General features: G+C 45.6%; 4 protein-coding genes across 9 annotated transcripts in view; 1 reads left to right on the forward strand and 3 right to left on the reverse strand.

The window, feature by feature from the left end:
- The window catches only part of INSIG2 (insulin induced gene 2), a 17,949-nt gene extending 5,494 nt beyond the window's left edge, over positions 1–12,455 (reverse strand). The window contains exons 1-4 of one of the 4 annotated variants that reach the window (XM_006137624.3): positions 12,120–12,455; positions 7,702–7,850; positions 4,547–4,872; positions 1,371–1,495 (exon numbers count right to left, since the gene is read on the reverse strand). In XM_006137624.3, coding sequence (XP_006137686.1) covers positions 1,371–1,495; positions 4,547–4,790 — 369 coding nt within the window. In that variant the 5' untranslated portion in view covers positions 4,791–4,872; positions 7,702–7,850; positions 12,120–12,455. Of the gene's footprint in view, positions 1–1,370; positions 1,496–3,220; positions 4,472–4,546; positions 4,873–5,239; positions 5,328–7,701; positions 7,851–12,119 lie in introns of those variants that run through there. The other 3 variants (XM_006137623.4, XM_075933240.2, XM_075933241.2) reach the window with 3 other exon arrangements.
- A 58,217-nt stretch (positions 12,456–70,672) lies between these two features.
- On the forward strand, positions 70,673–178,166 carry CCDC93 (CCC complex scaffolding subunit CCDC93). 2 transcript variants are annotated; one of them, XM_075933242.2, is made up of 24 exons: positions 70,673–70,831; positions 73,094–73,207; positions 78,211–78,305; positions 79,894–80,005; positions 86,860–86,958; positions 88,473–88,529; positions 96,941–97,041; positions 98,207–98,224; positions 110,543–110,582; positions 113,618–113,710; positions 115,672–115,722; positions 117,124–117,210; positions 134,685–134,801; positions 142,463–142,525; positions 149,094–149,167; positions 150,202–150,283; positions 151,888–151,959; positions 152,736–152,807; positions 153,109–153,217; positions 155,313–155,395; positions 162,021–162,058; positions 163,909–163,993; positions 173,723–173,836; positions 177,077–178,166. In XM_075933242.2, the coding sequence occupies exons 1-24, from the start codon at positions 70,790–70,792 to the stop codon at positions 177,128–177,130; spliced, it is 1,872 nt and encodes a 623-aa protein (XP_075789357.1). In that variant the 5' UTR covers positions 70,673–70,789; the 3' UTR covers positions 177,131–178,166. The 2 variants fall into 2 exon arrangements, with proteins under 2 accessions (XP_075789357.1, XP_075789359.1); XM_075933244.2 differs by lacking the exon at positions 98,207–98,224.
- A 9,843-nt stretch (positions 178,167–188,009) lies between these two features.
- Positions 188,010–204,028, reverse strand: LOC112543804 (5-hydroxytryptamine receptor 5A-like). The gene is made up of 2 exons (XM_075933245.2): positions 202,185–204,028; positions 188,010–190,946 (listed from the first exon to the last, which is right to left on the reverse strand). Exons 1-2 carry the CDS (start codon positions 202,953–202,955, stop codon positions 190,614–190,616), a joined length of 1,104 nt encoding a protein of 367 aa, XP_075789360.2. The 5' UTR covers positions 202,956–204,028; the 3' UTR covers positions 188,010–190,613.
- Positions 204,029–227,054: 23,026 nt separating this feature from the next.
- DDX18 (DEAD-box helicase 18) lies at positions 227,055–245,008 on the reverse strand. Of its 2 annotated transcripts, none has more exons than XM_075933249.2 (14): positions 244,851–245,008; positions 243,351–243,539; positions 242,399–242,563; positions 241,868–242,003; positions 241,076–241,176; positions 240,787–240,986; positions 240,572–240,686; positions 238,300–238,439; positions 237,486–237,647; positions 234,644–234,796; positions 233,270–233,383; positions 230,531–230,587; positions 228,260–228,437; positions 227,055–227,627 (listed from the first exon to the last, which is right to left on the reverse strand). In XM_075933249.2, the coding sequence occupies exons 1-14, from the start codon at positions 244,960–244,962 to the stop codon at positions 227,482–227,484; spliced, it is 1,968 nt and encodes a 655-aa protein (XP_075789364.1). In that variant the 5' UTR covers positions 244,963–245,008; the 3' UTR covers positions 227,055–227,481. The 2 variants fall into 2 exon arrangements, with proteins under 2 accessions (XP_075789364.1, XP_075789365.1); XM_075933250.2 differs by having other exon boundaries at positions 243,351–243,536; positions 244,851–245,007.
- Positions 245,009–288,358: the final 43,350 nt, after the last annotated feature.

Below are 288,358 nucleotides of genomic sequence, written 5' to 3' on the forward strand. Positions count from 1 at the left end.
CTGCCGTGTCTAGTGTAGATCTAGTCTAAGACCCTAATTCTGCTATTAGAATATGATATGAACTGAAGCTCCTGCTTTTCAGGAAGCCACCTAGAACAAAATAGTGTTCTATTTATATCATCTATAGACGATACTGACCATGCTGAATGGCTGATTGTGAACTGCAGAGGTGTTTGCTGAGAGTAATCAGACTGGTGGGAAGTTTGCCACTCACATTTTCAAGAAACTTGTTTGAATTTCTGCCCTTTATCTAAATGTGCCCACTGTCAGGGGATGCTCAGGAGTTGAAGGCAAATATATATGGAGAGATACCATCTCATAGAACTGGAAGGGACCTTGAGAGCTCATCCAGTCCAGTCCTCTGCCCTCACCACAGGACCAAGTACCATCCCTGACGGATTTGCCCCAGATCCCTAAATGGCCCCCTCAAGGATTGAACTCAAAACCCTGGGTGTAGCAGGCCAATGCTCAAACCACTGAGCTCTCCCTCCCAATATGAGACCATACTGATTCTTCTTTGACTATAGGAATACCAAATCCTGCAAGGGGGAGATTAACCAGACCCTAGATTTGATGTCTCCAACATTAATGGGCACACAGGTAAGACTGCAGGAAAGAACAACATGCATCCAAAGTTCAGGCCACTTGAATGGGAATACAGCCCATTTTCCATGGCTTTCTTTGTATCTCATTTCATCCATTGTCCCTCTTCTGGTTCTCCTTCAGCTGCAAAGGAGACACCCTACACCACATGGCCAGAGAGTTTGCATCACACCACCAGCAATTCTCTGCAGGTAACAGTCTGGTACCTGTTGCTACAGATGAAAGAATGAGCCTTCTATGATGTTGAATTCTCCTTTTCAATACCCATATTTGAGTCTGGGTTTGGTAGACAATTGTTTTAACTTAGACAGAAGGAGACTGTGACACAAAACACAACTGCTCACATGGTTGCCAGTGAAACATCACAGCCCATTTTAAAGCTATGTTTTTGTCTAATGTCACAGCTCCTTCCTCTAGGGCTGGTGCTAGTCTAGTGTAAAGGTGTACATGATTTTTTGAGAATTTAGCAGGAAAACGATGTACTGCCCATCATACCACATTGACTCACTCACTTCTCTCCTTTCTTTATATTCTAAGGCAAGTCACTTAGCTTATTTGTATTTCAGTCCCGTCTGTAAAATACGGATAACAACACTTATTCACTTTCATACAATGCTTTGAGATCCAGATAGCAAATGCCAAGTATTTTTTCCTACCAATTTTTCCCATGCTTAGCAAAGTGCACACTCTTCATTGATGATGATGCACATGTGACATTTGCTCTCCTAATTTGTTCCTGCAAACTTCATTACCACACAGAAGGATACAGCGCTAGCATGATTTATACCCACAAAGACTGCTACACAACGCATTACACTGGACCATTCTCTCTTAAATTTATGTGGCTCTCCCAGATGTCTGTCCATGCAGGGATACAATAACCCAATCACAGCTGTGGAAACATGAAAGAAAAATTAACAATTAAAAGCATCTGCAATATTTAGCTGCACAAGAGACAGTCTAGACCCAGACGGTTTTGAAATAATAAAAATTATATTTTTTAAACTGTTAATATCTGAAAATAAAAACAAAAAAATAAGGCATAAGTTATTATTAAAAATTTGCCTTAAAATTCAATGAAAACAGCTATTTGTTTGTAATTTAAAATTTCCCCTATAGCATCTTCAGCTAGCGCTGCGCTTGTGCATAATACCAGGAAGAGGTAAAAATAAATTAAAAGTGGCATTTTCTAAACCTTGTCAATATTTTCTTTTAAACACTCACTATACTCTAGTTCCATGTGTAAAGACAATTGCCACCCCAGCTGAGACACATCAGTGAAAATGCTGTTTAGTGTTACATTGTTTTAATACGTAAGAAGCAGGGTTCAGGAGTTGCTTTGATTTTTAACACCTTATGGTCTGGAGGTATGTTGGATGCATCTCACAGGAGATGTTTTCTATCTGCCAGACAGGAACTGGGTTAAAAAAATAAGGGTTTAAAAAATAAACGAAAAATCACCATTGAAGCAGCATCAGCAATTGCCACATGACCAACATTCTAGCTGAGTGTGTGGAGCCCAATCGATAGCAAACCATGACAGATGAAAAAATGCCTGCAAATAGCACGGATGGATGGCAATGAAAGATCTCTCTTCATTTGTGTCTTTAGGAGTAAATTATGTCTACTGCCTGTCATTCAAAGAATTACAAATATTGTGGTTTTGCATATCTGTTCACTGGGGATGATGGAATGGGAGAGGACATACCCCAAAGACATATTCATGACAATTATGTTTTGTATGTATGGGTAGCAGAACACCATGTAAATTATCCAAGCAGTTGAGTAGGTTGCAATCTTTGTTCCCTCAGGTAGCATTTGAGTACCAGACAACAGTTAGAGAGGAAGAATTGTGAAATTTCTTACAGAGAGCCACTGTAGCATTTATGGCCAGAGGAAACTGACTAAGTAGCAAGAACACGCAATCTTGTAGTCAATTTCAACATAGAAGCTCAGCTTTTCACCTCAAGACTGTGACAAAGCTTGAAGCTTAGAATTTCCTAGTAAACAGTTTGTACATATGTAATGTTCTTAATTGCATGCTAGGAGGCTGCCACTGGTACAAGTGGGACATTGTCATTTCAACCCCCAGAACAAATCCTTTACATAGAAACAACCCTAGTAGACTGTGCACTGAAAACAGTGTAGGAGTATGTTGTGTAACTGTATGAGAATAATAGGCATATTGCTGATCCTCTAAATCTTTTCAGAGTCTCTTTCTCCTCTCCTCTTGGAGGCCTCATGGACACAATATGTCCATCTTACTAACAGAATTATACAGAACTACCTCCCTGTATTCTCTTTTAAAAAACAAACACGTCATTCTTACCGTAAAAAAATACTTAATAGATATGTTTTGGTAGCAAGCCCTGCTACAAATAAGAAAGAAAAAATCCTACGAGATGGTCAAATCAAACTGCTCATCAGTAAATCAAACCCCTCATGAGTTCTATGTCAAGACAACCAATTTAATCATAAAAAATATATGCAGTAAATACAAGGTACCATAGGAGCAAGGTTAGAGAATAAGAGCTATGTTAGACAGGCAACTTATATTCAACAAGTAAGTAACTGTGACCAAAATATTCCAAGTTCAAACAGAATAAAACTGACATACTGAGACAGCTACTTGGACATTTTCCTCTCAAATCAGGCTTCTGTATATCTGTAGTGAAATGATTTGACATCATACCAAAATAAAGTAATTAGATAAAAGACTAGGCTTAAACATTACCTTTAGCAAAATTCTGATGCCAGAGTTGCCCAACAGACCAAAGGTAAGTTTACTAATTTGCATTACACTTGAACCTCTTTTATCTGGCAACCTTGGGAAATTGGATTTTTCTGCACCATGAGTGTTTGCCATAATGAAAGGCACTGGGGGTGGGGCTGTGGGGTCTGGAAGAGGGAGGGTGCAGGAGCATGTTGGGAGTGGCGGGTGGGATTTCAGAGGGATTCTAGACCAGCAATCCACTGCACCACTGTTCCCCAATCCAGGAAGTGACGGGGAGAGGTAGCATGCAGAGTTGATTCCTCGTCTTCTGCCAGGGTCCGAATCACGGAAACCCAAATTATGGACGATCAAGAATACTATTCTCCAAATAAGCAAATCAAGTTCAAGGAAAATGTTGTCTTTAAATTAAAACATCCACTTTTAATAGAATTCCCCCACCCAGCTGCTCAGAATAATCCACTGGTAACATGTAATATGACCCATAGGAGAGGTCTTACACTGTGCTCTGAAGCCCAAACTCTGTCAGACTTTTAAGGGGATCAGATTTCAGAGGACATTTATTGCTAACACTGTCCCACCCACAAGAGGAAAGGAGCGCCTTGTGCCTATGTCTCCTGATGTTATTGAGGGACAACTGGGTTCCAGACCACGTGGAGCTTTACAGAGCTAAACCTGCACTGTGACCTGCACTCAGAAGCAAACAGAGAGCTGGGGGAAAAAATGGCATATTCTCATTACATCTTACACCAGAAAAGGCAAAGCTACTCCATGCTGCAAAATCTGAGATTTCCAGATTCTTTTCCAGAGTTGCCCACAAAGGGCATGTCTGTAATCTAGCCTCAAGGTTACAATCATATGAATTTATATGGCTTGCCAAACTCTGGTTTCCTAATCCCGAAGGCAGAACATAATCTTCTGACTCAGGAATCAGCACAGCAGGCCTCAAACTAGATAGTAGCTAGTTCTGCCTCGGTGCAGGGGATTGGACTAGACCTACCGAGGTCCTTTCCAGTCCTATATTGCTACAATTCTATGATTCACACTACAATATCTGGTCTTTCAGGAGTAGGGAAGGAGGAAAGAGATAGATGGGAAAGGTAGCAGAATTTGATCCAAAATCTTCCACATTTTTCTATTAATGAAGGATTTTTAATTTCCCACTCCCCACCCTGCTTCACAAAACAGACAGATGGCACCTTCTGACATTACCTGAAGCTGTACCACAGCAAGGCGGTACCCACCAAGCCGAAGAGAAGATGCTTGTGATCACATCAGGCGGAAAGAGAGTGACATTCCTCTGAATCTGTAGCAAGTTTAATACTAACGCAAGAAACACACCAATAAAAAATAGCACGATTCCACGAATCACCAAGTTCATGCCATGACTGGTTACAGATGAAATGTATGGACCACACTTTTTTGGTATAGTTGATGCTGAATTGCTTTCTGCCATGATGTGTTAGGCGAGATCCACCAGTGTGATTGGAGAAGATTCACTTGCAGTCAGTATTTTAATTTAGGACGTATCCCAAATCCTGTGAAAATAACAGACAAGGCTGAAAAAATGCATTTTAAAAGAAAGTGTACGTTAATCTGTAAAAAAATAAATAAATAGTCAAACTTTCTGAATTTGCAGAAAATATAATTTACCTTATGAAAAAGCCAAACTCTGAAGAACTATGGGTAGTAATTCCATGCTTTAATAATAAGAATATAGCAGTAGGAATATATATTATCGACCAGCTGATCAGGACAGTGATAATGACTATGAAATGCTAAGGGAAATTAGAGAGGCTATCCAAAAAATCCCTCAATAACAAAGGGGGATTTCAACTATCCCCATACTGACTGGTACCCGTCACCTCAGGACTAGACAGATACAGAGATAAAATTTCTTGATACCTTAAATGACTGCTTCTTGGAGCAGCTAGTTCGGGAACACACAAGTGGAGAGGCAATTCTTGATTTTGTCCTAACTGGATCATAGGATCTGGTCCAAGAAGTAAATATAATTGAACTGCTTGGAAACAGTGACCATAATGTAATAAAAGTTAACATCCCTATGGTGGGAAAAACACCTCAGAAACCCAACACTGTGGCATTTAATTTCAGAAAGGGGGACTACACAAAAATGAGGTTAGATAAACAGAAATTAAAAGGTACAGTGACAAAAATGAAACCCCTGCAAGCTGCATGGAAACTTTTCAAAGACACCATAATAGAGGCCCAAATTAAATGTATACCCCAAATTAAAAAACACAGTAAGGGAACCAAAAAAGTGCAACTTTGACTTAACCACCTAGTAAAAGAAGCAGTGAGAGATAAAAAGGCATTGTTTAAAAAGTGGAAGTTAAATCCTAATGAGGAAAATAGAAAGGAGCATAAACCCAGTCAAATAAGTGTAAAAATATAATTTAAAAAGCCAAAACAGAGTTTGAAGAACAGCTAGCCAAACACTCAAAAATAGCAAAATGTTATGTAAGTACCTCAAAAGCAGGAAGCCTTTGAGGCCCCTGGATGATTGAGATGCTAAAGGAGCACTCAAAAGACAATATAAAGCCATTGCAGAGAAACTAAATGAATTCTTTGCTTCAGTCTTCATAGCTGAGGATGTTCGGGAGCTTCCCAAACCTGAGCCATTCTTTTCAGGTGACAAATGTGAAGAATTGTCCCAGATTGAGGTGTCACTAGAGGAGGTTTCGCAACAAATTGATAAACTTAACAATAAACAAGTTGCTGGGACCAGATGGCATTCACCCAAAAGTTTTGAAAGAACTCAAACATGAAATTGCAGAACTATTAACTGCGCTTTGTAGCCTATCCTTTAAATCAGCTTCTGTACCTAATAGCTAGAAGGTAGTTAATGTGATGTCAATATTTAAAAAGGGCTCTAGAGGTGATCCTAACAATTACAGACTGGTAAGTCTAACATCAGTACCAGGCAAATTATTTGAAACTATAGTGAAGAATAAAACTGTCAGACACATAGATGAACATAATCTGTTGGGGAAAAGTCAATATGGTTTCTGTAAAGGGAAAGCATGCCTTATTAATCTGCTAGCATCCTTTAAGGGGGGTCAAACAAACATGTGAACAAGGGGGATCCAGTGGATATAGTGCACTTAGATTTCCAGAAAGCCTTTGACAAGATCCCTCATCAAAGGGGCTTACATAAAGTAAGCTGTCATGGGATAAGAGGGAAGGTCTTTTCATGGACTGATAACTGGTTAAAAGACAGGAAACAACGAGTAGGAATAAATGATCAGTTTTCAGAATGGAGAGAGGTAACAAGTGGTGTACCCCAAGGATCTGTCCTGGGACCAATACTATTCAACTTATTTATAAATGATCTGGAGAAAGGGGTAAGCAGTGAGGTGGCAAAATTTGCAGATGATACTAAAGTGCTTAAGATAGTTAAGAACAAAGCAGACTGTGAAGAGCTTCAAAAAGTTCTCACCAAACTAAGTGGGCAACAAAATGGCAAATTAAATTTAATGCTGATAAATGTAAAATAATTCACATTGGAAAAAATAATCCCAACTATACACACAATAGGATGGGGACTAATTTACCTTTAACTACTCAAGAGAGATCTTGGAGTCATTGTGGATAGTTCTCTGAAAACATCTATTCAATGAGCAGCGGCAGTCAAAAAAGCAAACAGAATGTTACGAATCATTTAAAAAGGGACAGACAATAAGACACAGAATATCTTACTGGCATTGGAAAAGGCTCCGAAAAGGGCAACAAAAATGATTAGGGATTTGAAACGGGTCCCATATGAAGACAGATTAAAAAAACTAGGACTTTTCAGTTTAGAAAAAAAGGAGACTAAGGGGGGAGTGAACATGATAGAGGTAGGGATGTTAAATTTCGTTTAATCAACTAGTCACTGGATTTTGCATATTTTCCATCAACTAGTCGATTAGTTGATACGCAGGGGAGCTGCAGTGGGGTTAGCTTTCGACCCCGGGAGCTAACCCCACTGTGGCTCTGCCTTTTAAATGTATTAAGAGCCTGCTGGCTCTTAATACATTTAAATGGCTGATGTACAGCAGGGGGACCCTGCATGACCTGGGACAGCTGATTCCATGCTGGGTCCCCGTTCACCCTGTGCACCAGCCTCTTAAATGTATTATGAGCCAGAGGCTGAAGCGCAGCAGGGGGGACCCGGTGCGAGCCAGGCCAGCTGATTCCCGGCTCACGCCAGGTCCCCCCCGCTGCCCACATCAGAGTTATCACAGACTCTATTCATGGAGGTTAGGTAAATCAATGGCTATTAGCCAGGATGGGTAGGAATGGCGTCCCTAGCTTCTGTTTGCCAGTGGTGGAAGAGGATGACAGGAGAGGGATCACATGTTTACCTTTTCTGTTCATTCCCTCTGAGGCATCCGCAATTGGCCACTGTTGGGAAGACAGGATACTGGACTAGATGGACCTTTGGTCTGACTCAGTATGGGCCTTCTTATATCCTTAACTTGCTCTATCTGCAACAGAGCTTTTGCAGGTCTGTCTGCAATAATGCATTAAACAAATAAACATGCTGAAAAAAATAAAGTTATGGCAACAGATTTACATTCTTGGGAAGTGGGGGAGGGGGAAAACAAACACAAGAAAAAGTGGGATGGCATGGTTTAGGGTGATGTGAGACCATATGGAGCAAGAATAGAGTCTGTGATGACTCTCATGTAGAAGACAACAATCAAGTGGTGCCAGGGTGTAGGTGTCTCAAAAGAGAATAAGACATCTAGTTTCAAGGCAGCTGTGGAGTTACTCACTTCTTTGATCTTCTAAAGAAGCCAGTAAATAAGTCACAATGTGCAAAAGGAAAATGAAATTTGAGAAAAATTTCGTAGGGTAGAGTCAGCAACCTTTATAATAACTAAGAGGAGAAGTGAATATTTGAAAGCTAGAAGGGCACATAACCACATTACACAGAAATTCTCACGAAGCAACAGAGATGTCATTAAACTTGTAACAGCATGTTATGAAAAATGATTCTCGGCTTCAAAACAAAAAGAGCAAAAAGGGAGAGAAATTCCACCTTCCCATCAGGCTCAGAGGACTGCATACATTCCTAGCTCTATACAAACTCTAAATATGAATGGCAGAATTCTTTCCCAACCATATTTTAAAAACTTTCAATCAAAACTATTGGTTTACATGGAGTCAGCATCATACTCATGTAGGACATGGACAGCGTAGCCACTTTGGCACTCTAAAGAAAACAAACACTGTTTTTAAATTTGAAACTGCCAACTGGTGGCAGCTTTTGATATCTGGCACATGGCCACACGGAAAAAGAGAGAAGTAAAAGACTCCTTGTTTCCCCATTCCATTCCTTGATCAGTGGACACATAAGATGTGGTCTAATAGTGCACAGTCACAAAGGCAAGGTGGAGGAGCACAATGTCTGGCAGGGCAGAGAAGAAATTTTGGAGGAACTACAAGCAGCAGAGATATGAAATCTGAGGCTATCTATATTAATACAGGTCAAGCCACAACAAACAATTCCAGAAAGAATCTAATGCACACCATGCTCTCTTCAATGCTGTTGTATACACTACAGCTACACAGAAATCCATACGTTTTGAGAGGGTTACCAGAGAGCCCATATAAAAAAGTATTGCCCTATCCATATAGTACTACTTCCTTGTGGATTTCTTGTGAGGATCAATTTACTCATGTGGACATTCAGAACTTATGGCTATGCTCATGAGTAATTAAGTGAGTAGGCCCAGGTTGTGAGCTTGCAATGCTACCATTAGTGTGGATACAGAGGGTCTACTTTTCTGTCCTCCTGCCTCTTGCATAGACATTTATGCCAGTGATAAAATTACAGCCCTACCAGAGCTGATTCAGCTCTGGTATGAAGATACAGATGATAAATCTCCATTATATCTGTAGTTATCTAGAATGGAGCAGCAATATGATTTAAAATGGCTCAAAGCTTAAATGACTGAGAGACTTCCTTTAAAAATATGAATGTGGCAGTTTCTCTCTGCTGCCACTGCAGTGTCGTGTCACTCTTGCCCCTAAAGAGGAGGAAAGAGGAGAGGAGAGCAAGGTTAATGAGCACACAAAATAAGAGACAGCGAAAGCAGCAGATATCAGAGGGGTAGCCGTGTTAGTCTGAATCTGCATCTGACATGCATCTGACGAAGTGGGTCTTTGCCCACTAAAGCTTATGCTCCTACAATTCAGTTAGTCTATAAGGTGCCACAGGACTCCTCGTCGTGAAAGCAGCAGGTAAGCTGTATCAGATCTGATGAGGGAGATAAGCCATGGACTTCATCACAACCACAGAAATGGCAAATCAGAATATGTCATGGCTTAAATAAGCAAAATAAAAAGCATGATATTGAAGATGAGTGTGTGTCTGTGAGGAGGGGTGGGAGGGACAGCGTGAGCCACTACGTGGATAAGCCACAGGACATCTGGCTTCAACTCTTGGCTCTGCCATTAGCAGGTGAGGTGATTTTGGGCAAGTCACTTCATCTCCCTGAACCTTGATTTCCTTTTCTGTAAAATAGGGCTAGCTAATGATACTGATCTCTTTTGGAAAGTGTTTTGAGACAAAGACTGCGCAAAAAATGTTTGGTATTAGTATGATTAGAGAAAACATACTGGCAGTGGTATGGTTGGAGCTTCATGATGCTAATGTACACAATACTAAAAGAATTCAGCAGACAATGATTTATGAAACAATTGGCAATATTTATCAAGCAATCACTGGCCTTGCCCATGCTAGTAAATTACTTGTTTTACAGCAACAGTGGAGTTGCAGTGGTACAAACTCTGCTGTGGACAAACATTTGTACCACAGAGTCACCTTGACCACTCAGAATAAGGAATGGAATTCACTAGCACACGGGCACCCATGCAGGGTATGAAGATGTTTATAGCAACCAGTGCTTTGTTTTCAAATAGTGACATGGTGTGTCAGTTAAGAGTACCACAGTGGACTCCTGGGTTCTACTCCTGGCTCTGCCATTGATTTGCTGAGAGATTTTAAGGGTAATCAACATACCTCTGCTCCTCAGTTTTCCCACCTACAAATAAGGGACAACTAACCAATATGTATAAAACACAGAGATCCTCCTGTAGACAATGCTGCTTTTGTAATATATTATAAATGTGCCACGGGTACTAATAGTGAAGATTACAATTTCTGAGGAAAGTTGCAGCCAACTCCTTAATGCGGGAAGCATGTGTGCATATATACATACACATTAATTAAAATCAGTTGTATTTTATCCCTTACTTCCCTCCCTGCATGACCAATGCCATCACAATTTACAATTTGACCGTACACTGCTGTGCCGTCATCTCTTGAAAATATATTCAAAGATGGAACAACACAGGAGAGCTACAGAGCTGGTAGCTCTTCGCATGACTGATTCAGCTCCAATTTATCCTTTCCGTGGGACACCGCTTCAACCCAAACTTTTCAGTGAGGGCAGGCTGTGCCACATGACAGCTTTAGGATTCATACTCAATAATCATCATCTGCGATTTTTTTCCTGTCACTGCAACATCTCTAATAGGAAAAGCACCCTGCAACTGCTCCAAAGTTTACCACCTTAACCACCACAGATTTCACTGTCCTGCCCTTACTGGCCTGGCAAGTCTAAGTTGTTTGGAAGGCGACTCTGTGAATCATTATGGATTAATTTGAAAGCTCTCTTTTTTGTAAGTCACTCATGTTCAGTACAGGCAACAGCAATGCAAGTTTCCTCAGGACAGCCTGCTAACATGGCTCTCTGGCACACATTCAGAGATAAGGGAGCAGCTAGATGCTGAGGTATAAGCGTGGGAAGTATGGGTGCGGGGGATGTTGCAGCACCCAGCTTCCCCATGCCTGGGGGCTGGCTCCACTGTCTGCTCCTCCAGCCCTAGGTCCTGGCCTCCAGGAGATATCACCATACTCACGTGCTTTGCTGGCCCTCTGGGATCCTGCTGCCATGGGCTCCGCAAGCCCCCAGGGTCCCACCAGCCCCCGCAAGCCCAGGGTCCCGCAGTCAGCCCAGGGTTCTGCAGCTGCCCTCAGCTGTGGCCCCAGCCTGGGGCAGTGAGGTTGCCAGCTCTCCAGAACAGAACGGACCAGATGCCATTTGCAGCAATGCAGTCCAGTCTCTCCACTCCAGGAGAGTTGGCAACTCCATCTCAACAGGTCTAAAAGGCGGAGAGGAGAGGGCAGCTCAGCACCCCCACCCCGAAAATAGCTGTGTGCCACTGTGCCGAGGTGAATTCAGGCCTTCACGAGCCTGCCAAACATCTGCTCCCAGTGGTGGCTTTTTCCAGAGAGACGCCTGCTGCCCGAGGGCCACCCAACTCATTGCACGTTTGCCACCCGTCCGCTCTCCAGGCCGCAAGGCTGGAGCTCGGAGCAGTCTGAAGCGGGGCATCACGGAAGCCGCTTTCTGCCCTCGGACAGAATTCCTGCTGCAGCCCACGAAGGGCTGGTGGGCCCCGGGGGGCAGCGTCTGACCCTTCCCCAGGCCCGCATGTGGACGTGGCACCCGCTGCCACACGGGACAGAGCCGACTCCTGCCGGGGGGAGTTCGCTCCATGGGATCCCAAAGCTGGGGGGTGCCCCACTGAACGCGGCGCTGGAAGGCACCCCCTCCCGGGCAGGGGGCTTAGCAGCGAGACATGACCAGCCTGGGAGGGGGCGGCTCGGTCCCATCCCCCTGCTGCCCACCGGCACAGCCCCCATCCCGCTCCCCAGCTCTGCCCTTGCCACTCCCCCTGCCCGGCCCCGCCACGGCCCCGGACTCACTCTGCCTCCGCCATCTTCGCCCGCCCCTGCCAGTCTCCGCCTTGCGCAGCCTCCCCGGCGCTCAGCTGGGCTGCGGCGAGCAGCTGACTCGGGGCACCAGCGATTCCGCGGGGCCCGCTCGGCTGCCGCTGAGCTCGGGGCAGCGGGGCTTCCGCGGGGGGGGGGGGGCGTGCAAAGCGCGGCCCCCAGCTGCGCTTCCCCTGGGGTAACGGAGCAGTGTCCGTGGGGGTTGGTCCAAGGGCGGCTGGTGGGGCCAGGGCAGAAGGAGAGAGCGAGGCTCCTGGTAAAAATGCAAAAAGAAAGTGGAGCCTGCAATGTACAGAGAGGTCGGACTTGTCCCCCCGCCCCCCCCCCTCAAGCAGCGGCTGAAAGAAAGAGGCGACGAGGAAAGCGATGCTGAGACAAATGCAAAAAGAAAGAGACGTGCAAAGAATAAAATAAACAGTGCTAAGGGGGAGCGGGAAGCAAGCCAAAAAAGAGGGGAGAACAGTGGGGAAGAAAATCCGGCAGTAAAATGAGACGGGGAAGAATTATTCATCATCATGTCAAATCTTTTTAAAAGTCTGGAAAAAAAAACGAGTGAGGAAGAATGGAAATAAGAAATAATTTGTATCCATGTAAATAAAAAACAGCTGATCCTGACCCTTCAAGCTGCTCTGCAAGTGCTTATCTTTACTCCAATTAATTTATTTTAAACCCACCCTCAGTGACTTCAGTGCAACTGGATTTAAAAGCATGCAGTGTTTTATGCTTGAAAAAGGAACTTCAGTTGCAATCTCTGAATTCTTTTTTCTCCGTTGTATTGCTTTCAATAAAATGCTTCTTTCCTTGTCACTTTCATCTGCATTTTTTTAATTGTGAATTTGTTTGTACATTGACTTCAGTGGGATTATTCCAGATAGGGTTGCCAGATGTCCAGTTTTGAACTGGACGATCCAGTATTTGAGTTTTCTGTTCCAGAAACATATTGAGAAATTATATATATGAGAAAATATAAATGTCCAGTATTTTCGAAATAAGATGTAATGTAGATTGTGATGTAATGTCAAGTGTATTTGATATATTTGTTGAAACCATCTGGCAACCCTAATTCCAGAGTAACAATAAAGATGTGGGTAAGCATTTGCAGGATTGGGACCTATGAAATGGAAAAAAAATGGGGACTGGGAATAAATACTGAAAAAATGAAAACAAGAATCCATACAAAATGGAATAATACTTAAAATGCTGAAAATGTGAAAATGGGAAGAGTATTACAAATGCAAACATACTATAGACTTCTAAAAATGCAGTTAAAAGTGTATAGCAAATAAATATAGGGGAAAATATACAAAAAAGTAAAATTCAATTAATGGACCTGATGGAGTTTCTTTTTAAAATATTGGCCTTTGTTGTTAATCCAGTTCATTCCTAAAGTAGTAGGAAGTGCCAGACTGAGGCACTCTAAAATGTCTTTGCTTTCAGCTTTGTTATTTTGTGCTCAATAAATTTCACTAACAGGAATAAATCATTTGAGGTTAATTTTAAAGAGGGCTTAAAATTGTTGGCCTGAATTGGGCCCTTCTTTTACAAAGATTTGTTCACATACTTAATGTTGTTTAACAGTGTTGTGTTCACTGATTAGAGCAAAATGAACAGAGAATACTAATCCAGGAATCCCATTTTTATCACTAATTTGTAGACTTCCTTAGGGTGAAATCACAGTGTGACACACACAACTTCTGGTAAACTAACTTGATTAACATCTTGCAGGAAGAACAAGAAATGAGAACATACTGGGGCTTGTTATTTATATGGCAGATGTATACAGCATTGCTCAGGTTCTTAACTGTAGTAATGTTTTTTTAATTAAAAGGAAAATGTGCATTTATGTAAATGATGAGGCTCAGGACGGGGTGGAGGGTGCAGGATCAGGGCAGGAGATGGGTGGCTTAGGGCAGTGAGTGAGGGGGGCAGAGGTCAGAGCAGGGGGTGGAAGGTGTGGGGGAACTTAGAGCAGGGGTGGAAGTAGAAGTGTCAGGGCAGAGGTTGGGGGCTCATGGCAGGGGATGCAGGAGTCAGGATGGGGCTAGGAGGGGCTTACGGCAGGGCATGGTGGTACTGGAGTCATGGCAGGACATGGGGCACAGGGCAAGGGGGTGCATTGAGTCAAGGCAGGGGGTAGAGAGCTCAGGACGGGATTGGATGCGTGGGGAGCTCAGGACAGAATGGGGATGTAGAGTGAGTGAAAGCTGTGGGAGGGAAAGTTGTGTGTTCAGGGCAGTGTAGCTGTTCCTCCAATCAGCCCCTTCCCTTTCCATAATATGGAAAACAATCCCATTCAAGGCACATCCTATTTTCCTAGCACAACTAAATCCTGACCTTGCTTAAAGCAGGAAAAGAGGAAGCTGCATTCCAAATTTGGTGGCCCTAGGCCTAGCTCTTATAGGTTAGGATGCATTCTTGAACAAATGGACTTGCAAACAGATATGTGGACTCACAGATAGACAGATGTACAAATTCTCTAAAATATATCTATACACATACATAGGGCACTGTTTTTTTAAAAGATTTGTCTTCTACTCTGTGTTCAAGGGGGTAAGGTACTCAATACTGCCTGATTCATTTTAACCCAAATGTTCCTTTAAGTGAAACACCTTTAGGTTGTGTCTAGACTGGCCAGTTTTTCCGGAAAATCAGTCGCTTTTCTGGAAAAACTTGCCAGCTGTCTACACTGGCCGCTTGAATTTCCGCAAGAACACTGACTTCCTACTGTCTGAAATCAGTGCTTCTTGCGGAAATACTATGCTGCTCCCGTTCAGGCAAAAGTCCTTTTGCACAAAGCTTTTGTGCAAAAGGGCCAGTGTAGACAGCTCAGATTTGTTTTGCGCAAAAAATTCCCGATTGCGAAAATGACGTACGGGGCTTTTTTGCAGAAAAGCGCGTCTAGATTGGCATGGACGCGTTTCCGCAAAAAGTGCTTTTGTGGAAAAGTGTCCATGCCAATCTAGACGCTCTTTTCCGCAAACGCTTTTAACGGAAAACTTTTCCGTTAAAAGCATTTGCGGAAAATCATGCCAGTCTAGACGTAGCCTTAGTGTTTCTTGCAAATGCAGACATGCGCCCCAACTGAAAAATTCTCCATCATCCCTATTTGCTTAGCTACCACATCTAATGTCTTAATATCTGTAACTATTATTATGGGGCAATTTGAAACAGAATCTGGATTTCTCCTCCCTGAATCAGGATCTGCACTGTCACCTGTATCTGAATTTATAGTGTCCAGGCTTTGACTTCCCAATGTAAGGTCTGGGGTTCTTGTACCCAAATCAGCATTTTCCTCATCAGAGCTATCAGAACTTTCCCCTGAATATAATTCTAGTTGATCAAGATAACTGTAAAACCTCTGCATCCTATACAGGTACTCCAGGTGATACTAGCATATCATAGAATCATAGGACTGGAAGGGACCTCGAGAGGTCATCGAGTCCAGCCCCCCGCCCTCAAGGCAGGACCAAGCTCTGTCTACACCTGACAGATGTCTATCTAACCTGTTCTTAAATATCTCCAGAGAGGGAGATTCCACCACCTCCCTTGGCAATTTATTCCAATATTTGACCACCCTGACAGTTAGGAATTTTTTCCTAATGTCCAATCTAAACCTCCCTTGCTGCACTTTAAGCCCATTACTCCTTGTTCTGTCCTCAGAAACCAAGAGGAACATATTTTCTCCTTCCTCCTTGTGACACCCTTTTAGATATTTGAAAACCGCTATCATGTCCCCCCTTAATCTTCTTTTTTCCAAACTAAACAAGGCCAGTTCATGAAGCCTGGCTTCATAGGTCATGTTCTCTAGACCTTTAATCATTCTTGTCGCTCTTCTCTGTACCCTTTCCAATTTCTCCACATCTTTCTTGAAATGTGGCGCCCAGAACTGGACACAGTACTCCAGCTGAGGCCTAACTAGTGCAGAGTAGAGCGGCAGAATGACTTCACGAGTTTTGCTTACAACACACCTGTTGATACAACCTAGAATCATATTTGCTTTTTTTGCAGCAGCATCACACTGTTGACTCATATTCAACTTGTGGTCCACTATGACCCCTAGATCCCTTTCCGCCATGCTCCTTCCTAGACAGTCGCTTCCCATCTTGTATGTATGGAACTGATTGTTCCTTCCTAAGTGGAGCACTTTGCATTTCTCTTTATTAAACTTCATCCTGTTTACCTCTGACCATTTCTCTAACTTGCTAAGGTCATTTTGAATTATATCCCTATCCTCCAAAGAAGTTGCAACCCCACCCAGTTTGGTATCATCTGCAAACTTAATAAGCGTACTCTCTATCCCAATATCTACGTCATTGATGAAGATATTGAACAGTACGGGTCCCAAAACAGACCCTTGAGGAACTCCACTTGTTATCCCTTTCCAGCAGGATTTAGCACCGTTAACAACAACTCTCTGACTATGGTTATCCAGCCAATTATGCACCCACCTTATCGTGGCCCTATCTAAGTTATATTTGCCTAGTTTATCAATAAGAATATCATGCGAGACCGTATCAAATTTCTTACTAAAGTCTAGGTATATGACATCCACCGCTTCTCCCTTATCCACAAGGCTCGTTATCCTATCAAAGAAAGCTATCAGATTAGTTTGGCATGACTTGTTCTTCACAAACCCATGCTGGCTATTCCCTATCACTTTATTACCTTCCAAGTGTTTGCATATGATTTCCTTAATTACCTGCTCCATTATCTTCCCTGGGACAGACATTAAACTGACCGGTCTGTAGTTTCCTGGGTTGTTCTTATTCCCCTTTTTATAGATGGGCACAATATACTAGGGAGTGAAGAAGATACACAAAGTCTAGGGACCTAGGTAATGTTGATGATTGCTCAAATGCCACTATGTGCCTGCTCAAAGGTGCTGGATCTCCTGATCTAAATGATGCTAATGTCACATTAAGTTGGAGAAGCAGGAATGTCATATCTTGGCTGTTGTCTCGTTGTGGTGTAACCTTGCTTAGAAAACAAGCTTAAGCTCTTATTACCGAACTAAAATAAGCCCTTGGCATCCCTTCCTACATGGCTTAGGTGCTTGGGCCAGCCTTCTATGTCCAAAATTATCTTTCTCATCTATAAAAATGTTAGGGTGCACTTACTTTATAGGCTGCATACATATGTCATGTTTATACATACTGATAGCATGAACATACATATTAATTACATTAGATCATTCTCACAAAATTTTTATTTTTGTACTCCCAGTTATTTTGGTTCTTTTCCTATGGTGTACCTATTAAGTTTGAGGGCCCACTTAAGTCTCCTATGCCATTAAAGGTTGATTTATGTTATCGCTGTCTCTCTAGTGACAGGTCCCAGACATATGTAAGCCAACCTTGCTATCTGGGTGGAAGGTCCTTGACATATATGTACTAAATTTACCTTGTAGATCCCTTGCATTATAGTCAAACTCTTTTACTATAAACCTAGTATAATAAAAGCCACCCCTTAGCAACCCTGGCTCTATGGCAGAAAGTCATACCAATAGCAATCCTGATTCTACGATGGAGAGCCCTCCTTATAGCAACCCTAACCCTGGCTCATTTAGTGTCCTTCCTATATCAACACTAAACCTAGGCTGGGGAGTCCTGCCAATAGCAATTTTAACCCTAAAATGGGGAGCCCTGCCCATTTCAACCCTGACACTGGCTCCTAGTTCCCTCCCGGTAGCAACCCAAACCCTAAGCCTGAGTGTCACACCCTATGGTTAGGAACCCTAGAATCATAGAATCCTAGGTCTGGAAGAGACCTCAGGAGGTCATCAAGTCCAGCCCCCTGCCCAAAGCAGGACCAATTCTAACAAAATCATCCCAGCCAGGACTTTGTCAAGCCGAGACTTAAAAATCGCTAGGAATGGAGATTCCTCCCCCTCCCTAGGTAACCCATTCCAGTGCGTCACCACCCCCCTAGTGAAATAGTTTTTCCTAATATCCAACCTAGACCTCCCCCACTGTAACTTGAGACCATAACCCTAGCACTAGGCTGGAGAGCTATTCTAGTAGGAGCCCTAACCCTGGCTCTTAGTGATAGCTCCATAGCAACCTTAACCCTGGCTCCTAATTCCCCTCCAATAGGAACCCTAACTCTAGGATGGGGAGCCCTGCCCATAGCATCTGTAAATCTAGGATGGGGAGCTCTGTAAATTGCAACCCTGACCCTGGCTCCTAATGCCCTTTCTACAGCAATCAAAACCTTGGTTCTGAGTGCCCTCCCCTTGGCAACTCTGAGCCTGTGACAGAGAGTAACACCCATAGGAAAGCTAACATTGCCTCCAAGTACGCTGCTCCTAAGAACCCTAACCCTCCCTCTAAGAGCCCTCCCCATAGCATCCCTAGCCCTAGGACAGAGAGCCATCCCCATAGCAATTCTTAGTCTACAATAGGGAGTCCTGCCCATAGCAACCCTGACCCTGTCTCCTAGTGCCCTCTCCATAGCAACCTTAATCCTAGATGCTAATGCCCTCCATGTAGTAACCCTTAGGGAGCCTTCCTCCCTGAACCTTTAGCATTGTCACCAAGTCCCGGACCCTTAGGAACCCTGATCCTAGAGTAGGAGCTCTCCTCTAGTGTTTCCTTGTTCTCAGGTGACAAGGGAGGCCACCCCATTTCACTGTGTTAGGCAGCAACACTCGGGCGTGGGTCCCGCTGATGGGGCTGAGCAGTAAGTAGTCTTTAGCCTGGAATTTCTTGGCTAGGTCTACCACCAATCAAGAGTCTCCTCTGTGGCAAGACATAATTAATGAATAGGCCTTCTGGTCTCAGGGGCAATAGCTGCCATCCCAGAGCTGAGATTGGAGGCAGGGAAACCTGAGCCCACCCTACTCCAGCCCAGGGCCCTAACAGTGGCAAAGGTGAATAGTTTCACCACTGGGTCAGTGGGGATCCCGCCTGAAACATGCTGTCCTCTGTTCTGGCAACGCAACCAGACTAAACTCTGGTTTCCCAGGGCTGTGTCCTATCACAGTCTGTGTGGGGAGCTGCATATTCCAAAGGTCCTCCCCTAGGGCAGTGAGTTATCCCCAAAGCAAATCAGGCCCTAGAGCCTGGAGCCACTCCAATAGGAAACCTTGCTCTAGGGCCCCATAGCAACCCTGGCCTTATGGCCAAGAGCTGTACAAACAGGAAACCTTGTCCTAGGGCCAGGTGCCCTACCCCTAGCCACATTCGCCCCAGCCAGGGTGAATAAGTATAGGTGAGCATAGGTCAGGGTGAACCTACCCATACTCACCCTGATCTCCGGGACAAGGACCCCCACCCCTAAGCATCATGACCCTAGCTCCAAGTCCAAGTGAACCCAACCACAAGAGCCCTATCCCTAGCTCTAAGTGCCTTCTCCATAACTTCCCTCATGATAGGGCAGGGAGTTCTATTGTAGAGGGGACAGGGTCAGGGTCCCTGACTCCCTAAGTTGATGTCCTTTGGGGAGACTCTCTGGGTATGTCTAGACTACATGGCTCCATCGACGGAGCTACTATATGGAAGACAGGGATTGGCTTCTGTTCTTCCCTTTCCTTTGCAAGCAAGCAAGGTCTGGTTGAAACAAGGCCCCTTTTCTCAGGCAGCCCCTATATTTTCAGTCTAAGAATTTAGTCTCTCATAGACTATATATTGTCTATTCATGGGATGTACGTTATACTCCTCTTCCTGGGGCATTTTCCTTTACTGTTGGTCATGGTTGCTTCAGGATTGGTACATCTAATGGCTGTCTCATGCTCAACTGGACTGACAACCATTTCTGAGCAGAGCAACCTTCTTCCTATCCTCATTCTTTCCTTAGAAGTTCCCCTTTTAAGCACCTCCACTCTCCAGCCTCAATAAGTCTTTGCAGATGCATCTTATTAGTATGGTACAGACCCAGAGGAGCTCATTGGTCTCCTCCATATCAGGGCATGCCCCCCTATTCCTAGTTCCAAGAACCCTCTCTATAGCGACTCTAATCCTGAGGCTGGGAGCCTTTACCCATAGGAACCCTAACCCTTGTCCCAAGTACTCTACGCATAGGAACCCTATGCCTAGCTCCAAACAACCTTACCATAGGACTGACAGGAAGATATAGCCATAAGATCCTTTCCCACAATGCCCAGTACCTTTCTCATAGAAACTTTTTCCCAGGGCGAGGCTCCTTCTTTGCACTGCAGGAGTGCTGACCCCTGCAATTTCCACTCGACTGCATAATTTATGGTAATGGGGGACTATGTTCACACTTTCCCTCGGGGAAAAAATGTATCCTACCTATAGCTACACAAACTGTAGTTTCAAGTACCCTATCCTAATGTACCCAACCCCTCCAGTGGGATGCTCTATCTTTAGAAAACTTAATCCGCTTCAAGTACCCTACCCATAGGAACCCTAATCCTAGGGCAAGGAACCCTATTCATAGGAATCCCATCCCTAGTTTGGGATTCTCTCTTCATAAAAACCCTAAACCTGTAGCCTACCCATAGTAACCCTAATCCTAATTTCAAGTACCCTATTTTTACAAACCATATTCCTAGTTCTATGTATCCTGCCGATAGGAACCCTAACCCTCTTGTGGTTAGAAATAGTTTGTTCTATGTGCCTTGAAAGCAATATGCATGAAGAAGTGGAGGACAATGAATTAATGGATGAGAGGCAGACAGGAAGAGACTCAATAAACTGCATTGATTGATAGATCACAATGTGGCCATGCGTAATATAAACGGCCAAGTTACTGCTGGACCTCTGTGTGTGTGTGTGTGTGTGTGTGTGTGTGTGTGTGTGTGTGTGTCCAGCAGTAACTTGGCCGTTCATATCGCACATGGCCACATATTGTGTGTGTGTATGTTAGTTAGGAAAAGAATGCTCTTTTGCTTGTGCTCAGCCCAGCGTTCTTGGGGAGAGCAGAATTGCTTCCTAGTAATGCTCCCATGTACTAACTGAATGGGGTGGGGAGTAGAATGAAGGTATAATACTGTCTCCTTTCTACAGTTGTGTGTTGGTAGGGACGAGTGTACAATGCACCTTTTGTAAGCATTCAGATACCAAGCAGAATTTTCCCTAGGGTCTCGCTCTCCATTGCAGCTCTGATATATCCCCTCTAGCCTGCCTCTGGCTGTCAAATCTAGAATCAAGTTCAAAGGATTTGGTAATCAAACTATTGGTGAGGCAGAAACGGCTCCTGGGGGTACCAGATGGAGAATGCAGGAGATTGAGCTTTAATGGCAAAGACAGACATTGGGAAGGAAATGAAATGAAATGAGCTGAATTTAAACAGATTATAGCAAACACCTAAATCAAAATTCAGAGAAAGCCTTTTAAAAGTTAGAGGAACTGCTACAGGAGAAGCTAACAAAAATCCAAGGCAAAGCAAATTTAAAGAAACAGACATCAGGTGCGGTCTGTATGTGTGACTGTCATCATGGCCTACGCTGGGGGTTGGATCATGGACTTCTAGAAGTAAGAGTGCACGTTGCTGTGACTTGGGACTGTGATAGGAATTACACCCTCTTTGGATTGGTTAAAGAGGGGAAAACACTCCCTCTGGCTAGTGGAGACTATTCTCAGAAGGAAACCCCTCCTACTGTTACCTGTATTTTTCAATGGGCTACAAATATTCAGACCAAGGTCTCTGTAAACTGCTTCTTCTCAGATATGAGGCCAAATTTGCTTTTACTTATATACCTGCAGATGCATGGAAATTAATAGGGTTCCACAAGTGTAACTTAGATCAGAATTTGGCCCAATGAGTCTATAGTATGTGAAATAATATATACAGAGAGCAGGGAAGCCAACAGACTTGCTGGGCCCCTGGGCCAGGTGGGGAGCAGGAGGGCAGGCTCCGTGGTCCCAGAAGAGACAGGGCTTCCGGTGAAATGGGTAGGGCTGGGGCAAACAGCCCTCACCAGCACCCAGACCAGAGCGTGCTGCACTACACACACATCCCTCAGCTGCCTGCTAGGCCTCATCACCATCCAGAGCATGCCATCCTGGGCTCTGACGGCGATTTAAAGCATCCGGGGCTCAGACCACTGCCACAGTAGTGGCAACGGAGGCCAGGAGCCCCGGGCCCTTTTGAATTGCCAGGCCCCAGAACAGTTGCCCCCCTTTGCCCTTCTACCACCACACCACCATTGACGGGCCTGACAGAGAAAGACAGAGTTCATATTCCCTGCCCCAGGATGTCCTGCAAGAAGCCTATCACATAGATAATGTTGGAGTCTGACTAAGAGCCAGTAATAAGCAGTGCCTGCCTCTTCTTTATTGCAAAATTCAGACTGCTGCATCATCTCTAATAATAAAAAAGGTCTTTAATTTATAAACCTTATATAGCAAAATAATGTCCACAAAATATCATACAAATGTCCTTGAAAGCTTTCTTGAAAATTCTCCATCCATACAGAAGATTTCTGGAAGGTCTTCAGATATGTGGGAAGGTAGAATTAAGCACATTTTCCACAGATTTCCTTTATTCTGGCAGCAAAGGCTACCTCTTCAAAAAAAGGAGGCAGAAGAGCCTTCTCGTTAGTGTGCAGTTGGACTGCTGCAAAGATCAGAATTGCTGGTGTGTTTTGCAACATATAGGATGCTTGTTATGCACAAAGGAGCAGCACACTATGTACGTTTCCGATATCTTGGCAAAGAGTACAACCTGCTATAGATAAGTTGTATAAAATTGGCTTTTCAACAAGGTTGGCATTTTAGAGACTGAAGCATAACAAAGTAGTAGCAGTGTTAAATTATCAGCTTGCATCTGTTCTTACACGTGAAAAGGGCTAGCACTTACCTCACGGTATGGACAGAATATAAAATACAAGGGATGATATCAGTAGCAGTTTTTGTTTGCTTTATTTGTTTATTTTACTGCTTGCAGAAGGTGCTGGAGCATCAGCTCTAGAGACTAAAGTCCTTTATTTATCGACTGAACAGGTGCTGCGTGGACAGTCGCAGGACAGGTTTCTCCACAGCAGCCTGCCAACATGTCTCGGCAATGATGTAGTCTGCATACACATTCAGTTCTTGGCATCCCTGCAGAGTTGGCTACCTAGGGAGTGGTATGGTGCCAACGGCGCTGGTGGTTTCTGTGATATGGACACCTGCCCACTCGGAACATGACCAAGACAACCTCATTACATCATACACAAAACAGCCACACACACCCATCCAATTGTAGGATTTAGGTTTTAAATAATACCACTGAAATTAGGATTTTGATCACTCCCAAATTAGGCAAAGTTCAAAAGACCTAGAAGTGAAAGCTCTCCTATTTGTATTATTAATTCCATGGGACATCCAGATTCCAAAAGGAGTTAAAACAAAACTAAAATATGGGAAATCAATGCTGGGACACAGAACTTCAGCAGGATATTTTTAAAAGATGGTTTATGTGAATTTAAATGTGCTAAAACAATGAAGGAAAAGGTCGCCAAAAGGAAATGTATAGACATAAAGTAATGAATTGCCTAATTCATTATGTGTGTGTCATTTGACAATAAATACAATGGAAATCAAAACAAAATCAAGATGAATGAATATGCAGATGGGAAGAAAGAAGCACAGGTAAACCTAAGCAAAATGACTGGAAGGACTTGAAAATTAAATAAAGGATGACAACAAATAAAACTGCAACAGTGGGAAATGGAAAAAATCTTCCACGAGAGGTTAAAATGTTGTATGGACCCAATAAAAATATCTAGAGTATCCATGAAATACGAGATCAAAGATAGAGATGATTTCCCCATCCAATGTGGACAAATATTGTTAGGAACATTCAGCTCTGGGATAAAAATGCACAGCTCCAGTGACTCAGTACAGGTCAAACCTCCCTGGTCCGGCACCCCCGGGACCTGGGCAGTTCCAGATGAGGGAATTTCTGGACCAAGGAAAGTACCCTGCCACCGGCCCCCTCACCCTTCTTCAATGCTGGTTCCTTCGGCCCCGCTACTGGCCAGGTGACAAGGCTGCCCTGGCCCCATTGCCAGAGCCCCAGCCTATGTGCTGGCACAGAGGCCGCATCCCTGGCCCCACTGCCATAGCACCAGCCCTGCAGCTTGGCAGCATGTGGCCCTGACTGAGTGGCCCTGGTTCAAGCTCTGCTGCCACAGCCCCTGACAGGTTTTTCCTGCTGTGCTGCTGCGGGCCGGCCTTATCGCCAGTCAGGCTGCTGTTGCTCTGCCTCTGCTGCCAGGCGATCACACAGCCCTGATCGGGTGGCCGCAGCACAGCCTCCCTGCCGGACCTATCCATGGGCTGCCCCGGCAACTGCTGGGTTGCCAGGCTGTCTCTATCCTACTACTTATAGCCACTCTACCAATGCTGGGCTGCTGAAGCTCTGGCCCCGCTACCACCAACATCGCCATGCGTGGGGTTCCCTCCTGCCCCGGGGCTCTCTGGTTCAGGAACATCCGCGGTCCTGCTGGACCATGGGTGTTGCCACATGAGATAGTCCTAGTGGCAGTAGTGTGGCCATAAGTAGTGAGACAGAGGCAGCCTGGCAACCCAGCTGGTGCCGGGCAACCTGTGTGTAGGTCCAGCAGCAGCGTTGTGCTGCAGCAGCTCGGACAGGACTATGTGATGGCCTGGCAGTGGGGGCAGAGCTGCAGCAGTCTGGTTAGTGATAAGGCCAGGCCATGGCAACCCAAAAGGGAAAATCTGTCAGGGGCTGTGGCAGAAGAGCCGGGGCTGCAGCAACCCAGCTGGGGCCACAGCAGGCTGACAGTCAATCAGGGCTGCATGCTGGCTGGCAGTGGGGTTGGTGCTGCCATGGCAACCTGGCTTGGACCAGCCGGCAGCGAGGTCGAAGAAGCTGGCAGTGAGGAGGGGTGGCAGGCTCAAGGGGCCAGTATCTGGAGACCTTCTCTGATCTGGCAAATTCCCTCAACTTGGACCTTCCAGGTCCTGAGGGTGCTGGACCAGGGAGCTCCAACCTGTACTCAATGGAATTCAAATTGGGTATGGTCAGGGAGTTTTATGGCATTTTGTTGCTTCCTGCTGAAAACTGAAACTTGTAGTAATTTAGTGGTTCCCAAACATTTTAAGATGACCCACTCTAGTAGTCAGAAGTGGTGTCCTGACAGGTCTCTTGCTCTGTCCAATGATGACAACCATTCGGCTGTGTACATGTGTACTCCTCTTGTGTGTTGTGCTGACTTTCCACAAATAGTCCACACAGCAAACTCTGACGGTACGTCTAAACTACATGGCTCCGTCGACGGAGCCATGTAGATTTGTTGTTTTGGCAAAGGCAAATGAAGCCATGATTTAAATGATCACGGCTTCATTTAAATTTATGGCTGCCGCGCTGAGCCGACAAACAGCTGATCAGCTGTTTGTCTGCTCAGCGCGCTAGTCTGGACACTCCCCTGCCGACATCAAAGCCCTTTGTCGGCAGCCCCGGTAAACCTCATCCCACGAGGAATAATGGGGCTGCCGACAAAGGGCTTTGATGTCGGCAGGCGAGCGTCCAAACTAGCGCACTGAGTGGACAAACAGCTGATCAGCTGTTTGTCGGCTCAGCGCGGCAGCCATGTAAATTTAAATGAAGCCGCGATTATTTAAATCGCGGCTTCATTTGCCTTTGTCTATGTATCTAATCTACATGCCTCTGACGACAGAGGCATGTAGTCTAGACACAGCCTGAGAGAGGCTCTAAAACGACAAAATTAGATAAGGATTGAAGGTACCAGGCCGGAGTTTATTGTCAAAAGAAGTATAGTAGTTGTCAGTACACTCTACCGAAGCACTAGACATATTTAGCTCCTGACTGTGGAACAGCTCAGTCAGTCAGAGGGCTCACTGTCCCCTAGGCTAGACAAAGACAACCCCTTCAAGAAACAACTTTATAAAACAGGAACAAACAAATTACACATAACTTCTGCCACGCCAGGTTGCCATCCACTGTCATTACCTAAATACCACCCATCACCTTGCACCTGGTGATTCTTTTAGAACATCTCTATTCATCATGCTGTCATTTTAGACCCTGTCCTGAACCTGGGACAGTACGTCTGTTATCTGTGGGGAGTATATGGGTACCACGGTGCTTCTTAACAAGATGTTGTTGCCATACCTCTGGAATGTGCTTTCAACCTGTGCCTACTACCAATTAGTGTTTTACACCTGTGCAAAGTACCAGTTAGTGTTTTGCACCCTCAGCCCTGTTTGTGCCAAGTTCTGTGAGCAGGGACCTGCCTCTTCCTCACAGCTCAATTTTGTTTTATATTAGCAAAATCTTGACCATTGTTTGGTAGGCCTCCGGCCTCACATCAGGCCTGTGATACATGGCCTTATATTTCAGACCCTCATCGTACTACACCCACCAACTGCATTTTGTCTTTTTTCCCCAGCCCCTCCCTTACTAATACATATGCCTTGGCATCACAATTCTAATCCTAGCATGATGCAGAGGGGAAGCTCCAAAGGCGGGGTTTGGAGAAGAGAAATCCTACCCCACACTAATCACTTAGTGGTTTATTAGAAAACAAAATCCCAACTATACATACTAAATGATGTGATTTAAATTAGCAGTTACCATTCAAGAAATAGTTGTTCCCAGAAAGTAGTTGTCAATGGTTCACAGTCATGCTCAAAGGGCATAAATTGGGTCCCATAGGAATCAGTTTTGCATTTTGTTCTCTTCGATATCTTCATCAATGATTTAGATAATCGCATAGAGAATACACTTATAAAGTTTGTGGATGGTACCAAGCTGGGAGGGGTTGCAAGTGCTTTGGAGGATAGGGTCATAATTCAATGATCTGGACAAACTGAAGAATAGTCTGAGTTAAACAGGATGAAATTCAATAAGGACAAATGCAAAGTACTCCACAATTTCACACATACAAAATGGAAAGTGACTGACTAGAAAATGAGTACTGCAGAAAGGGAGCTGGAGGTCACAGTGGAGCACAAGTTCAATGTGAGTCAACAGTGTGACACTGTTGCAAAAACAGGCAAACATCCGTCTGGGATACATTAGCAGGAGTATCGTAAGCAAAACATGAGAAGTAATTTCTCTCTACTTTGCTCTGGTAAGGCCTCAGCAGGAGTAGTGTGTCCAGTTCTAGGTGCCATATTTTAGGAAAGATGTGGACAAATTGGAGAAAGTCCAAAAGGCAGCAACAAAAATGATTAAAGGTATAGAAAACATGACCCGTGAGGAAAGAGTGAACAAATTGGGTTTGCTTAGTCTGGAAAAGAGAAGAATGAGAGGGTACAAGATAACCGTTTTCAAGTACATAAAAAGCTGTTATATGGAGGAGGGAAAATAATTGTTCTTCTTAATTTCTGATGATAGGAGAAGCAATGGGCTTAAATTGCAGCAAGGGAGGATTAGGTTGGAAATTAGGAAAAACTTTCTAATTGTCAGGATGGTTAAACATTAGAATAAATTGCCTCAGGAGGTTGTGGAATCTCCATCACCAGAGATTTTTTAAGAGCAGGTTGAACAAACACCTGTTAGGAATGGACTACAAATAATACTTAGTCCTGTCTTAATTTCAGGAGATTAGATTTCTCATGGTCTCTTCAGGATAAATAATGCATAGTTATTTCAAAACAGCATGTCTACACTGCAGGGAAGCCTCAAAATTAGTCCAAGACAGGTTTCCCTAATGTAGACACGCTATCTCGATTTAGAGCCTCAGGAGGCACTGGGGAAGAATAACTTAGAATGACCCTGATGAGGGGCTATTTTGAAATAGCAGCAGTGCAGTCTTTACACATGCCTTATTTCAAAATAGCTATTTCAGAATAGGTGTTATTCCCCATAGAATGAGGTTTACAGATTTTGGAATAAGCCGTCTGTTATTTTGAAATTACAGTAAAACTCCGGTGGTCCGGCATCCAGTGGTCCGGTACGCCTGATTGTCCGGCACCAACTGCAACCCGGAAGTGCTCCGGCAGCTGCTTCAAGTTGTTAGAGTAATTGATTAACTGCGGCTGGATCCACAGCCGACACGCAGTTAATGTAACTTTCCTCTCTACTGCCGGGAGGGGGGGGCCAGGAGAAGGTAGGGGTCGGTGGGAGAGGGGGAGGGGGAGCAGGAGGGGGTGAGGGTGTGCCAAAGCAGCCGCATTCAGGATGTTCTGGTCAGTTACAGTCACGCTGGCTGGATCCACAGCCAACACGCAGTTAATGTAATTTTCCTCTCTACTGCTGGGAGGGGGGGCAGGGGAAGGTAGGGGTTGGTGGGAGACCCCTGTCCCTCTCCCTCCCCCTCTCCCACCGACCCCTACCTTCCCCTGCTCCCCTCCTCCCGGCAGTAGAGAGGAAAATTACATTAACTGCGTGTCGGCTGTGGATCCAGCCGGAGTGACTGTAACTGACCAGAACGTCCTGAATGCGGCTGCTTTGGCACACCCTCACCCCCTCCTCTTCCCTCTCCCCCTCTCCCACCGACCCCTACCTTCCCCTGCCCCCCCCCTCCCGGCAGTAGAGAGGAAAATTACATTAACTGCATGTCGGCTGTGGATCCAGCCGGAGTGACTGTAACTGACCAGAACGTCCTGAATGCGGCTGCCTGCCTGTCACCGCCTCTCCTCTTCCACGCGCAGGCTCTGCCTCCCTGCAGCAGGAGGGAGGGTTTGGCACACCCTCGCCCCCTCCTCCGCTTCTCCTTCGACGAGACCCGCCCCTGCCAGAGTACCTCCTGATAGTCCGGCATTTCTGATAATCCGGCACCACCTGGGTCCCAAGGGTGCCGGATTATCTACTGTATTTTGAAATAACGGAATGGCTGTGTAGACACTCGCATTTTTATTTCAAAATAACACTAGTTTTCTCAAAATAACGGAGCAGTGTAGATGCACCTTTCCAGTCCTATGAGTCTATGATTCTCTGTTGGAGTCACTGTAGATAGTTTTCTGAAAACGTCTGCTCAGTGTGCAGCAACAATCAATGCTATTCAGAATGGGATAGATAATAAGAAAGAAAATATCATAACATCTCTCTATAAATCAATGTTAACCCCACACCTTGGGTATTTCCTGCAATTCTGCTTGCCCCATTTAAAAAAGATAAAGTAGAATTGGAAACAGTGCAGAGTAGGGCAACACTAATTATTAAGTGTATGGAACAGCTTCTATATGAGGAGAAATTAAAAAGACTGTGACTGTTCAGATTGGAAAAGAGGCAACTGAGATGGGGGGAGATATGATAGAAGTCTGTACAATCATGAATGGCATGAAAAAAGTGAATAAGGAAGTGTTATTTTGTTCTTCACACAACACAAGAATCAGGGATCACCCAATGAAATTGATAGGCAGCAGGTTTAAAACAAAGAAAAGGAAGTACTTTTTCATTCAATGAACAGTTCATCTGTGGAACTATTTGCCAGGAGCGGTTGTGAAGGCCAAAAACTACAATGGGGTTCCAAAAAGAATTAGATAAGTTCAAAAAGGATAGATCCATTAATGGCTATTGATGCTTAGGGTATCCCTAGTCTCGTCTACCAGAAAATGGGAGTAGACACAGAGAGATGGATCCCTCTGTGATTGCCTGTTCTGTTCATTTACACTGAAGCACCAGGCAATGGCCACTGTCGGAAGAAAAGATACTGACCTAGATGAACCATTGGTTTGACCCTCGGTATGTCATTACGATGTTCTTATTTCCCTAGCTATTTACTCCTCACTTACACTAGCATAATATTTACCCATGATTATTACTTTTTTTAAAGTAAAATGTGTACCTATGACAGATTCACTTCATTGTAGAATTTGCTTCTTCAAAGCAGAGACAGGCTGTAGCTTTCTGTGTTCTGATTTAGCTCTATCATGTTTGAAGTGGGTCTGATTTAACAAAGTCAGAACACAGAAAGCTGTGGGCCACCTTACTGTGAATGGGTTATGAGAACAGTTTATTCTTGAGAGCCTTGGCCACATATCTTCTAGTGCTTCATTGGTTTTCCATTTTGTGCAATGGTTCCACTGTATCCATTTCAGTGTATTTATAGTGATGAGCAAGGTGTAAAACCAAATATAGGTAACATTAGAGTCTTATGACATCTCACTATAAACCGGTGGAGTAAGTCAGCTAGTCTTAGTAACAAAAGACATATCTTACACTAATGGTGAAATTTCCCTTAGTGCTAAAGGTCAGCCCAAGGTACATATAACATTTATATCCTCATTTGACTTACCAGTGTATAGGCCTTATACAGATACTCTGTATAGAAGTGAACTTATCTCCGAGGGTACGTCTACACTACAGCGCTAATTTGAACTAACTTAGTTCGAATTAGTTAATTCGAAGTAAGCTAATTCGAACTAACGCGTCTAGAACTAAAAACTAGTTCGAATTAGCTTTTTGCTAATTCGAACTAGCATGTCCACATTAAGTGGACCCTGAACCGGGCTTAAGGATGGCCGGAAGCAGTGCCGGCAGGGCATCAGAGGAGGACTTAGGGCGTGGAGATGCTGTCTCAGGCTAGCCGAGGGCTGTGCTTAAAGGGTCCTGACCCCCACCCCGGACAGACAGTTCTCAGGGGTGCCCCGCTTGAAAACCAGTCCTGGCTTGGAGTGCCCGGAGTGCCCACACTGGGCACATCACACCACTCGGCCATCAGACCGGCTGCACTTGCCGCAGGCTGCCATCTGGGGAGAGGGGGCAATCGGGGGGCTGCAGGAGAGCTTCCACCCCCAGAAGCCCGCAGAGCCAGCCCAGTCCTCCCCATCAGGGGCTCGTACCCCATTCCTCCCTCACCTCCTTCCACTTACCCTTCCCTAGCCCCTTTTCTTGATGTACAAAATAAAGGACAATTGTGTTCAAAAATGGAATCTGTCTTTATTGAACAAAACTGGGGGAGACTGGGAAAAGGAGGTGGGAGAGGGGAAGAGAGAGGCTGGGAGTGGGGAGGGCAACTACAATGATCAGAGGTTGGGAACAGGTCTCATATGAAGAGCGGCTAAAGAGACTGGGACTTCTCAGCTTAGAAAAGAGGAGACGGAGGAGGGACAGGATAGAGGTCTCTAAAAGCAGGAGTTGGGTGGAGAGGGTGCATACAGAAAAGTTCTTCATTAGTTCCCATAAAGAAGGACTAGAGGACACCAAAGGAAAGGAATGGGTAGCAGGCTTCAAACTAGTAACAGAAAGTTGTTCTTCACAAAGTAAAGAGTCAACCTGTGGAACTCCTTGCTGCAGGAGGCTGTGAAGGCTAGAACTAGAACAGAGTTTAAAGGGAAGTGAGATCAAGTCATGGAGGTTGGGTCCATGGAGTGGTATTAGCCAGGGGGTAGGAGTGGTGTCCCTGCCCAAGGCTTGTGGAAGGCTGGAGAGGGATGGCATGAGACAAATGGCTTGGTCACTGTCTTCGGTCCATCCCCTCCAGGGTCCCTAGGGTTGGCCACTGTTGGCAGACAGGCTACTGGGCTAGATGGACCTTTGGTCTGACCCAGGACAGCCATTGTAAGCTCATGGCTCAGGGTCGGGGGTCTCACTGGACCCCCTTGATTTTCATGCACACCTGCTCCTGGGTGGCCAGGCTGGCAGCTCTCCTACCCAAGCCGGCCACTTTCCTGTGCCTAGTGCGGAGATCGTGGACAAGGTCCACAATGTCCGCACTACCCCAGGCGGGTGCCCGCCTCTTGCGGTCCCGGGCAAGCTCCCGGGAGCCGCCAGCCTGGTCCTGGGAAGAGGGGGAGGGCTGGGGGGCATCGGGTGGCTGGCTCGATCCGTGCCAGGTGCAGGGTCTGCTGGCTGGGTGCTGGCAGGCTTGCACCTGGCACGAGCACCGTAGCCAGCCCGTGCCCCTTTAAGGGGTCCGGGGCCGGGAGGGGGGCATAGAGTTTCCCTGGTGTTGGCCAGAGTGGCCACCAGGGAAACCTGGGGAGGGCTAGCCTCCCACTAGTTCGAATTAAGGGTCTACACAGCCCTTAATTCGAACTAGCTAGTTCGAACTAGGCTTAATCCTCGTAAAATGAGGTTTACCTAGTTCGAACTAAGCGCTCCGCTAGTTCGAATTAAATTCGAACTAGCGGAGCACTAGTGTAGCGCCTATTAAAGTTAGTTCGAACTAACGTCCGTTAGTTCGAACTAACTTTGTAGTGTAGACATACCCCAAGTGAGCAGGACTCATTAACAAAAAATTTTAAAAAAAAATCAGACAGAAGGAAAACCAGCGTGGGCTGCAACCCACTCGGTAACAATTCTGCAGCCTCAAAGATCTCTGTCTACCAGGTAGCTGAGTTTTTTAGATTCCTTCCCAGTGTCTGATTGGAACTTCAGTCACCAGCGCGGACCAGTACAGGTGACTGATGAGCAGGAAATTAACTCCTTGCTTGCTTTCCAGCAAGCAAGGGTTCTTCAGCCTATAACAGTGATGATGTGTATTCATTTTCTCAAGGCCTTGAGAGATCTTATTTCTAGAACAATAGGAAATGTGTACAGTCATGTATTTGTTTGTACTGGCCTCTCTTCAAGAAATAGGATATATTTGTTTGACCTCTTGAGAACTCGGCCACAAGGATTTTGGGATTAGAAAGAAAGGGAAATCTACCATAGACTGGAACAAATCCTTTACGTGTTAATCCTTTACATTTTAAATGGTGCCTTATGTACAGCTTTGCAAACCACAGTTCTTCTGTTCAGACAGGTGATGTGTGGGTTTTTCAGGGCAGAGATCAGCACAATGGAGATCTCTAATTGCTACTATTAATTCACCAGATTGTGAATCCTTCGTCACTTTAGTGAGCAGTTACTTACATGAGTAGTCTCACTAAAGCCATTGCTCACCAACAGAAGTCAGGGGCTCACCATCTGGCTTATTAATGTATTAATTATTATTATTATTATCCTGGTGTATTTAGTTTTGGTAATACTTGTAATGAGCCCAGATATTATGATGACAGGTGTGGTATAAAATACAGATATATTAGATTTGAAAATTAATAGTATAAGAAAGTTTAATTGTTTTGAGGAATTCAGACAGTGCATACTTTGAATGATCCACCTCTTCATCCCTTAAAACTGCATATGCCATAGGGATGTAACAGTGTAGACGATTAACTGATTAATCAATAAGCAAAAGCTTATAGGTTAATGCTATAGACTACATGCTTTTCTCTTCCCCTCCCCCACAACCAGTAAATTTTTTAGCAGGCTGGCCAGCAACCCGGCTCATTCTGGCCCACTGTAACTCTTCATTTAAAGTGTATTAAGAACCGGGTAGGTGGAAAGCCCAGAACTGCCCCCCTTTTCCCTCCTCCCCCAAGACAGGCTGCTGCCACCCTGCACTGCTGCCTTTTTATCAGAGGCAGCAGCACAGCGTGACAAGCAACCAGTCAGCAAGAGGAGCTGGTTTTTAAACTGGCTCCTTTGGCAGACTAGTACCCCATGCTGCTGCCGACCCCACCCCCAGGGACTATAGAATAGTTGACTAATGGATAAGAATTCATGTGGTTACTCGACTATTCAATTAACTGATATTTAACATCCCTAATATGCCATTTACAATCTCTCTTGGTCAAGTGGTTTCATTTATTGTGTGTGCAACTAAATGTTAAAAGTGACATCATCCAGCACTGCTCCATCACTAGTTGAGAACCAAGGCAGAAAGACAGATGAGACTTGCCTTTGTGACATTCGCATCTCCAGATATGTATGAATGGGTAGAACTAACCTTTTGTAATACCCATAGTTTTCTGTAGTTCTAATTTTTATTGCGCCTGCTGCTTGAAAGATAAGACTTATTCACAGAATTCACACTCCAGTGGCTTGATAAATATATAACAGGCTGAAAAGGTGTTTCTTGGTGCAGTGCCTCTTATTCATCAGGTCTCAGTTTTCTTTGCATTTGATTCTGAGGTTTTTCATTATTATTAGTATTATTATTTGACATTTTTGTCTGACTACTTTGATCCTTCCCCTACAAATATCCACAAAGAAAAATAGTGTTGGGACAAGTAAAATTAAATGTGGCATGACAAAAAATATGTTTATGTACTTTTATTATATTATCTCTTATTCCCTATCTGACAAATGAGGAGGAGAGACTACTGTAAAGTGATATTCTATACCAAGCACAATGCTTATCAGTTATTTTCTTTTGACCTTCTGCCTTAGAAAATTAATTCACTCGAGCTGTTCACACATAGAACATTAGGGAAAAAATAATGTTAGCACTAGTGAATATAATCTCTGCTGGAAAGCTGGGCAATTATTCAAAGGTCTAATCTCATCTCTTCTTTCATTTTTATATGGCAAGCCTACATTTAAAAGCACTAGATATACTGAGCTACTGCTTTGCACCTTCAAACCACAGTAAATAAATGATGCTAAGTGCCACCAAGAGTGAAAGAGCTTATAATGAGAAGTGTGAGTAGACATGTGCGCCATTCATCATTCTGTTCAGTCCTATATTGGGGCTCTTTTTATCAGCAGTATTCGTAGCAATGTCATCACCTCTGGTATAAATCTTCTGTCAGTGTCTGTCGTCCTGATGCCCTATTAAATACATGCTCTCACATAATCACTGAATGACCTTTGGATGTCTTTCATTAACCTCTGACCTGAACCCTGCTGGCATCTTGTTGGTAGGTAAATCTGTAACATGACATTTGCTTATGGATCTACATTTATGCTTTCTTAATATTTAGGCCTTTCAGATTTTTTGTTCTGAAACTTATATAGCTGGGAGCCAGAGATAATAGTGGGTGTTTTTTTCTTGGACCTAAAGCCTTGAAACAAAATATGTTCAGTTACAACATGACGTAAGTGTCCACTAATAGCTTTTCTGACAATTTCTTCTGGTGGTTACTGAGTCCTATTAGCCCTATTAATTGTAAATTGAAGCAAGGTTTTAATCTCACAAATAATATGCTCTTTTCTGACAAAAGTTCGTTCTCTTTCAAAAAAATTTTTCTTGCTGTGTTCCGCTAATGAGACTCGGAACTGATTAATTAGAACTAAATTATGCAGCTTTGACACGGCTCAGCCTAAAAGTTCTGGCTTTGGAGAAGATGCTTTTTGTATAGTTCAGTGATTTTACAGTGGAAAAGTTTTGATCTACTAACCTCAGCATGGACTTGTAGCCAAGAACTCCTGAGTGCTCATCGTGACTGCCACTATTTTGTTACAAAGCCTTCAAAAAGTTGTTGGCTTTTTCCGTATCTTAGTTCCCCATCAATAAAATGGGTAAACCAGTTACATTCTAAACTAACTACATAAACATTGAGTCTACATACTCAGACCTCTGGCCTGACCTTGTCACAGGCTGGTCTACACTGGGTACTTACTTCACCATAGCTATGTCTCTCATGGGTATGGAAAATTCACAGCCCTGAGAGATGTTGCAATGTGGACCTAACCCCCGGCACAGAGAGCACTAAACTGAAAGAATTCTTCTGTTGAGCTACTTACTGCCTCACAGAGAGGCTGGTTCTCTGTGTCAATGGGAGAACTCCTCCTGTCAGCCTAGGTAGTGTCTACACAAAAGTGCCACGGTGCCATGGTTCAGGTGTAGACATACCTTACGCCCAGGTCCTCAAAAGGCATTTAAGTGTCTCAATTGAGTTCAAGTTAGATGCCCAAATACCTGTGAAGATGTAGGTCTAAGTTCCTGGCAGTTACATCTCTGTGAACCCTTTGAACAATGGCCCCACTACCAGCTTGCCTCCTGCACATAGGCTGTGAGTTAGATGGGCCCGTGGGTGCCTGTACTCCACCAATATCCAGGCACACGGGTCTGGCTCCACTAATGTTTGGGCTTATATTTTCAGAGCCATCTCATCCACAGGGTGGACAGGCCAGGGCACCTAAACCAGGCCCTGCACTTTAGGCAGAGCTGGACTGAGGCATGGGCGAGCCGGGCAGCTGCCTGGGGTGCCAACTGATGGGGGGGCACCTGATGACAGCTGTAAGGGGTGCACGGCGGGGCCCTGCATGCTGGCTGGGCCAGGCTGGGCAGCGCATACGCCGTGTGCCCCGAGGGACGGGCCCTAGGCTGCGCGCCAGCAGTCGTGGCTGGCCCGTGCATGTGCCGTGTGCCCCGGGGGCAGGCCCACGCACCCCACGGGTGGGCCTGCGCATGTGCCGTGCACCCAGGCGGCGCCACGCACCCAGGCTCAGGGTGCCAAAAGGGCTCGGGCTGGCCCTGACTTTAGGGGCCCCCTTGCTGGCACTAGCCCCCTTGCCAACTCCCTAGGCTGGTCAGGATCCCATGTCCCCTGAACTGTGTGGCCCCCACAAAGCATGGGACCTAGAGCCGTTTCCCTTGTCCATCTTATGTTTGGACCGCTTTCTGGGCATCACCTAAAATTATACAGACCTGGCTCCAATGCTCCTGCAGCAGTGGATGTGAGTGACTATATTGTAATTATCCTGCTACTGTCCAGAGGCAGGATAATTATGGCTCTATGTGGCTGTAGGTGACTTTGGCACTGTCTAGTGTTGACTCAGGGTGCATCTACACTGCAGCGTTTTTCCAGAAAAATGGCCATTTTTCTGGAAAAACAATATTCAATACACTGCCATTGAGTTCTTTCAACATAAAGTCGAAAGAAGTGAGGGGTTTGTCCAGTGGCGGAAAACCTCATTCTACGAGGAAGAAGCCTTTTTTTCGAAAAAGCTTTTTTGGAAAAAGGCATGTGTGGATGCAGAAGAGGGAGTTCTTTGAAAAGAAGAGGCCTCCAGGAAATAACACAGGTGCCCTGGTGGCCACTCCGTCCAGACTAATCACAACTTAAATGTGGGATAGCGTCCAATCAATGTGGACGCTATCTTTCGAAAAAGCACATCGCTTTTTCGTCGCGCTTTTGCTGTGTGGATGCTTTTTTTTTAATAAACATTTCTGGAAGATCTCTTCCAGAAAAGCACCTTCTGAAAGAAGCTTGCAGTCTAGACGTAGCCTCAGAGTGCTATTGGGTGAACATGTTTTGCTGTACTTTCTCTGTGGGGACATGGAAGAGAGGGACTTGCCATTGCAGCAGAAACACTGGGAATAGAAGACATGGAATATGAGGAAAGTGAGAGAGAAGGCATGTGTGGGGAATGGGAACTTTGCTTGAGGGCCCATTCACAAGACATTTTGCTCTTGAATGTTGATTAAACAAAACAAGGGCACACAACTGGCCAGAGCAAATCCACTTAAAAATCTGAATGAATAGTCTTAGACAGTCTTTTGTATTTTCTGCGGAGGATATAAGGCTGTGATTCATCTTTGGAGCAACAAAATCAGAAGACTACCAATACTCCAAGATTATAGTCATCTCTCTCCCCATCCCAGCTTTAAAAGGCACCTCTCACCATGAGAGCCAAGCAAATTTTGATGGAAGCTAGTTATTTATTAAATATTAGTTTACTGCCAGCAATGTGCCCAGAACTATATAGTGCATAGAAAATGAGAGACCGTTTATGAGGATTTTACAGTCTAGATGGTTAAAGGGACATACCAATATTATTTTTGTATTTTCCTCTCAGTTTCCATTACATCCCTAAAATGCAAATAATTTATGTTGTTTGTTTTATGTTTTAGGGAGAGGATCTATGCGCACAGGTAGAAGGTACATCTCACTCATAACCAAGCATCATCAAGATGCTGAAAGAATCAGAGGCTGGGGTGGGTAAAGATGATTGATGATGTTTTTTCTCACTTTATTGTATCGGGATGCATCTACATAGCACCATTATTTCGGAATAACTAACATTATTCGGAATAACAATGTGAGCGTCTACACAGCAATTCTCTTATTTCAAAATAATATCGAAATAACCGGAGGCTTATTCCAACTTCTGTAAACCTCAGTCCATGAGGAATAACTCCTCTTCGGAAATCGCTATTTTGAAATAGCTGCAGTGTGGACTTTCCATGGCTGCTATTTCCAAATAGCTCCTCCCAAGGGTCATTCTAAGTAATTTCTCTCCAGTGCTTCCTGGGGCTCTAAACTGGCATAGCACATCCACATTAAGGGAGTCTGCCATGGACTAATTTTGAGGCTTCCCTGTAGTATGGACGCTCTATTTCGAAATAAGCTATTTCAGAATAACTATTCATGAATAGCTTATTTCAAAATAAGCATGCAGTGTAGATGTACCTTCAGTGACTAGTATTACATGAGTAATAGTCCTAAACATTAGAGGATAATGGGTTCTCCTTTGCCTGGCCATGCCACAAGCCCCAGACACTGTTGTGGCTTTTTTTTCTTTCTCTTCTCTGTGTAGTCATCATTTCTACATTCTTTCTCCTTTCCACCTGGGCTTGGACATATTTCATGTCACACAGGATTAGTCTAGTTGTAATCTTTTACACATAATAAAATGTCTAAAACAAATTGTTTTGATACCTACAGCAATTAATAAATTATGGTTGGAAACAGAATAGAGTTTTGTCAGCAGACTGACAGCAGCAAAACCCCTAGTTCCCTAACAATGAGCTAAAGGAAAAACTCTGATAATGCTCTGTTAGGGTGCATCTACACAGCAGTATTATTTTGGAATAATGGCCGTTATTCCGAAATAACAATGCGAGCATCTACATAGCAATTCTGTTATTTCAAAATACATTTGAAATAATGGACAGCTCTTTCTGACTTCTGTTAATCTCATTCCATGAGGAATACGCCTATTCTGAAATAGCTATTTTGGAATAGCTGTAGTGTGGATGTTCCACCGCTGCTATTTTGAAAAAGCTCCTCCCCAAAGCCATTCAAAGTTATTACTCTCCAGTGCCTCCTGGGACCATACAGTGATGTAGCACATCCACATTAGGGAAACCTGCCTTGGACTACTTTTGAGGCTTCCCTGTACTGTATATGTTCTATTTCAAAATAAGCTATTTTGGAGAATTTCTTCCAGAATACCTTATGTTGAAATAAGAGCGCAGTGTAGATGTACCCTTATGCAAGAACCTCTTAAAGTCGACTGGCAAGGGAATGAAGAGGGATTAAAGAAATTTCCTGAGTCTGGCACTATGTTGAGGTACTTGCCTGCACTGGCTCTGAGGGTTAAAACCAGCCTAGGCAGGCTAGCAGCAGACAGCCAAAGGAGTGGCTTCATGGGAAACAGCCAATTATGACAGTGGCTGCAGCCAATAAGGGCAGTGGCTGAACCAGCCCATCAGGGCCCAGCAGGCCAATATAAAAGGAAGCTGCAGACCAGAGCAAGGAGGTCTGTTGTAGTGAGAGCTGGGGAAAAAGTCTGGCTTCTTGGAGGGCTACTGAGAGAGAAACCTCTAGGGAAAGGCAGGTGTTAGCAGGGACCTGGGGACAGCTCCTGATGAACTTATAGGCTCAAGACCCTGGGAAAGGGAAAAGGCGTTGAAGCCAGAGGAAGGAGCAGAAGGAATTAGGGCCACGGGAAAGTGACCCTGGAAGAGAGACAGGCATCAGGAAATTTGCAGGATCCCTGGGCTGGGGCCCAAAATCCTGGGTAGGCCTTTTGGCTCTGCCCCACGCCTCCCGCCAGCTACTGAAGGAGCTCTGGACTGCCAAATATCTGTAAGAAGTGGCTGGACCCTTCCCCCCTGAAAGGGGGAAACCAAACAGTGACAGAGCTGGAGGGCAGGGATGGGAGAGATACCACTACCCCATGACGCTCCCGCTGGGACTCAGCTAATTCCTACTAGAGGGAACTTCAGATGAGCTACTTTTTTAGACAAGAAAGTAAATCATTAGTTAAATTTAGACTCTAAAAAACCTCCAGTGTTTTCAACCAAGCCAAGACAGGACTGCTTTTCCATGAAGCAAAGCCACAGTCCTCCCTGAATGGTGGCAGGATATTGTTTTTAGCTCCCAAATATAGTGGACGTTTGGGCCAGACAGGGTTCCAACCAGCCCCTGCCTTTTCTTTGTTTTTTCCACCCCCTGAAGTTTTCGCAATCCTTCATTTTCATTCACTAGGCAAAGGAGAGCCCATTAACCTCTAATGTTTAAGGACCATTACTCCTGTAATACCACTCACTGATACTAACCGCTGCCATGTTACATTTCCCAAGGGGTGCTCAAAGCTGTGTAGCATCCTCATATCCTCAAAGTGGCAGTTTTCCCCTAAATGAGGCTTGTCTTTGGAGCTAATCGCAGCTGCAGATAGGAGGCCACATCCTGCTCACAGATAGATGGATACTGCTCACACTGACATCAGAGGCAGGTGGTATAAGTACCTCAATGTAGACAGAACTTGAAAAAAGGAGCTGACCCAATCCCACACTTCTTATTCATTCAGATATTCCACTTCCTGAGTAAAGGAGATCAAGATTGAGCCATCTTTTAATTATTAATATTGTATTTGCACTGTGTTACTGGTGTGCTGGACATACATATAAATCAGATGTAGACATGTACTGCAATTGAGATTACTGTCTGGCTAGACAATGCAGAGACATAAGAAAGGTCAGGAAGTCAGAAGAGCTGTGTGATTGGGGAAGTTTAGGGTACATCTTTGTAGTCCCATGCATTTAATTTGGATTTAAATATACATCTGGTAGATTTTCATGTATCTAATTTGTGCATCCCCATTGGAGAGCCTAGGTATGTACTTGGGTACCTAGCCTGAGTCAACACCTGTGCTGTGATGGCTACACTATATATATATATATATATATATATACTGGTTCACATGGAGGTAGCACATGTAGGTTTACCAAAGCTCTCAGCTGCAGTCAGGATGTACCTGGAGTGGAGCAGAAAGGCTTTTATTGAAGTGTATTTTAAGGAGGAATTTGAAAGGTGGGTTCATGGAAGAGAAAGCTGGCCCCTTTGAGATCCATGGAGACATCATGGACTTTAATGAGCTTTTGCTCAGACTTTAAGGAACAGAACGTGTCCCAGAAGTAGGGGGTATCTGAGAATAAAGCCTGGAGAGAAGAGCAGCAGAAAAACACAAATGGGTGGTTAGTAATGAGATCCACAGTGGGCACTTGAGGACATTAATGGAAAGAAATAATTCATGTTTCCATACATGACCATTAGTTTTCTGCAAATGTCCTTTGAAATGTAAAAAGCAACTTTTTTTCACCCTCCCAAATCATCTTGGAAACCCTCCTTTTAGCAATCAAATATTGCCAGGTGGCCAAAGTGGCTGAGAAAGATGTTGTCAAAATTATTTTGGGGACACTAACTCGAGAGCTACCCAAGAAACATTGTAGCTTTTCTAGGAGAGGCATTGCTAGCCTCAGTGGGGAGTGATGGATAATTTATAGGTTAGATTTTTTTCTTTTTATATGAATAGCCTTTTTCCTCATTTATAGTTAATTATGTTAAGCATGCACTGGGCGTAAGGGAGGAAAGTCTTTCAAAGATGATCTAAATGATTAGTAATTTGAATGAAGCAAAAGAAAACTCTAAAAGATGTAGCTCTGTCATATATTAAATGTGCTTGTGTCACGGGAAATGTCATTCACCACTGGATTGATACCTCCCACCGGTCACTCTGGGAATTAGCTCGAGGCCAACCCCCCGTCCGCAGTTTACAAACCATCACTCAGTCTCTGCATTTGCCTGCCTCTTTAGGAACTGCATCTCCCTCTTTATGACAGAGTCCTTAGACTGTATCATCATCTGTGTTCTCTCCTTCCAGAGGTTAGCCTCTCAGTCCAATAATCCTGCCACTTCCCCAATGGCCAGGAAGCCCTGTATCTGTGCATTACTCTGGTTCCAACCCAGAGCTCCTACTGACTGTAAGAGCTAGGATCACCAAATTTGGTTTGCAGCTTCCTCTTATCATAACTTAAAGCAAAGTAAGGGTTTGGGTGTGCTGGGAAAATGGTATATACGTGGAATGCGATTGTTTTACATCAAACAGAAAGAGAAGGGTCTTCTGGCAGTGACAATAATGCTGTCAAATGAACAAAGGGGCGGCCGCACTGGGAACATAGTGACTGGGTGGGGGTGGGGCTCTGGCTGTTACTGTCCACTATACCCAGCAGCCCCTGCCACCCAGCCAGCCCTGGGGATCTCCCAACCTAGCAGTGCTGCCTTGGCCAGCCCTGGGAAACCACTGCCCAGACAGCACAGACCCCGCTGTCTCAGCTTGCCCCAGACAGGGGCGGCCCTAGACTAGCTGCCAGCAACTGGTGCCCTAGGCGAACCATGCAATCAGCGCCCCCCCCCCCCAACCCCAAGGGCAGATATCGACTGAGGGTTTTCGATCTGTGCTGGGAAGAGGGGGGCTGGGGATGGAGTTCTGTGGCTGGGGGTTGGGGGCCGAGGGGCTGGGGATGGAGTTCGGTGGCTGGTGGCTGCATCCTCCAATATTGTGCTCTGACTCCTGAATTTCCCAACCCCTGCCCTGACTCCTGCCCTGTCACATGCCCAGCCCTCTGCCCTGAAGGACCCGAGCAACACTAGGTAAACCTTTTAGTACCTCATAACTCAGCCAAAGAGATAGTTTCAAAGAGTAGTTAAAGAGAAAAAATGGTGGGTCCAATGGAAACTGTGTACAGCAAGCTTGGAAAAATAGGTTGTGATGTAGAAGCCTGACTGTAGGACCAGAAGTTAGGAATTGTGTTCTAATTCTGGATGTTTCCTAACTTCATTTATGGCTTTTGACAAATCATTTAATTTTCTGTCTCAGCCTCATTATCAGTAGACTAGGGATGCTAATACTAGAGCTGTGAAGTTTAATGTTTGACAAGAACTTTGACAAAGAAGGCTGCTATGAATTTAGCAAAGTTGAATGTGACACACTGCCCATCTGGAAGCTATAGCCAGGGGGTGCCTTTAGTAAAACGACAGCACAGAACTTTTCTCTCTCAGCTTGGATAGTGCTTTCACCCATGCCAAACTCAAAAAGTAACAGCAAAACTTTTTTAAGTACATCAGAGCAGAAAGCCTGAAGAAACAACCAGTGGGGCCATTGGACAATCGAGATGCTAAAGTAGCACACAAGGATGATAAGATAATTGGAGAAACTAAATGAATTCTTGAATCAGCTTTTACAGCTGAGAATGTTTGGGAGATCCCCAAACCTGAGTCATTCTTTTTAGGTGACACATCTGAGGAATTGCCCCAGATGGAAGAGTCATTAGAGGATGTTTTGGAACAAACTGATAAACTAAACAATAAATGTGCTGGTAAGAGAAAGAGGTGAACAGAAGTGGCCTCCTTCATTGGTAAAAACAATCTTTTGGTATAGGAGGAAGAGAGTTGTGTGCTCAGTCTCTCTCTCCCTCATCCGCGCACTTGTCCATGGCTTATGGCTCCCTTTCCAAGCTGGTGGATGGGACATCTCTCTTTGGCACACTCAGCCATCTTGGTTTCCCTGGCTTTCATTTAACTGGGGAACCGCCACCCACCTGCCACCCAGACTTGGAATGTCTCATGAATCCATGTCTCCAGCACCCAGAGTGGCTAGGCTGCTGAAAGTGTGAGGCTGGAGTCTGGCCAGTGACTGGAATTACAAGGCTACCACCCAGGGCCGCTCCTCATGGTACCATTCCCCAAATGGCTCTTGCAGGTCTAGTGGAATCCATGCCAAAGGATGCTCCCAAACTTGTCCCATAGTGATGTTTTTCTGTGGAAATAATAACTTCACACCAAAAGGGTGCCAGTGTATTAAAAAAGGAAGAGGGAAAGCATTTTTCATGGTGAACACTTGCTGTCAATATAGATAATGAGTTACTTGCAGCTAGCTCCTTTCATTCCTGGGACTAAACGGCCCGTGGACATTTGTGAAAAGCAGATATTATTCAGCTATTTGTGAACAGCTTGCAGACACTGGTAGTGCAGGGTCATTGCATCTCTAATTTTTTTTCCTTTGGGCAGCTGGCCTAGCAGCATAGCAGCTGATCCTCTTTTTTAAAAATATAATTTTAATTGAATGCGCTGCTAGAGATGCCTTAAATTGACTCTTTTTGTTTAAATTTCCTAGGGGAGTTTGCCCCAAGACCTCTATTCTAGTGATAACTTATTCTGGCCGGTGAAGCCAGAGTATATTTATTGTATATCTCTTTGCTTCTTCTCTGGCTTCTGCTACTATGAACCCTGTGGTTGCTCATGACTAGAAAATTACTCAAGTGTGAACTGTTTCACTGTCTGTCACTTTCCTCATTAGGCTAGTGAGAAAATGTATCTATGACTCTGTCACAGTCCTCATTAGGATCGCAGCATATTGGGCTCATTTTTTCTTTTAAAGAGGGCTGCAGGAAAATGGTTATTTAGTGGAGGCACCTCAGTAATAACTGTAAATAGCAAAGCCGGGCTCAGCTTATTCCCCTATGAAATAATTGTGGAGCTTGCACTGTCTGACTAATGGAATTGTCACTGTTAGAGGGTTTGCAGGAGGATGTGTAATCTCATTTCTTATTCAGAGAGGATGTAGAGGTAGATGCTTGAGATAATAAGTATTAACTATGCAATGGGGTGGTAGAAACAAGACTGGAGCAGTCCCCCCCCCCCCCATTTGGCATCTGCTTCTCCTTCTTGCACATACGAGAATAAAGAGGGTTGGCTCGAGATGATACTGCTGCCAGACATCCCACTGGATTTCTGCTGGAAAATGTGAGGTGATGAATTAGCACATGCCTTCTCTCTGACTAATGTTCCTTACATGCTTTGGCTCACTAGTCCTTCAAAATAAAGGTAAGCTTGCACTTTCCACATTGGGGAAACCTGAGCTGAAATGGGACCACTGACTCCTACATGCTTTAGAAAGGCATTGAATTATTGCTGGATCTGAATTTCCTTATTTAAAAGGATCAATGGTGAGTCCTTGTCTACAGTGGGGCATACTAGCCTTCAGAGTAGTTACACCAACTCATCTCTACCTATGCAGACCACTAAGGTGTGCATGCTGCACTGGTGTAAACTGAGACTTGTGCCATCTAAGATGCAAATGTTAGACTGGTGCACCACCACTGTGCTGGTTGTTTGCACTAGTGCAACCATACTGGTGGCTAAAACCACCAGTGCAAACAAGGCATAATTTACCAAGTTCCTGGCTGTGGTTAGGATTAATAAGTAAAGATTTTGTAAAGCGCTTAGCATATAAAGAGTGTTAAACTGCCATTAGAAAGCTTGTTTACCAGGGAGGCTGTTTGTGCGATTTCCTTTTGATGTTCTATTTATGATTTCTCACATTTTCTCATTTTTTATTCATGGGGACAAAAAACTGTAATCTAGCTTGCATGATGACACATGCAGGCTCGATACACTGAATACTGATAGAAACATATAGGGCAATTTCTAGGTGCCACATCAGACTTGCAGTGTTTATGCCAGTTTTGTTTTGCCACATAAACATTCTTTCGTTAGCATTTGGGTAGCACACTGAGGATACATCTGTTGTGAACATAATCAGCCATAATTATGTCCCATGAGGGCAGGGGACTGGACTCGATGACCTCTCGAGGTCCCTTCCAGTCCTAGTATTCTAAGATTCTATGATTCTATAATGTATGTCCCCTAGGAATAATATTTTGATAAATCTTGTGGCCTCTTTCCTTATTTAAGGTTAATTTTAGACTCAAAATTAAATTGGATATCAAGTACCAGACTTGCTCTCCATATAGTCTAAAGCTCTATACATATGATTCTTCTAATTATCCGCATTTACAAATTCAAAGCCCTGAAATTGCTGAAAATTTGGACAAAATTAGATGATCCTATTTCCTTCCTGATTTGAGTTTAACTCCCTTTGTGATTTGAAGGTCAAAATAAATAAAACAGTGGGATGAGATGGCTCAAGGTACTATTACGTAGAAATTGAATATTTACCTCCTAGACTCGTGATTCAAACATCAAATTGGTAAGTGGTTGATTTGTATTGGTAGCCCAGTTGAAATGAGTTTCAGTCAGATCGGAGGCAATGGATATCCACATTACAAAAAAACACCACCATTTGAAGAACTGGTGATATCAGAAGAAGCCATTCACTGAATAGGTAGGGAATACAAACTACCTTCTTCACTAGACTATGTCCCAGTTAGGGAATGTTGGTGAATACGCAGGCTTGCATTGCCACTGCCTGCTCGGTTCCTGTAATGTGAATAGAGGAGGTGACTTGTCTCCATCTGTTTTCACTAACACTAAATTCACTGAAGACTGGACTAAGAACCCACATTGGTGTGCTGATTCTCACAAAAGAAGTCCTATTGTTCACCAATGCGAGTAAGAGGTGCACAATGTGGCGGAGGTTGAGTTGCTTGAAATCAAATGTTAGCAATTACTTTTCCTAGAAGTATAATTCTGCTTCAGACACCCAAACCTTCAAGGAAAATAATTCACTTATAAGAGTACTATCCCTCAACAGTCAAACACTTGCTAATCATTCTTTGTAAATGCCTATGTACAGGGATTGGGTCTTTTCCATGTTGACTGCAAGTGAGGGGATTTTGAGAGTCTCTATAAGCAATCAGCATGAAAAGATCCTGAAAAGAGTCCAGAGGGTGGCAGCATTAATACAAAAAGTGAAAATCTTCAAAATGCTTGGAAGGTTACATACTTTTTCTTTATTCTCCTAAACATACGCAGTGGTAGTTTATAGAAAACAAAAAACAAAAAAACCAACCAACCAACCAACAAAACCCCAAAGGCTGAATCGCTTTTCCTTAAAGACTTAGGGTACGTCTACACTACAGCGCTAGTTCGAACTAACTTAGTTCGAATTAGTTAATTCGAACTAAGCTAGTTCGAACTAACGCATCTAGAACTAAAAACTAGTTCGAACTAGCGTTTTGCTAGTTCGAACTAGTAAGTCCACATTGAGTGGACTCTGAACAGGGCTTAAGGATGGCCGGAAGCAGTGCCGGCAGGGCATAAAAGGAGGACTTAGAGCATGGAGATACTGTCTCAGGCTAGCCGAGGGCTGCGCTTAAAGGGTCCCGACCCCCACCCCGGACACACAGTTCTAAGGGGTGCCCCGCTTGCAAAGAAGTTCTGGCTTGGAGTGCCCTGAGTGCCCACACTGGGCACATCACACCACTCGGCCATCAGCCCGGCTGCACTTGCCGCAGGCTGCCATCTGGGGAGAGGGAGTAATTGGGGGGCTGCAGGAGAGCTTCCACCCCCAGAAGCCCGCAGAGCCAGCCCAGTCCTCCCCATCGGGGGCTCGTACCCCATTCCTCCCTCACCTCCTTCCACTTGCCCTTCCCTAGCCCCCCTTCTTATTGATGTACAAAATAAAGATAACGTTTCTTCCAACATTGACTCTGTCTTTATTGAAAAAAACTGGGGGAGACTGGGAAAAGGAGGTGGGAGAGGGGAAGAGAAAGGCTGGGAGAGGGGAGGGCAACTAACATGATCAGGGGTTGGGAACAGGTCCCAGATGAAGAGAGGCTACAGAGACTGGGACTGTTCAGCTTAGAAAAGAGGAGACGGAGGGGGGACAGGATAGAAGTCTGTAAAAGCAGGGGTTGGGTGGAGAGGGTGCATTCAGAAAAGTTCTTCCTGAGATCCCATAAAGAAGGACTAGAGGACACCAAAGGAAAGGAATGGGTAGCAGGCTTGAAACTAGTAAGAGAAAGTTGTTGTTCTTGACAAAGCAAATAGTTAACCTGTGGAACTCCTTGCTGCAGGAGGCTGTGAAGGCTACAACTAGAACAGAGTTTAAAGGGAAGTGAGATCAAGTCATGGAGGTTGGGTCCATGGAGTCCTATTAGCCAGAGGGTAGGAGTGGTGTCCCTGCCCAAAGTTTGTGGAAGGCTGGAGAGGGATGGCACGAGACAAATGGCTTGGTCACTGTCTTCGGTCCATCCCCTCCAGGGTCCCTAGGGTTGGCCGCTGTGGGCAGACAGGCTACTGGGCTAGATGGACCTTTGGTCTGACCCAGGACGGCCATTGTAAGCTCAGGGCTCAGTGTCGGGGGTCTCAGTGGACCCCCTTGATTTTCATGCACACCTGGTCCTGGGTGGCCAGGCTGGCAGCTCTCCTGCCCTAGACGGCCACTTTCCTGTGCCTAGTGCGGAGATCGTGGACAAGGTCCACGATGTCCGCACTAGCCCAGGAAGGTGCCCGCCTCTTGCGGTCCAGGGCAAGCTCCCGGGAGCCGCCAGCCTGGTCCCGGCAAGAGGGGGTGGGCTGGGGGGCATCGGGTGGGTGGCTCTGTGCCGTGCCAGGTGCAGGGTCTGCTAGCTGGGTGCTGGCAGGCTTGCACCTGGCACGGGCACCGTAGCCAGCCCGTGCCCCTTTAAGGGGTCCGGGGCCGGGAGGGGGGCATAGAGTTTCCCTGGTGTTGGCCAGAGTGGCCACCAGGGAAACCTGGGGAGGGCTAGCCTCCCACTAGTTCGAACTAAAGGGCTACACAGCCCTTAGTTCGAACTAGCTAGTTCGAACTAGGCGTTAGTCCTCGTAAAATGAGGTTTACCTAGTTCGAACTAAGCGCTCCGCTAGTTCGATTCAAATTCGAACTAGCGGAGCGCTAGTGTAGCGCATAGGAAAGTTAGTTCGAACTAACGTCCGTTAGTTCGAACTAACTTTCTAGTGTAGACATACCCTTATACAGGTTAATTTTGACCATTATGTAATTAAAAGCAACCTTGACATATAATGGAACTAAATCAAATGTTTTCTGTCTCACGAGTGATGCCTCTTGAGCTAATTTTTCTGTAGAGCAACATTCTCACAAAGATACTCGTTACCTCTGGACTCTGCATATGGACCATTTAAAGAACCATACCAATCCCTTGTTTTTATTATTTTTTAATTACAGCCAGAAGGATATAGTACAGCCAACGGTAGACGATGTGGCTTGTGAGTGTCCTTAAGCAATCGAAAGCCTTCAGTAATCAAAAAAAGTAAATACATGACAATATACCATGAAGACATTATGCATAAAATGTCTTGAACTAGGGTCCCACTAATATGTATAACCTGCTTTATAGAACCATATCTTAAGTAGATTAAGTGGTTAATTGTTATTGATTAGCTCTGCCCACTGTTCCAATATCAGACATTATTGATATAATTTCCATATCCTTCATTAAGCATGAATCTGTTTTCATGGGAACGCATTTTTAAATATGAAGTGTTATTTGAATATTATTGGTTTCACTGGTTCTTCAGGCACTTAGCAGTGTGGTTGCCCAGTCTGTCATAGTTAATCAACTCTCATCTCTTAACACTGGCTGCAGTTATCAATGAGGTGAGGATTAATATTCTGGGCGAAACAGATGATAAATCATTTGTATATAATTAGTGTACAGCAAGGTTACAGCTGACATGAATTTTTATCTTAATTATGAGAGAAATTTGTTCCATTAATTTAATTTAGTTTGCATGAGTGGCTAGACACCTAACAAAGTTAATCTTACACCTGTCATTACAACATTAAGGAGAGTCTCATTTTCAAGCGGTAGAAACAGATATTCTAAGTATATAAGGATAATATTGCTCATTCTGATTCAAAAGTAGATGACTGTAGACAGAAGATGTAGAGTCTGCTCTTTTTAAAGGCATCCCAAAGGATTCATGTGAGAATATAGAGGAGATTCAAATCATGTTGCTAGTGTGTTCAACATTACTTCTATTATTCCTTCTAAACTAGGCACAAAGCACTTACACACAAAAGGAGAGGGATTTTTGTTTTTAAATTACCTATAAACAGATAAACTGGAGGATATCTGACAGTGAAATACCATTTGTATGACATGATATGTAAACTGATATTTGTATTAATGCCAATGGATGAAGAAATATATACTGCTTAGTCTCCAGACTTCATATTTATCTGGAAAAGAATAATTCATAACTTGATCTACTGGTAAATGGCAATTATGCAGGCATTCCTGAGATTTCAGCACACTGAATAAGTCTAATTCCTGTACTAATTTTCCAAGCAACTATTAAGTCTGATACATGGTTGATCAGTAAGGTGGGGCTATTTGGGTAGCAGAATATGGTATTAGTTATTTATTTTGCTAATAATTAACCAAGAATATAAACAAAAACCCTAGTTGTGTCATCCCTTATAAAAATGTTTATCTTTATAGAATTGTAGAGTATAGATATTTTATCCTGGCTATATGACTTTGCAAAATAGAAAACCCAATATCTGGGGGGGGGGGGGGGTTATACCAGCAAGATGAGACTGAATGCAGCAGATGCACAAATGTAACTGAAAATGGCATTCTGCACTAGCATAAGTACAAAGTACTTATTTGTAATACAAGCTACAGTCTCCTTCACATTTTCAGTACAAAAATAACCCTTGAACAGAAACATTAATTGAACAGTAACTCAGATTAATGTTTTGTAATATTAGTTCACAATTACTAGTCCCAGATAGGGTCAAGAAGTATATAGTTGAATATTCACAAAGAAATGACTGATTTAAAAACAAAGAGCTCTAATGGAATTCAATAGTGCTTTTCAGTCATTCTACTTGGCATCTCTATTACCTGAAATGATTCACAGTCCATTATGGGAGCTTCCATGCTAATAGAATGTCTATCTTCTGTAATACAGACACATCAGGGCACTAACTGAGAATCTGTCACAATGAATTTCATCTAGATTTCACTTCATCTCTTCATGGACTGTAAAATTTGCTCTTGTACAATGCCTAAATTTACTGTGGGTAATTGAGAGAGATCTATAGATGCAGCACTAGGTATAAAGCAGTTTTCCAAAGATCTATTGTAAATTGTGTAGATTTGGTTCAGTTGGGAAAAGATTATGAAGTGCTGAACATCAGTCTTTGCTAATTAAATGTTTTGGAGAGCTCTGAAAATATTTTGAATGGGTCGTGGTGGATAGAAAGTGAAAATGTATCTTCCATAGCTGAAAAGGCAATGCAGTTTTCTTAAATTTAGCAAAGTTTAAGGGGCCAACAAATGAGTTTGAACACAGGCATTATTTTTTGTAAGACTTGTGGATGATATCAAAGCAGACATATGATTTCTTTTATCTGCCTTGCGTTTACATAGTGCAATGTGGGCTATCACCCACAAAATCTGGCCTCATGTAGTTCTCTGGGAAATTTTTCATCAGAATTGTAGGTATCTCAATTTTGCTTATGCAGTTGAGATTATTACCCCTAACTAAAGATGCTGCTATTAAGTTATATGCATGGATTATTGATAAAGAATTAAAATAATATTTAATGTATGGCTCATTTTTTTCCCAATGAATACTTAACAAGCTGCTCATAAAGTATATATACTGACCATTTTCAAACCATTTTTTTTACTTGTTCCCATCAAAAACTAAACCAAATTATTGGCTGCCCTTAACAATCATAGACTTTAATATTTGTTAGCCAATTAGAATTGTGATATATTCTATAGCTTTTTTCCTGAGCCACAAACTGAATAATAGCATCATGCTTCAGTGCAAGTGAAGTGATCTCAGCCTTTACATTAGGAGAAAATCAGAATGGTATGACTGCAGTTCATTACTGAAATAGGTAACTGATGAACTGAAAAGACAAAGGGCATTGTTAAATGAAATGTCATTATTAGAGCTGCTCATGTTTAACAAATGTACTGCAAGTTAATTCAGTGGTGTTTTCTGCAAAATTCTCTGCAGAATGTTCACCATCCATTATTTTTTACATTCTTTGCATGCCTGACACAGTTTTTAATTCCTTTAAGGAAAGTGTCAACTAAATGCTAGCTAAAGACCAAACTAAACCACAGCAAGGAATATCAAATCTAGTCAAACACAAGGTTTTAATTCCTGTGCTAATAGTACCTTCATTCCATAGGCCCCAAAACATGTCGGGTGTTTTGCAGTATTTATTTAAGGATTCAATAAACAGAACTCTTGAGGCCCAAGCTCATCTGAACAAAAAGAGAGCATTACCACCAACTATTGTGGGAGCAGGATCCAGTCTTATGCTGAAGTTCAGTAGTCTATTCCTGTTCAGCAAAGCACTTAAACAAGGTGCTCAGCCTTCGGCACATATGTAAGTGCTTTGCCGAACTGGGGCCTTAAAGTCTAAGTATACACTTTCAACTTTATATTTGGGAGCGTACAAATGTGATATTTTGATGTTCAAGAAAAATTCTATCACACCTTCAGCATCTGTAGGAAACCGTTTACATTGCTCTGAGGGTGATAAAAATAATTTATGGACCTCCATATTTTTCGCAATAAGAAATGAACTCAGCTTTTGGCAATCTCAGGTAGTTAGTGAAGCTTTTCTGCTACATTTATGGATTTACTTGAGTTACATATTCTTTGACCTGGATTTTAGATTTATTGCAAGATACAAAAGTCACAGTAAATAACCTAAAATGCAACTGATGCTCTGTATATTTTGTGCATGGGCTGATTGACAGATTAAGAAGAGCTGCTCCTTCACAAGTGACTGAAACTGGATGTGCTTCTTGTTATAAATATGTCTAGCAGCATGTCATACACATTTTAAAGCAAAGATTCTAATATTACAGCAAGATTAAAAATATATTCAAAACATGATATGTATAGATACGAACGTGACGAGAATATGTGATTATGCATGCCAGGATAAGGGAAAGTGATGCTGAAGCTCTTGCAAATATTCCCATTGGCCTGGGACTTCACTCAGGGGTAAGGCTGCAGAATCCACCCTCTCCCCGCAGGCTTCAGGGAATAAACTGATCCACAGAAGGTTCAAGAAGGATTTTTTTTCTATTCACTCTAGGCATTTATATTATTTTCATCACCATGCTATCCGAGGCCAGGCCTACATTATTAGGAAACATTGAATCAAGTTATGTTGACTCCAGCTGCATAATTAACGTAACTAGAGTTGTGTATCTTGATCTGAGTTTTCCTGCCATCCCCACAGTGGGAAAGCTGATGGTAGCAAATGCTGCCAAAGGCTTCCCTTACTCCCCGGAGAAGCAGGATTACTGGACTCCAATGGAGGTGCCCTCTGAGTTTGATTTAGCGAGTCTTAACCTGACTTGCTAAATTGAACTCCAGAAGATGGATCATTGCAGTATGATCTTCCACTTAGTGAAGTCATGACCTGATCATAGCCCAATGAAATCAATGTGAGTCTTTTCATTGACTCCAACTGGCTTTGGAAACAGGTCCTCAGTGTCTGATCTCCATAGTATCTAAGTCTCTCAGCTTCAATACTGCATAATTAGCTAGGTGAATTAGGGGGCTAGGATAGTGTTTACTTTCCTCTTAATTATTAAGTCCTAGCCATGAATATGCATAGGATGCTGATCTTGATGGGCCAGTGTTCTGACCTGAAATGGTGTTTTATACATATTACTATGCTGAAAGCCTGCTTGATTGCATTTGTATGTATGTATGTACCAATATGTAACTAACATACTTAGGAAATCAAGCAGGCTTTCAGCATAGTGATCAATCAAACAAATTACATTAAAGGAAAGACTGTCTGACTTTCAGTTTTCCCTTCACCCTGATCTTCATCTCAGGCAAGGAATATCAAAGGTGAAGCTAAATTTTTTGTGACATTTCAATCTTTTTTCCCTTGGAAGTTTGAAAAGAATTCCCATCAGATGTAATGAAGTAAAATGACTTTCCATTAAGCAATACTTGCTGATAGAGTTTTACCCATGAATGCTCATGATATATTTGTTAGTTTCTGAGCCCTGGTCTATACTAGGGAGTTATTTTGAAATAACTCCCCTTATTTCAAAATAATAAGCAGAGCATCTACACTACCAAGCCTGTTATTTTGAAATAACAGCCTGGTTATTTCAAAATCTTTACTTCTGCTTTCCTCGGGGAATTCTGTATTTCAAAATAGTTATTCCGAGAGTTATTTAGAATTTAGTTATTTCAAAATAATTTCCTAAGGTGCCACAGGACTGCTCATTTTTATAGTTACAGACTAACACAGCTGCCTCACCAAGATGTAACACGTGCCAAGTTCACCCCAGTGATACACTAAACACACACTCTTTACTTTGTGAACATGCATCAAGATCTACTCAGGGTAGACAGCAGTGTAGCTTAGCAGAATTTTTTTTTCATCCATTTGCTTAACTTCAGCGCCATCTGTTGTTAACACAGAGAAATGATTCCACAGAATCCTAGGAGGGAAAAAACCATGGTGTTCACAAGATATTACAGAATTATTTTTAAGCTTCTCATATTTCATTGTCATTATAAGTGATGGGCTGGAATCTCTCTCTCCATATGCATTTGTCCCAAGGTGCACTGTGCAACTGTTACCATTATTAGATATTTTTAAAGTAGCTTCAGAAACACTAAGAAATTTGTCCAAGCTCTCATTGAAATCAATGGCAAAACGCCCATTGATTTCCATGGCAGGAAGACTGGGTCCTTAATAGAGATTACTGCCTTATTACATGCAGTCCTGTGCCTGTTAACTCTTAAATAAATAAATTTATTTATTTTTAACTGAATCACATCCTCACCAGTCCAGCAGTGATGCCTGCCTTAATAACCTCACTGTTCCCTTTACCCACTCCTTCTCTGTGTTTTCTCTCATGGTTCCTCTATAGATGGAATATCTAAGCCTGCTAGCTGAACTACTCCCATTGCATTTTTCTAACCTCTCCTAAAACTCCTCTTCTTCCTTCACACATAGAAGAATTGAAAAAGAAAAGACAGAGTTGGGAGGGGCAGAGAAGGAAAGTAACTGAGGGTTAAAGAAAGTAACAGGAACCATGCAGATATGCACACACCTTCTGGTGTAAACATGTGATCTCATGTCTAATCCTTGTTCCTTCTCTCCTCATCCCTTGAGCTCATGCTTAACTTTAAGCATGTTTTTACATTCCAGTGAAATCAAGGAGACTTATGCAGGTGCTTAAAGTTATGCACCTACTAAAATACTGTTTGGAATTTGTTCCCTTAGATCATTTGTTCCTGGTTCTTGCTTGCTGATTTTGATTGTACATTCTGCTGTAGAGAAAACAGTTTGCTCTCTGTGTTGCGGTAGCACATAGACTCTCTAGTCATGGACCTGGTTGTGCTAAGCACTGTACAATCACAGAAAAATAGCAACAAATAAAAGGAGCTGACAGCCTAAGTCAGACCATGTGTCTATTGTTGATTGTTACTTGGTTTTTTCCAAGGCAATTTTTGTTGTCTTCAAAAATAAAAAAGTATATTACGTTAATTGCTTGAGACAAGTAGAAGGATATGCAATAAGGAGAGCAGCTTGTGTTAAACGAGAAACCTTGCTGTATCTAAATAGAAACTCAATCTACTTTGCAACCAAGAGTATGAAAGAGGTTTTAATGATTAAAAATATTCTCTCACCTTCAGGTTAAGTTAGAGACCGGAAAGAGGACCGGTTTTGTTCAACATGTTTATTAATGACCTAGATGAGGGGATGGATTGCACCCTCAGCAAGTTTGCAGATGACACTAAACTAGGGGGAGAAGTAGATATGCTGGAGGGCAGGGATAGGGTCCAGAGTGACCTGGACAGATTAGAGGATTGGGCCAAAAGAAATCTGATTAGCTTCAACAAGGACAAGTGGCTAAGTAGCATTTCTGCAGAAAAAAACCTGAGGATTACAATGGATGAGAAGCTGGATATGAGTCAACAGCATGCTCTTATATCCAAGAGGACTAATGGCATATTAGGGTGCATTAGGAGGAGCATTGCCAGCAGATCCAGAGAAGTGATTATTCCCCTTTATTTGGCCATATCTGGAGTATTGTGTCCAGTTCTGGGCCCCCCACTATAGAAAAGATGTGGACGCATTGGAGAGGGCCAGTGGAGGGTGACCAAAATGATTCGGGGGCTGGAGCACATGACCTATGAGGAGAGATTGAAGGATTTAGGTTTGTTTAGTCTTCAGAAGAGAAGGGAGGTTCCAAAGAGGATGGAGAAAGGCTGTTCACAGTAGTGACGGATGGCAGAACAAGGAGCAATGGTCTCAAGTTACAGTGGGGGAAAGTCTAGGTTGAATATTAGGAAAAACTATTTCACTAGGAGAATGGTGAAGCACTGGACCAGGTTACATAAAGAGGTGGTGGAATCACCTAGAGGTTTTTAAGTCTCAGCTTGACAAAGCCCTGGCTGGGTTGATTTAGTTTCAATTGGTCCTGCCTTGGACAGGGGGCTGGACTTGATGACCTCCTGAAGTCTCTTCCAATTCTATGAGTCTATGATTAAGGGCCTGATCCAAAGCCCACTGAACTCAATAGAACTGTTTCCATTGAATTCATCAGGCTTTGGATCAAGCCCAAAGAACGATTATTAATGTGCTAGTTAAGATAATGCTGTAAAACTAGCCAAATTCCAAGGTTGGGGGATCAACCTAAGAGCCTGCAAAGTACTGGATGTTTCTCCCTCTGCATTAAATAATATCATTGCACATTTAGAGTCATTATGGATATTTTAATCTTCCTCTGAAGCACTGAGTGTGGGATGCTACCAGAAGCAAATTACTAGACTAAATGAATCAAACTGAGCTCATGGTAATACCTACTATCTGCTTAGTTTTCAGAATCTTAAATTTCCAGTAAAGATTAATAGCCAATAACATTACAAAAAAGCAAGATACACTCTATCCTGCCTCATGTATCAGCAACGAAATTACCAGCTCACTACTGATCTCAGAATCTTTATCACCACTGATGGGGAGCGATGAGCTAGGAGGAGGAAAGAACATAACTAGATTTTCAGATACTATGTTTTGTCACAGTGCCGCTAGAAAAAATTGTTTTACATGGTAAATGGAGAAATATGTATATGGAGGTCAGTAAAGACACATAAATATGGAGCATTAATATGTCATTTTCCCCTAGTAGAGTGACCTTATAAGAGTCAGCAGCCATTTATGGGAAATTACAATATGATTTTGGTTCCACCTTTGCCCTGAATTGTGTTCCGATTGGCTAGTTTCAAGGGTTTTTTAGAGATCATATTCCGATTTGGATCATGATACAGGTCATTTAGGGAATGTCTACACTGCACACTTATTTTGAAATGGTGCATTTACACAGCACATGCCTGTCGCAATAGTGCTGAGTTATTTTGAAATAGAGCATCCGCACTCATTGGACGCTGAATCGCATTTAAGGCCACCTGGAAGCACTTCAGGCCGAGCATCAGGAGAGCATCCTCTCCTCTCTCCAGGCACCGCTCATGCAGCACAATCCCGTCCGCCCTCTTCTGCACACCATGCACCACTGCTTCTGGCGATGGGACACCAGTTCCAACTGACAGGACCAGATCATCATGGAGTGGTGGGACAAGCAGCAGTGGCTCCAGAAGTTCTGCATGAAGAAAGCCACCTTCCTGGAGCTCTGGGAGTGGCTTGCCCCGTCCTCCAGAAGTGTGTCGCTATCGCCCTCTGGAAGCTCATCACGCTGGACAGTTACTGTTCCATGGGGAACCTGTTGGGCATGGGGACATTGACCATCGAGGCCATGGTTATGCAGGTATGATTCTCTGGTGCTATTGTCCCAGAGGGTGGTGAACTGCTAGAATGGGGTACCCTATGGAAGGGGAGGTGAAAGCCCCTGCTCTGGAAGGTTTTTCAGCCCTGCCTTCACAAAGCCCTGCCAGGGGCTGGGGTAAATAGGGGTTACTGGTGTGTGGAGGGAAGGGGATTGGGCTCGGGGGCTCTCCTGAGGGCTCTCGGAGGGCTCTGACAGCCCTGTGATTCTCTGTCTCCTTCTATAGGTGGTGAGGGCCATCAACACTGTCTTGCTGTGCAGGGTCATCAACCTGGACAACGTGGACACCATTGTTGCCGGCTCTGCTGCCATAGACTTCCCCAATTATCCCCATCTGGGCACCCAATCACCAGGCATCTGAATACATCAACCACAAGTGGTACTTCTCAATGGTCCTGCAGGCCATCACAGACCACTGTGGCCAGTTCATGGACATCAATGTCAGGTGGTCAGGGAAGGAGCATGATGCCTGCATATTCAGGGACTCAAGCCTGTTCTAGAAGCTGCACACCGGCACGTCTTTCCCCAAACACACCTCCAGGATCAGGGACGTGAAAATGCTGATGTACATCGTAGGGGACACAGCCTACCCTTTGCTCCCCTGGCTAATGAAGTCCTACATTGGACACCTTGAACAAAGCAAGGAACACTTCAATGGCAGGGCCCGCATTGTGGTAGAGGGCACCTTTGGTCATCTGAAAGGGAGGTTCTGTTGTCTCCTCACCCGGCTAGACCTCGGTGACCGGAATGTCCCCCAAGTGGTGGCTACATGCTGTGTCAACCACAACCTTTGTGAACATGAGAGGGAGATGTTCCTGCACGGTGGGGAGTGGATGGCCAAGCAGCTTGCCAGGGCCTTTGAGCAGCTGTGCACAGCTGCCATCCGGCAGACCCTGAGGGAGTTTCAGCTAGGGCCAGCTAAGGGACTCTCCCCTGAGACTCCCCACAAGGGGTCTCTGCTTTGCCCCTCCCTGCCTTTCCTCTCTCATCCCTTCCTTCCCTCTTCCCCTCTTCTCTCCACCTTCCCTGAAGACACAATAAACCCCACATTTTGTTTTGAAAGAATAAACTGGTTTTGTTTAATTGGGGTAAATGTAACTAGGGAGGGACAGGGGAAAAATCCTGGGGAGGAGGAGGGAGGAAGAGAGGCTCAGGGATGTGGCTGGGACTGACGCCTGCGTTGGGTGGTTCTGCTGCCTCTTGTACAGGCCCCTTAGTGGTCACAGGGGAGGCTAGTGGGAGAAGGCAGGGGAGCAGGAGCTGGAGCAGGAGTAGCAGCAGAAGCAGTCACCAGCTGGTTGAGGGTGGCAGTGAAAGCTGCACACATGGTCTGGCTCTGCTGTAGCAGTTCCTGCCAGGTGTTTCAGTGCAGGACCAGAGCTGCCTCCAGTCTGCAGTCCTGCCGGTCCAAGAAGTGCTGCAGGGCACGCAGGCAGGCGATGTACTCCTGCTTCAGGTCTTCCTGGGCTCGCCTTTACCTGCAGGTCATACTGGGTCAGGAGGATGGCATGGGAGCTGTGGCTCACACCCCACTCGCAGCTGTTCCAGCTGTGGAGGAAAAAAGAGAAGTAATTCCAGGAGACACAGTGCATGAAGCCTGGCCCTCATCTCTGAACCGACACCGAAAGGTCTTGGGTCAGATGAAGAGGATGTGCTTCCAGCAAGGCCACCCGAGGCCTGGACAGCGGGTCCTTTCCTGCAGGGATACAGATGTCCTAGGGGGAGCCTCATTACCCCTATGCCCCGGGGACAAGCCGGCATGGGAACTGCTGGCCAGGCCAGGATATTGCAGATGGGAGGGGGAAGCAACGGGGCAGCTTGGCTTCCCTCCATGCTATGTACACACTGGGTCCAGCAGTGGCAGCATCCTGCACAGAGAGAGCAGTTGTATCTCTGCTCACTGGAGAAGAGGGCGGCACAGAGTTGGGGGGAAGTGTGTGAGTGGCAGATTCCCCTTGCCAATGAGGGTGCTCCTGAGGTCCCCTCCACTTCCTTCCCTTCCTAGCAGGCTCCCCTGGAAGGGGCTCGGTATCCTCCCCTTCACTGTACTGTCCCCAGGAGCGGATGCTGCCCCGAGAGTACGGGCATGCCTGTGAGCTGTGTGTGACACTAGTTTTGTGTGTGTGTGTGTCCATGTCCCCAGCCTCCTTTTAGTAGTGGTTTGTGGGTGTAGGGTGGGTGTCCCACCTCAGTGTCTGGAGTAAGGCAGGTGTCTCCAGACACTGTGAGCCAAGAGCACAAGGGTCCTGTGTTGCAGCCTCCTGGGGCTGTGCGCCCCGGACTTGTGCTCCACGTGCAACCACCCAGGCTGCTGTGCAATCACCAAGCCGAGATGGCCAAGCGAGGAGCATGCAGCAGCCCCTTGCTGCCCACCGCCTCCACCCGTGTGTGTGTAGGGAAATTAATGGCACTCACCTGATGGGCCTTCCTCAACGTCGGAGGAAGCCTTGGAGACATACTGGCTCCAAGAAGAGCATGACCTACTGGCTGGTGGGCATCGAGACTGTGCTGGCCTCGTCCAGCTCCTCCTCCTCTGGACTGGCTCTGCTCCTAGGGAGGGTGACGATGGCCGTCTCCAGCCTAGAGTCCACAACGAGGACTCCAGCCTAGAGTCCACACTGACCCCTCCCTAGGATGCAGTGGAGCTGATCATAAAGTCTACGGTGCTGCCCCAGAGCAGAAACTGCGCTCCCTGGCCTTGGCATAGGCCTGCTTGAGCTACTTAATCTTCATGCGCAGCTGATCCTGAGTGCGCATGTGGCCCTTGTGGCCCAGGCTGTCAGCCATCTGGCCGTAGACATCTGCATTCCTGAACCTGGTACGGAGATCCTGGAGGTTTGCCTCCTCTCTCCAGATCTCAATGAGGTCCAGGATCTCCACACCAGACGAGGAAAGCGAGCTTCTCTTTCTTCTCTGGGCAAGGTTCTGGCTGCCTGCTCAGCTGCAGCTGGGGGGAGGGGCTCGGACAGAGCATAGGGGTCACTCATGACAGCAGGAACAACTGTGATCGCTGTGCTATGTGGCACAGGGCTACCAGGCCTACATTGGAATTCACACCTCCAGATCAGCTCCAGATCAGATCAGCTCCAGATCAGCTGCTAGAAGTGGGCCTCATCCTCCTTGATTGGATCCACCTCGTCATCTCCAGCCTGATCCTGGCCTGCATATTTATTCCTGCCTCTGGAAATTTCCACTACATGCATCTGCCGAAGTGGGTCTTTGCCCACGAAAGCTTATGCTCCTACACTTCAGTTAGTCTATAAGGCTGTGTCCAGACTCCATGCCTCCGTCGACGGAGGCATGTAGATTAGCCAGATCGGAAGAGGGAAATGAAGCCGCGATTAAAATAATCGCGGCTTCATTTAAATTTAAATGGCTGCCCCGATCTGCCGATCAGCTGTTTGTCGGCAGATCGAGAGAGTCTGGACGCGATGCCCCGACAAAGAAGCCTTTCTTCATCGACACAGGTAAACCTGGTTTCACGAGGCTTACCTGTGTCGATGAAGAAAGGCTTCTTTGTCGGGGCATCGCGTCCAGACTCTCCCGATCTGCCGACAAACAGCTGATCGGCAGATCGGGGCAGCCATTTAAATTTAAATGAAGCCGCGATTATTTTAATCGCGGCTTCATTTCCCTCTTCCGATCTGGCTAATCTACATGCCTCCGTCGACGGAGGCATGGAGTCTGGACACAGCCTAAGGTGCCACAGGACTCCTCGTCGCTTTTGCAGATTCAGACTAACACGGCTACCCCTCTGATACAGGCCTACATTGTGTCACAAGCCCTTTCCCCTGTGACTGTGGCTTTAAGGGCTGCAGGGGAAGGGGAACTATAGAGTTCTGATGAACGTGAAAAGAGTGGTCAGCAGGGGAAGCCCTGGAGGCCACATATTTCAAAATAACTCCAGCTGCCCTGTGTACACACACCCTATTTCGAAATAGTTATTTCGAAATAGGCGTTATTCCTCCTAAAAAGAGAGTTACAGAATTTGAAATAAGAAGCCTGTTATTTCAAAATTATTTCAACATAACAGGCTTGCTGCGTAGATTCTCACTTTGTTATTTTGAAATAGTGCTGCTGTGTAGACGTGCCCTCTATGAACAAAATACATAACTTAGATATGTGAAATGAGAAAGAGTAGGCCTAAAGGGGTGAGCATAAATCTTTTCCGTCTATCTCCCCATCCCATCTCTATCTTCTTATTTTTACTTTTTATTTGGTTTACAATCAAATTGTAGCTCCAGCCTGAATTCCTCTGGGACCCTGGGCAAGTCAGTTCATTTCTTCTTTGCCCTTGTGTCTCTTCGGAGTGCAGGTCTGGAAACTCACCTCTTCTGGGGCATCTGCCCAGCATTTATGCAGGCAGTCTACACAGGAGTGACATCCTTAGTGCCAGTCTGGTGACTAATCCCAGAAGTTCTGCCTCTGCTGACAAATTCACGGGTAGCCCCAAAGATTCTGCTTCCCTTTCTGGCAGAACAGTCTTTATGCGTATCTACTTATGCCTGTACTGACTACTTCACTTTGGAGCCTTCTAGTTTTCTTCATTAGCCCAACTGCTGTGGGCAGATGTTATGTTTCTCTCTTGTCAACGGCACAGACTTCTTTCTGAAGAACTGAAATCTTTGACTTCTTGTTCTCAGCACAGCTGTATTAATTTCCCCCCACTACACATCCCTCCATGCCCCCTCAGGCTATCTTTTCGGTTTGCCTTCTCTCCCATATGCCTCCTAAAGTGGTTCCTGAGCTGGATTCTCAGCCCTCCTGACCACTCAATGAAAGCATCAGGTACAGCCTGCTCTGTCCTGCTTCCCAAATGCAAAGTCAGTATTGATGGCCCTGCCCAGGCATTCTCCTACCAGTCCTAGGAGAAGCACATCAGGAAAAGGACAGGCAAACATCAGGGGAGTCTGTCACTGAAACAGAGAGCCCCCCCCCCCCAGTGACAAAATGTGTGCTCAGACCAGTGAGAATATATGCACTGTTTCTTTAAACCGGTTGTAGGAAAGGGGTCAGAAGAAGGACCTAGCCAGATTTGTTACAGAGGAGTAGAGAGAGAGAGTGCAAGAGTGTCTTTACGCTTGATAGAATACTAAGGTGGACAAAAGAATATTTGTCTCACTGTGGAAGGTACAGCCTGCAAATTAACTGGTGCAACTGTATTTTCCTCACTTGAAAAAGATATTCTAGCCAGTTCTGCTCCATGCTGACTGTGCCAAGCTGACAATTTATATATTGCCATTGGAGAACACTGCTTTCATTGCCTATCCCCCGGCCTCCCAAGCAGTCTGCAATCCTTCCTGATGAAAAGCAGTGAAATTCTGCTAAGCATCTCTGCAGGCAGTAGCAGTTGATATGGTTGTTATTTTCTTTTATGGATAATCTGATGAAGAGAAGCAACATATGTACATGGTTGCTGTCAAGCTGTCTGGAGAGGCTCAAGAGTGTGAGTACCTCAGGGCAGACTATTACAAACCAGGGCACAACCCCCAGAGTGGTTGTGAGTTCTATCATTAGATTTCACCTACCTAGCGTGAAGTGTGAATCCTTTAGGCACTATAACAGTCTTAGTATAGAGTCACAGAGAAGTCCCCTTGGATACTCCGGGTTATCTTGCCACCTAGGCGAACTTACCATTGTGACAGATGGTCTCTTATACTAAAAATCATAATATTCAAGTTACTCCTTGCTCCAAAGCCCCAGTCACTCACCCAAGGTCAATTTCCTTTTAGATCCTACACTGAAGACTAGGCTCATAGTCACTGTTACTGTAAATTAAAGAGTTAGTAACTAAGAAAAAGAAATAATTATGTCCAGGGCTAAAGCAAGTAAATATTCACACACAAATGGGTCACAGTCTTAGGTTTCAAAGATAATGGAAGCTTTGTAATGAGAAAGATCTATCTGCTCTTTAGGGCTAAGCCAGGCTAAGCACTGGGGATCTTTTGTTTATGCTTAATAATCCCTGACTCCCTGTGTCTACAGTCCCTGGCTGTATCTACAATGGTGCAATCTTGCGCAAATGTGGCTGCTTTTGCGCAAAAACTTGCTGCCTGTCTACACTGGCCGTGAGTTCTTGCGCAAAAACACTGACATTCTAATGTATGAAATCAGTGCTTCTTGTGCAAGAACTCTGATGCTCCCTGTGGAGAGGCGTGGTGTCGACGCGGCCCTCCCCGAGGACCATGCGGGGTCCTCCACCCGGCCCCTCCGGTTTCCCTCACCCGAGGTCTCATCTTCTTTGTGCTCCCCGATCACCCAGGAGCCCTGCCCCAAGTCTGGCAGGGTCGGTCCGCGCTCAGTCAACTGTGAGTGGCGTCTGCATCGGCTCGGGGAGGTAAGGGGGCTTGGGCCCTCCCTCACTCCGAGCCCCGACCCAGGGCCTTAAGGTCTGGGGGAGATACGCCAATCCCCTCAGTCCTGGTTGGTGAGGGCCGGAACCCCCTAAAAACACCAACCCCCCGGGTTGCAACACCCTGCCATGGGTCATTTCCTAACTCCCTCGCCGTGCCGCCATGACGACTGGGTCCCGAGGGTCTGCGCAGACGGGGTCCGAGGTGCTTCTGTCCGGGCGTCCTCCTTCCGGCTGCACGCCTTCCCTCCCTGTGCTCTGGCGGCGGCGCTTCTTTTAAGCGTCCCGCCGCAATGACGTCCTCCATAGCGGGGTGGGAACTCCCCCTCCGCTGGGGATGGTCGCCCTGCCGGGGCGCCTGCGCGGGTCGGCAGCACGGGGCAGTGTCAGTGCCCCAGCATTCCTGCCCGGCCGTGGAAGCGGCGGCGTGGCCAGGCATAGCTGATCGGGTCCCCCGCTCGGCCCCGCCCGCGGCAGAACAAGCCGCACAGGGCAGGAGCCGGCGCAGAGCCGCTGCTTCTCCCCAGCATGCCGGGAACGGCGCCCGGTTAGTGCGGGGCACGGGGGCTGCCCCGTCACACTCCCACTCAGGAATAAGCCCTCTTACGCAACTGTTCTTGCTCAAGAGGCAGGTGTAGACAGGCAACATGAATTTCTTGCACAAGAAAGTCCTATGGTTAAAATGGCCATCAGAGTTTTCTTGCGCAAGAAAGCGTCTACACTGGCATGGATGCTCTTGCGCAAAAGCACATGCCAGTGTAGACGCTCTCTTCTGGAAGCGTTTTTGCACAAGAACTCTTCCGCAAAAGAGATTTTGCACAAGATCATGCCAGTGTAGACGTAGCCTCATAGTCCAAGCTGATAGGTCAAGTCCCCTTGCACGTCTTCTTTTCAGTGATATGAACAGTGCTTAAGTGACAATGAAAGAGATGCCAGGGCTTAAGCCCTGGCACAAATGTAGCATGATGCATCCCTTTTCCCCATACATCTATCCCTGCCTTTCCTCCATCCCACACACACACTTATACCCACCTGTCTCCCATGGACCTCCCTGACCTACCTCCCATCACAAACACCCACACAAAACATACTCCCACACCCTGCACATGTCCTGGGAGGCTTGTGCCTTAGTTTCCAAATGGGACATGGGGGAGTATTGCTGCCCCTCCCCCCACTCCCATTGTTCTCTCAATGGGGAAGTGTCAATTTTCCATCTTACCCAATCCATCACTTCTGTACAAAAGGACTGTGGTCCTGACCATCTGAACCTGGATTACTCTGCTCTTGACTTGAATCAGGGCACAGAGCCAACTGACATCCCCTGGTGGGGAAAATTACTCCAAACGTCATGCAAGGGGATTCAGGATCAGGCCCAGCTCTCTCCTTCTCCTTGTGAGGGTCCTGACAGGGCAACATCCCACTGCTAGGGACTGCAGCAGCCAGGATCATAGGCAGCATGGGGGTCAGTGCCCTCTGGCCAAAGTGCAGAACTGCCTCCCTTCCTGGTCAACTTGCGTCCCGCCTGCTCCAATTGTTCCAGGTGCCTGCTCTGCCTCCACTGGCAGGGCCTTGCCAACATTTGTCAGGGCTGCCTCTCCACGCTTCCTCCTGCCCTGGTGCCCAGCTCCCCCTGCCATGCACTGTGCCCCAATTGGATGATCATTTCCCCAGTTCCTGATGCCTCATCTCTTTCCTCTCTGCCAACTCTGGGGAATCTCTGCCTCTCCTGGGCCTCTCAAAGTGCTGTGCCCGCCTCACAGGAGCCCCACCCCCTCAGAAAGCTGGAAGGGGACACTGGTGGAAGTGCTGCTAGGGGCTGTTGTTACCAGCCCTAAAAGAATTGCCTCCTAGGACATGGGTTCTCAGCTTCCTCCAACTTAGCTGCAGTGACACTTGCTGGGCATCAGGAAGGTTCAGTGTGCTACTGGCCTGGTGCTGGGACTTTTGGGCAAAGTGGCTGCTGCCCCAGTGCAGAAAGGGTACTCTGTGGCTAGCAAGATAGTAAAATTGGAGGGATTGCAAGCGGGGATAGGGTTATAATTCAACATGATCTGGGCAAATTGGAGAAATGGTCTGAGGTAAATACGGTGAAGTTCAATAAGGACAAATGCAAAGTACTCCACTTAGGGAGGAACAATCAGTTTCACACATACAAAACGGGAAGTGTCTCTGTAGGAAAGAATACTGCAGAAAAGGATCTAGGGTAATTTTTTTGTTTTGGTAAATATGTAACCACTGAAATTTTCAGCAGTTACATGTTTACACCTGGGGAGAGGCTCTCACAGAGCAGCCTGCCATGCTACTGCCTCTGATACATACGGGGAGCGCTCACTGGCTCCTCCCTACTCCCTCTGATACATTTAACCATGTACATGATCACATTCCTATTCTAGGGGTCCACAAACTAAATATGAGTCAACAATGTGACACTGTTTCAAAAAAAGGAAACATCATTCTGGGATGCATTAACAGGAGTTTTGTGAGTGAGACAAGAGAAGTTATTCTGCACAGATTAAGCCTCAACTGGAGTATTGTGTCCAGTTCTGGGCACCACATTTCAGGAAAGATGTGGAGAAATTGGAGAAGGTCTAAAGAAGAGCAATGAAAACGATTAAAGGTCTAGAAAACATGACCTATGAGGGAAGACTGAAAGAATTGGCTTTGTTTAGTCTGGAAAAGAGAAGACTGAGAGAGGACAAGATTAACAGCTTTCAAGTACCTAAAAGGATATTACGAAGAGAAGAGAGAGAAATTATTCTCCTCAACCTCTGATGACAGGACAAGAAGCAATGGGTTTAAATTGCAACGAGGTTGGAAAAATTTCTTGTCAGGGTGGTTAAGCACTGGAACAGATTGTCTAGGGCGGTTGTGGAATCTCCATCACTGGAGATATTTAAGAGCAGGTTAGACAGACACCTGTCAGGGATGATCTGGATGATGCTTGATCCCGCCACAAGGGCAGGCAACTGGACTTGATGACTTCTTGAGGTCCCTTCCTGTTCTAAGTGTTCTATAATTCTATGAATCTCCTGCTGTCCATTCTGGGACCTGTAACCAATGCAGTAAACCTAGAGGCACCATGGCGCAGCACAAACTGAACACTGCCCAGAGGTGTTGGACCTATATCCTGCTGAGCCCAGAGATGCCAGTGCTCAGCACTGGCAAGCCCAAGTATAGATTAACCACTGGATGTGAAGGGAGAAATCAACAAAATCTTTTGTCTTCTGATGTTACATAATGGTTTCTCTGGAGTCTATGGACTTACTTTTGTTGGGTAAGTGGTAACTCCTCCTATGATAAACTAGCATTCCACACTTGGTAATGCTTTTCTCCTGTCTGTGGGAGTTCACCATTTCAAAGCAAACACTTCTACAATCATAAAGAAAATACTTAAATATTACTTTGTAACATAGGATGTAGATATTATCAGTGATATAACTGCATGAAACAACTTACAAACATTTCATAAAGTCTAAAAATCTCTATTAACCTAATACATACTTTGACAGTATTAACATACATGTGAGCCAGACTGGTTTCCAGTAGGGATGTTAGATAGTGTGTAATTGAATAGTCATATAACCACATCAAATTTTAGCAGTTACATGACTATTTGATAGTTCCTGGAGGTGGGGCTGGCAGCCAATGTGCTCCTGAACCCACTCCCAGGGAGCCCCCTGCTACCCCGTGCTGCTGTGGCAGCAGTGAGGGGTAGCAGGCAGGAGCCGGTCTGTGAGGGGAGCCAGTTTAAAAACAAGCTCCCTGTGCAGACCAGCTCCTACCTGCTGCTGTCTCTCGTACAGAGGCAGAAGCATGGGGTGGCAGCAGCCCCTGTCCACAAGGGGCCCACGCTCCCTGAGGTCAGAGGCTGCTCCACAGCAGCAGCCCATCTGTGGTAGGGTCTGAGCTCCCCACAGACAGAGGCTGCTCCATGGCAGCCTCTCTTCCCCCTCCCTCCACTGCTGCTCTGGTAGAAGCAGCAGTGGTGGGGAGGGGAGGCAGGAGGCTCTGTGGAGTTGGTGCTCGGGGGCACCAGCTTTTAAGCTTGTTCCCCCCAGCATTGACTTCTGCCTGCCCCACCCCTCGCCCACTGCCTCTGTAGGAGGCAGCAAGGGATGGGGGGAGGTGGTTCTGCAGAGCCAGCACAAGCGGACTGCCAACTTAAAATCTGGCTCTCCATGCGTATTGGCTCCTGCCTGCCCCCCTCATCCTCTGTGCTGCTGCCTCTCTAACAGAGGTAGCAGCACAGGGGTGGAGAGCAGATCCGGCACTCATGGGGAGCCAGTTTAAAAGCCAGTTTCCCAATGGTACCAGCTCCCCTCCCACTTGCTGCCTCTGACACAGAGGCAGCAAGGGGGGGAGGGATGCATGTAGTGGACAGGATTAACCAGTAAACCCAGGTTTATTGGTTAATCGTGTAATCATCTACACTTTGACATCTCTAGTTTCCAGCTCTGCATTTGTCAGTATTCAGTTGAATCCTAGGAGCCTTGACATAAGCTGGCACCTGATCTGCCATTGTCACAGTACCCAAAGATTATTTTACTATACTTGTAGTAATTCTATTTCTCATTAGAGCCACAAGTCAACAGGTAATGGAAGTTTAGGTATCCAAAAACATCTCATTAGCTTTGAAAAGCTACAAGGAAGCCACAACACTTGTTCCTGGAGTCATCCAAACATGGCAATTTATGAAGTGACAGACCAGAAAAAATGCTAACAGCCTTAGAGCTAAATCTTTGTACTAATTGGCACTACTTTCAAGATGTGAGGCTGAGTAATTCAGTGTTGCTAACTCTTCTGCTTTTAATCAAGAGTCTTTCAGTATTTGGGCTAGTGCTTAATGTTCCAGCTACTGAAGTCAAGATATCAGATGAGAATCTAAGCTTTCATGAAAAGAAACGTGATCTTCATGATTATGGAGAAAAGCTTGAAACAGTGATCTATTGCACCTTTAATTACCTGCACATCCCATTTGATTGGTCAACTATTTAATTGGTTAACTGGTTAAATCATTTAAACTCTATGGCTGCGTCTAGACTGGCAAGTTTTTCCACAAAAGCAGCTGCTTTTGCGGAAAAACTTGCCAGCTGTCTACACTGGCCACTTGAATTTCTGCAAGAACACTGACTTCCTACTGTCTGAAATCAGTGGTTCTTGCGGAAATGCTATACTGCTCCCGTTCGGGCAAAAGCCCTCTTGCGCAAATGCTTTTGCGCAAAAGGGCCAGTGTAGACAACGCGTTATTGTTTTGCGCAAAAAAGCCCCAATCGCGAAAATGGCGATCGGGGCTTTCTTGCGCAAAACCGTGTCTAGATTGGCACGGACACTTTTCCACAAAAAGCGCTTTTGCGGAAAAGCGTCCGTGCCAATCTAGACACTCTTTTCCACAAATGCTTTTAATGGAAAACTTTTCCGTTAAATGCATTTGCGGAAAATCATGCCAGTCTAGACGTAGCCAATAAGTTCAGTAGGGTTGAAATGTGCTTAAGGCTATGTCTACACTGGTGAGATCTTGCGCCAGAGCTATGCAAATGAGGCTAAGCATGGAATACCATCGCATATCTAATGAGCCATCATTTTTGCGAAAGGGGGTTTTGCACAAGGAGCTGTCTACTCTGCCTCTTCTTGCACAAGAAAAACCCTCATGCGCAATGCTGTTACACTGATTATTTTCAGGAATAACGGCATTGCGCAAGAGGGTTTTTCTTGCACAAGAAGGGGCAGTGTAGACAGCTCCTTCTTGCGCAAAACCCCCTTCCACAAAAATGGCGGCTCATTAGCTATGCAAATGAGGCTTGGCAGTATTCCACGCTTAGCCTCATTTGCATAGCTCTGGCGCAAGATCGCACCAGTGTAGACATAGCCTAAGTGTTGCAGAATAGGGTTGGACTTAAGCCCTGCTGGTAGGGCAACAGACTCTGGCCATGGGGCTTTGGGCTCTAATTCCAAGGTCTGGCTAGCAGCAGGCCATGGGGCTTCAAGCTCTGTCCTCTGACCCTCACCATGGGGCATCAGGTTCTGCCCTCCTCCCCCGCCACGCAGGCTTCCCCTAGCAGTAGCACCCTGTCTGGGGCTTAATTCATTCCCAGATTTGCAGGGCTGAGTAAGTTTGCTGTGAAAATTGATTCCTATATTTAGTAATATCACTTTTCAGACTTTCTAGCTAGCAGTAAGTAAATGGATGTGTTTAAGAACATACTTATTTATTTTTCCTAAAGCTAATAAAGTATTTTAGGAAAAAACATGAGAGCAGCCACTAGTATGAGTTGATGGCCACACTCTGAGGCTACCAAATTATGTTCTGACAACCCCTAATGTAAGGTTTGCTAGCATGATGCTCCTAAGTGTGTATAGAATAGTGATAGAAATGTAGCCGTGTTCGTCTGGTGTAGCTGAAACAAAAAACAGGACTTTAAAGTGCTACATAGTCCTGTTCTAAGTGTGTATGGGGGGGGGGGGGGGTTAGGGCCATGCTTTTGAATGGCTATTAACAAGCCATTACTCGCAATGAATACTATAGTATAGCACTAGCAGCAACTGTGACACCATTAACGGTGCAGGCATCTTTTGCAACAGAGAAAAAAATCGGGATAAAGAATTGGTGACAAAAGATGCATTTGCAAGGCTTATGCACATGCTCAAAGGCTTTAAAACGGCAACGCAGCCCCTCAGCGAAATGCAGCGCGGAGGGATAAGCCAGATTCCCTGCTGACCGGGACCTCATGGCTGCAAAGGGGGCACAGAGGCAGGCAGGTTGTCCTAACCCGCCCTGCCATTAGCCCCGCTGCCAGCGGGAACCCCTCCGCACGCGCTCTGGCTCGGCCAAGGGCAAACCTGGGGACGGTTGCCTCATCCCAGGCGTTAGCCGTCGCGAGCGGTCATATGACTCGCTTGTCAGCCGTCAGCGCCCCCTCTCGCGGCGAGTGGCACGTCCCGAACGTGCTTGCGCGCACGGGGGGCGGGGCAGAACCATTGCGCGAAGGGGTGGGGCGGTAGCGGCCCCATGGCCGTTGGTGGGCAGAGGTAGCTGGGGGGGAGGAGGAGGCGAGTGACAGCGGCGGGCGCGCGGCGCAGGCAGGCAGGCTGGAGACCGGGGCGATGGGCGCCCCCAAGGGACACGGGTACCAGGCTCCGCAGGAGGTACGGCCCCGCCTGCCCCTCCGGGGACACCGAGCTGCCCCCCGCTCCCGCCGCCTCGCCCTCAGCTGCGCGGGGGCTGCGCCGCTTCCTGCGGCTTCCCGGGCTGCGGCGAGAGCCCTGGCTCAGCCCCCCCCCCCCCCCCCCCACTGCGTGCCCGGCAGCGGGGCCCAGCCCGGCGTGGGGGGGTCCTTGCGGGTCAGCCGGCGCGGGGCCTGCCTAGGAGCGCGCCGCGATGGGCCGGTCCCAGCCTCTTGCCTCTCGCCGTCCGAGTGGCTGCGCGGCCTCGCGGCTTCCCCTGCGGGAGAGGCTGGTGACGGGACTTGTGCTTTGGCCTCAGGCCCAGATCCTGGGCAGCTCCCGCGCTGGGCACCTGGGATGTGGCTGCCCCTCCCAGGTGAGAGGGGCTAAGGGCCCGGCCTTGCTGGGTTGCGTTGCCCCTCTGGTCCCTCTCTGTGTAGCGTTGCGCGTATGCAGCCTCGGGTCCCTTCCGTGTCTAAAAGTTTCCATGTAAACCTATTGAGATGCTTCCAGATTGTAAGAAGGTTTCTACCACAGTTAAACAGCTGGGGACACTTGAGTGTCTGTTTTCCTTTATTAATAACTGCAAAGGCTTCCCAGCCTTGCTTCCTTTTTTTCCTACATTGACTTTTGGGTTAGAAAGAGGCAGGATGTTTCTAGCCGATTGTGCAAAAGGCATGGAGACAGGAACTTGTGTAGTCTGGCTCTATAACTGATTCTTCCGTAAGGCATCGGAAAGTCACTGACATTCTCATTTCCTACCCGAAAAGGAGCTTAATGCATAGAACTGACCGGTGTAATACATAGCTACTGTGTGTACAGTGCTTTGGAAATTACAAAAAACCCTCACCAAAACCCTTCATATAAATGCTCAATATTAGTGCTGCTGTTGTCCTACTCTGGGCTGTTGAAAATTGTTTTAAAGGAAACAGTGGAATCCCACAACAATTTATCTGTTACCCTGTTCAACTTGTGAAAATGTTAAATTTCAACACGTGGTATTCTGAGTGTCCGAAAGAAATCTACAAAATCAAGGGAATCCTACCTGAGCTATGGGAAGGGAATAGATGCCCAGATAATTTGGATTTACATTAAAACAGAAGGGATAGGGAGATCAAATAAAAAGCAGGCACAGACATGGAACCTTCCTGAAGGGAGGTTCCAAAGAGGATGGAGAGAGGCTGTTCTCAGTAGTGACACATGGCAGAACAAGGAGAAGTGGTCTTAAGTTGTGGTGGGAGAGGTCCAGGTTGGATATTAGGAAAAACTATTTCACAAGGGCTATGTCTAGACTGCAAGCCTCTTTCGAAAGAGGCTCTTTCGAAAGCATCTTTCGAAAGAGGCTCTTTCGAAAGCATCTTTCGAAAGAGCCTCTTTAGAAAGAGAGCGTCTAGACTGCACGGAGAAATTTCGAAAAAGCGGCTTGCTTTTTCGAAAGAAAGCATCCAGTGAGTCTGGATGCTCTCTTTTGAAGAAGCCCTATTTACATTGAAGAACGCCTTCTTTCGAAAGAGGAACTTTCGAAAGAAGGCGTTCTTCCTCGTAAATTGAGGTTTACCGCCATCGAAAGAAAAGCCGCGTTCTTTTGAATTAATTTCGAAAGAACGCGGCTTGAGTCTGGACACAGGGGAAGTTTTTTCGGGAAAAGGCTACTTTTCCCGAAAAAAACCCTGAGTCTGGACACAGCCTAGGAGGGTGGTGAAGCACTGGAATGGGTTACCTAGGGAAGTAGTGGAGTCTCCATCCCTAGAGGTGTTTAAGTCTCTGCTTGACAGAGTCCTGGCTGGGTTGATTTAGTTGGAATTGATCCTGCCTAGAGCAGGGGGCTGGACTTGATGACCTTCTGAGGTCTCTTCCAGTTCTATGATTCAATAGCTGAACTGTTTGTTTAAAAGATGGAGAAAACACTTCATTTAGAGAAGAGATGCAGATTGATTAAAATAATAGGGCAAGAGCAATTGGGTAATATAGGTTTTCTCAAACAGGACAAAACATTTCATATTAAAGCCATCTAGAAGCACATGAAGTACTTGAATGTTTTTCCGTGTGTGCAATTGGTGTAACTGACATAAAGATGTTATCAGATTGCCATCAGAAGGGAAGTGTGGGAGAGAAACTTTGTGTATTTAATATACATGTGGTCTATTTAAAAAAGAAAATTTATTTTGAGTCCTTATGTTGGGTGGTTGGAGGAGAAGTTTGAACAAAGTATTTTAAAATTAGGGTTAATGTTATGTTTGTTAGGTTGAAACCAGAGAAGATGAAGAACAAAACATCAAATTGGCAGAAATTTTGGAGTTGCTGGTAGCAGCTGGGTATTTCAGAGCAAGAATCAAAGGATTATCACCCTTTGACAAGGTGAGACTATAATCCAGGATTATTAATTAGACATAGTTTACTGCATTTAATAAAAATATTTTTCAAGTTCATCTTAATAGTTCCAGGTGGTAAGAAGGAAGGGAGACGAACAGCAAATAGATACATATATTGTAATATAGTGAAGAAATGAACAAAACTGAGTTCCTATTTCAAGGATATAAGGCCCCCACGTTTTGCAGTTGCTACTCGAGTGGCCTTGTTGACACCTTTGAGACTATTTGCAAGCATAGAGCTAAGCACGTACATCACTGTTTGCAGAATCAAGCCCTAAAATTCTGATGTGAATACTGGTAAATTTAGCTTTATGTATCACTCCTAGTTGCAACTGGAGTTTGATTGCTAAACAGTTAAATCACAATTAACTCCTGTGATTAACTCAAAAAATTAATTGTGATTTAAAAAATTGAGATTCATCACAGTTTTCATTTCACTGTTTAAACAATAGAATACTGATTTATATTTATTATTTATTTGGAGATGTTTTTCTACATTTTCAAATATATTGATTTCAGTTACAATAGAAAATAAAGTGTACATTGCTATTATCTATTATTATTGATTATAAATATTTGCACTAGAAAATGGTAAAAGAAATAGTATTTTTCAATTCATCTAGTGCAATCTTTATCATGAAAGTTACTAGGGTAGGCTTCTATTGTTTTATAGCTGCACTCAGAAACAAAGCAATGTTCCCAAGTCTACAAAGTCCTGTCTCTTGATCTAGCAATTGCTAAGAGAAGCAAGTTAATTTACATTACAAGAGATAATGCTGCCTAGTCCTTATTTATAATGTCAACTGAAAGAAAGACTAGGTAGCTAAGCCTACCTAGGAGCAGGGCTGCCCGCCCCTGCTGGTTCCACTCCAGGGAGGAGACTTTGCTGCCACCTCCTCCCCAGGAGCAGTCAGCAGCTTTTGCTCACCAAGCTTCCTGCTGGCTGAGTTTAACTGATACCATTAACTGATAAACATAAAGCTTGTCTGTTAAACAGATAATTGGTGAAAACTCTAACATCCCTAATATGAATGCCCGTTCTCCCTTTCAGGTGACATTGTAACCAAGAAGCGGGCAGCATTATCTCCTGCAAATGTTTGTCTGAGTGATAGGCTGAATAAAGAAGTAGGACTGTGGGGATTTGCAGGCTCTAAAGCAGGGGTGGGCAACCTTTCTGAAGTGAAGTGGCACCTTAGACTAACAGATTTATTGCAGCATAAGCTTTCGTGGGCAAAGACCCACTTCGTCAGATGCATGTGACGAAGTGAATCTTTGCCCACAAAAGCTTATGCTGCAATAAATCTGTCAGTCTATAAGGTGCCACAGGACTTCTCATTGTTTATGCAGATTCGACTAACACTGCTACCCCTCTGATACTTTCTGAAGCAGTGTGCCAAGATTTAAAACTCCTGCCCTGGGCTGTGCCACTAGAGGGAGGGAGGAGCTGTTTTCAGTGCACACCCCATGGATCACCTTGGTCAATGAAAACCTTTCTGCAGATCAGTAGTTGCTAATGGAAACTCACTGTTGTTTACATAATTACGCCTGAGCCATTTTGCTAGTGCTGCAGGTAGGAAGAATGGTTTAATTTAATTATTAAACAGATTAGAAGTTTTAACTTTCTCATGTTAGTTTATCAAACTTTGTTTTAAATAAAGTAAAATATTAATTTATGTCCAACACAAAAGGTTTCAATGCTTTATTTATGGCAAGAGGCTTTTTTGGGGTCAGGGGCCACAGACCCACAGAAAAATCAGTTGGGGACCACACAAGAGAAGCAAAAAAAGCCTCCTGAAACCCCCAACCGTCACTGATGTTGCCCCCAACTGAGACACCTCACTCTTCTGGCACTCCAGCCCCATGGGGCAAAGGAAAGGGTCAGGGAAGATTGAGATTCAAGGCTTCCTATAGGCCAGATTTACTTTTTGGGGGTTCCACTGTTAGTGGATTTTGTGGATCTCCTTAGGCTCTGGGGTGGGACAGGGCTGCCAGCGAGTGGGATAGGGGTGGGAGGTGAGTTGTAGGAGAGGTTGAGGAGGGCAGGGTCTGGAAGGGAGTTTGACAGCGGAGAGGGTGAGGGTAGGAGGAGGAGTTTGGGGATGGGAGGGGGTTAGGAGAGGAATGCAGAAAAGGTGAGTGGGAGAGAATGCAGCCAAATAGCTAGTTGGGGAGGGAGGCAAAAAAGTGGGAAGTCAAGGAAAGTACAGCTTCTGCAAAGTAAAATTGTATCCCGCCTCGCGTCTTCCCTGTGCTCCAGCCTCGCTCCCTTCAGCCCCATGTTTTCCCCTAACCTGATCCCTTGCATCATTCCATCCCCCTTAGTGTATTCCCTGCCCGCATCCTCCTTCGCTCCCTTCTCCTGCCCTCACATCCCCGTGCTTCCAGTGCACTCACTGGTAGGGCAGCAGCGCTGAGACAAGGAGGGGTGGGGAGAGCAGGAGGGCTGGGGGCTGATTTCCTTCCCTGAGCCAGTCCTTTGCCAGGGCTTGCCCCTCATCTGCAGGCTGTGTGGGGGTGGACAGAGCCTGGGGCTGGTTCCAGCCTGGCCATGCACAGTGGGCTGCTGGGGAAGGGACTCCCTGCCCCCACATACACCCTGTGGGGAGCAGCGCATGCTCCAGTGTGCCACTGTGATGGGCCACCCAGCCCCGCCCCTGCCTGGAGAGGGGGCAGAGCCTGTAGCAGGGCAAGGGTGTTAACCCCTTAGTTCCAGGGAGCTGCATGCCAGGCAGAGCAGGAGCAGCCCCAGGGATGTGGAGCTGAGCATAGGGTCTTGCTCGGCCGCCCGGGACCCTACGCCAAGCAGCGTGCGCCGCTTTCCTGCCCTCCCAGTAGGAAGCTGGACCTAGTGCTCCAGCCTCCGGCTGCGTGGCAATCCTGAGGCTCTCGGGGCTGAGCTCCCGCCCCGCGTGCCATTTATTGCATGCATGCTGTAAGTTGCCGACCCCTGCTCTAAAACTTTACATGGTTTTATTTTGGCATGCAGTTGGTTTTTGTACATAATTCTGCATTTGTAATTTCTTGTTATAGTCTGTGTTCGCACACTTCGTATTTTATGTTGTAATTGAAATCAGTATTTCAGAAATATTCACATTATTTGATTACTTAGTGCGATTAATTGCTAATGTGCAATTAATCACAGTTGATATTTTTAATTGCGTGACAACCCTTATTCTCATTTACATTGTGGTATAACTCTGAAAGATGATTTATGAAAATGAGGCTGTTATACGGACCTTCATCCTCAAAGACAGGAAGTAAATGTGATTTAAGAGGTAGGCTTTGTTGGTTTAACATTTGACTTGATTATAAATCCCTGAATCTTGCTTAAAAAATGCGTACCTTGTAATTATGGCAGAGCCTTTGAAGTTGGGCTCTTTCATTTCTTTCAGTAGCTTGCTTGTACATAGAATAGTCAGGCTGTCCTATAAACCTTTGGCTCATTAAAACTGCAAACTATTATATTTATAGAGCTTTTGGCAGTCACAGCACAAGACTCCAGCAGAAATAGTATCTTGAGACTCTGATCCTATAACTGACTTGCAGAAATGAACACCTCAGTGGTACTCCAACACATTCAGTTGTGGAACCTGGTGTCTTATACTCTGATCATCCCATGGGGTTATTTAGATATGTTTATGGTATAGAATATTTTATAGGCCTTTTTATGAATTGCTTAACAAATAAATGTTATAATAAAAATACCTCCCCTTTCTACCAACTGTTACACTAGATCAGGGATTTTCAAACTGTTTTTTCACAGACAACTTGAAAATTGCTGAGAGTCTCAGCGGATCATTTAATGATCTTCCCAAATGTCTCTTCTAGGGATGTAAAAGGTTAACCTCTAGGGGCTGGAGCAGCTCCCCGCCCCCATATGGGGTAGGGATGTAAGCAACTAGTCGACTTTCCGATAAGCATATTTTGACTAGTGATTCGACTGGTTGCTTGGCTCCCTCCCCTCTGCCCCCGCCCCGAGAGAGGCAGCGGGAGACGGGGGGTGAGAACAGGAGCCAGTGCTGTGGGGAGCCAGCTTAAAAGCTGGTTCTCCCACCTTCTGTGGGCAGCAGGGGAGGCAGAGGCATAGCGGGGACTGGGCACAAGCTGGGAATCAGCTATTCTGGCTTTCACCTGATTCCCCCCCTCCACCCCCACTGTGCTTCAGCCTTTTAAGAGGCACAGAGGGGAACCTGTGCCAATGGCAATTGCTTTGCTTCCCGCTGGCATGGGTTCCTACTGCCTCTCACCCTTTGAAATGTACAGTAACTGCTGTGGCTCTTGTACATTTCCAAGGCAGAAAGGCAGTGGGATAAGGAGCACCTTCTTATCAACTAATCGAGTAGTCGATGGAAATTCCTTTTACTACTCGATTAACTGGTTAATTAGCTGATTAACATCCCTAGGGTAAACTCCAATGAGACTGCTCTGGTGTTTGAAGTTGAGCATATTTAAGGATTATGGTCTAAGATTGCAATGTCTCCAGGTGAGGGTGTATTGCTTCCCATGTTGAGGGCCTTTTGTGTGCTACTTTTAATGCAAATGATGATAATAAAGGATTAACAATGGGAAAACTTGGATTAGGTAAATGAGGACAGATGTTTCAATCCTTGTTTGTTGAATTTTTACATCTCATAATCTCTAAAACAGCTGCTTCATCCTTGTTTAAAATCTTTGATTCTTCATGGTTGACACTGTACTTAGGTATTCATCTACTTGAGTGTTAGAGAATCTACTTGAATGTTAGACAACTCAATCTCAAGAAAACTAGAAAATCAAGTTTAAAAATAATCTGAAACATCACAAATGATGTTCTCTTTTTTCTTCACTATATTCTGATGAAATATCAGATGACATATGAATCATGCTGTATTGTAAGACAAGAAGGAGATTGGCTTCATGTTGCCAAATTGGCTGTATTTCCATACTATTTTTTTAAATTCCCCCTCTTGAACATGAAGTGAAAATAACCATTTTTTCCCTTATTTTTAGGTAGTTGGCGGCATGACCTGGTGCATCACTACTTGCAGCTTTGATATTGATGTTGATTTATTGTTTCAGGAAAATTCTACAATTGGCCAGAAAATGTAAGTTGATAAAGTAGGAATCATGAATTGGTTTTTCATACTGTCAGAAATTTGATACAAATCGCTATTATGTATATACATGTGAAACCTATAGAAGGGATCCATTTTACTAAGAAATGTCCTGTTTTAGGAAGCAACTTCCCAAGGGCTCCCATGTATTTAGTATAATCAGTTCTCTGACCTTTGGAAGATTAACTTGTCTGTTGCTGAAGATAATTTTTACTGTAAATTGCCATTGGTCCTTTTTTGTGGTCTCAAACTTAGAATTGCAATCACTAGTCAATAAAATCCACAGAATGAAATGGTGGTCTAAGTTCTTACAAAAGGGAACTCACTCACAAGTACCCTACACTGGAGGAGGAAGAGAGGATGGAGAGTGTTCACATGATAGGGACCTAAGAAAGGTCTATTGCAGGTATGTTTCAATTGCATTAAAAGCTTATTTTCCCATTTTAAATAAATGGAATATGGTTTCAGCTACAGTGTACCCCAGTTGATTTTAGGTGATGATTATAATCACATTACTTTTTTTTAAAAAGTGTTGTTATTCTCCCCTGTTGCTTTGAGAGAGAGCCACACCACTTGTGGAAATGAGCTATTCACCGAGTGTCTTTAAATACACATAAGAAACAGAAAACTGAGATGAATATATTTTCTTCTTCTCTTGCTATTAAGTATTAGGTGTTGAGTTGTAACTAAACTTTTGTTAAAATAAAATAAAAAAATCTAAGGCAAAAATGTAACCGTGTCTGTAAAATAAAGTCATTCTTGATACTGTTACTTTAATGAAAATTTTTTAGCTTACTGTTTAAAAAAAATAATTCAAAGAAGTTTGTATTTAAACATTCCCCTGGAGTATTTGGAACTCAAAATAAAGTACTGTGCTATTTTACAAGCATCAAGGTGAAACTTCATAGATTGTTTTAAATGTTCTAGTGAAAGCAAATGCAAAAAGTAAACAGTAGAAAATAGTTGTTATAACAGTATTTGGATATTTAAAAACCTAAGATGTAGGGATGTCAATGTGTAGACTACATGATTAACTGAGAAGCCTGAGCTTATTGGTTACTCCTGTTGACTACATGCATTCTTCCCCTTGCTGCCTCTGTATCAAAGGCAACAGAGAGGCAGCAGCACGGAAGGTGAAGGGAGCAGGCAGGAGCTAATATGTGTGGGGAGCCAGCTTTCAAGCCACCTCTCTACATGTCAGCTCCACGGATCTGCACTCCCTCCCTTCCTCCCCTGCTGCCTCCTACAGAGGCAGGGAGGAGCAGGCAGAAGCCAGCAAGCATGGGTGCCAGCTCCACAGTGCCATAATATTTTAAAATGTTATGTTGAATAATGGAAATTAAGAAACAAGCAATAGGCTTATTAATTTTTAAAAAGATATGACTTCACAGATGAGAGTTCTCTTTTCAGCTTGTTATATTCAATTTCAACCACTAGAGGGCACTTTCAAACTGCTGCCTAATTTGGAAATTAATATCCTAGGACCAACATGGTAACAATAATATTGCATGTTTTGAAAATGCCAATCTTTTAAAAAAAATTAAAAATCCTTGTATACACTTTGATTTTTTTAAAATAGTGCCTTAACAGAGAAAATTGTGTCTGTCTTGCCAAAAATGAAGTGCCCTCATCGTTTGGAGCCGCATCAGATCCAGGGATTGGATTTCATTCACATATTTCCTGTTATACAGGTAATAGCTTTGCATCACACTTCTTTTTAAACAAAGCAAATGCCTTAAAACTTAGTTAGGACTGTTAATACCTGTTTCATTTTTGGACTTTAGACCTTTTGCAAGTTTGTTCTGCTTTGGAATGAAATATCAAATTAACTTTAAGAGTAAATATTTTAAAAGACCCAATATCTTTGTACAAAATGGAATTGTAAAGCCATGCTCTGAATCACATGAAGAACAAAGCTATCTTGATTGATTGACTTATATCATTGGGCTATGTTCTGCATGCAGTAGTGCCTGCCAGTTGGGAAAAAAATCTTGCTTTAGTGTGTTTCTTGCTAGTGTTAATCTTGCTAGTGTGTTTTTTGATCATGTGTGGGGTCCTAATGAAGTTAGATGTTTCTTGCAAAGTGAAATAAATATATTAAAGGAAAGTGACTCAAAACAGTGGGTATAAATGGGATTAAAAGATGCTCATAGTTTTTTTTAAGTGAGAATCAGATAGATATAAAGAGAAAGGATGAAAGAATGAAAAGTAGAAGAGAGGAAGAGTCAGATTGCTTCTCCTCAGAAATTCATTAGAGTCAGCAAAGGGAAAATAAGAAACTAGCATCAGCAACAGTGATGCCTCCCTTGGTCAGCAGAGGAATTCAGATAATGTAATAGACTTTTAATGGAAGACTTTAGACTGAGTTTATATTCCATTATATTAAGTGGAAAGGCTATACAGGCAGTCCCCGACTTACGCGGATCCGACTTACGACTTACAAAGCCGCGGAGGGGCTAGGGCTCCGGGGCAGCCCAGGCGCGCCCGGGCTGTCCCACTGCAGGCGTGCTCCAAGGCTTTGCTCCCCGTCTCCCTGGTCTGACCAGCAGACCAGGGAGATGGGGAGCAAAGCTTCGGAGCACGCCAGCAGTGGGACAGCGTGGCGCGCCTGGACTGTCCCGCTGCCCGCGTGCTCTGCGGCTTTGCTCCGTGTCTCCCAGGTCAGCAGACCACGGAGACGGAGCAAAGCCGTGGAGGACTTGGGCGTCCCCACCCCCGTCTTCCTGGTCTGCTGGGGGGGGGGTGTGTGCAGCTAGTGCCCCCCCTCAGCAGACCAGGCTTTTCTTGCCTACCCCTGGGGTAGAGCAGCTGGGGGCTACCGGGTTGGTCCCGCAGTGCTACTCCGGACCAACCCGGCAGCACCCCAGCTGCTCTGCCCCAGGAGTCCTGATTCAGCCGCTGCTGGTCAGTTTCAGCAGTGGCTGAATCATTGACGCCTGAGGCAGAGCAGCTGGGGTGCTGCTGGGTTGCTCCAGTAGCACCGAGGAGCCTCGCTACTGGAGCAACCCAGCAGCACCCCAGCTGCTCTGCCCCAGGCGTCCCCAAGTCAGCCGCTGCTGAAACTGACCAGCAGCTGACTATTGGAAGCCCGAGGCAGAGTTAATCATAGAATCATAGAATAATAGGACTGGAAGGGACCTCGAGAGGTCATCGAGTCCAGCCCCCCGCCCTCAAGGCAGGATCAAGCTCCGTCTACACCATCCCTGCTCTGCCCCAGGCTTCCTGGAATCAGCCGCTGATCAGTTTCAGCAGCCGCTGACTTGGGGACGCCTGGGTTTCTTAAGTTGAATCTGTAGGTAAGTCTGAACTGGCGTCCAGATTCAGCCGCGGTTGAAACTGATCAGTTTCAGCAGCGTCTGATGCCAGTTCTGACTTACCTACAGATTCAACTTCAGAACAAACCTACAGTCCCTATCTTGTACGTAACCCAGGGACTGCCTGTAATAGAGTTGTTTGGGAATTCTGTTGAGTATGGGAATTCAACCCCTGTCGCTGACGTGATTTCTTAATTTCTATACATTTATAAACAGAAGCTCTGTATTTCACCCTTTGAGACCTGCGTTTCCAAAATGTTGAGATGGGCTGTAATCACTGGAAGGATGAGTTCGCAATGGAAATGAGTATCACAACGAGTATCACAGTCCTAAGCAGTGATAAAGCCTCATCTATATTTCCTGTAGAAGGCAGTGTAATTTAGCATTATATGGCTATGAGCTGGTGTTCCTGATCAGTCTCTGATCTAGGGATGTTAAAAGTTGTTTAATAAGGTGATTGTGTAACTACTAAAAATCTTAGCAGTTACAGTTGCTGCGGTCTTATCAATATAAAGCTTAAATAAGTAGCGAAACTGCAGCGACGCCCCCCCTGGACACGGGACAGAGTTTAACCAATAAGTATCAGCCTATTGGTTAATCGATTAAACTCTAACATCCCTAGTTTAATCAAGTTTAAATAAGCTTTCTCATTAAAAAAACACAATTTTTTAAATATCCTATTCGCTGATTTTCAAGCTGGTGCGTAGGCTCAGGAGTCCCTTATGGATTTCTGGATGCTCTAATGTCAGTGTATTTCCATCACACACCACCAGGATGCTGTACCCATTTATCTAACATGGCGATCTATCTGTGCTAGTTTGTGACTTTATCACCAGAAGGCTACTGGTGAGGTCACAAGACCACTATAGTTTCTGGTGTGGCCTGCCACATTAGACCAACTGAAGAGCATATCACTCAGGCCAGGAGTGGACAGTAATTTTTGCAAAAGAGACGCTCCCAGACTTTTGGAAAGTGATCATGGGCTGTGCTTTTCTATCATATTAATGGAAAGGGCAGAAGGTGGGGTTCTGTCCAGGTCAGTGATGTAGGTGGAGGGCAGGGTCTGGAAAAGAGTTTCGATCTAGGAGAGGTTTCTGACTTGGGGCAAAAGGTTAAGGTGTGGAAGGGGGAGCGAGGTGCTTACTATAAGTGGCACCTGACCGATGGTGCAGCAGAGTGCTCAGGCAGATGAGCTTCCCGCATGCCATGGTGGTCCCATGTCACTCAAAACTGCTGGCTGCTGTTGGCAAATATGTCTTTGCAAGCCTCTTGGAGAAGAGGGGGGCAACAGGTCTCTGCATGCTGCCTGCCAGTTTCTAGCCAATGGGAGCTGTGAAGGTGAGTTTGGAGGTGTGGTCGGTGTGTGGAGACCTGTTTTCCCCCTCACCATAGGGGGCTTGCAGAGACATGCATGCTGTGGCACTTCCAGGAACAGCGTGGCTAAGGCTGTGATAGGCAGGCAGACTGCCTGAGTGTCCCTCTGTGCACGGGGCATTTTCCTCCAGTTCTGGCTGTGTCCTAGAGGGTCATGGCGAGCAGGAGGAAAATGTTCAGTGGGTCGGATCCAGCTGGCAGGCTGTGTTTTGCCCATTCTGATCCAGGGACTATATATTCAGTGGTGGTTCCCTATCCAGTTTTCCCAGTCAGTACCCAGGACTTTAACATGGTTCAAAAAAGAACTAGATAAATTAATAGAGGTTAGAGCCATCAATACTTATTAGCCAGGATGGATAGGAATGGTGTCCCTCTGTTTGTCAGGGGCTGGAAATGAATGACAGGATCACTTGAGGATTACCTGTTCTGTTCACTCCCTCTTGGGCATCTGGCATTGGCCACTGTTGGAACACAGGATACTGAGCTAGGTGGACCTTTGGTCTGACCCAGTTTAGCTGTTCTTATGTTCTTAACAGTCTCAAGGGTTTACACTTCACAGGCAGGTATTTCTGCAGCTAGAGTACTATCAATGGAGATCAGTATGAATCTGAGCCTCCCCTTGTTTATGTTAGTGTTTTTTTCAAAGTCTCCCAGTAAAATGCTTCTACTGAAAGGGATCCAGGCAAGAATCTGCCGAGAAGAAAGTGTGCTTTTTTTTTAACATAAGCAAATCTATGCATGCGTAGATGCTACTGTGTTGGGTGCATTAGAAATATGTTGATCGGGGAAAAACAGAACTTTCTCTGTAAAGAGTGATTAAGATTAAAATATTTTAACTCCCCCCACCAATGCTTGGTCAACTTGTTCTCTCCAAATCAATTTAACAGATGTGTGCATATTTAAATGTTGAAAATAAATTTAGTTGGTTCAGAGTTATACTGGCACATTTTCATTAGTGAGCATCTATTGGGGTGAGGGTACATATTTACAGCTTGAGCCCTGGAAAATGGAGGATTTATGGTGGAAAATCAAAAGTTCAGGAATCCCGGTTGTAGTAGTAGCCATATGGTGCAAGAGTTGTTGATCAGCCTGTAGTTAGCAATTGTCAAAGTTTGAGATTTGAGGTTACATCCCTGACCAGCTTGGGTAATAGCCATTGGTGAATTTAGCCTCCATGAACTTACCTAATTATTTTTGGACCCAGTTATGCTTGTTGCCAGGGAATATTGTGAAGGTCAGAAGTTCTATAGGTTGATTGTGTAGTGGGTTAACAAGTACTTCCTTCTGTTATAAACCTGCTGTCAGTTAATTTCATTGGGTGCCTTTTCTTCTTGTATCATATTAACTACTGTCCTGTCTAAGGATGTTAAGAAGCAAGTAATTGTGTTGACTACACAATTAATCTATAAGGGGCCCCATTGTGGCTCTGCATTTTAAATGTAGCAAGAACCGGGCAGCCCTTATTATATTTAAAATGCAGAGGTGCAATGGTCTGGGACTTGGCGTGAGCTGGAACTGAGCAGCCCTGCCACCAGCTCTGCTAGGTTGTACCTAGCAGTCCAGATGAGGTGCACTGGGCAGCCCTCCACAGGGGATCAGGGAGTCCCGGTTAACAGAGTTTCAACCTGTATTTGGATTACTCAAATGAATCAATCCAGGTAAATGTCAGTGATTATTCCTAGTAATTGTGTTAACTTTGTTGTCTCTTTCAGAATCAACTTAGACAATTGGCTTTTCATCTTGGGTAGGCAATGGTTTTTTGATGTGGAACTTGTCATTATTTCAGTAATTATGACTGATCTAAAAAATCCTGTAGAATACATTTACAGTGAGCGTTTTAAAAGTTCTTAATGAAATACGAGACACGAATATATAGCATAAACCATATATAACTACAGGCAGTCCCCGGGTTACGTACAAGATAGGGACTATAGGTTTGTTCTTAAGTTGAATTTGTATGTAAGTCGGAACTGGCTCCAGATTCAGCTGCTGCTGAAACTGATCAGCGGCTGACTACAGGAAGCCCTAGGCAGAGTTGCTCTGCCCCCGGCTTCCTGGAATCAGCCGCTGATCAGTTTCAACAGCGGCTGAATCTGGACTCCTGGGACAGAACAGCTGGGGCGCTGCCGGGTAGGTCCACGCAGGACCAACCCGGCAGCACCCCAGCTGCTCTACCCCAGGCGTCCCGCAACAAAAGCCTGGTCTGCTGGAGGGGGAAGGGGCGCACTAGCTGCGCTCCCTCCCCCCCCAGCAGACCAGGGAGACCCGAGCAAAGCCGCGGAGGTGCAGAGGTCCCACCGCCTCTGCGACTTTGCTCCTGTCTCCCTGCTGTGCTGGGGGAGTCCCCCCCAGCACATCAGGGAGACCCGAGCAAAGCCGCACAGGAGGCGGGACCCCGCTGCCCGTGCGGCTTTGCTCCTTTGCCCCGGAGCAAAGCCGCACAGGGACTCCCCCAGCACAGCAGGGAGACAGGAGCAAAGCCGCAGAGGCGGGGGACCCCGCTGCCTGTGCGGCTTTGCTCCGGGGCAAAGGAGCAAAGCCGCACGGGCAGCGGTGTCCCGCCGCCTGTGCGGCTTTGCTCGGGTCTCCCTGCTGTGCTGGGGAGTCCCCCCCAGCACACCAGGGGGTCCCGGAGCAGCTTTTCTAGCCCCGGAGGACGCGGTGGCAGGACCGGTGCGCTCTGGGCGGTCCCGCCGCCCGCGAGCTCCAGGGCGAGAAAAGCCCCGTTCGTAAGTGCGGATCCGACATAAGTTGGATCCGCGTAAGTCGGGGACTGCCTGTATAACTAGTTCCACAGTGCATTGCCATACAAATAATGTTGCTCAAAAATATGCGGGGTGTGTCAGAAAAATCTAGTAAGACACTTTCTTTGCTTCAAGGAACTTGCACATTACGGTCCTGATTTTTGGATTAGGGCATGAGGCGCATATTCAGGTACAGCTGCACCGACACAGAGATCTGTGAAAGTCAGTTATCCATATGGGTCAAAGCATTAACTCTGTCCACACTCTTTCAGTCATGCTTGTCTCTAGGGAGCCTGTGTTACGGCTATTAATAAATATCTCCAGTGGCTAGAAATGAGATACTAGACGGAGAAGGCTTTGGTTTACAAGTTGAACCTCTCTAGTCTGGCATGCTCAGGACCTGACCGGTGCCGAACCAGAAAATTTGCCGTATCACTTGGCCACACCCTCCAATAAGTGGGAATCTAGATTAACTAAAATTTGCTGAACCAGTGAGGTTCAATCTGTACTACAGAGAATTCTTTCCTAAGTGGGTCTTACACTGCTGTTCAAAGTGTATCCGATCACTGAAGTTGAGATTGGGAAGGAATTTTCTCTGAGACTTTGGAGGACTTTTTGCCTTCCTCTGTAGTGTGAAGCACAGGTCACTTTCCAGTTTGAGCTAGAGTAAATGAGGAATTTTCTGTTTGAAGTGTTTGAATCAAGATTTGAAGACTTTAATAACTCAGGTAGAGGTTATGGGCTTATTACAGTAGTGGGTGGCTGAGGTTCTGTGGCCTGCAATGTTTTGGAGGTCAAATAGGATCATGGTGGTCCCTTGTAGCCTTAAAATTGGCTAGTCTGTGGGAAGTATGAAGGTATGGCTTACAGAGACAGTATGTATGTTACTTTGTTTATGACCTCTCTTGTTGGTTCCGTTGAATTGTTAATATATAATAAAAGTGAGAAAGATGAAGATGATAAAACAGCTAATGCTATTGATCTGTTTATGGAGTAAATCACTGAGCTGTCACACTTCTATTAAAAACTTTAAGTTTTGAAATATTTGCTTCTTTCACATGCAATAACTTTTTTCTAAGTATTTTTGTATTAATAGTATAATTTTCTCTTCAGTGGCTGGTGAAACGTGCAATAGAAACTAGAGAAGAAATGGGAGACTATATCCGCTCCTATTCCATATCTCAGTTTCAGAAAACTCGTAGTCTGCCAGAGGTAAGACCTAGCTAAAACTTTTTATTTCCACTTAAAATGTGGCTGTACATACATGGAGCTGTCCTCTCAGCTGCTGTACGTCCATATAACTGCACTGAAGTTGATAAAACTATGCTAATCTATCCTAGCAGAGCATCTAGCCATGATGTTTAGTGTATAACTGGATTGGTCTAATAATGAGGGTCACTATTAGTAAAGTAAGTGAACACCAAGATTCAAATTGAAGGTCCATCTACGTATATCGGGGGAGATGAATCCTTGCTGACCCCAAATTGTTTATAACTATGATACTGTAAAACATAGATGGTTGGAGCCACCTTTACCTCAATTTCAAACCTGAAAGTGGCAATATGAAACTGTTGTGATTGCAGCAGCTCAGGACAAAATATCTTTGATAATGCTGGTTATGTCAGTCTGGATGTTGAGATGATAAAAGTCCTTTTCTGGACAATCCATTGGGATTAGTTCTCCATACGTGATATCTTCCCAAAGGCTTATAGAAGCAAAACAGTATGAAGTTTACAGTTGCATAGCAGTCAACTTTTGCTTTAACCGTGGAGTACAGTGTGATGGGTTGATTTGAGGTTGTGAAACTTAATCTCTGAATATGTAACTGAAAACTTTATACTCTCTTGCCCTTCTTCCCCCACTTTTCATCTGAACTTGTTTTGAAACTGTTATTCAGTTGCATTGTTTATTGAGGAAGTATGGTACTTCTTTTACCTGCTTATTTTAATTGGTTGCCAGAAATGTTGCCCAGGTTACTGTTAGCACAAATGGTCTATGAAAAGCTAGGAATATTATGTATATATATAGATATATTTAAACCTCTTTTTCCAGTTTGAGTTGTGCAGTTCCTTATATCAGGGTTGGTTTGCTGATGCAGGCTGGCATATGGTTATTTCAAAGGCTGCTAAGGGAGTTAGGTGCATGAATCCCACTGGTGTTCGTTCAGAGTTAGACTCCTAAATCCCATAAATTCCTTTGATAATTCCAGAAGCGTGGTTAAAAAAAATCTAAGCTGCTATAATAGTCTGTTTCTAAGACATCTATGTTCTGCATATAGAACTGAGAGGAAGGATGGCCCAATATCTAGGGTGATATGCTGCAAATGGGGATATTCAGTATGAATTCCCTGCTCTGCTAGGGAGGCCGACTTCCTTTTGACATTGGGAAGTCATTGAGTCTTTCTGTCTCGGTACCCTCGTTTAAATAGAAATAATGCTGGCAATCCTCTATCCCAAACTGAAATCTGAGTAATCATTGCACTGAAACACTTTCTTCTGCAGTAAATCCTGTTAATTTTTATTTTGAGTGCACCAAGAACCCCCAGTCTTGGATAGGGTACTGTACAAACACAGAACAAACTGACTGTTTTTGATGTCAGTGTAGAGTTTGTGTACTGAATAACTGAGCAGCTAATTTAAGAATCAGCTGATAAGTCTGCTTGCTTAATGTTGTACAGGCTTACATTTAATATTTATTTTAAATTGTGTCAATTAATTGTCTTGCAGGATGACGAGTTTATTCAAAGGAAAGAGAAGGCTATGAAAACAGTTACTGATATCTTTGTAAGTACAATATATTGTGCTTTTATGATCAAATTTCAAAATGTCAATGTTTAAAATCCTTTTGTGAATAACGAAATGTGATATTTAATTCTAATTAATACAACTGCTACAGGGTTTTCTCATGAGGAGGTCCCAGTGAGGTACTGCATGTTAGATCTTGTTCTCAGAAAGGGTAATATATGCCATCATGTCACGTTAGAAACCTTTAGCTATATAATAAACCACATCAGTTGCCGCTTCAGGGAGTGTCTCTTTCCATGCCATCAAAAAAAAAAGTCAAAAGATAGCGCATACATAATTAAACCACTTGTGACGTAGTGGGGGTACTTGCTGGTCTGTGGTGACCTCTGCTGTCTGGAGCAAGACCCAGCAGGGAAAACCTCATTATGCAAAGGTAACGCCAAACCTGTTGAACCAGACACCCCCATGGAGAGGAACAAAGGAAGGTGGAATGCTGCTCTGGCTGGGGGGCAGGGCTGGAAGAGTGTGGGTTAGTTGTTGGCTGGGAGCATGGAGGAGACAGCCTAGGGAAAGGGGCTGGAGTTTAGGGGCCCTGTCTCCCCCCATCTCAAGGGGGCCTGAGGCATCCTAGCCCAGCTCTGTGACCAGATTACATCTGTGCTGTGCTGTATCCTGGAGAGGCAATAAACTTCCTCTATTTCACCGGCTGGTGCAGGAGACGGGGGACCCCCAACGCGCCGTCACACTCACTAAAACCCGGAAATTAAATCTATTTAAATGCATTTAAATTTCAAAACTTGTTTTCAATTTTACTGCTTGCTAAAACAGTCAATCAGAATGTATGTACTACTTCTAAGTTATGCCTACTTGGTAATGGTTTTTTTTTCCCTGAGTCATTTAGACTGTTAAGAATTGATAGTCTTTTTTTCTAATTTAAACATACAGCATGTAACCTTTTAAAAGTTAGCAGCAGTTTCTCTAACTATTTTATCAGAAACCATGTTAGTGCAAATAATGTTCTGAATTGTTATGAATTGGATAATGCCACCAAGGATTAGTATGTCAAGTACTCTTTAATTGTCACTCCCTTACCTGAATTAAAATGTCTATATAGCAGTTAGACATCTCTGTCATCTTATTGCTGAACAATTTATCTCTCTAGTCTGATTATTGGTTTACTTTCAGTGACAATAATTTGTTTCACTTGTCCGTGATGCTTTCTGTAAATTCATAGGCCAAAATTAAGTGACTGGTGACCTTTGTGGCCTCAATTTCGTATGTGTCCAAATATAATTTGTGAAGAGGCCTGATCTTCAGAAAGTAGTAAATAGCTACCCTCCGGGGGGGGGGGGGGGAACCCCCCATTAATGTAGGTGGAGCCGGGTACCCAGACATTGTCCCCCAAAATGTAGAACATCTTTCTTTGTATTACTAGCTGTGTTACAGTGACCCTTTGAGTAACCCAACTCCAATAGTCCACAATTCAAGTGAAGTTGAAAATTAACTTAAGGCATACCTACACTAGGAAATTATTTCAAAATAATGGGCTGTGTAGTGGGGATGCTCTGCTCATTATTTCAAAATAATGGGGGGTTATTTTAAAATAACTCCCTAGTGTAGTTAATATTGTATTCTTAGAGTTGTTATGATTCCCCCCACCTTTTAATTGTTGATGGGTTTAAATTTTTTTCTCTTGTTAGTAGTGTAATTAGGATAAGAGTAGTGATGCCACACTCCCCAAGATTTAAGCGGTGCCTGATGGCCATCCCCAATGCATTCGAGTCAGGATCATTCTCCTAAGAGCTGTCACCATTGTAAAAAGCTCTCGTCTAGATCATTGAAAGTGAGGGAGTTGCTGGTGAAACTCCTTACTATGGAGAAGATGGAGAGACCGGCCTTGGAACAAGTATCTCAAACCCCGTATGTGACCGATAGCAGCCTCTGAGTGGGGCTCTTCAGCACCGAGGAATCCTCCAACCAAGGAAATGGCTAAGAGGAAACATGCCTTACCCTTTCCTGATAGACCATTAAAGAGGCTATCCCCTCAGCAGAAGTCTTCCTTGAAGGTATAGGGTTCAAGGGATCCGCAGGCACGAGGGCTGTCTGGTATGGACAAACCCAAAAGGGCAGTGCCCTCTAAAGATTCATGCCTTGTGGTTTCAGCACCAAAGTTGAAGAAGGCCATCCCTGTGCCATCAGTACCAACACAGTTGGTACCCAAGTCATTGCATCAAACCGTGGCTGAGGTCTGACTTTAACTGCTGATACAGACTTTGACAAAGATGGCTCTGACACTGCGTACCAAAGTTTCCCCATTACTGACCATGTCAAAGGCACGGGGCAACTCAGTACTGCAACAAATCCAGTCCTCCACACCACTGATACTGGTCTTTCCTTTGCCAAGGCCTCTCACCACTCATCAGGAGTTGGTGGTTTCTTCAGTACCAGGCACACCATTATTTGGTACCGACACCACCCCAGTGTTACAGGACCCTAGCCGACTGGCTATATCATCAAACTCGGTCCCACCATTTTCTTAATGACAGGAGGATGAAGGAATCTTTCTCCCCATGGCATTCCTCTGCTAAGCTATTCTCTCAGCTGCAGCTACAGCATCAGCAGACCCAACCACAGATGTGGCAAACTTTTTATGGTTCCCTCCTATTCCATTTCCTCAATCATGGTAGGGATGAGATCTGTGGGGCCTCATGAGAGCTCAAGCATCAGCACCACAAGTGACAGTGGTAGCAAGACCTCAGTCAGTGGTTCCTAAACCACCTGCATCCAGGTTTAACACTACACAAAGGGAGATGGAGGAGCTGGAAGAGACACAGAAGGGAGACCCGTTACTTCCATCACACACCTCTTTCTCCCTGGATGAATTGATAATGCTCCCTCCATTGACAACAGGCGACAACTTCAAGTCCTTTCAGGACCTGTACACAATGTTGGCCAACTCCCTCGACATTTCTTTAGTCAAGGTTCCCAAGGTACAACACAAATTAACTGATATTTTGCAGGCATCAGCATCATCGAAAATAGCATTATGAATTAATGATGCCATACTAGACTTTGCAAAGATTTTGTGATAAACAGCAGCCTCAGTTTCCCCAGTCTCAAAAAAGGCAGACAAGAAATACCATGTTCCTGCCAAAGGGGCTGATTTTTTTGTTCACCCACCTGGCACCAAACTCTGGTGATGGACGCAGCCCATACCAGGGGCAAATAGACCCAATATAAATCCACTCCTTACGACAAGGACTGGAAGAGCCTGAACATTTTGGGTAGGAAACATAATCCTCAGCATCCCTCCAGATCAGGGTAGCAAATTATTCATCATTGCTAGCAAATTACACATACTACCACTTTGAAAACATGAAGATGTTTATTGAACACCTCCCAGAGGACCACAAGACTTCCTTCCAGTCCAACATTGATGAAGGGGTCATCGTAGCAAAAATCGCTCGGCAGGCATCGTGGGATGCAGTGGACACTACCTCAAGGTCACTGGCAACATCAGTTGTCATGTGTTAGGCATCCTGGTTGCACCTCTCTGGATTCCCTAGGGAAGTTCAGGACAGTTGAGGACCTACCCTTCAGTGGACAGAAGCTTTTTCTGCCACCACAGGCACTTCTCTGCATTTGCTCAAGGACTCACAAGCCATGCTCAAGACCTTGGGAATATATATCCCTCAACATAAAAAGAAACTGAACTGTCTTTACATACCACAAAGCAGGGCACCATCATTATACTCCTCCAAGAGTAACAGGTACTTCAGATGATGGCAGAGGTTACAAAAGCTCTGCCTCTCATCTTGAGATCTAAATACAATATTTTAATATTTTGGGCATTAAAATAGAGACATCTGGCTGTATTAATTGACATAATTTTTGCAATTTTTTAATGTTAAAGGAGGGAACCTTGTGGTTAGGTAGATGGCAGAGGTTTTGGAATATAGATGCATTGAGAGATGGCTGGTTATACACAATCTCTCTCTTTCTCTATGAATCTTTCTCTGTGAATAAGCCAGTTAAAATCTTTAAAGGACAGTATTACACTTCTGCATCTTGATAACTGCCATGAATTTCAATGCCAACATTCCTCACCAGCCTCGAGAATTATCAATCATGTGTTAGTTGACTTTTAGTCCTTTCCTTTAGGCTTTGTTTCCTGTCCAAAAGGGTTTGAAGAGTAAACTTGCAAAAGGAAAAAGAATGTCCAACATGGGCTTTCTCTCCAGCCACAACTTTTAGGTCTTCTCACCTGAAGTCTCCTTTCTCCAGGGACCACTGCTGGAATCTGTCCCTTCTTCTGCAATCTCTTCTCGTTCCTTTCCTGCAACTCTTGATAGGGAACAGCTTCCTATTCTCAGCTGAACCCAGGTGTCTGGCCTTTAGAGAGGCAGGCTACCTTGTAGCAATGCTTTTGTTTACACCTATTTAACTACTAAATATCTTTTCCTCACTAATTTTTTTGCAAAAAAAATCCCAACAAAAAACAAACAAAAAAAACCCTCTTTTCAGCTAAGAGCAGTCATTGGACAGTAAGCAAAGCCTAGAGGAAAGGACTTAAAGGCTGATTCACGCATGACTGATAATTCTCGAGGCTGGTGTGGAATGTTGGCATCTTACAAGCATCTTAAGCAGACTTGTGTGAAAACCTTTTCCTTCTTCCTTTCTGTCATTAGTCATCATCATCGTGTTGCTTAAGTCATTTAATTGTTTCTCTAATTATTGTAGGCTGAGACTACAATATGGTATTACATTGGAAATTGCTCTGCTACCAGCAATTAGCAGCCATGTACAAGTTGGACCTCCTTGGTCCGGCACCCTCATCATGCCCTGACTGATCTGAAATGAGGGATTTTGCTAGACCAGGAAAGGTGAATTCCTGCCTTCTGCTGATGGACTCCAGGCTCTCCAAGGTCCATCAGCAGACTTGACCGGGCTCCTCTCAGGCCTCCATGTCCCCACCTGGCTCTTCTGCAGGACTCCCCTCCTTTGGCTCTGTGACCCCTGTCAGGCTGTGCTGTTGGGTCTGGCTCCAACCCCAACTGCCAAGCAGGCTCCACACTCCTAACTGGGCTGCGCTGCAGTGTTTGGCCCTAGCCTTGGCCATGGGGTGGGTTCCATGCTCCTGGCTGGACTATATTGTTAGATCCAGTCCCAACCACCAGGTTTCATGTTGCCAGCTCCCTGCCCTGGGCTTGTTCCACTGCCAGCCCCAGCACTTGGCTCCCGGCTCCTCTCCCAGTCAGGGCACTCTGGTCCTGCACCATCTGTGGTCCTCTTACACTAGTAATCTCATAGCTTTCCTGGTCTATGCTAAACTATTTAGGTAAGTTGTAATGGAGCCGCATTCCCAGTGTAGACCAGGCTAAATGAAATGTAGTTTTCCATCTGTTCAACATCACAGAGGTTGAGAGATCTATTGCTGCTTTGTGCTCAAAGTAGGATTAAACAACACAGCTGTTAAAAATACCTGAGCTCTGTCTGCACTACAGCCTCCACTGTTGCTGTCATCAGTGTTCCTGGTAGGTGGTTTATAGAGACAAGGTGGTGAAATTTTGCAGAGCAGATAACTTGAATTTGTAATATAGAAAATGAGCTGAGTAACTTCTCTTGCAGGGAAGTAACCATTCTAAACCTTCATTCCACATAATGAAGTAGTGAGGATAAATCACCTTTGCAGGTCATCCTTGTGTCACTTTGCACTGGAATTTGTAGGAAGAGATAATTTTCTCTAAAAGAGGATCATGTAAATGTGGAAAAAATTATTCTGTCATCTGGATTAATTATTAAAACTGTGGCCTGAGGACCTACCTGCTGTGCTCAAAGGGAATACGAAATGAAATGTATGGTTATGGTCAACATTGAAGGATAGCAAAGAATGAGTAACAGTGACTGTATCTAGAGCTGCTGATCATGAATGGTGCATGTGCTGTGAATTGAGATTTTTCGAAAAGTAGTGTTACATTCTTCCACACACTTATCAGATGCTAAGTCTAACATTTATGATCTATTTGTGCATGCTATAATTGCTGTTATGAATTCCATTCCTTAGCATGTGCCTACACAGGAAGGCACATGATAGGAGACAGCTTTCAAATTCAGCAGGCAAAGACATAATCAGATCCAGTGACTGGAAGCAGAAGCTTTTCTGTAACTTTTGGGGGGCATGAGGGGGACTCTTACCTAGTCAAAAGACTCTGGTAGCTGGAGTTTTAAGAGAAACACCAGAACATTGCAAACCTTGCAATAAAATCAGAAGAGTTGAGAACACTATTCTTGATCTGTTTTTTTCAGTATTTTCACTGCCAGTAGTACTTAGGGATTTTTATTCTTAATGTTTTAGAGACTTTGTATTGAAAAGTATCAGAGGGGTAGCTGTGTTAGTCTGAATCCGCAAAAGCGGCGAGGAGTCCTGTGACACCTTATAGACTAACTGAAGTGTAGGAGCATAAGCTTTTGTGGGCAAAGACCCACTTCGTCAGATGCATGTAGTGGAAATTTCCGGAGGCAGGTATAAATATGCAGGCCAGAATCAGGCTGGAGATGATGAGGTGGATCCAATCAAGGAGGATGAGGCCCACTTCTAGTAGCTGATCTGGAATTCACACCTCCAGGTTACCTGGTTAAACATGCAAATCTCTAGCTTATACCGATTCGCCTTCCCATATGAGAGGGAGAATTGGCTATTTGGGTATAAGGAACCTTCATAATGATATAACAACATCCATGCTAAAGATCGTACAGGTATAACTATATTGGTTTAAAAAATTTTTCCCCCCTCGCCCCCAATAGTTACATTGCCACACATCTTTGTAGATAAGGTCTTGGTGGTGCTGCTTGGTACTATACAACCTCATAGCTGTAAAGACTTTGGGAATGGACGTTGTTAGTAACTCTGAACAAAACATTATAAAGTTTATTTAAAAAGGTTACAACCAAACGTTGACTTAAATAGTTTTGGAACTTTACCATTCAGAAGAAAAATGGTGCTCTTTACCATATTAATTTAAATGAAATGATCACAGAAACAGTTTCCTCACCTTGTCAAGTCTTTTTCTAACTTTCTCTTTTAGTAGTTTAATACGGTATTGAATTTACAGTAGAGTCCCGCTTATCTGACCTTCGCTTATCCAACATTCTGCTTTATCCAACATAGCTGGATAAATCCTGGGATTTGGCGAGAAATCCCCAGCAAGCCTAGAGCAGCGTTAGTATGCGGCCCCTAAGGCCAGCCGCCTCATGCTGCCATGCTGCATGCAGCCTCCCTGGCTGAAGAGGCTCCAACAGCAGCCCCTGAAAGCACGCTGCCACCGGCCACCTGCCACGTGACCCGCCATGTGACCGGGCCTGTTTCCCCTGCCCCAGCCACCCATGTCCCTTGAATTGTAGCTCACGGCGGGCAATTGAGAGTCCATCCTGCAGGTCGGAGCCTCCTGCTGGCACCGCTTGGTCACGGTGCCTGGCCCCTTCCCTCCCTGCAGCCCCCAGGTGCGGGCTGAGAGAATTGCCCCGCTCACTGCCCCGTCACTCTGGGCGCTTCTGCTGCTGCTCCTGCTGCCCTTCTCGGCGGCCTCCAAGCGGAACATCCCCAAAGTGCTGCTGCCCTTCGCCCAGAGCACCAGAATCAACTACAGGTAATCTGTACTCCGTATTATCCTACATTTTCATTAATCCGACCACCTATCAGTCCCGTTTAGTTTGGATAATTGGGACTCTACTGTACTTTTAAAATTTCTCTTGTACTGCTGATTGCATACTTCTGGTTCCAGATGAGGTGTGGGGCTGACTGGTTAGTTCGTAACTTATGTTTATAACTCTAAGGTTTTGATGTCATTATTGGATTTCTCTGCAAATGGTATTTAATTGTATCACACATTCTTTAACTTAGCTACAATATGGCATTGATTAATGTTGGTTGCTAGAATGCTGGGAGTTATTTTCCCTGCATGTTTTTTTCTTAAAATATGTTAGTATGTTTTCCCTTCTTGTATGCCAGGCTAAAGAAGCAATAATTAAGTAGACAGTAATTTCATTTAATTATCCAATTAAGACATAATTCCCAGTCAGTGAAGCTATCTGTTTAATTCTAGGGGGTCTTCATTTAAACCGGCATCCGTTTTGTTGGTTTTGACCATCTTTTCTAATGTGCTTGAAATGGCAAATTGAAGAATTATTCGTTGTGTGAAATATTCATGTATAATATTAGGGGGAAAAAGATGAGCGGGGACAGAAAAATACTACTATAGGAAGCCTTTTAGGTTTAGCTTGTTCAGGGTATACCAGCTTAATTGCAGAAACTGAATTCAAAGCCATATGGAGTAGATGGAGGAGATGGGCTCTAGAGCGCGGGATTTGATTGCTCATTATCCATTTAGAAAGATAACCATTTATTTTAAAGAAGTTCTTGACCATCTTTGAATTCATTGACTGTCTTGCAGGAAGTTTATAAACCCCAGAGGAAATACAAACGTCAGGATGGTGCAGAAGAGCTTCTAGATGAAGAGTCTAAGGTTCATGCCACGCTTTTGGAATATGGCAGGTAAGTGGGTCCTGTTAGTGTTAACTATTTGCTTATCCTGATTTGGTTTAAATGCTTACATTGTATAAGCCCTAACAACCTAGATTTTGTTTGGGAACCTTTTGTTTTCATGCGGACTACTCCGATTTCAATAGGTGTCGTTGGTTTCACATTTTAAGTTTATTTAATCTATAAACACTTTGGGGCAAGAACTGCCTTTGTAATATGTACAGTGCTCAGTGCATAGCACAGTAGATCCCCAAGCAAGGTCTGTTAGTACCACCACTGTATTTAAAAAAAAAAAAAGATTGTTTGTGACTTCTCTCTCCTAGGAGTATAAAATCCCGTGTAAATTAACTGATTAAATAGGGTTAACCGCCGTGCGTGCAAGAGCGAGCACTGGACCAACTCCTTGGCTGGGCAGGGACCCTGTGCCTAGCTGTAGGTGGAGGGTCTAGCAGGGCACGCTACGGACAAGTGACTCCTCTGGCTGGGCAAGGCAGGGCTTGTTGCACTCACTGCAGTGCAGTGGACCTAGCCAGGCTAGAGCAGTGCCTTCTGGCCGAGCCAGTCACCGTTTAAATGGTTACACCAGTAAGCATGCCTGTAAGGCAGTGCTTACTGGTTAAATGGATAACTTTTAAATCCCTATTCTCTGCATCTAAAAAGAATGGTCTAGATTCTTGACATTTCTAACTGGGCTGGGACTTTCAGCCATGATCTTTAACTAAAGTTGCCTTTCAGAAGTGATTTCAAGTGCAATGGGATTATTGTTTTGCTTTGAAATGGTGTGAATATGATTAAAACCTTAGGAGACTGACTTGTGGCTATAAAAAGATGCTGCCTGTTCTATGTGAATAATTGTCCTGATGAAGTGACAAAAATCTAAATATAAATGCATATGAATATCTCTTGACTTCTGTAGTCTTTCCGGTTTTGTCTGAGATAAATTGGGGTGGGAGGGGGCGGGGGAGGAGGAGGACGACAGTATTTGGGAAGAAGGAACTGAAGGTACTAATGAACTTTATCTATTTCCAGCTCCTATTTCTAATATTTTCTTTTTTTCTTAGCTTAGTAATAGTTAAGGCTCTCTAATAATGGCTTTTCCACTGTTATTTCTAAGCTCTTCATCTAGTATTGTTTTCTTTTTTCAAAAAAAATTTTCATTCCTTCTCCCCCACCTTAGATTTACTGACTCTTTACTGTGAGTATTTTCCTTTTTGATCCTTTTGACTTCTATTTTCAGGCAGCAACACTGCCCTGCATTGAAGCATGCTTTATAACATTTCCTCTCATTCTCTGTGTACTGGCAATGGCAGCATGGACTGACTAACATTTTCCTTCTAGCTTGTTGACAATAAAAGTGGGGTAAAATCTTGACTATATTAACCAAACTACAGTATTTGGTTCTACAAGGTAATTTTAATCCAAATGTGAATGAGAAAAGACTCCTTTCACTCACACATGTCCTTGAACATTTGCATAAAATCTAAAGTTCAACAAAGAACATTATTTTTCAAAGGATTTCAGTATAGATACTGTAAATATTAGCTGGTTGATGAAGAAAAATAAGTGCGTTTGCTACTGAGTATAATTAGTTCTGGTATCTCTTGATCTGTTCAGAACACTACTCTAACAGTGCAATCTCTACTGCTTCTAGGAATGAGCTACCTATTGTGTATATAATGGCTAATAATTCCATAATGAAACTAACATTTTCAAAAACTGTGCACTGTAATCTTAAAATGTCACAACTGCAGATTTACCTGACTGCAAATCAGTAAATATTCCTTAGCTACCATGTTGAGAAATTTTGCAATATGCTTTAAAACGAGTCATAAAACTTTCCCTTCACAGACTTGAAATGAATGGGAGTTTGTCCAAAAGCTGCAGCATTTTGCCCATTACTAATTGAAGTATTTCCATGAAATATTTTCTTTTCAAAAAAATGTCATCTTGATTGAGTACAATTGCTGGCTTCTCCCTGAATTTTTTATTCATCTAGAAAACTTTGTCTTCAAATGTATTTTAAAGGGAACGGTTATTTTAGTTTTTGGGGTAGAATTAATTAGTAATTGTTTTAGTTACTTGTGATTTTTAGCCATACCATTTGTAATACATTTGGTTTTTACTTTTATAAAGAAAAAATTAATGTTACAGTTGGAAGTGGCTCCACTGCATTCTGATAAATCTATCTCTGCTTTATTCAATTAACTGTTGTAAAATATTCTTCGCAATGATCTGAGTTAGAATTATTTATTTAGTAAAAGATTTACCTGGCATTGCTCTGGTCATTAACTCAATTTTTGTTTTTTAGAAAATAAAATAAACATGTACATGATTGAAATCATTGCTTTGGTGGGAGGCTGGAGACATGGGGTCCAGTATGCAGGCTGCCCTGGGTGTAGGGAGAGAATTAATCCACTTCCTTCTCACCGCAGCAGCTTGGTGTCAGGTGAGAAGCTCCTCTCCATGGCTGCTGCAGCAGGCACAGGCTGGGGGAAGGGTGCATACTTCCCCCCTTTTCCTCCCCACCAGCTGCGGCAGATCCAGGTTTGGCAGCCCCCTGTGCTCCTCAGGCAGAATGAAGAAAGCAGCAATTTGTGCTCTTGCTCTTTGCTCTCTGATGAAGGGGAACAGCCAGTAATGTTCCCATATGAATGGGAGAAGAGCTTCAGCTTCCCCCTGCCACACCCTCCTTAAAGGATGCCTCTGGGTGGTTATAGGCTTCGAGCTGGGGTAATCCTGGAACCAGGGGAAGGGAGGGAGGACGCTTCCAGGTAGCCCCTTTCACGTGCTTGGTGATTTTGTCTTTTCTTTATGGTTTCTGTATGGTTTTATGCCCCATTTCAGACACATCCCATTTTCTTGGCACAACCAAACCCTTAGAATCATAGAATACTAGAACTGGAAGGGACCTTGAGAGGTCATCAAGTCCAGTCCTATGGCCCTCATGGCAGGACCAAGCACAGTCTAGATCATCTCTCATAGATGTCTGTCTATCTTGCTCTTCAATATTTCTAGAAATGGAGATTCCGCAACCTCCTTAGGCAATTTATTCTAGTGTTTAACCACCCTCATAGTTAGGAAGTTTTACCTAATGTCCAACCTAAACATCCATTGCTGTAATTTAAGCCCATTGCTTCTTGTCCTATCATCAGAGGCCAAGGAGAACAATTTTTCTCCCTCCTCCTTGTGACACCCTTTTAGATACTTGAAAACTGCTATTATGTCCCCTTTGTCTTTTCCTTTCTAAACTAAACACAGCCAATTTCTTTTAGTCTTTCCTCATAGCTCATGTTCTCTAGACCTTTAATCATTCTTGTTGCTCTTTCCTGGACCCTCTCCAATTTCTCCACATCTTCCTTGAAATATGTTGCCTAGAACTGAATACAATGCTCCAATTGAGGCCTAATAAGCGCAGACTAGAGTGGAAGAATGACTTCTGGTGTCTTGCTCTCAACGCTCCTGTTAATGCATCACAGAATCACGTTTGCTTTTTTTGGAACAATGTCACACTGTTGACTCATGATTAACTTGTGGTCCATTATGATCCTTAAATCCCTTTCAGCAGTACTTCTTCCTAAACAATCGCTTTCCATTCTCTGTGTGTGAAACATATTGTTCCTTTCTAAGTCAAGTACTTTGCATTTGTCCATATTAAACTTCATCCTATTTGCCTCAGTCCATTTCTCTAGTTTGTCCAGATCATTTTGAATTATGACCCTATCCTCCAAAGCACTTGCAACCCTTCTCAGCTTGATATCATCTGCAAACTTAATAAGTTTACTCTATATGCTAATATCTAAATTATTGATGAAGATATTGGACAGAACCGGACCCAAAACAGACCTCCGCAGAGCCCCACTTGTTATGCCCTTCCAGCATGATTGTGAACCATTAATAACTACTCTCTGAGAATGGTTATCCAGCCGGTTATGCACCCACCTTATAGTAGCCCCCTCTATGTTGTATTTGCCTATCAAAGAAAGCTATCAGATTGGTTTAACATGATTTGTTCTTTATAAATCCATGCTGGCTGTTACCTATCACCTTATTTTCTTCCAGATATTTGCAGATGAATTCCTTAATTACTTGCTCCATTATCTTTCCTGGAACAGAAGTTAAACTGACTGGCCTGTAGTTTCCTGGGTTGTTCTTATTTCCCTTTTTTATAGATGGGCACTATATTTGCTCTTTTTCCAGTCTTCTGGAATCTCTCCTGTCTTCCATGATTTTTCAAAGATGATAGCTAAAGGCTCAGATGCCTCCTCGAACAATTCCTTGAGTACTCTATGATGCATTTCATCAGGCCCTGATGGCATTCAGACATCTAACTTTTCTAACTCTTTTCCTTACCTTGCTTTAATTTAGAAGAGGAAGCTGTATACCAGATTTGTGGTGCTAGTTCTTACCATTTAGGAGTAGCTCTTGAACGGATGGACAGACAAACTCTTTCAAATTACATAGTAGACTAGAAGACTTACTGGGCATTGCCCGGGTCCTTCAGGGCTGGGAGGCTGGCGATATGTGTGTGGGGAAGGAGGGGGAGAGGAGGTGCAGGAGTCAGGGCAGGCTCTTGTGGATGTGTGGGGAAGTATGGAAGGAGGCTGGGCATATGGAGAGTGCAGGAATCAGGTTGGGTAGTTGAGGAGGAACTCAGGGCAGGGAACTGGGTGTGTGTGGGGAGGATACAAGAGTGAGGGTTAGGAGGGGCAATGGGTAGGGTGTCCCATCTGATGGGACCGTCTCTTTACTCTCCCCAGCCAGAAGGGGCTTGCTTTCTTCTTTTCCCCTTAACCCCACTCCACCTGTCCCCTGCTGGAAGGGGCCTTCTCTCATCCTCTGTCTGGTTCTGCAACCAAAGGTGAGGGGAAATTGAAAGAGAGAGTATGCGCAGATAGTACATTAAGGGGCTCATGTGAACCCTGCTATTGCACACAAAAAGTTCCTTAATTCATGATGATATAGTATTATTTGAAACAGAACTACATGTTTCATGTAGACTACCCCTAAGAATCCATCCTTGCAGACATAGTGATTATAAAGCCCATTTAGCCTTCAACTTAATTCCTTTCACATGCCTGCAGAAACAGATACCTTATCTATATATAGTAATGCCTATGTGGTGTAATATAGCTATAAACACAATATCTGCTGCCATATTCTCACTTGTCTTTTCTTTTGCTTGTCTTTCTGTGATTATAGCTTGTAGGCTAGCCAGAGCCGTAATTCAAAGCCAAGTCAAGTCTATCTGTTGAGTTCTATGGGCTTTGACTCAGGGCTTATATCACACTTATTTACCTATCTTTACATATCACAAATTAACTTGGGGCAAAGGTTCTAATATATCAAATTGTAGTACAGCATGTGCTACGTGGTATGTGCACAATTTTTTATTGGTATAACAGTACTTCTTTAGGAATGTGTTTGATATATTTACTAGCAAATTTACCCAACAGTTAGTGTCATTAAGTTGAGGCTCAGGGCAGGGGGCTGTGGGTGTGGGAGTTGCAAGAGTTAGGGCAGGAGCCTGGGAATCTGGGGGGCTCAGGACAGGGGACTGGGAGGTGTGGGGGGCTCAGGTCATGGGATGGAGGTGGTTGCAGCTGCTCCCCAGGGCCTGCTTGCTTGCTTCTCCCTGAGAGTGGCATCACTCGCCTTCTGGCTTCTCAGCTGGATTGACATGGCCCATCTGCTGGTTTCTCACCGGAGCTCCTCTGGGGTCATTCTGGAGTATAACTGCTCCTGCTAACATACTCTTTCCTTTCCATTTGAGAGAGTCATATTCCACACACATCCAGTTTTTCTGGCACAGCCAAATCCTGACCTTGCTTTCATTTAGAAGAAGAGGAAGTTGTGTACCAAATTTGGTGGTTCTATCTCATACTGTTTAGGAGGAGTTCTTGAACAAATGGACTCATGAATGGACAGACACACAGACTCGCACTCAATCTCTAAAATATATTGTAGATTTCTGCTGAAATAGTTATACTAGTATAACTTGTCTTTGTGTGAATACAGTTAAATATACACCTTTTATAGCTTATTCTCCTTCCCATATAGTTATAGGTATGCCAGTATAAAGTGCTACAGGTTGAACCTCTCTAATTTGGCAGTGTCTGTGATCTGGCATTGTTATGCTTATAAGAGAAACACAGGATCTTTTTCAGGGGAAAAGGCAACACACTGCATTTATTGAGAATACAGCAGAAAAACAGTTAACATATGTTTTATAAAGACAAGCCCACAAACACACAAAGCCTTGTCATTGCTTTAAGTTTCCAGTCGGTTGCTCACATTAACTTACTGGCCAGGCAAGTTAAATGTGAGGGGGAGGAATGGGGGCTTCTCTCATTCTGGACTGACATTCCTATGTTGACAAGACCTGAAGATTCATGCAGGACACGCCATCTTTTATAGGATTTTTCTCCCATTCAGGTCTATGCATTTTGTTTCATCAATTCTTAATCACCATTTTAACATCTGTTCATCTGGAAGTCATTCTTCCTTGCCGTCTGACATCAGTATGTTGGTGCCTCCTTTCCAGTGTTATTTCAAGGCTGTCTTGTTTGTAAAAGGACGCTTGCTTCTTAACACTCCAAGGCTGTCCATATGTCCTCCCTTATCTGCTTTGTATTGGGCCCAATTTATGGTCTCTTGACATCTGAGTCTTCCAGCCCCCTCCCCTCTTCCAGTGCCGGGACTCTGAAACTGTTGGGCCTACAAGTTATCTCTCCACTCACATTCCATTCACTCCTCCTCCCCAGGAACTACATGATCATTTTACACATGGGAAAAGGGATACAAGTGTTTATACAAAGTTATCAGTCTAATTCCCAATACAAAGTTTATATTAACACAAACTTTTAATTCATTTATTATATTTTCTTTATAACACAATCTATATTCTAATTACTCCTAAGACCAACAGTGTGATCCTGCTGAATTACAAGGATCCTTCTGATTTTTCTGTCTTTACATCAGATTAAAAAAAACAAGCCATTTGCCTGATGCATGTTTATTAAGAGTGTAGAAGACTATTCTTTCCCACTGACCAGAGAAGGGTGTCCAACAGAGTTAGTTTAGCATTCATTCTGATACTACCATTAAGCACATTACACAAAACATTATAAAACTCAGTGGTCTACAGCATTAACTGAATGTCCACTTACCAAGGGTATGGCCAAGTTTCCCATGGTTCCATAAAGTTGCAGCCATCAGTCCTGGCTCTCAGTGTTCTGTACTGTTATTTAGCTCTAACTTACTCCTGAATGTCTTTTAACAGTCCATAAGCAGTGGAAGTATTGGTAATGCTGCTAGAGAATATTGACTTCCTGTGGTTCTGCAAATTTTCTAATTTGGCACTAGTCAGGTTCAAGTGTGCTGGGTAGAAAGATTCAACCTGTATTATACTGATAAATGCATCCAGATGAGGAGGATGATACTGCTTTAACTCTGCCAGCATAGTTAAAGTGTGGGAGTTGTTTGTGGTTGCCATAATCAAAAGGCTGAATTTTACCCTGAAAGTACAGAGGCTGAAGGAGACATGTGGGCAGTTAATTGAAATCAGCCTTGGTGTCACTGAGAGCATTTGTTTAAACTTTTACTGCTTGTTCATAACATGTCAGAAACTCCTTCTACAGCAAACATCGCTTTCAACAGACTTTTATCGCCAAGTAAGCTTTCCAGGAATGCCAAGCTTGTCTTTTCATACTTATGTGTGTTGTGGCTTTTTTTTCCCCTTGTGTTGTCTTTCTATTTCTGAGTTTGGTTGATCATTTATGATCTAATAATACTTGGTGGTTCTTTGAGTGTATGTTCATGTGCATTCCAAATCAGGTGTTCATGCACACACACGTATGTTATCCGAAAGATTTTTCCCCTAGCAGCCAGATGTACAGTTAATCTGGGCATCCCCTGGAATTGTGCCTCCTTGGCATGCAATATAGTGCCCAGCTGACTACCCCTCCTCCCTTCAGTTCCCTCTTTCTGCCAGTGATAGTCAGTTGGAACTCCGTGGTGCTCATGCTCACAAGAACCTTTTTTAAATATTTACTTAGTTAATAGTAAAATAGTTGGTAATTCATCGCTAAATAGTTTGTAGTTAGAGTTGTTGTTTTTTGGATAGTCAACTCTTAGTGGGCAGGTTGATTTTTTTTTTCCTCCCACGTGCCTCAGCACAAGAGCATGCCTTGGTCTCTAGGCTTCAAAACATGTGACTCCTGTGGCAGACGTATGCCCAGAAGTGAGACGGTTGAGAGAGGGTTGTGAGAAAGATTACTGTGCAATTTTCAGAACCTTCAGGCCACGGACACTCAAGGATAGAGATCAATACCTGAAGGCACTCCAGCTGTGTCTGGTCTGTGTGCTGGCAGACTTTGCACAGAGAAAGTCTTCTTCAGTGTGTAGTGCCTCTGTGCAGTCAACGCAACCTAAGGCACCATCTAAAGAATTGTGGCATCTGGTGGACTCATCTCGAAACTTCCATCGGTGGCAACATTCACAGTTACCACCACCACAGAAGAAAAAGAGGCCAGACAGAAAGAGATCTTCCATGTTAAAGCCCAAATCCAAGCCAGGAGTGAGACCCCAGTTAGGCCACCAGGTGTCTGCACCAGCACCTGAACTGGGGGCAAGAGCTCAGGGCTTGGACACCTTGACCCCAGCCAGATTTCTGGAACCACCAACACACATTGTCGTGCCATACATGCCTGAGACCTTCCAAGCAGCCCAGGACTTGATGCATAGCTTGTTTCCCTTCTCCTCTCCTGCACCAGCTTCGTCAAGGGTGCCTTCCTGTCACACTGATGACTGACACTGCAACAAGACCTGAGAATTGAATTTTCATGCTTAGAAATTCGACGGCTCCTTGGTCATCCTGTACAGACTCCTTGGAGTCAAAGTTCAACTCGTGCAGATCCTGTCAGAGTTCAACGTCCAGCCGGGATAGACACTGATACCCAGCACCGTTACCTGCACAGTGACACAACTCCTATCCAACGGCCCTTTTGGACTCCCTAGACTTTCCACCAAAGCCCAGGTCAGACCCCAGGCTGGTACTCAAGAGCTTCGGTCATCTTTGTCTCGCCACAGGCACGATCAATCTCAGTGACAGTGCATAAGGTAGAACCTCCAACCCCTTCAGTGCACATAACTGCCTCAACCTTGATGCCATACCAGGCCTGGCACTGCAGATACTTTCAACGGCACTGATACCAGTGATGGCATCAGTACCTGCTTCTTTGGCACTAACGTGAGTCACCAGCCACAGCACTATTGCCACTATTCTGATGGGCCCTATACAGTTTTTAGGACTGTAAAGCCCTTCAACAACTTCTTAGAATGGTGTTTCTTAAAGTGTGATCTGCCATATTTTCAGCATCTATAGAGAAAGGGAAGCTAGTCTCTAGGCCATCCTTGCAGGCTGCTTTAGGCACAGCAGATTCAGCTACAAGGGTCATGGCCATTGGCAGTGCCATGAGAAGGGGGGTCTGGCTACAAGTCTTAGGTCTTTATTATGTGGTCTAGCTCACTATATGGGACTATTCCCTTTGAGACCTCCTTTCTTCCATGCTTGGTCCCAAATTACTTTGGACTGATGGGTAATGTGCATGGCAGAGAAGGGGTTACTGCATCCAGTTTTCCTCCTCCCACCTCCCATTCTCCATCCCTCTTCCTGCTTCTGTATCTGGGAGTATTAGAGGAGGTTCCTCCAGAAAGTTGGGGACAGGGATTTTATTCCCAGTACTTTCTAATTTAAAAAGCCAAAGGCGTGCTTTGACCCATTTTGGGCCTGCAGGAACTCAACAAACTTGTAAAAAAGCTCAAATTCTGTAGAGTCTCCCTGGCATCCATAATTTCTTTCCCGGATCCAAATGGCTGGAACACTGCCCTCGGGTTGAGGGATGCGTATTTCCACATCTTGATTTATCAATCTTGGAAGAAATACCTGAGATCTGTAGTAGACAACAAGCTTTACCAATTTAAAGTGCTCCTCTTTAGCCTCTCCTCTGGTATTTATGAAGTACATGACAGTAGTTGCTGCCTTCCTCCTTGGACACGGACTGCAGGTCTTTCCACACCTGAATGACTGGCTCATCGGAGGTCAGTCCTGATCTCAGAAACCCATGTGACATTGATCAGAACCTCTTGCAATAATGTAGGCCTCTTTTCTCAATGAATCCAAATTCACTCTCCTCCCAGTTCAGAGAATAGTGTTTATTGGAGCAGTTCTTGATTTGACCTATGCAAGAGCCTACCTCCCCATAGAATGGTTTCAGGCCATGGCCTCCATCATTCAGGCTCTCAGAGTTTTCCCCCACAACCACAGCCAGGATCTGCCTCAAACTTTTGGGTCATATGGTCTCATGCACGTACGTGGTGAAATACTTGAGGCAAAGATTCAGACTACTTCAGCTATGGCTAGTGTCAACCTATTGACTGTCTTGCGACAAGCAGGACAATCTAGTAACACTACACCCAAAGGTGTTGGTTTCCCTCCTGTGGTGGCTGCAGCCCTCTCAGACCTTAGTAATGGATGTGTCAGTTTTGAAGTGGGGGGTCCATCTAGGACAGATCAGGACTCAACACCTTTGGTTTCCCACCGATCTCGTTCTTCACATAAATATCAGGGAACTCAGTATTAAGAGCTGGGCAGGCAGGCAGCCCAGCTCAGTTGTGGCTCACGCCGGGTTCAGGAGCTCAGACTCCATCTAGACAGAGACTGAGGCCACCCCACGCTGCTGCCTCTTTTTCAGAAGCAGCAGCACAGGGCAACAGGCAGCCAGTCCGCAAGGGGAGCTGGTTTTTTAAACTGGCTCCTCTGGCAGATCAGCTCCCATCTGGCACCCCACGCTGCTCCCTCAGATATGGTGGCTGTTGGCCCTGCCCCCAGGGACTATAGAATAGTCGAAAAATCTATAAAATATCATGATTTTACTCGACTATTTAACATCCCTACTGTCAAATAGCTATGCACTGGTGTTAACAGACAACATGACAACAGTGTTTTATATCAACAAACAGGGATGTGCATGCTTTTTTCCCCCTGTGTTACAAAGCCCTCAGGCTGTGGGACTTCTGTATAGAGCACTCAATATATCTGCAGAATGCATATCTACCAGGTGCTCAGAATGAATTGGCAGACAATCTCAGCTGCTCCTTCAGATTTCACGAATGGAGTGGTCCCTTCATCCAGAAGAGACTTATTTAATCTTCTAGAGATGGGGACTTCGCCATATAGACCTCTTTGAAACATATAACAAAAAGTGTCACCAGTTCTGTTCATTCCAGAATCTGCTCGGGCTTTTGCGGGGACTCATTCCTTCTCCATTGGAGATAGCTGCTCCAGTATGCTATCCCACTGATACACAGAGGACAGCAAAAATAAGGCAGGACCAAGCACAAGTCATCCTCAAAGCCGCAGCTTATGCTCATCAGCATTGGCACGCTGCTGAATTGCATATATCAGTGGAGGTTCTGATCCTCTTCCAATATTCCCAGGGCTTCTCTCACAGGGCCGTGGCAGTCTACTCCACCCGAACCTGGAGTCCCTCCACCTCACAGCATGTAAACTCCATGGTTAAATCCCTGGAGCTATCCTGGGAGCTATGCTGTTCAAAACAGGTTAGACAAGTCCTCCTGGGCAGCATGAAACCCTCCGCTAGAGTTTCTTACACTGCAAAATGGAAGATATTTTCAGTCTGGTCCAGTCAACATGATTTCTTCCCAATGCATGCCCCCGTTTTTGAACTATCTTTGCCATTTTAAACAGGGGCTGTCAATCTCTTATATCAGAGTGCACTTAGTTGCCATGTTTGCTTTTCATCCAGGATCTCAAGGTTCATCTGTATTCACAAATCTACTGGTTAGCAGTTGCCATATGTCCTTTTCATCCAGGATCTCAAGGTTCTTCAAAGGGGCAGTGCTGCATGGAGCCTGGGGTCAGCTGGGGATTCCAGCTGACCCTGGACTCCGCCTTGCGTTGCCCCTGGAAACACCACTGATCCTAGGAACTCCAGCTGATCCCGGGCTCCTGTAGTGCTGCCCCGTGGAAATACCAGGGCGACCTTTCCAAGGGCAGCGCTTCAAGGAGCCAGGGGTTAGCTTAGGACTACAGCTGATTCTGGGCTTCTGCAGCGCTGCCCCTTTGAAAAACCACTGGAGCGTTTCAAAGGGACAGCACATGTGATTAATTGCATGATTAATCAAGATTAAATTTTGTAATCACTTGACAACCCTAAAAAAATGCAATTCAGGGAAATGCTTAGGCCATGTGCATGAGTCCAATTGACTTTAGTGGAACATGCTTAAGTGCTTTCCCGAATCAGGCATTTATAATTACAGGCAGTCCCCGACTTAGGAACCCCCGCTGCTGCCGCATGAGACCCGGTGCCTGTGGTCTGCTGGGGACGGTCCCCAGCAGACCACAGGCACCCGGACTGAAGCCGCAGCCGCGGGGGGGTCCCGCGCCTCTGAGGCTTTGCCAGCGCAAAGCCTCAGAGGCGCGGGGAACCGCCGCTGCTGCCGCTTTGACTGAAGCGGCAGCAGCGGCGGTTCCCCGCGCCTCTGAGGCTTTGCGCTGGCAAAGCCTCAGAGGCGCGGGACCCCGCTGCCGCTGCGGCTCTGCTCCCCGTGTCCCGGGTCTGCTGGGGGGAGGGGGCGGCAGCTAGTGTGCTCCCCCCCCCCCCCAGCAGACCAGGCTTTTGTTTTGGACTCTGGGGCAGAGCAGCTGGGGCGCTGCCGATTGGTCCTGCAGCGCCCATGGGCACTACTGGACCAACCCGGCAGCACCCCAGCTGCTCTGCCTCAGGTCCTGATTCAGCCGCTGCTGGTCAGTTTCAGCAGCGGCTGAATCAGGACGTCTGGGGCAGAGCAGATGGGGTGCTGCTGGGTTGGTCCAGTAGCACCCCAGCTGCTCTGCCCCAGGCGTCCTGATTTAGCCACCGAAACTGACCAGCGCTGACTACAGGAAGCCCAAGGCAGAGTTGCTCTGCCCCGGGCTTCCTGGAATCAGCTGCTGATCAGTTTCAGCAGCAGCTGACTTGGGGACGCCTGGGGTTCTTAAGTTGATTCTGTATGTAAGTCAGAACTGGCCAGTTCCGACTTACATACAGATTCAACTTAAGAACAAACCTACAGTCCCTATCTTGTACGTAACCCGGGGACTGCCTGTAATTGCTAAGGTTTACTATACTCCACCAGCCCTTTTCCCTAGGTAAGAGTATATTGTTCTCCACATTACAGCATTATAGCATGTTGAGTGCTACTCTGTATAATTACAATAAAAAAGAAAGATTGGTGGGAAAATAAAGTGAATTGTAAACATGCTGTAAAGATCTCTTATTGGAGCATTCAGTAACTATCCCAAAGCTGTCTTTTTGTTGTTGTTGTGTGTTACAGAATTCATCTCTTAGGGCATCTCTTGTATGTATAAAATTAATACAAGTGTATTTATGAAATTGAGAGTGTTGGTTGTTTCAGCAACAAATGTGTCTGATTTTTTTTCTTGTGTGTTTAGGAGGTATGGATTTAGCAGGCAAGCTGGCAAAATGGAGAAGGTAAGAGGTAACATGGATCACTGATAAATTAAGTAACACTGTGATTGAGAGAAGGAATTTTTTTTCTTCTAAAGAAACCTCAACTCTGGAAGATCTTAAAGGAAGGCTTGTGTGTGGTGTTACTTTTTTTAAAATTGCCAAATGAAACTAAAGCTCTGTAGCCCATGAAAGATACAATTGATTTCTGTCTTTTTTATCTTCCTAACTTGAAAACATCCCTTAAAAGGTCATGTGACAATCTCTTTGACAGAAATCTAATAATGGGCTGCTAAAAGTTGATTAGATGAAAATGTTTTCAAGCAATGCCCATGCAAAGGGTAATACACTATGATACAAATGTATTATACTGTGCCATGAACAAAACATTGTAGGATTGCTGATTTGACCATGCTTAGGTTTTGTTTGTTGGGAAATAGTTATCTTACTAGTACTCTTCATATCAATTTTAGGGCTCTCAATTGCACTTAGTTTTAATTGCACTGTTAAACAGTAGAATACTAATTGAAATGTATTAAATATTGTGGATGTTTTACTCCATTTTCAAATACCTCAGCTCCAGTTACAACACAGAATGCAAAGTATACAGTGCTCTCTTTATATTATTAACTTTGACTTACAAATATTTGCACTGTAAAAATGAGTACTTTTCAGTTCACCTCCTACAAGTACTGTAGTGTGATCTCTTTATCATGAAAGTGCAATTTACACGTATAGTTTGTTTGGTTTTTGTTTTGTTATGTAGCTGCACTCTAAAACTTTAAAGCTTGCAAGTCGACTTAGTCGTCCTTCTTGGTCAGCCATTCCCTAAGACAAACAAGTTAGTTTACATTTATGGGAGATAATACTGCCTGCTTACTTACAATGTCACCTGAAAGTGAGAACATGCATTCACATGGCACTTAAGCAGCCATCATTGCAAAGTATTTATGTGACAGACATGCTTTGGCCACCATTCCATAGGACATGCTTCTGTGCCGATGATGCTCATTAGAAAAAAATGTTATTTAAATTTATGACTGAACTCCTTGGGGAGAATTATGTCTCCTCAGCTGTTTTACCTACATTCTGCCAATATTTCATGTTTAATAGCAGTCTTGGTTGATGACACAGAACTTGTATGTTGTTTGTTTTAAGAACACTTTCACTATAGATTTGACAAAATGCAAAGAAGGCACAAATGTGAGATTTCTAAAGACAGCTACAGCACTCAAGCAAGGTTTAAGAATCTGAGAGGGATGGGGTGTGGAACATGCTTTCAGAAGTCTTGAAAGAGCAACATTCCAATGTGGAAACTACAGGACTCAAACCACTGAAAAAGAAATCCCCCTTCTGTGGTGGACTCTAACTCAGTTGATAAAAATGAATATATATCAATCTGCATTGCTTTGAATTATCAACCGAACCTGTCAGCAGCATGGATGCATGTCTTCTGGAATGGTGGTTGAAGCATGAAAAGACACGTGAATCATTAACACATTTTATAAGCCCAATTACAACAGTTCTATCCAAGCCCTTATTCTCATTTATAGATGACATTGTAAGCAAGAAGGGTCTCCTGAAAATGTAAACAAACTTGTTTGTCCTTGTGATTGGCTGTACAAGCAGTAGGACCAAGAGGACTTGTTGGCTATAAAGTCTTACATTGTTTTATTTTTATTTTATTATTCAGTTATTTTTGTACATAATTTTACATTTGTGAATTCCATGTTCATTATAGAGATTGCACTATAGTACCTGTCTGAGGTGAACTGAAAAATACTTTTCTGTTTTTTACAGTGCAGATATTTGTTAAAAAAAAAAAAGTGTGGTACAGATTGTTCTGTGTGTGTGCGCACACACACACGCGCGCGCACACACACACAAAATATAGAAACTATCCAAAAATATTTGTTTGTCAAGGCTGTTACCACTCTGGCACTTCTAGTGCAGAAGGTGGGGACCCGCAAGAAACCACCCAAGTTGGAGAGGGAAAACCCTTTATTTTTGAATCCAGGAAGAAGAGCTTTGGAAAAAGAAGAAAACAAACTGTAATCTCTGATAACTGACCTCTTGGTCTTAGGCATACATACACTTCTTATCTTCCAGGACACATGAATCAGATCATAGTCTTAAAAAAGGTGACAAAACAAAAAGATATACTTGGTAAAGCATACTTGGTTGCTAGGTTATAAAGCAGCTGAGGAAAAAACAGATTAAAGCACAAAGAATTGATTCCTTGGGATTCAGCTTTAGTTACATTGTACGGAGGGAGAAGCACATGAACTCAGCACAGATTAATTTAACCAAACAACAAAACAAAGAAAAGAACCTGATCACGTCTAACTAAAAATATTCCCTGTCTACACACACATCTGTACTTCCAAGGTCCAGTCCTTCTAGGAATGGTATTCCAGCCTGGTTCAATTAATCTTCTCCCTTCCCTTCCTTCCCCCGCCCCCCCCCCCCCCCCCCCCCCGCTCTTGTTTAATAACTTCTACAAAAGAAAAGCAGTGAGAAGATTCCCTTTCAGTTCAAATCTCAACACTTTCTTCCCATTCGTTTTCCTAATAGGGTATATGAAGAACCAGCAGCATGTCCCTTCACAAAGTCCTGTTGACTTTGTTAGCCAATGTATCAGACTATTACCATTTGTTATCTGAATTAAGCCAGTAGAAGAGAGGGGAGTTAAATGTTTGGGCAGAGTAATGTCAAGAAATACAATATGACTTACCTTAACATTCTTCTGAAAGTGGACAGTCTCTCTTATAGGTTTAAATCTAAATATGATATAAACTTTATATTGAAATAGACTTGTAAAAATGCTGCTTTCTCCATATGACTTGCTTTGCCATGCACTGAATAGTTTGGACTCCCATTAAACTTGCTTGCTTGGGCAGTGCCTGAACTTAAACTCTACTATAAAGCAATATACTTCAATTAATTAGATATAACACCTGAGTTACATTTTCCTCCTTGTTTTACTTTCGTATCCCTTGACTGCTGTATTGTATTGTTTGAATGTGTAACTATGTGATGTATCTATTTTCCTAAAATAGGCTGAAGACAAGAAAATGGTACTACCTACAGGACTTGCGGCAGCAGGAAAAGCTGATGCCTATGATGAAGATGACCTTCAAGCTGCTGAAGAGGTGTGCTTCACACGTGCATGAACACACACAGCTTAGATATTAATTGCTTAGGGATAATGTAAAAAGCACAGCATGTTCTGTTCAGATAGAGAAATACAGAATAATAAACAGCTGCACAAAAAGTAAATATTCGCATAGGAGTTTCCATGTAAAAATCTAGGCAACAATTTGTTTTGCTATCACAGGATCCATCCGTACTTAGCACCCGTGTGATGGATTAGGTCACAGAGATCCCCTTGAGACTGTCACTTGATGTGTTGGCTCATTCAAAGGGACATGACACAGCAGCTAGATGCATAGCTCCAATATGAACAGAATCCCAGATACATTCATCTTACTCTGTATAAAGTTTATAGAAAGCAAGTTCATAAATTGTTCGCACCCTTTATCAATGAGATATGTACATCTATTGTCTCTTTCTCTCCCCTTCCCCCGCCCCCCCCCCCCCCCGCGCCCTATCCAGTAACAGTTATTTACACTGGGTTTATTGATAAACAAAAGTGATTTTATTAAGTATAAAAAGTAAGAATAAATGGCTGCAAGTAATAGCAGACAGATCAAAGTTACTAAGTAAAATAAAACACCAGCTAAGCCTAATATTCAAATTTATTACATGCATTTTTTTTGTCCTAACAGTAGTTCTAATAATTTTTTCTCAAAAGCTGGGCTAATTCTTCCCCTGTTCAGCCTTAGATGTTCCCAGCAGGCATCATGGGTAGTAAGCAAAGGGTATCCTGGTGTTTGGCAGCCCCTACTGTTTGGTTTCACACCTTTATATCCCTTTTGCTAAAGGCAAAACTGCTTTTGCATTCAGTTTAAATTTTTCACTCTTTCAGTGGAAAAATACAGCATCCAAAATGGGCTCCAGCATCAGGAGACCTGGCCACATGTCTTGGCAGGACCAATTCTAGTCTAGGGTTACAGGAGAAACAAGACTATTCCTAGATCATGTTCTAGAGTACCAGGCTATTAAGTTCCTTAAGTACTACTAGTAGCTCTCACTTAGCATGTCTAGATTAGTAAACAGATTTATACTAAGGATGTAAAAATTTGTTAAAAATGTAACCATTTAAATGCTAAACATCACGGCAGTTACATGTGCTGCGGGCCCTGCAGTATAAAGCTTAAATAAGCATAAAACTTAAATAAGCTTTCTACTTCAGAGTCCACAGCAAGCCTCTTACCTAGGAATGGTGGGTGGGGGAGAGGGATAGCAGCCTGCTCCTGGTGAGGAGGCTTTGCTGGGGACTCTGCAGCCTACTTCGGTTGCATCAGCGTGTAATCTGCAGCAGGGGAGCTGGGCTGGACCCACCATTGACAGGGGCTGCTCTGTTGGGCCCTGCAGGGCTGAAGCAGCCCCCTACCCAGTGCAGGCAGGAAGCTGCTTCAGTTCCTGCCAGTTAACCAGAACCGATAAGCCTCACACATTAACCATTTACATCCCTGTTTTATACTTCATATATCTAACTTCAAATACAGGAATGATACATGCACACAAATAGAACGTACGCATTCAGCCAATTACAACTTCTCTAACGATATGTTACAAGATGTATTTGCATAAAACCTCTTCCAGATTTGCATGTTCATAAGCACATTTCCATAAAGAATATGGGGTATGATGTCACAACCTGATTCAGTTAAAGCCTTTTCAGGAAAAGAGTAGCTTAGTTGCTTCATCTCCAATTCACAATGAAAAGTGTGAGTACTGAGCACCACATGAACTGAGGCCTTACTATAATGAGAGAATTTTCTGGGTGGAATAATTGTAGTAATTGCCTCACTAACTTTCATAAAAGTTTACTCTTCTGTATTAATGTAGAATGCAAATTGAAGTGATTGGTTGGTGGGGGGGGGAACTCTCTCGAACAAAATTATGCTAAGTATTTAAAGGCCCCTGATGTTAATTGTTTTGTTCACGTATGTTATCTCTTACCTTGCTATAATATATTTTTCATTAGCTTCGCATTAAAACATTGATGACTGGAATGGCTGCAATGGCAACAGAAGAGGTAAGTTATACTTGAAATGATAATTTTCCTTCACATTTATGTGCATTGATATATCTTAACCATCAGAATTCAGATTTATCAGCAGAGAGAATCCTATTGACTTGGTTGGGATTTGGATTGGGCCCAAAGTGCATTGGGACTTTGCCAGTCAGATAAAAGGACTGCAGTTTAGTTACAGAAATTAAAATAGAGTGCTCCAATCCCAGGAGTCTGTTTTGCTGTATAATAAACCAGTTCAACACACTTAACAACACTTAAATTGCTTGTGCTCCTGAATTCCCTCTCTACATCTGCCGTATGCTTTGAAAGCTGTCACTGTTCCTGAAATATGGTTGTCTGCATGAAGAACTGAAATTATACATTAAAAATGGGTACAGGGAAAGATGATTGAGCATGTGACAGCACTTTTCATAAGACTTCTGACTTGAAATTCTTCACCCTAAAATGATGATTATGGCCTTTACATAATTGTTAGTGGTGCTCATTAAGTGGTTGCTACAGAAATAAGTGTTAACAATAACATACTACAGTTGAACTATTGGTGAAATGGCATTTAAACATATGAAACTTTTGTGTAACCTAGACTTTATCACACTTTGACTTTGCAGAGTTAAGGTAGGGCTCTTATGGGATTTTCCTCTTACTTGAAAAATATTGAGTGCATTTTATAGCATTCATCACATCACCTAGGATTTGGTAACCGTCTTATGAATTGTTACTTTGATATAACATCTAAATGTTGCTTGTTTACATTATTATTCTTTCCCTGCAATTCCATAGTGTTTCCTGACACATTAATACACATAGTAAATGTTCTGTGTACTATTAAAATCCTGATATCTTTCCCATTTTCTGGTACCAGGAAGACAGAAATTCATTTGTCAAATGATAGACATGATAAACTTGCCTTGTGATCAGATGCCTCCTAGAATTCTTAATCTTAGGAGAGAGATTTGGCTTCCTTGCACATGTGATTTCAGATGAACACTCTCTCACAAGCCTACGTGGCAATAATTTCACTCAAAAACTGATGGTCCAAATTGATTCTTGTTACAGAATGCTATCACATGCACAATGCAAAAATATGTATTGCTCGTGTTAAAGACTTTGACAGTTGCACACATCTTCAAAAATGACTTTAAATTTAGTTGAATTATTGGCACTGTGAAGGTAATCTTAGTAGTTACTTTTTTAGTGCAGGGTTTGTAAGAGTCTTCATTTGTTTACTGAGTCCTGGGGCTGATGAGCTTACATGCTTTGTTCTTTTATAAGCAGATTTGATTACATTAAAGTAGTATTGTACTTGTATAGTTCTGGGGAAGGTGCTTTACAAACCAGCCCACAGTTTATTAATATAGTTTATCCCAAAGTTTCAATAAATACTTCTTGGTTTAATTGCAGGGCAGGTTAACAGCTAGCACAGTAGGTCAGATTGTTGGACTCCAGTCTGATGAGATCAAGCAGATAGTCTCGGAGTATGCTGAAAAGGTATGTGTATTTCTGGTTACATTTTATCAAATCTGTTTGATTATATAGGCCCTGATATTGCAAACTAATTGCATTGTCTTCTATAAAGCAATAATTATGACAATTCTAAGTACTGAAGACTTGATACATGAAAATATCCCAAAGCAGGAACGCATTTAATCGTGTGCTTAAGTCTTGTTGTAACTTGGATGTCACTGGAATTATATGCTGAATACCTTTACTGAATAGGGATGAGTTTAAGCATGTCCATATGTGCTTTGTTGATTTGGGGCCAGAAACGACACCCTGTTGTGTGACCGAAAACAGAGCCATGGAACAGTCTCTGATCCTGTTCATGCATGCTTACCTGGTTGGCTTTAAGCACATAGGTAGCCCCATAGGCTTCAGTGGAGCTGCTTATGTGAGTAAACATAAGCACAAATGTTTGTGGGACTGTGGCTAGTTTCAGTGGGCCCCCATTACCAGACATATGACTGGCTGCTGATTCAGTAACTAGCCTTGTCAAAATCAAATTCTTGCTGCTTCATTAATCAAGGCAATTAATTTTGTTTAGCTCAATTTATTGTGTTCTACTTGATTGTTTTACAATACTGTAAAAAGAAAATCTGGCTCTTCAGGCAATTAATACGTATAATACATCACTGTCAGATATGAGTTATAGGTCGTTCTTGTGTCCAATAGTCTTCTCATATTTCTTCCTTTTTGCTGACACTTATGAGGTATGGCGCTTTCCCACTTATGAGATAAACCCTATAACTCAGCAGAGGCTATGGCAAATTCTCTGCCTTTCTCTATTATAAAGGATTGGAAGAACAGGAGCCATAGGGTCATATTTCAGTGTTACATTTCTTCTGTTCTGAAAGAAGGCAACAGGACCTTGACTATTACAGTAGAACGATGATTAATAATCTAGAAAATAAGAACAGATACAAGACAGACCAAAATGTATCACATATACTAGAATTTACTAGATATTACAGAACCGGGTCCTTCCTTGTGTGTGAGCTAGAAGAGGAAGTTGAATTGTTAATCTTGATCGTTCTTGCTTTAAGCCCAGAAAGAAACTTTGAGAAATGTTTTTGCCTTTGGCATGTACTAAAGAGATACGTGTTTAATAATCATTCTTCTTCGAGTGAAGTTCCCATGGGTGCTCCACTGTTGGGTGTCCGGCTTGTTTCCGGCGCCACTGATTGGAGACATTTATAGCAGTGTCCAACCGGATTGCACATGCACGAGAGGCTCACCGTGTTCCTGCCTTTGAAGTTAGCACGTGCAGCCTGACTCCTCTCAGTTCTTCTTTGCTACCCTCAGCTATGGCTGGAGCGCCAACCTCTCTCCTCCTTGTTTCACTTCTGTGAAGCAAAAGAAACAAAATTAGATAGATATTGTAAACTTACTTGTTCATGTTAATTTTTTCTTTTGTTAAACAGTAGATAGTTTAAAAAACAAAACAAATACAGCTTACTTCAGCTTGTTTATAGTTAGACGGTTTACCGCCTTTTTAGGAGCTTTTACTAATAAAAAAGAGCCACAGCAGCAAGCAGCATAGTTCTCCACCTGATGAAATGCCCAGTTCCGGCTTCAAAAACTAAATCTCCTGGGGTTCCAAAAATGCTGAGACTCTGTGCTAGCCTCTGATGGCCACAACAAATGCATATGCTGCCTGGGGGTGGATGCATGTTTCACAAAAATGCGTTCATTGTCACAGTCTGACAGCGAGAGCTTACAAGGAGAGAGAGCTTAGAATATGCATGCCATCCTTTGAGAAAGCCCTAGACCCCCATCTGCATAACGGGGGCAATAAAGGCTTGGACGCGATGTCCCCTTGGGAATCTCTCAAGACCCTTACGGCATAAAGCGCATTAAAAAACGAAGCCCTCCCCAGCCTGCTCTCTCCCATCACAAATTAGCAAGGGAAATGAACCAGGCACCTCAGGCATTCAAAAAGCAGGATCCTCCTCACTAACAGGATCAAAAACTCATGCTAAACAGCCTGTGAAGCCAGGTCCTCAGCTACTTAAAAGGGCACTTACTAACTAAGGGTCTTGAATTAACAAAGGCACTGCTAGCACTGGCTCTATCCCCCATCACCCTGTGAGCAAACTCCAACCCTCCTCTCTCAGCGCAGAATGACCCCAGATCTCCCGGGGTTCCAATGACACCAATGCCTCCACCGCTGGCACTGGCAGATTTGGCACCGAGGCATAAACCATTAAGCTGCCACCATTCTCCAATGTGCGGCAAAACACACACACCATCAATGATTGACAGGAGACCAAGAACCAGGTCCCCGAGTAAGTCCTTGGCACAGCATCACTCGCACTCCCCCCATCAATGAGTGGCTCTCTGCCCTCGCTACGCTCACCTACTTTATCGCAACTCAGTGCCTACCGGGGGATATAAGGAGCGTGTTCTCCTCACAACACTCATCCCCAGAGAGAGCACCTGCATCATACAGAGCACACAGTCTATGACAATATCAGTACCTCATCCACTTCCCTCTATGGCACCTTGACCGGCACCACTATCCTCAGCATCATAACCTCTGGTCTCCCTATCATTATTGGGCACCACTGCTAGGTTGGAGTGCCCACTTCCAGCAACAATACGCCCAAGGAAAGTGGTCCAGCAGTGAGTCCAGGCTCCACATCAATCCGCTTGAGCTTTGAGCAGTTCACAATACCTTCAAACACTTCCTTACACACATTCAGGGATCCTCATTGTGTATCCTCACTGACAGTATGACCATGATGTTCTACATCAACCACCAAGGGGGTGCCAGATCTCCTTCCCTATGTGCAGAGGCGATTCGGCTTTGGAATTGGTATATCTGCCACAATATAACCATCATGGCAACTTACGTACCTGGGGACAAGAATACCATAGCTAATACCCTCATCCGCCACTTTGGCACCGAACGCAAATGGGAACTGCACAATCAGGTCACCCACGATCTATTCCAACATTGAGATCAACTGCAAATATACCTCTTTGCAACCAGCCAGAATTCCAAATGACTCCAATACTGTTTGAGAACGGGCATAGGGCACAATTCATTGGAAGACTCAATGCTTTTTCCATGGGATACTCATCTGCTATATGCCTTTCCTCCTATCCCTCTGATCCCCAGAGTTCTCTGTAAGTTACAGACAGATGGGGCCAGTGTAATTCTAATGGCCCCAGCTTGGCCTCGACAGACATGATGGCAATGTCTTTATCAACTGTCTCTATGTCCTCCTTGCCTGCTTCCAACCTGCCCAGACCTCCTCTCCCAGAGCAAGGGAGCGTGATCCTTCATCCTCAGCTGCAAACACTGACTCTGATAGCATACCTATCTGGTTCTCGGGAGCTGAGCAACAGTGCTTGCAACAAGTAAGAACTGTTGTACTGTACAGCAAAAGACAAACTACACGTGTAATACTTACCTGTACAAATGGCAACAATTTTTATGGTGCACCCAGAAGGGAGTCTACCCATCTACAGCTCTGCTCCATTTTATCCTGTAATACATCTTGCAACTGAAACAATAAAATTTGTCTCCTCACTCTAAGTGCACCTAGCTGTGATCACGGCCTTTCACCCACCACGGCCACTCGATTCTCCCTATTTGCCCATCTCATCTGTAAGAGGTTTTGGAAGGGCCTGCAGAACCTTCACCCACCAGGGCCACTCGAACCTTCCACGTGGAATTTAGAGCTGGTTCTCCACTCACTCACAAAACCACCCTTTGAGTTAATGGCAACTTCATCACTTACCTTTCTCACCATGAAAACGGTGTTCCTGTTGGCAATTGCATCTGCAAGGAGGGTTAGTAAATTGGTGGTGGCTCTCATGTCTTCATCTCCATACATGGCCTTTCACAAACATAGTTATCCTGCGACCTGCCCTCCTCCTCCACCCCTCCTTCTAACCCAAAGTTTGTTCTGAATTTTATATCAATGAACCCATAGTCCTTCCCACTTTCTACCCAAAACCGCATCGCTTCAGGGACAAAGCCATATTGAGTACGCTGGAAGTGAGTAGGGCCATTTCTTCTACTTAGGACGCAGTCTTTTCGACTGTCACAGAGACTGCTCATATTTATAGCCAAAAGGTCCAAGGGAAAACCACTTTCTTCTCAGAGCATACCAAAACTGATAACATCCTGTATTACCACCTGATACTCAGTCCAGATTAAAGCACTAGCAATGACTCCCAAAGCTCATTCCCCTGAGGAATGCTGTTGACATTGCCATCGCTCTGGTGGAGTGTCGCTCCATGAAATACATGGTCGTTTAACCACGCATTCATGAAGCACTATGCAATTCCACCATGCTCGATCATGGACACCGCAGTAGCTATGGTGGTACTCTCCATGGCCTGTAACTAGACTAAGCCGACCTACCATCTAACTGGACACTGCTACATAGTCATCAACAGTGGAACACCCACGGGGACATCCCTGGAAGAAGAAAGAGAAGTTACTCTATGCTGTAATGATGGTTCTTCGAGATGTGTGTTCCCGTGGGTGCGCCACTGCCCGCCCGCCCTCCCTGCTTCTTTGGGCACTAACAACTTGCCAGGAGGGCATCAAAGAAAAAACAGAAGAGTAGGATTGAGTGAGCTAACTTCAAAGGTGGGAACACCGCACTCCTCTTGTGCATGCACAGCCCAACTAGACATTGGTGTAAAAGTCTCTGATCTGTGGCACTGGGACGAGCCTGACACCCAACAATGGAGCACCCACATGGACACACTTCCTGAACAACCATAGTTAATGCACAAAGTGAGTAACTTCTCTTTTTAAAAGCCTGAACAAAGTCCTCATAAGCCTCTAGAAGATGGTTCCATCTACAAGACCTCCCTCCTTAATTTTGAATTCCTCATTCTGTTTCAAAGTACACACAGGTTATATACTCTCAATATACTTCACATTCCCAGACATGAAGTTAGACTTAAAATAAGTTTATTTGCTAGGCAGGGCTGCCTTCTTCCATTGCTATAAAATAATGTTTTTGTTTAAGAAGATAAATTATTGGATTCTGCAGTTCTGCACCTCTCCTTTCTATGAAAATGTGAAAGCGTGAGTTTATAACAAGGTTGAGACCCCTTCTAAAATTTTGATAGAACGTTGCTATGAAGCATATGTTTTCCCACCATCCTTTAAATGTGCTGCTTGTATCAAATTAGGTTTGTTTTCACTGTGGAGTCAGAGATTCCTAAATGTGAAAATGCCAAATGGCACCCTGATCTGAGTGCCCACTTCAGTACCCAAAAGTATTGTTTGCATTAGGAAATCTTTGCTCTTTCTTAACAAAGGTGACAGAACTAAAAGAATTGGGTAAGTTAGTGTCAAAACCACCTTTTTAAGAGCAACCCCATATGTATTTTTAATCAGTTTCAGCACTGACTGCTGTCTGCAAAGTGATTCCAAATGAGAGAACTGTTACATCAGAATATTGGTCAAGGATTGCGTGGGTAAAAATGTATCCATGTCTACAATCTTTTACTAAAAGCTAATTTATACCATATAAATTCAGTTGATATAATAAAATAAAACTATTAAAATAGCTCTGTTTGATTAATAACTGTCACTAAAACACTGTCTGGTTTTTGTTTTGGCTTGGGTTTTTTGTGTATTGGAACCTGAAATCTATGACCAAGAAATGTAATGGCTAGCGTTGGCTTCCTGTGTAGGAGAAGTTTTTGAGAGTAAAATTCTTGCAGATTATATCAATCTGTGGTGAAAGTGAGCAACACATCAATGCTATTTTAGAGTTCTTATTGGATCTAGTTGAATGCTTCACTTGATTAAAATAAACTTAAAAAACAATAGTCTGGTAACACTGTAAAGACTAACAAAATATGTAGATGGTATCATGAGCTTTCGTGGGCACAGTCCACGTCTGTGCCCACAGAAGCTCATGATACCATCTACATAGTTTGTTAGTCTTTAAAGTGCTACCAGACTATTTGTTGTTTTTTAAGTTTATCCTGTACATACTAACTTGGCTACCCCCGAATCATTTGATTTAGTTTATTACAAATGGGTTATTTGTCATTTACATAAAGATTTGAACTGGGGAGCAGACAACTCTAGAATTGATAATAGAATAAGAAGTTTTCTACCCGTAGGGCACTGGTTCCAGTTGACGGTGATCAAAAATTGACTTGTTGATTTATGATGACCCAAAAAGTGTGTTAAGTGCTGATTTGAAGATGACCTGTCTGTTATGAAGAAGTTACAATTTAAATATCACTGTCACTGGTGATTCAGAACAACTGCCTTTAAACCATAGGTGGGCAATAATTTTTTGAATGAGGGACACTTCAAAATTTTTTGAAGTGGTTGCGGGCTTCCCCAGAAGGGATAGAGCCTCAGGTAGAAGGGGTGGCCTTTAAATAGTCGGAGTTGAAAGGGCTCATGCCTCCCTTGCAGCTCCCAAGCATCAAGTTAGTGGGGTACGGGAATTGCGAGCCCTTTCAATTCTTACCATTTAAAGGGCTTGCTGCTAGTGTATTTCCTGGGAGTGGGAGACTCTAGAGCCCTTTCGTCTTCCTCTATTTAAAGGGCTCACGCCTTCCCTGAGGCTGTTGCCTGACAGCCATGGGGAAGGCATGAGTTCTTTAAATAGAAGCAATTGAAAGGGCTCATGAATCCCTGGCTCCCAGACAATGCACTAGCATGGGGTCGGGAGCTGCGAGCCCTTTCAATTGCTACTATTTAAAAAGCTTGCATCTGCGGGGTGACTGTCAGGCAGTGTAGCTGCCTGGCAGGCGTGAGCCCTTGAAATAAAAACAATTAAAAGGGCTTGCAGCTCCTGGCGCTCGTAGCCCATTGCCAGGAAACCAGGATTTGCGAGTACTTTTAACTGTTTCTATTTAAAGGACTCTCACCATCCTTGTGCACGTCAGGCAATGCTAGCAGCAGGGCTAGGAGCTACGAGTCCTTTTAACTGCTTCTATTTAAAGGGCTCACAGCTCTGGCGCTGCTAGCACGTTGCCAGGGAACCAGGATATGAGAGCCCTTTCAACTGCTTCTATTTAAAGGGCTCGAGCCTTTCCCGCGGCTTCCAGGCAACGTGTTGCCCAGCAGACCTGGGAAAAGCGTAAGACCTTTAAATAGCAACAGTTAAAAGGGCTTACGTGTCTCTGGCTCCCAGCCAACACACTGGCTTGGAACTGCCATGGCCAAATCTGACCCACTAAGAGGCTTTTGCCCACCCGTGCTTTAATCCCATGATAACAGTCTAGGAAAAACCACAGTAAGTCATCAGACCTCTAGTGTTCTGAGTACACATGGCAATAATTGAAACTGGTCATTTAATCATGCATACCCTGTATTTCCACAATTGCATCAAAAAAGACTGAAGCTTGGACATAAACTTCACAGAAGTATCAAAATCCTTTCTAATTACAGTATAGAGGTTCATGTGTTGAATGCTAGATTGAAATATAAGGAAAACTGTGGAATTCTTATTATATGGGGCACAATTTGCATATTGACTTATTGACAGCTAATTCACCAATGTATCATCATTGATTTTGTTTTCAGTTGTTAGACTGATATAAAACAAAAGTTGCACAGTAGTCAATCAGGCTCACTGTGTTGGGATTTCTGTCTTTTGATATTGATGATGCTGTGTGCATAGTCAATGCGTGTTTGAAATTTAGAACAGTATGAGGGCTGCTCTTTCTTACCATGTTCACTAACACCTTGAAAGTACCAAAAAGGTAGCTGTGGTTATCACAACAAAGGTTGGCAAATTGTAAATCAAATAAGGGCACTGTTTATAGAACGGTATCATGCATTGTTTCTTTTTAGATTGATCCTCAAGTGTATGGCATAGTTCCCACTAATATTGAGATATTATAGTGTGTACCAGTCATTGGGAAAACAGATGCCATTCATTGCTTCAGTTTCCTCCCCTTCTTGATTAGAAATGCATTCCCCAAAGCCCATTCATTTTCCAGATCTGTTAAGAGCAAGATCTTTTGTGCATATATTTTGATTAGACAGAATTGTATATTTTGTACCACTCAGAGTTTTATTTTCTTCTGATAGAAGCCATTCAACTTATTTTTATAATTATACATATTTTAGCAAACCATTTTTTCCACCCACATAGAGTATATCAGAAGTGTTCTCCAACTGTTGGAAAAAAAGAAAAAAAATACCAAACTGCTGCTAAACCTGAATTTTCTACAGAGAAGCAGTGGGTGAATTCTTGACTTTTTTCCCCTCTAAGAAACTGCTCAGTCTAATGATTCAATTTTATTTCTTCTACCCTAGGAGGGTTTCGAATCTAATATAGCTGTATGAAACAGAAAATGCTTCATTATGAAAGAGAGAAATCATTACTTCCATTTCTGTCTTCTTTCCTATACAAAATCCTTCTTTTTCTGAAAAAGGAGACAGATTCATAAAATCCATAGGTAACATATTTTTTACAGATTCTTAGGTTTCAAATTATAGTTGATTCTTTATCATCATTATTATTATATTTTACAAACCTAATGTATTTTTAAATACAGGAGTGGGAGGTGGTGTTCGTGGCTTCAAATAGTGTATTGCAAAATCAGGCCAATCCCAGTAGTTTTATAACAAAAGTATCCATGTTGGTCAAATAGTACAGTCACAAAAGATACAGGAGTGAGAACATTGGTCCTATATCTGCTTGGAGTGGGGCATTCAAGGGATCGTAAAAATGCAGCATCCTTTATATGGCTCAGCTGCCTCTCAGTTCCTTCTTACCACCAGTGAACTGGGGCATGTCAAGGTCCCTGGGCTTCAAACCCTGCAGCTCCTGCCAGTAATCGGTCGACAAGTGTCCCCCTTGTCTCCTGTATTCAGTGCCTAGGGGAAGCCCACCAAGCAGTTAAGTGCAAGATCTGCAAGGCCTTGAAGCCTTGGACCAAAAAAGAGCAGGACTTTTTCCTGAAGCAGCTCCTTACGGAAATTGTCCTGTGACTGCAAAGAACAGGACATGGCACAGAGTGCTTCGGAACATAGCACACCACCTTCAGTCCCTGACAGGCATGGAAGAAGTGCACTCAGCGCTGTTGATCCCAAAGACCCTCATCTGGCACCAGTCTCATTCTCCAGCATGGCCTTCTAAGTGGCCAAGTCCTCTTTGTCAGTGCTAGCAGTGCCTCCAACCCCCAAACCTTCCACATCTGTGGTCCTTGAGGTCTTCGTCTCTGAAGCATGGAGGTGCTGAGCAACTCTTTCATTCCGAGTCCTATAGCCTTGGATTCTCCAAGGACAGAAGCAATGCCGGTTGGTCTGTTTTGTATATTGGACGTGTTCGTGGCTGCTAAGGGTCTTACCAATATGACCCATCTCCTCCTACTGCCTGTCCTCAGAAACTGGTCTCTTGGCCCGAATATATGCTGAACTCATACGTCACACTGCTGTTTGCCAGCTTGTTCAAATTTGTCCTTTTATATCTTCTGTAACAAAAGATTCTTGACTCAAAAACCCACATAACACACATTTCAAAATCTCATAAGGCATGTTGATTACTGTTTTCTTGATTAACTTTTTTGTGGGTATCAAATTTGTAAATATTTTCTGTATATTTAGTTCTTAGAGTATTTGCTAGGGATGTTAGTGTGTAATTGAATAGTCATCTACATGTCAACATCCCTAGTGCTTGCTCATATGCATTCCAAAACTTTTCCCTAGCTGATACTAAGGATTTTAAAGACTAGTCAACCATCCGATAAGCATTTGCTTATTGGATAATTTTTTGACAAGTCGATAGGCACTTCCACCTTCTTCCTTGGAAATGTACAGGATCCTCCAGTGGGGCTCTTGTACATTTCAAAGGAGGAATGCGAAACTCTGTGTACGGCCCGGGGCCAGCAGGAAGTCCTACTGACTTCGGGCTGCAAGCGGGTGCCTTCTTCGAAATGCATAAAAGTCCCCAGCGGAGGCTCTTGTGCATTTCAAAGCCATGGAGCCTGGGGACGCTGGCCCCAGGATCCATGCTACGGTGCATGCTGCTAGGAGCCTGGGGTCAGCTGGGGACTCCACAGTTGATCCCGGGCTCCCTGCAGCATTTCCCGGGAAGCGGGGGGTCCCCAGCTGCCCCCAGGCTCCCCGCAGCTGCCCCTTTGAATTGCTTGGATGCGTGGTTCAGGGAGACAGCTGCCAAACAGCTGATCTACGGATCAGCTGTTCCGCAGCTATCCCTTGGCTGTAGGTGGAGTTCCTGCATTCCTCCTTTGAAATGTACAAGAGCCCCAACAGGGGCTATTGTACATTTCAAAGGAGGAATGCAGAAGTGCCTATCGACTAGTCGATGGAAATTCCATTGACTAGTCAGTTAACTGCATTTTAACATCCTTAGCTGCCACCTGTCTGGTCAGCTATGGAGCCCCATGGGGTGGTGTTGGGGCAACACCCTGTATATGACCCTGCTGCCCTAGCCACCCCTCAGTTTTTTCTTTTTACCTCCAGCAACTGCGGTTGGAACTTTAGCTCTCTTGCATTGCAAGTGTCATTCATCCTTAGCTAGATTGTTCCTTTGTTCAGCAATAGTTTATCATTAGCAAGTTAAGTGTTGTAGCTGTAGGAGTGAAGGGGCTTCCCTTTACCAAGATGTCCCTCCTGGGATTTGGGACCTGCCAATATCCCAGAGATTTAAGCAGTTCAGCTCTTGCCTTAAAGCCTGTGTCAGCAAGTGACCCCCCCACCACACATGCCTTTGGTGCCTGGGGGAATCTCTCATCAAACAGAAGTGCAAGATCTGTAAGGCCTTTATACTTCATACTAGGAAGAAGCAGGACTTTTGTTTAAGGCAGCTCCTTATGGAATCTGCTTTGGCTTCACATCACTCAGACCTGTCACCGAGTGCCTCAGTGTGCAGTCTTCTGCCCCCTCCTCCCATCAGTTAAATGGGTAAACATCGTGTTTAACTGGTTAACCAATTAAACAGGATTTTACATCCCTAACATGCATCTATTGCTTTGTGGGAAAATACAATATTGCTACTGGTTCCATACAGATAAAATTCAGTATTATTAGTTGCTGCTATATTGCCCTTCATCTTGAATTTGACGCATCTACACGCAAAATTGTAAGACGACTTATAGGGTAAATGGATTTAGTTCCTTTGTTTACAAGAAGGCTTCTTTTAATTGCAGTTTTCACTGTGTTTTACATCTGTAAATTATTGTTTTTAACTATGAACTAAAATCAACTTGGAACAGAATGGTAAATAATCCACCAAAAATACTTTGAGTTTGTAGTTTGTCATGCTGGAGAATTAAAAAGGAGGGGATAGGGTATGATATGTAGTTTTCATTTTCTTGCCATTTATTGATCCTGTGCTTCCTATATAACTAAACTAAATGGTAGTATGTGAAGGTTACATGTCATATGGGTGTTCGAGCAAGTTCAGCACACTTTAATTGCCTATTTTAAGAACAAAATTTCTTTTGTGGCAATCTAAAATGAAAGTTAATTACAAACGGTCTTAATTTGTCAACAGGTGCTACTCCTCTGTAGAAAGGACAATTTTCTAATGTCTGTACCATTTAATACTGATATAGAATAGAGTGCCTTAGGTGTTGTTTGAATGCACTAGAAAGCTAGTTTTAAAGTTGTTTTATAAGGTGCTTTTCACATTGCACTTGCCTTCAAGCAATAGCCAAGACACTTATAGATTTTGTTCTGTAACATAATTTATGTCTGTACCACCTGGTCCTCTTTGCAGTGTTTAATGTTGAATATAGGGAATAAAACTGTACTTGGGTACAGGGAGGGGAGAAATGGATTTGATGGCCCATAATAGGTTTCTTTCATCTCTCCAGTATCTGATTACATGACTGAACTATTCACCATCTCTTAGTAATGGTCCTTATAGGTAAGGTTTAACTTTGTTTGTTTGGTAATTCAGCTTTGGGAAATTTGCAGTATTGCCTCTTGTGCTGCACCACCTCTTCTTTTGAGACGGGATCTTCTGCTTCTGGGGTTAATAATCCCCATAATCTTTGACAGTCACTAAATCCATCAAGAGGGGATCCTGGAGGTGAATAACTTGTGGATTGAACTTTCATTGCTGCTCAGTTCTTGATAGTCAAATAACAATGTTTTTAACTTGATTTAGCTTTAGACTTCAGCTGGTATATTATCAGTAAATGCCACAGCATGCAGTATCTTTCCTTAAAAGACTGAATATATTCTCATAATTAATGGAAAGACAATATCCAACAGAACAATGTAGATTGTTCTCTCTGGTAACTGCCAAATGGTCCTTTGTGTTCTGCAGCTGAGCCACTATAATCCCCTTTAGTCAATACTGGTGTTGCTGCTGCAAAATCATTGGTTAAAATGAAGTTCAGTTCAGCTATTTCCATTCAGGTGCACAAAAGCTAAAGTCTAGATTTTCACTGAGTATTATTCGTATATGCATCCTACCTGAAGGCTGCATGAAAATATAACATTGATAGTTTCTAGGTTTATGAATGTTAGAGTCTGTAGAGGAATAAATTAAGGGCTCCATCTAAAATGGTGACAAATTATGGTTATGTAAAATTGATGTCTAGTCTTGCACAAATCAAACACTAACAAGATCTCAAAAGCCTGAATAGGTAAACATACATAAAATACTAAAACTGACAGTTAACAAAGCTCTGTTAGATGTATATTGAACAGGAATATGCCATCAATTGAAACAGACAAGTTCAGGAGCTCAATACATCTGTTTCTTTTAAATCTTAAAACTGGGAATTGGTGTAGCTGATGCTAACAGCAAATTTTTCTGTAATTCTTAAATGAAAAATGTTTTATGAAGTCAGTCTCTGTAAAACAAATCTTATAGAGATTGAACTTCTCTAAACTGGGACTCTGATCTGGCAACATCTGTAGTCTAGTTGCAGGACCATGGATGTTCCTGGACCAGAGAGTCCCAGTGGAGGGCTGGTGGCAGGGAACCCGGGGGGGGGGGGGGATGGGAGCCGAGCCCCACTGGCTGCCGGGAGCCCTGCAGCAGGGAGTCCAGCTAGGCCAGTGACACAGTGGCAGAAGGGGTGGTAGGACTAATGTCGGGGGAGAGCCAGGTCAGTGGCCCAACCAGGGGTGGAGCCGGAAAGTGAGACCAGTAATGACCCTGAAGGTACCAGACCAGGAAGGTCCAACCTGTATAGTCTAGTTGTAAATATCTTATTCAGAATCGTTGTTCATTTTGGAAAATCAAAAAACAAGAGATTATAGGTTTCTCTTGTTTATATTTGGCTTTCAGCATCACAAGATGTAACCTAATCTGAGTTATGCACAAGTTTTATGTAAAACTGTGATAAGCATACCAGTTATAAAGCTGTTTACCATGTTAAATAATGTGTGTCGGTTCATGTTTCCTAACCTGTCTAGGTAGATGAAACTATAGCAAATTTATAACTTCAGAATAGTTTTTAAAGATATAGTTATCTAAATTTATGTTTATTTTTCACACAAGAAACGCCGTCCTGTTCAGCTTGAGACACATTGAGTAGAATAAAACTTGTGTATATATAAATTAAAATTTTAATGATCATTTGTCAGAAGGACATGTCTTGATCAAACAAAGATTACAGATGACCAAGGCTTTAAGCAAGTGCTGTCTGAACAGAGAGGTTGTATTTCTGGTATGTTGTGGGAGAAGCAGCAATATACTTGGTTAAATCCTATTCAGAGAAAAAAGGCCATTAGATAGGCGAAACCAACACTGGGAATATAGAAGGGTGTGTTATCACTCTTGGGATTCAACCCAGATCAGAAAAGGATTATCTGCCCTGCAGTTGTGGGTGTTTTCTATGCTATGCTGCTACAGCAAGCAAATGAACAAACATAAGTGTGTAGGTCCCACTCAGTCTTCCACTGCCTAGATACTTTTTGCAGAGTAAAGCATCTAGCCTCCCAATTCCAAATTCCCCCCAAAAACCATCTGTCAGTTTGACAAATTGTTTAGGTTCCCAGAACTGAGTTACTGTTACATCTCTCATAATCCGTGTGTGTCTGTAATTCGTAGTATAGAATTAATGTATACATTTCACAAGGATATTAATGATCAGGATCTCCAAGGTTTTCCTAAGACTTTGCATGATGCTACACTTTTATAACACAGTAATAGTGCATCGAATCAGTTGATTCAGCTGTATCATATGAGATTCAGACCTCCCTCTTTATAGCTGAGTCCAACTCTATGCCTTTCTGTGTGGATAGCTTTGTTTATCTTCCATTGAAAAACTTTCATTGTCTTTACCTGACAACCAAACTCGTCAGACAAATACACATCCCTTTATCTAAAGCAGACTAGGTTATACATGGCTTGCCAAATGAATTTTAAGAACTAAACTTTAGCAAATATTTATATTTTTGTACATGCTCTATACGGGCACCACACAGTAATATTAATGATCAATGGGCAAGGTCTGGCCAAATTTATGGTCCATATTAGTCAATGTCACAGTTATGGGATTTCAGAAATCATGAATTTCATTATTTCAATTAGTTTAAGTTTGAAATGTCAAGGTATTGTAATTGTAAGAGTCTTGACCCAAAAAGGAGTTGAGAGGTGGGGATTATCATAGGTGTATGTGCAGTACTGCTGCTTTCAGAGTGCCACAACTGCCCTCGGCACCAAGGCGTGATTCAGCACCTCAGCTTCTGTGCCTCCCTCTATGGCACTGGCAACACCTGTTGGGCACTACACTCAGCACAGAGACTCATCCGTGTTTAACTCACCATTTTTACAACCTGAGAGCTCTCCTCCCATGTTAACATCACAGAGATCACTCTCTCAAGAAAAATTTTCGTCTGATTCTGACGATGACTTCTCTAGGGATTTTTCACCATTCTCCTTACACAGCTCAGAATATTTACTCTTCTGGATTTTGGAATATGCCTCCGTATTATGGCAATCCCTGGGCACAGTGGAAATGGCTTGAGTGGGGACTAAAGAAGCCTCTGCTTTTGCTGCAATTCTGCTTTTGAAATGTACAAGCGCTCCAGCAGTGCATTTGTCATGGAGTTACTCTGAAGGCAGCAAACCTCCCTGGGGTAAACAGTGTCATAGCAGTTGCCCTCAGCCGCAACTTCTCCACCGATCACAGGTAGAAACTACACCCAGCTGAGTTGACACAAGTATTCCGCTTTTGGGGTAGTCGGTCAACAGATCTCTTCGCCACCTGGTAGAATGCCAAGTGCCCTCATTTTTGTCCCAGGGCCAATCGGGGACAGGCCTCATTGGAAGGTGCCTTCCTAATCCGATGAGGCCAACTACTCTATTATGCATTCCCTCCAATCCTGCTTATCCCCAGGGTCTTCTGCAAGATCCGACAGGGCTTGAGTTATTCTGAGACCCCCATTGTGGTCAAGGCAAACCTGGTTCCCATATCTCCACTGCATGTTGATAGCGCCACCACTCCAGTTTCCTCACCGCCACGACCTTCTCTCTCAGAACTGAGGCAAGCTGCTCCATTTCAGCCTTGAACCCTTCACCTACTTCCCTGGCTTCTCTCTGGTTTCATGGACCTGAAGTCCCAGTGCTCTAAACAAGTGAGATCTGTCCTCCACAGTGGGAAGGCCATCTACTAGACTGACTTAACCTGCAGAAATGGAAGCGTTTTTCCCTCTAGTGTCAACAAGATTGCTTCATTTCCAATACTATTTCACTTCCCGTTGTCCTGGACTACATGCTACACCAAAAGACCTCTGGGCTATCTCTTTCTTTCCTGAAGGTACACTTGTCACCAATAGACAGGATGTCTGTCTTCTCACATCCCACTACGAGGAGAGTCCTTTGGGGTCTTCTGAATCTCTGTCCTCCACATAGGCCCCCTGTGCCCTCATGGGACTTGAACTTGGTTCTAGGCTGCCTCGTGTGATCTCCATTTGAACCTCCATATGGCCACATTCCTTCTTTCCTTCCTTATCATGAAAGAGTTATTCCTTGTTGCTATCACCTCAGTGAGGAGGGTCAGTGAGGTAGGTGCATTGACTGACTGACTCACCTTACACAGTCTTCTCAAAAGACAGGGTTACCTTCTATCTGCATCCTGCATTTCTACCAAAGATTAGCACCTCATTCCACATCAATGAACCCATAGTGTTTCCCACCTTTTTTTCTGAACCTTCAAGCATCCCCTAAAGGGGCAGTGTTGCACTCCTTAGACATACGGTGCTCATTAGCCTATATAGACAGGACACGTGACTTTCTCTATCACTGAATAACGCGAGGGTATGCCGATTTCAGTCCAGCACATCTCCAAGTAGATATCTTCCTGTATATTGCACTGTTACTCCATCTGGAATAAACCACTCATCTCCACTCCAAATGTGCAGCTGCAACCTCTGTTGCCTTCCTGAACAAAGTACCACTCCCAGGCATTTACCAAGCAGCTACTTGGTCTTCTGACCAAACCTTTGCCAAACAATTATGCATGCCATCATGCCTCAATTGTCAGCTGATACGGCCATGGCTACAGCAGTGCTAGCTTCTGCTATCAAGCAGTGACTCCGAGTCCACCTCCCATACAGAGTACTGCTGTGTAGTCAACAACAGTGGAGCATCCCCCACAGGGAGATCACCTGAAGAAGAAAGGGAAGTTACTTTATGTAGTAATAACTACTTTTTGAGGTGTATGTCCTCATGGGTGCTCCACAACCCTCCCTTCCTCTCCTCTACTCAGAGCCCAGCTTTCTCGGGCATACATGAAGAACTGAAGGGAGGGGGGCATTGGGTCACGTGCGTTAGGCACCAAGGTGCGAATGGCACAAGGTACCTTTCACGCAAGTGTGGCCCAACCAATAACTTCCCAAAAGACTCCGTTCTGCGGCTCCAGGGATCACCTGTCACCAACAGTGGAGTACCCATGGGGGGACACACCTTGAAGCACAGTCGTTACTGCACAGAGTGAGTAACTTCCCCTTTTTTCCCAGTGAGAAATGTTTTAAATTGTTCCCCATTTTTTCCTGCATCTTTTTTTAATCAACTTTAGTTTCAGCTGCAGCACTCTTGAATTGTTGTTAAAAGCAGTTTTACTGCTTTAACAGGATCATCCATTTACTGTACAGGTGCAAAGTGTCTATTTCTCTTGTATTAACCTGTATTATTTTAGAATACCACTATAGAATACTGGAGTGTTTCAGAAAGGCTGTCCAGAGGAGTTCTTCCAACTCTTAAAATATATGCATTCCTAAAAGGAACTCATTCCATGCATCTATCATATAATTCATCTTTACAGTTGCCTCCTGACCTCAGTGGAAGCCACGTGCAATGGTGAAACCAATGTAGTGGGAATAATATCCTATATCTGCCTCCTGTGCGGTTGTTGCACTTTCCAATGAGAGAGCTAGTATTGGTCACTCTTGAAACAGAATATGGGACTAGATGAACTATAATGCCTCTACCCTGCCTAGTCTTGTGTTCCTATGTCCCTGTAAAGCAAATACTGGCTAAGTGCAATTCAACCATGTGTTGATTTTGGTGATTTTTATGTATTTTCAGCAATCTGAGCTTTCCTCTGAGGAGCGTCCAGAAAGAGTTGGAACTGCCCAGCAGCACCGAAGGAAGGTAGCATCTCTAAACAAACAAATCTTGCAGAAGACCAGACTTTTGGAAGAGGTATGCTTTATGGAGGAGGATAAAGAAAAAAAAGTCAGTAAATATGTTTGACCACAGTGCTTTTATTTAGAAAATATTTGAAAACTATACTATCTTGCTTGTGTGACGCTTATGCAATAGAACAGGATATCCTGTGTGTGTGGTGCTGTATGCAAAAGTTCCTTTCATGTCAAAATTGCAAACCTCTAACAAATACTTTATTATTCATTTTTCTCTATCTCTGTTGTTGGAGTATGGCACTGAAATGGTGACAACATGAATGTTCAAATAACAGTTGTAATGCTCATTCAGAGATGTCTGGTGAATGCTGAGCTTCTTGTGTGTCTACTTTTTCAACCCAACATCTATATACTAGCATAGAGGTCATCCAGAGTCTGGCTAAGTAAAATCTCATGGTCGCTTACGGTACGTCTACACAGCAGCATTACACTACGACCTTTTATTTTTAAATGATGTCAAGCTGGAGGACTTCTTACTCCAACTCCTGGTAACCTTCATTTCACCAAGGAGTAAGGGAAGTCAAAGGAAGAGTGTTCTTCCTTCAACTTCCTGCTGTGTAGGCAGGGCCAAAAGTTGAGTTAAGATACTTGGACTTCACCTGTGCAATTAACATAGCAGTTGCATATCTTAACTCAACTTTGTCCTGTAGTGAGTGTAGACATACCCTTACTGTGTATCTTGAAAAAGTGTAGGGGGGTCAGCACTTTTTATGGATAAATTATGATAAATTTATCAGTGGAGCGTAGGCTTTTTAGTATAGCTCAGTTACCTGAATCTAACATTAAACACACACAGTTAGGATTTAGTTACAGAAAGAAACCCATATATACATCATATATATGAATTGACTATTGCATATTAATTAAATGTATCTTAAATTAAATTTAAGTGTATCCTATTCCTCCCTTCTCCAAAAAAATGTTAAGTTGAAGCTTTTTGGCTAACATACAGATTTTTGTTCAGGAAGTTGGGTTATTTTAGTTGGAAAATTTTAATATGACAGCTAATTAAATTGCCAGTAAATATTGGGTTGGATCTCATAATGGAACACACAGAACGGGATTAATTTCTTTTTCTGTCAAAACTAATACAATTCCACATCTTCATTGCCTTCTGGCCTACCTGATCTTTCAGAAACTGTTAGCACTTCTGTAGCTATCCCAGTTTGTTTAAAACTAGCACTGTATCTTCACTATAAAAGGCCTGCAACTTATTTTTATCATACTTCCTGGATATTCTTATGCTTTTGTAACATTTAATGGAGCAAGTGTGTGTGAGGTGAATGGGTTTTTTCTGTGTCTATAATTCATATTGTAGCATGAAAAAACCATTGACTTTGCACTTCACTCTCAAAGTAAGAAAAAAACCCAGAAGAAATGCTTTTAAAGTACCAAGCAAAATATGGGTGCTATATCAATAATAAGTCATATGAGTACAGTATTGCTAACCTCCAGTGCTCAAAACTCGAGTAAAGTCTGAAAAATCATGAAATTGGCTTAAAAATCTTATCTTTTTTTAAAAAAAAAAATTGCCATTGGGATAAACTAATTTCATGTTTTTCTCCAAAATTATGGAGCTAGAAACTTTTATTTTTTTTAAATGAAAACTGAAGTTTTCATGCAATATCTAGATCCCAGTTGGAAATTATGAAACACGCCAAAACCCATGAAACCAACAACACTGTTTGTAATGCATATTAATGATGGGTGGGAGAGTGCTACCCTTTTCTAAATATCCTAGTATTCAGTAACTAAATGGTTAAACCCAAGGTAACAAGGAACCAGGAGAACCAATGGGAAGGAAGTGTTGAAATTTGAATGGAAAGGGAATCTGTCTGCTGCAGTTCTTTTGTGGGAGTTCAAACCAGGAGCTGGGGTGAAGAGGAGAGGGAGATTAAGGGAGATTAATTGAATCAGGCAGGAATAGCCACGTCTAGAAATGGACTGGACCTTGAAGTTATGGATATGTAAGTGATAGAAAATGTTTAATTAGATGTGATCAGGTTATCTTCTTTGTTTTGTAGTTTGGTTAAATTCCTCTGTGCTAAGTCCATGTGTTCCCTCCACTAACTAGAGCTGAATGCCTCCGTGCTTTAATCTGTTTTTCTCAGTTGCTCTAACACCTAGCAACCTAATATATTTTATCAAGTATATCTTTTTGTTTTGTTAATAAAATCACCTTTTAAGACCTGATCTGATTCTTGTGTCCTGGAAGATAATAGAAGGTCTGTCTCTGCATGCCTAAGACTGGAAGGTCAGCTATGAAAGATTAGTTTGTTTGTTTTTCCAAACTCTCTTGTGGTAAAAGAGTTTGGGGTACCCCTTTGGAAGAAGTTCGCAAGTGAATCTTCTGGGATTCGGAAGTTTGGGATTTTTTTCATTTGTGTAGTGGTAGCATACCTCCCAAGGTCACAAAATCTGTGGTAAATGCAAGGTACAGTAAATTTCCGATAATCCGGCACCTTTAGGACCCAGGGGGTGTCGGATTACCAGATATGCCGGAGTACCGGAAGGGGGGCTATGAGTCTGGGGTGGGGGGTGGAGGTCGGCGGGGAACTGCACAGCATGGGAGAGAGCGGCGCTGCGGGACCAACCTGGCAGTACCCCAGCTGCTCTGCCCCTGGCTTCCCCAAGTCAGCCGCTGGTCAGTTTGAGCAGCAGCGGACTTGAGGAAGCCGGGGCAGAACAGCTCCAATTGTCCAACTGTCCGGAGCACTTCCGGGTTCCAGTTGGTGCTGGACTATCAGGAGTGCCGGACCACTGGATGCTGGACAATTGGAGTTTTACTGTATTTTTAAAGCCCCTTGCGGGACCCCACATTCTGCACTCGAAGTGCCAGAGTGGGGGATAGCATTGACAGTATTCTTCAGTGTGCCTTGCAAAAAGCTCTTCATAAAACAAGTAAATAAGTGCCCTTTATTTTGCAGGGCGAGGCAGAAAGAAATGAGGCAGAGAGCAGGCATTGAGAGAATGTCTTCACCAGTATTAGAACTCAATGGATCCTTGCTGTTAATCATATGCTAAAGATATTTGATCATACCTCAGGGTGTGGTGTGCACATGTATGTATTGGCTTGCGGGACACTTGCATGCAAAACAGAGAGTAAGGGGAAGTATGTGAGTGAGGCAAGGAGCACTGCACTTTCAAAGGCAGAGAGAGATCAGAACTCCAAACTCCTGGCCCAGTGGATGAGAAGAGATGTTTTGGTGGAACATCTCAAACTTTTTTGGCTGGGATGGGGCAGAGGAGGCATGTGTTCCATCAGTAAGTTGAAGTTGTCTTGCATCTATTTCTGTTGAGGTTAGCCTGAAACACTGTCAGCAGAGCACACTGCTCTAACCATGCTGCTTCTCTCCCTCTCTCTTTAGCTGAGCAGTGGGAACACTGTCACATGTGCTGGCTTTGTGCCAGCTGAGCACACCTTATGCTGTGTGCTGCTCCAGTGGCACATGGTCTGGAAAGCAGGAGAGTCTGGCTCTGTTTTTTCTCCTCCCTCCTCCTGCCCCCACCCCCCTTTTTTTGTTGTTAAATGGTTAGGTGATAAATCTGCGTCTGACACTTATTTATATGCCAGTAAGCGTGAGCACAATATTCAGAACAATGCTACTGGAACAGATGGTCCATTTCTTGAACAGCACTAAACTCTACTTCAAGCATTGGACCAATGATATAGAAATAGTCCTTTCATCTGTTGCATATTCATTGTGTTGACTTCTCTCCGTTTACTTTTCCGAGCCCCTGTCAGTTCCCCTTGTGTGGAAGACCCATGCAAACAACAGGAAAGAAGAATAACAATTTAAGAAATAAGAAAATGTGCTTGTCAAATGAGTAATGCCACTTTGCAGAACTTTTTATTTCTAATGTTACACTTCTGCATATTCTGGAGCAATAGTTTGTAAGATAGTTTGCTTATAAATCTAAGTATATCCCCTCTTTTAACTTTACTGTAAAGCTCTTCTCTTAAATTTTTTGTTCTCTGACCATAGGAGAATTTTGTTTTTCTTTGGGAGATCCGAGTACCGTATTTTCCGGCGTATAAGGCGACTGGGCATATAAGACGACTCCCTAATTTTCTAGTTAAAAAATAGGTTTTCGTCTTATACTTGCCTTATAAGACTACCCCCCCCTTTAAGAGGCCAACCGGCAGCGCCCCAGCGCCCCTCCGCCTCCCCGGCTTTGCTCCCGATGTCCCTGGTCTGCTGGAGACGGTCCCCAGCAGACATGGGGCACCGGGAGCAAAGCCGCAGCCGTGGCGGGGTCCCGCGCCTCCCCGGCTTTGCCAGAGCAAAGCCTCAGAGGCGCGGGACCCCTCCGCCTCCCCGGCTTTGCTCCTGGTGCCTCTGGTCTGCTGGAGATGGTCCCCAGCAGACCGGGGCACCGGGAGCAAAGCCGCAGCCGTGGCAGGGTCCCGCGCCTCTGAGGCTTTGCCAGAGCAAAGCCTCAGAAGCACGGCACCCCGCCGCCGCTTCGGCTGTGCTCCCAGTGCCTCTGGTCTGCTGGGGACCAACCCCAGCAGACCAGGGACACCGGGAGCAAACCCTCTGAGGACGCCGGCAGCGGGGCAGCGCGGGCTGCCCCGCTGCCGGAGCCCCTCCGCGGCTTTGCTCCGTGTCTTCCTGGTCTGCAGACCAGGGAGACGCGGAGCAGCTTTTCTCGCCCCGGAGGTCATGGGCGGCGGGACCGCAAGGTCCCGCAGTCCGTGTTCTCCGGGGCGAGAAAAGCCCCGTTAGTACCTGGAAGTCGGGGACTGCCTGTATACCCAGCGTATAAGATGACCCCTGATTTTTTGGGGATGTTTTTTAGCATAAAAAGTCGTCTTGTACGCCGGAAAATACGGTAGGGTAATTGGCTAAACTGTTTCTGAAAGCCATCTTTTAGGTTTCATTTCTTGAAGTGTTAGGTCCTAATACTACAATAAGCTCTGTTCATAGTTCGAAAACTGTTTGGTTTAAAAAATAAAAAAAAGAAAGTGTAAATGCGTTTCCTATGTTAATCCTTTGTGAGAACTGGCATATCGGATTAAAGGTTAAATTCTAATTTTTTGAATATTTGTAACTGAATCCTCTGGAACTCCATGAAAAACTTTGGTAATATTATAAATTCTGCATGAAGTCTTGCAAAAATGAGGAATTGAATGAATGGATTGGTTAAAACCACAGTTTTAGCTCATGAACAGAAAAATAAACTCTAGAAGAAGCCAAAAAAAGCAAAATTCTTTAGATTCATCAGTAACTAATCAAGACATTGCTGTAATCTTTTTGTTGCATCATTTGTCCTCTCTTCTTCTAACCACAGTTCTATTTCTTCTATTGCTATTTGTAGTGTTATGTGTAAATATAAACTGTGCGTAATAGGGGCTCAAATACCTTTGAAAAATCTAACTCCCATTTGAAATTAGTGGGAATTGGGCACCTGATTTCCTCTTAAAAAATGGTCCTAAGGGAAAGGGCTTGTTTTATTTTATCTGTAGAGCATTATACATCTGTTATCAAATTTCTTGTTGTAAACTCTGCATGACAAGGTGAGATACTGAAGTTTTCCTTGCTGCTGTCATCTTACGCTTTTGTCATAGGTTTTCCCCAGCACCAACTCCGTGGTGCTACCTGCCCTCCCTGCCCTTGGTTGGTGGGGTGGGGGTAGGAGCGGCTGTTCTGCGGGGGTCCCAGTGGGGGATGTGGGCCACCCTGCAGACAGGCTGCTGCTATGAAGCAGCCCCTGTCCACAGCCAACCCTGGGTGCCCAAACAGGCTGCTAGACCTAACACAAGCCAGGACCGACAGTCTCAACCTGTGCTGGTCCAGGACCACTGCATCTCTGAATTTTTAATGTAGTAAGAGCCATCTAGGTGCCCTCACTGAGGCTCTCTAGAATGGCCCCCTTATTGACTAATCATGTAGTTGACACAAATTGTATTGACTTCATAATTTGCCAAATATTTGCTCTTTAATATCTTTATTATATAGTACAGTAGACTTCTGATAATCGGGCACCTTTGGGCCCTAGGTGGTGCCAGATTATTGGATATGCCGGAGTATCGGGAGGTACTCCAGCGAGGGGGGCTATGACAGGTCTGCTGGGACCCGCACTGCGTCCTGGGGTAGGGAAGGGAACGGCACGGTGAGGGGTCAACCCTCTGCCGTTTTGCAGGAAGGCGGGGCAAGCCCTGTGCTGCTGCCGAAAGTCCCCGGAAGGGGAGCGGGCTCCCCACCCCCCAGACTGCATTAGTTATCACTGAGCAGGGGGATGAGGGGCGATGCTGCGGGACCAACCTGACAGCACCCCAGTTGCTCTGCTCCTCCGCTTCCCCAAGTCCGCCGCTGCCACTGCTGAAACTGATGAGCAGCAGACTTGGGAAAGCAGCGGAGCAGAGCAGCTGGGGTGCTGTTGGGTTGGTCCCGCAGCGTTGCTCCTCACTCCCCTGCTCAGTAATAACTAGTGCAGTCTGGTGGGTGGGGAGCCTTCTCCCTTCCCAGAAACTCGCGGCTGCGCAGGGCTTCCCCCACCTTCCTGCAAAACGGTGGAGGGTTCGCCCCTTGCCGCGCCATTCCCTGCCCACCCCCGGCCGGACACAGTGCGGGTCCGAGCAGCCCCTTCACAGGGGTATAATCCCCTTCCCCTCTTCCCTTTCCCAGCTGCGAGCGCCCATGGGGCTCACAGCAGCTCCAATTGTCCGGCTGGCCCGAGCACTTCCAGGTTCCAGTTGGTGCCGGACTATCGGGAGTGCCGGACCACTGAATGCCAGACAATTGGAGTTTTACTGTATATAGTTTATGCATATTAAGAATAAACTCTACAGCTGCTAATTTTTTTTCCTCCTGACTATTACTTGAAGTGACGACAATTAGAACAATAATGTACCACACGTTGTCTCCCAGGTTTACTAAATTGTCTGAAAGATTAGAGATAGCTTGTTAACATTACAGTTCTAGTTTAGCTATAAAACTTAAGGTAACTGGACTAGATTATTGTTAAAAACCTCTTTGGAGTTATAGACTCATAGACTTTAAGGTCAGAAGGGACCATTATGGTCATCTAGTCTGACCCCCTGCACAGTGCAGGCCACAAAATCTCACCCACCCCTCCTAGAATAATCCTCTTACCTATATCTCAGATATTGAAGCCTTCAAATACTTTGAAGACCCCAAGATGCAGAGAATCCTCTAGCTGTGATCTGTACCCCATGCTACAGAGGAAGGCGAAAAACCTCCAGGGCCTCTGCCAATCTACCCTGGAGGAAAATTCCTTCCTGACCCCAAATATGGCGATCAGGTAAACCCTGAGTATGTGGGCAAGACTCATCAGCCAGATACCCAGAAAGTTCTCTATAGTAAAGTTCCAGAGACGATAAAGATTCCGTCCCACAAGTCACCAGTACATTGACATGTGTTTATTTAAAGCTAATGCATCTGGAGAGTTGATCAGGTTTGACCTATTTGTTGGAATTTTTCAGCTGAAATTCCTGTAACAGAATGTAGACGGAGAATCTGATGCAGAGGAAAACTGATTCTTACAGCTTTTGTATTGTGTAGAAGACAGCTATTGTGAACCTCAGTGTTAATAAATAACTCAGTGGCTCAAATATTGCCATTCTCCATTACAGGTGTAATTAGTGTGAATGTGGAATCAAACTTTTTTTTTTTTTTTTTTTTTTTTTTGTAACAGTTGCAAGCTAAATGTGCTGACCTGCAAGCAGGCTGCAGTGAAGCAAAGAAGACATTAACTGAGGTAATCTTTCTTTGTTTTTCCTCTGTAAAATGTAACATTTGTTCTGCATACCTCTTCAGATGACACATAATGCATATACAGGCAGTCTCCTGGTTACATGGATCCGACTTACATCGGATCCCTACTTACAAACGGGGTGAGGCAACCCCGCACTAGTTGCTTCCTCCCAGCAGACCAGGGAGACACGAAGCTAGCGCCCCCCCCCCTCCGCCCGCCCCCCCTCCCACACACCCCCCCCGCAGCAGACCAGGGAGACGCGGAGCAGCCTTTCTCAGCAGACACCTCAGCTTGAGAATAAAGGACTGAGGGAAGTGAGGTGTGGGAGAATAAAACTGAGCTCTGGAGAAACATTTGGCTAGAGTTTCCCCTACAATATGTACCAGTTCCGACTTACATACAAATTCAACTTAAGAACAAACTTACAGTCCTTGTACGTAACCCGGGGACTGCCTGTATCAGGATTAAAAGAACAAACTTGGAGTGTGTGCGCATGATGGTAGTTGGTAATATCAAACTGATAACACTACTTTTGACATCCTTTGTTTTCTGAAGTTTGACATTTAATATTAGACAGACACACGTTTTATTTCTTTGAAACTGGTATTGACCAGCTAGATTCCTAATTTTTTAATTGCTGTCTAGACAAAATATAAATGTGGAGTGGGATTTTGAAAAGCTTTTAGCATTGACCTAACTCTGCTCCTACTGAGTAGTATTTTGAAAATCAAACCAAAGTCTCCTAATAATATTAATAAAGGGGATTTTTTTTCTGATCATATTTGGGACACCGAGGAGAGTAATTCTGGTGGAGAGTGAAGTGGGAACAGGATCTAAACACATATTGTAATATGGAAACTACTAGAATTGTGGCTTATGAAACAAACTTGTCTTATTCTGTTGAAACTGTCTGTTTAGTTATTTGCTGATGCATTCTGTTGGTAGCCTGCATGGTTTGGGGGAGATAAAGCAGTAAAACACAGTGGATGGTCACAAGTCCAGATGAGATTGGAATATCTCTCGAGTCCTTCAAAATAAACACATACTTTTTAAAAAACCTGAATTTTACTGGACCCTCCGTGTCTCTGGATTAATAATAGAATATACAGAATCTTGGTCATTGGTTTGAATTTTAGCCCATTTTAGTCAAGGCTAAAGAATGTTTCCATCTGATAGCTGTTTGATATCTAATGTGACATGCATTCCAAGTAGGTGGATGTCCACATCCCCGTCTCCAATGATTAATTCAGCAGTAAGATTAAGAATTAAATGGGCAGAGAGAGATTCTGTTAACATCATTCCAGAGCAGCGTTGAGGCATGTTGATGGAGAGGATAACTGGTATTTTTGCTGCTGTGGAAATGTGTTTCTGTATCCAATGCACTGGATTTGGTAGAACTGCTAATACAGTACCATAATGTCTTAACTAGGCACTTAATCCAGTGCTGTTTAATCTAAATACTAGGAAATGAAATTTCATTTTGTCAAAATATGATGTTTTTTTTTAATCCAGAATGTTTTAATGAGGTTTTTGTTGGGCTAGATTTCTTGATTCAAGGGTTCTCTGATCACCTGAGATTTTCACCTCTCAAAGCACACATTTTGACACCATTCCATTTTATGAAAATGTTCAAAAGCTTTCTGTTTCCTTCCCATGTGGAATAAAAACAAATTTTGAAAGCTGCCTCAAAATGGTATTGTCATCTGGATAGTTCTACTAATTACCATGCAGTTTACTGGGCTTGGAATTTTGGGTGGGATCCCTAAAACAAATGTCTTATCTGTTATGTGTGTCCATTTAAAGATCCCATCTTTTTTTGTACAGGTTGAACTTCTGTAGACTGAGACTCTCTAGTCTGGCAGCATCTGTGGCCTGGCAGTACCACGGATGTTCCAGGACCAGAGAGTTCTGTGGAGGGCTGGTGGCTAAGAGCACAACAGGCTGCCAGCAGCAGGGCTGCCCAGTACGGCTGGGAGCCCAGTGCATACCAATAGGGCTGCCCAGCAGAGTCGGGATCCTGGGCTGTCCGGCATTGCAAGCAAGTGGGGGCAGAGATTGTCAGGACAGTGGTCTGGGACAAGGAGGGGAGCCAGTGTTAGGGGGCGACATATGACGTCCCCTAGTCCAGCAAAATCCCTCATCTGTGACTGGTAAGGCTCCGAGGGTGCCAGACCAGAGGGGTCAATCCTGTTTAATAAATGACTGTCCCCACAGCACTGACCATACTTCCCTTCACATATGGGCTGATTGCATTCTATCAGGTAGCAAATATTGTGCCCTTTCAGGACAGAAGATGCTATGCACATGTTAAGTATTCATAATCTCATCTGGAGACTCTTCCCTCCACAGCAGTCAGTATGTCTGTACTGCACTGTGAGCCCAGGTCTGTAGGACTCTGTGAATCAAAACCCTGGTTTGAACATACTGCATTGTAAACTTGGATTTACAATTGCTGGACCAGAGTACCTCAGCCATGCTGACATGTCCATGCTACCCTATGTGGACCTTTTGATTTGGGTCTACAGCTTGTGCTGCATCCACCCTGCAGAATAACTATCTATGCTTGGTCCTCAGTCCAGTGGGAGTTGGGCTCTGACCCACATGATTAGCAAGGGACTAAAAACCTTGGGTCCCTGAGTATTACAGACCTGAGTTTGGTTGATTTGTATGTGGACATAAAGGGGGATTGGCCTCAAACCTGAATTAGAGCCTAGGCTTTCCGTGCAGAGTAGTCATACTAATTTGATGACCTCTTCTGTGAAAGTTAGGGTTACTAATAGGGGGAGAAAAGAGAACTGCATGTTGAACCGGTTTAGTCTGGCATCCATGGGACCTCATCAGTGCCAAACCAGAGAATTTGCCGAACCACAGGAGGTCAGTATTGTCTAGCAGCATTACTTCCACTGCCTTCTGGCTCTTAGAAGACATTTAGAGGTAAATTAGAGCTGAACAACATCACAGAAGACCGACAGCCAGAACTGGTGGCTGTAAAAAAAAGCTTCAATGGACTGTGGGAAACTTGGCGACACCCGTGATAAGTGGACATCCGGCTAACTTAAAATCATGCTATACCATGGATGTTTCCAGACCAAAGTGTGCTAGACTACAGACGTTCAACCTGTAGTGGCAGAAAATCTCTGTAGAGGCTATTAAATCAGAAGACCAAAATTAGTAAAATACAGACTAGTCTATTAGTTCTTTTTAAAGATTAATCTGCAGTGCAATTTCAGAACAGTTGGCATTTGGATCTATAGTGTTGGTTTCATAATCTGGTATAAATTTGCTGTAATATAGAGCTTTTTTATTTGGATTTATATACATCTCAACATCAGGTTACCAGGGAAATGAGCAGAAATGTAATTGTAACACCATATTAAATGTGGAGAGCAAAGAAAGAAAGAAAGTCTGTGATGCCATGGAAACATAGCAAAAATGTGCTTAGATGTTAACTATAAAGTTTTTTAATGGCTTTCCTAACCCTTTATAGATTCTGATTGTAATGTTTGTTTAAAATATTAGGAAACTTAGTTTTATTTTGAAGTCTTGGATCATTGTAATGAACCAGTTGCGGGTCTCTGTTATAATACATGCTTCTTGTGAAACATTCTATACTGCCCATGACTGAAGAATCTAAAGTAATAAGGTTCATTTCCATAGAAGAGATTACAGCTTTAGCTAAGGGTTTGACATATAGGCCACTGACAGAAATGGGTAACTGAACTAGATTTATCACTCCGGTGATTCAGTGTGTCAGTTTGTTTTCCTTCTTTTTTGCCAGTCATGAAGAATAGATTATCTATGTGCATGTATGTCTTTTTGTTTAGCAGTTTGCATGTTTGCAAGTTCAAATTTACAGTATTCAGCTCTTGCTGCAATCATTGGTGACATGCTGGATCTTTAGGCACTAGGGGAATACTATTAAAATAATAATCTCAAGTTTGAGGGGCATTGGAATACTCTCCCTCTAAGTAGTTACCACCACCAAACAGACTCAATACCTCCCTGATAGATATTCACAAACCTTGATATGTATGGATCTTAGTTCCAGGTAGCAGCCTGGGTGCTATAGCACTTCTAGAACCTCAATGAGTAGAAATGGAAAGAACTCACTTAGAGGTATTTGGCCCTTTCAGACATCGATCTGGTGCCAACAGTACAGTCATTCATATCTGAATCTGAGAAGTTGTATTTATTCTCAAAGAAAATCTGAATACTTACTGCAACAGGAAATAACGCCATTGTCTGCCCGTGAAACTGCATCTTAGAATTTTGAGTTGTTTGTGGTTCACCTTTAAGGTTTGTCTCTCTACTCAAGCTGTTCATTGATGAAACTGCACCGCATGTCATGCATGAATCCCTGCTAGTGCCATGGAGATTCCATCCCTAGTTCATCATCTTGATAGGTTTCCTTGGTTTGGGGGCTTTCACCAACTTAGCAGGGGCAAATTAATCTTCGATTATAGTTTGTAAGCCCATCTGTATTGCTGAAAGGTAATATAAATTTAATATTTTCCTCTTAGTTTCTTTTCCCATGAGAAGTAGAACTGTATTGTAAAATTGCATAATAGGGTAAATGTGTCCATAAATCACACATGTAAAATTCATGTTAACAGCAGAAAATTCCTTTGTCTCTCTCATCACTGTACAAGAATATAGCACATTTATTGCTAGATTGCACCACTGAAGAGTAGTCATGGGAGGTGGTACAAGTTGTAGACACTTCTCCAATGAAACCTTTTCTAGGTTAGATGTAAAAGCTGGGACATTTATATCATTAATTTGTCCACTCTAATACCTTCTGATGTTCTAGTCCAGACCAAGCTGTTGTATTTCAGCATGTGCTCAGCTTGGTTGAGGTAAAGCTTTAGCTCCATTCTGATCTTTAAGTTGCTCAGCATAGCTTGTACAAAGGGTTATTCATCCACCTCATTGTTACTAGGGGCTAGTAATTTACCACTGACTTCTATTAGCTACTGTAGTAGTCAGGCATCACTGGTGGTGTCCTGACAGATCTCCTGCTCCTTCAGTTATAACTGTTCTGCTGTTTGAATTCATGTGTTTGCTCCCCCTGTAAAATGTGTTGACTCTACACATTTAGTCAACATAGCAGACTCCAAGAGTACCCCCCAAAGACCACAAAATCAGATAAGGAGTGAAGGCACCAGTCCAGGTTTATTGTAGACGAGGCGTGGTCCAAGCTTCCCTGGACCAAAGGGCCTACAGTTAGGCTAACACATGTATGCCCATTACAATGGATCAGTTCAGTCAGTGTCATGGAATTGACATTGCCCCCTAAGCTAAAGACAGTTCTTTGAGATTCACTTTTATACACAGGTACAAACAAGTTAAACATCATTCCTTATGTATCAGGTTGCCACCTTCTGTTGCTTAGTTACCACCTCTTACCTCGTGCAAGGAAGGTTCAGTTACTATCCATCATGCTATCAGTTTAGACCCAGTCTTGAACCTAGGGTCAATATGCCTTACGTTTGTGGAGAGGAGGTTGGTACTGAGATGTTTCTTAACGAAGTGTTACAACCCCTCTGGAATGTGTTTACAACCTGTGCTTAGTACCTCTTAGGTATGAGTGTTTCTGTAATATCAGCCCTGTTCTTGCATACTTCTGTGAGCAGCGCCTGCCTCTTGCTCACAGCTTCTCTTTGCTTTGTATTAGCGAAGTCTTGACCATTGTGCCAAGGTCTCATGCTGGGCTTATATATATATGGGCTTATGCCTTTGCAACTATAGTAAGATAGGGTCTAAGTACAACTCCTCACACACTAGTGCAACTTATTGAACCATTAAGAAGGGGAACTGTAGCAAAGACTTCCCTCATTGCTGTTTCTCCCTGACCACACCCTGCAGAGACAGATAAGTACGTTAGTAGCTCTGCTTACTGCTGTGTGCCTATACTTAAGGTTCAAGGAGACCATATAGATATGTAAGGCAGATTTTGATTCCTCTGTGTAGTGTATGTAGTCTTAATCACAGTTTTATGCTTACATAGGGGACTGTAAAAGTGCATTGGAAGAAGAAAGAACACAGAAGTCTTGCATCAGTTAGAATATTTCTGTTCTACAACCCTAGCCTGGTTTTAATTTTAAATAAGATTTTTTTAAACCTGATATATTGGACTTTCACATTTCATTCCCAGGCAAGGTTTTTATGACTGAATCATACGGCCTGAAAAAATGAAATATGACAGTTCTGCTTGTATGTAAATAGATTCCTGAATTAAGAAAGACAGGCACATTTGGTACAGTCGTAATATAGAATTAATTTAACCATCTCGCTGTGGAACAGGGATTCTACATGTTGATTTGGGAAGGCAAGGTAGAGGGCAAGTGCAGTGGTCAGTAAATTCATTATGTTTCCAGGACACTCACCTGGTAAGGGAAAGAAATCTTACTTGTTAATGATGGCTAAAAGAGAAAACATTCTAGGGAATTCTTAAAAGCTTTTATTTGAAGTAAACTTACCTCCTTGGCTTCATTATATAGGAAGATAGAGAAACATGAATCATTCTTTATGTGTAAATGTATTTACATGTTTTATTAATTGCATCCCTTAGGTTAAGAGTTACAGTGATAAGTTGGACAAGGAGCTGGCAGCATTAGAAACAGTGGAATCACAAGCAGATTCTAGGTATGTTTATTTATGTGACTTATAATCATTGGACACTGCTGGCTTTGGCAATGTAGCATTCAATACTTTTCTTATTCACCCTAAATGTATAATTAACATATGGCTATGAGGAATCTGTTTTTAGCTTAGTGGACAGCAGTTTTACAGTTAGACAAAAAAGAAAAGCATCTGACTTATTATGTAAGACTTACATTTTCTGTTTTGTTTTGTTCTGCAAAATGCCAACATAGTTAATTGACAATAGCCAATTTTAGAATGTCAAATAAATCTCAAACTTAAATGAATAATGTTGTTCCTAAATGAACAGTCCAATGAGTTGTGTATCTCAAATTGTTAAACTTCCATCTGCTTGATTTATGATACATGCGGCTGGCTTGTTTATTTTATCTTTAATACTCTTTTCCTCTTAATTAATAAATGGCTCATGTTGCTCCTTTTCTCTTGGACAACTTGAAATTCAAGAAGTTTGAAGATGTAGGATAAGTTATCGTTTAGAGTGCTATAAGGAAGAGGAGAGGATTTTTCAAAGTCATCAATTGAAATTAAGACCCCAGCGCCAAATGAAATTCAACAGAGTTTAGGAATGCCTATTTAAGCCTTTAAAATTTCCCCCAATATGAACACAGTCGGTAATAAAAAATGAAATTCTTCCTTTATTGCAGAAGTATAGATGATTACTGCAACCAGAAGGGCCAAGAGTGATTTGACAAGAGGATAAAGCATCCCTATCCCTTTATCTCCCTATTTAGAGCCCGAGTCTTGGGGGAGGGAGGGGAAACCCTATGCTATATACCAAATGGAGCTGCTTCTTATAAATAGAAGACTGGAGGGAAGCATCATGAAAGAATTACAGTCTGTGTACTACCAAGTCTTTGTTTTTCAACATGTCACCATGGTGATATTTGTGTTTATTTAATTTCTCAGTTGCATGGAAACATGTTTAAAATTGACCTTGTTCTAATAGCTTAGTTTTTCTTGTATTTAAATGTAGAAACTGAAAGAGTTAATGTAGTTTGCTGGGTCTTCTAATTTAGCATATTGCAGAACCTCCGAGCACTGGTGGCTATGAATGAAAATCTCAAAAGCCAAGAGCAAGAGTTCAGAGCACACTGTAGGGTAAGTGTGTGTCTCACTCTCTTTCTATCTTGCTACATAAAGATTGATCACAAATTGATAAATGTAAATGCCCACCTCCACTTGCCCTGTAGTCTGTTGATAATGTCAGATCCATTTTGAATAATGTCAACCCAGACCAGCTCTGGGTTAGCCAGTAGTGCTCACATTGGTCTTCCGATATGAATTAATAGATTGATTTTTGTATCCTTGCAAAGGGTATCTAAACTGTGGCAGAGAGAGAGAGTGTATGTGTGTCTATATCTATAGCTAGATGTATAAAAGTTTAGAGTGCATCTGTCTGTGAGTCCATTTTTTCCAAAACTCCTCCTAAATGGTAAGAGGTAGGACCACTAGGTTTTGGTATGCAGCTTCCTCTTATCCTAACTTAAAAAAAGGGCAGGGTTTTGCTGTGCCAGGACAACTGGCAGCCCCAAGAAAGGGACAATTTTCCATTACATGCAAAGGGAAGGGCAGCTTTCGGACGGACGCGATATAAGAGTGGCCACTGGGGACAGCAAGCCCGTAGTGGAGAGCTATATTCAGTGTGACCACTGAGAACAGCCATACCACCAAGGGCTGAGGTTCTGCCATCTTGCCTCCCAGCACACCCATGAGTAGCCCTCCTGCCTCAAACCCCTTCACTCCCTCCTGGTTCTTACCCACAGCGTCCGGAGGTAGGGAAAGAACAGGCTGAGGGTGGACTGGAGGGGTAGGTTGTAGGGGGTGGGGGAAAGAGAACAGGTCTTGGAGAGGACAGCCTGGGGAGAGGTGAGGGCTGGGCCTTAGGAAAGGGAGGAGAACAGGCCCTGGGTGGGATGGGGCGGGGAGGGAAAGAGAGAACAGGTCCTGGAGGGGGGTGGCCTGGGGAGAGGGGAGGGAGAAGAAAAAACACACTTCAGATGGGCTGGGGGGTGGGGGAAAGAGGACAGAACAGATCCCTTGTCCTTACCTCCTACACAAATTTGCCACATCCTCAAGGCCCCCTGCCCTCTGAATGTCCCAGGAAATGCCATGTAAGTCTGCTGGTGTAACCAAGGGTATGTTGGCAGAGGCATGTAAATTAGACATGCCGACATGGTCAGTGAAGCGGTGATTTAAATATCCCCCACTTCGTTAGAATAAAAACGGCCACCGCATTGTGCCGGCTCAGCTGTTTGTCGGCGCAAAGTGGCAGTCAAGACGGGGATCGGTTGGCAAGGAAAGCCTTTGCTGACGGATCCCTTATCCTCGATTTAAGGGATTTCCTTGCTGACCAATCCCCGTCTTGACTGCCGCTTTGCGCCGACAAACAGCTGAGCTGGCACAAAGTGGTGGCCATTTTTATTCTAATGAAGTGGGGGATATTTAAATCACCGCTTCGTTGACTATGTCTGTGTGTCTGATTTACATGCCTCTGTCGGCAGAGGCATGTAGTCTAGACATACCCATAATAAAGAGTATTAGCCTCCTTCACCACATGGCCCAGAATGCCATTTAATGTTACCAATACATGTATATCATACTGTCTGATGCATAAGTTATTAGAGAAATATGGATTTGGGTTTCCTTTGTCTTTTTTTGAGAGAGAGTAAATCTTATGTTTTTTTAAATGTTTGTTTTCAAAGGAAGAGATGGCACGTCTACAACAAAATATTGAGAGTTTGAAAGCTGAAGCAGAGGAAAATGGGGAAGAGAAGGTAAACAACAAATGTATCAAAAGATTTATTTTTAATTAGTACAAGTTGAACCTCTCGGTCCAGCACCATCAGGACCTGACCAGTGGCAAACCAGAGAATTTGTCACAGGAAGTCAGTATTGTCTAGCAGCATTACCAACGCTTCCATTGCTTACTGGGCTCTTAGAAGACATTTAGGGGTAAATTAGAGTTAAATAACAGCACAGAACACTGAGAGCCAGGACTAGTGGCTATAAACAAACTTTATGGGACTATGAGAAACTTAGTCACACTCATAATAAGTGGACATCCGGTTAACTAAAAACATGCCAGACTAGAGAGTTTCAACCTTATAATCATTGGGTAATTTTCTTTCTGTTTACCCGTATGTTGTTTCCCACCTGTCAATTGGAATTGATGCACACATTTACGATTTTTGCCTAACAGATTGACTATCATGCAGGTTCCAAGGTTCAGGAATAGCCTCATTACTCTTGCTCTGCTAATTAGTGAATATTAAAAGCACTGACATTGCCTCTCCCAGGAATTATGTATTTATCTGTATTTATTGAGGTACCTAATGTCCCCAATCAAGTATCAGGCTTTCATTATACTAGATGTGAAAAAGACAGTTCTATCACAAAGACCAAATCTAAAGAAAAAAAATAAGGTGAACAAAATAAAGAATCCAACTTATATATATTTTTAATTACTGATCACAAGCTTCCCTTTTTTTTAGATAATGCTTAAATTCTATTGTTTTGTCTACTAATCAAATTATCTTTGCTCAAATTTTAGGAACCGAGTAAGATTATAGATCAGCAATATAAAACTGAGAAAGATAAGCTTCAAAAGATCAGGCTACTGCTGGTAAGTTCAAAATGATTTTTTTGTTTGTTTTGGCAAACTTGGACAGAATTTTTGAAGTTTTCTTAGTTAAGCACTTAAATGTATGTCTACAAATGTTGAAAAAATTTACAAGCAGGTTCCTTTTATAATTAGTATCGTAAAGTAAATCTTGAGACTTAATTGAACTTAGTGAATATATTAATTCTCCTTTGTGCAGTTATTATTTTATTAGCTTACTTAGCAGGTTATTTCTAAATGTTGCTGCCTTTTATCCATTTAAAATGACAGCTGGGCCTTTTTTTCCTCCCTTTCTTTCATTCAGGCTCGAAGAAATAGAGAGATAGCTATTTTACAACGCAAAATTGATGAGGTACCCAGCAGAGCGGAGTTAACTCAGTATCAGAAGAGATTTATCGAACTCTATGGTCAGGGTATGTATATCAAGCAGGAATGTACTCCAGAAAGCTAACCACTGGAAGGAGAGTAATCATATTATAGGCTTATGGTGCATGACAACAGCACCTGCTAATTCTGCTCTATTTAAGGGTCATTGGATTTTCGCATATTATACTCCCTTTTCAAGGTTTTATGAACTAACTATAAAAATTCCCTTGAGGTTGAAACTTGATACACAAGATCACTGGAGTAATTGTTTTTTTGTTTGCAGTAGGTTCAGTCTTTTGGATCAATGATGAGTGTTTAGAAAGCCCTTTATCCATCATTTACAGGGAAAGAGTACATCAGACTCATGTTTTATTAATCATGGTTAACCTTGATTTACCATTTTTTGTATGGTGTGTCTGTGTGTTTTCTTTAAGTATGTGGTTCTGAATCAAATATTGTCAAGAAATTCGTAGTTAAGTCTGGCTCTTGAACACCTCATATCCTTTTTATTGCTGTAGGTTAGAGGCATTAAAACAATTGTCAGTGTTACAAATGTGCTGTGATAGCTAAGCAGACGTGCAAATCTAGTCTCAACATTTCTTCCCTGTTAATGTGTAACTCAGTAATATGGCCCAAATCTTTAGAAAAGTGTGTGCCCTGATAATGAAATTGGGCCTGCGAATAACTTATATGCTTCTAAATCTGGTCCTGTATTCGTGATATCGGGAAAGGAGGAACACATACTGTGCATCTGTTGGTATGTATATACTATACGCACTCTGTGTATGGTATGTACAGATATGAACAGTGTATAATCAGATGTATGTACAAACAGACTACATAATGTTACATGGACACTATTTTAAAACACCATTAAAGTTGTTTTGCCAAGAACTCAAAAATTAGGAAATGCTGGAATTAAGGTTGCCAATGCACTTTTAATTGGCTCCCTTGAGCATACACATTGTAGTAATATTTAATTAAATGATCACATACTTTTTTTTTGCACCGCAACCCTGCCTCATTCAGTCCACAAAATAGATGATGTTCATTTGGTTAGCAGATACTAAATACTTTTTCTCTTAATTGTTCAGTGTGTGGCCCCAGGACCTTTTTGCTGTACACTAGTCAAACCCTGCTAATAGATAGGCTTTTAATTTCCTCAGGGTCTTTCTATGGTGGTCATCATTGTAGTGTCTAAGAGTTTGATAAATATTCATGAACTTATTTTCACAACATCCCTGTGAAATGAGACAATATTAGTCCCATTTTATGTTTTACAGATGGATGCTGAGGCACAAAGTGATTAAGGTCAAATGTCCACTAATTTTTGTGTGTGTAGTTTGAGAGAGATTCCCTTCTTCCCCCAAAACCTGAAATTTCAGAATGCACATCGTTATATAGTATACAGTATGTCCAAACCTAGACTGGAGCATTATCTTTGTAGATGGAATCTTTGGAGAATTAAACTGTGAAACTTCTTTAGGATCCAAAATAAAGCTCTGTAATTTGAAAGCTTCTCTCTTGCACCAACAGAGGCTGATCCAATAGGGGATATTACCACATGCATCTTATCTCAGTCATTTACTCTGTATATTTTCCCAAGTCAGAAGAGGTGTTCCCCAATTCCTTCATCCTGGTGACAGACACTGTTCTTATTTAAATTAATAAGTTCTTGAATACCATACCTCTCCTTTATGTACTCCTCACTAATTCCCTATATGCACTCTGTGATGAAATCTGTGTACCAGAGTGTGCCTTTCACACCCTAACTTACGGGACATTAACTTCTCCGTGTAGACAAGCTCTTTGACTCCATAGAAAAGCAAACCAGGCCATATGCTGTACACCTACATCACTGGAATTACTTCCAACTCCTCTCATCCCCTTTTTGAGAAGATTATAAAAAAGACTAGTTAGTTCTGCATTCTGATACTCATGAAATCTCCCAATACCACAGAGGATTGTTAGCACTGCATTAAAATATTGAACTGCAGGAAAACTATTTCATTGAGGATTTTTAAATAATTTAATCAAAATAGTTCTGTGTTCTATATTATGTAAACAATACATCTCTTTAAATGTATTGGAGAGGGGAATGTCCCTTATGCTCATTCATGGCTCTATTATTTTTCTTTTCAGTGTCAGCAACTCACAAAGAAACAAAGCAGTTCTTTACCCTCTATAACACATTGGATGATAAGAAGGTATATTTGGAAAAAGAGGTAAGAACATGTTTTTAAATGTTTAGCCCATGAAAGGAAAATAGAATACTGTGGAGTTTCTGTTTAAGACCCTGGACTAGGATTTATCTATCCAAGATATAATTACCTTGAAAGGTCAAAACAGAAGAAATTGACTTGGGTCTAAAACTCTTTTTACTAAAAGGCTTGTCAAAATCTTTGTTTTGTTTTAATGCTGTTGAGGAAGATTTCTGCTTGTGCATTTTGTGTGTATGTGTATATTTTTAACACAAAAGCCAACATCAGAAATAGATATCTAAATTTTTCAATTTAGGCTAAAAAATAAAATTAGGATACTAACACATATAACTTACATTTTGGCTTCACAAAATCAGATTAACCTGAGGATGAACTGTCCAGTGTCTGTTTAGGACCCAGTGCTACAGCCAGCGACTTCACATGCCAAAGTCAAATTCACATAGTTATCAGCAGGGTCAAGTCAATAGCAAAACTCATTGACTTCAGTAGGGCCAGGACATTGCTGTATGCAAAGTTCATTCAGTATCATCAACACTTCCTTGAACTGGCAATCGAGGAAAACTGAACTTTTTTGCAGACTTACTGAACTTCTTTGTTTCACATGTGGGAGAAGCCACCAAAGCCGCCTTCTGATTTTGCTATAATGACCTAAATGAAGTAAGACTACACATTTATCTTTGAGATGGCTGCAGTACTGAAGTATGCCGTGCTCATGATACTATGGAATGTTCTATTGTAATGCAAATGTTGTAGCTTGTGGGTGCTACATTTCAGGTGCTGGTACGCCTTGTGCCTTCTCTCTGAGATTTATATAGCAGTGTCCGCATGGGCCGCACATGCGCGGTGCCTGCGTCTCACACAGACGGTGCCTTAATAGCTCACATGTTCAGCTCATCTCCTTGGTGTTCCTTCTTTTGCCGTCACCTTCCTGACATGGAGCTCAGCAGTGTCATTCAGTTTTTCACTCTTGAATAATTATAGAATCAAGGGCAGTTACAGTTATTTTACTTATCAGTTTGGTTACTGTAGTTAGTTGTAGGCAAAAGTTTTATTTCTTTCCCCTTTCGGGGGAGGGAGGTAATGTCTTCCCTACTGTTTTCCCTGAGTTAGATAGTTTTCATTTATGCATGGCTCCCCAGGTTCTAAGAGGTGCACTTCATGCAGCGATGCCATTCTCATCTCTGACAGACATTTTCAATGTATCTGCTGCTTGGGGGAATTCCTGTGTTCCCCAGAAAAGTGTCCATTGCAGTAAACTCAGTGAGGGCAGAAAAGGACAGGGACCTGAAATCTTAAGCTAATTCCCTTAGAGAAATTGCTCAAGCTGAACTCTGACCCAGGCCTGGAATCCTCTGTGCTACAGAGCCCAACCAGGTCCAAAAAGGATGAAAAAAACCCAACACCCGCTGCTTCACCTCATAGCAATCAGTCTGCCTTGAAATGCTTTGCAAGATGTTTGGTGCCATCTGTGCTGCCTGCAGTGCAGCTTATGTGATGTTTCTAGGCATCTCTGGCACTTATGCTCCAGCTACAACCGGTGCACATAGTTTCAGTACCAAGGCTAATGGCCTGAAGTTGCTTGCCTTTTCGACTGTGGCACTGCCACAACCTCTCTGCCTCTTTAGGTACATCAGCCTCTGCCACATATGGCTGTTATCACAGCCTCAGCACATACTACTCACTTATTGCTTAGTTCATGGCACCACGTCACATCTCCGCTTCCCCACACCATCATGGCAGTTAGTGGGGAAGTACAAATTTGCAGTACAAATTGGCACCGCCTATCTTGGCACCGCAGTTCACCCACAACAGAAATCTGCTTGTCTCGCAAATCCCTGACTTGCTGCTACTCAGCATTGATATTTCACTGGAACAGTCAGCAGCACCCTGACAGTTATCCCGTTCCACCTCACTTTTCAAATAATGAGGAGGAGGATATAGAGAGTAGCGATGTTAACTATTAGGTATTTGTATAAACGTGTAACCGCTGGAAATGTTAGCGGTTATATGTTTATATGAGGGGAGGAGGGACAGGTAGGAGCATAAGCTCGTAGGTTAACCTTCATGGTTGCACGCAAGGCCCTGTCACCCTGCACTTCTGTCTCTGTATCAGAGGGAACAGGCAGGAGCTGATGTTTGTGGGGAGCCGGCTTTTAAGCAGGCTCCCCATGAGCACCGGCTCCTTGGAAGTTGCCTACCTCTGGATAGAGGGGCAGCAATGTAGGTGCGGGGAGACAGGCAGTATGTGTGGGGAGCCAACTTCCACGGAGCTGCATGCTTCTCTCTGCACTGCTTCTTCTGTATCAGGCAGGAGAGGTGCAGGCGGGAGCTGGTGTTCATGAGAAGCCAGTTTTTAAGCCAGCTCCCCCCACATACCAATTCCTATGGAACCACTTGTCCCCCTTTGCTGTTGCTTCTGATACAGAGGCAGCAGTGCAGCAGGGAGAAGTGCAGGTGGCTCTTCCAGAGTTGGTACATATGGGAAGCCTGCTTAAAATTTCAGCAGTTACATGTTTACCAAAAATATCCACATTTTAACATCCCTAATGAAAACCAGCAATGATATATTTCCTGTATTAATAATTATGACATGATCTAGAAATGTTATTTTATGAAGGATATCGACAGTGCATTTATCATTGAGTATTTTCTGTTTTTCTCAAATGTATTCAACATATTATTTACATAAGATCAGCCAGACAAAATGTTCACTGCAGCATAGGTGCAGCTTATTTCTTGGTCTGATAAAATTGTCATTAAGATTTTGTCTTCCTCAAAAGCTTGTAAAACATTATCTCTTGGTGAGATGTGATGCTAAATGTTACTAGATAAAGGATTGAGTCAGCTGTATATATTCATGCTGCTTATAATAATCTGTGTTGTATATATTACATGTGTACTGTATTGGCAAAACATCTGAACATAGTCCCCATGACATGAAAATTATGAGTCTAGTGCTAACGCTTAGTCTGTTTAGGAGAGGGGGAAAAGATAATATTACACCACTATAATGCTGGGCTATAAATATTTATTTAATATGTTCTAGAAAAGTATTACCAAATGTCTTGCCTTTATCTGTTTGTATTATATCAATTTCTTTGTCTGAATGATTGTGTTTTGTGCTATTCTAAATTAACAGACATTTTGCAGATCACGTACTCTTTATTTAGCATGGCATATTGCTCTAATGTCCTCTGTGGATTAGACTTTACCACAGATTTTTGTAACATTTACTGAGGGTACAGGCATACAAACTAATCTATTTTCACTGATTGCTTCTGAAATAGATGTGGCCCTATTAAAGACAGAGGTGGCAGATTCAGACCAGAAATGCTTGATTGTTCATTAAAGTATAGCAAATAGTCTCTTTTCTTTTAAAAAAATTGAAATGAAACCTGGAGTAGTTTTGCCCAAAATAATTCAATACATAATTAAGTACAAACTCTGAGAATTGTTTTACTTTTATCCTAACTATATATTTATGAATGTAATTTTAAAATTAAGCCACAACTTATATCAAGGATTTCTGATGGCTTATGCTTATTTCTAATTATCTCTTCTGAAATAAGAAAAAGTTGATTTTTTTATATCAATGTACAGTGTGGTTTCAGTTTTCTTGTGCTGATTTTAGTTTAAAAATCAGGCTTTAATGAACAGATGTTTTGTGTTGGTATCACGCAAACCAAATGTCTCTTCATCATTTTGGGTCTTGGTTTCCTTAAGATTCTTTGGAAGATATTTCTTGTTACAAAAAAGAAACAAAAAATCTAGAAGTAGTCTGTGTACATTACTATTTTGTAATTAATGTAGAATAATTCATTACTGGGATGGATTTGTGACATCAAAGGTATCTGTGCTCACACAGTTGATTTTTACAAATTTGTATAGCATTAATTTTTAAAATGCTGTAACTGCTGGGAACCCACTTTCAGATTATTACATTTTTCTACTGACTTTAGATGTGAAATGTAACTCTATAGCTCTCTGTTAGGGACACAAAATACTGCTTTTTTATTTGCAAGATTTTTGATAGGGTACATTAATATAAGTTATGTGACCACATGGCCCATCCTTAAGGATGTTTTACTTTAGTAGTATTTGACAGAAGTAAACAGAGATGTTCCAAAGTTAGATACAGTAACTAAAATAGTATACACAATGAAAATGAAGTGGAATTGGTTGAAAAATGTTTTTTCCCTCCTGTTATACATTGGGACAAAAGTGAGACACTTTGAACTTTTTCAACAAAAAATGAAGTAGAGTGAGAAAGGCACATATAGATTCGTTCTCTAGAATAACCATTATTGTAGTTATTAAGGCATTCATGTGGGAGATTTAGGTTCAAGTCCTTGTGCAGCCTGATTCAGACAGTGATATGACCCGGCATCTTCCATATCCAAGGTGAATACCCGAATCATCAGGCAATTTGTGTTTTTTAGGGAGGGTGCCTCTCTTTTGCTTTAATTTTCAATAGGAATTCTATCCTAGACCTGAGAAACTTTTCCCAACAAATAGTTTGTTGAAACTGGCATATTCTTGCAGAAAGTTGGGTGGGAACTTGTTTTTGTGTGCGGTTTTTTTTATTGTTTGTTTTGGTTTTGTGGTGGAGTTTTTGTTTTAATTTGGTGAGAAAATCCATTGGTCAAAACAACAGTTTTAACAAAAAAAGGTCTGATCTATGGCTAGTATTCTTGACCTTTAAATAGTAAGAACAGGATTTCTGCACCCTAATAATACACTTTGGATTCTTCATTTTAAATCTGTTGGGTCTTGATTTGGCAAACTCTTACATGCAGTGTGCTTATCACTGTTCCAATGGGGGTATGTGTATTAGAAAGTGCTAAGTACAGTATTGTTTGCAGAATAGAATTCTTACAGTATAGAGCAGGGCTGCTCAACAGGCGGCCCACAGGCAGCGTGCGGCCTGTTCGTTTGCGTCTCATGGTGCGGTTTGGATTTACGCCAGGATCAACACACGGTTCATGGGTGGGATCCTTTGAATATGGCCTCCACTGGGAACACGCTCCACAACAGCAAGGAATCTCCCAGGGGTGGGGTTCATTGAAAGATAGAAGTGGACAGGCTTGCTAGAACAGACAGGTACAGAGTGTCGGCATTTCTAGCCCCCAGGGAGTAAGTACCGGGAGCACCTGGGCATTGTGGGAAGTGCTGGCTGCTTAGCCATGAGGGCAGAGCCTGAAAGGTGCTGACTGGCTGACACTGGCAACGTTTGGGTCTGGCACAGCAGCCAGGCAGCCCTGCCTCCATCTCGCACGGAGCAACAGACTACCGCGTAGGAACATCATCTCTGCTGGGAATCCAGGATGGGGCTCCTGGTTACCTGTACTTTTTTGCCTCTTGTTTCCAGCCTGACTCGCTCAGCTCCCTGCCGACTGCAGGTTGGAGTACACTGGCTTGGAAACTTTTTTTTTTTTATACAGTAAAATCACTCCAAGAAGCACACAAGCTAAACTCCCAAAACACTGGTATACAATTAAGAAGCATTAAAAATGGAAACATTGTTAAAACTGTGAAGCCAAAACAAAAAAGTAATCAATATAATGGACTTCTGCTGATATGTGTTTTCGTAGTTAAATTCCTGGACTGTTCTTACTCATTAAAAGTGTCATCATATGGGTGGAAATCGGATAAATATCGCATTTTATTAATATCAGCAGAACTGACTTAAATGGGGCTGGCGTGTTGTCATCATACCTTAGTCTTTGTATTCATGCCTGTCAATGTGAAAAGCAATTTGCATATATATTTGCATGCAACCACACTTAAGTTGTGGCCCTCAGCATGAGCTGTGAGTATCATTGTGGCCCCTGAAGCTTCCAAAGTTGAGTAGCCCTGGTATAGAGGATACATTTTGAAACATTCATCTTCAAAAGGCAAACCCAAATACTGGAGAATCTGGAGAATAATTTATTGGAGAGAATAATAAGATTTGCAAGCAAATCTTAATTAGTTTGTTGTATAAAAGAGCTGTTAGGCATAGGCCTGCAAAGGGCTTTTAAATGTGTGTTAATTAAACCAATAATTAGGGAGGATGTTTTTAGAGGTACAAATCACAGGTGCCTAATTCTGAAAGTCAATTTGCCTAAGTGGTGTTTGTGCCAAGTAGTTGCCAGGTCCAAGTTTTTTTTTTTTTCACAAGGAAACTAATTCTTTAATACACACTTTCTCTAAAATAACTAGTAGCCCAATTAAGGCATTCTTGTGGGATATTCAGGTTCAAGTCCTTGCTCTTCCTGATTCAGACCAGTTATATGAACCGGCATCTCCCATATTTATTTGACTGTGCTTAATTTACTACAAAAGACATTTGCTCCATTTCAAGGCCTGCAAGCACAGTTTGGCTTCCATTAGTCAAACAGGATCCTTAACCCTGCCTGTGCTAACCGGAGTGAAAAACAGTAAAATTATTTTTGTTGCTAAAGTAGGCTGATTGTAACTCTCTCAATACATGCAGACAGTATCATGTACTACTCTGAAAAACAAGAAGATCGCATTTTTATGCAGCTGAATTTTTGAGCTGAATCACATTTTAAAGTAACTGCAAATCTATGTTGGTGTTGAAGAGGAGATTATACCTTTTGAGCTATGTGTTTTTTGTCTTCACTAGGTTAACTTGCTGAACTCAATTCATGATAATTTCCAACAGTAAGTAACCTGAGTTACTAGCTTTTGGTATCTACTCATACATGTATAGTTGGTTAGCAAAATTAGGGTAGAAATTATTCAAGAATATTTGCAGAAACTTTTCTGATTCTTCTTTAAATTTTATATGTTCCGAAATTTTGTGGTCAGTTCTGAGTAAGATCCCGGTACATTTTTTGTAATTTTTGCTAGCTGTATGCTATAACTTGGCATACCTGAAGTAATATAATTACTTATGAACATATGGGATCTACGTGTTAGTACTTTGATCTTGCTACTGTATTGTTTTAAATTATGCTAAAATTGCTCTGATTACACTTCTTCGTGCTTCTAACTTACTGGAACATTTAAAAACCTTGTTTGACATATTTGTCAGGTTGGGCTTGTGTTACATGAAAATAACTATGGACTCAACATATTTCTTAACTGACTTAGCTATATGTTTGCATTGGCCTAGAGTTGCTATTACAAACCTCTTTTTAAAAAGTGATGATTGGATCACTGAAGTCTCAATGAAATCTTGGCCACTCACATCCAGGTAGCCAGGGTTTCATCCTTGGTCTTAACAGCCTGTTGAGCCATCTTCCAGTGCGAATTTTTACAGATAATACAGTGTTATCCCGCATGCTTGGGGATTAGGGTGTTCCAGTTACCTAAAAATTCCGGTTATCTGAGGGTCCCTTTTCGGAGCTGTGACTCCCACGCCGCAGGGGCCGCCAGCTTCCCAGCCCAGCTGGCCAGATCATAGCAGCATGCCATGAGGCTGCGTCCAGCCTTGCACTAGCCAGATAAAAGCACCGGGCTGCACCAAGCCTCTAGGAAATTTGCCGTCTTCTAAAGTTTTCCGGATAGTTAAGTTCTGGTTAGTTTATGTTTTACTGTACTTCTATCTTTGTTTAATAAAATGAAGAATGAGGGAGAAATTAGGGTGCTTAGAAATATTTAACTACTATTCTCTTGTTACTAACAGCTTGATATTTTAGTCCATGACCTATTTTGTTAATCACAATGCAGTCATGACTTTTTAAAATTTCCTATGAAAAAGTAAACCTTTATTTTTGTTACCTGTGAACACCTTGAATCAACTGACCATGTGCTTGCCATGACAAGCAACCACCCCAAACTATTACATTTTCACTTAATTGTAATAAACACAGTAAATATATGAGATGAATTCCACTACAATAGAGTACAGAGATCTGCTTTGTTCAGTGATGAGATCTTCTGTGTAGTACACTGTAATCAATGAGAAGTTATACTCTTGACAGTTCACTTGGGCAGTTTATATTTAAAGATAAAGTGGTCATCTACGATTAGTAGTTTTATAGTTAAGAATAGAATGAAATAACATTCATTGTACTTTACACCAAAATAATGTGTTAAAAAAATGCAAATTATAACCACTAAAATAAAACTCTGTTTACAGTTCTGACTGACATTCCAGTCGTGTAATCCATTCCTACTTTCACATAGGGTATTATTTTTAAAACATTTACTTTGAAACCATTTTTTTTGGTCTACTAATAGTTATTATCACATTACAAAACACTAGCAAAGGGAATAATCGTGCACAAAGCAAAGAGATGAACTGGGTGATCTAATAGAGTTTGGGGATATATCACAGTGAGCTATGTCAATTTACAGCATCTGGCCTTTTATCTTGGATTGTCTGCATCTACTTTTTGTGCCTTTATATATACTCTGCAGAAAGAACACCTATACTTTTAAGATCAACCGTATATTGCTTAGATCTATTTTAAGAGTTGTACATGCAGGATAGATAAAAATTCTGGAGGAAACTCCTTTTTTGTCCAGCTCCCTCCCCTCTAAATCGGTATTCATTTTTATTCCAGAGCAATGGCCTCTTCGGGTGCTCGTGAGCAGTTTCTGCGGCAGATGGAGCAGATTGTGGAAGGAATTAAACAGAATAGAATGAAGGTTAGACTGTTCTTTGTAGTTTTCTTTGGCAGAAGCTTAGAATTATTTCAGACAAGCATGGATGGCTTAAAAAAATTGTTTGATGAGGTGCAATTAAACAACTAACAGGTTTCCTCATATCATTTTTTTTTCTGATCCCTAAATAAGAGCCTGTATCTAAAATTGTACTGAATAAACCAGAATGGTGGCTTTTTTACCAGCAGTTCTCTCACCCCAGGACAGATTGCATCACTTAATTTAGATTTTGGTGTTACAATATAGATCAGTCATTGGACTCATAGCCTGATTCAGTACCACTGAAGTTGGATATTTGGTCTTTGGTGTCCACCGTAGTGAAGTCTGCCCCTAAATAAATTGTTGTCATCCACATTTCTCCAGTCCCTTTAAGGTTGTTTGTCAGTGACATCAGCAGCAAAGCTGAAACTGAAGAAATCATAGATAGCCTTGAGCTCTGGATGATGGTCTCAAGTATATTTTGAAGTAGCTTGTTCCTGTGTAAATATAATTATTGCCATTTGGGTGTCTTTTTTTATTTACTTTTTCTTTGCTTTATTCCTTTCACCTAAAAAAATGTATTCCTGATGCCCACAAATCATGTTGTAACAGTTGTTGGTTTTAGCCTAGGTAATGACACTGTCTACCGATTCTAGTGGTTAAACCCACTGAGATTCCCTAGTCTTAAGAACTAAAAATCATGTGTGAAGTTAGGATTGTAATTACATTGTTTTTTATTTGAAATATGATGCATGGTAGAGTATCCAAGACACTCAGGGTATGTATACACTACAGAGGTTTTTTTTTTTGGAAAAACGGACGTTTTTCTGAAAAAAAACTCCAGTTATGTCCACACTGCAATTGCATTCTTCTGAGAAAAAAATTGAAAGAACAGAGGGGTTTTTCTGACATTGGTAAACCTTTTCTAGGAGGAAGAAGTCTTTTCCCAAAAGAGTTCTTTCGGAAAAAGGTGTGTGGGGACAGGGAAGAGGGAGTTCTTTCAAAAGAAGAGGAAAGAGGAAAAAGCACAGGTGCCCTGCTGGCTACTCCCTCCAAAGTAATCACAGCTTAAATGTGATAGTGTCCACACTGAATGGATGCTATCTTTCGAAAAAGCAGATCGCTTTTTCAGTGCGCTTTTGCTGTGTAGATTTTCTCTTTCAGAGGAAGTTTTTCCAGAAGATCTCTTTCAGAAAAGCTTCTTCCGAAAGAAGCCTGCAGTTTAGACATAGCCTAAGACAGGGGTGGACAATTTTTGATAGGGGGGGTCACTCCAAGATTTTGGAAAGTGGTTGAGGACTGCATTCTTCCATTATATTAATGGAGGAAGTGTGGGGTCAGGGATGGAGGTTTGGTGCAGAAGGGAGCTTGGGGTAAGGGATTGGGGTGCAGGAAGGAAAGTGGGATCTGGGAGGGAGTTTGGGTGAAGAGGCGGTTGTGACCCGGGACACTGGACTGGCCAGCTACTCATTATATGATTTAAAGTAAAATAAATTCATAGAAGTGGCTAAGTGGACAAATAAGGGCCTGAAGGTTTCTGACCACTGAGAGCTTTTTGCATATTTGTATACAGGAGGTGGGGGGCAGAGGGTTTGGATACGTGGAGAAGGGGCGAGGAGCTGGAATGGCAGAGGCAGGCTCTAGCCAGGAGACTTACCTGACTGACTCCCGGCCAGCAGCCAAGCACATTTCTCAGGCAGCCAGGGAGCCTGCCAACCTCTGAGTGGTGCTTCATAGATTCCTGTTGTTCAAACAGGCAGCTCCCATTGGCTGGTTTCTAGCCAGAAACCAACCAATGGGATTGTGCTGGATACGGGGATAGTGCCTGAAGTCTTCCGCCCTCCCCCTCCCCCCCCGGGTTCAAAGGTTAAAAACAAAAAAAAAAAACCCAGCAGCTGCTTTTCTGAGTGGGTGGGGTGTAGCAAGCAGGGTGCCTATCTAGGGCTCCCCGCAGTGTCTGTGGGCTGAATCCAGTGGCTTGGCAATTTGGATGCGGCCCATGGGATGTGTTTTGCCCAGGCCTGCACTAAGAGCAAGAGTCACATATTGAGTGTTACAGATTCTCCATGACGTTTTCTTTTTATGAGCTCCATAATCACACAGGAACTTCCAGATATTAATATGATGAAACATATATAGAGAGAGAGAGAGAATATGGATACAATGGAATTTAGTTTAGCATGAAGCTCTTCTGGAAAAATGGAGAAATTATAATTAGCCACTATCCTGGACGAGATAAGTATGTCAGTACTTGAAAATTTGCAGTGAACTGTCTGTCTCCAATTATTCAGGCATTTTGTTTTTAATAGAATGGGCGAATTCTGCATAGCATAAATGGTAGTGTGATTGGATATTTGCTATGGTTTATGTTTTCAGTAGCAAGCCCATTGACATAATTTGATTTTGTGGCACTTCTTGAGATTATGGAAATATTTCAGAGCAGCATATTTTTCACTCATAAAAATGACAATAATTTTGCCTGTTTGTTTTGGAAGGCTGACAAACTCTTTAATGACACACAATTGCTGCAGTGAGAACCCCAGAAAACTCTAAAAATGACAACAATTGTTCAAAGTTGTTGTTCTTACTCCCCCTCTACTACTCCACATTGTTTTTAATAGATGGCAGCTGTGAAAATCAAAGGGCTTTTGTGGGAGAGGGAAAGGTAGCCATATTGATATCTCTTGTACTTCTTCCTCCATCTATTATGAACGATCCCTGGCTTCTAAGACCATGCAAGCCCCTACTGTTTGTTTCCACTTACGGGGAAAAAAAAGTTTGGCCATTTACTTACCCAGAGAAACAGATGTAGACTCAGATGACTGTCACTGGTTGGTGACAATACAAAATTTTCAGCCACTGTGTAAGAGAAGGCTGTGAGGTCTCAGACCTGCTTCATTGAAGGCAGAGGTAGTGTTGCCATTGAAGCCATTGTGAGTAGATAAGGTCCTGAGAGAACTCATTCTCTCTCCTTAGGTTGCCACCTTGACAGCTGCCTCTTAGCCTCATGGAAAATAGCAAACAAATATGGTTTTATGAGACTGTGGCTTAACCTGGAGTCTCTATAACTTGAAGTCTTTAAATCATGATTTGAGGCTTTAGTAACTTAGAGGATTTAGCCCTATTACAGTAGTGGATGATGGTCTGTGTGCAGGAGGGAAGACTAGAGGATAATAGTTCCTTCTGACCTTAGAGTCTGAGTCAGTGAGAACTCATATTGTCAGTAAAGAGACACAAAAATGGCCTGTTGTTCAAGGAGTAGTTTAGAGCTGTGGTTCTCAAATTTTCTGGTCCGCTCAACACATTTCTGTGGACCACCAGCCATAATGACAAAATAATGCAGGAGCAGGCTGAAGGTGGGGATCTAGGCAGGAGGAAGAGTTCAGGAGCGGGAGAGGAGTGAGGCTGTGGAAGGTCTGGGCATGATGGGAAGGGTGCTTACCTGTCTCAGTGTCCCCCTGCCGCTGCTGGATTCCAGCCAGTGGGAGCAGTGGGGGGAAGCGTCCAGGTGAGTGGGGTTACCAGGTAGTTTCAGAAAAAATACCAGACACACTTGATGGGGGGGGGGGGGGGGAGGAAGGACCAGCCGGGAGGGGGCAGGATGGGAAGCATGGTTGGTGGGGGCAGTAGGGCTGGCCGGGAGGGATTGGGGGGGGGGGGGTCAGCCGGCGGGAAACAGGGCTTGTCACGGGAGGATGGGGTGGGGCAGCAGGGCTGGCCGGGGGAGATGGGGAGGAGGAGAACTGGCAGGAAGCAGGGCTGTCTGGGAGGGGGCCGGGGGGAGCGGAGCTGGCTGGGGGGAGAGCAGGAGGGAAACAATCAGCTGGCGGGGAGTGGGACTGACTCGGGCACATGCAGATCCCAGGGCGCTGCCCGTCCTGCACACGGTCCTGACAAAGCATGAGCAAGTCCGGCTACAGCTCCACAACGTGCTTGAACAGCTCTCAGGAGCACGGACAGGGCTTCTCCTCCTCCCTGAGTAGTCACTCCTACATCAGATGCAACCAGTCTCGCCCAGCACCAATCGCGCCCCACCTCCCAGCCACTCCCCCCCGCCCGCGCCAGGCTTCCGTCGGGCGCCCAGCTGGAAAACCAGAAAATACCGGACATTGCACATGTCCAGTATTTTCTCAAATTTTAACTGGACAGAGGGCTCAAAAACCAGACTGTCCGGATGAATACCAGATCCCTGGCAACCCTACTTGAAGTGAGAGGTTTCCTGCACTGCCGTTCCCCCAGCTGGAGAGAGGAGTCGTCACTTCTTCCTCCCACAAGCCGGCTCTGACCTGTGAGGCTCGGGGTCGTCCTCCTCCCACCCCCACACACACAGTGGGAAACCAGTCCTTGTGCTACAACCTTGTGGGGGAGGGGAGCAGGGCAAGACAGTCATAAGAACATAAGAACGGCCGTACTGGGTCAGACCAAAGGTTCATCTAGCCCAGTATCCTGTCTGCCAACAGTAGCCAGCACCAGGTGCCCCAGAGAGGGTGGACTGAAGACAATGATGAAGCGATTTGTCTCCTGTCATCCCTCTCCAGCCTCTGACAAACAGAGGCAAAGAACACCATTTTATCCCCTGGCTAATAGCCTTTTATGGACCTAACCTCAATGAAATTACAGGCAGTCCCCGGGTTACATACAAGATAGGGACTGTAGGTTTGTTCTTAAGTTGAATCTGTATGTAAGTCGGAACTGGGGTCCAGATTCAGCCGCTGCTGAAACTGATCAGTTTCAACAGCGGCTGAATCTGGACGCCAGTTCTGACTTACATACAGATTCAACTTAAGAACCCCAGGCATCCCCAAGTCAGCTGCTGCTGAAACTGATCAGCGGCTGATTCCAGGAAGCCCGGGGCAGGGGCTTCCTGTAGTCAGCCACTGGTCAGTTTCAGCAGCGGCTGACTTGGGGACGCCTGGGGCAGAGCAGCTGGGGTGCTGCTGGGTTGGTCCAGTAGCGCCACCGCTCCTCGACGCTACTGGACCAACCCAGCAGCACCCCAGCTGCTCTGCCCCACGTGTCCTGATTCAGCCGCTGCTGAAACTGATCAGCAGCGGCTGAATCAGGACTCCTGGGGCAGAGCAGCTGGGGTGCTGCCAGGTTGGTCCAGTAGCACCAAGGAACGGTGCTGTGGGACCAACCGGCAGCGCCCCACCTGCTCTACCACAGGCCTGGGGCTTTGCTCCACGTCTCCCTGGTTTGCTGGGGGGGGGGGCCACTAGCTGCGCCCCCCCCCCCCAGAAGACCAGGGACACGGGGAGCAAAGCCGCAGCGGCGGCGGCAGGGTGCAGCGCCTCAGAGGCTTTGCCAGAGCAAAGCCTCAGAGGCGCGGGACCCCTCTGCCTCCCCGGCTTTGCTCCAGGTGTCCCTGGTCTGCTGGAGACGGTCCCCAGCAGACCAGGGGCACCCGGTGCAGCTTTTCTCGCCCTGGAGGTCGAAGTAGCGGGACCGCTGCCCTCTGGGCAGTCCTGCTGTCTGCGAGCTCCGGGGCGAGAGAGCCCCGTTCGTAAGTGCGGATCCGACATAAGTCGGATCCGCGTAACTCGGGGACTGCCTGTATCTATCTTCTCTTTAAACTCTATTATAGTCCTAGCCTTCACAGCCTCCTCTGGCAAGGAGTTCCACAGGTTGACTACACTGTGTGAAGAAGAACTTTCTTTTATTAGTTTTAAACCTGCTACCCATTAATTTAATTTGATGTCGTCTAGTTCTTCTATTTAGGGAACTAATAAATAACTTTTCTTTATCTGCCCTCTCCACACCACTCATGATTTTACATCATATCCCCCCTCAGTCTCCTCTTTTCTAAACTGAAAAGTCCCGGTCGCTTTAACCTCTCCTCATGAGACCCGTTCCAAACCCCTAATCATTTTAGTTGCCCTTTTCTGAACCCTTTCCAAGGTCAAAATATCTTTTCTGAGGTGAGGAGACCACATCTGTACACAGTGTTCAAGATGTGCGTGTACTATAGTTTTATGCAGGAGCAGTAAGATATTCTGGGTCTTATTTTCTATCCCTTTCTTAATAATTGATAGCATCCTATTTGCCTTTTTGACCGCCGCTGCACACTGTGTGGAAGTTTTCAGAGAACTGTCCACAATAACGCCAAGATCTCTTTCCTGATTTGTCGTAGCCAAATTATACCCCGTCATACTGTACGTATAGTTGGGGTTATTTTTCCCCATGTGCATTACTTTACACTTATCCACATTAAATTTCATTTGCCTTTTTGTTGCCCAATCACTCACTTGGTGAGATCTTCTTGGAATCCCTTACAGTCTGCTTCTGTGTTGACTATCCTAAACAGTTTGGTATCATCTGCAAACTTAACCACTTCACTGCTTACCCCTTTCTCCAGATCATTTATGAATAAGTTAAACAGGATTGGTCCCAGGACTGACCCTTGGGAGACACCGCTAGTTACCCTTCTCCATTCTGAAAATTTACCATTTATTCCTACCCTTTGTTTCCTGTCTTTTAACCAGTTCTCAGTCCAAGAAAGGACCTTCCCTCTTATCCCCTGGCCATGTAATTTACACAAGAGCCTTTGGTGAGGGACCTTGTCAAATGCTTTCTGAAAATCCAAGTATACTATATCTACTGGATCCCCCTTGTCCGCATGTTTGTTAACCCCTTCAAAGAACTCCAATAGATTAGTAAGACAGGATTTCCCTTTACAGAAACCATGTTGACTTTTGTCCAACAAATTATGTTCTTCTACGTGCTTCACAATTTTATTCTTTACTATTGTTTCGACTAATTTGCCCGGTACTAAAGTTAGACTTACCGGTCTATAATTGCCCGGATCGCCTCTAGAGCCCTTTTTAAATATTGGTGTCACGTTGGCTACTTTCCAGTCATTAGGTATGGAAGCCGATTTAAGGGATAGGTTACAAACCACAGATAATAGTTGAGCAATTTCCCATTTGAGTTCTTTTAGAACCCTTGGATGAATATCATCCGGTCCTGGAGATTTGTTAACATTAAGTCACAGACCATGCTTTAAGAACCACTGATTTAGAGCAGTAATTCCCAACCTTTTTTATACCGGAGACAGGCAAACCCATTCACAAACTTTCAGTGGACCAGTACCATTTTATTTGAATATTTGCATGTTCATTATGCAAATAAAATGTTACTGATCCACCGAAAGCCCCAGCTCCAGAACCCCCCAGTGCCAGACCCCATCCCAAACGCCTCAGTGCCAGCCCCCTACTCCTTAGAGCCCACTACCACCAGCTACCCCAGTATCAGCTTCCTGTTTCCAGAGCTCTCCCCAGTGCCAGCCCTGCTTCCATAGTACCCCCACTCCTAGCCCTGCCCCCAGATATTCCAATGCCCCTCAGTGTCAGCCCCTGCCTCTTAGAGCCCCTCACTCCTTAGTACTAGCCTCACCCTCACACCTCTCCCAGTATTAGCTTCACCCCCAGTGTCATCCCACTGTCTGAGAGCCTCCCACCCCCAGAACCTCCCCAGCACTAGCCCCGTCCCAGGAGCCCCCACCCCTCCACCTCTCCAAGTGCCTGCCCCACCCTCCTTACCTAGCCCTGCACTGCCTCCCAGTCACCAGCTGAGTGCTGCTACTCAGGTCACAGCTGCTCTAAGGTTACTGTGCCAGACTCCATGCAGCCTTCCTGCTGCGCAGCAAAGCGTTCTTCCATGGCTGGGATGCGACGCTGCCCCTGCTTGATGCTGGTTGGCTGAGAGGCGGGGCAGGACACGCTTCTCCTGCGCTCATGGCAGGAGCGGTATACCCCAGCCCCGGTAGCCAGAAATCCATGGCCCAGCCAGCGGTTGTGAACCGCTGGTTTAGAGGGTACAGAACAATGGCTGATCTTCTAACTTCCACTGTAAGCATTTTAGATATTGGGCATGGTAAAGGGCCATCGCCCCTGGAGACAACTTGGCAGGCCCATCTCCTCACCTTCAACTCCTCCATGTCCTCATGTCAAGCCAGCATGGGAATTTGTGAGTTGTTTGAGTAGCTTCCCTATGGGCTCTCTGAACCACTGAAGAGTATAGGTAGCTGTGTCTGTCATGCACATGTGCACACTCTTTGCCTCACGGCAATCTAATGTGCAAGCAAAAGAGACACTGTTCCTTTTCAGCTGTCCTTCCCCTGAGATGAAGTGAGCATCAGTCCACTTTGCTTGCCTTGTGTTTTCATTATAATTGATAGTGTTTAGTTTTATAACTTTTTATAGCGCTTCCGTTTATTTTTGTGGCCTTTCTAGAGCTTTTGTTTTAAGTTTCCCAAAAAGATTTCTTTGTCCTTTTTCTGCCCATCCCACTTCTGGAAATTGCCTTGCTCTCCCACTGGGCATGTCCTAAATTCCCACTCACGAGATCTATAGAGCTGCTACATGGTCTTCAGTTCATACCTTCACTTCCCATTACGCTATTACTCAGCAAGCCAGGGACGATGCCTTCTTTGGTTGAGTGCTGTTGCAATCAGTGGTTGGCTCCAACCCCACCTCCTGAACTGCTGCTTATGAGTACCTAATTGGAATACACATGAACAAGCATTTGAAGAAAAAATGATTATGTACCTTCCTGTAATTGTTCTTCAAGATGTGGTTTTGATGTGTATTCCAGTACCCACCCTCCTACCTCTCTGTCAGAGTAGCCGACAAGAAGGAACTGGGATGGGGGGCAACAGGGCTATATAATCTGCACCAGGGAGGAACAACTCCAGGGGGTACTCAAGCCAATCCTACAGATACTGCAATGGGAAAAATCTTCTGTCAACCATGCACACATGCAGGTGCACACCTAATTGGAATAGACATGAACAATGCATCTTGAAGATCAGCACTTATGGAAAGGGATGTAACTGTTTTTTTTAATTTTAAAATAACAATAGCACAAATTGCAATGCTTCCTCCAACAGCTCAGTGAATTATAGCAGCAGAAAGTGCCTCTGATGATGACTCTTAACTGGGTATTCTCCATGTTCGCCACTGCCCAGTTCTCCACTGCCTGGCATATTGTGTGATCCCTTATTTTTGCGCAAACTGCTACCAAATCAGAATGACAGTGCTACATGCCCACTTTGAACAGGAGTATACATAAGAAGGTGGAGACTCGCCCCCCCCCCCCCCCCCAGTGTCTCCCGCAGGAACAGATAAGAGAGAAATTTTATATACAAACTATATTTGGAACATGAAAAATGCTATATTTTTAAATACCGTTTCATTTTACTTACAATGCTGGCTCATTGGCTGGAGACAAGATGCATCAAGTAATAAAATACTTACATTAAAAATATCGGAGTACTTATCTAAAACTTTTGTTGCTGACGCTTAGAACGAGACTGATTTAATTTTCCTACTAAATTAGCCAGATTAATATGTGATTCTTTTCCCAAAAGTTGATAGATGAGGGAGGCAACCACCTTAGATACTAAGTCACTACTCCATTAATAACTTTTTGTTTAAAAAAGATTTTAGGTGTCCTTAACTTCAGTTTCAATAAATTGTCTGCCATATTTAAATGCTATTCAGGAAATAAGGTTGTGATCTTACAAAGATGTGTGCATGCTTAATATACATTGTAAGTAATTCCATTGACTTAGTGTAAGTCTTTTCAAGATCTGGGTCTAAATATTTATTGGATTGAAGGAAGCAGTCCAAGTCCTTTGTAAAGCATCTTTCTCCAATGTCTACTTGGAAATGTATTTGATGTTTCTGGTTTGTATTAAATTCCTGATCTTTCATTCTTTGTGCACATTAAAAACAGATAGAAAAGAAAAAACAAGAAAACAAAATGAGAAGAGACCAGTTAAATGACGAATACCTGGAGCTGCTAGAGAAACAGAGGCTTTACTTTAAAACAGTGAAAGAATTTAAAGAGGTAAGAGCATTTTTGTTTGTATTGGGTAGAGAGAATTTGATCCAATAAAACTACTGGTGAGTTTTTAAGAATACTCTTTGAAGTCATCTTGCTCAAAGGTAATTACTTTGAAAGGGATCAAAAATCATCTCATTGTTGACAGGAAAATATTTAGATATGTTGCCTTGCCAAGAAACAGTTTCACATCAGATAACTTTCACAAACCTGCTTTGGCTTATATATCTCAGAGTCAAATCAAAAGAGGGGTTAAAGCTCTCAGGAAACCACCAATATTTTTTTCCAGTTAACTTCCTATTATTACAGAGTACTAGTCTTCATTGCTGGGACTCTCATAGAAGGGAACTAAACACCTTTCATTGTCTAATAAATGATTTTTTAAGAAATCATCATTCAGCTAATTAAAATCTCATCGAGGAAAACCCTAGTACAGGGATGCAATTTGGTTTCCAATGCAAAATATTTGAATTAATTAGAAAGACCTGAATTGCTTGTAAATTAAATGCAATCTAACTGTATAGTTGAATATAGTGAGGCTTTCAAAACCCTTTGTTGGTCTGCTCTGCTCCCATTGAAGTCAGTGGTGTTTTTACTGTTATTTTCAATGGGAGCAGAGGTTAGGTCCACACTTACTTTTTGCAAATCCCATCATGAAGATTTAAGCTATAATGGTCTATTTGTTTTATGCATATGCACATCATAGTGGCTCAGGTAAGGGTTTGTTTTTAATGTACTGTAACAATACCTGTTCCTAGAGGTAATCAGGATTGTTTTACTCTTTATCTTATCTTACTCCACAGAAAAAATACTACTTTTATCCATCTGTGGCTCTCTTGTTCTGTGTGAAGATTGTTGTCTCATCCTATGTATAGATTGTAAACTCTTTGGCTACGTCTATACTACGATCCTCTTGCGGAAGAGGAAATGCAAATGGAACGCTCATTTGCATATGTTGCGCGCTCATTTGCATTTCCTCTTCTTTTCCCTTTTGCGCAAGAGAATCAAAGTATTAGATGTAGCTTTTGGGTGCTGATTCTGGATGATATGCTGGAAAGATTTGTCAGATATATATTAATGGATGCTGAAAAGCATGCACAATTGAGGAAGTATGTAGGTCAAGCTTCCATATAGTGCTGACAGTGGACTAAAATATAGGTTTACTCCAGAACTCAACCCTTCTATAAAATGGGTATACTATTTAGCTAGTATACTATTGGGTATACTATTGTGCTTTGAGATCCTGGAATGCAAGCTACGGTAGAGCAGTGAATGTGATTTTCTACAATGGAATTAATGTGGAAATTGTGAAATATGAAAATGGAAGCTGAAGCAATTTAAGTTTGCATTCTTTTGCATGTCATAAACTATGATTTCTCAGTTTACATAACATTTCTGCAGGGGGACATGCTGTGATCATCTGTACCAGATATGTGTCCTCGTTGACAAAGAGAGGAAATACTGACCTCTTAATATTTTTGGACTTGGGTATCTCTTTCATAGATAAGAGTTGTTAGATAAGTTAGAGGTATTTCAAATACTAAGCAATTCTTTAACTATTCAAGTTAACAGTACAAGAAATTTTAATTACAGTTTTATATCAAAGCTTTCCATTAGACAAACTGCAAGTTGTCTAATGGAATCTTTTTGCAAACCTATGAAAGGCACTCTAACTAGTGCAGCATGGAGATGATTAATACGTAGGAACTAGTTTGGCTGTGTTTCCTGTGGCAGTTGTTATAATAATGGACTAGGAATATTGATAACACATAGTATTTTGTGGCATGAGAAATTGTCTTTTGAAGAAAAGGGGAAGAGTAGTGGGTTTGTGTAGCGGTTCTTGTATTGTGTGATACCCATGTGCTCTGTGTGTATATTTTTTCTCTAGTAAAATAAGAGGAAATGCATGGTCTTGCCATCTAAACACTGTAAAAGTACTATTAATATTTCATTTATTTGGCCTTTCCGGAGCTTGCCAAAAGAGCACTGCTGTGCAAAGGATATTGGGGTTTGCATGTTGCAAAAGGTTGCTTTTTCTGTTCTGTCTTGGTTTACAGGGGCTACGTCTACACTACGAGTTTTCTTGACAAAAAATATGCTAATGAGGAACTCATTTGCATATTTTCTGCCGATCCATTTTTGCACTAGGGGTTTTTGCACAAAAACAAACAGTGTGGATATTTTCTTTTTGCGCAAAAAACCCTTTTCCCGCAAGATTGGTATACCTTCTCTTTTGGGACATAAGGACCTTGTGGAAAAAGGGGGTTTTGTGCAAAAAGAAAATGTCCACACTGCTTGTTTTTGTGCAAAAACAGATAGGCAAAAAATATGCAAATGAGATTGCAACTCATGCAAGTGAGTCCCTCATTGGCATATTTTTTGCTAAGAAAACTCATATAAACATAGCCTGGGTTACTTGCTCTGCCTTGCATCACATATCTCTGAGAGACGGATAGGTTGCCAAGCCACTTTTATTACTGTGATAGGTGTTTCTATTATCTCTAGCAATTAGATTTCCATAGAGACTGAAAAAGCCCTTCCATATCCGTTGACTTCTGAGGGAATTTTCACACAGTGACATGTCCTGTTTTGTTTTCTGGAAGATAAACATATTGAGAAGAGAAACATAATTTTTGACCTTGCAGTAGTAGTTCTCTGAAAATAGATTCTATGCAAAATGACATTGCATGACTCCAAATCTGGTCTCAGTGACCTTCATTTCAACTTACTTCAGTTTATAAGGAAAAAGATTTCATAACTAGCAGCACCATAAACTCAATTTGGAACTGACCATAGAGCTAGATTATTTCTGCTTTGTGCATCATAACTTGTAATAACATTCTTGCCATTGGAACAAAATTAACAGTTCCATTGATGATTTTATGAATTTAAAAAAAAACCCAAACTTCCAACTCATTATGTGTTGTCTTGAATTGCAGAGCAGGCAGGCACAAAAACTAATAAAATAATTTAGTGGCATTTTAGTGATGCCCTAAGTGTCTTAAATTATTCAGTTTTGAGTAGATGTCGCTGTAACTTAGTCATTTTATAACCATACTTTAGGTTGAGCCTGACCCATGTTATCATCTTTGTGTCACCAAAGGAGCACTAAAGAGGCAAATGGAGATCCCTTTTTCATTATTTTATGTCATCTCTCATAATATGAAACATTGTTTTGATGGTGTGAATATAGGTCCCATAACCGTTATAATTAACATTTAAAAATCTATTTACTTTTATCAACAGGAATGCCGTAAGAATGAAATGCTGCTCTCCAAGCTGAAAGTCATCTCTTCCTGAAGAACTCCTTTAGGCAGTGAATTTTGTAATCAAGTCCATAAATTGACTATTTTCTGTGGTAACAGTAATAATGGCAATGCGTACCTACATGTATATTGCTATATAAGTCTTTATTTTTCAATCTGTATTCCGTTCTACATTATTTCTTCTAGTGGCCCTTTAATAATGATCACTTCCATTACACAGTGAAGAGTTAATGCAATTCAGTAAATTCAGGAATGTTTAATTTTATTTATTTGTTTTTCACAATGAGGAAGATAAGATTATTTTGTACTTTGGATTAAATACTGCACTAGTTCTAATTTGAGGAAGAAATATATATGTATTGTAAGCTTGTAACATACTTGAAAAAATAAATCCAGACACCATGAAGAGAGAGTATAGTAAAATGTAGCGATTGATAAATGTAGCCACGGGTGAAATGGTAGGTTTTTCACTTTTTTCACCTGCTAAGGAACCAGATTTTACTTCAGTTTTACATTTTAGCCACAGATGAGATTTCACGCAATAAGAAATATGAAGCATGATGGTTAAGACTTAAGCAAATGAAAACATAACATGTATCATTCTCTAGTGTAAGAGTACAAACTTCTGTATTTTTATTACAGGAAGTGTAACTGTTGTATATACTGCTTTCTTGGAAACTTCAGCATTATGTACAGGGGGGTTGCTGATAAATAAATCATTCCAGACAAATCACATTTTAATCAATAAGACTTTTGAGTATAACTGGTTGGGTTGAAAAATGAATCTAGCTACACAAATTTACATCAACATTATTTGGTCCTGAAAATTTAGAAAACTTGTTGAACCCCCTTGTAAATTTTATATAACCTCTGTATACCGTATTTTATAGTTCAGACAGCTGCTTGTACAAAACAGGAAGTTGTTGGACTAGACTTGCTAATATATAACACATCCTCTTTTACTAAAGAAAAGAACCCAGTTCTTCATTATGTTCAGGAACATGGATGACAGTGCTATTAAATTACTTTCTATGGCAGATTAATGTGAAATAAAAATGTTTGGAACCCAATGATCTGCAGCGATTATAGTTAAGTATCTTTTCTTTAGAAGCCTTAATAGATTTTTGATAAAGAATGTGTAAGAACATTCACTGACTTATATAAACTCTTGTTCTTAATATCTCACAATCTGATGGGTATATCTTATTCTGCTGTGCCAGTTCTGCATATTAACCACACGAGCTGCCACCTTTTGTTTCTTGGTTCGTTTGTGTTTAGTAATAGGGTAGATTTCCTATCGTAATAGTCAGTGCAGGGTGCAGAACGGGGTATTTGTGTCACTGAAAGGAAATCTTACAAAGCCATCATCATGTAAGTCCTCATCCAACTCCCATTACAGTCAGTGTTCTTAGTACCTTTGGACGCTGCCCTACATTTAAGTGAGAGATCTTCGTAAACTTGGGATAGGAAGGTCATGGAAATTGTCTGGTAAATAGGTTTGAGATTTTTCAAAACCATAGGATACATGTTCAGTGGCACATATTGGCCCATCAACAAGCTCCTGAATGGGTGTCAGTCCATCCTAAAAACATGTACACAGCAAATCAATGTCTTCTACATTATTCTTATTGGCATAAGATTCTTCAGATGGAAATCATACCCTACATCAGTTCTCAAACTGTGAGTTGCGACCCCAGCATGAGTCGCAACCTCATTTTAATGGGGTTGCCAGGTTGGTGTTAAGATTGGCAAGGACCTGGAGCTGTGGCAGAAGCCTGAGCTGCACCACCTACGGCCAGATGCTTTAGTTTCTGCCCTGGGTGGTGGACTCAGGTTACAGACCGCTGCGAGGGAATGAACCCTTTGAGCTTTGGTTCCTCCACCCAAATTAGTGGGGATTGGGCTTTGGTTCTCCCCCATCCTTAGGGCAGCAGGGCTTGACCAGACTCAAGCTTCTATCCCCCTCCTAGAGTCGTGTAGTAATTTTTTCTTGCAGTACAATGAAGTTTGAGAACCCCTAATCTATATGCTTGTCTATTAAAATATGATAAATCAGAAAGCTCAGCGCCAAAACAAGTTTTCAGACTTAGGACTTATAAAACCCATTAAAACTTCCTAAATGAATAACTAGATTGGCAGGGAAGGGGGGAATGAATCCACTACTCTGGTCATAGCCTCTCTTTAGAGAACATACACGTTTATTGAAAAGAATGACCGAGCAGTCTAAAGGTACAGTAAAGTGATCATGAGAAGGTTAATGAAATGAAGTCATGCTCTATATATATCTCTTGTCCTTCTTGTTTTGTAAGTGGGGTTAGGTCTAGACTGCAGGCTTCTTTTTGAAGAAGCTTTTTCCGGAAGAGATCTTCCAAAAAAAGTCTTCTGAAAAAGAGCGTCCACACACACAAGCACATTGAAAGAGCGAAGTGCTTTTTTTTGAAAGAGAGCGTCCAGACTGATTGGACACTGTCACATAAAAGGCCATCTGGAACCACGTCAGCCAGGGCTTTAGGTCACCAGTTGCTTCTGAGTGTTGGTGCCGGAGCCTTGCAGACACATGTGCTTTAAAGGGACCCTCCTGGACAGCCATTTCTCTGCTTTGCTGCATGCTTGTGTACCTCTTTGACGGACAGCAAAGCTTTTGCAGTGCCTGCTGTGGTTGCCCTGCTTTTTTGGATGCCACAGCTTTTTTTCTTGGTGCCATGGAGCCGGAGCTGCCTCATGGCATGTGATGACCCCACATGGCCATGCTGTAGTTTTTGCAGCACTTTGTGTTAGCTGTCTTCCTGGTCCTGCATGAGCTCAACCCTAAACTCATTCTAGGGACACTCTCTCAGGGTGCAGGAGCTACACTCTGGCAATCGCATCCCACAGTAGAGGGGCATTTCTGGAGGCTCAACACCAATTCGGACTGGTGGGATGACCAGCAGTGGCTGCAAAACTTGAGCATGCAGAAGGTTACCTTTTTGGATCTGTGTGCCTGGCTTGTCCCTGTCCTCCGGAGACGTGAGTGGCCTCACGGGGGTGGCTCCTGGGGCGTTTGGGGGAGGGGAAAAGAGTTGGGCAGGCACCTCCCAAGGGCTCAGGCACTACTCCTAATTCTCTGCTTTGTGTGTGTTTGTCTCCTTCTCCAGGTTGTGAGGGCTATCAGTTCAATCCTGCTGTGGAGGTCATCCGCCTGGGAGACCTGGACCTGATCATGGCCTGATTTGCTGTCCTGGGGTTCCCGAACTACACTCCTGCCATAGATGGGACCCACATACCAATCTGCGCACCGGAGCATCAAGCAGCTCAGTATATTAATAGGAAGGGCTACTTCTCAATGGTGCTGCAGGCCCTAGTTGACCACTGTGGACAGTTCATGGACATTTTTGTCGGGTGGTCAGGCAGGTCACACGATGCCCACATGTTTCAGAACTTTAGCCTATAGGGAAAGCTATAAGCAGGCACATTCTTCCCCTGCCATGAACTAGCAGTTGGGACATGCAGATGCCATTGTGCATCGTGGGGAACATGGCTTACCCTCTGATGCCATGGCTTATGATGCCTTATACCGGACACCTGGACCCCAGCAGGGACTAATTTAATACCCACCTGAATTGGGCCAGGATCCAGGCTGTGCGCGCCTTTGGCTGCCTCAAGGCACAGTTCAGGTGCCTGCTAACCCACCTTGACATGGAGGTGCACAACATCCCCGAGGTGGTCGTGGCATGTTGTGTCCTTCACAACATTGTGGAAAGGAGGAGGAAGGCTTTATTCCCGGGGTGGGGGTGTGGATGCCAGCTGCGAGGAGCAGGCCTTTGAGCAGCCATGGACAGCTACCATTTGCCAGGCTCATCAGGCCAGGATGCGCATCTAGGAAGCCCTGAGGGGAGAGGTTCTCTCAAGGACCCCAGTAACTCTCCCCAGGGATTCCCCAAAAGGGGCCTCTGGCTTGCTGCCCCACCCCTCTTTCCCAACACAACTCCTCCCTTTACCCCTTCTCTGACTTCTCAGTAAAAACACTTGTTTGGTTTCCAACAAAATGAAGTCTATTTATCTTTCATTAAAAATGATGGGCACGGGGTTGGGAGGCTTGGAGTGGCGTGGTTGGGGGGGTTGCTACATGTTCCACCTCAGGTGTGGGGACATCGTCGGATTTGGGGTTGGGGGGGCTGGAGTGGGGTCAGGGATGGCAGGGAAGGGAGCATTTAGATTGCTTGGAAAGGGAGCAGAGGCATTGCATGGGGGGCAGCAGGAAGGGGATAGGCATAGCAGGGGAGCAGGAGGGTAGTAGGCAGGAGCAGCAACAGCAGGCACGTGTGCCATTATTTCTCTCATGATGGCGCACATCCTATCACACCGCTGTATGAGCTGGTCCCAGGCACAGTTCCACCACTCAGCATCCTCACGGATCTTCTGCACCAGGGTCTGCTGCATGTCGCACAGGACGCTGGGTGCATGAGGTCTTCCTGGACCCCGGTGGCTTTTGGGTCCCCCGGGCTGTGGCAGTTGGCATGGGTGACGTGGCTTGCCCCTCAGTCCTGAGTACTCTGGCTGTGGAGAACACAGGGAGAGGTGGTCAGTCATCCATGCAGACACTGTCCCTGAGGCCGTGTCCTCCTCTGAGCAGCGATCAACTGTCCTCAGGTCAGAGAAGGGGGGTGTCCCAGGAGTCAGGCCATGTGTGGAGCCCTGCCTCCCTGAGGCCCCGAGGTGCCCAGGGGACCATGCTGCCTGCTCCCCAGCCCACAACACGCAGACAAGGGAAGTGTCCAGCCACAGTGGAATCCCATGGGTGGCAGAGGAGCCGGCAACAGCCTAGCCCTCCCTGGGGTCCGCACACACCTGCAGCTCACACTGCTGCCTCGCACATACAGGTATGCCCACATGCTGTGTGTGGCACTCCTTGGAGTGTCTGGGGTCGTGCCTGCACCCTTGTGGCTAACCTGCTTCCAGCCATGGCAGGTGCTACTGGGAAGGTGCAAGGGTCTGTCGTCCGTCCGTTCCTCCCCCCCCCCCCCCCCCCCGGGCCAGACGTGTGGTCTCCCCTGAGCCTGGCAGCAGGATCCTGTCTGTGCTCAGGGGCTGCCTGCTGAGTCGGTGTGCCGCACAGTAATGCTGCACACGGTTCCACATGCACAGACTGCAGCACGATGTCCAGCCCGAGTGACACACCCCCTGTGCGCCCGCCTCCCCCGCCCTGTGTGCGCGACAAACTGAAAGCACTCACCTGAAGATCCCTCCCTGGCCTCAGACGAGGCCTGGGAGATGTCCTGACTGACAAGAACCAGCTCCAGGGACAAGGTGACAGTGTCCGTTGTCATCTCCTCCTGCTGCCCCTAGTGGTGGTGGTCCTCCAGCTGGGCTACAACGGGTCTTGGGGCCGGAGTCCATGACAATAGGTGGGGAAGACGTTTCCCCACCGCAGGATCTGGTGGAGCTCCTGGTTATAGGGGCAAGTGTGGGTCCTGCCCCTGAGCTCGAGCGGCCCTCTCTGGTCCTGATGTATCCCTGATGAAGCTCTTTCATCTTATTCCCGAACTGTTCTGGGGTCAGGATCTCCACTCGGGGCCAGGAGGGTGCTCGCCTCTTGGTCCCTCTGGGTGGGTCCTGGAACCGCTCCCTGTGAGTGGCAGGGGGAGTCACAGGGGGCTTGTGGCTCCACCATGGGCAGCAAGGCCTGTGGCAGGGAGAGCTGCGTAGTGAGGTGCTTCTCTCAGACTGGCTTCCAGCCACAAGGCTTGTCCAGGGTGCCTGCAGCTTTAAAAGGGGCCAGGAAACAAGAACTATAGAGTTTGTGGTTAGTATGCATGGAATGTCCAGCAGGGCACCTGTGTTATTTCTTGGAGGCCTCTTTCAAAAAAAAAACAAAAAAAAAAACACAAAACACCTCCTTCCCGCCCCCACACACCTTTTTCCAAAAAAGTACTTTCGGAAAAAGGCTTCTTCCTTGTAGAAAGAGAAATACCAACACTGGAAAAACCCCTCTGTTGTTTCGATTTACTTTTGAAAGAATGTGATTGCAGTGTGGATGTAACTCAGGTTTTGTCGGAAAAACGGCTGTTTTCCTGACAAAACTCTGTAGTGTAGACACTGTGTCCCCAGCCCCAATACATGTATGTGCTTTCTATGGGATCTGGTTGAACAAGGCAGCTAATTCCCAGCTTGCAGCCCTGTGAGTACAGTGGGTTTTTTCTGTTGAACTGAGTGGTCCCTTTGCAAAAATATGGCCCTTCAAAAGAGCAGAAGCAGGCATATGAAAATAACCCCTATAGTGAGCAGCGTCCTCTAAAATGGAGATGCCAGAGCTGACATATGTTGGCCCTGCTCTTAGTCCTTAATGCTGGAGAATGGGGAATGGAAGAAAGGTGTGGTTCCAACTATTCTTTGCTTCCCGTAGCCCATGGGCAAAGCAGAGCACTTGTAAGAAAAATCCTGAGTCTTCTCTGAAGCTGGATGCCATTTTGGACTATAAAAGGATCACAATACAAAGAGCACAAAGGCAGCTTTAAAGCATTTTGGTTAGTGCTCCGGATTTCTTCTTGCACTCTGCATAGGACAGATTAATTAGGGTCAGGCTCCTGTGTGCTCATTCTGCTTTTCTGCCATAGTGAGAATGTAAACATAAACTGAGGCCTTGATCCTGCCAACTTTTACACACTACTTGTGCATACACATTTGCACAATGGGACCAAAGATGCTTTGATATAAGGTGTTTACATATATTGAAGAGACATTGAATGTTTACATACATTAAAAAACAGCCAGGTCTTTTCACCTTCCTTGAAAGCAACGGTTCATTTGCCAAATTGAAGGGCAAAGTCAGTAAAGAAATAGTCTTCTAAGTGGGTTCTACAAACAAGGGCCATAAATAAATGGGTGACAGTTTCCTTTCAAACAATGAGTTTCAATTTAGCCCTTGCCGGTGCTAGAAATTAGAATGTTAAAACCCTTTTACATAGTGATGTATTACTATTTCATCTGTGGAATAAGGAAAAGTAAATCAAGAAAGCACTGGGCAATAGGCTGGGTACGGGGGCCTGCTTAAGCTAATGAAGTGCTGGCATATAGAACACTGATTTTTTTTGTGTGTAATGATCTTGGGAGTACTTGAAATTTTGCCTTAATTTTCACAACAGCTGTATGTAATTGCAGAGTCTCACCTGTAAGTAGTGCATGCAAACATGCAATGAGAAGAATGAACTCTTTTGGTGCATGCCAAGATAAACATGGCCATCACCCAATATCCTGCAAAGGGCTAAGTGCCCTTTGTTCCCGTTGATTTAATAGACAAGGAGAGCTGATCACTCACCTTTCTGGATGGGGCACACAATCTAATTGTAAAATGCTGACTTCAGTGGCTGCAGGAGCAGGCCCATAATTATTAAAACAGGTGGGAACAACCAGTTAAGTGCATGTACAGGTTGGACTTCGCTGGTCCAGCACCCTCGGGACCTGACTTGGGAAGGTCCCTCCCCTCGTGGTCGTGCTGCCATTGGGCCAGGACTCCAGCCTGTCCCCACTTCTGCCTCAGCCCTCTGGGGCTCTCCCGGGCCCCGCTGCTGCTGTGGCCGGAGCGTCACAGCCAGAGCTGCCCAGGTGGGACAGAGCTCTGTGGATAGGGTGGAGGGATGGGGCCAGAGCTCTGTGGCCCAGGCCAGAGCTTCCCGGCTGTTGCTGGGGCTGGGGTTCCCCAGCTGCTGGAGGGAGAACGCAGCCTGAGCTATTCAGCTGGGGACGGAACCAGAGCTCCCTGGCCCTGCCGCTGGGACCAGAACTCCCTGCCATGCTGCCTGTCTTTTCCCTTTCCCCTCACATACACACTCTGGACTCCCAGCTGAGTTGCTGGTGCCCCTTATGGCACTTCTGCCCTGGTGCCAGACCTCCCTCTTCCTGGGCTCTGTGGTCCAGGAACATCTGTACTCCAGATGTTGCTAAACCAGGGAGTCCAGATTAAGGGAGGTACAACCTGTACCTGTAACTAAATTTCACCAGTGCAGTGGGGGAAGGGGTCATGGAGCACATATTAGTCCCATTCTAATCTAAAAAGTTAGTTTTATTATTCATATACCATCGGGTTTTTTAGAGGAAATTCTCTTTGGAGTGTCATGGCAAGATGGTAGATTAAACAACAGCAACAGTATTGTTTCTGGTATCCAGGGTTGAGGAAGGCTATAGGAAAGTCAGATGATGTACAGTGAGACAACCAATCAGATAAGAAGATTGGTGAGAGTAAGGGAGGTAAATTATATTGTGGGCTCTGAAAGAAATTGGGCAGATGTGATCAGTCTATAAACACCTTAGAGATTACAATATAAATGAAAGAATGAAATATTTTTAGGCTGTGAAAACGGTGAGAAAAGGAGCAATAGTTTCAAGCTACAGAAGGCAAAGTTTGATTAAATGTTAAAGATCTGAACCATAAGATCAATTGAACAGTCAAGCAAACTCCTAAGGGAAATGGAACCATTACTTCAAAACTCAAAATCGGATTAGATAAAATTGTTGCAAGGTACAAGCAGCATTTCTGTAAAGTGTGTCTGAATTAGATCAGTCATGGTCAACCAGGATGAGTAAAAGCTACCTCTATCTGGAGATAAATGATCCCATATCTGCTTAACTCTTAGACCTTTTTCTGGCCACTGGCTAGATGGACCTTAGACCAGTATGTTAATTCCCCTGTCTTGTTTGATTTTTGTATGTCCGCAATGTTTAAGGAAGACAGTAAGATAAATGTATAAAGAAATACCAATGAAAAATTAAAGCGGCGAGAGTTAAAATGTAATTAAATTATTTCTTACCTCACTTTTAGTTGATGTCTTCAAATATTAGTCACATTAATCATGTGTGTTCCCATGGAATAAACCACAGCTGGGGGAGAGGGTGAATAGATGGTTTTGAATGTGTAAAAGCTCTTTGGCTGCGTCTAGACTGGCATGGTTTTCCGGAAATGCTTTTAACGGAAAAGTTTTCCATTAAAAACATTTTCAGAACAGAGCATCTAGATTGGCAGGGACGCTTTTCCGCAAAAGCACTTTTTGCGGAAAAGCATCTGTGCCAATCTAGACGCGCTTTTCCGCAAAAAAGCCCCGATTGCCATTTTCGCGATTGGGGCTTTTTTGTGGAAAACAAATCTGAGCTGTCGACACTGGCCCTTTTGCACAAAGCTTTGCGCAAAGGGACTTTTGCCTGAACGGGAGCAGAATAGCATTTCCGCAAGAAGCACTGATTTCTTACAGTAGGAAGTCAGTGCTTTTGTAGCAATTCAAGCAGCCAGTGTAGACAGCTGGCAAGTTTTTCTGGAAAAGCGGCTGATTTTCTGGAAAAACTGGCCAGTTTAGACACAGCCTTTATATTTTGCTATCCAGGAATGTGTGACTTGGGTAACAAGTAGAAATGCGACTGTCTTTGTCCTCCTGGTCCAGAGATGTAATCAGGAAGGATGTGCTGTTGTACATAGCTGTGCATGAAACAAGATATTCCTATGAAAAACTTTTGATTATAAACCTGGAAAGAGTTGCCAAAGAAATGGGGCCTGTTTCTCTCCAGCCTCACACTATGGGCAGTCACAATTCTGACATATACCCACTAGATGTCTTCTTGGCACAAGTGTAAGTAATGACACAAGATGCATGTTAATGAAGGATCTTTTCCTGGGTGGTGGTAATGAATGACTCAGAGGAGTGGTATTGGGATAGCCTTTCATGTCTAACCCATTTTATCAAAGGGACTGTTCACATGAGTAACATTTCTTCCATACGTAAGTATTTACAGTCAGGCTCTCTGTTGTTTTAACTTCTATGTCTATAGACCAATCTTGACACAGGAACTGTGTAGTTGTGATTCTAAAATACAATAGAGATCCTATCATCCTGACAATGAAGTGTGGTTTAGAGATCAGGCAAGGATTCATGTTTGACAATGAATTGCTGTGTAAGTTACTGTTAGCTTTCTTGTGAGTGGTCCTGTTTATAGAGACCAGAGGCAGCATGGATGGAATGGCCCACACAGAAAATAAATTTCACTACTAGGCTATTTGGCTGTGGGTTTGAGATAGGAGAGAAGGCATACATACATACTGGCTACGTCTAAGACTGGCATGATTTTGCGGAAATACTTTTAACGGAAAAGTTTTTCTGTTAAAAGTATTTCCGCAAAAGAGCGTCTAGATTGGCAAGGATGCTTTCTGCAAAAAGTGCTTTTACGCAAAAGCATCCATGGCCAGTATAGATGCATTTTTGCAAGAAAGCTCCGATGGCCATTTTAGCCATCGGGCTTTCTTGCACAAAAAATTAAGGTGCCTGTCTACACTGGCCCTCTTGCACAAGTATTCTTGCGCAAGAGGGCTTATTCCTGAATGGGAGCGTGAAAGTATTTGTGCAAGAAGCACTGATTTTGTACATTACAAAGTCAGTACTCTTGCGCAAATTCAAGCGACCAATCTAGACAGCTGGCAAATTTTTGCGCAAAAGCAACTGCTTTTGCGCAAAATCTTGCCAGTCTAGATACAGCCACTGTGTGTTTGTAATGTTCATCCCTTTCAACGCTGCTGATGTAATATCCATTCAATCGCTGGTAAACTGAGGCAATGAAAAGTTAAGGTAATAAACATTGCATTCAGAGCGAGGAATAAAACCTACATGCCTGGCTCCTGGTTTTTTGCTCCAACAATTTAAGAACTTTGTCTCCACTTTTCTTCCTTGTAGATGCCAACTATGGCTCATGAGATAAAATGGATGATGGGGCCTAAAGATTGTCATTCCTTTTCAGTGATCGCTGAAGGAAATGCTTGTGTGAATGACGGCTTGTTAGGATCTTTAAAATGTAGTGTTAAATGACATGTCAGTATTTGACTTTTAAAGACTCCAGTAATTCTCTGTAGTAGGAACTGTCAGAGGCAAAGAATCACAAGGAGAGTTTCATCTGTTTTTTTTATTTATAAAATGTGTGGATCAGAAAACCATCAGGGCATGTACAGTTTACAAAAATACACCAGTTCGATGGCCGTATGTAGTGGCGAGAAAAACGAAAGAACCACGGGATTGAGCTGGTGGACAGGGGCACAGCTTCAGTGATGCAACATTGATTTATACCAGCTGAGGATCTAGCTCCAACTTGCCTTTCTCCTCTAAGCCACTCCTGGCAGAAAGTGGACTCTCACGGTCTTACCAAAAACCCGCAAATGCTTTGGGGGAAAAATCTGTAAAATTAGAAACTTTCTAGTGTACCTTGAAAGTCATCAGCCTTGGAGTAGCAATGTGACCTGAAAGTTCCTATTAGCAGCCCCACACATTTAAATGGATGGGACAACAAACCATAACTACACAAGGCAGCCAGGCTCTTTGTGCATAATTCTTTTGCTTCCCTTCCCCTCTACATCTAAGTATCCGCTAGAGCAGAAAGGCCATAAGGCTTGTCTGTCTTTCTTTCTCTTCTAATGCTCACGGTTAACTCCTAAGTGGTTAGAGCGTTAGAGATTCAAAAGTACTAGAGAGAACAAGGAAAACATTCTGGAGGAGGTTTGTTTATCCTTCCATTCTAGTTGGTGTTCAGAGGTCTCTAGTATGCTCCAGAACTTTGTGAAACAATCTTCTCATGCAGAGCGTGTGCTTCTGTCAAGTTCAAGAGAGGCCTGTATAAATCCCTCTGGAGTTCAGTGCTGTCCTTGGCTGGAATAGAGTGGTATCCTAGCTGCCAATGGGCTTCATGGGAGATGACTACAGCCTCCCTATCACCACCACGGCTGAACTCACCCACTGTTGCGCAATGCTTCCTTTGACTTTTCCAACCAGCAGTGTGTAAACAAGAGGGCACATCTCCAGTTCTGTACAAAACAGAGTAACCTGTTCACATTTTAATTGTATGAAAGTTAAGCTCTTTGATAAGAAGAGATGTCGTTGTGTTCATTCCTCTGCCCCGCAGGAAACCTTTTCAGGTGCACTGCAATGAGCTTTGTTTAAAGCAAAGTAACACAAGTCATGGCCGATCACAAATTCTGCATCATTTTTTTTCCCCACTGTTGTAACTTAAACTACAGACATTTAATAACATTCTGGTGCGAAGCAGACTCAACTGTCAATCCCTCTTACTAGAACCAAACATGGAGGCCAATCCCTTCGACAAATTGTGCTGGGTAACAGTAAAATCCACGCGATCAGCACCCTGATGGATATGCTCATTAACTTGATGTTGACCAGAGAACAGACTGGTGCACTGCTGAGACCCAGAGAAATAGGTAAGTGTCTCATGTATTTATTCCAACCCTGTTTGCACATGATCCCTTGCTAGTGCTATAAAAAGCAATGCATGTAAACCGCAACTGTATTAAGGTATCAAGGAGATATCCTGAAGCTGGAGCTCACCAGGCGTGCTTCTACATGGCACCTGGAGCTCGAAATAAGTTATGCAATTTGAGCTACGCAAATTGTGTAGCTTATTTTGAGTCAATTTCGAGAGAGCTTATTTCGAAATTTGTCACTATCTACACAGCACTTATTTTAAAATAAATTGCTAGTCTGCAACGTCCCTTACTCCTTGTGGAATGAGATTTACAAAGATGTCAGAATAGCGAGCCTGCTATATTTTGAAATAATGGGTGTGCTCAAAAGACGTGGAATAGCTATTTTGGGATACCTCTGGTATCCCAAAATAGTGCTGCAGTGTAGACATAGCCCATGGGTGCAGAAAACTGGGAGAGTTCACCCTGCAGAGCTTGCGAACTGCATGGATAAAACTTCAAGGCTATCTTCTCAGCAGGTATCAATTGACTTTGGTGGAATGGTGCACATTTAAATCAGTTGGGGATCTGGCCTTACGATGCTGCTCCTGTAACCCAAGGGGACGTAATGGACCGTTAGTTTCAGTTAACTCAAAATTCACCTGTAATAATAATGTATAGGCATGGAGTCATGCTTGCAAGCACATGAGTGCTGTGTGCTTTGTTCACCTCAGGCTCCCTTCTTGCTCCAGTAGAGCTGCTCAACTTAGTCTCCTTTACTTCGATACCATTTTTGTTACTATTTAAATAAAGTGCATTTATCTTCTCCCCCCCCCCCCCCCCCAAGACATTCCTAAAATTAAACTAGTATCTGGCCCATGCACCAGTCAATCAGAGCTATTGCTTAACTGGCAGGTTTTTCATTCATGCCTGTGCTAGTTAAGATTCTACTTCATGGCAGCAAGAGTTGGCTGGATAGGGTTAGTCTGGTTAGATCAGATTAGGAGGATGCTAAAGGACCTTAATCTGTTTTTCCAGAATTTAGCATAACAATTCAAATCCTGGAGAAGGGAAGCATTCACCCCTTTATTCATCTATCAGGGTCTTTCTTCGGTACAGCCCAGCTGCAGCGTACATGCATTTCAATGGAAAACTGTACAGGGTAAATAGGTTTATGTCCCACATACAGGTATTGAGTATTCTTCACTGTTGCAAAATCCCTTGAGATAGCAGCTACTCTTTACAATCAGACATTTCACAAGCACCAATTTCTGTCAGTGTATTACATGGAAACGCAACCATCCTTCTTTCCCCTCTTTTATCTTTGTCTTACAAAAAGGTTCTTGAAGGCGCTGTTGTAATTTTTGTTAAATGCCGTATAAATAAGAGGATTAAAGAAAGAATTGGAGTACCCAAGCCAGAGAAAGATGCTTTTCCAGACGGGTGGAATGTTGCAGGAACAGAGGGGGCTTATTAATTCGGTGATAAAGAAAGGGATCCAGCAAAGTACAAAAACCCCAATTAAAATGCCAACCATCAAAGCTGCTTTTTTCTCTTTCTGTTCCCTCCATGTTTCCCCATCTGTCTGGAAAGTGATAGTCGCATGGCGAGCAGTAAACACCATCTGTGGTTCACGGGAAGCTTCTTTCACCTAAAAAAAAAAAAAAAAAAAAAAAAAAGCAAACATGAATTCTTACCAAGGCAGTTTGTTTGAGTCAAGTTATTATTATTGCTTAAATGACAGCATAACATCTGTGCACTTACAGCAAATGGACCAAGTGCCAGTCCTTGCAGGCTAAAAGAAACGGCCATGCAATGCTAAAACGACTGGGCTTCTGATCATGTTGGAAAAGTGAGTGTTACAGAGGAGAGTATATGGCCTTTTCTCTTTCTCGATGCTTAGTACTTTGGCTCTTGTTCTATAGACTGGCACCTAGAATTTGTTTGGTTTGTTATAAGCAAAGAAGATTGAAATAGTTTAATAATAATAGTAAAAACAAACAGTCCAGGAATTCTGGAAGCTGTGGGTTTTTTTTTTTCTGTTAGTACACTGCTACTAGATTGAGTGCTGTAACCATGGGTTACAAAGATACAGTAGAGATACGCATGACTTGGCTCTATTGTCACAAAATTGGATTCTCTTGTTATAACCAAGAAAAATGCCTGTCTTTGGAGTAGCTGTGGAATAAATCCCCACTAAAGTTCATACCGTGAAGCAAGTGTTATTGTAATCCATTGGTGAGAGGAATCTGTGGGTTCTACAATGAGGACCACTCAACTCATGCCAGCTGCTCAGTGGCAATGTGGAAGATAAACTGCCAATGATTATAGTGTCCATCAGATCTGGAAGGATTATTGTATCCCTTGATTATCAGTCAAGCAAAGGGTGGGACTTTAATAGGCCCTTAGACTGCACTCCTGCCAGACAACCCAATGGTATGTCAAGCACAGGTGCGAAAGATGACGAAAATACTGCCCACTAGAGCAAGTGGAAATGTTTCCCATCGATGCACTCTTTTGCTGGAAATTTGAGTTTTTGACTGAACAAAATTGTAAAAGAAATGTCTGCTTTCAATGGAAAATATCAATATGTCATCAAAAAAACAAACGCCTAAAACTGGAGGGGTTTTGATTTTCAACAACTCATGGAATTTGTTCAAGTGCTTTATGCTTCAATTCGCTCTATGGACTATCTGGCAGGACTACTTCTCCCATTGTGCATCATATCCAGGGATTTCTGTTGTGTACTGTCTCCCCTCAAGGGAAGTAGTCTGGCTAAAGAGCCGAGCCTATAGAGGAGAATAGGAACATAACGCTTCCCGACTCCAACTCCCATGGCGCATCACAATGCCATTTTGAATTAAAGAACTTCCTTCCCTCCTTCTCCCCCCACTCCCCCGGGTATGAAGTCAATTTTAAAAACCAAAATGGTTTTCTAACCCATGCTACTCCTAGCCTCGTAAAAGATATCAATTTTCTTTGGTAGGAGACACCTAAACCACTTTCTCTACCCCACAGCAGTTCCACAAGACATGTAGAAATGTCGAGTAGGTTAAAAAAAGAAACACCAAGAGCTGCTTGGAAGGGAAGGAAAGGTTTCACTTGTAGAGTGAATGCAGATTGGGTTTGTGTGGTGATGAGAATTAATGGGCCCAGTTTTGCCCACAGAAAATATTACTGTGACTTTTCCGTCACAATTAAAGGGTTCCCTAAGTTTTCAACTCAGCTAGGGAATACGATTATGAGGACAGCACAATAAAACACACAGTTTAGGGCCTGAGCCCTAAAACTCCTACAGAAGTGACAATTTAATAGGAGTTGCAAGGATTTGGCATCTCTTAGGAGACCGCGCCTTGTTCAGAAATTAGTTGCGTGCACTACAGAGGTATTCCACCTGCATGCGTAAGCTTTGTGATAGCTATTGACCCTCTGTTTAATGAGGACAGTAGCAGCCACAAAACTGAAATGTTGGCAAACGTTAAGCTATCACTCTTCAAGATGGATATCCCTAGATTCACCCAGAGATGTGAGGCATGACTGCAAAATGTAAGAGCAAGGTGATTAGAGGTGCTGGGAAAGAAGCAAAGGAAAATGAAATGCGTCACAATTGTTCCAAAAATGTAAATAGGATGCCAGTCATGTAGCAGGGGGTCACATGACTTGTCTGCAGGGGGACTGGCTCTGCATATGTTTAACCATGTGCTGCGAAAAGGATTCCAAACATCTTATATGAGTGCAAATTAGTGTCAAACATTGGACAATTACTCCTCCTGCGTGCTTGTTGTGAAGAGTGGGGTAAAGGAATCTATTGCTTATTTAGCTTATTTAGTATGGAGCTAGAGTACTGTACTTTGCTTGTGAGGCATAGCTAGAGGTCATCTGTCTATCAGTTCATGGCATTTTCTTTTCCATAGTACACTTAAAGTTTCTGGGAGTGGGGGAGTATAGAAACTGTTGATAGGGTGAGGCACTCAGAAATCCTGGCACTAATACTCCACTGCCTTGTGCGGCCATTGACATAGCTTCAAGCAGGCTTCGAACCATGTCTCAGCAGTGTGCTCTAATCAGAGCTAAAGCCATTTATAACTCTAGGCTAGGGAATGAGAAGGCAAGTATTTATATGCAGCGGCACAGCTGCAAGGCAGAGCTTGAGGCACTCCCACCACACAAAACACAACAGCCTGATAAGACACTCACATGGGCTATGGGTTCAAGGTCCCTGATCCCAGCCAGTCAGAATAGGGATCCTCCATGTTCCATGAGACTGAACTGCCAGTGGGCATAACTGGGTGGGATGGTCCTTCTCCTTTCCTAAGTGATTTCATTTTGGTGCCTAGATCCAAGGGAGGGGGTCACAGCTATGAATACTGAGTAAAGTTGGGGGTCTTACTGCATTTCAGGGGCAACCCGAGCTTTGCCCTCCCTCGCACTTTCCCTGCTCAGCTTGCTGGTTTCTGTGAATCCCTCTCTCGGGCACCTAACTGGGGGCTTATGGATTCTACCAGCATGCCCAAGAGTAAGACACTGCAATGCCTATGTCACCTTTGTGGATCTAGCTTTGCATAATCTTCAAGCTATCACTGGATCCCTATCTCATAGCATCAGCTGGAAGGCAGCTAAACAGTCACAGGTGGAGTTATGCCCAAATTCCTCTAACAAGAGCCAGCCAATGCACGACAGGTGGCCCACTTTGCACTGGGGTACTTCATCACAAGGAGGAGGCCAAAGAAGAATCAGGCCTGTTGTGTATTCTGAAGGCAGAAACGAAGTCAGCATTATGTGCCTGGCAAAGAGGGGTCCAACCTGCTATAGTGATGCAGCAGAAATAAGGCATTGAGAGCATCAGAAATATTTGTCAATACAAATAAAAGGGGTCTGAGCATTAAGTTGGAGCCAAGTGCATACTCTGAATTCCCTAGCCCTTTTGGTCTCTGTCATAAAGCACATTAAGGCTAGCAGATCAGTGTCTCTTTGCAGACTGGCTTACTCAGTTTTAAGCAGAGTTATTTGTTTCCATCCTGCTAGAACATCCATCCATCCAGTCAGCTACATGGAGGCAGAGGTGGGCGCTTCTTAAAATAGTTTACAGCAATCAATTTCATTACACACATTGAGGTTTGAAGTACTGTCTATAGGGGAATAAATACACTTTGTACACATTGCATTAATCCCCTTTTCCTCTAGGAAGCACGGCTGGTGAAACAATCAAAATGAATTCTCTTCCCCTTCCCCAGGAGCCTTTGGAGGGAGGGAGGATGATTTTGTCCATGGCACAACATACTTCAGATGGGCTGCTGCTAATGCAGTATGCACGTGCGGCCTAATCCAGCCATTGAAATCAACAGAAATTCTCCCACTGATTTAGGTTTAAGTATTTTAGGATTTCTTCAGATTTAAATATGTGATACTTCCTGTGGTCACTGTTCACGTTTCACCAATGAATTTTTTTGGACTCCAGTGCTGCTTTGGGCCTCTGAGCACTGTTGTTCCAATATGACTATTAAATAATAATGAAAATACAAATGACAGTCTATCGCGTCTGCAAAGAATGGTATTGATGGCTGCCATCTCTATGAAAGGGCCAGATTTCTGAGGAATATTGGGTGTTGTTGCATCAACTTCAGCAGACTGGAGATATTTAAATGTGATTTGCCCCCGTTTAGCCAAACAGCTTTCAATAGATTCAGATGAGCTTCAGGTAAGCAGAGACAGGAATATACTGCTCCGTAATGTCATCAAATCACCAAAAGGTTAAGAATCAAAGATCTCTCAGCTGCAATTTGCACTTATAGGCCTTCCATGAATATTTAACAGTCTCTCAAAAAGAAAATTAATGCCCTGATGCAGCAACATGGAAGTTAAGCACGTAGTTAAGTGCTTTTCTCATCTAGGACCCAAAGCAGTTGCATGAAAAGTAGAAGATAAAGAGAGAGAATGATGGAAATCGTTCTGGAAAGTGATCACCCTAAGCCTTTGGTACCTTCCAGCTGATTCCTAGCTATTCTGGGGAGTTTTCCTAGGCAGCTGCATTCTTACACTTGATAAAACAAAACATTAGCTCTGATCCTGGTCTGTGTTGAGAATTTTTTATGCTACTTCATGAGCACAGAGGCCTTCACGACAACGTAACTGGCCATGAGGTGATTATTGTAGTGTAAGGAGATCCTGGGTGGCCCAGAGAGCTAGAGGGAGAAGCTCCATACATGGAGCATTGCCTCAGCTAACAGATCAGGGAGATGGTACATCTTCCACAGCTGCTCCTATGCCTGGATGGGGGTGTAGGCTCAAATAGCATTTGAGCTCTTTCCAGCCCTAACAATTATGTTTCCTTCTTAAGGGCCAGATCCAACTCCCATTGAAATGTCATTGGAAAGTGGATCAACCCCATCTCCAGTTCTGGAGCAGATTCTACACTATCCCAGTTCCCCCAAGTCGTTCAGGGAAACTTCTGACTTACCTGAAACTAGAGGAATCCTCCATCGGGTTTAAATCGCTTGGGACACTGGCACAAAGTAGAATTACTAGGGCCCAAAATGATTGCAGTCAATGGAACTATGCTTGAACCTCTTATCTGGCCACTATGTAAAACAGGGTGTGCCAGATTAAAAATTTTGCTGGGCCAGAGAGGGTGTGAAGATGGGGGTGGGGTGTTTACTTGGCCCTCAGTGCCCCCCACCACTATGGGAGTGGTACACAGAAGCCTTCGACAGAGCACTTCATGGCACTGCTGTTCCCCCAGCTGTGAGGGAGGGGGAAGACGTAGAGTCACCTCCTCCTCCCCCTGCCAGTGTCCGCACCACCGGAACTCCAGAATTACAGGCAACCAGAGTACGGAGGTTGCCGTGTACTTTCAAAAGGATTACTCATGCTCTTAGAGAGGAGACAAGGGCAGAGGACCCACACCCTCCTACCTGATTATTTGGTCCTGGGAAGCTGAACCAGCTCTAAAGCAGGATATATTGTATAACTCAGTAGAGGTGAGTTCTGAACGCAAGAATGCAGGGCCTAGTCCCAAGCCCCTTGATGTCAGTGGAAAAATGCCCTTTAACCTTCTGAGTGTGGATCAAGTCTTCACTGTACAAAGATGTAGGCTTTGGTACGCATGTTGTGTCTAGCCCTTCATGCTTAACTTGGGGCCAGATCCTGCAACACTTTCTCATGCAAACAACTTATCCTTATGGGCAAGATTCTGCCATTCTTACTCACACTGAGCAATGCTTGACTCCACAAATAATCCCATTGATTTTCATAGTGCTCTAAAGAGTGTCTGGCTCAGAGACTAATCCCACTTATTTCAACAGGACTCTTTCCAGAGATAAGGTCTTGTTCACTGTGAAAAAGCATGTCACGGTCGGGCTCTGTGGGGCAAGAGCCGGGAAAGTAATCACATAAGCAAAGGGTGACGCACATGGATAAGGGCTAGAGAATCAAGTCTTTGGTTACGAAAAAAACTTGCATCAAAGAAGACTAGCTTGATTTCGAGTTTGATTCTGCAGTCTTTGCACGGGCAAAACGTCCATTTGTTTCAGCGGGAAATAAGTATGTATTTAAAATAGACAACCCTGAGTTTCTTATCTTCATTACAGGCTAGAAGCAGCTAGGAATGTGAATGGGTAATTGGTTAAACGGTTCCCTGGGAGCAGCCCCCCACCTGCGGCCTGCTCCAGCCACGACTGCCAGCCCCGCATGTGGGGGCTGGATCAGTGAGATCCCACTTAGTTGGTTAACCAGTTAAAGGTTAAGTTAACCAGTTAAATGTTAGGTTAACTAACTAGCCAAGATTTTACATCCCGAGAAGCAGCCTCTCAAATATTTCATTTTTCTTCTTCTCACAAACATCTCAATGGTTTTTAAAACTCCTAGGTTCAGATTTTAGTCAAAATTCTGCTCTCGATTGCACTAATTAACTACACTCAGCTCAACTGAGTTATTCTGGATTTACACCATTGTAACTAAGTGCAGGAATTGGCCCTCTATATGCCAAGTCTCAGGCTGGAGACAATTTTTCGTATCTTATATATAATTATATTGACAATTTGTAAAGCACTTTGCGGTCTGGTTCTGATGGCTGAAAAGCACTATATGGAAGGAAGATACAATTATAATTCTTCCAGCTGGAGCACCAGTTTCTTAAAGCAGTTTTGATGGCATTTAAGTACTGTGACTTCAAATCTCTTCTTCAATCTCAGTTGCCAGAAGGAGTGAATCCCACTCCTCTCCTCCATCCCCCACCCCAATCTAGGGATGTAAGCAAGGAGTCAACTACCTGATAAGCATAGGATTATTGGGTAGTTGAGTGAGTACTGGACTACTCACTTCCCCTCCCTCCAGTGCCTCCTCTGTATCAGAGGCAGCAACGGGAGGGGAAGCAGGAGCTGGTGCTGGGGGGAGCTCTTACAACATGTCAAATGCAAAGCCACAGCAGTCCTGGATCCAGGACTGCTCACTCCTAGCTTGCGCCGCCCCCAGGAGCTCACCTCGCTGCAACTCTGCACTTTAAATGTAGTAAGAGCCCAGTGACTTTTACTACATTTAAAATGCAGAGCCGCAGCAGTGGTAGCTAGCCTCTCTCCCTTCCCCCCATCATCAACTACTCAAGTAGTGGATGGAGTTAACTGTTGATTAACATCCCTACCCCCAACCCCATGCAGGGGTGGTTAGCAACCTGGGCATGCAGTTCTAATCCAGTGCCACAATATGTTATTCCCCCTCCCCTGGCACAATCTCCCCACAGGCAGTACTATCAGTGCTCTCCTTCAGCTTGAGAAGCTCTGCAAGTCTTTGATGGCTATTGCTGATAGGCTGCAGTTCTAATGATTAAATCACGCTAGAAATGCTAACAGCAGGGAATGCTAGAAATGCTGGGAGATAGAGTGGCCAGGGGTGTAGGGAAGGAGTGAGGCTGGAAGAGAACAACAGTGATGCAGGAAGGATGACATGGGGTGGATAAGGGGAGAAAGGGAAGAGAAGTGAAATGAAGGATAAAAGTGGCAAGAGATAAGAAGGCAGAAATCAGTGGGCACAAGAAGAGGGAGACACAGTCAAGGCAGGCTGCATCCACAAAACTATCAATTTCACCTGGGCATGGAAGGAGAAAAACTAAATTGCTGGAGTACCTGATTGAAGGGTTGAAATGAAATATGCCCCTTATTCCAGAAATGCTTATCCCTGTTTTTTTGTGTTCCACTTTGACAACATCTGTGCATATAGCTCATTTTTATGCAAACTTTAAAAAAAAATCTAGGCATTTCAGCACTTTCTGTGGAATGTTTTGGGAAGAATGCTCAACTCTACAGCCCCATTGTTTTTCCCTAAACTTTTCACAATCTGGTATTTTGGACTCAATCCTGCTCCTGCTGAAGCCAAATTCTCACTATCTCAATGTGGCTGGGACCAAGCTTTTTATAAATGCCTCACAATCTTTTACATCAGCAATAAACTACTATTTATTGCAATAAAACTCCCCATGATTTTTCTTCCTTCTCCATGGGTTAATGTCTGAGCTTTGCTTACCAAGTCTCTGGAGCAATAAGTGCTCAGAGCACTGCCTCAGGCATTTAGCTCTTCCACCAGGTGTTAAAGATTTCCCAGGGGAGTAGGATGATGCTCTATAAACCTGCAAAGGAAGCTTAATTTTTTTTCAGCCACATTGTAAAGTTCACACTTATGACAGCATGGATTCCATATATATTTAGAATTAACTCCCCCTTCCTCTCCCTCCCCCTCGCCCCCCCAAAAAACCAACCCAGGACATTGTTTAAATTTCTGAAAAAGATTAGTTACACAATCTTAGCAGTATTCTCAATTCAATTAGTTTTCCAGAATGATAGGCTGTAACAGTTTCTTCTACATAAATGTCCATGAAAGCAAATGCATTGTATATATTTAGTTTGGCGTTTGTCTCTGGGGACGTTGTAGATAAATCCCAAGCAATGTATGTGTCATATTTGTAATTAGAGAAGTAAACTTGGCAGGAAAGCTGTGCAAAAAGGTGGGAGGGGAGGAATGCATTTCCAAAGGCTTGGGGCACTCATCTTTTGTAACACATTTTCTGGTTTAGTGCAGGCACTAGCTCTAGAATGACTTTTTTTCTATATGCCAATTTAAACCATATGTATCTCTTTATTTTAAGACATAAGGTCCAAGTCCTCTGAGGTACCAAGTGCCTTTTACAATCTGTAGATGCTGTCACTGCTCCCTAGAGTGAATTCAGACCTTAACATGAGTCCACTGTAATATATACACACCATGGACTTCAATCTGAAGTTGAAATCCATGCAGCTATTTATAGGACAGGCCTGAAAACAATTCCATTCTACCAAATATTTTGAGGTTTTGAAATTTGTGTTTTGTTGCCGACTAAAAATGAGACTCTTCAATTTTTTTCCTCAGAGAAGCATCAACCACTCAGCTCAGACTAGCCAGCAGACTGGTGATTAGTGTACTCACCTGGGATGGAGGGATCAAGTTCTAGTTCAGAACCAGAACTTAAATGTGAGTCTCCCACATCCCTGCTGAGTGCCCAAAACACTGGGTTATGGCTATTCTGAGTAGGCTGCTCTCTTCCCCATTGGGTCCAAGAAACCTTCCAAATAAAGTGTTCATCAAAACATTTTCTTTTGACAAAATGGTATTTTTTTATGAAAAATTTTTTGGTTAAGTTTTTCATCTGGCTCTTCTGTGTGAGGTTCAACTCTCCTGTACAGAGCCAGGCCCAATAGAGGGAACAGTGCTGAGTAGTGAGGTTAGATATAGTGTGATCCTATCTGTTACATGACTATTCTACAGTCCCCAGGGGCGGGCCCCACTCCCAGGGAGCCCCCTTATATCAGGGGCAGCAGCAAGGGTGGCAGGCAGGATCTGGTCCAGGAGATGAGCCAGTTAAAAACCAGCTGCTGGAGCAGACTAGTTACCTGCTGCCCAACGCCGCTGCCTCCATATAGGGGCAGCAGCATGGGGTGGCAACAGCCCCTGTCTGCGGGGAGCTCAGCACCCACCAGACAGAGGTGGAGGGGCAGGTGGCCCTGCAGAGCTGGTGCTGTGGGGTACCAGATTTTAAGCCTGCTTTCCTCCATCCCCCGCACAGCCCAGTGGTACCTGATTGCCCCCCTGTCCAGCCTAGCAGTGCCTGCTTGCCCCCTCCCGCCCCCGTATGCAGCCCAGCGGTACCTGTCCTGCTTGCCCCCTCCCGCACCCCCATGCAGCCCAGCGGTACCTGTCCTGCTTGCCCCCTCCCACCCCCCTGTGCAGCCCAGCGGTACCTGTCCTGCTTGCCCCCTCCCACCCCCCTGTGCAGCCCAGCGGTACCTGTCCTGCTTGCCCCCTCCCGCCCCCCTGTGCATCCCAGCGGTACCTGTCCTGCTTGCTCCCTCCCGCCCCCCCATGCAGCCCAGCGGTACCTGTCCTGCTTGCTCCCTCCCGCCCCCCGTGCAGCCCAGCGGTACCTGTCCTGCTTGCCCCCTCCCGCCCCCCCATGCAGCCCAGCGGTACCTGTCCTGCTTGCCCCCTCCCGCCCCCCCATGCAGCCCAGCGGTACCTGTCCTGCTTGCCCCCTCCCGCCCCCCCATGCAGCCCAGCGGTACCTGTCCTGCTTGCCCCCTCCCACCCCCCTGTGCATCCCAGCAGTACCTGTCCTGTTTGCCCCCTCCCGCCCCCCTGTGCATCCCAGCGGTACCTGTCCTGCTTGCCCCCTCCCACTCCCCTATGCAGCCCAGCGGTACCTGTCCTGTTTGCCCCCTCCCGCCCCCCTGTGCATCCCAGCGGTACCTGTCCTGCTTGCCCCCTCCCACTCCCCTATGCAGCCCAGCGGTACCTGTCCTGCTTGCCCCTCCCGCCCCCCTGTGCAGCCCAGCGGTACCTGTCCTGCTTGCCCCCTCCCGCTCCCCTGTGCAGCCCAGCGGTACCTGTCCTGCTTGCCCCCTCCCGCTCCCCTGTGCATCCCAGCGGTACCTGTCCTGCTTGCCCCCTCCCGCTCCCCTGTGCATCCCAGCGGTGCCTGTCCTGCTTGCCCCCTCCCGCCCCCCTGTGCAGCCCAGCGGTACCTGTCCTGCTTGCCCCCTCCCGCTCCCCTGTGCATCCCAGCGGTACCTGTTCTGCTTGCCCCCTCCCGCTCCCCTGTGCAGCCCAGCGGTACCTGTCCTGTTTGCCCCCTCCCGCCCCCCTGTGCAGCCCAGCGGTACCTGTCCTGCTTGCCCCCTCCCGCCCCCCTGTGCAGCCCAGCGGTACCTGTCCTGCTTGCCCCTCCCGCCCCCCTGTGCATGCCAGCGGTGCCTGTCCTGCTTGCCCCTCCCGCTCCCCTGTGCATCCCAGCGGTGCCTGTCCTGCTTGCCCCCTCCCGCTCCCCTGTGCATCCCAGCGGTGCCTGTCCTGCTTGCCCCTCCCGCCCCCCTGTGCATCCCAGCGGTACCTGTCCTGCTTGCCCCCTCCCGCTCCCCTGTGCATCCCAGCGGTACCTGTCCTGCTTGCCCCTCCCGCCCCCCTGTGCAGCCCAGCGGTGCCTGTCCTGCTTGCCCCCTCCCGCCCCCCTGTGCATCCCAGCAGTACCTGTCCTGTTTGCCCCCTCCCGCCCCCCTGTGCATCCCAGCGGTGCCTGTCCTGCTTGCCCCCTCCCGCCCCCCTGTGCATCCCAGCGGTGCCTGTCCTGCTTGCCCCTCCCGCCCCCCTGTGCATCCCAGCGGTACCTGTCCTGCTTGCCCCCTCCCGCTCCCCTGTGCATCCCAGCGGTACCTGTCCTGCTTGCCCCTCCCGCCCCCCTATGCAGCCCAGCGGTACCTGTCCTGCTTGCCCCTCCCGCCCCCCTGTGCATCCCAGCGGTGCCTGTCCTGCTTGCCCCCCCCCTCCCGCCCCCCTGTGCAGCCCAGCGGTGCCTGCGGCTCTTTCCCGGGCCCACCTCCGGCAGCGGCAGGACCGCGTTCGCCCGGCGCCCGCCGATGCGGAACCGGGCCGCCTTGTAGATCCTCCAGTAGACGAAGAGCACGACGCAGAGCGGCAGGTAGAAGGCGCCGCAGGTGGAGAAGACGGCGTAGGAGGGCGCCTGGCTGACCTGGCAGCGCTGCTGCTCGGGGCTGTAGGTCTCGCCCCAGCCGGAGAGGGGCGCCAGGGAGATGACGGCGGAGAGGGCCCAGGTGAGGGCGATCATGGCGTTGGAGACGCGGCGGCGGGCGCGCAGCGTGTACTGCAGGTGCCGGGTGATGGTCCAGTAGCGGTCCAGGGCGATGGCCGTCACGTTCCAGATGCTGGCCGTGCAGCACAGCACGTCGAAGGAGATCCACGCGTGGCACAGCGCCCGGCCCAGCCGCCAGCGCCGCCCGGCCGACAGCTCCTTCACCAGGCTCAGCGGCATGACCAGCGCCGCCACCAGCACGTCGGACACGGCGGTGGAGGCCACCAGGTTGTGGGGCACGCGGTGGAAGGTCTTGACCCGCAGGATGGTCACCAGCACCAGCAGGTTCCACAGGAAGGTGGCGACGGTCAGCAGGGCCAGCAGCGTGAGGATGAGGAGGCTGAAGACGGAGAAGGGCTCCCGGGGCCGCCAGGTGGGGCCGCCGCCGCCCCCCAGCTCAGCGGTGGAGTTGCCGCCCGCCGGGGCGGAGGACGCGTTGATCTCCATGGCTGGCGGGCTCGGGATCCTGCGGGCCCATGGGGTTGGGCTCTGGGCCATGCCCGGCCGCAGCAGCAAAGCGGGCGAGGGGAGCAGCGCCGGGCTGCGTCCGGCCCGGGGGGCAGCCCGCTCGGTTGCCCCTCGCCCGGGGAGACGCGCCGCAGCCGGCCCCTCTCCCTGCGAAATGCCCCGGGCGCCGGCAAGCGACGTGAGTCTAGAGCCGCGCTCCGGCTGCCTCCCCTCGGCGGCTGCTCTCTGCTGTTGCCATGTGCTCCCGCCTGCCGCCCTGCAAGGGACGCGGCGCCGCCCCCCGCCCGCCTGCGCTCCGGGATCCCGCTGCAGGAAAGGGCCAAGGGAGAGAGGCTCGCTCGGGTCCGCCTGGTGCGGGGCTTCGGAGGCTGGGCGGAGCAAGCAGCGCTTCCCGGCGGGGGGCTGGGAGAAAAGCCGCTCCCGCAGGCAGGCGCCCGCCAGACACAGCGAGCGTCAAACGCAGGGCTCCCAGCAAAGCCCCCTCCCACTGCTCTGCAACAGCCCGAGCGCCCTGCCACGGCCCGTCACCCCTCTGCCCGCTCCTGCAACAGCCCGAGCGCCCTGCCACGGCCCCTCACCCCTCTGCCCGCTCCTGCAACAGCCCGAGCGCCCTGCCACGGCCCCTCACCCCTCTGCCCGCTCCTGCAACAGCCCGAGCGCCCTGCCACGGCCCCTCACCCCTCTGCTCTCCTGCAACAGCCCGAGCGCCCTGCCACGGCCCCTCGCCCCTCTGCCCGCTCCTGCAACAGCCCGAGCGCCCTTCCACGGCCCCTCACCCCTCTGCCCGCTCCTGCAACAGCCCGAGCGCCCTGCCACGGCCCCTCACCCCTCTGCCCGCTCCTGCAACAGCCCGAGCGCCCTGCCATACCTAACCTACCCCTCTCCTGGAACAGCCCGAGTACAGTACATCCTCTCCTCACATCAACCCCTCCCTCCTCCAACCATCCCACCTCTCCCTTCTGCTGCAACAATCAGACGCCCTCCCAGAACCAAACCAACCCTCTCACCCAACCCTTACAGATAGAGCACCCCACACATCCCCTCCTGTTACAGCCTGCACCTTCATACACTTTCCTCTGTAACAGCCAGAATAGCTACCCCCACCAGCCAGTGCCCTCCTTACACTCAGAAAATTGCACCCTGCCCCAACCATCCCACTCCCACTCCCACACCTGAACTAACCAAAGAATCAGACTCCACCCACCACACTCACTCACTCATCTCAGTAACAACCAGAGAACCCCACCCCAGTTCTGTAATGGTTATAACCTTCTGCCCCACCAGGGTGCAACCACAGTTGTCCTAAGGAAGGGACTCAGTGCAGGAGAAGACCCCTTTCCACTAGGTGATGTGTCCAGGGCAGAGAAAACTGAAGGACTCAGGGCTTCCCTCAGGCAGCGGGTAGAGCCAACTGAAGGCACCTTTGGGGGGGAGGGGGCGGGGAGATGTATAGACAGCAAATGAAGCATCTGGGCTCCAGGGCATTGCCCAGCCTAAAGAGCACAAGGTGGACTCCTGCCCCCCCCCCCCACCCCACTGCCCACAGAGAGACCCTGCATCTGGACTGTTGATCCCCTGCCTGAGGCTGAGGAAAGCACTAGGGCCACCTCTTCCAGCCCACAGCACCAGGATTTGGCAGGGGGACAGATGGCACAGTTGTGTTACCTTGCTCTGTGCAATGCACAGCTTCCTTCTCTGTACCAGCACTCCTATCCCATTCTCCTGTCTAACAGTCGGCACACCCCTTCCCTTCCTAGCAAATATCCAGCTCCATAGCACCCTGGTCCTTCTCTTCTCCCTGCCCTCTCCTCCTATCACAGCCGGGGGAGCATTCACTCCTCCTAAACAGATTAATGTCTCTTCAGGCCAGGAGGGACCATTATGATCTTCCAGTTTGATCTTTATTTGCAAGCCATAGAACCTCACACATTCATTTTTGCAGCAGGCCCATAACTCCTTTTTGAGCTATTGCACTTTCAGAAAGAAATCAAGACTGGATGCAAAAGCTTCAAGCGACAGAGATGCACCACATCCCTAGGTAAGTTGTTCCAATGGTTAATTATTCTGTTACACATGTGCACATTGTTTCTCAATTGAATTTCTCTAGCTCCAGCTTCCAAATAGGACAGCTTATTTTTTCCCCTGTAGATTAAATAGCCATCTACTCTCAATACATGATTTTACTATGATTTGCCTAGAACAGCACAGTTCTACTTGGACCTAACTCAGGGAGAAGCCAGAAAAATCATAACTTTTAACTGTAGAGGGTAATTAAATTAATTTGAAGAAATTTGGACCCACTTTGAGATATATTTGGATAAAAACATTAAGACTGGAAAATATGCCATATGTCCATTTCTCTTAACCTCTCCTCTTTCCCTCTCATGTATGTCTTCTCTTTTTAATAGTTACCACCATATGTAGTAGTTCTGTGTGGCCTGCAGTTTTGACAGGTTGTAAAGTTGCATAATTCTGTGGCTCTCCCTGGTTCAGCACACATGGGACTTGACCGGTCCTGAACGGGGAACTTTGCTGAACCAGGAGACACCAATGCCAATGTAACCACCACTCAGCAGATTTGAACCTGGGACCTCTGGAGCTTAATGTATGAGCCTCTACAGCAGGGCTACTCAACTTTGGAAGCCCTGGGGGCCACAATGATAGTCACAGCACGTGTTGAGGGCTACACCGTAAGTGTGGTTGCATATACATGCAAATATATATGCAAGTATATGCAAATAGCTTCTTTCACACTGACAGGCATGGATACAAAGATTAAGGTAAGACTACACAACACGCCAACCCCATTTAAGTCAGTTCTGCTGATATTAATAAAATGCAATATTTACCTGATTTCCACCCATATGACAGCACTTTTAATGAGCAAGGACAGTCCAGGAATTTGACTACGAAAACACATATCAACAGAAGACCATTATATTGACTACTTCTTTGTTTTGGCTTCACAAGTTTTAACAATGTTGCCATTTGTAATGCTTCTTATCAAAAAGAAAATTGTATACCAGTGTTTTGGGTGTTTAGCTTGAACCTTCGGATTGTGTGTTTCTTGGAGTGATTTCAAAAAAGAAGTTTCCAAGCCACAATGCTTCAGCCTCGGCAGGCGGGAACTTGGGCGAGTCAGGCCAGGAACAAGAGGCAAAAAAGGACAGGTGCACAGGAGCCCCATCCTGGATTCCCAGCAGAGCTGACATCCCCACGGGGGAGTCCATCGCTCCATGTGAGATGGAGGCAGGGCTACCTGGCCGCGGCAGGGAGTGAGCACTTCATATAACTCAGATATGACACACCTATGTACTCTTCAATTTGGGGCTGTCTGCATATTGAGCATAGAAGCTCATGCAGCATAGAAGCTTGAAGGCCATTCTAAATTATGAAGGCTGTTAATGGGACCATTATAAGAGATGGAGACAGTTTCTCTGCACATTGGCATTCTCCAGTCCCCTGTGCTGCCCCACCTTCTCAACTCCCCCTCACAGTCAGGTCTAACATTTTCATTTATTTATTATCTGGACGTGGTAACATCTAAAGGACTCAGTCAGTGTTGGGTCCCATTGTGCTAGAGCATTGTGCAAAGGCATAGGAAAAAGCAGTCCCTATTCTGAATCTACAGTCCTAATTTAAGAAAAGCTACAGCAACTGAATGTGACAGACAAAAGGCAGGAATGGATATTTTGTTTCTTAAGTTTGTTAGTGAACTTAAAACTCCCGGGTTTGTTTCCAAAAGCTCCCAACCAAGGAAATCCTGTATCCTCTTCCCCACAGTGGCCAGCATCAAAATCTTCCGAGGGAGGTGTAAAACCATCACTGTGAGCGATTAGGTGATACCATGCCTGTGGCTGAAGTTTCTTTCTAACCCAGAACACTGAGGTCTTGTCTACAGTGGCATTTTTTGTAATCAAAAACTGCCTTTAGTTGACAACACAGGGAGACCGTAATCACTACAATGTAGCTTTTGTCGGGGGGGTGGGGAGGGGAAGGCACCCAGTTTTGGTGACGAAACTTCTACCTCTGTGAGACTTCTGTCTTTTCCCTTCTCTTTACTGTTGATGGAAGACCTGTGTGTACTCTATTGTTTGTTTTATAAAGAAAACTGGCTTTTACCAGTATCCCACAATGCCTGCTCTGATGGTTGTGCTCTTTGTTTTATGATCTCTGCTCAGTGTTTTGTGATCTCTGCTGCCCTGCAGGCTTGCACCCCCTCCCCTTTCCATGCTCTGGGAAGTATCTGAGAGCTGAGCAAATCATTGGAATGCTCCTGTTCTACCCTGCTAGAAACACAGTAGCTGCTGCAGGGTAAGGCTGTGGTGCTTTGACATTCCTCAGCACAGACAGCGCACAGAGCTACTCATGATGCTGCTCCCAGAAGCTGAGACTGCCGTGGGAGAACTCTGAGAGAATCCCAAGAAGTGCAGGGATCAGCTCTGCCTTCTCACAACACCTCACAGTGGGATGTTCATTCACATTGCTTTGCTCTTATCTGTCGACAGGGGAGCTAGCAATGTGGCCATGAAATGCTGACAATGGGAGGGAGAAAAACAAGTACGACCAGTTTTCACTTTTGCCGATTTTTGCATGGCGACAGCACTTTTGTGGCCAAACCTGAATCGAGGGTTAATAGCCCTCATAAATGTTTAACCTAGCTAGTGTAAATAAGTGATATTTTTATTAGCCAACTAAATAACAATTACAAAAAATTGTGCAAAGCTCTTCCACTCACGAACAGTGATGGTGAGTGCTAGAGGTTAGTTACAATCTGATAAAGTGTGTATTTGCCTCCTAATCTTTCTGGACTTCCTTTTATACTTGTATACTATAGGGTCAGTCAATTGAGCTTCTCTGTATCATTCCTTATTTTATGTTCCTTTACCTTGTTGTTTCTAATTCATCCCTAACGTGAATTAAAGTTCTAGTCTCTTTAATCTTTCCCACAATGAAATCTTTCTATTTCTCTAGAAATTTTCACTACCTGTCTCTGGATCCTTTGTATTTCTTGTACAGTAGAGTCTGGATTATCCAACCTTCAGTATTCCGACATTCCGCTTTATCCGACCCGGCAGCTCCCGGGGACAAAGCAGCGCCGGCAGGTGTGACATCAGCGGCTCCAGGGTGTGGGCCAGGAGAATGGCCCCGCTCGCTGCCCCATCACTCTCCTGGAGCCGCTGGTGCCGCTCCTGCTGGCACCGCTTCATCCCCTCCCTGCGGCACCTGGGGACAAAGCGGTGCCAGCAGGAGCAGCATCAGCAGCTCCAGGAGAGTGATGGGGCAGTGAGCTGGGCCATTCTTCCTGCATGCGCCCGGGAGCTGCAGGGAGGGAAGGGGCCAGGGCCAGGCAGGGATGTTGACCAAGTGGCGCTGGCTACAGTAGAGTCCCTATCATCCGACATTTTCGGTAATCCGACCACCTGTCAGTCCCGTTTAGGTCGGTTAATCGGGACTCTACTGTATATTCTTTTGAGATGGGGTGACCAGAACTGAAAACAGTGGGTCAGACATTCAACCAGCATGACTCAGGACTGATTACTGATGTCAGTATTTCCTGGTCGCAAGCCATATGTTGAGAAATACTGATTTAGTGGACTCAAGAAACAGGTTCATGCTCTGCCACTGACTTTGTGCAAATCACTTAGGCCAAGATCCCTTCTAGTGGAGTTGGGCAACTAAATAACTTAGAGGAGTTAGGCCTTAATCTGACCCATGCATCAGTTTCCTGTCTTTGAAATGGGACATTACTTCCTTATTCCACAGAGAAGTTGAGAGGATGAAATCCATTAATAATGGTGAGGTCCTTGTGTACTACAGTGACCAAAGCTGCACAAATGCAGGTTGCACCTCTAGAATCTAGCATTCTCTGGTCTAGCAACACCCATGGTCCATAAGGACCATGGATGCTCCTGGATCAGAGAGCCCAGGAGCCTAATGGCACGAAAGCCAGCAGCCCGGCCAGGCTGGGGGCAGCAGGACTCAAGGAGCCCCATAGTAGAGCCGGGCCCAGGGCCATAGAACCCTAGCCCACCGTCTGCAGCAGTGCAGGATCAGGGAACCCTGGCTGTGCCAGACCAGGGAGATCCAACTTGTACCTGGATAGAAAAGAATAGATAAAGAAAAGGACTATATAAGAGCTAGAACTATTGTGTTTGTGCCTCAGTTAAACACTGAGTCAATTGTTGTTTTCACCCTGTGAGGCATTGCCTTCTGTGCTGATTTTAAAGTTAATGATACTTACCTTTTATTTCCTGAAAAAAACCATCTTTTTTCAGTTATTGTTGTTTAACTTGTTTCCCCTCCTTTCTGCAGTTACTATCTGAAACCTTTAAATAAACAAAAGGTATTTAAAAATCTATCCAGTATCTCTTTGGTTTTGATTGTCATGACTACTTTGATGCTGAGAACTACTTTGTATCTTCATATTACTCAAACATACTCCTATGTTGCACCTTCTTTGTAATTACTGCAGTGTTATGTGACCCTCTACAAAATTAACTTAATTACAACACAGTAAATATGCAATAACAAACTATTTTATTTTCCTACCATATAGATCAATGTTACTGTGGTGACAAGAGATGTTTTAGGGATGTGAAGGACTGTCAACTATCCGATAAGGAAATGTTTATTGGATAGTACACAGGCTAGTCAACTAGTCGCTTCCCACCCCCTTGCTGCCTCTGTCAGAAAGAGGCAGCAAGGGGTGGGCGGGGACAGGTGGTTCTTCAAAGCGGCAGCGCCAGACCCTGGGCTCCACACAGTGCTGATGCTTTGATATTCTGCATGCAGCCTGGGTTCAGCTAGGGTGTCCCCAGGCTGCACACACTGTTTCAAAGCAGCAGTGTCACATGGAGCCCAGGATCAGTTGGAGACTCCCTTCAAAGTGTAGCAACAGCCCTAGGGTGCCCTATCGCCGAATTGAAGAGTCGAGGCAAAATGCATCGACTATTTGATTGGTCAGTTAGTCGATATGTAACATCCTTACTATGTTTTAATGGTGTTCCAGAACTCTGCTGTAGCTTGTAAGAGTCCAAAGCTGTTGCATAACTCTGGAACGTGATTAAAATACAGTTTGGTGCAATGTACATTGCAAGACACAACTGCGCTTTAAGTGCCTCAGGGCAGGGTCACTGTGTTGTAAAAAGGCTTACCCAACACAGCATGAATTACAATGTAGCTGAGCTATTAGTCCACATGCCCCAATCCTCATCATCTTCTTCTCCACTATGTTTGCTGTTTTCTTCTAATAGCAGGATGATTTCTTGTGGGATTAAACAAACACCCCATCCCTCCAAACAGGAAGCAGCAACCACTTTTGGGAGCACCAGCACACATTCCAAATGCAGCTATTCCCTACTGTTGGCCTCTGTAGCCCAATGGCCCACATTTTTTGACTGACTGATTAGGTCTACCCTGAATTCTTGCAGAAGCTCACCAGAGATTAAAAGGGCAAGTGTGGGCGGGAAGATGGAAGTAAAAGGGAATAAATGGGATTGTGGGCAGACAGCATGCACCCGGGTTGCATTCTGAAGGAAGGATCAGGACAGGTTCTTATACAGCATCCCATATAAGCTAAGTCCCACTCCGCAAACAGGCAAATTTATTTAGTTTTGATTTATGAATAATTGTTGCCTATTTGCTTTTTGTCATCCATAAGCCTCTACTGTGTTCTTTTCCTTTTTAGTTTCAGGGGCTTTTCCCTCTGATAATCTATTACAATAACTTCTGAATATACACAAGATTTTTTTCAGACTCAAGTTTACACTAAGGGCTTGTCTACATGTACAGTGTGGCAGAAGTGCCACTGCAGTGCCTTGTGATGATGCTAGCTGTGTCGATGGGAGAGCTCCTCCTATCCAGGTAAGAACTCCACTTCCCCCAAGAGGTGTAGCTATGTCTATGGGAAAAGCTCTCCTGTCGTCATAGCTCTGTCTACCTTGGAAGTGAGAAAATCCACACACCTGAATGACAGTGATACCAATATTTGCAGCATAGATCAGGGCCAAGAAACTACTTTTTTTTAAACATTATAAGCTTTTTTTCCACTTGTCACAATTAGGGATGTTAAATTTTGATTCATCAGCTAGTTGAGTAGTCAGTGGAATTTCCATTGACTACTTAATTAGTCGATAAGAGGAGAGAAGGTGCTCGCTATCCCCACTGTGCCTCTGCCTTTGAAATGTAGCAGGCGGCTCTTGCTACATTACAAAGACAGAAGCGCAGCAGTCAGGACCTGGCGTGAGCGGGGACTGCTTCAGTCCTCTCTCGTGCTGGGTTCCCCGCTGTGCCTCTGCCTTTGAAATGTAACAAGAGTCTCGGGCACCTCTACCTCCCCTGTCCATCTGTCCCTGCACTGCAAAGCCAGCTCCCCCCAGCACCGGCTCCTGCTCCCCCTACTTGCCTCTGATATAGGGGGTGGGCGGAGAATGCGAGTAGTCGACTCACGTAATAGTAGTCTAGGCTTAGTGGGTAGTCGACTGTACAATTACTCTTTTACATCCCTAGTCACAATTTAACTTATGGAGTTCTTTGGATACCGGAGGTGTCAAAATATGCCATTAAGACTTTTTAAAACTTTTGTGACTGCAAAAAATCTTTACCAAATGGCAGAAAGAAATGTACTGAATTTCATCTTTCTGTTACTTCAGAATTTATTTCTATTCTTTGCTTGTCTTGACAACTGTGTTTAGAAGACTCAAACTCTGTTTCAGAATAGAAGTTGCTACTTCTATTCTGTCTGGGCAATTTTTCCTCAATGAGACGTCTTCATAAGTGATTTTCTAGCTCTTCTTTTTCTGTTCTATAATTTTACCAACCCTGCATGCTATTTCAGAATGCAAGCTTTCTTTGCCTTGTATTGCTTGAACTGGAACTTCTCCCGTCCAAAAATTCTATAGGCCTGAACTTCTCAAAGTGACTAATGACTATGGGTACCTCTTTTTGTGTGTGTGTCCAATTAGGTATCACAAATGCTGAGCAGTCACCCTTTGAAAAATCAGGCATCTTTCGGGTCTTTGTAGAAAAGCCCCCCAAAATAGAAGCATGTAAAATCACTAGGCTTTTCAGAAAATTTAAGTCTATTACAAATCTCCTTTGAAAAGCCACCAATACCTATTAAGAGAAACACTCAGTATTTTTGGAGATAAACTTATCTTTTTAAAATAGATGATGTGATCTCTGACAGTATCAAATAGCAACTTAGAAAATGTGCTGGCAAAATATCCAACGTGTATTTCTTTCATTCATCCTGCTGCTTTGTTTTCCTTTATTGTCATTTGGAAACTTTGATTGGAAACCAGGATTACAATAAGAAATTATTCAGTGCAAACGATAACTGAGAATCCCACTTCTCCACGAAAAAAACAAAACCCAAACAAAATCTGCCAGTCTGTCATATTCTCTGAGCATTGTGCATCTATCCTACTTGCAAGGAATTGAACCCCCCCTGAGCTCTTCAATCTTATCTTTCCTCTTTTGAATATTAGCAACTTCACATAACTCCAAAAGGATCTCAGTAGAATGAGATGTGTGCGCTAAAGTGATGACTTAGTCCCACCTGGTGCCGGAGCTGACACTGTTCCTGTCATTGGTGAAGCTGCATGAGTGACTAATTACTGATCTCTTGTTTGCCAGAGGAGTCAGTGCCATGGAGGGAAGCTTGGCTAAAGAATCTAGTTAACTTAAGCAGTACAGTGACAAGAGATGTCATCTGCCTTGCTCTGCTCAGGTTGCTGTAGGCTGAATTGAGCAGCTTCCAGAGTAATAACTTCTACTCAGGGCTGGATGGCATTGGCATGAGAATGAATGATGACATTATGAATGTCTTAAGAAAAAAAAAGTCCATTTCCACATCCTGGGTCACCAGTGGTGATACTGTTAGTAGTGTTCAAAAGGCAATCTCTGAGCTCTCTTTCCTTTACCTTTAAATCATCTGCAGTAATAATCGGTTCATCTTTATGGTAAAATAACCTTTAATTTCTAGACTCCAATGAACAAGAGCCACCTACACCTAATTCACTATATCTAGCTAACCTGCCCCCAAAAAACCCGGAGAGGGAAATACTGAGATGGGATGGCATAGATATTATGGGACCAACCAACCCCTCTGTTTATGTAAGCAGTGAAGAGATGTAAAATCCCATTTAATTAGTTAATCAGTTAAACACCCTGGTGGGCCTGGCTGAGTCAAAGGGTTAAGCAAGCCCTGTAGTGTGGTGCTTCTCTTACAGAACTGTAAATCCCTTGTTTACAATTCCCCTGTTGATTAATGGTAATTTAACTTCCACCTGGGTATGGATCATCTCCTTTGTTCTCACTGGGGGACTAGCAAGGGACAACTCCCCAACATATAACATGTTTCAGTAATAACGATACAGCAAAATCTCATAGCTTTATACACACTAGTGATACCCATATTTTGACAGAATGGTGGGTTTTAGCAGATCATGATCTTTCCTGTGGTATCTTACATGGCATGCTTTGTGTGAAACATCATAACCATGTATGAATGAGGAATATGGGGGTTGCAGACTGCTAATTTGGGATACAGAGTGGGGATGTAAAAGAGTAGTTGGTTAGTCAACTACCCCATAAGCCTAGACTTCTTGGGTGGTTGAGTCGACTACTCACATTTCCCTCCCCCCCCCTTGCTGCCTCTATATCAGATGCTGCGGGGGGTGGGGGGGAGGACAGGAGCCAGAGCTGGGTGGAGCCAGCTCTGCGGTACTGCTTGTCCCCCCTACCCCACGCTGCTGTCTCTTTCAGACCCAGAGACAGGGGCTGTGAGACCCGGTATGAGCTGGGGGTGAGCAAGCCTGTTTCTGTTCTGAGCTCGCACCGGGTCTAGAAGCTATCTCTGCTGCGATTCTGCAGTTTAAATGTAGTAGGAGCTGGGCTGCCTGCATGCCTGGCTCTTACTGCATTTAAACTATAGAGCTCCTTCTCAGCACCTTCCCTTATTGACTAATCATGTCGTTGATTCAAATTGTATCAACTACACGATTACCCAGTTACCCACCTCTTAACATCCTTAGTGCAGAGTGCCACAAACCTAGTTAAAGAAAGGGAAGCAACTGCCATCATTACCTCTGCTGGTGTTGACTAGGGACGTAATGGGTTAACTGTACTGGAATGCTTACCCATTAACCAGTGCCCAGCCTGCCAGAGCAACCCCCCACCAGCATCACCATTTGGCGGGCCCTGCCCAGACCAGCTGGGCCCACCATGCCTGCAATGCAACAGGCCAGTTAACGTTTGAAATGGGATTTTAGTATTGACTAACTCCTGAAGTTCATGTAAAATGTGAACCCGAGTTCCCTGCTCGTGTCATCTTCCCACTAGTGTCAATTTTCCTTTCCCACCTAACTTTGTTCTTTTTCCTATCTCTTTGCCTTCTCCTTAGCTGGTCAAGACAATTATACCTTTTGCAGTGCTGTTGCGAGTCTGAGATCAGAAAGGCAAACCAAAAGTCATGTCTGAAATACTCAAGTTCCAGTAAAAGTCCGCCAGGCCATGCGGAGGCTGATAAAAATCACATACTTGTAATTTGCTAGCATCTAGGTTGCAAGCAACAGAGAGCATCCAAGACAAACCACATGATCTGTCTTTCTCTATCCTTCCTTTCTCCTCTTGTGTGTTTGTGTCTTATAGGAAGTAAAATCGGACTGCTGCGGCAGCAGCTCAAGATCATGTAACCTAACTGCCTCTCTCCCTGCAAAGAGAACAATTTGTGCCATCTATAAATGTCATCTCAAATAACTATCGCACACAGATTTTCCCCTTATGAGAAACTCTGAACAGCTATTGGCAGCAAGGGAAATTATTAAAATAAAAGCCAAACTTGATTCTTTCAGTTCCACTTTTAACTGTTCTTCTTCTGGATATTTAATAAAAAGATTTAAAACAATTGGTGAGAGTTACAGTTGGAATCATTCACCAATAACGTCACTTGAAACCCCAGCTCGCTATGTAATGGTAGGGCAGTATACCATCCCCCTTTTGGGGCCTGAGACTGCTTTTTATCAACACGCTATCATGACTTTGAGACAGTGTGGAGAAGTCACCCTGGCACAGTCATGGATGCTGGGAGAACCTAGGGCTGGGGGAGACAAGCCACTAGCCCCGCCTCTTCCACCTGAGGCGGTGCCCAGGCAGGAGCCAAGCCCCCTGCATCACAAGGGCAGGTATCCAACCCTCCACGTGAGCTGTCCCAGAGCATGGGGAAGGTGGATGGTGCAAGGCCCCAGCCTTGGAGCACAGGGAGGTCAGGCAGCTCGTGGCCTAGCCCAGGGGTGGCCAACCTGTGGCTCCAGAGCCACATGCAGCTCTTCAGAAGTTAATATGAAGCTCCTTGCATCGGTACGAAATCCAGGGCTGGAGCTGAAGGTGCCAACATTCCACTGGGCCAGAAGCTGCTCACTGTTCAACCCCCCATCTCTGCCCTAGGCACTGTCCCCCTCCACCCTTCCCCCCTAGGATCCTGCCACTTCCTCTCCACTGAGCCTGTCACACCCATGCTTCCCTCCTCCAGTGTCTCCCACTGAGAAAGCTGGTCCTAGTGTACAGGAGGAAAAGGAGGCAGCGGCACTGACCAGTGGGAGGGATGTGTTGAGAGTGGTGGTGGGGAGATGATCAGGGCTAGTGACATATTATTGTTGCTCTTTGGCAATGTGCATTGGTAAATTCTGGCTCCTTCTCAGGTTTAGGTTGGCCACCCCTGGCCTAGCCTCCCCAGCTGTGGAGCATGGGGAAAGAAGCATCTCCAGTGTCCCCAGCCTCAGCACAGCTGAAGCCATGGGCCACCCAGAAGCACATTCCACATTTCTCTACCCAGATGAGAAAAGACACACACCAGATTCTTCCATGGTCCCACAAAAGCATCACACCTGAAGGGACAGATAGACTTCATCCTCAGTTGAAAGTAATAGCTAACTATGTAAGGTCCACCTCCTTAAAGTTCCTAGACCCCACACACCCCTTTTGTATGTGTCTCATTGGGAGGAGGTGGCCTAGTTTTGTGTGGAAGAGGTAATATTAATAACTACATAATAACAGAGCAAAATTTATTTCTCCAGGATAATCACTCTGATGCTCTCTTACTGCACGAACACATAGTTCTGGTGCTCAATAAAATTGCTATGATGACCCATTATAGCCCCTCAATAAATGGGCAGTAATTTGAGAAGGAGAAACTGACTTAAAAAAAGTGAAAAGACTTCCAGATAGTCACATGCTATAAATAAGGAGAAAGCACCCGTAATACTACGTGAAAGCAGTGAAATGTGCAAATAAATGTCTGTCTGGAAGTGACCAATAGAAAATTTTAGTTTAGTTTGTAGATACAGTGCTGTAAAATGCTGCCTTCTTGAAGCAGGCTACTATATACATGCTTTGATTAATTCATTGCTATTTTAATTACTTATTGAAGCTGCAATCTATGTCAAGGCTGCAACTTCTAACTCAATTTCCTGTCTCCTCCAGGAGGCATATTGTGCATCCTTTCCTGATATCTGATATCAACAATTGTTTCATTACTTTTTTTTTATCATTTATTTTATTCCAAAGGGCCTGGGAGCAGGTGAAGGGAATGATCTGTGAATGACAAATGGCATTCTCTCTCCTTCTATGGAGTCAGTGAGCTCAGAGAAGAAGGCATAAAGGATGAGAATCTGTTTTTTGTAAAACTTTTATAAATATAAAAAACTCAGACAAATCAGAAATAGGGTTGTGACAAGGTGCACCAGGCCCAGAGGTCCTGTGCAGGAGACTTCGGGGTCCTATCACACCCCATCCCAGAGAGAAACAATGGAGCTAAGTCCTCCAAGTGGGCTAGAGAGACTGCACAGGGAGCAGTCAATCAGGTCCTAGCAGTCTCTAAAAGTAGCTCCAGGGGCAGATTGCATTGAATGGGGGGAGTGAGGACTGTGTTAATGGCTGTCTGAAACAGCAGCAGGAGCACAGATAGATCAACTGCTGGCAGGGACTTGAGGGAACAGGGACCTCCTTGGGACTGAAGTTAGAACAACAACTGGGGCAGAAAAGTCCAGAAGGGATGAGGAGTCTTCAGGAAGGAAGCTGTGGGAACACATCCCTATACCTGAGCTGAGGGATTATTTGAAGGCTAGCTCAGAACAGGCTGCAGGACTGTTTAAGGACGGAGTCCAAGAAGGGTGTAGGAAGACAGTGTCTCCAGCTCTGAGGCTATGGCCCCATATTAGGACTGGAACATATTTAAAGACTGAGCCCGGGGGGAGGGGGAGCTACTGAGATACCAACAGATGGGTACTGGGATAGTCCTGTATTGGCCTATATACCCTGGAAGGAGTCTATTTTGTTTTACATACAAACCGTGACACAGCCGGAAGGTAGGGTTGCTAGATGGTTTCAACAAAAATATTGGACACACTTGACATTACATCACAATCTACATTGCATCTTATTTAGAAAATACCGGACATTTATTTTTTCTCATTTATTTTTTCTCAATTTGTTTCCTGAGCAGAAAGCTCAAATACTGGACTGTCTGGTTCAAAACCGGACACCTGGCAACCCTGGCAGAAGGCCAAGTCATAGAAAACTGCCTGAGAAACCACTGATAGGAATTGCTGCAGACTATGAAAACACAGGCACAATCACTCAACCGGGGTTACTTGTGGAAGATCAGTTCCATTACAAGTGTAATTTATAGACAGGATGGGCCTTAACAGTACCAGCATCCAACCAACCTGAACTTTTGAGGGAAGCATATATCCAGATCCAGACTTTGTAACTAGCTTCCTTGGTAATGGGCCAGCTAAAAATCCTGGAACCAGACATGGTATGCTGCAGGGATCTTAGGCCAAACTCAGATTTGATTACTCTGCGGATGCTACTGTCCTATTTATAATATAGGACCCACCCAGTTATAGCTCCTAGATCGATGTGCAGAGGAAACCATCTATGCTCATTAGTTTAGCTTTTCAGAAAGGGGCTTTGCTGGTGTCCTGTTGGCACTGGCATCCATGAGAGTAGACTTGGGCTGGAGTATTGCCAATGCTCCAAAACATTTTTTCCAGTTTGTGACCTATCACCAAGTGCCACCCAATGAAATCCCCCAAAGCAGCTGCTGCATAGAAAATTCATCACAAAGCTTGAGCCCTCCACTAACAGTTTGATCGGGCACCATTTAAATCGCTGGCAGTTTTTCCATTGACTTGCATGGAGCATGTTCAAGTTCTTTAAATAATTGTCATATGCTCTGCACTGCAGCCTGCTACCCTGAGTCCTTTGAACTCACACCTGCTCTTCTTAGACAATTGATTTTGTCAGAGATGCAGCTGTTCTCATTTCACATCTCCATAAGCTAGTTCCTTCATTACCTCTCTATTGTCTGAGGCATTTGAGGACACCGCTGTGTGCTGGAGCAGGCTATGCTAGCAATCCATGGCAGACACAATTACAACTAAATACCTGACCCAATTTTGCACATTCCTGATTGCCATTTTCATAGCAAACATGGTTTATATGCAACTTACATTTTCCGTGAATTTTTTATTTTTACAACTAGGATCATAGACACAAGTTTTAGGATGTTGCATAGGAGCAAAGCGGAATGGGGTCTGTATTTCTCTCTCTTCAAAGATGTTTTTTAAATATGAATTCAGCAAAAGGATCTCTCCTGGGCAGTGTGTGCTGAATGGAATGAAACTTGCTCAATTTTTTTCTTAATTACTTTGGAAAACCAAGTTTGATTTACAAAGGGTTCCACACAAAATTTGCACTGTAAATACCGGTTCTTCATGTACTGCATGTACATAATTGATACAGGGGTAGGAAGTTTGGCAGAATGATTTACAGCTTTGAGAGAGAACAAGAACTCTTCACAAGTTTGTTGTATAGTTCTGGGTAGAGAAATGTTCTATGGAGAATTGAAATATTTATCATGAATTTGCTAAGTACTATTAATTTTGTTACCAATGGAAGCACCTCTGCCCTTATAATTGTATCAGAACTGACTCCAGCTAAAACACAGGTAAATTTTATGTATCCTGTGAAAATAAGAGCTCATCATTTAAACTGGGATTTTAAAAACTAATGGGGATACCTATCCCCAGTTGCCAGTAAAATTAAATGAAACCATTCAGCCACAGAGCACGAGGTGTGTGCACCAACATCTGTCTGTGCTCTTGCAGACACGCCACCAGGAGGGGAGTGGCGAAGGGGACAAGTGCCTTGGGGTTTGAAGCTCCCAGCCACTGCTGCCACTGGAGCAGATCCCTGGGCTCATGAATTGTCACCAGAGTGCTCTGAGGGCTGGGAGAGATGTGCCACAGTCTGGACAGCGCTAAGGGCTGACTTCCCTCAGCCTGCCTTTACCACCTGAGGCGAGGGCGTGGAGCTGTCCCCCCCCAACACACACCTTGCTCCAGGTCCCATGATAGCTGTTGGCCCTGCTGGGGCAATATGTGTGCATGGCAGGCATGAAGGGTCATGTACCCCCAAATGCATGGGGTGGGGAGAGGCAAGGGGCCAACTGCCAGTAGAGGAAAGCGCTCTACACTTTGGGAGATCCCATGAGGACCAGGATGGCCCAAGAGACTAGTGTGGAACCTGGTGCCTACAGTAAGGGTCAGGCCTGCCCCCAGACTCACTGGAAGCGGGAAGGAGAGCGACTCCGCCCCAGCCTGGTCTACTCCCCTGACTCCCAGATGTGTTGCTTAGGGGAGGGGGCTTGCAGGAAGGGGTGGAACTGCACCTGCATACGGCTGGGACCTGAGGGAGCAGAGTGGGTTGAGACCGAGTCACTCCATTTCCTCTGCTGCTGTCAGTGAGTACAGGTTGGGTGGGGGGGAGAGATGGGGAAAGGCTGACTCCTGCTGCTGGTGAGAGGTGTACTGCTAGTCCCCAGGGCTGCATCACTCGGGGGAAGGGGTGGAGTGAGGGTAGAATGGGGTGGGAAGAGGTGGTACCTGGGATAGAGGGGAGGTTGTCCCACACCCTCCTAGGGATTCCCTCCCCCCATGCTAGGGGTGGCATGAGGAGAGTCACATGGGAGGACTCTCTCCCTCTTGTGATCCTCCTCAGCATTGCCTATGGAGGAAAGGACAGAGGCACGGGAACACTTTTATAATGGGGATGTGACTATAAACCTCACGTGTTAAAAAGCAACGTGAAAAAGTGCAATTCCCACAAGGGGGCAGCACAGGTCCCAGATGCCAAAGAAGAAAAACACCTCTCCCTTGCTTTTGACCGCAACAGCAAACTTGGTGTGTTGACATACTCCCTATAGCTCCATGGTTAAGGCACCCAGCTGGAAATGGGAGAACCTGGGTCCAGTTTATGCTTTCATTATCTATCCACAGTGGGCAGACAGAGGGAGCTACCATGTCAGAATGTCCCGTGGCACAGTAGAGCCTTCCCTAAGAGAGAGGATTTGAACAAGGGTCTCCCTTCTCCCCCTATGGCAGAGAGGGGAGAATTGACCCTAGATCTCCCATATCCCAGGTGAGTGCTCTAACCACTGTTATGAAAGCTATGAAGTAGGGAGCAGCAACAGTACCATCATCTGCTTTTCTTTTTGAATGGGACCTGCTCTGGGAGGTGCTGGCTGAGCATGCCTGCCTTCCTGTTGTTTAAAAAAACACTATGGGAAGACTTTATACCACTAAATCATGCCAGATCTGTGGGGAGACTCTCTTACAGTTCTTTGCTGAGGTCCAACATTGTGGAAGTGGCATGTTTTTAGTGAAAAACTACTCACTAAGACCATTCCATAGTAAGGCTTCTGTATTGCCCTTGATCTTTACATACGAATTCCATTGCCACTAGCAGCTTGATCTGATGAGAGGCAAGGGCAGGTGAAAGTACACAGGTACTTGCTTTGTATGAACTGATCCCAGGCACTCACCTGGCGCCTGCTTGTTGCTAGGTAGAGGCATAGCTGCTCATTTGTGTGTGGAAATGTTTTTTGTATACACAGTAATTGAAAGCCCACATTGTGAGGAAAATCAGATCTTTTCAGTGCCATACTGAAATCATTTAAGGTCTATGCATTCCATCAATATTAGTTTGCGCCCTGATAGAATTGTATGTTCTGCATAATTTGCTTTTCAGAGAACTTGTAAAAGCAGGGCACAAATCTGTTTGTCTGAATCAATGACTTAGCTCTTACTATCTAAAGGTTGACTAGTTCCTATCTCTGTATTGAGCCAACTAAAAATTTTCAAATTAGACATACCCTTTATGCAGAGGCTGTAGGTCAAGCAGTGATTAGCCTGCATTCTCCTGTCATTTCTGTCTGGGCCGTTACACAAATAATGCAAAACATAGTCATAGATGCTCCACATGCAAAGGAGAGTCCATGGCCCGAATTCTAGCTTTGCTGCTTCCGTGGCAGAATTTTCCCCCTTTTTCCTGTTCTTGTGGAAGATGCTCTATGGGTCCAAGGATCAATAAGGGGAGAATTGAGTTGGGGAGCATTGCAAAAGCTCCAAAACATTTTACCAGCCTGTATCACATCACCAGATATCACCACCAAACCAGACACAATGGATTGCTAATCCACGGCTAGGGCAGGTTTCAGAGGTAGCTGTATTAGTCTATTGCAGAAAAACAAGGAGTCTGGTGGCACCTTAAAGACAAATATTTTTATTATGGAATAAATTTTCGCAAGTTGCAACTCATTTAACCAGATGCATGATGAAGTGAGTTGTAACATACCAATGTTATAGCATGAGGGCTTATGTTCATTGCAAGCTTGTTAACAAAAAGCTACCATCACATGGTTAAGTCACTAGTAATCTTGGAGTAATGACTTAAAGGACAAAGGCTCAGTAGCCATTACCAGGCCCCTGAGTTTGTCAGTGCCCTGGAAATGAATGTCCAGGTTAAATGGCGTTATAAGACACATTATAATGATCATCTTGCACCGCTGCTCAGCATTCCTAGAGGAAACAGCACTCATTCATAGGGGAACGTGGAAAGAACTTTAGCAAAACATTTTTACAATGGCAGAGCAAGGAGCATTTGTGGAGGACATTAAGGGCCCACAATACAAAGCGTTGCATGACCTAGGACCTTCTCTGCACTCTTAGGGGGACTCCAGCCAAAAGACACTGTAGAATTTTATTGTAATGCCCTCATACATTCGCTTAATAGTGATAGAGCAATGTTTGGAACTATGGGCTAGTACTATGGAATACCATAAGTTTTGTTTCATAGCGTCAATATAATTGTCAAGTGGAGTGTTCTTGTGCAGGATGAGTAGGCTACATTTGTGATTTCATTATTTCATACTGCTTGAATCATTATCATTGATGATTATTAGTGTCCTGGTAGCACAAAGACCACAGCTAACCAAAGCTAAATGGATTCTTTGCATTGGTCTTCACTGCAGAGGTTGTGAAGGAGATGCCCACATTCAAACCATTCTTTTTAGGTGATAAACCTGAGGACCTGTCCTAGATCGATGTGTAATAGAGATGGTTTGAGAACAAATTGATAAACAGTAATAAGTCACTGGGGACAAGTGGCATTCACCCAAGAGTTCTGAAGGAACTAAAATATGAAACTGCAGAACTACTAACTGGTATGTGATTTGTCGCTTAAATCAGCCTCTGTACCAAATGACTGGAAGCTAACTAGCATGACACTGATTTTTAATAAATGCTTCACCTGACACCTACAGGTCAGTAATTCTAATTCTGTACCAGGCAAGTTTTCTGAAAGTACTGTAAAGAACAAAATTATTAAGCATATAGTGTGTCTTATAAAGAGAAACCACCAATCTATTAGAATTTTTTTGAGCGTGTCTGCAAGAATGTGAACAAGGATGATCCATGGAATATAACATACTTGGACTTTCAGAAATCCTTCTACAAGCACCCTCACTAAAGATCCTTAAGCACACTAAGCAGTCATGGGGTGAGGGGGAAGGTTCAAAAAAGAACTAGGTAAGTTCATCGAGGATAGCTCCATCAGTGTCTTTTAGCCAAGATGATCAGGGATGCAAACCCAAGTTCTAAGTGTCACTAAACCTCCTCCAGAAGCTAGATCTAGATGACAGGGGATGGATCAGTTGACAATTGCCCTGTTCTGTTTATTCCCTCCGAAGCATCTGGAATAGGCCACTGTTGGGAAAAAAAGGAAACTGGGTTAGATAGATCATTGGTCTGACCCACTGTGGCCAGTCTCATGTTCTTAATTAAGATATTCTCTAGTACTGATCACACATTGTAAGAAAGCCCCTACTCTAAATAATTTAAATAGACATGATAAAAATATCAAGATAATCTTATTTCCAATTTTAGAGATGAGAAAGTGAGGCAGACACAGACTAAATTGCTCGCACCCCGAAACTAGCAAACTGGCAAAACCAGGCACTGAACCTAGATTGTTTGTTTGTATCTCTTCCCAGTGTATTATTAGATGGCCATCCTGCCTCATCTTTTTACAGTTCCACATTAAAGGTGGGAAGTTTCCAAAGGCCCATTTCAAGTTGGAAGGAAATACAGACATTGCTCTTCTGTGATATAGACGTGACTGAATCTACTAATAAAATTTGAACCATTTGCCACTTTGAAAAGAACAGATAGTTTAGAGGGACTGTAATGTTGGTTAAAGAGATTGGATTTAAAGAGCTGGAACCCAGAAGCCTCTGTAAATCCAGAGAGCAATTAAAACACAAGAAATGGTAGCGAGAACTCTTAATTGATCTAGGCAAAGAACCTTAAATCCTGATGCGGGTGGACTAGCTACAACAGTGACTGAAATCACTTCCAAGCCATTCAACCAAAATGTGGTTTCTTAAGGGAGTACCAGCAAGGCTCAGACAATGGTCATATTTTATTTGGAAAATTTGCTTTTGGGAACTAAGATAAACCTTCACCATGGTTCTTATCAGTTCCAGGACATAACTTCGGGAGGAACAAAGCAGCCTGATGGTAACTCGGATGTATAGGGCTGTGCCTAACACTTTGCTGATAGCCAGGTGAACGTTTATCTTCTGCACATTGCATGAGACACTGCAGCATCAGGGCCTTAATGTACTAGTGTGAATTCAATCATTGGAGTTTCACTGTTCATTATGAAGTTAAGCCATCAATTTATGCCTGAAACAGGATTTTAAGAAGTGTTTTTTCTATTCATGGTGAAGTACAGGTAAAAAAACTTTTCCTAGCCTGCAACCAGCTCCTGAAGAACCTTGCTATTGTCTGTTAGTAAATCTTCAGTGTCGACATGTGACATTTCACCCTGAAAGATTTGAAAGTGAGGGTTTTTTTATACCTGTCGAGGACTGCACCATATTACAGTATTTATAAGAGAGGTGATTGTATCATGACAAATTCTTTCACAATTATGAGTAGTATCTAGGCACTGGAAAATTCCTCTATGGACTTGTCCTGGAAACTGTCAAAAAATTTCTTCCAGTTTTGATCACCCCTTTAACTAGCTTAAAAAGTCCAATTTCTTTGTCAAGGTTCTTGAAGAGAGAGGAGGCAATTTCTCAAGGAATACAATCTTAGTTCCCAACCTATCAGTCATTCTTATGAGACAAGCCTTGAGAGTCTGATGGCTGAGTTCTATTAACTGCTCATAAGATTGATAACAGGGGAAGCTGTAAAGGAAACTGTAGATTTCCAATCAGTTTGATCTTTGAAACTTATAGTATCCTTGTAGAAACATGCCTGATCTGGGTGAGCAGATATTCCAGCGTAAGATGTATTTTTCATTAAGCAGGGCTGTTCTGTGCATCCGCATGCTTAACTGAGTTTCAGTCTTTCAGTGCATAGGTACACTCACCTGTCGAATTCTTCTGATTAGTCATGAAACTGCAATATGAATTAGGGAACATGTAAGTATTCCCAGTGAAATGGTGCAATAAAAAATGGTCTGACTGTTCTTTGAGATGGTTGCTCATGTCTATTCCATTCTATGGGGGGTGGGGTGGGTGTGTGTCCACGTGCACAGTTGTCAGACTTCTTCCTTAGCAGAAGCGATAGGGTTGTCTGTGGTCATGAGGCTGGCAGCAGCTGAGCTGGAGCAGCCCCTGCCCACAGCATAGGGCTCTCCACCTGCTCCCATTTAATCTATTAACCAGCTAAACAGGATTTTACATCCCTAGTTATACATCAGTATTGAGATTGAAACAAATCAACTGTCTGAGTGTCAGGAAAATTCCTATCTTGTTTTGGGAGTAGTAGGCAGTATAAAATTAAATTTTGAGCTGCCACAAATGGAGAGAGGCTGCAGGGGTATAGAATTAGGGATCTGATTTTTTTTTCTTGACTCACTATAGAAGCATGGTCAAATCAGCATCGTTACCATCTTCAAAATAAGGACAATGCTGTTTACTTAACTCACAAAGGGCTGTAGGAGAACACTCCTTTCTCTGCCAATGCACTTTCATGAAAAATAGCTTGAGACTAGCCCAATGGTTAAATCTATCCACTACAGTAAGAATACCAGCCCTGCCCTCTGCAATGTAAAGGACTAAGTATATTGTCCACTGTGCAAAGTATTTAATAAATAATAATTATGTCAATCAATTCACGGCCCTCACTCTTACAATTATGGGTTACTTCCCTATCTTATCTCCCTTTCGCATCCTTCCCAACAACGTGTATTCTATATTTCCCCCTGTGTTTTGTTTTTTCCATTCCCTCAATTTCCAATCTATGACACTTTTTCTAAATCTTTCATTTACTGTGTTGCACTCACTCAATTCCATGTTTTTGGCTCCACTTATCCAAGGAATGGCTACTACAGTAACACAGTTACAACTATATTTTGTAAGTAGCAGTTCTTGCTGTACCATCTTCATAAATAATACACATTAAACTAAGTTATTTTATTTGCATATTCTTGTTTAGCAGAATATAGCTCATAAATTGTATGCAATGGTTACATTTAAATTTGAGAGAAGACTTTGAAGCGAACAGATTGTTCCTCTGGAATATAAATTAGTTTATTAACATAATATAAAAAAGCTGTTAAAATGTCACATAATAGCTCTCTATAGTCAAGAAAACTTTTCCTGCAGGACAACAGTGACATCATCATGTCACTCTTCATCCAGCAGCCCCTCCCCCCGCAGCCACCCTACCTCCTCCCTTCTACTGTGCTGGTAACCCAGCAGGGATCAGCAACTACGGCTCCTGGAACAGCAGTAGCACTGAAAGTAAGCTGTTGCTGCTGGTGGGGCCGGGGGGGGAGGGCGGAGGAGTAGGAAAATTGTGGGGTGGGAGGGCAGGGAGTGCAGAAGCCTGCTGCAGGCGGAGGACATGCCATCCCCTGATCTGGGACCAAGTTGGCTGTACCGTGGGTAGCCACCACATGACCGGTGGCTTCTGGAATTTTAAATTGTGCTGCTCTGGTGATGTGTGGGGACATCCCCCCACTGCCAGAGCATAAGGCAGCTTCTGGAGTCCTTGCCTGCCGTCCTCCCCCTCCTGACAGCCAGGTGATAGGGCTAGGGGTCTGGTGGCTGTGGAGAGCGAGGGGCTTGGGATTTTGCCCTCCCTCCTGGTGGCTGGAGGGCTGAGCCTCACCAGAGCGGAGTGCTTGGTACAGCTAGGGAAGTGGGGTGGGGGAAAGCTGGGGCTGGAGCAAGTGGCAGAAGGGGGACTGCAAGTCACAAGACCTTCCCCCCTCATGGTGGAGTGGGGTGTTGGGGGGGAGGGGAGAGGCACGCTGCAAGCCCTCCCTCTTGAGGGAAAGGGTCAGGTCAGCCTCAGCCCAGCCCCTCCCATCGGCTGAAGGGAGAAATTTGGGCCATCTGTGGCCTTGGCCTGGCCCAACCCCCCAGGCAGCAGGGTGGCAAGAGAGAGCCTGTGAAGGCCAGGACTGCCAAGCCTCAGCCTGGCCCTCCCAAGTGGTGGTGGGAAGCCAGGGCTGCCTACCCCAGAGAGGGGGTTGGTGAGTGTAGCGAGCAGGAGGTACTACCCCATAGTATACTATTAAATTTGCTTTTATAGTCTTGTCAATTTGTACTATTTGATACATAGACTAAAGCATTATCCTTGATGGTTTAAACACACATTAGGCTCATAGTCATTCTCTGTTCATCCAGAAGATCCCTAGAGATTCTTTACTGTTTTGACTAGAAAAAGCAATGAGTTTTGTAGCTTTATAAAAAAGTCCAGTGACCCAAGTGAACAAGGATATTTTATTTTGTCCCGTAAAAATAGTTTCAGCGCTCTGCCATCCCCTTTAATTTCTGAATATTCTGACAGACTCTTGCTATGCACAACCATTCTGTATTCAGAATTGCCTGTTCTGTTTTGATGGGTGCTTAGAAAAAATACTAGAAAATGTGTTCTATTTTCAGGAACAGTTAACTTATTTATGGTAAAAAGATTACATCGAACTATCCTCTCCTTTGACTTAGTTTTCTCAGTCTGCCTTCTTGTACTTCAATGCTCTTGAAATGCATTATTAGATATACAGAGACCAAATGTAAAATTTAAACAGAGCACATTTTAAATCTGAGCAGCGTGAAAAGGAAATATCTGTAAGATTATTTTCACCTAGAGAGAGTCTATTTTAATGACAAAAGCCATTTCAGAAGAGAGCTTCAACGAGAAAACTGCCGGCTGTCTGACTTTTTCTTGTTAATGTGTTTGAAGATTTTGGATTTATGGACACTCTTGGATTTCTGGTAACCAAATCCTCCACCTCCGCCTCTTTTTTGCAATCTTCTACCTTGGCTGCTGTTCACATCTGGCAATTTTTGGTTAAGGATCACAAACACAATTATTAAGTCATTTAACCGTCATGTTTTCAGAGGAAAAGAATAATAAAGTGTGCATGGCATTTTAGAGCAAAACTTAGTTGGATGCATGGATGGACCCAACTTATCAAACAAAAACTCACCTACTGTATGTCATTCCTTAGACTGTTTTCTATTTTGCTTCTTCAAAACTGTTTAACTTTGTTCTCTCTCACACTGTGGACTACACTAAAATATTAATGGGTCAGCACTTACCACCACCAGTAGCTCTGAAACAATTTTTAAAACAATACACCACAACCATTACATGTACATATTTATCTCACTGTGCAAACCCCACATGAGAAAAGAGGAAACAACGCTTCAGAATTTTAAGAACGCATATATAGTATATCTGGGATTATTGCAAACATTAAAATACTTATTATCCTTGTCCTGCCATATACAGTATACATATGCACAAACAAATATTAAAGCTGGCAAAATAACTGGTTCCTGTCTTCAGTACAACTATTCTCTTACGGGTAGGACATGCAGAGATAACAGTAAAACTATCATTTGCACCTTAGAAAGGTTAAGCAGACAGATAAATTAGTTCTGACACATTGTAATAAAAGGATACTGAGATCAACAAATGGAGGGACTTTGAAGCCAAAAGAAAGAGAAACTTTGGGTAAATCCAAGTTATTGACATTATAGATCTGTTTCAGAGAATGGGAGTCATAAGCTCTAATGTATGCTTTGTATGCTTCCTGCGCCGACTTGTGAAGGAAATAGTTTTTCTCAATCAATTTTTCAAGCTGGAAAAAGAAAGGCAAGATAATTGTATCCAATTATGATTGTAACCAGCTTATAAATTACACAGCAAATAACTCATTTTGCTTGTAATTTGCAAGGACTACATTCACCATAATATTATCTTCAATAAAACTGACCTATTACAGCAAAACACATACCCATTTATCAATTTGCTTTTTATAAATCAGAGGGGGGTGGAGGGGAAGGACAAATTGAATTACATTACATAGCATAGCCTCAAAAGTTAATCTTAAAAGCATTGCAAAAATGAATTCTATTTTCTGAATGCAGTCTAGCTTTAATTTATAGATATATTTAGGTGGTACAAACAAACCTTACAACTAGAAGACTGGAATAAATGGATAGAGGTGGCTGGCAGATTTTCTAATACCAAAATTGTATCAGTCTATGAAGATATTTGTATACGTTGCTAGACTACTACTACTACTAAACCAAGCAATGAGGCATATCTGAATTTTGTCCTTAAGTTGAAGGCTTTTATTATTTAGAACTGACAAGACTTCTTGCTCTCCATTGTGCTTTTTCTCTGGATCTGAGAGAGTCCATTTTGACCTCTAGTAAGCATTATTTGTAATATGATGAATTAATGACATTTTATGTCACATCATACCAATTACATTTAATTATGAGTATATTTTTGTGTAGGCTATCTCAATGCCTTTATTTAAACAAAATTGTTTAAAAAAAATCTTTTCACTGCTGGTTATTTAAAATGGCTTTATAGATCTTTATACAAAGGAATGAGTAAAACCAATTATAACAAGTTCAGAAATGACAGCAAAAATAATAGACATACCCCTACTCCCAATGCCCAAATATACTGCTTCACTGGTGACAAACTTTTGAAAAATAAATCACCTCTCAAACTCAATTCATCTTAAGCAGAATACAAACTGGATGGTGAGCTCACCAGTTCTGGCATAAACCATGCCCTTGCTTAGTCAGAATTTGAAGCCCTTTGAAAAATCATGTTGATAGAAAAATGACTGCATAAAACCAGAATTTATACATAAATTAAAAACAGCTCACTCCAACTTCTCGAATTTTTTCCCTCTAAATTTTAATTCAAGTTGGTCATTTTTTTATTACTGAATGTATATACACACACAACCTGGAATTCTTTCCACATTTATAAAAACACCTATTCTCTTCCATTTAGATTCATACTCCATGCTTGCTACCTTATATTTGAGCACTAAACAGATACATCTCCCACTGGATTATAATGGAATGTAAATCAGGCCAGTTAAACTGGTTCCTAATACACACTATAGAATTTACAAATGTCATTTCTAGATTTTCCTGTACCTGTAGGCAGCAGCAGGCAACCTGTGACCTGAGGGCTGCATGCAGCCCATCGGGGTTCTGTGTGTGGCCCACGAGACATTTTATTTATTGCTGGTTTCTGTCATCATAGTTTTTTTTCCTACTACTATTACTGTAGTGACATGCACTGAAAGCAAGGGCACATGAAGTGAGGTGCATGCTGTTTCAACGCATTGACTGTAAGAACCACCCTCTCAAAAGCGCTGTGATGGTTCCATTCTGCAAATCCTAGGTACGCAAGTGCAATCAGCAAAGCTACCCTATCACGGGAGACAGTCTTGGAACAACAATCTTGCGACCCACTGAGATGGAGGGACACTCATGTAGCCCACTCACTAGCCTAGATTGCCCAAAGCTGCTGTAGAGGTACAAAGTAGCCAGATATACTGAAAATTATTATGGCAGATTAAATTGGCACATTATAAAAAAAGACCTATTTCTAAACAGTATGTTAATTCTCATTGATATCAATGTCAAGTTATGTGCATGTAACGAGGGCAGATTTTGATACATTGTTTTATTTGGAGTATCTTTAAAATTATAACAGGGTGTCATATGAAGCCATGGATAGCTGTAATGACATGAAGGCTTAGCACTTTAAAAGCAAATATCTAAAAAAATATTTCAAATCATGTAAGTACATATCCACAACTTCATAAAACATTCAATTATTTTGAAAAAGTTTAGTCTATAGCTAAAAATCATTTTATGTAAAAATTCAGAGAAACAGTATTAAACAACTTTATACCTGAGACTGGATGTCTGAAATTTTTGACCACGAAAATTCAAATTCACTTAATGGTACCTAAAAAATAATTAAATATGATAACTCTTAGACAGTATTACATAGCTTACATAAGATGGTGTATATAAAAGTTTCATCATTCACCTATGGAAACTAAGGTCTGATCTACACTATAAAAAGTTATACTGGTAAAAGTATGACTTCTAGGTAAGCAATTATAACTTTAATACTGGTACTATGCCCTAATGTGGACACAGCTACAATAGTATAAAACCTTATACTGATGTAAGCACATTTAAGTGGCCACAGAAGTGTGGCCCACGCTATGTGGTTTTGCTATGCTGGTATAATGAAAACAGCAAACTGGTCTAATGTAAACAAGTCCTAGAGGAAGACAATTTACAAATATTCAAGATAGTTGACTTCTTTTCATTATTCAAATAGCAACTTTGCTGTCCTTTACAAGTTCATAAAGTACTAGAACTAGAAGGGACCTTGAGAGATCAAGTCCAGTCCCCTGCCCTCATTGCAGGACAAGCACCATCTACTTCAGGGGTGGCCAACCAGTTAAGACACAAAGAGCCAAAAGAGCTGTGGATAGTAGTGCAAAGAGCCACACATCCCTCCCCCAGAGCCAGGCCCCCTGCCCCCCAATCCCCTCCCTAACTCAATGCCCTCCTCCAGAGCCAGGCACTCCCGGGCCACTCCCATTCTAACCTAATGCCTGGGTCTCACTGGAGCTGCCACCACGACAGCCAGGCACTTCTCCCTTCAGGAACTGGAGCACATGCACAAAGCGGGCATGTGGCTCCGAATGAGCCGTAACCCTGAGAGCTGCACTTCTGTGAGCAAAGAGCCACAGGCTGGCCACCCCTGGTCTAGATCATCCCTGAAGAGGTGTATCCAAATTGCTCTTAAAATATCTCCAGTGATGGAGATTCCACAGCCCCCCTAGGCAATTTATTCCAGGGTTTAACCACTCTGACAGTTAAGAAGTTTTTCCTAATGTCCAACCTAAACCTCCCTTGCTGCAATTTAAGCCCATTGCTTCTTGTCCTATTCTCAGAGGTCAAGGAGAAGAATTTTTCTCTCCCCCCCCCCCCATTCCTTGTAACACCCTTTTAGATACTTGAAAACTGTTATGTCCCCTCTCAGTCTCCTCTTTTCTAAACTAAACAAAGCTCAATTCTTTCAGTCTTCCCTCATAGCTCATGTTTTCTAGGCCTTTACTCTTTGCTGGTTAGGCCTCAGTTGGAGTATTGTGTCCGGTTCTGGGGCCTCACATTTCAAGAAAGATGTGGAAAAACTGAAGAAGGTCCAGAGAAGAGTAACAAAAATGATTAGCGAGGAAGAATGACTTCTTGAGTCTTGTTCACAACACTCCTGTTAATGCATCCCAGAATCATGTTTGCTTTTTCTGTAACAGCATCACACTGCTGACTCATAGTTAGCTTATTGTCCACTATGATCCCTTTCTGCAGTACTCTTTCCTAGAATCTCACTTATCCCATTCTGTATGTGTGAAAATGAGGGTGTTTACACTAGCCCCCTAGATTGATCTAGGGAGGCTAATGAGGGCAACCAAAATGGCAAATGAAGCACGGGATTTAAATATCCCACGCTTGATTTGCATGTTCCTGGCCGGTCGCCATTTTTAGAAATTGACTAGCCCGAAGTAACTGCCCGCGTCTACACATGGCAGTAAAACGGGATTCCGAAATAAAGCCCTAACTCGAATTAGCTGGTAAACCTCATTGCAGGAGGAATACCAACTAATTTGAGTTAGGGCTTTATTTCAGAATCCTGTTTCACTGCCGCATGTAGACACGGGCAGTTACTTCGGGCTAGTCAATTACTTAAAAAAAGTGGTGACCGGCCGGGAACATGCAAATCAAGCGCGGGATCTATGGGGCTAGTGTAGACATATCCTGATTGTTTCTTCCAAAGTGCAGTACTTTGCATTTGCCCTTATTAAACTTCATTCTAGTTTCCTTAGACCATTTCTCCAATAAGTATATTTCTCCAGTAAGTATATTTGCAAGGCTTTTTGGTACAAAGTATTATATCACCAGAATGAGAAGAGTGGGTTTTTTCTATCCACAAAGGTTCTAAATTTGAAAATGATGGAAAAAGTGAACCACAAAGTTCACTGGTATTTTCTCTATATGAAAAAAGGCTTGAGCTAGACTGTCTTCAGAAAACCTCTTTCCTGCTCTTTGAAATATCAAAATTTTTAATAAGAGCAGCAATATTTACATGAATGATGCTCTTCTCATTGAAGGGGCATTTCTCCTTTATGGTAATTTGGTAGTGACTCAGGGCTGAGAAAACAAATGAGGAATTGGTAAGTTTAACAGCTGTCCTGCCTTTTGGTAAACAACTGACTGAAATTTGTGACTTATTTCTGCCATTTCTTAAAATAGAGACTAACATAGTACTATGGTTGTATTTTCCTTATTTTTGTTGGAGTAATGTACTCAGTGGCATAAAGGATTCTCAGAAATATTTTTTCCCCTATCATAACACATTGTTAAGCTGCATTATCAAGTGATTCCATGTGGAATTTAAATGATTTAGTTTCTATTGCAGTAGCCACCTTGCATTTCTATTAAATTGTTCAGTTAAATATTTTCTAAGCAATAAAATAGGTTTCAGCTAAAATACTCAAACACTTGATTAATCATTACAGTTTCTATCTCAAAAAATTCCATCAGCATAGTAAAATACTAAATGCAACCTTACCCTGGCTTGCTTTAGGTAACGAAGGAAACCCAATTCTTCTGGTCGTAAAATCAGTAGAGCATGTCCTCTGCCATTTATACCTCTGGCAGTTCTACCAACGCGATGAATGTATTCCTTTTTGGGAAAAGAACAGTTTAAAATATCACCAGAAATCAAAATTCTTATGTCAATTTCTTTAAAATGAGCCCTCTGTTAGCCTCTCCAGAGTATGGTAATACCAGTACAGACGATGCTCAAACTCGACATTTAACACCATGTAAAATAAGTATTTCCACGCTCCCTGACTCAAGGTCTTGGGCCAATAAGATCTGCTTCTGACTCATGCCCATATGAATAGCAGGGATATAAAATCCCTTTTAATTTGCTAAAGCAGTTAACCATATTGTTTAACCATTTAAAGATGGGTGAGAGGGGGAGCCCCCCATGCCCACCACAAGGCAGAGGCTGCTCCCGCTCAGCCAGAGCAGCCCTTGCCTCCAGCCCAGGACACCCCACAAGCAATGGTTGCTCCGTCATCACAGCTGGAGCAGCCCCTACCTACAGGGCATCGGTCCCCTGTGCTGGAGCAGCCCCTGTCCGTAGTGGGCTCCTTTGGGGCAGGCGTGGCCCCTTGTATCCATGGCAGGTGGGGAGCTCCACCCCACCAGTTAAACCTTCACATCCCTAGTGAATAGTCTAACAGAAAAACAGATTGAATAGAATGAGTGTCACCCATAAATTCTGCTCATCACATTGAAATCTACTGATAAAGAAACCAAGTTCTGCAAACCTGAAACACTAAGTCTGATGAAGAGACAGTTAAAAAAAGCTGTTGGAAATATCAATATCTACAATCACTAATTTTATTGCTTGTTTTTTCCCAGTTTGATTATTTTGTATAGTTTTAATATAGTCTTTTACATAGTCACAGGATGAAAAACTAAACTAGAAAAACAGGAACTTAAAAAAAAGTCTCAAAAAACTGTCAGGGGGACTTAAGAACACACCAGCCAGTTCTGACACCATGGAACTTTATAGCGAACTAGGTACATTCAACTAGCCAAATAGCCACATGTGGCTAGTGGCTTGCGTGTTGGACACCACGGGTGTAATTGTTTTGATTCATTATTCAAACTAACTATATTTTAAGTCTAAATACACATCACTTTTCCCAACAGGCACTCATTTTAGACGCATGCTGAATGCTTCAAATTAGTGGTACATACAGAACATGATTTATAAAATAAGCTTTTTCCTGGAACAACAAAAATTTAGTTATTTGGTGCAAACTCAGCCTGAACCTAACATTCTTCTGTAGTGAGTAATTAAGTCCATACTTTCTCTAAAAATATGTAATGTTAGAGACATTAGAAGCACCTTCAGGAGACAAGTTACCTTTGGGTCATCTGGAGGGTCATACTGGACAATCCAATCAACTTCAGGAATATCCAGTCCTCTGGCAGCTACATCAGTGCACAACAGTATTCCAGAATCTGCATTACAGAACTGGAAAAACGTGGCAGTACGTTTAGTTTGCTTCTGCTTTCCCTAGGAGAAAACATATTCAGAACGAAATTAGTTAAAAAGATTCTGCAAAGCAACTTTCAGAATTGTACATTTACATATACATAAAGAAAATATATTCTCATACATTTGTACAGTTAAGAACATTTAAAACAACGTAAGCCTCTTTCCATCCAACAGACTCATACATTTCCACATATCAAAACCCATTTTCACAGTTCTAAAACAAATCAGGGAGGGAGGGGGGAAATATACATCAGAGAGTCATAATCTCCTCTAAAGTAGCATTTATCTTATACTTTCTAAGGCATTAAGTGCTTAATCCTTCAAACATAAAATGCAATGGGATTATTCAAGGGCTTAAAGTTAAGGACATGCCTAATTGTTTGAAGGATCAGAGTGTATAACAGTAAGAGTTACAAGACTACAGAGAAACAGGACGGTGTAATTCCCACACCTCACACTCCCTTCTGTCCCTCCCCCCAATTCGGCACTTGCATTCAAAATGCAGCACTAAGACCATAGCAGGATCAAAAAAAAAAAAAAAAAAAAAAAAAAACCCACACCCCACAAATAAATAAGTCAATCATGTTTGTTTCAAATATATAATCAGTCTGAATTTTCAACAATTTAGGACTGCAGTTGTGATACTATAATAAAATGAAAACACTTATCCAATAAGTGGGGATGCAATGAAAGTCAAAGTATTACCAACTGAAGAGATGCCTGAAGTGTGTGGCAAAAAAAGATTGTTTCCTTTTGCAATTTATATCAAATATTAAGTATTCACCCATGTGGCTTGCTTAATAAAGAAGAGACTGATTAAGCAAGGACTAATGCTAAACTAAAACCCATAGTACAGGTTATACCTCCCTTAACCAGGACTCTCTGGTCCAGCAACATCTGTAGTCTGGCAGGACCACAGATGGTCCTGGACCACAGAGTCCAGATATAGGGAGGTCTGGCCACAAGGCAGTAGGGCTGCGGGGCAGGGAGAAGGGTGGGAAAAAAAAAAAAGCACAGCAGACAGGAGATCTGGCCCCACCAAGTGGGCAGTAGCTGCCGCAAAGTTTCAACCCTGGCCACAGAGCTCTGGCCCCGGCTGCAGCCAGGGAGCTCCAATCCCTGCTGCATAGCTCCAACTAGGGATGTTACATTTAGATGAATCAACTAATCAAATAGTCAATGGAATTTCCATCAACTACTCGATTAGTCGATAAGGGCGCCTCCGTGTCTGAAATGTACAAGAGCCCCATTGGGCTCTTGTACATTTCAAAAGCGGAGCACGGGGCCACCAGGGCACTCAAGCAGTCCCCCGCTGGCCCTGTGCTCCCTGATTCTCAAACAGTCTCCCACTGGCCCTGTGCTCCGCTCTTGCTACATTTCAAAGGTGGAAGCACCACCAGTCCCCCACTGTGCTCCTGCTCTTCCCACAGAGATGGTGCTGGGGGGAAACCGGCTTTTAAGCTGGCTCCTCGCAGCATCAGCTCCTGCTCCCTGCCGCCTCACTCTGATGGAGACAGCAAGGTTGGGGAAATGACTAGTCGAGTCACTAGTCAACTATCCGGTAAGCATATGGGACTAGTCAAAAAGCAACTAGTCACTTACATCCCTAGTTCCAACCCCGCAGCAGTGGGAGCTGGAGACCTTCTGCCCAGGGAGCAATATCTGGCCAGGCAGCGGGGGGACGGGAGGTGAGTGGGAAGGAAGCGGTTTAGCATGGGCCATCAGGTCTGGCAAATCCCCTTTCCTGGGACCAGTCAGGTCCAAGGGTGCTGGACGTGAGAGGTCCGGCCTGTATTGTTAAAGTTAATTTCCACAGTGACTATGAAATGGTCCACTACCTCCAAAATAGGGAAAGTGTGATTAAATCATTTCCCCATAGCAAACCAGGAACCTCTGAACGGGATGTCTGATGAAAAAATATGCCATTTTAACACAAAATACCACCTCAGTGACAGAAACCTTGTTCTTCGGATGCACATTTAAAAGACCAGGTTTAAGAGAAAGCTAGTTTGAAAGGGTTTACTTATTACTCAGACACTGACATTCTTTCTCCGTGCACTCCAGTTTGGATAAAGATCATCCATCTATAATTCAGAGCAGCTTCACAAGAAAGGAAGTTGTTCAGATATTACACACACACTTATTCTTAAATCAGTTTGAATTTTAATCTCATAAGTGTATCTGAAACACAGCATTTTTTTGAGATAGTCAGAAAGTTATGATGCCAGATAAGTTATTTTTTAGATATCTGAGATACCAACTTGAGCATGGAAATGGCAGAATTCTGAACTCAGGCCTGAACTAGCTGTTCAAAAGATTATTAGACTTTTATTAATGGTGTTTCAGAACACTTGGGTTATGGCAACAGATTCCCATAAAAGTTTTTTTTCTCCACGAAGTGAATTCAGACCTTATAAAAGGGCAACCCTAGAAGCTGAAAATCCTCTTTGCCCAAAGACTGGTTGCATCAGTGGCAGTATTAAAATTCAGCGTTGGGCCCTTCAAATTGTGGCCCTCTCTCCTGTGTGTGACAGCAAGGATACCAGTGGCTTAGCAATAACAATATGTATCAGTTAGGCTGGGATAACCAAGGAAAGGCCAGAGAGTAACAAGTTGCAGTTACTTTAAAACGGAACAGGTTTTGGAATGCCAACTTTGAAAATAACATTGTTTTTTGAAATTTTGCTGAAGAAAATGAATTACTTACATGAATGGCCATGACCGGCAAGTCAATATAGTTGAGTAGTTCATAGTGATATTTCACAGACATACACGAGGAGAAAAACACCATCAATTTTTTCTTCCGGTTTTTCTTGAGGAATGTGAAGAGCAGAAGGAATCTTTTTTCAGATGGACACACTACATATCCCTGGAAATCATTTAAAGACAGTTATTTAAAACCTGCCTGAAGTATGTTTTTGTTTCAAATAACTCAAGTCAGTGCAGCAAATGGAGCTTTAAAAATATATTTTAAGTCTTTGCTTCTAAAGCAGTATTAAACAAAACTTTCATACACCTATGTTCCTTTCTTTCCTGGGAACCGACATCCATGTATTATAATTAAACTATCTAATCAAGAGAAGTGTATTAAGGAATTATTGGTAAGTATATGTTATTTATATGAGAATGTTCTAAGACTTTTTAAATCACAGAAAATAACACGTTACAATAGCTATCTTTCAAACTTTTTTCCAAATACATTAGCTAAAATAATTCTGCTACTGGTCAAGTCACTAGCATGATAAGTAACAGCCTATAATTCTGCAATAGCCCTTTTCACCTCACAGTACTGAAAAAACTGGGAATTGGAGCAGTAATCCCAAAGTTGTTTGTATTGCTTATTTTGCGACAGCTATACAGTGTAAATACAGTTCCTTACAGCTGGCTAGTGCCAGAGGTATTTAATCAATCTACTAGAAGTTATCCTTCAGTTTAAGACTGTACTTAACATTAAGAGAACCCACATACAAATATGTGTTCATACTATAACTATTTTTACTAGTATTTCTCCTTAACTTTACCTGTTCAAGACCATCTACTGTGGCTGTTTCCTTGTTATCGTCAACTCCAACATATAGTGGCTCCTTTTTCAGAGATATTTTAGCCAGGTCTTCAACCTTTCGGGTTTGTGTAGCAGAAAAAAGCATGGTCTGTCTGCGCTCTGAAATAATTCAGAAAAACAATCTCACTTTTGCAGAGGATTATGCAAATAGAGATGAGGCAATTGTTGGGCTCCCTTGTGTGTGTTTTGCCCATCTTCCTCAGTGGATGGATAAAGACAGTTTTTACTATAGCGTGTCTGTCACTACTACAATCATTATCAATGGAATGTACACTGTGTCATATGATCTACAAAGCAATGCTTTTAAAAAACAAACAAACAAACAAACTTTAAACTCTAAGCAGACTTTTTTCTTCAGGGAATGTTAATATTTATTTGCATTGTTATTTACACAGAAAATAGAAATCACAGCAGATCAAAATTGTAACTTTAGTTTAACTGCCATTTTTTTTATTCACATACGAAGTGATTGATATTTATTTTCAGGGAAAAAACTCTGAAATTCATTGCAATAAAGTAACTAATATGTTACATAAAAAAGTGTTTATCAGTTTTACATAGTTTTGCCTTTTAATTTAATTTCATTGTATAGCAGGTTATGCTACATCACCATACATGTGATATGTGGGGCAATCCCTGAGCCTTGCTGACTGCATTGAAATTGTGCAGAGAAGCAAGATTGGGCCTGCATGGAACTCACTTCAAGATCAATGCTTGTGTTAGTATCAGGCAATGTCTCATTCGTCTGAATGTAGGGGGGATAGGAAGGAAATCGAACATTTTACTTATGAGGTAAAGAAGAATGGAATTGGTTCACTATATTTTAACTTCTTTAATTACCAATATGAGCTGCTATTTCACTCTTATTGTTTCATTTTACATACTGCATATCAAGTTGATACTACTTTTTAAAACTATAGTTGCATTCAAAAACAATTTCATTTTAAAACTTGGAACCCTGACATACAGACTGCATATTAACTAAAATACATTTGTTTAATGTTTTTCACTATTTCTAAGATGAAAGAGTTCTTCAGTGGTTCTAAGGAAGACTGTGCGCTATGAAAGAGTAACACAGAGATGAAATTTAGGAAAGGAAAAAAAAAAAGTTTAAGTATCAGGATAAACTTCCTGAGTATGTGTAAAATAATTCCAAGTGAAGGTATGGAAACCTTTTTAGCTTGTGACATTTAAACTATGACAAAAATTATTGTACTATAGGGAACAACTCTACATTGGCAGAAAGATGTCCTAGATACAAATAAAAGACAACTCTCTAGTTAACTTCTATGGACTAAATTATTTATTTATGGTTCCCATGAAAAGCCTCTCCTTCAGATAAATAATGGCCTGATGGAGCGCCTACCCTATATGGGTTAATGTGAAAGGGTTAATGTGGTTCTGAGAGATCAATTAACCCAGCTGGTTACACATGAAGAGGGGCTAGCCCTAAGTAATGATGAAACCAGCTGGGTACTATAAACATAAGTTTGGAGAAGAAGGAAGCAGCAGGGAGAAACAATTTTTCTGTCCTAGTAGTAGGGAGCGACAAGATTTGTAGGAATCAGGAAGCATTTGGTATGGTGAGGAGAAAGCCCATAATAGGGCTTGGTAGGAATACGTCCAGGGAGGAGGCAGCAAGGTATGTTGTGAAGTGACTCTAGACCAGCTGTCATAGGATCCATAGATTAGAATCCAGTATAATGGGAGAGGCTGGGTTCCCCTACCAGCTATTCATAAGATGGCATGAAGCCCAAGATAATAAGATATTGACTACTGCTAGCTCTGAGAAACTTATATGGACCTCTTGACCCACAATTGAAGGTGGCACACAGGATGGAGGAATCAGACAATTGTTTTTGCTGGATTTTATCACCTTAATAGGGTGATATACTAAACATGACCTAGCCTGAAGGCTGAATTGCACGAGAGACCCCCAGCAAGGGGTGTTTTAGAAGAATCTGATAGCTCACACTCAGCCATGACGGGGTGTGCTCCACTGGTGAGTTGGCTCATCTACTGGATGGTAAAATATAGCAAACAAGTTTCTGATTACTACCATATACTGAATTAAGAAAAAGTGTGTGTATCAGAATAACCATTAGAAAGTGTAAGACAATCATTCCAAGACTAATGCAATAACTGAAACCATTTTTCCCTAGTTCTCTCCTTCCTTGACCAATATGATTCTCAGAAGGTAACAATTTCTAGGAATGACAGATTTTACTTACTTGGTAGCAGTTTTATGATCTGTTTCATTTCTTCCTCAAACCCAACCTCCAGGATACGATCTGCCTCGTCAATTACCAGACACTGCAGGTTCTTGTACATAAACCCTGGGGTGTTCTACAAGATTTTAATGAGCACATGGTCAGCCAGAGAAACAGCATATAGGTAGGGCTTTTTTTCTTTAAAATATTAAGTAACCTTATATATTTACACTTACCTGCATGTGGTCCAGAAGTCTACCTGGTGTTGCCACGATAATGTTGATCCCATTTGCAAGTTTCTGTACTTCAGCTGATCTGTTACTGCCTCCCATTATCAGGCCAAAGGTGTGAACATGATGAGTCATCAGTTCTTTCAGAACTCCAAAAGTCTGCATGGCAAGCTCCCGAGTAGGTGAAAGAATCAGAACACCTGTTCCTAGGGGGAAAAAAGTTTAACCAACTAGTCCTTCCCTCTCTCCCTACGAAAGACATCAATGTAACTGAGAAACCCAGAAAGAGCCTTACCATTCCTAGGCATGAATCTTAACTTGTAGATGAGCTCTATGGCAGGAATGAGGAATGCAAGTGTTTTGCCACTGCCCGTTTTCGCAGCTGCTAGAATATCTCTATAGGTGTCATAATTAGAAAGAAATATTTAGTTTTTCACATTGTCAGCAGCATTTCAAATTTTAGTTTGAGAGAAAAAAAAACTCATAGCATAGAGGTTTATTAATGGTAAGTATTTAACCATTCAATAGTGACTGGAAGCATCCAATCAAGCTAGAGAACTTTGGTCTCTAGAACATTCAAAACTTGCTTAGGATTGACTCAGACACTCTCCCCATCTATAACTGACATTCTATTGGAGAATGTTAAGGGAGCTGGATTTTCATTATGGAATTCACTTACAAAAGAGACAGCAAAGATCAACACCTCTTCATTGTCAAAACTAAATGTAAAATTAATATCTACTGAACTTTCCCTCAACTTCTTCACACGTCATACAGCTTAACATGCATGCACACACACAAACTAACCAGACAAGCCTATCAAACTTTCTCCTGAAGGTTGGGAAGAAAGCAAATAAAGGAAAAATTAATTCTACTTGGAAATGACATGGCAGTAGTGATGTGACTGGCTAACTGATAAGCCTCACCGGCCAAAGTCCTGCCCTCTCTCCAAGAGCTCACTAAGTCAGTCTATGTATGAGGGAGGAATTGCAATCCTAATAACTTTTTAGATGTTTGCATTTCACATGGAGTCAAAACTGGGGTGGAATTTTAATTACATAAATGCCTTTAAAAATCTATTTCTTACCTGCCTTCCAAAAGGGGTTTAATACTTTTATGTTGAATTTCTGTCATGTGTGTAAAGCCCATATCAGTTATTCCTTTCAGTGTGTTCTCGCTGATTATATCAGCCAGTGAAGCAAATGAGGTGTCTTCAAAAGCACCTGAAGAGAAATAATTCATCAACCATCTCAACCTAGTTTCTTCAAAACTTGCCCAGCCTCACTGGCTACTTGACTAAATTTATCTAGCAATTAATAATTATATTTCAAGTTACTGTATCTACAAACAGTTTCTTTTGCAGGTTAGTACCACTTCATAAGGTAAACTAAGACAAATCTTAGGCCCTCACAAATAAAAAGTAACTTTCAACTTAGAAGAATCAGATGTTTTCCACATCTTAATCAAAAACAAAACAAAAAAATCTAAGGCAAAAACTTTCAAATTTGGATGTTGTAAGAGTCAGGCACCTAACTTAAATTACTTTCTTTTAAAGTTTCAGAACTTGCACTGAGACTATAGGCAAAAAGAAAAACATATGGAAATTCTGACAAGTTACCTGTTACACCAAGAGGTAAACAGGGCTCTTCAGTATCCTCATCCACTAGTTCTCTCCCTTCAGGATCCTCATTATTTTCTTCCACCTCAGGATCTTTACTATCTTTTGCATCTTTCATGTCTACAGACTCTTGTTCTTCAGTCTTTGCTTTTTTAGTTTCTGTACCTGCAATGTATTTATTTTAACACAGAATGAACACACCAAACAAGTCACGCTTAATAATGGTTGCAAAATATATATTATCATAAAAAGATATAATGGGATGATCATTTTCTCAGCATGTAATTCACTCATGTAAATTTCAATATGCTAGGAATTTCGTTTTAATGCATGCTTTTTAAAGACCCCTGGGGGGAAAAAACCCTCTTTCCAAGAATTTTCAGGATAGCTCTAGCAATAACTGAAAGTTCCCTCTTGGAAAAAGTGGAGTTCTGTAGACCCATTCAAAGACACTACTGCCATCTTAGGATACGTCTAAACTACATGCCTCCGTCGACGGAGGCATGTAGATTAGCCAGATCGGCAGAGGGAAATGAAGCCGCGATTAAAATAATCGCGGCTTCATTTAAATTTAAATGGCTGCCCCGCTCTGCCGATCAGCTGTTTGTCGGCAGATCGGGGCAGTCTGGACGCGACGCGCCGACAAAGAAGCCTTTCTTCATCGGCACAGGTATGCCTCGTGAAACCAGGTTTACCTGTGCCGATCAAGAAAGGCTTCTCTGTCGGCGCGGTGAGTCCAGACTGCCCCGATCTGCAGACAAACAGCTGATCGGCAGAGCGGGGCAGCCATTTAAATTTAAATGAAGCCGCGATTATTTTAATTGCGGCTTCATTTCCCTCTGCCAATCTGGCTAATCTACACGCCTCCGTCGACGGAGGCATGTAGTCTAGACACACCCTTTGGGTATAACTCAAAGGATAACATTTTAAGTAAATAGTGAAGAAGACATACCTCCTTCTGTGTTAATCACTTGTCTCTTTTTTTTCTTTTTCTTTTTCAATTCAGAATGTTTTTCTTCTGCAGCTACTTCACTGTCGGCTATTACTTGAGGTTGCTTTACATTCTTTACCTTCTCCACTGATTCTTCAGAAATAACATTATTTGTAGCTCCCTCTAAAGTATCCACAGATCTTGTATCTGCTAGAACAAGCAGAAATGGCAAATCCAAACAGAAGAGGAAGACAATTATAAAAAGTCCCAAGTTTACTGTTTGATCAAAATACTGAAATTGTTCACAGAAACAGTATTAATCATTAGCTAATATTCATCTGGAATGCTGCAGTGGTAGCAATATGCACAGCATTAATTAATAGCATTGATGCCGGCAAATACAGTAGGCGCTGCAGAATTCCAGACACTGTGAGCATTCACAATTCCAGGGCAGAGCATGGACTTCATTAAACCTACCGAAGACAAAGTTCTCTCTGGTTTAGAACTTGGTGTGGCTGTTTTGACTAATGGTCCAGCAACAAACAGAACTGCAACCCTGAATAAGGGGTTTGAATAAGGGGACACTGAACTAGGGACGTGCAAATGTTAGTTGTGGTTAATGTGCAGTTTCATGCAGCCCCCCCCCCCATTCTGCTTTGCTGCCTCTGCTGCAGAGGCAGCAACGCGGGGTGGCAGGCAGAAGCCCCCTAAGTGTCACTGCTGACATTTTAAATGGTTCCACGATTACTTAATTGGACGCTTTTTGAGCCTGACGGCTTCAGTGCTTGAGCGTCCCACGTGAGGCAGAGGAACTGAACAGCCATGCTATGTCTAGACTGCAGGCTTCTTTCGAAAGAGCCTCTTTCGAAAGATCGCGTCTAGACTGCAGGCGGATCTTTCGAAAGAGCAATCCGCTTTTTCGAAAGAGAGCACCCAGCGAGTCTGGATGCTCTCTTTCGAGGAAGCCCTATTTACATTGAAGAACGCCTTCTTTCGAAAGAGGAACTTTCGAAAGAAGGCGTTCTTCCTCGTGAAACGAGGTTTACCGCCATCGAAAGAAAAGCCGCGTTCTTTCGAAATTATTTCGAAAGAACGCGGCTTGAGTCTGGAGGCAGGGGAAGTTTTTTCGGGAAACAGCCCCAGTGTCGAATGACTTCAGGGGGAGCCGCTCTGCGCTGCCGAGCAGCAGGCTCGGGGCTCCAGCAGGGCGCTCGGCATCGCAAGGGGCCAGCGTCTGGAACTGCGAGACCGGGGCCGCGCCGGAGCCTGGACCCGCGGGGAGTGGGGGGGGGGGGCCGGCCCGGTGTCACAGTCTCACGGCTCGGTTCATTCGCACGCCCCGGGCCGAGGAGCGGGGATGGGCAGCGCAGCGCGCACGGCCCTTGTACCGCCGGGCGCTCCGGGCTCTGCTGCCGCCTGGCTGGGCCCGGCCCGCCGAGACCCCGACAGCCAGCGCGGCCCGCCCCGGGAGCAGGCCTGGAGCCCCGGCCCGGCCTCCCCTCGCCCCGACCCGGCCACTACCTGGCGGCCCGGCCCCCAGCAGCTTGAGGTTGCGCTGCCGCAGCTTGAGGTTGCGCTTGTGGATCTTCCTGTGCAGCAGCCGCATGGGCAGGTTCCCGGCCAGCGCCGCCATCCCAGCCCCGCCGCCGCCGCCGCCGCCGCACGTGGGGATGGGCCGGGCACAGCCGGGGCGCCCCGGAGCCGCTTCCCGCTGGCGCGCGGGCCGCAGCGGCCTCTAGCGGCCCGGAGGAGACAGGGCGCTGGCGGGAGTCGGGCGGCCCAGGGCGGGGGGAGGCGCCGGCCAGGCTCCCCGGCACGGCCTGGACCGCTCCACGCGCCCAGCCCGGCAGGGGGAGACGGGGCGGCCCTGCCCGGGGAAGGGCTGCCACGCGGGCAGGTGCCTCCCCCGAGGGATGCCCCGATGGCGGCGGGGGGGGGGAGGGGGTTTGTACAGACACCTACATACCATCTACACACAGCGACCCGCACCACAGACACGACACACGCCCCATTAGCCACACACAGCGACCCACACCACAGACACGACACACGCCCCATTAGCCACACACAGCGACCCGCACCACAGACACCGACACACGCCCCATTAGCCACACACAGCGACCCGCACCACAGACACCGACACACGCCCCATTAGCCACACACAGCGACACGCACCACAGACACCGACACACGCCCCATTAGCCACACACAGCGACCCACACCACAGACACCGACACACGCCCCATTAGCCACACACAGCGACACGCACCACAGACACCGACACACGCCCCATTAGCCACACACAGCGACCCGCACCACAGACACCGACACACGCCCCATTAGCCACACAGCGACCCACACTACAGACACGACACACGCCCCATTAGCCACACACAGCGACCCGCACCACAGACACCGACACACGCCCCATTAGCCACACAGCGACCCACACTACAGACACGACACACGCCCCATTAGCCACACACAGCGACCCACACCACAGACACCGACACACGCCCCATTAGCCACACACAGCGACCCGCACCACAGACACCGACACACGCCCCATTAGCCACACAGCGACCCGCACCACAGACACGACACACGCCCCATTAGCCACACACAGCGACCCGCACCACAGACACCGACACACGCCCCATTAGCCACACACAGCGACCCACACCACAGACACCGACACACGCCCCATTAGCCACACAGCGACCCGCACCACAGACACCGACACGCCCCATTAGCCACACACAGCGACCCGCACCACAGACACCGACACACGCCCCATTAGCCACACAGCGACCCGCACCACAGACACGACACACGCCCCATTAGCCACACACAGCGACCCGCACCACAGACACCGACACACGCCCCATTAGCCACACACAGCGACCCACACCACAGACACCGACACACGCCCCATTAGCCACACAGCGACCCGCACCACAGACACGACACACGCCCCATTAGCCACACACAGCGACCCGCACCACAGACACCGACACACGCCCCATTAGCCACACACAGCGACCCGCACCACAGACACCGACACACGCCCCATTAGCCACACACAGCGACCCGCACCACAGACACCGACACACGCCCCATTAGCCACACACAGCGACCCGCACCACAGACACAACACACGCCCCATTAGCCACACACAGCGACCCACACCACAGACACGACACACGCCCCATTAGCCACACAGCGACCCGCACCACAGACACGACACACGCCCCATTAGCCACACACAGCGACCCGCCCCACAGACACCGACACACGCCCCATTAGCCACACACAGCGACCCGCACCACAGACACCGACACACGCCCCATTAGCCACACACAGCGACCCGCACCACAGACACCGACACACGCCCCATTAGCCACACACAGCGACCCGCACCACAGACACCGACACACGCCCCATTAGCCACACACAGCGACCCGCACCACAGACACCGACACACGCCCCATTAGCCACACACAGCGACCCGCACCACAGACACCGACACACGCCCCATTAGCCACACACAGCGACCCGCACCACAGACACCGACACACGCCCCATTAGCCGCACACAGCGACCCCCACCACAGACACCGACACACGCCCCATTAGCCACACACAGCGACCCGCACCACAGACACCGACACACGCCCCATTAGCCACACACAGCGACCCGCACCACAGACACCGACACACGCCCCATTAGCCACACACAGCGACCCGCACCACAGACACCGACACACGCCCCATTAGCCACACACAGCGACCCACACCACAGACACGACACACGCCCCATTAGCCACACACAGCGACCCACACCACAGACATGACACACGCCCCATTAGCCACACACAGCGACCCTCACCACAGACACCGACACACGCCCCATTAGCCACACACAGCGACCCTCACCACAGACACCGACACACGCCCCATTAGCCACACACAGCGACCCACACCACAGACACGACACACGCCCCATTAGCCACACACAGCGACCCTCACCACAGACACCGACACACGCCCCATTAGCCACACACAGCGACCCTCACCACAGACACCGACACACGCCCCATTAGCCACACACAGCGACCCACACCACAGACACGACACACGCCCCATTAGCCACACACAGCGACCCTCACCACAGACACGACACACGCCCCATTAGCCACACACAGCGACCCACACCACAGACACGACACACGCCCCATTAGCCACACACAGCGACCCTCACCACAGACACCGACACACGCCCCATTAGCCACACACAGCGACCCACACCACAGACACGACACACGCCCCATTAGCCACACACAGCGACCCTCACCACAGACACCGACACACGCCCCATTAGCCACACAAAGCGACCCGCACCACAGACACGACACACGCCCCATTAGCCACACACAGCGACCCGCACTACAGACACGACACACGCCCCATTAGCCACACAGCGACCCGCACCACAGACACCGACACACGCCCCATTAGCCACACACAGCGACCCGCACCACAGACACCGACACACGCCCCATTAGCCACACACAGCGACCCGCACCACAGACACGACACACGCCCCATTAGCCACACACAGCGACCCGCACCACAGACACGACACACGCCCCATTAGCCACACACAGCGACCCTCACCACAGACACCGACACACGCCCCATTAGCCACACACAGCGACCCTCACCACAGACACCGACACACGCCCCATTAGCCACACACAGCGACCCACACCACAGACACGACACACGCCCCATTAGCCACACACAGCGACCCTCACCACAGACACCGACACACGCCCCATTAGCCACACACAGCGACCCTCACCACAGACACCGACACACGCCCCATTAGCCACACACAGCGACCCACACCACAGACACGACACACGCCCCATTAGCCACACACAGCGACCCTCACCACAGACACGACACACGCCCCATTAGCCACACACAGCGACCCACACCACAGACACGACACACGCCCCATTAGCCACACACAGCGACCCTCACCACAGACACCGACACACGCCCCATTAGCCACACACAGCGACCCACACCACAGACACGACACACGCCCCATTAGCCACACACAGCGACCCTCACCACAGACACCGACACACGCCCCATTAGCCACACACAGCGACCCACACCACAGACACGACACACGCCCCATTAGCCACACACAGCGACCCTCACCACAGACACCGACACACGCCCCATTAGCCACACACAGCGACCCACACCACAGACACGACACACGCCCCATTAGCCACACACAGCGACCCTCACCACAGACACCGACACACGCCCCATTAGCCACACACAGCGACCCTCACCACAGACACCGACACACGCCCCATTAGCCACACACAGCGACCCACACCACAGACACGACACACGCCCCATTAGCCACACACAGCGACCCTCACCACAGACACCGACACACGCCCCATTAGCCACACACAGCGACCCACACCACAGACACGACACACGCCCCATTAGCCACACACAGCGACCCTCACCACAGACACCGACACACGCCCCATTAGCCACACACAGCGACCCACACCACAGACACGACACACGCCCCATTAGCCACACACAGCGACCCTCACCACAGACACCGACACACGCCCCATTAGCCACACACAGCGACCCGCACCACAGACACGACACACGCCCCATTAGCCACACACAGCGACCCACACTACAGACACGACACACGCCCCATTAGCCACACAGCGACCCGCACCACAGACACCGACACACGCCCCATTAGCCACACACAGCGACCCGCACCACGGACACCGACACACGCCCCATTAGCCACACACAGCGACCCACACCACAGACACGACACACGCCCCATTAGCCACACACAGCGACCCTCACCACAGACACCGACACACGCCCCATTAGCCACACACAGCGACCCACACCACAGACACGACACACGCCCCATTAGCCACACACAGCGACCCTCACCACAGACACCGACACACGCCCCATTAGCCACACACAGCGACCCACACCACAGACACGACACACGCCCCATTAGCCACACACAGCGACCCTCACCACAGACACCGACACACGCCCCATTAGCCACACACAGCGACCCTCACCACAGACACCGACACACGCCCCATTAGCCACACACAGCGACCCACACCACAGACACGACACACGCCCCATTAGCCACACACAGCGACCCTCACCACAGACACCGACACACGCCCCATTAGCCACACACAGCGACCCACACCACAGACACGACACACGCCCCATTAGCCACACACAGCGACCCTCACCACAGACACCGACACACGCCCCATTAGCCACACACAGCGACCCACACCACAGACACGACACACGCCCCATTAGCCACACACAGCGACCCTCACCACAGACACCGACACACGCCCCATTAGCCACACACAGCGACCCGCACCACAGACACGACACACGCCCCATTAGCCACACACAGCGACCCGCACTACAGACACGACACACGCCCCATTAGCCACACAGCGACCCGCACCACAGACACCGACACACGCCCCATTAGCCACACACAGCGACCCGCACCACAGACACCGACACACGCCCCATTAGCCACACACAGCGACCCGCACCACAGACACGACACACGCCCCATTAGCCACACACAGCGACCCACACCACAGACACGACACACGCCCCATTAGCCACACACAGCGACCCTCACCACAGACACCGACACACGCCCCATTAGCCACACACAGCGACCCACACCACAGACACGACACACGCCCCATTAGCCACACACAGCGACCCACACCACAGACACGACACACGCCCCATTAGCCACACACAGCGACCCTCACCACAGACACCGACACACGCCCCATTAGCCACACACAGCGACCCTCACCACAGACACCGACACACGCCCCATTAGCCACACACAGCGACCCACACCACAGACACGACACACGCCCCATTAGCCACACACAGCGACCCTCACCACAGACACCGACACACGCCCCATTAGCCACACACAGCGACCCTCACCACAGACACCGACACACGCCCCATTAGCCACACACAGCGACCCACACCACAGACACGACACACGCCCCATTAGCCACACACAGCGACCCGCACCACAGACACCGACACACGCCCCATTAGCCACACACAGCGACCCACACCACAGACACCGACACACGCCCCATTAGCCACACACAGCGACCCGCACCACAGACACGACACACGCCCCATTAGCCACACACAGCGACCCACACTACAGACACGACACACGCCCCATTAGCCACACAGCGACCCGCACCACAGACACCGACACACGCCCCATTAGCCACACACAGCGACCCACACTACAGACACGACACACGCCCCATTAGCCACACAGCGACCCGCACCACAGACACCGACACACGCCCCATTAGCCACACACAGCGACCCGCACCACAGACACGACACACGCCCCATTAGCCACACAGCGACCCGCACCACAGACACCGACACACGCCCCATTAGCCACACAGCGACCCGCACCACAGACACCGACACACGCCCCATTAGCCACACACAGCGACCCGCACCACAGACACGACACACGCCCCATTAGCCACACACAGCGACCCACACTACAGACACGACACACGCCCCATTAGCCACACAGCGACCCGCACCACAGACACCGACACACGCCCCATTAGCCACACAGCGACCCACACTACAGACACGACACACGCCCCATTAGCCACACAGCGACCCGCACCACAGACACCGACACACGCCCCATTAGCCACACAGCGACCCGCACCACAGACACCGACACACGCCCCATTAGCCACACACAGCGACCCGCACCACAGACACCGACACACGCCCCATTAGCCACACACAGCGACCCGCACCACAGACACGACACACGCCCCATTAGCCACACCCAGAGACCCACACCACAGACACCGACACACGCCCCATTAGCCACCCACAGCGACCCACACCACAGACACCGACACACGCCCCATTAGCCACACACAGCGACCCGCACCACAGACACCGACACACGCCCCATTAGCCACACACAGCGACCCACACCACAGACACCGACACACGCCCCATTAGCCACACAGCGACCCGCACCACAGACACCGACACACGCCCCATTAGCCACACAGCGACCCGCACCACAGACACTGACACACGCCCCATTAGCCACACACAGCGACCCGCACCACAGACACCGACACACGCCCCATTAACCACACACAGCGACCCGCACCACAGACACCGACACACGCCCCATTAGCCACACACAGCGACCCGCACCACAGACACCGACACACGCCCCATTAGCCACACACAGCGACCCGCACCACAGACACGACACACGCCCCATTAGCCACACACAGCGACCCACACCACAGACACCGACACACGCCCCATTAGCCACACACAGCGACCCGCACCACAGACACCGACACACGCCCCATTAGCCACACAGCGACCCGCACCACAGACACGACACACGCCCCGTTAGCCACACACAGCGACCCGCACCACAGACACGACACACGCCCCATTAGCCACACAGCGACCCGCACCACAGACACCGACACACGCCCCATTAGCCACACAGCGACCCGCACCACAGACACGACACACGCCCCATTAGCCACACAGCGACCCGCACCACAGACACGACACACGCCCCATTAGCCACACACAGCGACCCACACCACAGACACCGACACACGCCCCATTAGCCACACAGCGACCCACACCACAGACACCGACACACGCCCCATTAGCCACACACAGCGACCCGCACCACAGACACCGACACACGCCCCATTAGCCACACACAGCGACCCGCACCACAGACACCGACACACGCCCCATTAGCCACACAGCGACCCGCACCACAGACACGACACACGCCCCATTAGCCACACACAGCGACCCGCACCACAGACACGACACACGCCCCATTAGCCACACAGCGACCCGCACCACAGACACCGACACACGCCCCATTAGCCACACAGCGACCCGCACCACAGACACGACACACGCCCCATTAGCCACACAGCGACCCGCACCACAGACACGACACACGCCCCATTAGCCACACACAGCGACCCTCACCACAGACACCGACACACGCCCCATTAGCCACACACAGGGTATGTCTACACTAGAAAGTTAGTTCGAACTAACGGACGTTAGTTCGAACTAACTTTCCTAGGCGCTACACTAGCGCTCCGCTAGTTCGAATTTGAATCGAACTAGCGGAGCGCTTAGTTCGAACTAGGTAAACCTCATTTTACGAGGACTAACGCCTAGTTCGAACTAGCTAGTTCGAACTAAGGGCTGTGTAGCCCTTTAGTTCGAACTAGTGGGAGGCTAGCCCTCCCCAGGTTTCCCTGGTGGCCACTCTGGCCAACACCAGGGAAACTCTATGCCCCCCTCCCGGCCCCGGACCCCTTAAAGGGGCACGGGCTGGCTACGGTGCCCGTGCCAGGTGCAAGCCTGCCAGCACCCAGCTAGCAGACCCTGCACCTGGCACGGCACAGAGCCACCCACCCGATGCCCCCCAGCCCACCCCCTCTTGCCGGGACCAGGCTGGCGGCTCCCGGGAGTTTGCCCTGGACCGCAATAGGCGGGCACCTTCCTGGGCTAGTGCGGACATCGTGGACCTCGTCCACGATCTCCGCACTAGGCACAGGAAAGTGGCCGTCTAGGGCAGGAGAGCTGCCAGCCTGGCCACCCAGGACCAGGTGTGCATGAAAATCAAGGGGGTCCACTGAGACCCCCGACCCTGAGCCCTGAGCTTACAATGGCCGTCCTGGGTCAGACCAAAGGTCCATCTAGCCCAGTAGCTTGTCTGCCAACAGCGGCCAACCCTAGGGACCCTGGAGGGGATGGACCGAAGACAATGACCAAGCCATTTGTCTCATGCCATCCCTCTCCAGCCTTCCACAAACTTTGGGCAGGGACACCACTCCTACCCTCTGGCTAATAGGACTCCATGGACCCAACCTCCATCACTTGATCTCACTTCCCTTTAAACTCTGTTCTAGTTCTAGCCTTCACAGCCTCCTGCAGCAAGGAGTTCCACAGGTTAACTATTTGCTTTGTCAAGAAGAACAACTTTCTCTTACTAGTTTCAAGCCTGCTACCCATTCCTTTCCTTTGGTGTCCTCTAGTCCTTCTTTATGGGAACTAATGAAGAACTTTTCTGTATGCACTGTCTCCACCCAACTCCTGCTTTTGGAGACCTCTATCCTGTCCCCACTCCATCTCCTCTTTTCTAAGCTGAACAGTCCCAGTCTCTTTAGCCTCTCTTCATATGGGACCTGTTCCCAACCCCTGATCATTTTAGTTGCCCTCCCCTCTCCCAGCCTCTCTCTTCCCCTCTCCCACCTCCTTTTCCCAGTCTCCCCCAGTTTTTTTCAATAAAGACAGAGTCAATGTTGGAAGAAACGTTATCTTTATTTTGTACATCAATAAGAAGGGGGGCTAAGGAAGGGTAAGTGGAAGGAGGTGAGGGAGGAATGGGGTACGAGCCCCCGATGGGGAGGACTGGGCTGGCTCTGCGGGCTTCTGGGGGTGGAAGCTCTCCTGCAGCCCCCCAATTACTCCCTCTCCCCAGATGGCAGCCTGCGGCAAGTGCAGCTGGGCTGATGGCCGAGTGGTGTGATGTGCCCAGTGTGGGCACTCAGGGCACTCCAAGCCAGAACTTCTTTGCAAGCGGGGCACCCCTTAGAACTGTGTGTCCGGGATGGGGGTCGGGACCCTTTAAGCGCAGCCCTCGGCTAGCCTGAGACAGCATCTCCATGCTCTAAGTCCTCCTTTTATGCCCTGCTGGCACTGCTTCCGGCCATCCTTAAGCCCTGTTCAGAGTCCACTCAATGTGGACTTGCTAGTTCGAACTAGCAAAACGCTAGTTCGAACTAGTTTTTAGTTCTAGACGCGTTAGTTCGAACTAGCTTAGTTCGAATTAACTAATTCGAACTAAGTTAGTTCGAACTAGCGCTGTAGTGTAGACGTACCCACAGCGACCCTCACCACAGACACCGACACACGCCCCATTAGCCACACACAGCGACCCACACCACAGACACGACACACGCCCCATTAGCCACACACAGCGACCCTCACCACAGACACCGACACACGCCCCATTAGCCACACACAGCGACCCACACCACAGACACGACACACGCCCCATTAGCCACACACAGCGACCCTCACCACAGACACCGACACACGCCCCATTAGCCACACACAGCGACCCACACCACAGACACGACACACGCCCCATTAGCCACACACAGCGACCCTCACCACAGACACCGACACACGCCCCATTAGCCACACACAGCGACCCGCACCACAGACACGACACACGCCCCATTAGCCACACACAGCGACCCACACTACAGACACGACACACGCCACATTAGCCACACAGCGACCCGCACCACAGACACCGACACACGCCCCATTAGCCACACACAGCGACCCACACCACAGACACCGACACACGCCCCATTAGCCACACACAGCGACCCACACCACAGACACGACACACGCCCCATTAGCCACACACAGCGACCCACACCACAGACACGACACACGCCCCATTAGCCACACACAGCGACCCTCACCACAGACACCGACACACGCCCCATTAGCCACACACAGCGACCCTCACCACAGACACCGACACACGCCCCATTAGCCACACACAGCGACCCTCACCACAGACACCGACACACGCCCCATTAGCCACACACAGCGACCCGCACCACAGACACGACACACGCCCCATTAGCCACACACAGCGACCCACACTACAGACACGACACACGCCCCATTAGCCACACAGCGACCCGCACCACAGACACCGACACACGCCCCATTAGCCACACACAGCGACCCGCACCACAGACACGACACACGCCCCATTAGCCACACAGCGACCCGCACCACAGACACCGACACACGCCCCATTAGCCACACAGCGACCCGCACCACAGACACCGACACACGCCCCATTAGCCACACACAGCGACCCGCACCACAGACACGACACACGCCCCATTAGCCACACACAGCGACCCACACTACAGACACGACACACGCCCCATTAGCCACACACAGCGACCCACACCACAGACACCGACACACGCCCCATTAGCCACACACAGCGACCCACACCACAGACACGACACACGCCCCATTAGCCACACACAGCGACCCACACCACAGACACGACACACGCCCCATTAGCCACACACAGCGACCCTCACCACAGACACCGACACACGCCCCATTAGCCACACACAGCGACCCACACCACAGACACCGACACACGCCCCATTAGCCACACAGCGACCCGCACCACAGACACCGACACACGCCCCATTAGCCACACACAGCGACCCGCACCACAGACACCGACACACGCCCCATTAGCCACACACAGCGACCCACACCACAGACACGACACACGCCCCATTAGCCACACACAGCGACCCTCACCACAGACACCGACACACGCCCCATTAGCCACACACAGCGACCCTCACCACAGACACCGACACACGCCCCATTAGCCACACACAGCGACCCACACCACAGACACGACACACGCCCCATTAGCCACACACAGCGACCCTCACCACAGACACCGACACACGCCCCATTAGCCACACACAGCGACCCGCACCACAGACACGACACACGCCCCATTAGCCACACACAGCGACCCACACTACAGACACGACACACGCCCCATTAGCCACACAGCGACCCGCACCACAGACACCGACACACGCCCCATTAGCCACACACAGCGACCCACACCACAGACACCGACACACGCCCCATTAGCCACACACAGCGACCCACACCACAGACACGACACACGCCCCATTAGCCACACACAGCGACCCACACCACAGACACGACACACGCCCCATTAGCCACACACAGCGACTCTCACCACAGACACCGACACACTCCCCATTAGCCACACACAGCGACCCTCACCACAGACACCGACACACGCCCCATTAGCCACACACAGCGACCCACACCACAGACACGACACACGCCCCATTAGCCACACACAGCGACCCTCACCACAGACACCGACACACGCCCCATTAGCCACACACAGCGACCCTCACCACAGACACCGACACACGCCCCATTAGCCACACACAGCGACCCACACCACAGACACGACACACGCCCCATTAGCCACACACAGCGACCCTCACCACAGACACCGACACACGCCCCATTAGCCACACACAGCGACCCACACCACAGACACCGACACACGCCCCATTAGCCACACACAGCGACCCTCACCACAGACACCGACACACGCCCCATTAGCCACACACAGCGACCCACACCACAGACACGACACACGCCCCATTAGCCACACACAGCGACCCTCACCACAGACACCGACACACGCCCCATTAGCCACACACAGCGACCCACACCACAGACACGACACACGCCCCATTAGCCACACACAGCGACCCTCACCACAGACACCGACACACGCCCCATTAGCCACACAAAGCGACCCGCACCACAGACACGACACACGCCCCATTAGCCACACACAGCGACCCGCACTACAGACACGACACACGCCCCATTAGCCACACAGCGACCCGCACCACAGACACCGACACACGCCCCATTAGCCACACACAGCGACCCGCACCACAGACACCGACACACGCCCCATTAGCCACACACAGCGACCCGCACCACAGACACGACACACGCCCCATTAGCCACACACAGCGACCCGCACCACAGACACGACACACGCCCCATTAGCCACACACAGCGACCCTCACCACAGACACCGACACACGCCCCATTAGCCACACACAGCGACCCTCACCACAGACACCGACACACGCCCCATTAGCCACACACAGCGACCCACACCACAGACACGACACACGCCCCATTAGCCACACACAGCGACCCTCACCACAGACACCGACACACGCCCCATTAGCCACACACAGCGACCCTCACCACAGACACCGACACACGCCCCATTAGCCACACACAGCGACCCACACCACAGACACGACACACGCCCCATTAGCCACACACAGCGACCCTCACCACAGACACGACACACGCCCCATTAGCCACACACAGCGACCCACACCACAGACACGACACACGCCCCATTAGCCACACACAGCGACCCTCACCACAGACACCGACACACGCCCCATTAGCCACACACAGCGACCCACACCACAGACACGACACACGCCCCATTAGCCACACACAGCGACCCTCACCACAGACACCGACACACGCCCCATTAGCCACACACAGCGACCCACACCACAGACACGACACACGCCCCATTAGCCACACACAGCGACCCTCACCACAGACACCGACACACGCCCCATTAGCCACACACAGCGACCCTCACCACAGACACCGACACACGCCCCATTAGCCACACACAGCGACCCACACCACAGACACGACACACGCCCCATTAGCCACACACAGCGACCCTCACCACAGACACCGACACACGCCCCATTAGCCACACACAGCGACCCACACCACAGACACGACACACGCCCCATTAGCCACACACAGCGACCCTCACCACAGACACCGACACACGCCCCATTAGCCACACACAGCGACCCACACCACAGACACGACACACGCCCCATTAGCCACACACAGCGACCCTCACCACAGACACCGACACACGCCCCATTAGCCACACACAGCGACCCGCACCACAGACACGACACACGCCCCATTAGCCACACACAGCGACCCACACTACAGACACGACACACGCCCCATTAGCCACACAGCGACCCGCACCACAGACACCGACACACGCCCCATTAGCCACACACAGCGACCCGCACCACGGACACCGACACACGCCCCATTAGCCACACACAGCGACCCACACCACAGACACGACACACGCCCCATTAGCCACACACAGCGACCCTCACCACAGACACCGACACACGCCCCATTAGCCACACACAGCGACCCACACCACAGACACGACACACGCCCCATTAGCCACACACAGCGACCCTCACCACAGACACCGACACACGCCCCATTAGCCACACACAGCGACCCACACCACAGACACGACACACGCCCCATTAGCCACACACAGCGACCCTCACCACAGACACCGACACACGCCCCATTAGCCACACACAGCGACCCTCACCACAGACACCGACACACGCCCCATTAGCCACACACAGCGACCCACACCACAGACACGACACACGCCCCATTAGCCACACACAGCGACCCTCACCACAGACACCGACACACGCCCCATTAGCCACACACAGCGACCCACACCACAGACACGACACACGCCCCATTAGCCACACACAGCGACCCTCACCACAGACACCGACACACGCCCCATTAGCCACACACAGCGACCCACACCACAGACACGACACACGCCCCATTAGCCACACACAGCGACCCTCACCACAGACACCGACACACGCCCCATTAGCCACACACAGCGACCCGCACCACAGACACGACACACGCCCCATTAGCCACACACAGCGACCCGCACTACAGACACGACACACGCCCCATTAGCCACACAGCGACCCGCACCACAGACACCGACACACGCCCCATTAGCCACACACAGCGACCCGCACCACAGACACCGACACACGCCCCATTAGCCACACACAGCGACCCGCACCACAGACACGACACACGCCCCATTAGCCACACACAGCGACCCACACCACAGACACGACACACGCCCCATTAGCCACACACAGCGACCCTCACCACAGACACCGACACACGCCCCATTAGCCACACACAGCGACCCACACCACAGACACGACACACGCCCCATTAGCCACACACAGCGACCCACACCACAGACACGACACACGCCCCATTAGCCACACACAGCGACCCTCACCACAGACACCGACACACGCCCCATTAGCCACACACAGCGACCCTCACCACAGACACCGACACACGCCCCATTAGCCACACACAGCGACCCACACCACAGACACGACACACGCCCCATTAGCCACACACAGCGACCCTCACCACAGACACCGACACACGCCCCATTAGCCACACACAGCGACCCTCACCACAGACACCGACACACGCCCCATTAGCCACACACAGCGACCCACACCACAGACACGACACACGCCCCATTAGCCACACACAGCGACCCGCACCACAGACACCGACACACGCCCCATTAGCCACACACAGCGACCCACACCACAGACACCGACACACGCCCCATTAGCCACACACAGCGACCCGCACCACAGACACGACACACGCCCCATTAGCCACACACAGCGACCCACACTACAGACACGACACACGCCCCATTAGCCACACAGCGACCCGCACCACAGACACCGACACACGCCCCATTAGCCACACACAGCGACCCACACTACAGACACGACACACGCCCCATTAGCCACACAGCGACCCGCACCACAGACACCGACACACGCCCCATTAGCCACACACAGCGACCCGCACCACAGACACGACACACGCCCCATTAGCCACACAGCGACCCGCACCACAGACACCGACACACGCCCCATTAGCCACACAGCGACCCGCACCACAGACACCGACACACGCCCCATTAGCCACACACAGCGACCCGCACCACAGACACGACACACGCCCCATTAGCCACACACAGCGACCCACACTACAGACACGACACACGCCCCATTAGCCACACAGCGACCCGCACCACAGACACCGACACACGCCCCATTAGCCACACAGCGACCCACACTACAGACACGACACACGCCCCATTAGCCACACAGCGACCCGCACCACAGACACCGACACACGCCCCATTAGCCACACAGCGACCCGCACCACAGACACCGACACACGCCCCATTAGCCACACACAGCGACCCGCACCACAGACACCGACACACGCCCCATTAGCCACACACAGCGACCCGCACCACAGACACGACACACGCCCCATTAGCCACACCCAGAGACCCACACCACAGACACCGACACACGCCCCATTAGCCACCCACAGCGACCCACACCACAGACACCGACACACGCCCCATTAGCCACACACAGCGACCCGCACCACAGACACCGACACACGCCCCATTAGCCACACACAGCGACCCACACCACAGACACCGACACACGCCCCATTAGCCACACAGCGACCCGCACCACAGACACCGACACACGCCCCATTAGCCACACAGCGACCCGCACCACAGACACTGACACACGCCCCATTAGCCACACACAGCGACCCGCACCACAGACACCGACACACGCCCCATTAACCACACACAGCGACCCGCACCACAGACACCGACACACGCCCCATTAGCCACACACAGCGACCCGCACCACAGACACCGACACACGCCCCATTAGCCACACACAGCGACCCGCACCACAGACACGACACACGCCCCATTAGCCACACACAGCGACCCACACCACAGACACCGACACACGCCCCATTAGCCACACACAGCGACCCGCACCACAGACACCGACACACGCCCCATTAGCCACACAGCGACCCGCACCACAGACACGACACACGCCCCGTTAGCCACACACAGCGACCCGCACCACAGACACGACACACGCCCCATTAGCCACACAGCGACCCGCACCACAGACACCGACACACGCCCCATTAGCCACACAGCGACCCGCACCACAGACACGACACACGCCCCATTAGCCACACAGCGACCCGCACCACAGACACGACACACGCCCCATTAGCCACACACAGCGACCCACACCACAGACACCGACACACGCCCCATTAGCCACACAGCGACCCACACCACAGACACCGACACACGCCCCATTAGCCACACACAGCGACCCGCACCACAGACACCGACACACGCCCCATTAGCCACACACAGCGACCCGCACCACAGACACCGACACACGCCCCATTAGCCACACAGCGACCCGCACCACAGACACGACACACGCCCCATTAGCCACACACAGCGACCCGCACCACAGACACGACACACGCCCCATTAGCCACACAGCGACCCGCACCACAGACACCGACACACGCCCCATTAGCCACACAGCGACCCGCACCACAGACACGACACACGCCCCATTAGCCACACAGCGACCCGCACCACAGACACGACACACGCCCCATTAGCCACACACAGCGACCCTCACCACAGACACCGACACACGCCCCATTAGCCACACACAGGGTATGTCTACACTAGAAAGTTAGTTCGAACTAACGGACGTTAGTTCGAACTAACTTTCCTAGGCGCTACACTAGCGCTCCGCTAGTTCGAATTTGAATCGAACTAGCGGAGCGCTTAGTTCGAACTAGGTAAACCTCATTTTACGAGGACTAACGCCTAGTTCGAACTAGCTAGTTCGAACTAAGGGCTGTGTAGCCCTTTAGTTCGAACTAGTGGGAGGCTAGCCCTCCCCAGGTTTCCCTGGTGGCCACTCTGGCCAACACCAGGGAAACTCTATGCCCCCCTCCCGGCCCCGGACCCCTTAAAGGGGCACGGGCTGGCTACGGTGCCCGTGCCAGGTGCAAGCCTGCCAGCACCCAGCTAGCAGACCCTGCACCTGGCACGGCACAGAGCCACCCACCCGATGCCCCCCAGCCCACCCCCTCTTGCCGGGACCAGGCTGGCGGCTCCCGGGAGTTTGCCCTGGACCGCAATAGGCGGGCACCTTCCTGGGCTAGTGCGGACATCGTGGACCTCGTCCACGATCTCCGCACTAGGCACAGGAAAGTGGCCGTCTAGGGCAGGAGAGCTGCCAGCCTGGCCACCCAGGACCAGGTGTGCATGAAAATCAAGGGGGTCCACTGAGACCCCCGACCCTGAGCCCTGAGCTTACAATGGCCGTCCTGGGTCAGACCAAAGGTCCATCTAGCCCAGTAGCTTGTCTGCCAACAGCGGCCAACCCTAGGGACCCTGGAGGGGATGGACCGAAGACAATGACCAAGCCATTTGTCTCATGCCATCCCTCTCCAGCCTTCCACAAACTTTGGGCAGGGACACCACTCCTACCCTCTGGCTAATAGGACTCCATGGACCCAACCTCCATCACTTGATCTCACTTCCCTTTAAACTCTGTTCTAGTTCTAGCCTTCACAGCCTCCTGCAGCAAGGAGTTCCACAGGTTAACTATTTGCTTTGTCAAGAAGAACAACTTTCTCTTACTAGTTTCAAGCCTGCTACCCATTCCTTTCCTTTGGTGTCCTCTAGTCCTTCTTTATGGGAACTAATGAAGAACTTTTCTGTATGCACTGTCTCCACCCAACTCCTGCTTTTGGAGACCTCTATCCTGTCCCCACTCCATCTCCTCTTTTCTAAGCTGAACAGTCCCAGTCTCTTTAGCCTCTCTTCATATGGGACCTGTTCCCAACCCCTGATCATTTTAGTTGCCCTCCCCTCTCCCAGCCTCTCTCTTCCCCTCTCCCACCTCCTTTTCCCAGTCTCCCCCAGTTTTTTTCAATAAAGACAGAGTCAATGTTGGAAGAAACGTTATCTTTATTTTGTACATCAATAAGAAGGGGGGCTAAGGAAGGGTAAGTGGAAGGAGGTGAGGGAGGAATGGGGTACGAGCCCCCGATGGGGAGGACTGGGCTGGCTCTGCGGGCTTCTGGGGGTGGAAGCTCTCCTGCAGCCCCCCAATTACTCCCTCTCCCCAGATGGCAGCCTGCGGCAAGTGCAGCTGGGCTGATGGCCGAGTGGTGTGATGTGCCCAGTGTGGGCACTCAGGGCACTCCAAGCCAGAACTTCTTTGCAAGCGGGGCACCCCTTAGAACTGTGTGTCCGGGATGGGGGTCGGGACCCTTTAAGCGCAGCCCTCGGCTAGCCTGAGACAGCATCTCCATGCTCTAAGTCCTCCTTTTATGCCCTGCTGGCACTGCTTCCGGCCATCCTTAAGCCCTGTTCAGAGTCCACTCAATGTGGACTTGCTAGTTCGAACTAGCAAAACGCTAGTTCGAACTAGTTTTTAGTTCTAGACGCGTTAGTTCGAACTAGCTTAGTTCGAATTAACTAATTCGAACTAAGTTAGTTCGAACTAGCGCTGTAGTGTAGACGTACCCACAGCGACCCTCACCACAGACACCGACACACGCCCCATTAGCCACACACAGCGACCCACACCACAGACACGACACACGCCCCATTAGCCACACACAGCGACCCTCACCACAGACACCGACACACGCCCCATTAGCCACACACAGCGACCCACACCACAGACACGACACACGCCCCATTAGCCACACACAGCGACCCTCACCACAGACACCGACACACGCCCCATTAGCCACACACAGCGACCCACACCACAGACACGACACACGCCCCATTAGCCACACACAGCGACCCTCACCACAGACACCGACACACGCCCCATTAGCCACACACAGCGACCCGCACCACAGACACGACACACGCCCCATTAGCCACACACAGCGACCCACACTACAGACACGACACACGCCACATTAGCCACACAGCGACCCGCACCACAGACACCGACACACGCCCCATTAGCCACACACAGCGACCCACACCACAGACACCGACACACGCCCCATTAGCCACACACAGCGACCCACACCACAGACACGACACACGCCCCATTAGCCACACACAGCGACCCACACCACAGACACGACACACGCCCCATTAGCCACACACAGCGACCCTCACCACAGACACCGACACACGCCCCATTAGCCACACACAGCGACCCTCACCACAGACACCGACACACGCCCCATTAGCCACACACAGCGACCCTCACCACAGACACCGACACACGCCCCATTAGCCACACACAGCGACCCGCACCACAGACACGACACACGCCCCATTAGCCACACACAGCGACCCACACTACAGACACGACACACGCCCCATTAGCCACACAGCGACCCGCACCACAGACACCGACACACGCCCCATTAGCCACACACAGCGACCCGCACCACAGACACGACACACGCCCCATTAGCCACACAGCGACCCGCACCACAGACACCGACACACGCCCCATTAGCCACACAGCGACCCGCACCACAGACACCGACACACGCCCCATTAGCCACACACAGCGACCCGCACCACAGACACGACACACGCCCCATTAGCCACACACAGCGACCCACACTACAGACACGACACACGCCCCATTAGCCACACACAGCGACCCACACCACAGACACCGACACACGCCCCATTAGCCACACACAGCGACCCACACCACAGACACGACACACGCCCCATTAGCCACACACAGCGACCCACACCACAGACACGACACACGCCCCATTAGCCACACACAGCGACCCTCACCACAGACACCGACACACGCCCCATTAGCCACACACAGCGACCCACACCACAGACACCGACACACGCCCCATTAGCCACACAGCGACCCGCACCACAGACACCGACACACGCCCCATTAGCCACACACAGCGACCCGCACCACAGACACCGACACACGCCCCATTAGCCACACACAGCGACCCACACCACAGACACGACACACGCCCCATTAGCCACACACAGCGACCCTCACCACAGACACCGACACACGCCCCATTAGCCACACACAGCGACCCTCACCACAGACACCGACACACGCCCCATTAGCCACACACAGCGACCCACACCACAGACACGACACACGCCCCATTAGCCACACACAGCGACCCTCACCACAGACACCGACACACGCCCCATTAGCCACACACAGCGACCCGCACCACAGACACGACACACGCCCCATTAGCCACACACAGCGACCCACACTACAGACACGACACACGCCCCATTAGCCACACAGCGACCCGCACCACAGACACCGACACACGCCCCATTAGCCACACACAGCGACCCACACCACAGACACCGACACACGCCCCATTAGCCACACACAGCGACCCACACCACAGACACGACACACGCCCCATTAGCCACACACAGCGACCCACACCACAGACACGACACACGCCCCATTAGCCACACACAGCGACTCTCACCACAGACACCGACACACTCCCCATTAGCCACACACAGCGACCCTCACCACAGACACCGACACACGCCCCATTAGCCACACACAGCGACCCACACCACAGACACGACACACGCCCCATTAGCCACACACAGCGACCCTCACCACAGACACCGACACACGCCCCATTAGCCACACACAGCGACCCTCACCACAGACACCGACACACGCCCCATTAGCCACACACAGCGACCCACACCACAGACACGACACACGCCCCATTAGCCACACACAGCGACCCTCACCACAGACACCGACACACGCCCCATTAGCCACACACAGCGACCCACACCACAGACACGACACACGCCCCATTAGCCACACACAGCGACCCTCACCACAGACACCGACACACGCCCCATTAGCCACACACAGCGACCCACACCACAGACACGACACACGCCCCATTAGCCACACACAGCGACCCTCACCACAGACACCGACACACGCCCCATTAGCCACACACAGCGACCCACACCACAGACACGACACACGCCCCATTAGCCACACACAGCGACCCTCACCACAGACACCGACACACGCCCCATTAGCCACACACAGCGACCCGCACCACAGACACGACACACGCCCCATTAGCCACACACAGCGACCCACACTACAGACACGACACACGCCCCATTAGCCACACAGCGACCCGCACCACAGACACCGACACACGCCCCATTAGCCACACACAGCGACCCGCACCACAGACACGACACACGCCCCATTAGCCACACAGCGACCCGCACCACAGACACCGACACACGCCCCATTAGCCACACAGCGACCCGCACCACAGACACCGACACACGCCCCATTAGCCACACAGCGACCCGCACCACAGACACCGACACACGCCCCATTAGCCACACACAGCGACCCTCACCACAGACACCGACACACGCCCCATTAGCCACACACAGCGACCCGCACCACAGACACCGACACACGCCCCATTAGCCACACACAGCGACCCGCACCACAGACACCGACACACGCCCCATTAGCCACACACAGCGACCCGCACCACAGACACGACACACGCCCCATTAGCCACACACAGCGACCCACACCACAGACACCGACACACGCCCCATTAGCCACACACAGCGACCCGCACCACAGACACCGACACACGCCCCATTAGCCACACAGCGACCCGCACCACAGACACGACACACGCCCCATTAGCCACACACAGCGACCCGCACCACAGACACGACACACGCCCCATTAGCCACACAGCGACCAGCACCACAGACACCGACACACGCCCCATTAGCCACACAGCGACCCGCACCACAGACACGACACACGCCCCATTAGCCACACAGCGACCCGCACCACAGACACGACACACGCCCCATTAGCCACACACAGCGACCCACACCACAGACACCGACACACGCCCCATTAGCCACACAGCGACCCACACCACAGACACCGACACACGCCCCATTAGCCACACACAGCGACCCGCACCACAGACACCGACACACGCCCCATTAGCCACACACAGCGACCCGCACCACAGACACCGACACACGCCCCATTAGCCACACACAGCGACCCGCACCACAGACACCGACACACGCCCCATTAGCCACACACAGCGACCCGCACCACAGACACCGACACACGCCCCATTAGCCACACAGCGACCCGCACCACAGACACGACACACGCCCCATTAGCCACACACAGCGACCCGCACCACAGACACGACACACGCCCCATTAGCCACACAGCGACCCGCACCACAGACACCGACACACGCCCCATTAGCCACACAGCGACCCGCACCACAGACACGACACACGCCCCATTAGCCACACAGCGACCCGCACCACAGACACGACACACGCCCCATTAGCCACACACAGCGACCCTCACCACAGACACCGACACACGCCCCATTAGCCACACACAGCGACCCTCACCACAGACACCGACACACGCCCCATTAGCCACACACAGCGACCCACACCACAGACACGACACACGCCCCATTAGCCACACACAGCGACCCTCACCACAGACACCGACACACGCCCCATTAGCCACACACAGCGACCCTCACCACAGACACCGACACACGCCCCATTAGCCACACACAGCGACCCACACCACAGACACGACACACGCCCCATTAGCCACACACAGCGACCCTCACCACAGACACCGACACACGCCCCATTAGCCACACACAGCGACCCACACCACAGACACGACACACGCCCCATTAGCCACACACAGCGACCCTCACCACAGACACCGACACACGCCCCATTAGCCACACACAGCGACCCACACCACAGACACGACACACGCCCCATTAGCCACACACAGCGACCCTCACCACAGACACCGACACACGCCCCATTAGCCACACACAGCGACCCGCACCACAGACACGACACACGCCCCATTAGCCACACACAGCGACCCACACTACAGACACGACACACGCCACATTAGCCACACAGCGACCCGCACCACAGACACCGACACACGCCCCATTAGCCACACACAGCGACCCACACCACAGACACCGACACACGCCCCATTAGCCACACACAGCGACCCACACCACAGACACGACACACGCCCCATTAGCCACACACAGCGACCCACACCACAGACACGACACACGCCCCATTAGCCACACACAGCGACCCTCACCACAGACACCGACACACGCCCCATTAGCCACACACAGCGACCCACACCACAGACACGACACACGCCCCATTAGCCACACACAGCGACCCTCACCACAGACACCGACACACGCCCCATTAGCCACACACAGCGACCCTCACCACAGACACCGACACATGCCCCATTAGCCACACACAGCGACCCACACCACAGACACGACACACGCCCCATTAGCCACACACAGCGACCCTCACCACAGACACCGACACACGCCCCATTAGCCACACACAGCGACCCACACCACAGACACGACACACGCCCCATTAGCCACACACAGCGACCCTCACCACAGACACCGACACACGCCCCATTAGCCACACACAGCGACCCACACCACAGACACGACACACGCCCCATTAGCCACACACAGCGACCCTCACCACAGACACCGACACACGCCCCATTAGCCACACACAGCGACCCACACCACAGACACGACACACGCCCCATTAGCCACACACAGCGACCCTCACCACAGACACCGACACACGCCCCATTAGCCACACACAGCGACCCGCACCACAGACACGACACACGCCCCATTAGCCACACACAGCGACCCTCACCACAGACACCGACACACGCCCCATTAGCCACACACAGCGACCCACACCACAGACACGACACACGCCCCATTAGCCACACACAGCGACCCTCACCACAGACACCGACACACGCCCCATTAGCCACACACAGCGACCCTCACCACAGACACCGACACACGCCCCATTAGCCACACACAGCGACCCACACCACAGACACGACACACGCCCCATTAGCCACACACAGCGACCCTCACCACAGACACCGACACACGCCCCATTAGCCACACACAGCGACCCACACCACAGACACGACACACGCCCCATTAGCCACACACAGCGACCCTCACCACAGACACCGACACACGCCCCATTAGCCACACACAGCGACCCACACCACAGACACGACACACGCCCCATTAGCCACACACAGCGACCCTCACCACAGACACCGACACACGCCCCATTAGCCACACACAGCGACCCGCACCACAGACACGACACACGCCCCATTAGCCACACACAGCGACCCACACCACAGACACGACACACGCCCCATTAGCCACACAGCGACCCGCACCACAGACACCGACACACGCCCCATTAGCCACACACAGCGACCCACACCACAGACACCGACACACGCCCCATTAGCCACACACAGCGACCCGCACCACAGACACGACACACGCCCCATTAGCCACACACAGCGACCCACACTACAGACACGACACACGCCCCATTAGCCACACAGCGACCCGCACCACAGACACCGACACACGCCCCATTAGCCACACACAGCGACCCACACTACAGACACGACACACGCCCCATTAGCCACACACAGCGACCCGCACCACAGACACCGACACACGCCCCATTAGCCACACACAGCGACCCGCACCACAGACACCGACACACGCCCCATTAGCCACACAGCGACCCGCACCACAGACACCGACACACGCCCCATTAGCCACACACAGCGACCCGCACCACAGACACGACACACGCCCCATTAGCCACACACAGCGACCCGCACTACAGACACGACACACGCCCCATTAGCCACACACAGCGACCCGCACCACAGACACCGACACACGCCCCATTAGCCACACAGCGACCCGCACTACAGACACCGACACACGCCCCATTAGCCACACAGCGACCCGCACCACAGACACCGACACACGCCCCATTAGCCACACACAGCGACCCGCACCACAGACACCGACACACGCCCCATTAGCCACACACAGCGACCCGCACCACAGACACCGACACACGCCCCATTAGCCACACCCAGCGACCCGCACCACAGACACCGACACACGCCCCATTAGCCACACCCAGAGACCCACACCACAGACACCGACACACGCCCCATTAGCCACACACAGCGACCCGCACCACAGACACCGACACACGCCCCATTAGCCACACACAGCGACCCGCACCACAGACACCGACACACGCCCCATTAGCCACACACAGCGACCCGCACCACAGACACCGACACACGCCCCATTAGCCACACACAGCGACCCGCACCACAGACACCGACACACGCCCCATTAGCCACACACAGCGACCCGCACCACAGACACGACACACGCCCCATTAGCCACACACAGCGACCCGCACCACAGACACGACACACGCCCCATTAGCCACACACAGCGACCCACACCACAGACACCGACACACGCCCCATTAGCCACACACAGCGACCCGCACCACAGACACCGACACACGCCCCATTAGCCACACAGCGACCCGCACCACAGACACGACACACGCCCCATTAGCCACACACAGCGACCCGCACCACAGACACGACACACGCCCCATTAGCCACACAGCGACCCGCACCACAGACACCGACACACGCCCCATTAGCCACACAGCGACCCGCACCACAGACACGACACACGCCCCATTAGCCACACAGCGACCCGCACCACAGACACGACACACGCCCCATTAGCCACACACAGCGACCCACACCACAGACACCGACACACGCCCCATTAGCCACACAGCGACCCACACCACAGACACCGACACACGCCCCATTAGCCACACACAGCGACCCGCACCACAGACACCGACACACGCCCCATTAGCCACACACAGCGACCCACACCACAGACACCGACACACGCCCCATTAGCCACACACAGCGACCCGCACCACAGACACCGACACACGCCCCATTAGCCACACACAGCGACCCGCACCACAGACACCGACACACGCCCCATTAGCCACACAGCGACCCGCACCACAGACACGACACACGCCCCATTAGCCACACACAGCGACCCGCACCACAGACACGACACACGCCCCATTAGCCACACAGCGACCCGCACCACAGACACCGACACACGCCCCATTAGCCACACAGCGACCCGCACCACAGACACGACACACGCCCCATTAGCCACACAGCGACCCGCACCACAGACACGACACACGCCCCATTAGCCACACACAGCGACCCGCACCACAGACACCGACACACGCCCCATTAGCCACACACAGCGACCCACACCACAGACACCGACACACGCCCCATTAGCCACACACAGCGACCCACACCACAGACACCGACACACGCCCCATTAGCCACACACAGCGACCCACACCACAGACACCGACACACTCCCCATTAGCCACACACAGCGACCCGCACCACAGACACCGACACACGCCCCATTAGCCACACACAGCGACCCGCACCACAGACACCGACACACGCCCCATTAGCCACACAGCGACCCGCACCACAGACACGACACACGCCCCATTAGCCACACACAGCGACCCGCACCACAGACACGACACACGCCCCATTAGCCACACAGCGACCCGCACCACAGACACCGACACACGCCCCATTAGCCACACAGCGACCCGCACCAGAGACACGACACACGCCCCATTAGCCACACAGCGACCCGCACCACAGACACGACACACGCCCCATTAGCCACACACAGCGACCCACACCACAGACACCGACACACGCCCCATTAGCCACACAGCGACCCACACCACAGACACCGACACACGCCCCATTAGCCACACACAGCGACCCGCACCACAGACACCGACACACGCCCCATTAGCCACACACAGCGACCCACACCACAGACACCGACACACGCCCCATTAGCCACACACAGCGACCCTCACCACAGACACCGACACACGCCCCATTAGCCACACACAGCGACCCGCACCACAGACACCGACACACGCCCCATTAGCCACACACAGCGACCCGCACCACAGACACGACACACGCCCCATTAGCCACACACAGCGACCCGCACCACAGACACGACACACGCCCCATTAGCCACACACAGCGACCCGCACCACAGACACCGACACACGCCCCATTAGCCACACACAGCGACCCACACCACAGACACCGACACACGCCCCATTAGCCACACACAGCGACCCTCACCACAGACACCGACACACGCCCCATTAGCCACACACAGCGACCCGCACCACAGACACCGACACACGCCCCATTAGCCACACACAGCGACCCGCACCACAGACACCGACACACGCCCCATTAGCCACACAGCGACCCTCACCACAGACACGACACACGCCCCATTAGCCACACACAGCGACCCGTACCACAGACACGACACACGCCCCATTAGCCACACACAGCGACCCGCACCACAGACACCGACACACGCCCCATTAGCCACACACAGCGACCCGCACCACAGACACGACACACGCCCCATTAGCCACACAGCGACCCGCACCACAGACACGACACACGCCCCATTAGCCACACACAGCGACCCGCACCACAGACACCGACACACGCCCCATTAGCCACACACAGCGACCCGCACCACAGACACCGAAACACGCCCCATTAGCCACACACAGCGACCCGCACCACAGACACCGACACACGCCCCATTAGCCACACACAGCGACCCGCACCACAGACACCGACACACGCCCCATTAGCCACACACAGCGACCCGCACCACAGACACCGACACACGCCCCATTAGCCACACACAGCGACCCGCACCACAGACACCGACACACGCCCCATTAGCCACACACAGCGACCCGCACCACAGACACCGACACACGCCCCATTAGCCACACACAGCGACCCGCACCACAGACACCGACACACGCCCCATTAGCCACACAGCGACCCGCACCACAGACACCGACACACGCCCCATTAGCCACACAGCGACCCGCACCACAGACACCGACACACGCCCCATTAGCCACACACAGCGACCCGCACCACAGACACCGACACACGCCCCATTAGCCACACACAGCGACCCGCACCACAGACACCGACACACGCCCCATTAGCCACACACAGCGACCCGCACCACAGACACCGACACACGCCCCATTAGCCACACACAGCGACCCGCACCACAGACACCGACACACGCCCCATTAGCCACACACAGCGACCCGCACCACAGACACTGACACACGCCCCATTAGCCACACACAGCGACCCGCACCACAGACACGACACACGCCCCATTAGCCACACACAGCGACCCGCACCACAGACACCGACACACGCCCCATTAGCCACACAGCGACCCGCACCACAGACACGACACACGCCCCATTAGCCACACACAGCGACCCGCACCACAGACACGACACACGCCCCATTAGCCACACAGCGACCCGCACCACAGACACCGACACACGCCCCATTAGCCACACAGCGACCCGCACCACAGACACGACACACGCCCCATTAGCCACACAGCGACCCGCACCACAGACACGACACACGCCCCATTAGCCACACACAGCGACCCGCACCACAGACACCGACACACGCCCCATTAGCCACACAGCGACCCACACCACAGACACCGACACACGCCCCATTAGCCACACACAGCGACCCGCACCACAGACACCGACACACGCCCCATTAGCCACACACAGCGACCCGCACCACAGACACCGACACACGCCCCATTAGCCACACACAGCGACCCTCACCACAGACACCGACACACGCCCCATTAGCCACACACAGCGACCCGCACCACAGACACCGACACACGCCCCATTAGCCACACACAGCGACCCGCACCACAGACACCGACACACGCCCCATTAGCCACACAGCGACCCGCACCACAGACACGACACACGCCCCATTAGCCACACACAGCGACCCGCACCACAGACACGACACACGCCCCATTAGCCACACACAGCGACCCGCACCACAGACACCGACACACGCCCCATTAGCCACACACAGCGACCCGCACCACAGACACGACACACGCCCCATTAGCCACACAGCGACCCGCACCACAGACACGACACACGCCCCATTAGCCACACACAGCGACCCGCACCACAGACACCGACACACGCCCCATTAGCCACACAGCGACCCGCACCACAGACACGACACACGCCCCATTAGCCACACAGCGACCCGCACCACAGTCACCGACACACGCCCCATTAGCCACACACAGCGACCCGCACCACAGACACCGACACACGCCCCATTAGCCACACACAGCGACCCGCACCACAGACACCGACACACGCCCCATTAGCCACACACAGCGACCCGCACCACAGACACCGACACACGCCCCATTAGCCGCACACAGCGACCCCCACCACAGACACCGACACACGCCCCATTAGCCGCACACAGCGACCCGCACCACAGACACCGACACACGCCCCATTAGCCGCACACAGCGACCCGCACCACAGACACTGACACACGCCCCATTAGCCGCACACAGCGACCCGCACCACAGACACCGACACACGCCCCATTAGCCGCACACAGCGACCCGCACCACAGACACCGACACACGCCCCATTAGCCGCACACAGCGACCCGCACCACAGACACCGACACACGCCCCATTAGCCGCACACAGCGACCCGCACCACAGACACCGACACACGCCCCATTAGCCACACACAGCGACCCGCACCACAGACACCGACACACGCCCCATTAGCCACACAGCGACCCTCACCACAGACACCGACACACGCCCCATTAGCTACACAGCGACCCACACCACAGACACCGACACACGCCCTATTAGCCACACACAGAGACCCACACCACAGACACCGACACACGCCCCATTAGCCACACACAGAGACCCACACCACAGACACCGACACACGCCCCATTAGCCACACACAGAGACCCACACCACAGACACGACACACGCCCCATTAGCCACACACAGAGACCCGCACCACAGACACCAACATACGCCCCATTAGCCACACACAGAGACCCGCACCACAGACACCGACACACGCCGCATTAGCCACACACAGCGACCCGCACCACAGACACGACACACGCCCCATTAGCCACACAGCGACCCGCACCACAAACACGACACACGCCCCATTAGCCACACACAGCGACCCGCACCACAGACACCGACACACGCCCCATTAGCCACACAGCAACCTGCACCACAGACACCGACACACGCCCCATTAGCCACACACAGCGACCCGCACCACAGACACCGACACACGCCCCATTAGCCACACACAGCGACCCGCACCACAGACACCGACACACGCCCCATTAGCCACACAGCGACCCTCACCACAGACACCGACACACGCCCCATTAGCTACACAGCGACCCACACCACAGACACCGACACACGCCCCATTAGCCACACAGCGACCCGCACCACAGACACCGACACACGCCCCATTAGCCACACACAGCGACCCACACCACAGACACCGACACACGCCCCATTAGCCACACACAGCGACCCACACCACAGACACCGACACACGCCCCATTAGCCGCACACAGCGACCCACACCACAGACACCGACACACGCCCCATTAGCCACACACAGCGACCCACACCACAGACACCGACACACGCCCCATTAGCCACACACAGCGACCCACACTACAGACACGCCCCAGCGTTCTGGCACAGTGACCCTCACCATAGACACACCTACTCACGCACACACCCATCAGCCACATACAGTCAGTGACCCACATTGCAGACACCTGAACACACCCCAACATCCACGCACAGTGACTTACACCACAGACACACTTATACACACCGCCACATCCAGGCACAGTGATCCACAACATAGACACACTTACCCACTCACACACTCATCGTTCACACACAGTGACACACCTATACACATCTCATCATGTGTGCAGTGGCCCACGCCACACGCACACTTATACACACCCCATCATCCACACAGAGTGATCCATGACACATGCACACCACCATCTATGCACAGTGACCTACACCACACACACACACACACACACGCACGCACAAACTCACACACTCCTTCTTGGTCACTAGTGTTTAATTCAAATAGGGGAAATAAATTAATATATGAATATATATGTGGTCTGTCATCATTTGGCTCTGTGATCCTGGGGTTTGACATAGGACTCCAAAGGAAACATATTTTTGGGAACACCTTACCAACAGTATATCATTGCTTTATCCTATCCCCCAGACAGGCAAGTCAGACCAGCAACAGTAGGAAAAGTGAAATAGTGCTTCTGTTACACTGGCTCGGCTTCTTGTCAACAAATAAACTGTGGCTATGCTAGGATCTTTTTGATCCAAGATTCCCAATACGTCTAGGTCCGCCTGTGAAAGCAATTGTGTAGAAATGACTCAGGCATTTTCCACTAACTACTTAAATTCATGGAAATGTCAGAAATACTGTCTCCTAGACTATGACTACTGTAAGAATGGGCACAGATGTGCCTTCAGTACTATCTTCTGCTAGAGCGCTAGATCTTTACTGACCATCTGGCGTGCTGTCTGTCCCTAGTGATGGGCTCCCAGAATTCACAAATCTCCTGAATCTTCATGAGCCAGTTGTTACTGAGCCAGCCAAGTTTTAGAGCCTATCCGTTCCAGCACATGAGCTCCTGGATCTTTATCAGGCAGTACTTTCCAACTGGCCAGCTGGATTTCCCAGCTGCTCTTTAGTCCAAGTGATGGGCAATGTGACTTTTCCTTATAATGTTCTCTTTCTTCACAGCTCCCCAGCCTCTTCCCCCCCAAAATGGAGTCTATCAGTTTGGAATAAAGATTACTCCAGGCACTCTTAACCAGTAGGTGGCACAAATAGCACAAACATTATACAGCAGGTGGATTTGCTATTATAAGCCAATAACTTCTGCCTGGCCTTAAAAACCTTCATTGCTACAAACAGCATAATTTTCAACCTATAACATCTTGATATAATGTAGATTAATCACACTATACAGAGCTATTACTATGTTAATTCCAGAACAATTATTACATATAACTTCCTATAAAAAAATTACTGATGTGGGAGGCATAACAAAAGTCAATTTTTCCCCTTTTCAATTTTTGTTTTGAACAGCTCGTGTGGTTCAGTGAAATGAGAAAGCATTCAGGTCTAGCTAATCTAACTTTCCAAATGATGGGAGCTACACAATGATTTTATTTGACATGTTCACAAGGTTTATATAAAGAGTCAGGATTATCATATTAATATTTCCCATTGTTAGATCCAGTCATTAATTATTGACAAGTTTCTATCCCTAATTACGGATTAATAAATGGGCAGGCCAATTATGGTATTTTTCTTTTCTGCAAATGTCTTGCTGCAGAAATATTTTGGATAAATTATACCATGAATTTTAAGAGGAAAATGAATATAAAAAAAGTAGGAAGGAAAAGGGAGACATACACAGAAAAAGAGTGGTAAAGTCAACAGCAATAGCACAAACTAATTTGGCTTATGGGAACTATCTGAAGAGATGGGAAGAATGAGAAAGACAAGGTTTTGCCACAGTAAATGCACTTGTGAATGCTTCTTTCTCGGCAAGAGTGCTCTTCTGCCAATAAAGTGAAACCCACTTGTTGGGGGTGGAAATATTTGTCAGCAAAAGTGCCAGCAAAAAAAAAAAAATTCACATCCACCAATTTTTAGCAACAGGCCTGTGTTGACACAGCCATGTCACTAAAAGCTGTGTCATGAAGACATATCGCAAGATAAGACTGGAAAAACAAAAAAGCACCCTAAAATGTTGGAAGAAAAGATCCAATTGGAACTTTGCTGATTGCTTGAACAAAACTCTCAGGGTATGTCTACACCAGAGTTTTGTCGGAAAAACAGCCATTTTTCTGACAAAACCTAAGTTACATCCACACTGCAATCGCGTTCTTCTGAAAGTAAATCGAAAGAACAGGGGGGTTTTTCCAGCATTGGTAATCCTCTTTCTATGAAGAAGAAGCCTTTTCCCAAAAGAGCTCTTTCAGAAAAAGGTGTGTGTGGATGGGGAAAAGGGAGTTCTTTCGAAAGAAGAGGAAAGATGAAAAAGCACAGGTGCCCAGGTAGCCATTCCATCCATAGTAATCACAGCTTAAATGCAAGATAGCATCCATTCAGTGTGGACGCTATCTTTTGAAAAAGCAGATCACATTTTCAATGCGGTTTTGTGTGTGGATGCTCTCTTTCGGAAGAAGCCTTATATTCTTCTGAAAGAAGCCTGCAGTCTAGATATAGCCTCTGAAATAAAAGCTAATGAACTTTGGAAAGTTTGAAACTACTTGAATAAGTAAGCTTCAGGGGGTAATAAGTAAGGTTACTTATATGTGTAAGAGTTTGCAAAATGCAGATTTTACCTGGAAACCTTGGGGGTACTTAAAGTGGTCACCTAAGAAGCTGTTTATTTGAAATGCGTATCCTACATGCAGGTGTCCTTTTATCTAGTCCTTTTATTGCTCAGTGAGGAGGGGGAAACAGTAACAGGAAACTTGGAAATGGCAGAGATGATTAATGACTTCTTTGTTTCGGTCTTCACCGAGAAGTCTGATGAAGGAATGCCTGACATAGTGAATGCTAGTGGGAAGGGGGTAGGTTTAGAAGATAAAATAAAAAAAAGAACAAGTTAAAAATCACTTAGAAAAGTTAGATGTCTGCAAGTCACCAGGGCCCGATGAAATGCATCCTAGAATACTCAAGGAGCTGATAAAGGAGGTATCTGAGCCTTTAGCTATCATCTTTGAAAAATCATGGAAGACAGGAGAGATTCCAGAAGATTGGAAAAGAGCAAATATAGTGCTCATCTATAAAAAGGGAAATAAAAATAACCCAGGAAACAACAGACCAGTCAGTTTAACTTCTGTGCAAGGAAAGATGATGGAGCAAGTAATTAAGGAAATCATCTGCAAACACTTGGAAGATAATAAGGTGATAGGGAATAGCCAGCATGGAATTGTAAAGAACAAATCATGTCAAACAAATCTGATAGCTTTCTTTGATAGGATAACGAGTCTTGTGGATAAGGGAGAAGCGGTGGATGTGGTATACCTAGACTTTAGTAAGACATTTGATATGGACTTGCATGATATTCTTATCAATAAACTAGGCAAATACAACTTAGATGGGGCTACTATAAGGTGGGTGCATAACTGAAAGGATAACCGTTCCCAAGAGTAGTTATTAATGGTTCACAATCCTGCTGGAAAGGAGTAACTAGTGGGGTTCAACAGGGATCCGTTTTGGGACTGGTTCTGTTCAATATCTTCATCAACGATTTAGATATCAGCATAGAGAATATGCTTATTAAGTTTTCAGATGATACCAAGCTTGGAGGGGTTGCAACTCCTTTGGACGATAGGATCATAATTCAAAATGATCTGGACAAATTGGAGAAATGGTCTGAGGTAAACAGGATGAAGTGTAATAAGGACAAATGCAAAGTGCTCCACTTAGGAAGGAACAATCAGTATCACACATACAGAATGGGAAGCGACTGTCTATAAAGAAGTACAGCAGAAAGGGATCTAGGAGTTATAGTGGACCACAAGCTAAATATGAGTCAAAAGTGTGATGCTGTTGCAAAAAAAGCAAACATGATTCTAGGATGCATTAACAGGTATGTTGTGAGCAAGACACAAGAAGTCATTCTACTCTGTGCTGATTAGGCCTCAGTTGGAATATTGTGTCCAGTTCTTGAGCCACATTTCAAGAAAGATGTGGAGAAATTGGAGAACGTCCAGAGAAGAGCAACAAGAACGATTAAAGGTCTAGAGAACATGACTTATGAAGGAAAACTGAAAGAACTGGGCTTGTTTAGTTTGGAAAAGAGAAGATTGAGAGGGGACGTGATAGCAGTTTTCAGGTATAAAAAGGGTGTTACAAGGAGGAGGGAGAAAACTTGTTTTTCCTGGCTTCTGAGGATAGAACAAAAAGCAGTAGGCTTAAACTGCAGCAAGGGAGGTTTAGGTTGGATATTAGGAAAAAAGTTCCTAACTGTCAGGGTGGTTAAACACTGGAATAAATTGACTAGGGAGGTTGTGGAATCTCCATCTCTGAAGATATTTAAGAGTAGGTTAGATAAATGTCTATCAGGGATGGTCTAGACAGTATTTGGTCCTGCCATGAGGGCAGGGGACTGGACTCAATGACCTCTTGAGGTCCTTTCCAGTCCTAGTATTCTATGATTCTATGATTCTAGGTTACAAAGATAAGCAATTGTTGCATGCGCCTTCACACAATTTGGTTTTACTCTGGACAGACTACTGAGGGATTCTGCATTTGTAATGAATGTGAAATGGTTGCAGCTAATTTAATCTACTACACTTTAGAGATTATACAAAATGGCTACGTCTACACTAACCCCTTTTCCGAAAGGGGCATGCTAATTTTCAACTTCAGAATAAAGCCTTACTTCAAAGTAGGAATAAGAGATCCTCCGGAATAGGGCCAGTCTAGACGCTTTTTTCCGGCTTTTCCCCAAGCTGGAGAAAAGCGGCAGACATCTTTATTTAAATCCCGCGGGGGATATTTAAATCCCCCGCGGATTTCCCTATTCTGAAGTTGAAAATTAGCATGCCCCTTTCGGAAAAGGGGCCAGTGTAGACGTAGCCCATGATAATTTGTGTGATTAAGGATTATTAACTTGAGTAAGTTTGCAGGATGAAATCTATATTTGATCTGTAGTTAAAGACCATACATAGTTGCTTATGTGTGTGTGTGTTGTTTGCATATCTTCCATACATGATGTTGTGTAGACATTACGGCTGTGTCTACACCGCACCCCTTTTCCGGAAAAGGGATGCAGATTAGACACTTTGGAATAGCAAAATCCGCGGGGGATTTAAATATCCCCCATGGTATTTGCATTAACATGGCTGCTGCTTTTTTCCGGCTTGGGGATAAGCCGGAGAAAAGTGGCAGTCTAGACGCGATTCTCCGGAAAATAAACCCTTTTCCGGAGGATCTTTTATTCCTACTTTCAAGGGTTTATTTTCCGGAGAATCACGTCTAGACTGCGGCTTTTCTTCGGCTTATCCCCAAGCCGGAAAAAAGCGGCAGCCATGTTAATGCAAATACCGTGGGGGATATTTAAATCCCCCGTAGATTTTGCTATTCCAAAGTGTCTAATCTGCATCCCTTTTCCGGAAAAGGGGTGCAGTGTAGACACAGCCTACATGTTTTGGCTCTTTACAATAGCTTACTTTAATTAGAAAATGTAAAATTGAAGCTATCCAGTCCATCTTTGGATATTTTTGTCAGTTTACTTGCTTTCTGCCTTTTTCTTCCTCCATTGAATATCTTACTTCCTCTGTATAAAACTATGGCACACCCACAGCTTGAATACTGTGTACAAATGTGATCTCCTCACCTCAAAAAAGATATTTTGGCCTTGGAAAGGGTTCAGAAAAGGGCAACTAAAATGGTTAGGGGTTTGGAATGGGTCCCATATGAAGAGAGGCTAAAGTGACCGGGACTTTTCAGTTTAGAAAAGAGGAGACTAAGGGGGGATATGATAGAGGTATATACAATCATGAGTGGTGTGGAGAGGGTGAATAAAGAAAAGTTATTTATTAGTTCCCATAATAGAAGAACTAAAGGACACCAAATGAAGTTAATGGGCAGTAGGTTTAAAACTAATAAGCGAAAGTTCTTCTTCACACAGCGTGTAGTCAACCTGTGGAACTCCTTGCCAGGGGAGGCTGTGAAGGCTAGGACTATAACAGAGTATAAAGAGAAGCTAGATAATTTCATGGAAGTTAGGTCCATAAAAGGCTATTAGCCAGGGGATAGAAATGATGTCCCTGACCTTTTTTTGTCAGAGGCTGGAGATGGATGGCACGAGACAAATCGCTTGATCATTGTCTTCGGTCCACCCTCTCTGGGGCACCTGGTGCTGGCCACTGTCGGCAGACAGGATACTGGGCTAGACGGACCTTTGGTCTGATCCAGTACGGCCATTCTTATGTTCTTATTGTTTCAGTTGTTTTCAGTTGTCCTTCAGACAATAATTTTAAAAATAATGAAAGAAAACACTCAACAAACAGTATTGATAATTGCTTGCTGAAAGGCTCAGATAGTGGTTTAACCCGTAGCTGATATGTTAACATTTTTCTCTGATGTTGGCATTTGTTAGATTGCATAGACATTCCCTTCGGGATAGGTAGCTCATTTCTATCCCACAGATTTAAGGCTTATGCCTGGCAATTGTTACTTACCATAGAATGTTAACAAACAGCTATTGAGTTTGTGATGTATTTCCCTGTCCCCGTGCCTTATGAAAATTGACTGGTGAATATGAATATGTATATGTATAATCTGAAGATGCTTTAAACAAAATATTTCATATAACCTATCAATTTTAATGCTTTATTTTAATTTTAATGCATAATCTATGTATCCTATTTTTATGGATGTAATGGTCTTGTCTGTGAAATTGGAAATATTACGTGTGAATCTGTTTATAGTTTTAAAAGTACTAATGAGAACCAATACTGGTGCTCTGGAAGCCTAATGGCTCCGTGATCAAGTCAATGACTTGTAAAAAGCCTCGTTTGTCTTGTAAGTCCAGTAGGCAGTTGGTCTAGAAAGACATATGAGCATACCAACTGGAATCCATTTTACACTTGGATGTTTTTCCACGGGAAAGTGGGGGATGCCAAACAAAAGGTTCTTGCCCTGTGGGAGAATCTGTTTAAGCAATGGAAAACGATCAGTTCTTTCTCTTCCACTAGCTTTGAAAACACCCTAATCCCTGGTCTACATTAGGGCTTTTTTAAGAAATCTGTACTCCTGCTTTCCTAGGGGAACAATGCTTATTTTGAAATAGCGGTAGTGTGGACTATCCAGTGCCACTATTTAATAATAACTACTCCCCAGAGTAATTTGAACAAATTACTCCCCAGTGCTTCCTGGGGCTTTAAGTTGAGGTAGAGCAGCTACATTAACAGAGCCTGCCTTGAACTAATTTCTAGGCTTCCCCTAAGGTAGACATGCTATTTTGATTTTGCTATTTTGGGCATTATGAAATCTATTTTAGTTATTTTAAAATTGTTTCCTAGTGTAGACATGCTGTCAGAGAAAAAGCTTTAAAGAGGTCTGGAGACCCAAGTCAGACCGAAAGACTATAATTTATTCCTGAAATAAAAACAGCAGTTTAGGTAAGAATTTACATGTAATAAGTTTCTTACTGAATTAGAACTAGATTTGCATTTTCTATTCATTTTAATTAGTAACTTACTTTGATCTGTCTGTTTTCACTTTGAACCACTTAAATCCTACTATTAGTTTTTTTTATTACATACAATTAGCCTATTGTAAATAATTGTTACCCAAAGGTGGGAGGAGGTAAAGCAATCTCTGTGCTTATCTCTTTTTCATTTATGCACCACATGTTGACACCCCAGATGTTCATTTTAAGAATACTTTCAATGTAGATTTGACAAATTGCAAAGAAAGCACCAATTAGAGATCTCCAAAGACAGTTATAGCAGCACTCAGCCTTAGATTTAAAAATCTGAAGCACCTTCCAAAATCTGAGCGGGACAAGCTAAGGACCATGCTTTCAGTAGTTTTAAAAGAGCAAAACTCTGATGCGGAAACTACAGGATGTGAACCCCCTCTCTCCCAAAATCAACCTTCTGATGGTGCTATCTGACTCAAATGATGAAAATGATCATGCATCAGTCCACACTGCTTTGGATCATTATCAGTCAGAATCAGATCAATGTGAATGCCTGTTCCCACTTTCTGGTGACATTGTAAACAAGAAACAGGCAGTATTATTTCCTGCAAATATAAACAAACATGTTTGTGTGAGCGATTGGCTGAACAAAAAGTAGGATTGAATGGACTTGTAGGCAGTTTTACATTGTTTTGCTTGAATGCAGTTATGCAGCACATAATCTACATTTTTAAGTTGAACTATCATATCACACTACAGAACTTTTAAAAAGTGGATTGAAAAACACTATATTTGGGTCATTTTTACGGTGCAAATATTTGTGATAAAAACAATCTAAAGTAAGGGCTGGACACTTCTGTGTTGTAATTGAAATCAGTATATTTGAAAATGTAGAAAGCCATCCAGAAATACTTAATGCATTGCAATTGGTATTCCCCTGTTTGTGCTATTAAAACTGTGATTAATCACAATTAATATTTTTAGATAGTTATGTGAGCTAACTATGATTAATTGATAGCCCTAATTTTAACATTTCTACAGGTCTGAATGTTGAATAATGGTCTTTCTATGCTTCTTTAGCTTCTGCCCACATCACAGCACAATATCACGTTTTATTTGTATGCTCTATACCTGACACTGGAATAGTCTCTTAAAGCATGGCATTCTTTCATTTCAGTGGAGGATCTGAAATGAAATGATTTTTACTTTTAAAAAAAAACCTGTGCAGATTTTTCAAAATGCTGTGTGGGCTTTCAGTAGGGTCAAGTGAGTGATGAATAGATTAATCAAAACTGCAGATGCAGCAGCTAGCTCATAACTTACAGACTGACAGGTTCATAATCCTTAAAATCATTATTTTCTCTGGGGTAAAGGCTTCCCTATAATACATTGCCCTTATTAATTTAAATAATCCTAATAAAAGTATTTCTGTCTCCTTTCCTGCGGAGGTGTGCCACTTATGCTGGTTTATCATTTTTATCTCTTCATCTACAACAGCTGCATTTAATTAACATGAAAAATCAGATTTAGACTCAAAAGCTCAGGCACCTGACACAGTAAGTAAGTGAAAAGTAGAAGGCTGGCTAGAATTTTCAACTTCTATAGTGAAGGCCATATTTTGTAAATTTGGACTGTAGGATTAAGGCTGCCAACAAGATGTAAGTGCATCACAACTGAGGACATAGGAATCAAGTAAATGTATGCACAGCTGGGTGTAGTCAAGTCCATTGTATTTTGCAGAGAGAATGAACCCAAGCTTCTGCCTTAGCTACAAGATGATGACATAAGGATAAGCGACATTAGTCTGAAGGGAGATTCACACAAAATAGGATTGAGGTTGCTTGGTTTTTTTGCAAGCAATGTACTTGTCACATTTGTTCCCCCAATTACATGGAATCATTAAACCTGCTCCTTACTGGAAATTCTTGTTTAAGGGTAATTTTTTCCTGCTGGGTTTAACTACACTAATTTCAGTACAATTATGCAATACAGTTTAGGAAAGTAAGTTTAAAAAAAGCAAGCTCTTTGATGTTTGAAGCCATGTTAGCTTCACCAAGTGGAGGTCAAAGATTATCTCTTTTCTACTTCTCATTGGTGTAATGGAAGACCGAGTGCAGAAATGCAATGTTATTCCAAGCACTTATCAGTTTCACTGCCAATTGCAGTGAAAGATTTTCAGATACGTTACACAGCTTATTTCTGATGCGTCTAACCAAACGTCTCTGAGCTGAACAAAAGAGAAAATGTTTTCCTTTAACATCTTAAAATTAATCTCTTTCTCGTTGATCCAAACCCTATAACAATGTAAGATAATAGATACATGCAGGAAGGAGGAAGTCAAAATATTACCATAAAAAAAGCATTACTGAAATTTAATGGTAGGTTTGAATAGCATTCTTCCTATGATAGAATTGTAGCAGATCTTTTCATTTGTAGTATTCCTGGAGATCACAGAACTCTTTATTTTCAGTTTGATGAATACACTTTGTCAGTTTTGAATGTTTATTTCTTTGTTGTGTAGAAAGAAAGGATGATCTTACAGTTAAAGACATCAAACCGGGATTCACAAGATCAAAGTTCAAGTAAAATGTGAATCACACTATTTTCATTTCTCCCCTTGTCTGTCTTTATTTAGACTGTAAACTCTTTGGTGGCAGGGACTGATACTTACTGTGTATTGGTATAGGACCTGATACAGCAGAATCCCAATTTCATTGGGAACTTCTAAATGCTAATCATAATTATTTGTATCAATTTATTTTGATCTAATGACAGTTGAAAAGGAGTCAGTACAAAAGCTCTGAGTGCCCTTTCCAGTAATAATCTCTTCCTCAGGAACATTAAACTATAACACGCAAATAATAGTAATATATTATGCTGGCATCAGAGAACAACAGGAACCAGATTCTTATCTACCCTGTAGCCCCTTTACACCATTTTGGCAGCATAAAAGGGCTTTAGAATGGGCATGAATTATATTTATATCCAATGCGGTGGAAGGGGGGATGTCTTAGCATACCTTAGAATATGGACCATGCTGTTAGCAACTATTCATGAACTGTACACTTAATGTTTGTTCTTTTTACTGAATCTCTGGTGTTGAAGGAGCTCCAACTTCATAAGAGGAGCTCAGCAGCTTGTGTGATGGAGGTCTGAGCTTTTACACTTCAAGTCTTTACAAAGTTTACCATGCTGTGATTACTGTGATTATCACACTTTGACTTAGCCTGTATAGTGCAGTTGTAATACCAACCTTTGGAACTTCCAGTTGTTTGTCCTTTATTATTAGTGACATTTTCCCTTAAAAGTTCAAAGCAAGCTTGACTTTACTATCAGCCATATTCTTTAACTAGAGTCACATTTATTTTTCATGGAAATCTATTGTTAATGACAGCCAGGAGATGGCAATGTTTCTTAACAGATAAGAGTTACAGTCCAATACTGTAACTGGGGGAGTGCGGGAATGCAAAGGAAAAGCTTGAATCTACACTCTTCACTCCTATCACTCAACTTTGTTCATGTGAGTAGCCCCACTCAGTTTGATGGGACAATTCATGTGACTAAGGGTTTGCAGGATTGGGAATGAAAAAAAGCTGCAATTAAAAATAAAATTAAAGGGCTGGATCTCTGACTATGCTATAGAGTTCCTTAATGCTAGGCTATTGGTGCAAAGTAGCCAACATTTAGTGGATTCAGGCAGTGAGAGATTCTTTTTGTGTTGAGGAATCCTCTGTGGGATGGAGCTGTTTTAACCATTCCTACTCTATCGCCCTCCAGGAGTCCACTACATCCAGTTGCTTCCTGGCTGGTAGAATGGGCACTTTGGGCTAAGGGCATCTAGTACAAAATAGCTCAGGCTCCTCTATTTTATGCTGGAAACTGGCTAGACAAGTTGGCTACATCTAGACTGGCATGATTTTCCGCAAATGCTTTTAACGGAAAAAGTTTTCCGTTAAAAGCATTTGCGGAAAAGAGCGTCTAGATTGGCACGGATGCTTTTCCGCAAAAGCACTTTTTTGTGAAAAAGTGTCCATGCCAATCTAGACGCCCTTTTCCGCAAAAAAGCCCCAATCTCCATTTTCGCGATCAGGGCTTTTTTGCGCAAAACAAATCTGAGCTGTCTACATTGGCCCTTTTGCGCAAAAGCTTTGCGCAAAAGGACTTTTGCCCAAACGGGAGCAGCATAGTATTTCCGCAAGAAGCACTGATTTCAGACAGTAGGAAGTCAGTGTTCTTGCGGAAATTCAAGCGGATAGTGTAGACAGCTGGCAAGTTTTTGCTTTTGCGGAAAAACTTGCCAGTCTAGATGCAGCTGTTGTGTCCCCAAGATCAGGGGAACACATGGTGGCTAAAACCATTTTTTGCCCCCCTACTAAGGTTGCATCAAGCAGAACTCAACAGGGACAGAGAATCTGGCTTCACATGTTCCCTACAGCCATGGTGAATTCCATTAATGTCTATGAAGAATTTTAAAGTTATAGCAGATGCTTCTATCTCTCCATATGTTTGCTCAGGCTTCCTGTGCCCAAATCTACCCTTGTTCTGTTACCATTCCCACCAACTGACTCCCTTCTCAGACCACACTAGGTTTAGCACATGGTAAGGGTATGCACACATCATGGAGGAAGCAGACATTATTACTTATAATCCCATTGGGGTCATTCCATATTTGGATTAGCATGTTGCCCTTTAATGGAGCAAATTCTTGCTTTGCAGATCTCAGTTACTATGTTCCCTGTGCATGTACTGCTTTAAACAAACTGTTGTGGTAAACAGGAATAATAAATGGTAATGATTTATAATCTCGTTAATGCATCACAACGCTGAGGATAGAGAGGAGATGCAGTTTCTTTACAGAAGAGAAATGAAATTCAGCACCCACATGATGTACAGTAAACAAGCAAACAAATGGAATAAACTGTCCAAAATACCC

This window comes from Pelodiscus sinensis, chromosome 7 (genome assembly GCF_052426305.1).
Source record: "Pelodiscus sinensis isolate ZL-2025 chromosome 7, ASM5242630v1, whole genome shotgun sequence".
In the NCBI taxonomy this organism is placed as follows: domain Eukaryota; kingdom Metazoa; phylum Chordata; order Testudines; family Trionychidae; genus Pelodiscus; species Pelodiscus sinensis.

What these genes read in the sequence shown, in the direction of transcription:
- DDX18 (XM_075933249.2), bottom strand. Translation starts at nt 244,962, where the DNA reads ATGGCGGCGCTGGCCGGGAACCTGCCCATGCGGCTGCTGCACAGGAAG. An exon ending in AAGATTCATGCCTAGGAATG is followed by an intron (nt 240,987 to 241,075) that starts GTAAGGCTCTTT and finishes TTTTCCCCCTAG; the next exon opens with GAACAGGTGTTCTGATTCTT. An exon ending in TTTCAGACATCCAGTCTCAG is followed by an intron (nt 228,438 to 230,530) that starts GTATAAAGTTGT and finishes TTCTTTTTCCAG; the next exon opens with CTTGAAAAATTGATTGAGAA.
- CCDC93 (XM_075933242.2), top strand. Translation starts at nt 70,790, where the DNA reads ATGGGCGCCCCCAAGGGACACGGGTACCAGGCTCCGCAGGAG. An exon ending in AGGAAAATGGGGAAGAGAAG is followed by an intron (nt 151,960 to 152,735) that starts GTAAACAACAAA and finishes CTCAAATTTTAG; the next exon opens with GAACCGAGTAAGATTATAGA. An exon ending in TTAAACAGAATAGAATGAAG is followed by an intron (nt 163,994 to 173,722) that starts GTTAGACTGTTC and finishes CATTAAAAACAG; the next exon opens with ATAGAAAAGAAAAAACAAGA.
- LOC112543804 (XM_075933245.2), bottom strand. Translation starts at nt 202,955, where the DNA reads ATGGCCCAGAGCCCAACCCCATGGGCCCGCAGGATCCCGAGCCCGCCA. An exon ending in CGGTCCTGCCGCTGCCGGAG is followed by an intron (nt 190,947 to 202,184) that starts GTGGGCCCGGGA and finishes TTTTTTTTTTAG; the next exon opens with GTGAAAGAAGCTTCCCGTGA.